This window comes from Balaenoptera acutorostrata, chromosome 17, assembly GCF_949987535.1.
Source record: "Balaenoptera acutorostrata chromosome 17, mBalAcu1.1, whole genome shotgun sequence".
Lineage (NCBI taxonomy): Eukaryota > Metazoa > Chordata > Mammalia > Artiodactyla > Balaenopteridae > Balaenoptera > Balaenoptera acutorostrata.
The window spans coordinates 62,890,237-63,178,594 of record NC_080080.1 but is presented as its reverse complement, the minus strand read 5'-3'; the positions used below and the strand labels follow the sequence as shown (position 1 = coordinate 63,178,594).

General features: G+C 35.6%; 1 protein-coding gene and 1 pseudogene across 3 annotated transcripts; one reads left to right on the top strand and one right to left on the bottom strand.

Moving 5' to 3' along the window:
- The first annotated feature begins 76,179 nt into the window (after positions 1–76,179).
- On the top strand, positions 76,180–209,154 carry HNF4G (hepatocyte nuclear factor 4 gamma). 3 transcript variants are annotated; one of them, XM_057531659.1, is made up of 11 exons: positions 76,180–76,355; positions 132,955–133,011; positions 187,045–187,216; positions 190,346–190,440; positions 193,137–193,243; positions 194,808–194,963; positions 198,815–198,902; positions 200,869–201,021; positions 201,151–201,387; positions 202,343–202,465; positions 206,629–209,154. In XM_057531659.1, the coding sequence occupies exons 3-11, from the start codon at positions 187,071–187,073 to the stop codon at positions 206,748–206,750; spliced, it is 1,227 nt and encodes a 408-aa protein (XP_057387642.1). In that variant the 5' UTR covers positions 76,180–76,355; positions 132,955–133,011; positions 187,045–187,070; the 3' UTR covers positions 206,751–209,154. The 3 variants fall into 3 exon arrangements, with proteins under 3 accessions (XP_057387642.1, XP_057387640.1, XP_057387641.1); XM_057531657.1 differs by lacking the exons at positions 76,180–76,355; positions 132,955–133,011 and adding exons at positions 148,126–148,211; positions 183,799–183,984; XM_057531658.1 differs by lacking the exons at positions 76,180–76,355; positions 132,955–133,011; positions 206,629–209,154 and adding exons at positions 148,126–148,211; positions 183,799–183,984; positions 202,696–202,783.
- A 61,995-nt stretch (positions 209,155–271,149) lies between these two features.
- On the bottom strand, positions 271,150–272,503 carry LOC102997709 (elongation factor 1-gamma-like; annotated as a pseudogene).
- Between the last annotated feature and the right edge of the window lie 15,855 nt (positions 272,504–288,358).

Sequence of the window (288,358 nt, the reverse complement as noted above, 5' to 3'; positions counted from 1 at the left end):
ATTATGAAGTTCATATGTTTACCACTTAGGTAGAATTACCTATAAAAGATAATGATCTGTCATTTAATAGAAATGGAACTTCTGGCTCATTGACTTGATTTTTTCCCCCAGTTGTACTGGGGAAGTACTAATCTTGATAAATCTACTCTTTTGCTCTACTCCTTGCCTTCTTTGTTTCTCCTAGTGTGGATCCATTAAGTGTATTGTGTTCAGATCTACAGAAGCTTCCTCAATTTTGAACACATGGTAGAAGGCTTTCAGTAAGGCTCTGTTAGTTGATTGGTTAACTGTTGACATTGCTGACCATGGGTGAGTTGTGGTTTAGAGCTATAGAATTGAATAAAGCAAATCAATCCGTCCATATGTGGAAACAACTTAGGACCTATTCTCTGGTATCACTTTTCTAATGAAACAAGTTAACCAGACAACAGAGATCACAACACAAATTAAGAGGATTCAGCAAAAACAAAGCACACTAAACAATTTCAGTACATAAGTTTACTAAGAGCAGTGATTGTGTTCTTTATATTTTATAGAGCCTCTAAGCTCATATGGTCTAATATAAGGAAGTGTAAATTAACCTATATTTCAAATTAAAATCAAAGCCAGTTGTTTACACTATAAATTCATGGGACAAGCAATACTGTACTTGGATAGTTGGCATTGATAATATTATCTCATCTTTTTCCGCAGATTATTTTAGAAATGTGAATTTGCATTTTCTGTAACTAAAAGAAATAACTAGTTTAATAAAATTTTTTCCTTGCTATTCAACTATATTGTCATGTGAGAGTCTTAAAGAATTCCCATAAAAATGAAAGAAATATTAATTCTTGGGGATGTTGATTAACATCTTTCAGATACTCTCAGTCTTATGTCTTCAAGTTCTTATAAGATATTCTAAACCAATAAACACAAAATATTATATAAATTATTATTAGTTACTCTAAATATCACTTAGTTCTGCTCATTCAAACATTTATAATATTGTTATTATTTGGAGAGTGTTATATTTTGTTTAAGACAGTAATGGAATTTTTAAATATCACCAAGTTCCATAGAAAAGCTACTTGATCATCACAAATATATAGATGCACTGACCTTCATAAGAGGAAGACGTATATTCTAAAAAGCATAATTCCATTTGCCTCTTTTCCCAAATATATAATCTAGGATAGCATAAACATGTACTTATGTATCATCCAAGCAACAATAATGTGAAGATATATTTAAGTAAATAGAGTATCTATACTATTGCATTTGTGAGATTGGGCTTCTAAAAAAAATACCATATATGGGGTGGCTTAAACAATCAACATTTATTTCTCATAATTCTGGAGGCTGGGAGGTCCAAGATCAAGGTACAGGCAGATTCCATATCTGGTGAGGGCCCTCTTCCTGGCTGTGTCCTCACATGGCAGAGAGAAAGAAAGAGCACTGGGCCCTTCCTCTTTATAAAGGCACTAATCCCCTTATGGGGGCTCCACTCTCATCACCTCATCTAAACCTAGTTATCTCCAAAGGCCCCACCTTGCAATACCATCACATTGGGGATTAAGGCTTCAACATCGGAATTTGCGGTGGAGTTGGGCACAGACATTCAGTCTTTAGCAATTATTTAATGTCTTATCTGTTCCTTTCAAGTCAGATAAAAATTGAAAACTCTGCTGAGAAGATTATAAAACACTCTTGAGCAGGGGTAAAATTCATAACTCTGGGCAGGTACGTTCTGAAAAAAAGCACACTTACCTTGAGCCCAACAAAATATTTGCTTTTTTCCGGAGTTAACTTTTAAGAGAGATGAATTTTTGTGTAAAATTTCATTAGAAAAAAAAGTACTATTGTGTTGCATAATACAAATATGGAATGCATCATAAAAAGAAATAGTCTTTTAAAATATAGGACAGGAAAATATTTCTCTTTCTTCTTACAGGTTTCTGTGGTATCTCTGAAAATTAAGGTATGTCTGTAGGTTTTGTGTATGGGTATGTGTGTGTTTGACAAAAAGAACTAACAGTGATATGCATAGACTTTCCGAAAAATTGAACATAACTATACCCTACATACCCGTACATTTATTCAACAATATTTATTATTCACTTGTGCTACATATTGTTTTAAATGATTGGTTATATCACTAAACAACTAAATATCTCAGATTTTGTTTTGCTTTTATATTGATGGGAAGATCTTAACTGGTATTAACACTTGGAGTGCTACCATCATACTTCAATTGCTTGCATGTACTAAGAGTGTCAATAACAAACCCAGACAGTTCTTAAATTTTCAGTGCTAAAGGCTACCCTGACTTGCCCTGCTCAGATCAGCCCTCCATCTCTGACTAACCTCCTACCTCACTACAACTACCGTTGTCATACAATTCTTGACTTAGTAAGTCACATGTGTAGAAATGTACTGCTTAACGAACATTCCTGCATCCTGTGGACTGCCTGGTGTGGAATGGGAGAGAAGAGAGTTGGACCAACATAGAGGCCAAATCCCATAAGTGGGATGTGGCATCATGGTACCAAGAGAAACATGAGTTAAAGGCCAAAACCAGCAATGAGTGAAGAAAACAGTGGAATAGGAAGTGCTGACAGCTCAGAGGAACAGCTGTCAAGTGGATAATGCCAAAATGGATTGAAAACAACCCACTGACTTTTTTTCCCACAAAATACTACATTAAAGTGGCTTTTATATGGTAGTAAGCCCTGATATTATATTTGCTACAGCTAACCCCATGGCCTTCTTCACAAGTTAATATACACTTAAGCATTCCCTTTTATGGAAGTATCATAATTCTATAAGCCTCAAGTGACATCTTAAAATGTAGGTAAGAATGATAATTATTTTATTTATTGTTATGCTCTCAACAGCTAGAATTATGCTTTGCATACGGAAGGTGGGAGATACAGATTTAAGTAAGTGAATAAATCCACAGCCAACATTTTTATCTATTTATCACAAAGAAGGACTCTAAAATCTATGTAATTGTCTTGCAAAGATACTTCTTTTTGAAAATGCCATGTAGCAAGTAACTCAGTTCAATTACTTAGGTTCATTTATAATTGGTTTGTTTTGGAAAGCAAGATGAAAATTAGGTATCACCTACATGCAAATTCTATGTCAAAATGTAGGGACTACATGGCAGCTTTTGTGAATTTTCTTTTTGAATGGCTGAGAAGTAAATTTGATTACAGTTTTTGACCTAAAACACCGGCTTTTTATCTCCTATTTGTATAAGAGCTTACCTGCATCTATATTCATACCAACCACTTTCTTCTGCTAATGCCCTGTTTTCTCTGGTTCTTTATACATCTTCATTCAGGTCCTAAATGTGGACCTTTCCCAAGGTTCTGTCTAGACTCTAACTTCGATCATTTCACACATCTTTAAATATAACGCATGTGCAAATTGTATCCTAAAATGTTCACCAGTAGCTTTTATTTGTCACCACAATGTTTTATTGATATCTTGCCTTGAAAGGTCAAAAAACAAGACTTGTCTTTTCCATTCCTAATTATGCTTCTCCTCTTGAATTCAATATTTCTCATATTGTTTTACTATTTTCCCAGTATTCCAAGATTAACTCCTTATACACATCTTCTCTCTCCTTGACTCTCAAATAAAGTCAGTTGCTAAAAAGAAAAAAAATCCTGTCAATTCTTTCTTTACCTTAATCTTTCACATCTTTGTTCCATCACATTTACTCATTTTCCTCCTGTACTATTACTATTATATAATCTTCCAGTAGTACATTTTATGTCTTTTTCTTTCCATTCATCTTATACATTACTCAACAAAACGAAAAAGTACTACTTTGCTCACGTCATGTACCTAATTTAACTAAATAAAATATAAATCCTAAACTTGACTTTCCAGACCATCTATGTTAAGACTTCAGTATATTGTTTTAAATTCTAACCTCTACAAAATCTTCATGCATGTTATACTACAGAAAACTCAAATAATTGCTTTTCCTCAAGCACACCATGACATTTCCTAGCTCTATGCATTTCTTAGGTTAGTCCTTTCTTCTAAGTCCATTACCTGAAATTTTCTTCTCTTTCATGGCTCTCCTTGTAGTAGTAGTTAATTATGGTTGTGTGACAAATTACTCTAAAACTTAGCAGTTTAAAACAAAACATTCATTATGTCATAATTTCTTTGTATCAGGAGTCTAAGTATAATTTAGCTGAATACCTCTGTCTCACTGTCTTTCACTAAGCTGCAATCAAGGTGTCAATCAGGGCTGCAGTTATCTTAAGGCTTGATGGGAAGAGAATCTACTTCCAAACTCACTTATGTGGTTGTTGGGATTCAGTCCACTGTGGACTACTGACTGAGGTTGTCACTGGCTCTTGATTACAAATTATTTGCCACCGCATAGAGCAGCTCCCGATATGGGGGCTTGATCACCAGCGCAAGCGAGAGAGCAACAGAGACCAAGAAAGATGGAAGCCAGTACAATTTTTGTAATGTAATCTCAGAAGTGACATCAATCACCTTTGTAGTACTCTACGCATTAGTAGAGGATCTCCCCAAGGGAAAGGATAACAAAAGGATATGAATATTAGGAGTCAGGGATCACTGGGAGCGATCTTAGATGCTGTCTACCAACCACACTCCTCAATTGCCATCCCTTTCTTGTTTCGCACAGGCAAATCTTTGTTGGTATCTGAATTCCTATACTAGTTAATTTGCTTTTTTTTTTTTTTTGCCACTAATCACTTTTCTCTTTTTATTAGAATGCTTTCATACATACTAGTAATTGACTGTAATAAATTTAATTCTCAATGTATTTCTGTCTACCAACACATTGTACATGTAGTATTTTTGACTAAATATTGCTGAATGGTTTCTATTTCTGTCATAATGTCTTCTAACAGGAGAATCAGTTTCTTGCTGCCTTTCTATGCAAGCTGTCACCTCTAATATCATGAACTCTCCAACCAGAAAAACCAACATAAGCTTGCAAAATACCCAGTGGAAGAAAACTTGTGAATTGATCCAGCTTTTTTTTTTTTTTTTGTATTTCTTCTTTAGGTCTTTTTTTTTTTTTTAATTTATTTTTATATTTATTTTTGGCCGTGTTGGGTCTTCGTTTCTGTGCGAGGGCTTTCTCTAGTTGCGGCAAGCGGGGGCCACTTTTCATCGCGGTGTGCGGGCCTCTCACTGTCGCGGCCTCTCTTGTTGCGGAGCACAGGCTCCAGATGCGCAGGCTCAGTATTTGTGGCTCACGGGCCTAGTTGCTCCGCGGCATGTGGGATTTTCCCGGACCAGGGCTCGAACCCGGGTCCCCTGCATTGGCAGGCAGATTCTCAACCACTGCGCAACCAGGGAAGCCCTGATCCAGCTTTTATTTTCCCTTTCTGGACACAAGGCATGATGCCATTGTGGTTTTTAACAGTGTAATATTTTTAAACAAACTTCTACTACAACAAAATATTCTTCTTGAGATCAAGAAACAGTTGTTTCTTGTCACATTGCTTTGAACATGGTGATTTACAAATATGTATGAATGACTAAAAAATCAAATAAGAATAATTTAGAAATCTATTAAAAAAAGAAACAGTCCTAATGGCATTTCATCTGTATTTTCCACAGAAAGCACTTCGAAATTGCTGATTAGCACATGACCTTGAGATAAGTACACAGAATTTCTGTCTTCTGCCATATAGATACAAACTTTGTACACTGAAAAATTAATCTAAAACTCATTCTAAAGAAGACTGGTTTATAAGCTAACACCCATTCCATCTTATTGAAACCTAAATTTAGACAATAATTTTATAAAACATAGTGTAACAATTTCATAAAAAGTAGTCTAACAATGAACTGATATTAGCATCCTCACCTCATAAAATATGGGGAACGGAAGTAATCATTATTTTTCACATATTACATTAGTCAATTAACACTCTACATTATTTATTTCTATAAATTCTTCTGTAAAATTTTTAATGTCTTTTTCAATAGCTTACAAATACATTGCGTACATTAAATTATACTCTCTTACCAGAAATGCTTGACTTGCTTTAAGAGAATCCAATACTGGCCAATCACAAATGAATGCCTATTATAAGCCTGTTAAATGACAGTGATTATTATTTTCTTCTTAGAACATTGTCCTTTATTCATTTCTTTTAAAAATAATAAAATACCTTTAAATAGTTATGCATGCTAATTATGAATATATTATTTCTATCATTTTTACTACTAGCATCAAAGAAAAACACCGTTGTGTTTGATTTTAACCATTGATGATTTTCCCCCAAGGACACGGTCAATTGGAAGGCCAAAGGAATTGGTAATGCTACAGAAACATTTAAAGAACAATATTGCCCCACATGATACACAGAACTGTCATAAATTAAATGCACCACCTGCTGCTGTTTAAATGAAATAATGGTTTAAAAGCTCCACAAAACCTTATAGGAACTTCAGAAAACATATTTTTTACTACAAATATAAGATCTATAAAACTTGATTCCAGAAAAAAAGGAGGAAACCACAAAGTCCTTGAATTCCCTCTGAGATTAAGTTAGAATCCAGATCTTCCTGAATTCAATTCCTTTTGCATCAGATCTTAAGTTGATCTGGTTTCCCAAAAGGTATAAGTTTCGCTTTCATAATTCATTCCCAGTTTGGCCTGGAATAAGATAGCTTACCTCCACATTCCTGGCAAGCAACATTTCTTTGCTGGAAGAAAAGTTCACCTCTTAACTGAATGTTTGGCTAGAGATCAGGAAAAAATAAGATCTGATTTCTTTTACACTTGACTTCCTTTTTCATATGACCCTTACACAGAATTGTCTTTATTCTTCACTCTGTCAGCTGGAATACAATAAATTATGCCAGTTCCTGTTGATCTAGCACCCTTAGGAATTCTTAAACATATTCCACAAATAATGTATCTTTCAGTTCATTGAAATCTAGCAGCTTGAGAATACATCTCAAACAAACGGTGTGAAATGTGTCTTCTTTACTTCCTAAGAGGCCTAATGTACCAACTGCCTTTAAACTGGTATTTGATTTTCCAGGCTTCTAACTAGTGCCAATGTTTCTTCTTTACAATGTTGCTGATTCCTCAGTTTTAGCCTCCTCTCTTTTTTCCTTCTGGGCCTGCAAATTTCCCTCATCCAATTTTTAAACTGCTGTTGCTTTATTTACACAAGGTAACAATCTCCTACCAACTCTCCTTCCTTTCTCCCCTCCTCAGTCCCCGAACAGCCTGGTCAACAAGGAAGGCATGGAGGAAGGAGATAGAGAAACCTGTGGGTTCTAAAACACATTTACATGAAGAGGATGGTTATAAACGTTCCAGTTTAATATAAAGATTTTGCTATACCAGTTTATGAATGAGAGAATTGAACTATCCATGTGTCATGAGTAAAAAGATTACATTATGTCAATCTTATGATGAAATAAGACAAATATACCAAGAATGGTGTTTAATAAAATTTACCAATTGTTGAAATCGTATAAATATTTTCTTGTTTGACAAAGTAGAATACAAGAGCTTATACTACATGGGAGGTCCTCTGTTACTGCTTAGCTCAGATATCTCTCTATATCTATACTGTATGTATGTATCTACACCTATCTACCTTTCTATCTATCTATCTACCTATCTATCTATCAAGAGAGAACACCACTTCTCCACTACTAATATTATATACCCCATAGGGTGTCTGGTACAATGTCTTGAACATTGCAGGCTCTCAGATCCTTGTTTAGTTGGTTTGAAGTGAGTTTTTGAGTAAATATATATAAAACAGAAGAATCTCCTGAAGATTCAGTAGGAACAAAGGTCTATGAAGTGTTTTCAGCTGAATGTTTACAGTTAGAAGGAAAATAAAGAAACGTATTAGTCAGGGTCTAGTCAGGAAAACAGTGATTCCACCGGCTATTTTAACGGAGAGAATTTAATACAGGAAATTAGTTAAACCGGTACTGAAGGACTACAAAGGCAAACAAACAAACAACAACAACAAAAACTGAGGTAGCACAGAGAGAGTAATTTCAAGGGGCAGCCTTCATCTCCGGGGCTCATGGAACAAAAGGGAACAAGTGGTCATTAGACTCTAGAAGCTTGCAGCAGGCTTCCCCTGTGGCTGAGACCCACAACTCTAAGGAAAGCTGCCGTCCGGTGATGCTGGTACCTAGGAACTCCGAAGAGGGACTCTGACCCACACCTCCGAGGATCTGGGCACCAGGTGGCTGGTGCTAGCATCCCTGATATGGCTAGGTAGGATGTAAAACAAACAAACAAAAAGAGAAGGTAGAAATTGTAGCCAGTTAACCACTGGCACGAACTGTTCCCACCCCTAATAAACGATCTGCACCACCCCGATTTATTTCTGACCTCTTGTCATGCTTCCCTCTCCCTAGCTCACTCTGCATCAGCCACAGTTGCCTCTGTGTTCTTGTCTCAGGATTTGGCACTGGCTTTTGCCTTCCTTGGAAGCCTCTTTTCCCAGATTCCCATGTGGCTCACCCCTCACTTCCTTTAAACCTTTGCTCGATGGCACCTTCGCAGTGAGGTTTTCCTGACCAGAGTTAAGAAGATTCTAGACTGCAAATCCATTTGTCCCTCAGTCTCTCTTTCCTTGCTTTATTTTTCTACATAGTCCTTACCACTTATAGTCTAATATATCAATATATAACTGGTAATGTCTGCTCCATGAAGACAAGTTTTTGTCTGTTTTGTTTACTCTCTGTCCCTAAGCACCTGGACAGGGTCAGCTACATGCTAGGTCTCAGAAAATATTGTTGAATGAGTGAATTGGGGCAGAATAAGACATTGCAAACACCGGGGTGCTGAAAAAATGTTAGCTGTTAAAGAAAGGTAATGAAGCGTGAAAGCAAAAGGTGGCTGGTGGATTTAATGATTTTGTGGTCACTGATGACTATCAAGAGGTAGTTTTAACAGGAAATAGAAATCCTATTTTAAAAGCATGAGGAAAGCGTGGGTATTAAGGCAATGAATGTGAAGTCTTTTTTTTCCCCCAAAGATATTATTCCTTGAACGGACAGAAAGACATGGAAAAAAGTTATTAATTTTTAATAAGATAATTTGGGACTATTTTTAGGTTGAGGAGTAATACAAAACAAGAATTTGATAGTTTTTTTTTTTTTTTAAAGGAAGCAAGTTTTTTTTTTTTTTAATTAATTTTTTATTTATTTTTATGGCTGTGTTGGGTCTTCATTTCTGTGTGAGGGCTTTCCCCAGTTGTGGCAAGCGGGGGCCACTCTTCATCGTGGTGCGCGGGCCTCTCACCAAGGAATTTGATAGTTTTTAAAACATTTTTGAAGGAAAAGGAGGCAAATGATTGTGAGCATAAGTAACATAGTTGAGCTTAAAAAACAAATACTCATTCTCTTCTGAGACTGGAAGACAAGCAGGAAAGTGAAGGTAAAAACATTTGTTTCAGGGCTAAGAGGAGAGTTGCCAAATGCCTCTGAATGCCTTAGAAAGTTAGGTCATCTAGTTATACCATCTGGTCAGAACAAGAAGGGACAAGTGTTCTATAGCAGCAGGAGGGCCCCAGCAAGCGAGAACCACGAGTGCCCAGAATACCTGTCCTGCTCTTTGAGGCTGTGGTAGAAGAACATTCACATGGTTCCTCAACTTTCTGCAGCAGAATTTCGCAGGGCAAGCGCAGGATTAGAGGAAGGCGATTTACATTTGTCAACGTCGCTTCTGAATTGGAACAAATGGCAATGATCTGAGAGCAACTGGTAGAAACAAGGCAGGTGTTGACTTGAGCTTTTCTCTTGGATTTGGCAAGTAGAAAGTGAGGTGGAAGGAAAGAGAATACCTGTCATTGGCTTAGGTTTTTGAGGAATGCAGGATGTGTGGTGGGGAAGATCCAGCTCTCATTTAACGTAATTGGTAGAAAGAACTTTTTCAACAACATTAATAATGTCGGAGATGTCCCTTCAGCTGCAGCCAACTCATACCACCTAAGTACACAGTGGAAAGAAATAGATGGCCAGCCTGCAGAGAGAATTGGAAACAGGACTGGCAAAAGGGAATGAAAATTGAACAGAGTGTAGGTGAAGTAAGCCTTCTGGGATAGTGACCGAGGTCACATGATGAAGAAAACAAGTCTGCCATGAGTAGTCTTGAGAGAATTTAGGAAAAAGTTAACCTCAAAGTAATGCATTCAGATGCTGTATTTGTTCAGTGTGGCAATTCTCGTGTTTGACCTTAGTAGACCCTACATCCACTCCTCAGTTCACCTTGTGAGACAAACAAGTGATTCTATAAAACTCAAGGGACACTGCCAAGACATCAGTCTGTTAAAGTCACTTTTTTTATTTTTGAGAGTAAGAAATGCATTAATTAAAGTACATGATTTCTGTGATCATATGCTGTTTGGTTGCTTTCAAACACAGATTTAAAATTATTTACAAACATTTTTGAAGTGCTTGAGCTCCTGAGATTTGTGGTAAATACATAATATATAAGGAGGTTAAAGCAATGTTGGTATACCAAAAACTGAATAGAGAACTTAGTTTGCGTGTGTATAAATCCCTGGGTTATTTATCAGAAGTCCTTTCAGTTTTTCTTTTTATATCAAATTCTGAGTATTTCAGGGCATAGATTTCCCAGTATTTTAAATATGCTCCTAATATATTTAATTTTCTCATTTACATCATTTCAACTTCTTCAAAATAAAGTTGAAGAAATAAAACGTAATTTGTCATTTTACAGACTGATAGTATACAGTCTAAGATGGATACAATTAAGAACTATTGATAGGTGGTCACAATGCACCGAGCTGATCTCCCTGTGCTACGCAGCTGCTTCCCACTAGCTATCTATTTTACATTTGGTAGTGTATATATGTCCATGACACTCTCTCACCCTGTCACATCTCACCCCTCCCCCTCCCCATATCCTCAAGTCCATTCTCTAGTAGGTCTGTGTCTTTATTCCCGTCTTGCCATGTTGTATTTTTTGACTTAGATTTAGTTGTTTATATTCAATAGTTTTAGGTGATCATCTTACCTTTAAACAAATTTATTTTCTTCTAGAAAGAAAAATAAAGTCTAAATGTAATAGTTTTTAGATGGACCGTAAAGCAGGAAAATCACAAAGAGGATTCAATCATCATGTCCTAGTATAATACACATAAAGCCTGACTGGTTTGCTCGTGCATAGAAGTCGGCCTCAGGGTAGTGTTTTATTAAAAGAGCTAAGAGTCCATCAATAGCAACAGATTAATTTAAAATAAATTGTCTAGTAGTCCTAGGTGGGATCCTAGAACAGAAAATAGACATTACCAAGAAACCAATGAAACTTGAATTTAGTTTGGAGTTTATATAGTTAATAATACTGTAAACATTAATTAGGTGAGACAAATGTACCATAGTAATATAAGATGTTAACAAGAAGGGAAACTGGATGTGAAGTACATCTGTACTATCTTCATAACTATTTTTTAAATGTAAAATTATCTAAAATAAAATTTTATTTTGAAAGCAAATTACATTGAAATTACTCTCGAAGACACCGAAGATTCAATTCATTATACATGCCAAAAATAATTGAAATTTAATACTTTTCATTCCTTTGTCCTTAGTATTTCACATATAACTGCCTCAAAGATTCTCTACTATTCTACATGAAGATTCCTAAATTTTTATCCTACACATAGACTGCTGGAGTTAATTCATTCTCCTGCTGATACTTTCTTATTTCTCCTGTTTTTAATTCTTCCCATCAATATCTCAACTTCTCTGTTACCTATCTCATTATTTAAACATATGCTATAAAATACTTACTTTGCAATCACTGAGCAAGACAGAATTCTTGTTTGTGTGTGAGACGACTACACATATATTAATAATTTAGAAAGTTATAAATTATACCACAACAGGCTTTCGGCAAAACAATTTATTATAAAATAATTCAAATGTGGTTCACTAATGACTGAGAAACAATACTTCTTTTAAATAATCTACCTATATATATTGATATATAAATGAAGGCTGGCTATCATCAAGTTGTTAATTCTCTAAAAGTTAATGAGTGTAGTTAAAGAAACTCTAAAGAAATTCCTTCAGAATGTTTATCAAGCTTGAAAACTGATTCTAAAATTTGCATAGAATAGGGTGGGTTCAGAAGTAGCCTGGATAGTTCAGAAAAGAGAACAAGGATTAAGAGCTACTCTTATAAGGCAGAATTATCACCATCTGTTATACCTATATTTTATATTATTTTCATGTCTCTTCTACAAATAAAAAATGTTTCCTAACTGAATATTGTCCTTTTTTTCCATTGCGGTATCTCTTGTTTCTATAACAATGCCTGGCACATAATATCACTTTCATATCTGTGGTATAAACCAGTTATAAATTTATAGTCTTTAAGTCAGTGTAGTAATTGTGAAGAGTAGTCAAACAGAAAAAGACCAAGAAACAAACCCAAGCATACCTGGACTTAGGAATATGTCAAAGGAGTTACTAAAACTCAGTCAGACTCAAAAGGAATCTGGATTCCATGGTGAGTCCTGTCCAATTACATAGCTGGGACATGAAAAGAAAAAAGAATAAAAACCCTGGGCCTGAAACTTCTTTTTGTGCCAAAATATGAAGAAGCACTCAAAGAATTATGGGGATACATGTAAAGGTAATAGAAGTCATCTTGAAGGGGCTATCTCTGGCCAAATCTGGTATAATTTATACATCAAAATAAATAATGATATTATAATCTATTGAACAAATAAGAATCATGAGTCGACATTGATATAATGAATGAATGGTGCATGAATGAAAGAAGCGGGGGCATTCTTCCATGCTAACTCATAAATGTGGAAGAAATAATAGAAGTAGAAAATTACCATTTGCCAACCATGCTAAGGACTTAGATGCAAGAAGGGATTAAATGTAAACATATGGGTGAGTTTAGAAAAATACTGACTATATAAAATAATAATAGTGTAGTTCAAATTGTTGAGTTAAAATTAAACAAGCCAGAACTAAAACACCAGACAAATTGGGAGAGGTTGATGAGAGTTAAAGCATACTATTATATTTTCTTTGTATTTATTAGAAGGAGAAAGAATAAAGGTTGATTTTGGAACTCATTAAGTTAAACATACATATAAAATTTCTAGGTTTTTCACTAAAGGTTACAGGCAAGTTGTTGGCTGAGGTTACAGTGACCTAAAGACTGGATTGAGGCTGAAGAACCTCTTCCAAAGTAGCTCAGTTGTGTGCCCGGCAACTTACTGCTGGTTGTTGACAGAAGGCCTCATTGCCTTGCTTCACAAACCTCTCCATAGGACCATTTTTTAGGTTGTCTATTATATGTGCTTTTTAAAAATGTATATTCTACGATTATTGGACATGGTGTCACAAATACACATTAGCTCAAGCTTTTTATTTGTATTGCTCAAATCATCTGTATTCTTATTTTTTAATTTTAAAATACTGTACAACACATGCATAATAAAGCACACAAATCTTAAAATTTCACAGATGCATACATCTGTGTAACTACCACCCATATCAAGAAATAGAACATTACTAACACCCAGATATCTCTTTCAGGCCGCCTCTGAGTAACTACCTCTCCAAAGGGAACCAGTATTATGAATTTTAACACTGTAGTTTATTTTTTCCTGTCTTTTTAAAAAGTTAAATAAATAAAATCACGTGGTACACACTCTTTCATGCCTGGCTTCTTTTGCTCAATTTTATGAGTTTCAACCATGTTGTTGCATATGACAATGGTTCATTCTCTTTCATTGCTATATAGAATTACCTGTATGTTTACATGAAAACATTTATTTTTTTAGCTGTTAATGTCCATTTGGGTTATTTCTACTTTGCAATTCTTACAAAGAATGCAACTACAGACAATTGCAGTTCTATAAACCTATATAAACTAGGATGAAAATGCTGCATTGGTGGTATGAATATGTTGAATTTGAAAGGAATTTCCACATATTATTCCTAAGTGGTTTTACCAAGCTATAGTGTTTTCAAAAGCATATGAATGTTCCAGGTGTTCCACATCCTCACCAGCCTTTTATATAAACAGTTTTTATGTATTTTAAAATTTTAGTCCTTCTGATGTATACATAGTAGAATGTGTTTTAATTTTAATTTGCATTTCCCTGATATTTAGTCAGTGGTGCTGGTACAGATTCTAGGTGTTTGTTTTTTTCTCTCAACACTTTAAACATTTCACTCTGTTCTCTTCTTGCTTGAATGGTTTCTGAGAAGTCAGATGTAATTTTTATATCTGTTCTTTTATAGGTAAAGTGTTTTTTTCCTCTGGCTTTTTGGGGATATTTTCCTTATCTTTGATTCTCTGTAGTTTAAAAATGATATACTTACATGTAGTTTTCTTGGCACTTATCCTGCTTGGTGTTCTCTGAGCTTCCTGAATCTGTGGTTTGGTATCTAGCATCAATATGGGGAAATTCTCAGTCATTATTACTTCAAATATTTTGTCGGTTCCTCTCTCTTACTTCTCCTCTGGTATTTCCATTATGATGTTACACCTTTTATAGTTGTCCCATATTTCTTGGATATCCTGTTATGTATTCTTCAGTCTTTATTCTCCTTGATTTTTAATTTTGGGGGTTTCTATTGAGATATCCTCAAGCTCAGAGATTCTTTCTTGAGCCATGTTGGTCTACTAATGAACCTATCAAAGGCATTCATCATTTCTGTTACAATGTTTTTGACCTCTAGCATTTCTTTTTGATTCATTTTTAGAACTTCCCTCTCTGATTACATTGCCCATCTGTCCTTGCATGCTGTCTAGTTTATCCATTAGAGTTTTTATCATATTAATCTTTATCGTTTTATATTCCTGGTCTCATAATTCCAACATTCTTGCCATATCTGAATCTGGTTCTGATGCTTGTTCTGTGTCTTCAAACTGTATTTTTTGCTTTTTTAAAAATTCCTTGTAATTTTTTCTTGATAGCCACACATGATGTACTGGGTAAAATGGACTGTGTTGAATAGGCCTTTAGCAATGTGGTGGTAAGTTATAGAAGGAGGGGAGGCATTCTGTAGTCTTACAGTAGGTCTCAGTCTTCTAATGAGTCTGTGCCTCTGGACTGTGAACTTCACAAGGGCTTCTTTCTTATCCCTCATCCCCCTCCCCCATTATGTGGGACATGATGGTTACTGTGTGCTGGAGTTGGGTATTTCTCTTCCTCTGTGTGGAAGACTAGAATTGGCTGAAGATGGTTATTTTCCTTCCCCAAAGCAGTCTAGGCTGTGATAAAACCCCAGTACTTTAGACTATGGTAAAATAGTTCCTCCTGAGTGTGACTCATTAAGAACCTTTTAGACATTATGCTAAGTGAATTAAGCCAGAACAGAAAGACAAATACTGCATGATGTCACTTGTATGCAGAACCTGAAAAAGTAGAACTCATAGGAACAGAGGGTAGGATGGTGATTACTAGAAATCGAAGATGGAGGACATGGAGAGATGTTGGTCAGAGGGGACAAAATTTCAGTAATAAGATGAATACATTTTGGAGACCTAATGTACAGCATGGTGACTATGTACAATACACAACATGTATACTATACTATGTACATTATATTCAATAATGTATTGTATATTGGAAATTTGCTAAGAATAGATCTCTTGTTCTCACCTCACACACAAAAATACAATATTTTATATATTATATTATACTACATACAGTATACTTTATATAATAATAATGTATTACATACTTGAAATTTGCTAAGAGAGTAGATCTCAAGTGTTCCTACCACACACACACACAACATGATGACTATTTGAGGTGATGGATATGTTACTTAGTTTGATTGTGGTAATCATTTTACAATGTACACATATATCAAAACATCATGTTGTACACCATAAATTTATACAAGTTTTATTTGTCATTTATACCTCAATAAATCTGAGGGAAAAAAAAGAATGAACATTATTCTCCCTGCTCAGTTGGGATGCAGATGTGATGGTGGGAGCTGGAGCAGCCACTTTGGTATCAGACACAGAAGCCAAGGGTGATGGTGTCAACCCTGGGACACTGACCTTGGGGCTATTTTGTGAATAAGAAATACATTTCTGTCTTATTTTTAAAAATCCAGAACGATATGGCATATTTCAAAACGGTTCCTTTTCCGCATATTCTGCCAGAAGAAGAGGATTTGACTCTAATATTTAACTGTGAGAATCTGGTTAAACTCCTAGAGGTCAAGCTTACATAAGTGTGGGAACCCCCTGTGGCTAACCCCCCTCCCCAAGAGTTTTTTTTAACTCTCAGGCTTGTCCACTCTGAGCCTCTAGCAATTTGTCAATTACAATACATGTTGTCCTACCCTGGCACTGGTTCCTGTGAAGGTTCTTGCTCAGAGGGTTTCTGCTCTGGTTAGTAAGTTGTGATTCTCTGTAATCTCCTGTCTGGCTCTCTAATTATGAGGGCTGCACTTTGCTCTGTGACCTCACTTCTTTAATGGATCTAATAAGAGTTGTTTTTTCAGTTCTTTCAGCTTTTTATTCATTGTTAGGATGGAGTGACAACTTCCAATCTCCTTACAGCTGGACCAGAAACCAGAAATCACCCTGGTTATGCTTTTAATTTCACTTTATCTGTCTGTACTTCTACTCCAGGCTCTCTACCCAAGTTGCAGTTTTTTCTAATGTTCTCTGCTCTCTTATATGGTTACATCAGAAGTGAGAAAACTCTTTTCAAGAAAATTAGCTTTTAAAGGGAAAAGATAGAGTTATAGCTAGTGGGGAAATAATGATGAGACTAGGGTCATGATTTGATGAATTGATTAAAGAGTGAAGAGAGATGTTGAAGTTCCTGGACCAAGAATGTAACTGATGAAACAAGACCCAGGAATAAAAATGAATTTGACACAGCTCTCTTCTAAGGATGACAGAAGCTTAAATATCTCATTATTCTTAGGCAGAGATTACTGTTTATGTTTAGAAAGAAAAGAAATCAGAGGCTCAGAGAGGTTAAGTGACTTACACAAAATTACAGTGGCCAATTAGTGTAAGAAGTTTCTTATGTATCAGATACACCAGTGACTGTCAGAACTGTGTTTTAAATACTTTGCCACTCCACAGAAACATTATGCCTAAAAGCTTCATTCACCATGAGGTCTGTACCTTAGGACCACTACTATTTTTTTCAGAAATGAAGTTAGTATTACAGGGTTGTTTTTAACAAAATTGACTCTGTCAGAAATATTTTTAAGAAAGCCATTAGGCCAGCACGTGCCTAGTGCTGTGGTTTCAGTTTGGGCCTTCCTACTACGAAACCATTTCTTCTGAACGTAAAAGGAATTTTATACTTAGCACCATTTCATCTTGATTATTTTGGACATAATATAAATATACATTTACACACAGGAAAGTAAGGAATGGCATTGTATTTCAGAATTATCATGGTATGAAGTGAAATAGATATGAATAATGAGAAAACTACACTCTAATACTAAAGGAGTAGCTGAAACCATGGTACTTATTCAGCATACTTGCTTTTGCAGTATAATGATGAAATTGTCCAGGCACACAATGCAATAAATTAAATAATATATCAACTAAGTACTATTAAATCACATTTAAATATACTATCCTTGATTGCTAGAGTGAAGTTCAGAGTATACACCGGGGAAATCAAGTTGTTTTAAACTAGTTATATGGTCCTTAAATAAATTATGCTTTGCTAATGCATTTGCTTTTGCACAAAATTTTGTTCTAGACAAAAGAAAATTCTAATATGAGCATACCTTGTTTTTTGTGTGCTTTGCTTCATTGTGCTTCGCAGATGCTGCGTTTTTTAAAAATTGAAGGTTTGTGGCAACCCTGTGTGGAGCAAGTCTATTGGCATCATTTTTCTAACAGCATTTGCTCGCTTCATGTCTCTGTGTCACATTTTGACAATGTGTAATTCTCACAATATTTCAAACTTTTTCATTATTTTTTATATTTGTTATGGTGATCTGTGATCAGTGTTCTGTGATGTTACTATTGCTAAAAGATTACCACTCATTGAAAGCTCAGATGATGGTTAGCATTTGTTAGTAATAAAGTATTTAAAAATTAAGGTATGTACTTTTTTAGACATAAGTCTATGCTATCACACACTTTAATAGATTGCAGTGTAGTGTAAACACAACTTTTATATGCACTGTGATACCAAAAATTTCACATGACTCATTTTACTGTGATATTGGTTTTACTGTGGTGGTCTGGAAGTGAACTGGCCCTCTCTCCAAGGTGTGCCTCTATAAATCCCCCAAATAAAATAAGATTACCAGAATTTTCTCTTATCAGAATGAGAAATGCAGTCATTCTCTGGGTCAAAAATCTGTCCTTGGTAGTTTTCATAATAAACGTGGCATTGTTTTAGAGTAAAAAGGACATTTGGTTTTGTTAAAAGAAGTGGATTATACAACAGTCTTTGCCACTAATTGTATATACAACTTTGGGATAGTCATCTGGCTTTGCCAGACTTCAGTTTCCCGACTGGAAAAGGAGAGAATTATATATACCAACTCTAAGATTTCTGGTTCTAATATTAAGTACCATGAAGAAAGAGCTTACCATGTACTAAACAATTTATATACCTCTTAATTTTTGTTCATAATCTGTAAGACAGGTATTACTATCATTTTACAGATGAGAAGCCGGCAGTTCAGAGAGGTTAAGTATAGTAGTCCCTCTCTTATCGGTGGTTTTGCTCTTTGAGGTTTCGGTTACCTGCTGTCAACTGCAGTCCAAAAATATCACATGGAAAATTCCAGAAATAATTCATAAGTTTTGAGTTGTACGCTATTCTAAGTAGCGTGATGAAATCTCATACTGTCTTGCTAGGTCCTGCCTGGGACGTGAACCATCCTTTTGTCCAGCATATCCTGCCTATTAGCCACTCAGTAGCCATCTCCTTATCAAATGGACTGTTGAGGTATCTCAGTGCTTGTGTTCAAGTAACTTATTTTACTTAACAATGGCCCCAAAGTGCAAAAGCAGTGATGCTGGCAATTTGGATATACCAAAGAGAGCCCAAACTGCTTTACTTACATTAAAAGAGGAAAGTTCTTGACTTAATAAGAAAAGAAAACAAAATCACAAGCTGAGTTTGAGAAGATCTACAGTAACAACAAATCTTCTATCTGTGAAACTGTGAAGAAGGAAAAAGAAATATCTAGTAGTTTTGCTGTCACAACTCAAACTTCAAAAAGTTAGGGCCACAATGCATGATAAGCGCTTAGTTAAGATGGAAAAGGCATTAAATTTGTACAATAAGATATTTTGAGAGAGAGTGACCACATTCACATAACTTTCATTACAGTATATTATAATTGTTCTATTTTATTGTTAGTTATTATTAACGACTTACTGTGCCTAATTGATAAATTAAAATGTATCATAGGTATGTGTGTATAGGGAAAAAACAGTATATATAGGATTCGGTACTCTGCAGTTTCAGGGATCCACTGGGGGTCTTGGAACGTATTCCCCACGGATAAGGGGGAACAAGTGTAACTTACTCACAGTCAGATAGCTAGTTAGTTGTAGAATCAGGATTTGAATCTGCTTCTCAGTCTCGAAAACTGATTTTATTCCCCTATTTATACCCATTATTTTTAATTAATGCTATCTCCTGCCCATCTTTGAGCTGACACTTGATTAATCCTTGTAAGAGGAAGAAGAAACAAATGCATTAATTTCTGTTTTCTTTCCTAAGGAAAAAACAAAAAAATCCCACAACACAAAATAGAAGGAAATCATCACTGAAGGGCTGCCAGTTGACATAGCCTCAGTGACAAATAGTCACACTCAGTCTCAGAAAGGATGTAACAATGCTGCTTTGAAGATGCAAAAACTGAAATTTAGAAGATTACTACCCATGCCATTGGCACACTTAGCCAAACCTACTTATAGTGGCACATAAGTAGGTAGCTTATGTTACCTACTCCCCACAGTTATTTTCTGATGCTATATTATGTCTTCAGATAATTTTTTTCTCCTTGTAATAATGGTGGAGGGAAAGGGGAATTGGATTTGCAGTCACTGAGCATTCTCTGTAGGCATTGTAGGGATGACACAGAACTATCCCATGAGGAAGGCAATAGTGAAAGGGAGTGGAGATGTACACCTTCCTTGCCCTTCAGATGAACACTATTGCTGACAAGTAATGAATGGATAACCTTGGATTGCTTTTGAGTTTTGCATCTAATTTAAAATTGGAGAAAATTTCTATAAATAGAATACTCACAAAATAAATTCTAGTTGAGTAATTCCTTTGATTCATATGCACATTCTTAGGGACTTTCTGGGCCTATCTGAGATCAACCAGGTTTTTCTGTTGGGGTGCTGGACCCTTTCTTCTTCAAGGTTATCTGTTGCCTAGTCAGCCAGCCCCTGTCACCACTTGTAGACTAGAAGGAAACACTACACCACCACAGGTCATGAGACCTGGCTTCCAAAAGGCTTCCAAAGAAGCCAAATATCTCAGCCCAGAAGTGAGGTGAAGGCATTAACTCCCCATGGGTTGAATTTTGACCAGTGGGAAAGCAAGAATTAGTGGAGACATGCAGACAAATTCCCCCTTTATCCGACCTCCCATGCGTGAGTTACTCTGAGGTAGCGTATGTCTGTATAGCCCATCCAGACAAGTCCTGCATACCGGAACAACACCATGACTCTTCACAGTATCATGAGACAGTAGCCAGCACGGTAATGTGCTTTACCTGCCTTCTCATCTTTCCTTGCCTCCCTTCCATTTGCACTCACTCTTGCTCTTCCGGTTTTGTACTCCCTCCAATAAAGCATCAGCACTTGCATCTTTGCCTCTGATTCTGTTCCCTAGGAAACTTAGTTTATGACAATAGATCTGCTGAACTATAGAGATGATAGAGTAATTTGTGAGAATTGATTTGTGGGAAACTGGCGACTAAAGAAAACCACAGAGAGTAACCTGGGTTCTCTCAATTGGAAGTGGAAGTTGAAGGAGAGATGGAAACTAGCCTTTATTCATGGTATGCTGGACACAACATCTCATTTAATCATATTATCCTCCTTATAAAGATAAGGAAACAAAAACTTGGAGAGGTCCTGTGGCTTACCCAAGCCACAGGTTTTATAGAAGAGTGCCAGGATTCAGAACTAGGTTTTTGTTTTGTTTTGTTTTGTTTTGTTTTACTCCAAACTGTAAAGTGTCTCCTATTAATAAATGGAGGGGCTGAGAGAAGACATATTTTTGTATGTAGATCCCCTAATTAAAATTTCAGTATAATAATTCAGACATAAACAACTAAATTAGGAGCTCATCCTGAGGAATAAAAGGAGATATTAAAATAAAATAAAATAAAAAGACAAAATATTATAACCATCCTATCACTGAGCTTCTACTAAGTTGCATCCAATAAAATAATTTCATTTAGGAAAAGAGTGCAAACTCTTAAAAAATATGACTAGTGTTATGGAAAAAAAAATCACTTCAATAAGAAAGAAAGAAAAATCCAAAAGCCCATTGTACTCTTGGCATATAGTTGGCAGATATTTAAAAATCCAAACTCCAGAACAGAATGTTCGAGCTTTTAAGGGAAATGCCCAGGGGCAGTTGGCCTGGGACTGGACCACCGCTCAGGCCTCTACACTGGCACGGAGTAGTCAGCACTGAAATTGTCAGCACAGTTGAAGGCATTTATGGGAAAGCCAAGATTGAAGGTGAAGGGAAATGAGATGGAGGAAATGAAATGGCTGTATTATTCAAATGTGCTGCAGACAAATCTTCAGCTCTGGAAAAATGCACTCTGTATTCCAGGTAAATGTATTAAGTTAACTGATTCCAGGTGTTCTCAAGGATAATTGATTCATTCAGCAAACATTTGTTAAGTACCTACTATGTGAAAAGCAATGCTATAAAAAAGAATGCGTGAACAGCCTTCATTCATTTCTGGAATTCTTCCCAATTTCAAATCCTCAGTCTTTATTTTATTTGCATACATTTACAAAATCAGAATTTTCTCCAATGTAATTATTGGTTAAGAATCTAGGAGGTGAATATGCAATCTTTCTGCCTATTTACCACCTACATTTTACCTCAGAGGTTTTCTCCCCCTGTTCCTCAGTAACTTGAAGTAAATTTACTCTGTTATTGTTTGTGGAAAAGTCCATATGTTTAAAATACTTTTGGCTTTACTCTTTTCTACAGAGAATTTTCCAGATTTTACCTAGATACTTGTAAGATAAATCATATTACAATTACTAAGAGCAAATTTCGTTTCAATACATTGTTTCCTAAAGGAGAAGATCCCACAATCTAGAAAAAAAATTAAACAAAGAATTACTATTATGCCTTGTCCTCAGCTTTTTGTGACTACAGGAAAATAATTAATATAGATGAGATAGAATACATTTAAAGTTGAAACAACTAAAGATATTTCGTTATTATTACAGACTTGTTGCTTAAACATATTGTACTAAAAGAAAATTCTTCCAACAGAAGGCATTCAACTTTTAGAACTTCAGTTTCATTTTAGTGTGTTGGAAGTGAAACATAGTGTAGTAACTTCATAATTGTAATATGTGTGATATAAGTTCCTGGCAAAGGTACTTTGTTTGACCAAACTTTAGTCCAGCATCTGAACCTTCTCCTAGGCACATCTGTGAACATCTGTCCAGTTTTAGCAAGCACCCTGCTAAGTCAGTTTAGTAAGAACCCTCCACCCTTGCTATCTTATCACTCTTGACCTCTAATTGGGTTCCTCATTCTCCATCATCCCCCCGGTGATGTCTGATCACCCTGGCCTGTCTTCTGGGAAAGCCAGAATCTTACACCTCCTTTTAATAATTTTCCATTCTCTGACCCTCACTCCACTCCTTGGCTTTAAATTCCCAGTTGCCTGTGCGGTATTCAGAGTTGAGCCCAATTTCTCTCCTCCCCTGCAAAATCCTCTTATAGTGGTCCATAGAACTATCCTCTTTTATGTAACACCCGCCCCCTTTAATTAAGTCTTCCTTACTGTGCTTTAACAAATGTCATCGATTTTTTTCTTTGATATTCCTCAACTTCATAATTTAAATTAAGCATATAAAATAGATTTGGGTAAAAAATTTAACTCACAGCAATATTCAAATATGCAGAAAATTAATGTAAATACTTTTTATTTAGTCTCTAAGTAATTGGCCTTTCTTCCTCAAGATTCCACTCACTTGCTAGCAGGAAAAAAAAAAAATAGGCCAATCTAATCTAAACCCCACTCTGATATGATCATTAAAATAGTCCTGGGAAAAATTCACTCTCCTCCATGAAGTGATCAGCCCCTCAGCCTATTGATGTGCACCTGAAGAAGCCTGAAATATGGCCCTTTGGTAGGGACCCAGAAAAGAAGCTAAGACAGGATCTGTTTTCACGATGTCCCTCATCTTCTCTAGCACACGATATCTGTGTGTCAAAATCTCAGGATAAAGCCGGAAAAATATCCTCTTTCCTCCCTCACTTCTCTTTCTTGTCATTCTTAAGACCAGAAATGCAGGTGAGATTTTCTTTCTCTTCCTTTCTGTCATACCCTCTTGACTCTTTTGGAACTAGCCTAACTATCATGGACAGAAGATGCCTTTTCTCCACCCTGTGGGGCAGCTAAGAGGTGCTTCTTTCTGGTTTCCCTACTAATAAGCTATTTGGGGGAAAGGAAAAAAAGGAGCCACAAGAAATTTTCTTTCTAGGCAGTATTCTTCCTAGAGAATTCTATTTTGCATATCAAAAGCTGAACATAACTTCATTCCTTCTGTAGCAAACTATAGCTCTCCTCCATTTCCACTCATCTCTACTGGGTAGATAGACAAACACCTTTGATTTGCCAGGATGAAGTTCATCTCAAAGGAAAAAGAGAAATAGACACTAATGTTTTTCAAAATATTACCTTATTACAATGGAATACATGGGAATGCAACACATTCTATTAGTGTTAGAGAGTCTACACGTGGTATCTTCAAACTACTTTACTCTTCACGTGATATTTCTACCTTTAAGGCCAAATCATTCAAAAAATTTTTAACTCTTTATTTATTTTTTCCATCTTTAATTGACCATTCCTTCTTTTGTGAAATGTCGCCATTTTAAGCAATAAATATTGCTTAAAATTTGTCCATGGGTTCATTGATGCTGCTTTGGAAGTATTAATTTCCCTTTACCATTTAGTTTTAGCTGTGTTTAACCCGTTTGAGCTTAAGTATCTTGTTTCTCATTGTTTCAGTCTGTTTGACTACGGCAAAGTAAAAAACTAAAAGGGGCTGAAGATAGGAAGCTATGCGATGGAAACCTACATCCTCTTTGACTCATCCAGTCAAACTTTCTTAAGATGTTATCAAAAGCCCTTCACCCTCTGGGGGCACCTCACACTTTCTGCTGGCTGCCCCACTTCCAATAACAGAGACTTATGCTTTTCAGTGTACTTTAGTGACTCATGCCACAACATTTTCCTATTTCTAAAAGTATTGATATATTCACTATTCACAGTTTTTGAAAACACTTGGCTCGCCTCTATGCCAATCCAAAATTAACTCTCAAGGCCTAGCCTAAATCCAACATCTTCATAAAGTAGGGTTTACAAAAGCTAGGCTTACCTTTCCCTTTGGCTTACATAAAGCGTTTTATAACAACCACAATACAGTAAGAACAAACACATATATAGTGCTACTTTGAGCCAGGCATTGAACTTAGTTCTTAACATACATTAATTCATTTAATCCTTGCAAGAATCCCAAAAGATAGGTACTAAAATTATCCAGCACATACAGATGAGAAAACTGAGGTATGGTGAATTTAATTAACTTATCCAAAGTTATACAGCTAGCCCAAGATAACTTTTGTAGGATTTTATAACCAGAATATATCTCATATTTTAGGAGATCTATGAACCTCATAAAATTCCATGAAAAAATTGGTTAACTATTCAAATATTTGTCTAGGGAGAGAATCTCCATCTTTACATCAGATATTAAAAGTAGTCTGTGTTCCAAAAATGTTACGAGCTGTGCTAAGGAGTATGCAGTGTTGTTTTCTAATTAATCTAAAAGTGTACTTTTTCAGAATTCTTCAGTGTTCATTAGGAATTCAATAACTATTTTTGATTTGACAAAACATTTGTCTTAACTGAAGAGAAGCATTGAGTTGGTGATAGGAGAGCAAGTAAATTAACCAAGTAGAAATAAAAGAAATCACAGTTCATTTATTAATCGTCCCTACTAAATTATAATAATAAATAGAATCTAGAAATGTATAGGCATATAGTAATATTTATCTTAGTATGATATTAAAATTGCATTTCTCAAAGGACATAACACAACAAAAATATGTATTATTAGATCGGTCAATATTTTTAGCCAGTACATCATAACAGTAGGTTTACTGCAATGTAAGATCACCCTTTACCTTGTTAAAATTGAAGATTTTTCTATAATTCCTACAGAATACATGTGGTAATACTACATATGTATTTGTTTTGAATTAGAAATACATTTAAGTCTCTGATGTGGGGTTATTTTAGAAATATTTATTTGGCCTATGTTGGCATGTCAGCAAATATAATTTAGATACTTGAGGTCTCAAAAGCTCTAATTATGCCACAGACATAAACACACACACACACACACACACACACACACACACAGAGGCATGCACAGATGCACACATATTTACACACAAACATCTCTCATTTTTTTTTTTTGAGATTGTTTTACAATCTTTAATAAATAGGATAATGTTCCTCAATATGGAATAATATTAAAGCTGCTTTAATTTTTTATAGATTTCCAGTTGAATTCTGTTATTTTAATTGAAATGTTAAATATTTGCAAACATATAGGTAGATTTAAGTTTTTATTCTGTAACTAACTTCAATTGAATGTTAATTTACATAATGTTTTCTTGAGTTATTTGAACAGATTCACTTTTGTGAGAATTGTGACATTACATTGTAAATCATGGTGCAGTCATGCTAAATTCAAAAGAACATTCTTGAGAATAAAGTCATGTATGTTTTTTCTCATCTCTCATTTTTAAAAAAAACATATTTAATAACATCTTCTCTAGAATTTATTTATATATGCATCAAAATGTGAACTCAAAAACTATACTCCTTAATAAGATCACTTTAATTCTTTTCAAGTTGTCTGGATGGTTCATAAATATTCAAACCTAGCATTCTGTGTTGGCAAATTTGCTTCAATAGACTAGATAAGAATGATATTCGTTTATTTTAGAAATGGTTAGATCTGATAACTAGTCTGGTCAAGAAGATCTAGAAATATGAAATGAGTCATTTTCTAGTGGGAAGCAGCTACATAGCACAGGGAGATCAGCTTGGTGCTTTGTGACCACCTAGAGGGGTGGGATAGGGAGGGTGGGAGGGAGATGCAAGAGGGAGGGGATATGGGGATATATGTATATGTATAGCTGGTTCACTTTGTTATACAACAGAAGCTAACACAACATTGCAAAGCAATTAGACTCCAATAAAGATGTTAAAAATAAAAAAAACAAAACTGAGACCCAAGTGTGACATCTTTGGAGGACAAGATAACAGCCTTGAAGTGGCAATGAGAATAGTTCATGTTCACAGTTCTTCATGATATTGCAGACTTGTCATGAAAATAAATTGCCTACAGTCCTCTGCCGTTTTCTATTCTTGTCTCATCATAATAAGGCATCAGGTTTTTAACATTCAGTATATTCTGAAATGCAATTTCATATAAAGATGTGGAGGGTACTAAAACACTTGCTACCTATGTTTACTTGTGGATTTTACTTACATTCATATTTCTGAAGATACTGCCTGCTCTGTCTAGTAATATATGAAAATTAAACTAAGGTTCTGAAATATGCATGGCTCCTTGGAAATAAGATAGTAACCCCTAATCTCATTTTAGTAGTCTCTTAGAGGTGAAAAGTTTTTTCTAAATTTAGCAATGCCCAAAAGTTTATCCTGTAACCACAGGCAATTCAAGAAGTAGGATGGGGAAAGGCAGTGTATTGTCATGCTGTTTTTTCAAAGGAACATAAATGTTTTTGCATGGTTAGGTCACTTGCTGTCTTATCACTTCCTAAAGTACTCCCACACACTAAGCCTATGGTTACCAGGACCTGCTCCTGACTTGTAAGATGTTTCCAGTCAGCCTGATCCAGACTGTATTGCATCAGTGCTGAAATTATTACCCTATTAAGAGAACACAGTTGAAAGAGAGTATACTGCTATTTTTTTAAACAACAATAAGGAGCTGTTATGTTCAAAATCTTAAGAAATATCATAAAGATATAAAAGATGGATTTACCTTTCAATATAAGACATGGTTATATATTTTGAAACTACAGAAATGTCAAAAAATGAGTAAAAAATTGGGAAAATCATGGAGATTTTAAAAGATTTTGGGAATGATATGTAGATAGATAGGTAGATAGATAGACGATATGTGTTAGGATGAAACCATCATATGAAGTATGAGTAAGAACAAAATACCCTGTGATTTCTCTGCTATAAGTCTTCTCACAGTCTAATCATTTAGTTAGTCCTGTTCTATGCTATATCATTAGCTTCATGAGAACAGAGACCCTATATACACCTCATGGCTTCATCTCCAGTTTCCGGCAATGTGTTCAGCACATGGTGGACGCTCAATGAATGTTTACTAAATTAATGAGTTTTTATCTTTAATGTTGGGTAAAGAAAACTGAGTGGAAATTCCAGAAATATTAAGTTCTAAAAGTAATAATAATACCAACATTATTGTACTAAATATTAAGGCAATTAAAGAAAAAATGAGTGTATTGATAATATAAAAAATAAATATAAAACAGTAGAAAATCTTAATTTACCATATTGGTCCCCTACATATTTCCCCAACCCTTATTGCTATTTTATTTTATTTTATTTTTTTACTGCTAATTTTTTTATTTTTTATTTTTATTTTATTTTATTTTTTTTAGCATCTTTATTGGAGTGTAATTGCTTTACAATGGTGGGTTAGTTTCTGCTGTATAACAAAGTGAACCAGCTATACATATACATATATCCCCATATCCCCTCCCTCTTGCATCTCCCTCCCACCCTCCCTATCCCACCACTCTAGATGGTCACAGAGCATGGTGCTGATCTCCCTGTGCTATGTGGCTGCTTCCCACTAGCTATCTATTTTACATTTGGTAGTGTATATATGTCCATACCACTCTCTCACTTTGTCCCAGCTTACCCTTCCCCCTCCCGTGTCCTCAAGTCCATTTTCTATGTCTGTGTCTTTATTCCTGTCCTGCCCCTAGGCTCATCAGAACCTTTTATTTTTCTTTTAGATTCCATATATATGTATTAGCATACTGTATTTGTTTTTCTCTTTCTGACTTACTTCACCCTGTATGACAGACTCTAGGTCCATCCACCTCACTACAAATAACTCAAATTCGTTTCTTTTTATGGCTGAGTAATATTCCATTGTATGTATGTGCCACATCTTCTTTATCCACTCCTCTGTTGATGGACACTTAGGTTGCTTCCATGTCCTGGCTATTGTAAATAGAGCTGCAATGAACATTGTGGTACATGACTCTTTTTGAATTATGATTTTCTCAGGGTATATGCCCAGTAGTGGGATTTCTGGGTTGTATGGTAGTTCTATTTTTAATTTTTTAAGGAATCTCCATACTGCTTTCCATAGTGGCTGTATCAATTTACATTCCCACCAACAGAGCAAGAGGGTTCCCTTTTCTCCACACCCTCTCCAGCATTCATCGTTTGTAGATTTTTTGATGATGGCCAATCTGACCGGTGTGAGGTGATACCTCATTGATTGTAGTTTTCATTTTTATTTCTCTAATGATTAGTGACGTTGAGCATCCTTTCATGTGTTTGTTGGCAATCTGTGTATCTTCTGTGGAGAAATATCTATTTAGGTCTTCTGCCCATTTTTGGATTCAGTTATCTGTTTCTTTGATATTGAGCTGCATGAGCTGCTTGTATATTTTGGAGATTAATCCTTTGTCAGTTGCTTCATTTGCAAATATTTTCTCCCATTCTGAGGGTTGTCTTTTTGCCTTGTTTATGGTTTCCTTTGCTGTGCAAAAGCTTTTAAGCTTCATTAGGTCCCATTTGTTTATTTGTGTTTTTACTTCCATTTCTCTAGGAGGTGGGTCAACAAGGATCTTGCTGTGATTTATGTCAAAGAGTGTTCTGCCTATGTTTTCCTCTAAGAGTTTTATAGTGTCTGGCCTTACATTTAGGTCTTTAATCCACTTTGAGTTTATTTTTGTGTATGGTGTTAGGGAGTGTTCTAATTTCATTCTTTTCAAAGTAGCTGTCCAGTTTTCCCAGCACCACTTATTGAAGAAGCTGTCTTTTCTCCACTGTATATTCTTGCCTCCTTTATCAAAGATAAGGTGACCATATGTGCTTGGGTTTATCGCTGGGCTTTCTATCCTGTTCCATTGATCTATATTTCTGTTTTTGTGCCAGTACCATACTGTCTTGATTACTTTAGCTTTGTAGTATAGTCTGAAGTCAGGGAGCCTGATTCCTCCAGCTCCGTTTTTCTTTCTCAAGATTGCTTTGGCTTTTTGGGGTCTTTTGTGTTTCCATTCAAATTGTGAAATTTTTTGTTCTAGTTCTGTGAAGAATGCCAGTGGTAGTTTGATAGGGATTGTATTGAATCTGTAGATTGCTTTGGGTAAAAGAACCAGCTTTTGCTTTCATTGATTTTCTTTATTAATTTCTGTTTTCAATTTCATTGATTTATGCTCTAATTCTTATTATTTCTTTTCTTCTGCTTACTTTGCATTTAATTTGGTCTTCCTCTCCTAGTTTCCAAGTTGGATAGTTAGATTATTGATTTTAGATTTTTTACAAATTTCTAGTATATGCTCTAAACACTATAAATTTCCCTCTAAGCTCTACTTATACTGCAACACCCGAATTTTGAGAAGTTGTATTTTAATTTTCATTCAGTGCAAAGATTTGTTAAATTTCTCTTGAGATTTTCTCTGACCTATGTGTAACTTAGAAGTGTTTTCATTAAACTCCATTTTTTTGTGTGTTTTCCAGTTATCTCTCTGTTATTAATTTCTAGTTTAATTCAGTTGTGATCTAACAGCAGATATAGTATGATTTCTATTCTTTTAAATTTGATAAGATGTGTTTTATGGCCCAGAACATGGTCTATCTTGGTGAATATTCCATGTGAGCTTGAGAAGAATGTATATCTTCCTGTTGTTGGATGAAGTAGTCAATAGATGACAATTATATGCAATTGATTGATGGTGTTACTGAGTTCAGCTATGTCCTTACTGATTTTCTGCATCCATTTCTAACAGCCTCTCTGTTAAAGTCTCCAACACTGATAGTGGGTTCATCTTTTTCTCCTTGCTGTTTTATACTTTTTTCCTTGCATATTTTGATGTATATGCTCTGAGCATATACATTAATAATTGTTACATCTTCTTGGAGAATTGACTCTTTTTTCACTATTTAAGGCCCTTCTTTATCCTTGATAACTTTCCTTTGCTTTAAAGTCTGCCCTGAACTTCATATATTGTACCTACTCCTGCTTTCTTTTGATTAGTGTTAGCATGGTATATCTTTCTCCATCCATATGTGTTTTTATATTTAAAGAGGGTATCTTATAAACAATGTGTAGTTATGTCCTGTTTTTTGATCCACTCTGACTCTGTCTTTTAATTGGTGTGTTTAGAATATTGATATTCAAAGACACTATTGATATACTTGGATTAATATTTACCATATTAATGGTTTGTTACTGCTTTCTATTTGTTGTTCTTTTTTCCTATATTTGACTTCCTGTCTTTTTCTGCCTTTTGTGGTGTTAATTGAGCATTTTATATGATTCATATTTTTTCTCCTTTCTTAACATTGGTTATACTTCTTTCTTTGTTTTTTAATTGGTTTCCCTGGAGTTTGCAATATACATTTACAGCTAATTCAAATCCATTTTTGAATAACAAAATAGTACTTCATGAGAATTGTAAGTACTATATAATGATAAAATAATCCTAATTCCTGCCGTCTGTCCCTTGTAGAATTACTGTCATTAATTTTACTTGTATGCAAGCTAAACATAAATATAGATTTATGCATAAGATATACACATAAGCATACATAATCAAAGCCATTGTTGGTATCACTGTTTTGAATAAACTCTTAGCTGTTAGATCAATTAAGAATAAGAAAAATAAAAGTTTTTGTTTTACCTTCACTTATTCCTTCTCTGATGCTCTTCCTTCCTTACATAGATTCGAGTTTCTCACCTATATATATACTATTGTTTTCCCTCTCTAAAGAACTTCTTTTAACCTTTCTTGCAAGGTAGGTTACTTGCAACAAATTTCCTCAATTTTTGTCTCAGAAAGTCTTTAATCTCCTTCACTTTTGAAGGATAATTTCACATGTTACAGTCTGTATTGGTGGGGTTTTTCTCTCAACACTTTAAATATTTCACTCTGCTATCATCTTGCTTGAATGATTTCTGAGGAGAAGTTGTATGTAATTCTTATCTATGTTCCTCTATAGGTAAAAAGATTTTTTCATCTGGCTTCTTTCAGGATTTTTTCCTTATCTTTGGTTTTCTGTAGCTTGAAAATGATGTGCCTCGATGTAGTTTTCTTGGCATAAATTCTGCTTGGTTTTCCTTGAGCTTCCTGGATGTATGGTTTGGTGTCTGACATTAATTTGGGGAAATTCTCAGTCATTATTGCTTCAAATACCTTGTCTGTTCCTTTCTCTTTTTCTTCTCCTTCTGGTATTCCCATTATGTGTATGTTATATCTTTTGTGGTGGTCCCACAGTTCTTGAATATTCTGTTATATTTTTTTTCCAGTCTTTGTTCTCTTTGATTTTCAGCTTTGGGGTTTCTGTTGAGATAACCTCAATATCAGAGATTTTTTTCCTCAGCCATGTCCAGCCTACTAATAAGCCTATCAAAGACATTCTTCATTTCTGTTATAAAGTTTTTGATTTCCAACATTTGTTTTTGGTACTTTCTTTGGATTTCCATCTCTCTGCTTACAATGCCCATTTGTTCTTGTATGCTGTCTACTTTATCAATTAGAGCCCTTAACATATAAATCATAATTGTTTTATATCCCCAGTCTGATAATTCCAACATCCCTCTCATGTCTGGTTCTGATGCTTGCTCTGTCTCTTCATATTGTGTTTTTTTGCCTTTTAGTATGCCTTGTAAATTTTTTTCTTGGTAGACACACATAATGTCCTGGCTAAAAGGAACTGTTGTAAATAGGTCTTTAGTAATATGATGGTAAGGTGTCAGGGGAGGGAAAGTGTTCTACAGGTCTCAGTCTTTTAGAGTCCGTGCCTCTGGACTGTGAACTTCACGAGTGCTTCTCAGGTTTTTTTCTCCCTGTCCCCCTTAGGTAATATAGGATGGCCAGAGTAGGCTGGAGTTGGGTATTTCCATTCTCCCACATGGAAGGCTAGAGTGGACTGGAGTTGAGACCCTTCTCCCAGGTCAGTTAGGCTCTGACAATATCTGGACAGGTTAGACTCTAGCTAACTACTTTCCCCTGAGGGTGAGCCTTGATAAGAACAAAATGCTCTGGCGTATATCAAAATGATTCCTTTTCCCCTCCTCCTACTTAAAGTATGAGGGGATTTTTCTCTGATAATTGCTCTGAGAACCTGATCAGGCTCCTGGAGCTAAAACTCATAAAGGTGTAGGGGTCCCCATGACTGGGTTCCCCTGGAGTTTTTAACTATCAGAGTTGTCTGCATTGAGCGTCCAGCAATTTGTCAACTACAGTTTGGGTTTTCCTACGTTGGTACTGGTAAAAGCAGCAGTTTCCGCTTGTCTCTACTCTGGTAAGCTGTGACTCCGTCTATTCACTTGTCTCCAATATTGGGAGCAGTGGTTTGCCCTGTGTCCTCCATTCTCTTACAGATCAAGAAGAGTTGTTGTTTTTTTCAGTCTGTTTAGCTTTTTATGTACTGTTAGGAGAGAGTGGTGACTTCCAAGCTCCTTACATCTGCAACAAAATCCAGAAGTCTTCTAGATACATTTTCTATCTTCTAGAGTTTGCTCTCCATAGCTGGAGATGTCTTTTATGGGAGAGACTACTGGGATATTAAAGAGAATGGTTAAGGGCCAAGAAGAAGAGGTGGATTAAAAACAGCTAATCTAATCAAATTGATGTGATGTCTTGGTGTTGTAAATATTGAGGAAGAAGAAATTATACACATTTACAAACAGATGTTTATACCAAAGGGGAAATTAAGTAGTTGCAAATAATTTTATATCAGAAATCCTGCATTTCAGTGTATCCTGGTTCTTCCACTGTTTAGTTACATAAACATTTTCAAGATTCTTAATTCTCATGATTTACTTTTCTGTAAATAAGAATAAATATAAGATTTTAAAAGGCCACCCAGCCTGCAACATTATAAGAAGGCCAAATAAGAAAAACGCATAAAGAATCTGAGAAAGAATATATATATATATCTGAATCACTTTGCTGTTGACCATAAACTAACACAACATTGTAAATCCACTATACTTCAGTAAAAAAAAAAATGTATGAAAGGATTTTGTAAACTATAAAGGGGCTATTACGTGACATTATTAAACAAAGTACTTTATGAAGTACTGCTTAAGTGCTCAAGCTTAATCTGTAAATACTCACTGGTGATGGTTTGTTTGAAGTGTTTACTGTGACAAGAAGTACAGCTATAAATCACTCATCTTTTTGCCATTTAATTATCACAATAAAATGATCAATGGTTAAAAGATTAGAGTCTGCCTTTTAGGACTGACTTTTTTTGGTGATTGTTGAAATTTCTTCTGTTTGTTAGCTTGTCACTGGAGGCTTTTTCAGAACTACCCAGTTTGAAATTGCTACCCAAACAAACGTACCTTTAATTTAGTCACTGTTCCATACATTAAGTTATGGAGATGAACTCAGGTTTCCAAAAAATCTTCCTTAACTAAAACATAAATACTCTGGCTTTCCAACTTTTATAAACTGGTTCAAAATTAAATTTCAAAAGTGAGATGTTTCCTTAAATGAACCGTTGACAACTCTTTGGAACATTTCAGTATTAAATTTGGCTTCCCTCACAATAAGGCTTCTTCTGTACAGATTGTTAAAATCTAGTCACCACACAACCATAGATCCAGAATTTTCATTTTTGTTCCAAAATGTCACTGGAAGGGATTTTGTCCTCGCAAACTGCATAAAATTTACAGTAGAATATTTGTAAAAGCAGAATGCTGAAATAGATCTGTTTTGATTCCTTGGTAAAGAGAAAAGAAGGGCAAGAAGCTTCAGCTTCTGTTTACCCTGGCATTAACTCAAGATAAGCCTTAAAATTACTTTTTGGTGTACAAACAGTGTGGTTTCTCCATCAAAAGGTTATTTGTTATAAAAGGGCTTTATTCTGTAAGACACTGGGTACATTCACTTTTTAATTAGAGCTGCCAAACTCTAGGCCAGGGTGAGGTCAAAATCATGTCTTTTTATGATGCTCTTTTTCCTGATTATAAAAGTAATAACAAGTGCGACAGAACCAATTTCTTTCCCAGAGGATTCTAAGGTAACTGCACCATGAAAAAATTAACCATAGGGCTTCCCTGGTGGCGCAGTGGTTGAGGGTCTGCCTGCCAATGCAGGGGACACGGGTTCGAGCCCTGGTCTGGGAGGATCCCACATGCCGCGGAGCGACTGGGCCCGTGAGCCACAATTACTGAGCCTGCGCGTCTGGAGCCTGTGCTCCGCAACAAGAGAGGCCGCGATAGTGAGAGGCCTGCGCACCGTGATGAAGAGTGGCCCCCACTTGCCACAACTAGAAGGGGGCCCTCGCACAGAAACGAAGACCCAACACAGCCATAAATAAAAAAAATAAAAAAATAAAAAAAATTAACCATAAACTGATGCCCTGATTTTGCCCTTAAAGAAGTGGAGACTTCTTTAAACGCTACAGTGTGGTACTGAGAGACTATGTTTGGGTTGTGTTGTTATTGTTATTTTTGTTGTAGTTCTTTTTCATATGAATCTGGCACTCAATGAATGAATGAATGAACATATGAACAAATAAGTGAGTGAACTTCTACGTGAGACAGACTTTTATTTTCTCATGGCTTGCCAGATGGGCGGGCAACAAAATACAGCGGCAATCAAATACAAATTTTATGCTACATCAGTGCTGTTTGCTGAGAATTATGGAGTAATATCAGGAACACAGTGACTAAGCGTGAGAATTTTTACTACTTAGTCTTAATAATGAAACAGTGACAGTCTATTTGAGATATTAAATCAATGTTTTATTTCCACTACAGATTCTGGTTTTCCATGTGTTTCTACCTACTTAATTCTTTAATTCCTTATTTCACAGAGGTAAGGTTAACAGAGCCTAAAACAAAGTGGTTATTCTTGAATTCTGAGTCTCAAACTTTCCTAATATACTTTCATAGAGAAAGAAAGTTTTGAACATTAGACTTTATTGAAAGAGAAAAAAAATTTTTTTTTAATCTTTTTTCAGTTTCCAAACTTTCCCATTGCAAAGGCAGAACAAAGCTTGAGAGTCTGAGCTTAGGGTTTCTTATAAAAGCCGTAGAAGAGAAGATGGAACAGTGTAAGAAAAGTCCCTTCAATTCAAAGGGAAAGGATAATCCTTCAGTGTTGGAGTAGGGTTGGCAAGATTTGGAGGAGATGACATCATGATGCAAAAGCAACTTTCCCTGAAGTCAACCCCTCAACTCAACCCTGAAAGACGAGACAGGATGCCCTGATGAGAGACAATAAAACACAAGGAAGGTGATGGGGAAACTGAAAGCCTCTTTTTGTGCCTGTCTTCTTGCTTGGAAAGCTAAGAGGAGACTATACACAGGGCACGGTTCAGCCAAAGCAGAGTGTAGCCAGTTCCCCATCGTCTAAGTGACACACAGTGGAGGTTCTTGAGGACTTAGAGTGGGGATACCAAAATGATGAGAAGCCTGGTGGACCATGATTTTTAGACACTATTGCAGGACACCCAGTGACATGAAGCCTCCAGGGACATAACCATGGAGACAGCATGGACTGAGAAAACAGCAAACCAACCAGAAGACTTCTCCTCCCCAACCAGGAGGATAGGTATTCTTTGCCCTGCATCGTATCATATCATCTTGGTAAAGAAAGGGAGAAGAGAAAACCCTTCCAGACGGGAAGAAATTTGAAATGACCAGCTAAAAGACACTAACACCAGGAATAAATATTGGCATACCAAGATTAAGGTTTGACTTTGTTTTTCTCTGTTTTCCTCTCCTTAATCAGTGAGAAAGGGAACTTGAAAGCAAGATGAGATCGGATAAAGAAAATAAATCATGCCACATTTTAATATGTCTGAGTTGTAGTATGTAAATCCTGCCCCCGCTAAAGTGGCATTACCCAGACATTCCTTCGCACTCCCCAGGCTCTGCTTCCATTCTTTACTGTGGGAATGTAGCAATGTAACATTCCCAGGCTAAGAGTCGCATTTGTGGAGGAGCAAGACACTTGTTCATTCTGAGTAAAATCTCCTGGCTGTGAGCAAGTACAACTTTGCTCTCCCACAAAAAGGAGAATAAAGACCAATCACGCTAAATCATTTCTGTATCATTGGTTACAAGTTTAAATATAATTTTATAAAAATGTAAAGATATACTCAAAACCATAATCAAAACAAACTAATGAAAATGGTTTGAAATAGTTCAAAAAAATATATCAAAGTGAATGTTACTTTGGGAAAATAAAGATGAGCTAAATTAATGTACATTATGCAAAGCTTTTTAAAATTATGTTACACACACTAATACTTGACAGAGTTGCAGTACTCTTAGTTATTTTTATGATGGCATAAAGCTAATTATTTTAAGACAGTTATATCCAGAGCAAACTATACTGATAAGATATAATCATAAAAAATGCTTTAGACTTCCTATTTTGCCTATTTTTCCTTATAAATACACTGACAGAATGAAGGCAAAGTAAAAATTTCAGCATTGGATAAATGTAATTTCCTGGAGAATTAAAGAAATAAACCTTTTTTTTAAAATTTGTAGAGCAGTTTTACAGGTAGTTTTGATGTCCTTTCCCCAATCCTGCATTTGAATTATCTGGATAATGCACTTAGACTTTACTTTGCAGTGAAAATAAAGCCCAAAAGATAGAGAGATGCAAATCTTTTACGTATCAAATTCTTAACCTGTAAAATTAAGAGTTTGTACTGGAAGAAAGTTAAATATTTAAAGTTCTGTGATTTGAGGAGTTTTTAAAATTCACCACGTTAGCCTTCATTACTTATACTAAAATCAGAAGAAACAGTTACTCTCACACGCATGTCATTGCATTCATATCCACTATATCATCACACTTCAGTTATCTCAAAACTCCATAAAAATTATGTAAAGAATTGCTTAAATCTTTAGTTTTGTAGGAGAAAGAAAAACAAAAAAACTGAACTTCAAAATCAAAAAAGGGCCCATATAGCCATCTGGTGGCTACTTAGGGAAATACATCTGAATCTTCCCATCACTATTATTTGTAAATTGGTATATTAAATAATAGAAATCATTTTTATAAAATAAGTTAATATTTGTCTAATTCTAAAAAAAATCTAGAATATTTTTAATTCCTTATGAATTTATACTTGCTTTTATATTTTTTCTTTAAAGCATAAAGCTTTTGCCATTCTGATACTAGTAAATATATCATTGCCTTTTGCTATTTATTGTAAATTATGTCATTGTTAATTTTCAAGGTAATAGCTGTTGTTAAATATTAGCCCCACATAGACTAAACACTTAAACGTTGGATAATTATTGGCAATCTTGTTATAAATACCTATATATACTACTCATTTATATATAGAACCTTTCAACCAATATTACATATATTATGATATTAAATGCCAGGCTTCATAATAATATGAAAAGCATAGACCAAGTTTTATAAATAGCATGAAAAAAGAACGTGAGTAATAATGCATAAGCATATGCTAACATTGTTGAACTTCACGAAAGTATTTTTTATAATCAGAGAAAGATCATATGTAGTTCTAACAAAATGTAATTGCAGAAAAAATCTGCCTATGTATTGCTTTCATATGCATATCATTTACATAATTTTGTAAATATTCCGAATACATATTTTAGAAAAAGAGACTTTCTTTTCAATCTAGCTGTTCCTAAGCAGTGAAATAAAAACAATCTTAACAATTTAACGTGACCTTGATGAAATGAAGAAAATATTACAGATATTCTTAGTGAGGTTTTGTAGGCAGAGACAAAACAAATGTATACATGTACCAGATAGACGTTTTGCTATATGTCTATATAAAAAAAGAAAAGAAAAATAAATTAAGAACTATGAAAAATAATACATGTGGTATTCTTTTCCCAAAAGGCAACCATATTCTCAATATATTAAAATGTAAGAGTTGTTCAAAAAGCAAGTATAGGGGCTTCCCTGGTGGCGCAGTGGTTGAGAATCTGCCTGCTAATGCAGGGCACACGGGTTCGAGCCCTGGTCTGGGAAGATCCCACATGCCGCGGAGCAACTGGGCCCGTGAGCCACAATTACTGAGCCTGCGCGTCTGGAGCCTGTGCTCCACAACAAGAGAGGCCGTGATAGTGAGAGGCCTGCGCACCGCGATGAAGAGTGGCCCCCACTTGCCACAACTGGAGAAAGCCCTCGCACAGAAACGAAGACCCAACACAGCCATAAATAAATAAATTAATTAAAAAAAAAAAAATTTAAAAAAAAAAAAAAAAAGCAAGTATATGAGTACATTTGCATAACACAATAATTTTATTGGTAACAGAGTGTTTTGCTAGACTTTTATGGCATCATGGTTTATGAGATTTAATGTAATGTTCACTTAAAAATGGAGGCTCATCTATACATATTACCGAGGTGAAAACCCTGCTCAGAATTGATTTTCAAACGTGTGATATTTTTATCCTGTATGATTTCATTGCCAATTTTATGAATAAAGGCATACCTCATTTTATTGTGCTTTGCTTTGTTAAGTTTTTTACAAATTGAAGGTTTATGGCAACGCTCCATCAAGCAAGTCTTTTGACGCCATTTTTCCAACAGCATTTCTCACTTCATGTCTCTGTGTCACATTGTGGTAATTCTTGCAATATTTCAGATATTTTCATTATTATTATATTTGTGATGATGATCTGCGATTAGTGATCTTTGATGTTGCTATTATAATAGTTTTGGCATTTTTTAACAATAAAGTATTTTTTAATTAATTTTTTTTTTTTAGACATAATGCTCTTGCACACTTAGTACAGTATAGTATAAACATAACTTTCATATGCACTGGGAAACCAAAAGTTTTGTGTGACTCACTTTATTGTGATATTCACTTTATTGCAATGGTCTGGAACCCAACCCACAATATCTCTGAGGTAAGCCTGTAGTTAATTTTTCAGTAGATAAAGCTTTTAGGAAGCAATATACAAAGTTTTAGTCAGGAACAGATACAAGTTTAAAAGAAGATCAATCTGAAACCCAAGGAAAACATTAAAACAATCAACAACAGTTACTTTTCAACTCCAGCATTTCAGTCTAGTAATATTAATGTGAATAATAAATTCTCATTAAAACTCTCAACTTTTAAAATCATTCTGGTAGGAGTAACACATAACTAAGATGATCAAGACTAATTTCCTCAACTCCTGACTTCTAAGTGCAATTTTGTTCTCCTCAAGCCAAGAAAAAATACGGAAACAGGAATGTTTTAAAACTTTATTTTTTTACAGAAGTTTTAGGGTCACAGAAAAATTGAGAGGAAGGTATTGTGATTTTTTATAGACCCTCTGCCTCCACACATGCACAGCCTCCCCCATTATTGACACCCTCCACCAAGTGGTACATCTGGTGATGAGCCTACATTGATACACCATAATTATCCAAAGTCCATAGTTTACATTAGGGTTCACTTTTGGTGTTACACATTCTGTGGTTCCAACAGATGTATAATGCCATGTGTCTATTATTGTAATATAATGAGTACTTTCATTGCCCTAAAAATTCTCTGTTCTCCACCTTTTCATCTTCCACCTCCCACCCTCAACCACTAGCAACCACTGATCTTTTGATTGTCTCCACAGTTTTGTCTTTTCCAGAATGTCATAAAGTATGTAGCCTTTTCAGATTGGCTCCTTTCAGGTAGTAATATGCATTTAAGGTTCCTCCGTGTCTTTCATGACTTGATAGTTCATTGCTTTTAAGAGTGAAGTAAGTCAGACAGAGAAAGACAGATATATGGTATCACTTAAAATCTCTAAAAGAGATTTTAGAGCATCGGTTGAATTTCTTCCTTAAATGTTTGAACACATCTGGGCTTGATGCTTTCTGTTTTGGAAGGTTATTAATTATTGATTCAATTTCTTTGATAGACATAGGCCTGTTAAAACATCTGTTTCCTGTTGTGTGAGTTTCGTGCATCTTCAACTCTACTGTAAGGCTAGACTTTGAAATCCTAAAGTAGTTGCTCCAATATGTAGTAATTGGAGAATTCCCTTTTCTACACACCCTTTCCAAAATATGTTATAATCAGAGTTTTCAAGTTGTGGCTATATACGGGTAATAAAATAACATAACACTGTGGGTTGAAGTTTACATTTCCTTGATGACAAATAGGGTTGATCATCTTTTTACTTGCTTTTTGGCCATTTACATTTCCCCTTTTATACAGTGCTTCTTTAACTCATTGATTTATATAGATTATCTATATATTCTGGATACTGGAGGTTTGTATATCATGTTGCAAACATCTTTTATCATAGTGTACTTGTTTGCTTGAATTATCTTCATAGTGTCTCTTGATAAACATAATTCATTTTTTATTGAGGTATAATACATACACAGTGAAATGCTCAGATTTTCTCTTCCATTCTCCCAAAATATTTGTGTGAGTAGATATTATTTCTCCCTTTAGTTTTGGTACACATCTCGAGTAAAAGCACTGTGGCATGGAATTGTCATTTTGGGAAAAAATTTTGGTTATGGATTCAACTTCTTTAATAGGTATAGAACTATTCAGATTTTTCTGTTTCTTCTTGTATCAATATTTGTCTAATTTATGTAAGCTGTCATTCTTACTGGACATACGTGTTCATAATGCTCCCTTAACATTCTTTTAATATCTAAAGAAACTATATTCCCTCTTACACTCCTGATAATGGTAATTTGTGGCTTCTCTTTTTTTCTTGATTAGGAGGTAAACAATTTTACTAATCCTTGCCAAGAACCAATTTTTGGTTTTAAAGATTTTCTTTACTTTTGCCTTTCATTTAATTGACTCATGCTCTTACATTTATTATTTCTCTCCTTGTACTTATTTTGTTTGATTTGTCTGTTGTTTTCTCATTTCCAGAAAGTTTTAAAACATTTTTATTTTTTAATGTAATCTTTTAAACCCACATGGCTATTGATACCATATATTTTACTTCTTATCTTATAAAACTCAAAATATATTATTAGTCTTTTTGCTTTAAATAGTTATGTCTTGTAAGGAAATATTTTTAAAAAGTCATCTTTTTAATTACTTATTGCATTCTTCATTCCTTTTTAATTACAAAAATTCAATCTAGTATCATTTTCCCTTAGTCCAAGAACTTTTTTTAGCACTTCTTTATTGCAAGTGTACTGGTAACTAATTCTCTGATGAGATGATATTTTAAAATGTCTCTATTTCAACTTCATTTTTCAATATTTGTTGAATATTAAATTCCAGACTGATAGTTCTTTCCCTTTCAAAATTTTGAAGAAGCCATGTAATTGTCTTTTGGCTTGCATCATTTTTGAGGAGAAAATTATTATTTTCTTGTATGCAATGTGTCTTTTCCCTTTCTCTGTGTGTTTTTAATATTTTAAAAATATTTTTATTGGGTCTTTAGTAACTTGACAATGATATGGTTTGGTGTGATTTTCTTTGTATTTATCCTGTTGCGATTCTTTGAGATTCTTGGATCTGTATATTAATATTTTCCATTAAAATTGTAAAATAGCTCACAAATTTTTTATTTATTTTTACCTCATTTTCTCTCTTCTCTCTTTCTGGAATTTCTATTAAACATATTAGACCACTTGGTAAAATCTCATAGGTCACTGACGCTCTGCTCATTTTTTCAGTTTTTTTTTCTTAGCTACAATTTGAATAATTTCTGTTATCCTATTTCAATTTCATTTGTCATTTAGTAGTGTTCAATCTCTTATTAAACCCATTGAATGAATTTTTATTTTAGAATATATATATTCTAAATATAACCATTTTCAAATTTCTATTTGTTGCTCTCTTACTGTTTTCACTTCTCTCTTGGAATACCTCAGTTTTTCATCCACTATATCCATCTTTTCCTCTAAATTTCTTAACATATTTAAAGTAGTTGGGTTAATACCTTGTCTGCTAATTCTAATAATTAGATCATCAATGAGTGCTATTGCATTGGCTTTTTTTTTTTCTTGTTATGAGTCACACTTTCCTGCTTCTTTACTGCTTTATTACTTTTAATTATATACTAGACATTTTGTATAGAAGAACAATGGAGATTAGGATATAATTTTCTTTTATTTAGTTCTGTTTATTTCTTAAAAAGTTCAAGGCTTTTTCTCTGCCTGGCACTTATGGTGAAAGGCTAATTATTTAGATATCTTCTAAAACTGAGTTGAACTAGGATTGGGTTGTAGCTTTAAATTCATTTGAATTTGTCCATGATCAGAGGAACCTCCAACCCTCCAAGTTGCTACCATTTGATCACATCAGTATTTGAAGTGAAGATAGATTTAATTGCAGTTTCAGGTATTTTTGAACCAAAGCTTGGTATACACATGTGACGACCCATGATTAAATATGGTCCTCTCTGATATCTTTCCACTTTTCTCCAAAGCTACTTTTTTTTTTTTTTTTTTTTTTTTGGTGAGGGGTAAAACTTAAATTTACCTTTACTTTCAGGAGAAGAGAAGGGAGAATTGTCAGGTAGAGCAATTTGTTTCGTGTTTGGGGTTCTTTTAGATTCTATTTCATCTCTCCAGCCTACCCTCTTATCTAAGGCCTAGATGATTCCTCCTATTCCTATTCTCTTTCTATGTGGGCCTTTTCTCTGTGCACCCCTATCTGGACTAGATGCTAACTCCCAGCAATGGAAGCTGACACCATGGTTCTCTGCTCACATATGGAGGGCTTCTTCTGTCTGGAATTCAATTCATTTAGCCTTCCTTGTATCCATTGTTCTTTGCTTGTTGTGTAGAAAATTATGATTTTTATTTTGTCTGAGTTTACCCTGCTGTTGCCATGGAAGCAAGGGTTTCTCATACAGCTCTACAATAAAAATTTAGAGAATTCCATTTATCAAAAGTTTAAAAATGATAAATAATGCTCAACTCAATGGGTAATTCCAAGTGTATGTGTCTATTTTTCTATTGTTGCACAAATACTTCTCTCTTTCAATTACTGCAACTTTAGGATAAGTAGTAATAATTGTTAGGGCAAGTTTTCCCTCCTTTTTTTCTTCAAGAGTGTCTTGGTTTTTCTTGGCTTCTTGGCTCTTTATCAGAACACCCATTCCTTCAATTTGGTTGATATCTGTTGTATCTTAAAAGAAATTGAAATAACCGCATTAATGTATGCCATAGTACAATGACTAATAACCTTCTAAAGGCCTTAATATTTTTAAAAAGACTTATTATCCCAAATAAACTCAGATTAATGAATTTTCATATTATTTGACAAAAGTAACTAACACTTCTCAAAGATTATGTGTACAGTTGAAATCTGTATATATATATCTCAGATTGTCTTTCTTCCTCCACATCTTTGCTTAGGCATTTACATAAGCAAAGAGAATATTCTTTTGTCCATCTTTACCAAATCATATCTCTCATTCAAAATCCTGATCAAGATTTATTACTCCATGATTCCTTTTTTTTTATGATTCTGTACCACACATAACCCCCATTTCTATGAACTTTTATTGAATTTAACTGAATAATTTTGTTATGTATGTTATCTTGTTCTGTAACTCTTTCACACATCTTGAATCCTGAATTATGAAACTTTCAGTTGCCAGTGACAGAAATCCTACTCAAAATAGTTAAATATAAAAGTCAAATAGATATGGTGAAATAGATATAGTATTAAATAATCAGAAAGAGATAGGATGTTTAAAGTGTGATGTAAAGATATTAAATTGAAACAGTTAAAGATTTATATTAATCGGTGATGAAGAATAGGAAAATACATTTATGTTAGTGGTAGAGTTGAAATGACCTCTTTTATCTGTTCCCCCAGATCTTATGCATAATTCCAGGCATAACTTACGCCCCTCCCTTTCAATCTTGGTCATCTGTGTAATTCCAGTCTTTATCAACCTCTCCTTTCACTGATCCTACACTGCTTACTTGTTTTTGTACTACCACAGAGTAGAAATTTGATCATTCATTTGAAATAGAATATTGGGATGAGGATGTTGATTTTCTTAATCTTTTCTTATAAATATGTCTTAGCTGTCTCAATTAGGTTCTAGATTTTTCTACTGAAAGCGGCATGCCTTCTGCTTCTCTTTAAATCTATATAATATTGATCATAGTTCTGAAACCACAGTCTTCCAGCTAATGTTTGTGAACAGTAAAGAACCAGAATGGAATGTTAAGAACTTCCAGCAGGATATATCTTGTTACTGCTTTGAAGGTCGTTTAAGGAAAAAAGCATAATGTCTGCTAAATATACATTCTTATATTTACTGTTACAGATGCCAGGTCTTTACCATCTTCCTTGAGGTCTGAAAAAGAAGAGGATTAATGTCAGAGCCCTGACTCCTCAACAGATGGTGAATTTATGCCACAAGGGGGTGTATAATCAGGGGAGAGGAAAGGATGGGAACTCTGCTGGCTTCCATAAATGTATCTTCAAGATAACAAGGGGACCAGATAATTCTCTTCCTACGCATTCGGGCTGGAACACCAATTTAGAACCTCTTGGATTTTATCTTAAATTCTCTGGAGAAAATGACAGGATATAAATAATTGAAAATAAAAGGATTCTTTCAAAATACAATGAAAGTCTACTTTTCCAGTCTTTCCTGAAATAGAACAAATAATCTATATATTTCCCTGAGAAAACATCTGTGTTATGGTCCTCTTCTCAATTAAATTTAGGCTCAGGGTCCATGAAAGTCATGGGGTGAGGGGGGCTGGCCCCAGTTATTAGGGCAGCAGTACATAGTAGAGAAGGAACCCTGATACCAGCCCTGTGTAGAGAGGTTTTATCTGGTCTGCCCATACTAAGGTGAAGATGGAAGCTTATGTTTTCTTTTTCACAAGAGTTTTACCCTACTTTTGTGGCCTTGCTAATACACCGGATAAATTTCTAACATTGTGCAACTAAATTGAGCAAGTCCATTTCTCACTAACTACCATGTATCTCTTTCTTCTACATCTTATGATATCTTCAAATTCAGGTCACCAAACTTTTCTGTCTATAAAACACTTCTGAAAAAATCAAATAAACCAAGTAAGAAAAATATAACATCTCTGATTCCAAATATAGAGAACCAAGAACACAAAGCGCATCAGCAATGATAAGAGAGCAAACTTGGCCTTCACTGAAATTCCAGCACAGAAAATGTTTAGTTTACTAAAAATAGGGACATGTAGGTATTTAGTGCAGTATTTTATTGCAGATTGTAAGGCAGTAAAGTTTAGCCTGATTCTGACTTAGAAGTATGATTCTTCTTGAGGCTCAAGCATGGCCTCTTTAACTGGCTGATTCCCCTTTGCACTGTTTTGACCACAAAGTACTTTGGGTGGGACATAGTTGACTGGACATATCTGATTATTATCAGGATTATGTCAAAACCCCAAACTCCTCAGGGCCAGTAGGGAGTAGAGACAGAAGAAAAGGTCTAATGTGCCTATGACATGGCCCTGTGACAACCTCACAGAGTGGCACAGAATGAGAGTCAAATGGACCCTGTGCCCCAGAGAGAAGTGTTGGAGTAGCTGAGGGGGTGAATTAGAGCAGATCTGGGGTCAGGATCAAGGAACAGTGGACCTGGTCCACTGTTGGACCTGGTCCAACAATGGTCCTGGGTGGACCAAGGACCAGGACTCTTCCAGCACCATGGGCATCTCGGGAGAAGCCAACAGGGACAAATGGGCACCACAGACCCTTTACTGCTCAGTGTTTGGCATTAAGAAAGCCACTGAGAATTTTGATGAGTTAAAGGTAGAGGAGTAGAGAGGGATCCTGAACTAACTAAGATTACTTGGAATTGACCAAGGTTAACTTTCTGTCATGGAGATTGGCAACTCAAAATAGGTGTTCAGTTTAGTATCAAAATATAAACATCCATTTCTGGTACAACTGGTTTTATGGACTGAGTGTCATATATGATACATTTGAAAAGCACATTTATTTCAAGATAACAGATAATCATGGCAGTTACTTGAGGTTTTAAACTTCTCTAAATTTGGAAAGTTTCTATTACTCTGCAAAATGACTTAGGAACACAGGGAGTTGAGGAAAAGCAGATGGAAGGGGTTCCCGAGCAAAGGCCTAAGCCCTCAGATTGTGAAAGCAGATGTGCCCAGGCCTGTATGGACTGTTGGCAAGAGGGCACAGTATCAGGGTTAGAAATGCTTGCTGGGAGGAAATAGGTATTGATGAAGAGGTGTGCCTAGCTCGTTTTTATAACAAAATCCCTAAGTTTTCAAGGAGACAAAGGACAAAGCCTCCTCAGAAATTTATCCTAAAGAAAATAGTCACACAACTTGGTCAAAGGACAGGCCCAGGGAAATTGTGAGTGTAACGTTTACATGACACGTAGATGGGCAAAAGTGGCTGGGGAGAGTTCATTCCTTCTGGTCTTGGTGATGGTGGGAGGCTGTTTGACACCTGTTCTCCCTGATGGCCACTTGGTGTTACAGCCAGTTGTTTTTTAAGACACTAGCCATTGGGGCCAGTGGGCAACAAGGGGATTTATAAGTTATCCCTATATGAAATATGCAATAAAATACACACAATCATGTCATAAAATATACTGCTTTATTTTGTAATAAGCATTTTTGGCAACAAAAAAGTTAAAAAAATCAGTTTTGTAAAAATTTAGTACTGACATTTTTTTCTCAAGAGACTTGACAATGAATATGTAACTGGTTTAAAATATGTGCTGACCCTACCATCTGCTATGGGGCTATAATGATATCACTGGCCACATAAAAAACAGAAATAGAGCTGATGATGAGACATCAACAACTATTTCAAAAAAGCATCAGTGAATTTTATTTTATTTATTTATTTATTTATATTGGGCTGTGTTGGGTCTTCGTTGCTGTGCGCGGGCTTTCTCTAGTTGTGGTGAGCAGGGGGCTATTCTTTGATGTGGTGTGCGGGCTTCTTATTGCGGTGGCTTCTCTTGTTGCAGAGCACGGGCTCTAGGCACACGGGCTTCAGTAGTTGTGGCACTTGGGCTCAGTAGTTGTGGCTTGCAGGCTCAGTAGTTGCGGCACATGGGCTTAGTTGTTCTGTGGCATGTGGGATCTTCCCGGACCAGGGCTCAAACCCGTGTCCCCTGCATTGGCAGGTGGACTCCTAACCACTGCACCACCAAGGAGGTCTCATCAGTGAATTTTAAAACACTGTGCTTACAAAGATTGAACAAGTGTGGCTGCAGGAGGTCCGTTTACCTGTCATATTGTGATGCATGACTTTTCACATAGATCAAATAACTGTCCTTCTGAATTAATTTCACTCATTTCCATTCCATAATTTCTTGTAGAATTATGACACAATTGCTGTTAATATATTGGCTCCATTAGCAAAAGAAGACATTGCTAGGGTTAAATGATGCCAGTTTTATATCAGAGCTAAAAGGAATAATCATATAAGCTAATTTTAATAATGCATTAATTTCTTCAAACAATGTATGGAATCAATGTTAAGCCTTATTTTAATTTTTTCTGAAGTGAAACATTTGATGTTACTGTAAATGCTCCTGTGAATTCAATTAAGAAGATCAAATTTGAAGATCATTTTTGATATTGATAATTCAAAATACTATATTTTCATGAGATTAATTTCATCATGATTTAACAATATAATTCCTAAATTAGAAGCCTATGGGCCAGAAATATATTTGGAGTTAATTGTGGTACAAACATAATTCATCACTGAATCCATGTTAATTTTCTAACAAATTACCATAAACACTGGCTTGAACAACACAAATTAATTTTCTTATAGTTCAATAGGTCAGAAGTGTCAGAGACCTGTGTTAGCACAGGTCAGAGCAATAGGTTAGCAATAGGTCAGAGACCTGTGTTAGCACAGGTCTCACTTGGCTAAAATCAAGATGCAGCAGGGCTGCATTCCCTTCTGGAGACTCTAGGGAAGAATCCGTTTTCTTGCCTTCTCCAGATTCTAGAGGCTGCTTACATTCTTGGCATGTGTCCCTCTTCCTCCATCAGCAATGTCGCATCTCTGTGACCTTGCTTCTGTCACATTTCTTTCTCTGACCACAACTGGAAAAGGTTATCCACTTTTAGAACCTCCGAGATTCGGTGGGGTCACTCGGATAATTATCCAGGATAATCTCTCCATCCTGAAGTCCTTGGCTTAACCAAATCTAGAAAGTCCTTTTGCCACGCAAAATACCATACTCACAGGTTCCAGGTTAGGACATGCAACTCTTTGGGGGCGACTCTTCTGCCTACCTCAGCATCCAAATAAATCATTATATCCTACCAATCCAAATGTAAGCTTCCATAACGACTTTGAAGTTTAACAATCTCACGTTTACAAATTTACAAGCAATAATGTTATAAAAGAAAATTATAAGGACCACGAGAATGTATAGCAATAAAGACTTCCTTGAAGAAGTTTGAGCTGATAACCAAAAAAAGGGTAGAAGATAAATACGTGAAGCTTGTTGAGCGTGTAGTCTGTAGAGCAAGATGCTGTCAAGAAACTAAAAGGCCAATGTAAAGGATGTACAATGAGCGAGAGGAAGAGTGGTATAATCTAATACCAACAGAAGAAGCAGGGACCCAATCAGACAGGCTTTTTATATTGTTAACTTTTTTTTCTTTTTTATCTTAAGTGCAGTGAAAAGTCATTTAAAAGTATCAGCAGGAGAAATGTTGTAATCAAATTTGGGGTTTTGTAAGATGACTCTGGGTTCGCTGTGGAAAATGGATAGGAAGGGACAAAGGTGGATACCAGTTACTATAAAAGTAGACACAAGGTGCTGGGGACTCATGATCTACTCAGATCTCAAGGTCACCTTGATAAATCTTAGGTCTTCTCACACAAATCTGGTTTTTTGCAGTGACCCCCATGTGAGTAAATAGCCATCTGGTTCCATAAGCCAAAACCCAGGAATCATTGATGATCTTCCCTCTTTCCGCTTCCCAATATCCAAGTCCCATCAGTTTTGCCTCCCAAATAGCTCTTGAATCTGTACCCATCTTTCCATCTCCACCGCCAGCACCCTAATAAAGACTACCCTTATTTCTTGCCTAAAATCTTGCAATAGCCTTTTAATTGATCCCCTCACATAGGTTGTTGTCCTACTATCTATGCTGTGTAACCAGTGTAATTGTTTAAATGCACAAATTTTATTAAAATCCTTCTACTGTACCTTGCATTTCCCACCTCCCCCCTCACATTCACATACACGCGCACACATACACAACATGCACATTTAGAACTCATGGGTATGCTAGGCTCTCTCTCATAATAGGGCCTTTTCACATGCCAGTTTCTTAGTTTCTTTGCCTACTATGTTCTTCCCTGTGCCTAGATCATTCTAATTCTTTTTCATGTCACAGATAAAAAAGCGTTTTCTCATGGAAGCATTTCCTAATACCTCAGCATTCTTATATGCTCTCATTGAACACCTGGACACAAATCCAGGTGAATCTGATTCCCACGCCCATGCTTTTAATCAGTAGGATACCCACCGCCCTCCAGCTTAAGTTTCCTTCTCCAATGTCTCATAGTTCAAGGAAGGCTACGCTATTGAATATATACTAATCTGTTCTCAATTTAATGTTCAGCAAGAACAAGAACCTTAAGATCAAAAACCTGGCCAATGTTTAATATAAAAATGAATTTTCTGTAAAAGTGATTTAACGTTTAATAGTTTTTAAACTATTTTTAAAATACACAAGTACACATTTAACAAATGAGAATCAGTGATAAGGATTTCCAAAGTTGGGCTTTAAGAACGTATGTACCAAGTGTATTTGTTAGCATGAGTCCTGTCTGGAAGTGGGGCAAATGAACCCAGGACTCTGGGAGACTCTCACAGCCATTACCCTTCATGGAAAAAATCATGAACACAATAGGTAACTTTGCAAGTAAAAGAATAAGTAAGAAACTTTCTGTTCTTAGAGAAAAGAGGTGAGATGTACTAATGAGGCTGCTTAGAGAGGTTTGCATTTTCACTATTTGTGCCATGTGATAAAGGGATCCAGTCTCCAAGGCTGTCACTCCATCACCCTTCACAACAATAAACTCACTTAATTTTTTTTTTTTCACTTTAACAGCTAAGGTTGTTATCACTTTTGCTGAGGTCACTGAGAGGGTAATACTACTCTTGGTGAGGCTAATGAGAAGGTACAGTGGTGACATGAGTTAATTGCATAGTTACCACACAATTACCAATTTATGCTCTACTGATGTTAACAGAGAATGGAAGAGAGCTAGCATTATGTGTACTGAATGCTGGCTGATATAAGAATAGTACTTGGTAGTATGTGACATTTTCATGAGCAGTTTTACTCACATAAACAAAGAAGATTAAGAAAACGTATGCTTTCGCATATCTGTTGGTCTAGTGCTGCTTAAAAATGGACCTAATGACAATGATTTTTCTTTAAGTCCTCCCCCCCTAAATCATTCAGGTTTCAAATACCTGGTTGCTAGATTGAAAAATAATAATAAAGCTCAGCTACAAAAATAGTTGGTTTACTCCTGAACACAAGCTTCAAGTTGACTTTGTTTTTCTGTAAATGAATCACTATATGATAAATAAGAAGTACAGAAGGAAGAAATGGCTACATGGACTCAGTTCCCATAACAGAAAAATAAATCATTATTAAAATTTTTTAATCAATTTTTATTGGCGTGTAGTAGTTGCTTTACAATGTTGTGTTAGTTTCTACTGTACAGCGAAGTGAATCAGTTATACGTATACATATATCCCCTCTTTTTAAGATTTCCTTCCCATTTAGGTCACCACAGAGCACTGAGTAGAGTTCCCTGTGCTCTACAGTAGGTTCTCATTAGTTATCTATTTTATACATAGTAGTGTGTATATGTCAATCCTAATCTCCTAATCCATCCCATCCCCCCTTCCCTCCATCGTATCCATAAGTTTGTTCTCTACATCTGTGTCTCTATTTGTGCTTTGCAAATAAGTTCATCTGCACCATTTGTCTAGAATCCACATATAAGCGATATTATACAATATTTGTTTTTCTCTTTCTGATTTACTTCACTCTGTATGACAATCTCTAGGTCTACCCACATCTCTGTAAATGGTAGTATTTCATCCTTTTTATGGCTGAGTAATATTCCATTGTATGTAGGTACCACATCTTCTTTATCCATTCCTCTGTTGATGGACATTTGGGTTGCTTCCATGACCTGGCTATTGTAAATAGTGCTGCAGTGAACATTGGGATGCATGTATCTTTTTGAATTATGGTTTCCTCTGGGTTTATGCCCAGGAGTCGGATTGCTGGGTCATATGGTAGTTCTATTTTTAGTTTTTTGAGGAACCTTCATACTGTTCCTCCATAGTGGCTGTACCAATTTACATTCCCACCAATAGTGTAAGAGGGTTCCCTCTTCTCCACACCCTCTCCAGCATTTACTGTTTGTAGACTTTTTGATGATGGCCATTCCGACCAGTGTGTTTGTTAGATGAAAGTAAACCTCTTTATCTAATATTTGGTTAGTTCTTTACTTCCACTTAATTTTCAGGATCTTCATATGTGTTTTATGTTAACATCCACACAAATCTCCAGAAAAACAAAAAGACCTATTTTTTCATACTTTTTGAATCAACTGCTTTGAGGTATAGTTGACATATGATAGAATTAATTTACTTGAACAAAAATACACCAATTTTAAAACAAAGTTTATTTGGTAACTCTCTGAAGGGTGGCTTCAGTTAAAGCTAGGAATGATTGTTTCTATAAAACCATCCACAGTATCTCGAAACTCACCTCTTGAGAAATTTTACTCTGAACACCAAGCAGGGCCCATAGTGTTGGCATCTGCATGGTTGGTGGGTAAGTTTATCCATCAGCTATGCAGATGCAGAGTGAACATGACAGTAAACTTTCTGTTCAAATAATTTCATGCTTAAGAGTTTTCAGTTATACCCAACTATCACCTACACATTTGCTGACAAGGAGGCACCATGAGCAGAGTGATAAAAAGCTAAAATAAAAGTCATAAATTCTTGTCATTATTCAATCCAAAAATATGTATTAAGTACAAGGCACTTGTAGAGACACAGTCATGAACAGGATGGACACGGTCCCTAAAATCTGTTTCTTCACCTTTCTTAACATTTTTATAAGTTCTTTAATACCATGTACTAAATAATTTCCTGCTTAAACTAACTAGAATAGAATTCTGTTTTCTGAATGCTAACCAATACAGCTACTAATGCTTTGTTTTCTATCCACATGGTCCTAAAGTATTCTGTCTTTCATTGAATATGTCTTGACTGCTGACTCAGTATATTGTCCATGCCATACAGTACATATGGGATGATTGTTTCCCATTTCCATTGATGGCAAGAGCAGTTTTCCAATTATTTAGAAGCTGAATACTATCCTCATTGTGCAGAAAAGTGACCTCCATCATGCCTGTCCTTAAACTGTTTCATGCTCATAGTTTTATAGGCTGCAAAAAACTGTTAGGTTAATACTTGTGTGTCAGAATTAGTTAGATCAGGTTCTCAAAGTGTGGTCATTGGACCAGCAGCATCTGCTTAACCTGGGAACTTCTTAGAAATGCAGATCCTTGGGTACACTCCAGACCTGGTGTGGTCTGGGAATCAGAAATTCAAAAGGTGAGGCCCCCAAATCTGTGTTTTAACGAATCTTCCAGGTAATTCTGATGCGCATTTATTTTGAGAAACTCTGGGCTGAATTATGCTCAGATAATAAACTTTTTGTGACTTAAAACCACACAGATTTATTTCTTACCCATACAGGATATTTGTATGAGTTACTTGGCTGCTCTCTTATGTGATGTCCTCACTTCAGGACCCAGGGTGAAGGAACACTCTTGCCACCACTTTAGAAGAAAAAAATATATCTGGCAATTAAATGTCCTGGCCTAGAAATTCACAAATGTCACTTCCACTTAGAACTCATTAGCCAAGTCTGGTCACTTGGTCACACCCAATTACAAGAGGGTCAGGAAATGATATCTAACATATTCTTAGAAGTTAGACATCAGAAATAGACAGTATGAGCTTTTATGACCATCACAACCCTTAAATCTAACAATGAAATGTTTGGCTGATTCTCCTTTCTGTACACAAACACACTCACCCTCTAAACAAAGGAAATAAATCAAAAGTCCCATCCAACATAGCATCAAGCTCAAAGTCCACATTTTTTGGATGATGCATCATAGTTTTTAAAGTTGGCAGTGACGTGTGACAGTCTTCATAGCAGGTCTAAATGTAGCTTTCCCTAACTTAGACACCCATGACAAAAGGACAAGTTACTCTTACCCAATAACCAATGGTGGAAAAGATCTCCCTACCTAAGGATAGTGTGTTCCTTCAGATCCTCCAAGAAGCAGATGCCAAGAGGGGAATAAAAAAGTGATTATTTTATTAGGGGAAACACCCATGAGAGAGAATGGGGAAGGATCCAGAGAAGGCTGGGAAAGATGTCAGGGTATGATGTAAGTCTGACCCTGATTGAGTGAGAAAGGAAAGAAGGGTTGGGTAAAAGCATCCTAGATGGCCATGAAGTCAAATAAAGGTTCAGTCAGGCTTCCAGATGTTTCTGTAACCAAAATCAGCTGTCGGAGTAATACTATACGTCCTAGAAATGGGCTGCCTTAGTATCCGTGGTGCACTCAGTCACCAGCTGTGAGAAGCCTGTGGGACGTGGGCTGCAAGGGCAAACATGGTAATGGATACCGAAATGCAGCAGCTTGGTCAATTAAGTCCCCTGTAGTTGGAGTCTGCAAGGCACATTCTCACGGCCACCACAATCTACGCTTGTGTCCTGCAGATCCATCTCTCACCCAGGTTCAGGGAGCAGCTCTTCCATTGTTACTAATGACCCCTCTTCCTGAATGGAACTTCAGAAGAGGGAGGTAAATTGAGCTACAATCCCTATCATTGCATTTGATCTTGGGGACGTAACTGGTACTCATCCTCTCCTTTCACCACCACTCATTCTAATTCCCTTCACCTTTACCTATCACCTTGGCATTTATTTGTGTAAAAGCAGGCTTACTTCCTCCTGCTGATCTGGAATTGCCTCGTATGATGATTCCTCTTTTTATCTGCTGGCCACTGGGCATAAGGACTCCAAAGTGCCCTGGTAGCAGCCATAACTTGTAGTTCAACAGGAGTCGTGCTGTGCCCCCTTCAAGTGTACAACCCTCTAGGGACAAGGACTTCCAAACTTACAGATCTCAGATGTGTGGCAATAGGAAGCACAGTATTGGACTGATATGGAGGCCACTTTTGCTCCCACTTCTTGATTCCTGAACACAGGGATCTTTCCACTTGTGGACACAGCATCATGTAGAGACCTTTGATTTAGTTAAGTACACATATCTTACTGGATGCACCCTATCCCTTCAGGTGTTTCCTCCAACATGGTGCTTCAGTTGTGACTTTGGAAGGTTGATTCAGAGCTCTGTGAAGCTGGATGCCTCTGGATCATGCAGCATGTGATACAACCAATAGATCCCATGGTCATGGGCCTGCTCCCACACCCATAGTTAGATGTAATGCTGTGTAGGTTATACTGGGATTTAACCCTAGCTATCAACCTGGTATACAGGGAATGACATGTGGGTAGCTTCTAAAGGGGGAGTAAGGCACCTGTTCTCTTGAAGGGGAGAGGTTTCTGCAGCATCTTCTAGCCTTTGCTAGAGAAGAGTGGGCCACTTCTGTAACCTCAAAGTGTCCAGGGTGATTACAGAGGCAACATTCTTAAGGTCATTCATCTTGTTGTACCATGTGTACCATGTATCATGTGCACCATGATTCAGGATTCAGGTTACCCCAACTAGTGTCCTAACCTTCATGTAACAGACCTGCCATGGCCGAGCAGTCAAATAACTCTGCAGTCCTATAATTTTAGCAATTAATTCTTCAGGCCTCCCTCAACCGTATCTGCCCTTCCACTACAGGTAATAAAGGCCTTTTTGTAAACTAAGAAAGAGGCTCTTTAGAACTAACTGCGGGTTATCAGCCCTCAGGCCCTCTTCATTCTTCTGCGGGGTGTGGATACAGCTTAACAAAAATAAGTGACCTCAGCTTTCCCTGTAGGCATTGTTCCCCCCTTATTTTTACAAAAATCTATACTATTACCATCTCTTCTATGACATTCCCCTCCACTGGGACCTTTTCCCTAGTCACCTCTGGTGAAATCTTGAGCAATTGTTCTTCTACTTTGTGCCAGGGATTATCTCAACTCCGTCTACCAGCTAGGATGGTGTCCTCCTCACTTGCCAGGTGCCAGGTGAGCTAGGTTTATTTTTTACTCTTTGGAGTTAAAAAAATGTTTGAATTTTCCAACTCTACAAGTCTCCTAAATGTTTCTATTTCCTTTCACTTCTGCTTATAAATCATTTCTCTAAATCATCTTTTTCTTGCAATAGCTCATCAAACACAGCCAATAGCAACAAACATTGTTTCTACAATCTACTTTCAGATGGTGCTTCCTGGCAATCAAGTTAACTTCCTAGTTAATAGAATCAACATTTTACCAAATGCATCACTGACACGGTTCATGGATCCCAGTTTTTGAAACCAGTTTCCTCACCATCTATGAATGCCCAGCCCTCTAACTATTGCCATATGCTTTACAGGGTTTTAGTATCCTGATAAAGTAGCATCCCACCTCTGGTACCAATTTGTTTCAATTAACATTGGCTAGATTATACTGCATTAACACATTCACAGATTTCAGCTTAAAAACAGATGTTTTTCCTCATTGATACAAATATCCCCAGTGGAGCAGCTGGAGACTGTATTCCATACTGCACTCACTTTTACAACCCAGGCTGACGGAGTATCCACCGTCTGGATCACAACTAATGACCGAGGTAGAGGGAAAGAGAGCCGTTAAGGGTGTCATAGCATAAATTAAACGCTTCAGTCACAAGTGGCACTACTTCTGCTCACAACTAGTCACATGGTTCCAGTTATCTAAAGACATACAGGAAGTACAGAAGGCAGAGACTTAGAAATATTCAGAGAATATCACCAATAACTAGCACAGCACCAAAAGAATGACAGAGCAAAAAAAAAAAAAAAAAAAAGTTTCTGTAAGAATTCAAGGAAAATAGAAACTCTCTAAATTATGGTGGTCAGAACAGTTTTGTTTTGTTTTGTATTGTTTTCCTGAATATATGGAGCACTTTCATTATGTCCTAAAATAGAACTGGAAAGAATATTCAGGACAGTGAGACAACCCATACAAAGGAATGGATGGTTCCAAGCTTTATTATTGAGAAATGCTATGAGTTTACTAAATTCCATTTCATAGCTCTTTCTGGGCACATAAAAATGATATTTCCTTGATACTGACCGTTAGGTGGGGTCATGTAGCTATTTCTGGACAATTAAGTCTGATTCAGAGGAACACGTGTCTGTCTGAGGCTGAGGCAGTGAAAATATCCTGCATGATTCTCCAGTGTCTCCCGGTCCATGCTGTTGTGAATATGGAGACCTCTTGTTGAACTGTGGAACCGCAAGTTCTAAGTAGTTTTGATAATTGTTACTTCTTGTAGTACAACTTCACTGAAGCAGTCTTTGCCCTGAGAAGTATACTCCTTTTTTTTTTTCAATTATGCCCCTGAGATTTTGCAGTTGTGTGTTGCTGCCACATAGGTCCAGCCTAACCTAATTCGCAGGGAAAAAAAAGCTGTAGAAATAGGTTGGGACCAGATGTGGACACCCATGTATGCATCTTCTTAGATATTTTAATAGTTCTCTTTAGTTATTCAGATGTCATTTAAAATACTGGAGCCACAAGGTGAAATGAACAAAGTATATTTTGTTTTAGGACAAAATAAACGAACAATGTGTTGGTTGGTTTGGGAAAGGAAGAAACTAAAAGCAAAGAAACCAGTTCATGTATTACTGCATTGATTTCATGGAAAGGAAAAAAAAGATGCAAGAAATTTTGTATAGAAAAACACCAAAAGTTTGTGATTTAGTGGCTGTGAAGAACCAGGAATAGGGAAAAATTAAGATTATTCTGAGGTCTTGTGCAAGAATGATAAGAAGAACTATGGTAACTTTCTCAGAAGTAGGAATTTTGTGGGAGGAGACTATCTCAGTAAGTTCCATCTAGGTGATGCTAGGGTACAATCAAATGAAGATGTTCCCAAGTAGATAGAAATACAAAGCTGGAATTCAAGAAAGTCAGGCCAAAGAGATTTGGGGCATGGTTAAAGGTGAGTGAGGCACACATGATTAAAAAAAATGTTTGTATGAGTGAATCACTGGGTCAGAGGTTGAGGTTGTACATTTCAATAGATTGGCAAGGACCTGGAGTGGCCACTTGAAGTAAAAGAGATATAAAGGAAAATTGCAAATATGCATACCTGCAAAGGCTCTGTTGAAGCCTCCATTTATGGTGTGAAAGAAAAGCTTGCTTTTGTGAAAGAATTTCCAGCTCTGAGGCCAGGGAGGAAACGTACAGAGAGTGGAAGAGAGTTTGCGTGAACTGGTATAAATGTCAGTGCCAACGGCCAAGAAGTAAGAAGATTAGCGTGTTGGTGAGAAGAGTCCTGAGATAGCTCACTGTGGATTCGATTCAGTTGTGGCAGAATAGGCTGGCTAATAACTTGGGAGAGAAGGGAACATCAGGTATCTGAAGGCCATGGTGGAAGTGAAAAGACACCTTTACTAGCTTGAAGATCCTTTTGAACCACATAAAATGTTAGCTAAGCATGACAAGGGTCCTAGAGCATTGCCTCTGCTGATGGGGCAGGGGACAGGGAGAAGCTGATTTGTGTTTCACCATGTCTTGCATGGTCAAATCCAATTTTAGCAGGAAGGGCAATTTTGAACAAGTCACATAACTAACGACATTGTTTAAAAGAAACAAAGTGTGATCGCTGGGTTCAAACCTTTACTACATCCCTTTGTGCCTGTCACTTAACTCTTGATACCTCTGTTTTTGCATCTATAAACCTACCTCATAGGGCTCTTATGAGGATTAAATGAAATAATACATAAAGTGCTTAGCACAGTGTCTGGCACATAAACATTTTTAATTGATAGTTATTAACATTATGAGTAATTGTGGAGATGTAGTAATAACAGGAGTACTATTTTGGGGGTATCACAAATACATCTGTAAGACTTGAAAAATAGCCCCATAAATATTCACTGTTCCTTAATTTTTTTTAATCTTCCATGTCAGCAATGTATAAATAGGAATATTGATAACCTTAGTTAGAGAAGAAAGAGTTAGACACAAACGTGGTAAAATTTAAGGGCCACAAGGGGACACCCCATTGTCCTCACTCTTGGTGACGTCTGTATTTCCACCATTCAAGATTTATTGCTCCATTTAAAATCTTTTTCCTGACCCTATTAAAATGCAGATATCCTTGGAAGAAATGAAGCATTAAACTGTTAGCAATTATAAGTGAATTTCTCATATTCTATCAACAGCTTATCTATGAACTAAGGTAAAGAAATAAATTGAGAGCATGAGGTACTTTCTGAAGTAAGGCTTTGGCAGCCGAAAGGCAAACAACCTCTATTATGCATCTCAAAATTTTGTTGAGAGAGAAGATGGCGGAAGAGTAAGACGCGGAGATCACATTCCTTCCCACAGATACAGTAGAAATACACCTACACGTGGAAATGCTCCTACAGAACACCCACTGAACGCTGGCAGAAAACGTCTGACCTCCAAAAAGGCAAGAAACTCCCCCCGTACTTGGGTAGGGCAAAAGAAAAAAGAAATAACAGAGACAAAAGAATAGGGACGGCACCTGCACCAGTGGGAGGGAGCCGTGAAGGAGGAAAGGTTTCCACGCACTAGGAGCCCCTTCGCGGGCGGAGACTGCGGGGGGCGGAGGGGGGAAGCTTCAGAGCCACGGAGGAGAGCGCAGCCACAGAGGTGCGGAGGGCAAAGCGGAGAGGTTCCCGCACAGAGGCTCGGCGCCGAGCAGCACTCACCAGCCCGAGAGGCTTGTCTGCTTAGCCGCCGGGGCGGGCGGGGCTGGGAGCTGAGGCTCGGCTTCAGTCGGATCGCAGGGAGAGGACTGGGGCTGGCAGCGTGAACACAGCCTGAAGGGGTTAGCGCACCACAGCTAGCCCGGAAGAAGTCCGGGAAAAAGTCTGCAGCTGCCGAAGAGGCAAGAGACTTTTTCTTGCCTCTTTGTTTCGCTGCGCGCAAGGAGAGGGGATTCAGAGCGCCGCCTAAAGGAACTCCAGAGAAGGGCGCAAGCCACGGCGATCAGCGCGGACCCCAGAGACAGGCGTGAGACGCTGGGGCTGCTGCTGCCGCCTCCAAAAAGCCTGTGTGTGAGCACAGGTCACTCTCCACGCCTCCCCTCCCGGTGGCCTGTGCAGCCCGCCACTGCCAGGGTCCCGGGATCCAGGGACAACATCCCCGGGAGAACGCACTGCGCGCCTCGAGCTGGTGCAACGTCACGCCGGCCTCGGCCGCCGCAGGCTCGCCCCGCCTCCTCCGTACCGCTCCCTCCCCGCGGCCTGGGTGAGCCAGAGCCCCCGAAGCAGCTGCTCCTTTAACCCCGTCCTGTCTGGGCGGGGAACAGACGCCCCCAGGCGACCTACACGCAGAGGCGGGTCCAAATCCAAAGCTGAACCCCAGGAGCTGTGCGAACAGGGAAGAGAAGGGGAAATCTCTCCCAGCAGCCTCAGAAGCAGCGGATTAAAGCTCCACAAACAACGTGATGTGCCTGCATCTGTTGAATACCTGAATAGACAACGAATCAGCCCAAATTCAGGAGGGGGACTTCGGGAGCAGGAGATATTAATTTTTCCCCTTTTCCTTTTTTTTGTGAGTGTATATGTATATGCTTCTGGGTGAGATTTTGTCTGTATAGCTTTGCTTTACAATAGCTCTATTTTACTTCACTATATTATAGCCTCTTTCTTTCTTTCTTTCTATTTTTTCTCCCTTTTACTCTGAGCCGTGTGGACGAAAGGCTCTTGGTGCTCCAGCCAGGCATCAGGGCCGTGCCTCTGAGGTGGGAGAGCCAACTTCGGAACACTGGTCCACAAGAGACCTCCCAGCTCCACGTAATACCAAACGGCAAAAATCTCCCAGAGATCTCCATCTCAACATCAAGACCCAGCTTCACTCAACGACCAGCAAGCTACAGTGCTGGACATCCTATGCCAAACAACTAGCTAGACAGGAACACAACCCCATCCATTGGCAGAGAGGCTGCCTAAAATCATAATAAGGCCACAGACACCACAAAATACACCACCAGACGTGGACGTGCCCACCAGAAAGACAAGATCTAGCCTCATCCACCAGAACTCAGGCACTAGTTCCCTCCACCAGGAAGCCTACACAACCCACTGAACCAACCTTAGCCGCTGGGGACAGATACCAAAAACAACGGGAACTACGAACCTGCAGCCTGTGAAAAGGAGACCCCAAACACAGTAAGATAGGCAAAATGAGACGACAGAAAAACACACAGCAGATGAAGGAGCAGGCTCAAAACACACTGGACTTAACAAATGAAGAGGAAGTAGGTAGTCTACCTGAAAAAGAATTCAGAATAATGATAGTAAGGATGATCCAAAATCTTGGAAATAGAATAGACAAAATGCAAGAAACATTTAACAAGGATGTAGAAGAACTAAAGAGGAACCAAGCAATGATGAAAAACACAATAAATGAAATTAAAAATACTCTAGATGGGATCAATAGTAGAATAACTGAGGCAGAAGAAAGGATAAGTGACCTGGAAGATAAAATGGTGGAAATAACTACTACAGAGCAGGATAAAGAAAAAAGAATGAAAAGAACTGAGGACAGTCTCAGGGACCTCTGGGACAACATTAAACGTGCCAACATTAGAATTATAGGGGTACCAGAAGAAGAAGAGAAAAAGAAAGGGACTGAGAAAATTTTTGAAGAGATTATAGTGGAAAACTTCCCTAATATGGGAAAGGAAATAGTTAATCAAGTCCTGGAAGCACAGAGAGTCCCATACAGGATAAACCCAAGGAGGAACACGCCAAGACACATATTAATCAAACTGTCAAAAATTAAATATAAGGAAAACATATTAAAGGCAGCAAGGGAAAAAAAACAAATAACACACAAGGGAATCCCCATAAGGTTAACATCTGATCTCTCAGCAGAAACTCTGCAAGCCAGAAGGGAGTGGCAGGATATACTTAAAGTCATGAAGGAGAAAAACCTACAACCAAGATTACTCTACCCAGCAAGGATCTCATTCAGATTCGATGGAGAAATTAAAACCTTTACAGACAAGCAAAAGCTGAGAGAGTTCAGCACCACCAAACCAGCTTTACAACAAATGCTAAAGGAAATTCTCTAGGCAAGAAACACAAGAGAAGGAAAACACCTACAATAACAAACCCAATACATTTAAGAAAATGGGAATAGGAACATACATATCGATAATTACCTTGAATGTAAATGGATTAAATGCTCCCACCAAAAGACACAGGCTGGCTGAATGGATACAAAAACAAGACCCATACATATGCTGTCTACAAGAGACCCACTTCAAACCTAGGGACACATACAGACTGAAAGTGAGGGGATGGAAAAAGATATTCCATGCAAATGGAAATCAAAAGAAAGCTGGAGTAGCAATTCTCATATCAGACAAAATAGACTTTAAAATAAAGACTATTACAAGAGACAAAGAAGGACACTATATAATGATCAAGGGATCGATCCAAGAGGAAGGTATAACAATTGTAAATATTTATGCACCCAACATAGGAGCACCTCAATACATAAGGCAAATACTAACAGCCATGAAAGGGGAAATTGACAGCAACACAATCATAGTAGGGGACTTTAACACCCCACTTTCACCAATGGACAGATCATCCAAAATGAGAATAAATAAGGAAACACAAGCTTTAAATGATACATTAAACAATATGGACTTAATTGATATTTATAGGACATTCCACCCCAAAACAACAGAATACACATTTTTCTCAAGTGCTCATGGAACATTCTCCAGGATAGATCATATCTTGGGTCACAAATCAAGCCTTGGTAAATTTAAGAAAATTGAAATCGTATCAAGTATCTTTTCCGACCACAACGCTATGAGACTAGATATCAATTACAGGAAAAGATCTGTAAAAAATACAAACACATGGAGGCTACACAATACATTACTTAATAACGAAGTGATTACTGAAGAAATCAAAGGGGAAATCAAAAAATACCTAGAAACAAATGACAATGGAGACACGACGACCCAAAACCTATGGGACACAGCAAAAGCAGTGCTAAGAGGGAAGTTTATAGCAATACAAGCCTACCTCAAGAAACAGGAAACATCTCGAATAAACAACCTAACCTTGCACCTAAAGCAATTAGAGAAAGAAGAACAAAAAAACCCCAAAGCCAGCAGAAGGAAAGAAATTATAAAGATCAGGTCAGAAATAAATGAAAAAGAAATGAAGGAAACAATAGCAAAAATCAATGAAACTAAAAGCTGGTTCTTTGAGAAGATAAACAAAATTGATAAACCATTAGCCAGACTCATCAAGAGAAAAAGGGAGAAGACTCAGATCAATAGAATTAGAAATGAAAAAGGAGAAGTAACCACTGACACTGCAGAAATACAAAAGATCATGAGAGATTACTACAAGCAACTCTATGCCAATAAAATGGACAACCTGGAAGAAATGGACAGATTCTTAGAAATGCACAAACTGCCGAGACTGAACCAGGAAGAAATAGAAAATATGAACAGACCAATCACAAGCACTGAAATTGAAACTGTGATTAAAAACCTTCCAACAAACAAAAGCCCAGGACCAGATGGCTTCACAGGCGAATTCTATCAAACATTTAGAGAAGAGCTAACACCTATCCTTCTCAAACTCTTCCAAAATATTGCAGAGGGAGGAACACTCCCAAACTCATTCTACGAGGCCACCATCACCCTGATACCAAAACCAGACAAAGATGTCACAAAGAAAGAAAACTACAGGCCAATATCACTGATGAACATAGATGCAAAAATCCTCAACAAAATACTAGCAAACAGAATCCAACAGCACATTAAAAGGATCATACACCATGATCAAGTGGGGTTTATCCCAGGAATGCAAGGATTCTTCAATATACGCAAATCAATCAATGTGATACACCATATTAACAAATTGAAGGAGAAAAACCATATGATCATCTCAATAGATGCAGAGAAAGCTTTTGACAAAATTCAACACCCATTTATGATAAAAGCCCTGCAGAAAGTAGGCATAGAGGGAACTTTCCTCAACATAATAAAGGCCATATATGACAAACCCACAGCCAACATTGTCCTCAATGGTGAAAAACTGAAACCATTTCCACTAAGATCAGGAACAAGACAAGGTTGCCCACTCTCACCACTATTATTCAACATAGTTCTGGAAGTCCTAGCCACAGCAATCAGAGAAGACAAAGAAATAAAAGGAATCCAAATCGGAAATGAAGAAGTAAAGCTGTCACTATTTGCAGATGACATGATACTATACATAGAGAATCCTAAAGATGCTACCAGAAAACTCCTAGAGCTAATCAATGAATTTGGTAAAGTAGCAGGATACAAAATTAATGCACAGAAATCTCTTGCATTTCTATACACTAATGACGAAAAATCTGAAAGTGAAATTAAGAAAACACTCCCATTTACCATTGCAACAAAAAGAATAAAATATCTAGGAATAAACCTACCTAAGGAGACAAAAGACCTGTATGCAGAAAATTATAAGACACTGATGAAAGAAATTAAAGATGATACAAATAGATGGAGAGATATACCATGTTCCTGGATTGGAAGAATCAATATTGTGAAAATGTCTCTACTACCCAAAGCAATCTACAGATTCAATGCAATCCCTATCAAACTACCACTGGCATTTTTCACAGAACTAGAACAAAAAATTTCACAATTTGTATGGAAACACAAAAGACCCCGAATAGCCAAAGCAATCTTGAGAACGAAAAATGGAGCTGGGGGAATCAGGCTCCCTGACTTCAGACTATATTACAAAGCTTCAGTAATCAAGACAGTTTGGTATTGGCACAAAAACAGAAATATAGATCAATGGAACAGGATAGAAAGCCCAGAGATAAACCCACACACATATGGTCACCTTATCTTTGATAAAGGAGGCAAGCATATACAGTGGAGAAAAGACAGCCTCTTCAATAAGTGGTGCTGGGAAAATTGGACAGGAACATGTAAAAGTATGAAATTAGAACACTCCCTGACACCATGCACAAAAATAAACTCAAAATGGATTAAAGACCTAAGTGTAAGGGCAGACACTATCAAACTCTTAGAGGAAAACATAGGCAGAACACTCTATGACATACATCACAGCAAGATTCTTTTTGACCCAGCTCCCAGAGAAATGGAAATAAGAACACAAATAAACAAATGGGACCTAATGAAACTGAAAAGCTTTTGCACAGCAAAGGAAACCATAAACAAGACCAAAAGACAACCCTCAGAATGGGAGAAAATATTTGCAAATGAAGCAACTGACAAAGGATTAATCTCCAAGATTTATAAGCAGCTCATGCAGCTCAATAACAAAAAAACGAACAACCCAATCCAAAAATGGGCAGAAGATCTAAATAGACATTTCTCCAAAGAAGATATACAGATGGCCTACAGACACATGAAAGAATGCTCAACATCATTAATCATTAGAGAAATGCAAATCAAAACTACAATGAGATATCATCTCACACCGGTCAGAATGGCCATCATCAAAAAATCTAGAAACAATAAATGCTGGAGAGGGTGTGGAGGAAAGGGAACACTCTTGCACTGTTGGTGGGAATGTAAATTGATACAGCCACTATGGAGAACAGTATGGAGGTTCCTTAAAAAACTACAAATAGAACTACCATACGACCCAGCAATCCCACTACTGGGCATATACCCTGAGAAAACCATAGGTCAAAAAGAGTCATGTACCAAAATGTTCATTGCAGCTCTATTTACAATAGCCAGGACATGGAAGCAACCTAAATGTCCATCGACAGATGAATGGATAAAGAAGATGTGGCACATATATACAATGGAATATTACTCAGCCATAAAAAGAAATGAAATGGAGGTATTTGTAATGAGGTGGATGGAGTTAGAGTCTGTCATACAGAGTGAAGTAAGTCAGAAAGAGAAAAACAAATACAGTATGCTAACACATATATATGGAATCTAAGGGAAAAAAAAAAAAAAGCCATGAAGAACCTAGTGGCAAGACGGGAATAAAGACACAGACCTACTAGAGAATGGACTTGAGGATATGGGGAGGGGGTGGGGTGAGATGTGACAGGGTAAGAGAGTGTCATGGACATATATACACTACCAAATGTAAAATAGATAACTAGTGGGAAGCAGCCGCATAGCACAGGGAGATCAGCTCGGTGCTTTGTGACCACCTAGAGGGGTGGGATGGGGAGAGTGGGAGGGAGGGAGATGCAAGAGGGAAGAGAAATGGGAACATATTGTATATGTATAACAGATTCACTTTGTTATAAAGCAGATGCTAACACACTAAAAAAAAAAAAAATTTTGTTGAAAGGAAATGTAAAAAGAACTTCAAGTATATCTTCAAATCATGGAAGAATAGAACATTCTGATAGTGAAAGCCAAATTTATTAGTTTGTAGTCACAAAACCTGTTATCAAGGATTACAGACATATCAACAGTTAGCTTCAAGTGACGAAGAAATAAGACAAGTATGTATATATAAGAAAATTGAGATAGCGTAGAAGGAAAAACTGACAAATTCTGTTGGAGGGGGCTTGATAGGAGGACTACAGGGGAAGATCCATTGTTTACAGGAAGAGCGATGTTCAAAAAATGAGTAAGTGTTCACCTGAAAGATAAGAAGGGAGGGGACATTCCAGATGGATGTGACAACAGATGTAGAGGTACAGAGGAAGACCAGGATACTGTGCTCAGGAACAGAAGCCAATGCATTCACTGCTGTCATGTGGCTGGAGGAGAAGGAAGCTACAAGTGACTTCCTGTGGCAGTCGGTGGCAACAGGGAAGAACCAGGCCACACGAAGCAGTTTGAAGCTGATGGGAAACTATTAAAAGTTTTCAAATAAGTGACCATGTAAATAAATGTGTGTTTCTGAAAGCTATCTTGGTTGTCGTTGGGAAGCAGAGATTTGTAACCTGGGATGCATGAATGCCTTAAGGTCCCTAGGTGGCATTCTAGTGTCTGGAGTCACTCTGACATAACCTACAAAGTTCTGTGTGTTGTGCAATTGCTTACTTCTGAGAGAGAGACCACGTTCTGGCTGCTGTGACAAAAGACTACAGATTGGGGGCTTAAAGAACAGAAATTTATCTTCTCCTGGTTCTAGGGGCTAGAAGTCCATGATCAAGGTGCCGGCAAAGTTGGTTTCTGGTGAGGACTCTGTTCGTTGTTTGCAAAGCCACCTTCTCGCTCTGTCCTCACATGGCATTTCCTCCATGAGCGCACATGGAGGGAGAGGGAGCTGGAGCAGAGCAAGTCCTTTCGTGTGTCTTCTTCTAAGGACATTAATCCTATTGGGTCAGGGCCCCACCCTTATGGACCTCTTTTAACCTTATTTACTTTCTTAGAGGTTCCCTCTCCACATGCAGCCACACTGGGGGTTAGGGATTTAATATATGAACTTGGGGGGTGGGGGGCACAACCCATCCATAACAGACCATAATTTTGATCAGATTTTCAATGAGACCCAAACCCAAGAAAGTTTAACAATCGTGGCTGTGAAAGCTAATTAAGAACTGGAAGCAGACAGTTAGAAAGTTAAGGGGATTCATAAAAAGAACAGACCTAAAAAATATATAGTATTGGGGAATTCCCTGGCGGTCCAGTGGTTAGGACTCCGCGTTTCCACTTCAGGGGGTGGGTTCGATCCCTGGTCGGAGAACTAAGATCCTGCAAGCCGCGCGTTGCTGCCAAAATAAAGAAAAAAAAATATATAGTACTAAGACAGTAACAGGTTAAATGGTGTTGAAATATGAGAGGTGAGGCAGTTACTACTGTTGGCCACCCAATATCTATTCTCTGGTCTTTCTTACTTTAGTGGATTGGAAAAAAAATGGACCTCTCACATGCACTTCAAACTCATTATTTCCAAAATGCTTCTAAGTTATCTTCTTCCCAAACTTGCTTTTCCTTTTGCATTAATTAATGGAACCATTGTTCACCCAGTTGCCTAAGCCAGCAACATAAGGACCATTAGTGACTCCACCTTTTTCATTACCTTGAGTTAGTATGTCAGTTCATCTGCTCCAGTGGATTAAAATAAGGGTTTTGTTTTTCTCACATAACAAAAAGTCTGAAGGTAAGTAGTTCCCACTTGGGAAGGCAGCTAAACAACACCTTCAAGCCTCCAGCTCTTTCTGTCTTCCTATCCCCATACCCTCAGTGTGGGACTCTCATCCTCCTGGTTGCAATATACTTCCTTCATTTTATCTGCGTTCCAGATTCTACTTCCTGATGGAAGCATGGCACAGTCACAATGCTTATAAGGGTGGAAGGAACTTTTTTTTTTTAGTGGATTGGAAAAAAAAAATGGAAGAAGATAACTTAGGAGAGTTTTGGAAATATCGAGTCTGAAGAGCATGTGAGAAATCTAAGAGGTACTATTTAGAAGGTAGTTGGAACACCAAAGCTGCTATAGTACTGATACTTAGGAGAAAGATCTGATTCTGATTATAATTTGAAGACTCAACAGCCAATTTTGCGATAGGGACAATTGTTAGAGTGCCTGGCATTGCCCAGGAAGAGTGTACTGAGTGAATGAGAAGACAAGAAGGCTAAGGGGAAAATCTTAGGAAATACCAATTGTTACAGGATGGTTGGAGCCAAGTGGTAAGAAATACAGATAAAAGAATGTTTAAGAGGGTTAGACATAGACTCTGGTGAACTTAATATGAGGACTGACCATGTCCTTACTGGATTATCAACCAGGAGTCGGTAGTAAGTAAGGCCCTTCCAAAGAGCAGAGTCTGTAGAATGGAACCAGTGAAAGCCAGATTGTGATGCATAGAGGAGTGAATGGAAGGGGTTGATAATGAGACCATAAGTTACTTTGGCTAGTGATTCTTGGCTGCAAAGGACAAAAAATAAGGTAACTCTGTCCCGAAGGGGACAGAGTAGAGAGAGCAAATTCAGTTTCTTAAAAAAAATTTTTTTTTTTACTTTGTTAGTAAGATTTGAACATATTTATAGCCTGCAGGGAAGAAGCCATTGGTGAGAGAGAGTTTGAAAATTTAAGAAAAAGAAATACTTGATAGAACAAGGCCAGGCCTAGGCAGGAAGGGATGGGATCAAGAACACAGGTGGAGGGATTAATCTTAAACAGGAATTGAATCTCTTCTTCCTGTGAGAGCATCAACATTTCTTCCTGAGAAGGGGAAGGTGCACTTAGATCTACCTGGATACATGGGAGAGATACAAAGGGCCTGACAGCTGTAGTCTCCAGCTTTTATCTGATGTCTGATCTTGACTGGAGGTATATAAGAGATCAGGAAGGCAGAGCTGGTGACTTGACTTGCGAGTATTAAACCATGGCAGGAATCCCAAGCTAGCTGCTGTCAGTTTATGAAAGTATACACTACTCTTAAATTCATGTCTACATAATAGAGTGCTACTTAATAAACATTTCAAATGTTGTGGGTTAAAAAAAACAAACAAAAGTCACCGTGGGTCAAAGACTGATCATTCACTTATAGTTTCTAAAATTATCAATATGCTTTCAGAAGAGAAAGCTTGTTCTCATGATATAGTGTTATGGAGAGAATGTGAATACATTTAATGGTGATGATTTAAGATTCATGACTCTTGAACTAGCTCATATTAGTAAAGTAGCTATTCTGAAAACAGGAGAGTATTTTGCATAATTAAAGAGGAGAAAAATATGTTCAGAATGTATATACATTTTGTTTAGGAAGCATGTTTTTCTTTTAATTTGGATATCTGATACTTTGCCTATCAAATTTAAATATTCAAACAAATGTTTCTTTCGGACGTATCTTATATCTATTTTATCTCATAACATGAATTGCAGTGGCCTCTTTTTGTTTCTTTTCTCTATGGGAGGCAAGATGACATGGAAGATGCCAGCCTTGACTCTGGAACCAGGTCAGCTCTGAACTTACCAGCTTCACAATTCTGATATTCATCTTCCTCATCTATAAAATGGTATTAATAATACAAATCTTTTAGGGTTGTTGTAAGTACTCAATGTGTTCACTGATTTAAAGCCCATAAAACAGTGCATAGCATAGTGTAAGCATTCCAAAAAGTCAGCTGTCATTAAAATATGGTGATGATATCTCATGACTATTTCATACAGCAAACCTTCTACATATGCTCAATACTTTATAATGTGAACCTCAAGGAAATGTAGTTTAAGTTGCCATAACCAACTGGATTTTATGGATTTTATCAGAAAACCTACCTGTTTTCTGATATTTGATGAAGTTAACTTTTGAAGGAGTATAATACTTATAACACAGCATCAAAAGCAAGTGTATAATTAACTCCATCTTTTTTTCTCTCTCTTTTTTCTTCCTTCCTTTCTCCCTTTATTTATTCCTTTCTTTTCTCTCTCTCTTTCATGGTGTCTTGCAAAATGGAGGATGGCTTTTTGTGGATTTTTTATTTTAAGAGTCCAAATAGAAATGGAATACTTATTAGTTTCTTTTTGAATTTTAAAAAATTTGAATATCAACTAGATGCAAAACTGATGAGTTTAACTCAAAAGAAGACAAACAGCATAAGTTCTATGTGGAGAGGGTATGCAGAAAAAAATGAGTATAATCATAAATTGATTATCTCAGCAAAGATCAGTAACCTTAATGATTACTAAAAACAAAAGGAAATGGAATGCAATTGAGCGATTATTTTATAGAGTCCCTAACACAATTGTTTTCTTCCTTCCCTTTAAGTTTTAAAGTTATATTTTCTTTTTCACTTCTTAGACTTGTCTTGGTTTAAAAATAAGAAAACAGCTAGAAACTCAGTCTTTTACGGATGTCTAGAATTAGCATTTTCTCTTATGCCCGCTAGATGGCAGGTAGAGGATTCAGAATACCTTTCAGAAGCTGTGCGTCAGCTGTTATTTGCAGCACTAGATGAGAAAACCGATTTAGTTCAAAGTAGGACATTTTAGAAATGAGTTTCTTTTTCTTTCACCCCCCTCAATCTCCTACACAGTCTTAAAAAACAAAAAGGACTGGTAAAACTGGTAAAAGCATATAGTTTCTAATAAGGCTTTTATGTTTTTATCTACAGTTAGAGTAGAACAACAGAATGCTTGTGAATTTATTTTACTGAAAAACTGTAAAACTAAAATTCAGCAACAAATCTGTATTTGACTAGCTATGTAGTTTCACAAAAACGTTTATGAATTTTTCTTTCTCTTTTGGGCACATACAATCTAAAATGGTGTGTTTTCTCTGAATAATCTAAATCCTTTTATTTTCTTACTGTGGAAGGTTCTGTGGATCTCTGTTATGCAAGGGGCAGCTGGAGATTACATTATAACTTGGTAATCGATTTCCTTTTTTTTTCTTCTTCTTTCTATCATCTTTATGATAGGAGAGAGTAGGGAAGTAGAGAACTTTAAAAAGATTCTTTTCCCTTTTTTCTCCACAGCTTTGATAGGAATATTGTTTTTCCTGGTTTGAAATGACATAGAAAGAATAGAATTTTCTGGTTTGAATGCATGCCTTTCCATTGAGGAACCAAGGCCCTGGAAATGTAAAGGGCCAATCTTTGTTACAGAGGGGTTCATTGCAGAGAAGGGTGTGTTCTGCAAAGACAAACAGGTCCCACAGATAGTTGCCAAGGGCACCAAATACATCTTTGCATTACACCCTGAACTAGCATGTTCATATCACCTCTTTTTTTATTGCATGCACCATAAATGACTGTAAAAGTTTGCAAATCATGCAGAGACCTTGGCAATCAATACTTCAGCAGGAAATCTACAAAGACAGGAGGTGGGGAAAAGAGATCCAGCCTAGCAGTTCGCTTTTTTGGCCACAGGAACCATATGCTGACATTGAGAATTAGTGAATGTTCAATTGTGACAGTGTCTCAGCCAGAAGTGTAATATCTGCAGAGCAGTTTATAATTAGACACTTAATCGGAAATCTTGGTTTTACATTTATAATAACAGATAGTGGGGACATTCCTGTGGCCTTATTTACATGGGCTTACTCTGGATGCTCCTGATCTGTGACTTGGGCATAAATGAAAGACTAATTTTTATCTGGGTCAGTGTGAGGCCCAGCAGGGTGCCTAGTTGCGGAGGCCTTGCGTGCAGCTTTTCGCAAGCGTTTTTCAGCGCCTGACTCCCAAAAAGAGCCGTGCAAGGATCTGGACATTGCTTTTTAGGATCCACACGGTGTTGGTGGGTGATGCTGCTGGACAGACACTAATCAGACCCTCCTCCGTATTCAATCTGCCTGTTCTGCGGATTTTTTTGGTGGGGGTGGGGTGTTGTTTTACCACTTTAAATTCAAGGCATTAAAGGTGGGTGCCCCGTGAAAAGTCCGACAAATCAAATAACAGACGAGGGTACCAAACCCCCGGATTTGGAGACAAAATCCGCTCCTGCTCCAGGCCGGAGGGACAGACCTCCTTGAAGCTACCGCGCAGGGTCGGAGGAGATGAAACGGCTCAGCATCCCCTTTCCCAGCGGCGGGAGCCTCGCAGCTTTAAAGCTTCGGCAATGCCTCGCTCTGGGCTGCGCTAGGGAGCCAAAGGACCGTGCTTTCTCCGAGAGAGATGAGGGCTGCAAGGTAGTGAGCGGCGGCAGGAGAAAAAGCCCGAGGCCCTACACCGGAGGACGGGACGGCTTTAGGCTCTTCCCCTCACCCCACCCCTCTCTGGCCGGGCCCTTCCGCCATCCCAGTCCCAAGGACCGGAATCCCGGCCTTCGCTTCTGATGCAAAAAAACAGTCTCTGGAGACCAAGGAGTTTTTGAAACTATGACGGAGGCTGCTTTACCCGCTGATTTCGCCCCCGGGGTCAAACAGCCCTAAAGGTTGAGTTGGTAGATGCGCTTAGCGCAACTCCAGACTTTTAATTTCACCTGAGTCCCCGTGGCCGCTTTCCGCCCGCGGTCCTTTACATGTGAGTGGCTTAGAAGGGGTCACTGAGCTTTGCCCAAATCCAGAATGGACCGGCAGGTGGAAAACCGTACGAGTTTTTTATTTTTCCTTTTATTTTTCCCCCCTGCGTGTAAAGCGTGCGTGAGGGCGGGCGGTCATCCCCACTGATTGCGCCCGCCCGGGCGGTGGCCGGCTCCAGTGTGGGTGCGACGACTGTCACACCAGGTCAGCAGAGGTGGAGCGCGCCTGGGCAGGAAGCGGACACCTCCCGTTCGCGTCCTGTGAAGGTTTATGTACAGACGAAGGGCGTGGAGTTGCGCTCGGAAACAGGGTCTCTGGGTGCTGAAATCTGCAAGACCTTTTCCCTCGAGGTTCCGCGCGCCTGCCAGCGCCCTGCCCACCTCGCGCGCGCTCTGCCAGAGGCCACTGATTTTCATTAATAGCATCAGAAGCGCTCCTGGGAAAACCCGGAGTTTTTATCCAGACGGTCTGGTGGTATTGGAAAGAAAAAACAAAACAAAACAAAACATGGTGTAAAAAAGATGATCAAAGCAGAAAGGAAAAGACGAGGCTAAACGAGACATTTAACAGGAAAGTGAAATAAAAGGTTTTCGGACGCCACTTTTCAGGGTTTAATTTCGGGTTAAAAGCGCAGATGTGACATAAATACATATACGTATAATTTCCCCCTAAACACTAACTATTGAAACAGAACTTTGTATCTTCTGAGAACCTCTCCCTAAAAAATCATCCCGATCTCTTCCTTCTCTTTGTGTGGTTCTGCCCCCCTCCCCCCCGCCCCCCCCCCTCCGCAATGCGTCAGGGGACAACTCTCCATAAGCACATTTTTCATTTTCAGCATCATAAACCCATACCATGAAGAATCGTAATAAATTAGTTTCAGGAACAATGTAAGTGATGCTCTAAAGCATCAATCGGCATTGGCTGATTTAGTAAAAAATTGCCAAACCCGGAGCTGAGCCAACTCCTCATACTTTCCTTTAGCTCTAAGTCACTTATTTATTTAGTTAGTTACCTGAAACGACTGCCTGCTTGCTGCGAACGCGGGAGGACTGGTAGTGTGACATCCACTCTTAGAGATTTTTCTCAATTGAACAAATGCAATGCTTCCTTTAGATAATAACTAAGTCTTAACAGGGTTTATACCTCCTTGAATGTACTGTCATTCCCCTTATCATTAGTCAGAATCCTTGTGGCAATAAAATTCTCTGGCAAAGGTTCTACGTATTGTGTCAAAATAATTTTGAACACAGAATATGTGATCACTTTCGGGTAGATCAGCGATTCTACCACACATCGATGACCAACTGATCATCCAAAACCGAACCCACTGCCATCGCGAATTGTTAGCAGTGAAATAAACTGAGACTATTAAACTAAAATATGGTTTCTCTGCTGGGAACAACAGATGTCAAGTGGCATTAAAGCTTCCGTGAATGGGGATGGACAATTTCTGACTTCAGACTTTTCAGCGTTTTATGGGAACTGTATATTTTGGCAAGTAATAAGACAACCTTCACCATCCAAGTATCTGGAAATATTTTAAAAGAGAATGTCAATAGGTGATCTTTAAACAACACACCTGTGAAAGATTTGCATAATAAATACAACCCGTTAATTGTTACTCTTCTGCCTCAGCTGTCTGTGGAGGGTTTCCTGGAGCTGACGTGGACAGAGGCCGCTTTCGTGACATGGTTTGCAGACCACGTGGGCAATGAGGACCCAAAGAATGTGTTTTGCTCAAGAAGGTCGATTTAAAGAAAATAGTATCTGATCTCTCCCTTTTGTTCTGATTTCTAAAACAACCAACTACTTGTTTTTAAGACAGCCTTTCAGCAAGAGATTCAGAAGGAGGAACCTGAGAAAGTTTAGTAAACCCTATCTAAAAAGAAAAAGAAAAAATACCCAGCCCTTTGATCTCCCTGGCATTTTTATTACAGTCTTAAAATAACCGCCACCCCCCTGGTCGGAAAAGAAAAACCTTACGGGGGCTTCCCTGGTGGCGCAGTGGTTGAGAATCCGCCTGCCAGTGCAGGGAACACGGGTTCGATTCCTGGTCCGGGAAGATCCCACATGCCGCGCAGCAACTAAGCTCCTGCTGCCACAACTACTGAGCCTGTGCTCTAGAGCCCGTGAGCCACAACTACTGAGACCACATGCTGCAACTACTGAAGCCCACGCGCCTAGAGCCCGTGCTCTGCAGCAAGAGAAGCCACCGCAATGAGAAGCCCGCGCACTGCAATGAAGAGTAGCCCCCGCTTGCCGCAATTAGAGAAAGCCCGCGCGCAGCAACACAGACCCAACACAGCCAAAATAAATAAATAAAATAAACAAATAAATTTAAAAAAAAAAAAAAAAAAAAAAGAAAAACCTTACGGATTAAGCAACTATTTATCTCATGAGGATAATTACTTGTTTGACGAGAAGTCATTCATTCCTGAAACCACGAAGTTAAACTGTTGAGATGTTTTTAAAAGCCACAGCTTCTGGCTATATTGCTTGGCTAACAAAAGCCTGATCCAGATGACCAGCGCATCTCAGATGGGTCTGAGCATCATTTCTCAAAGTCTAAAGTTTGTGACGGCTCCCAGGCTATGGGAGGGAGAAAGGAAGCTTTCCATCAGATACATATGTAAAGAGGTACTGACTGAAGCCACAGGTGGCTGGGTTGGCTGGGAATGAAAAACTGGTCTCCCTCTACTTCCCGGAACTCTAGCAGCGCAAGGTGGTCACAAGCCTTAGGGCAGAAGTTAACCCCAGCGGCCCAAGGTGCGGTTTAATGAAATGGTTGCGGCTTCCCCTAGTGGTGTGGCCGCAGTGCTGTCCCTAGGAACCTATTTAATTCCCTTTAATAATACTTCCGGCTCTTTTCTGGACCTCATTGGCTCGGAATTATATCTGCATTCTCGGGTCAGAAGGCTTCTCCGCGCTGCCGCTTTTCCAAACGCGCTGGCCGAGGGCTGACACCGCCCTAGGCGAGGCGTGAGCCGGGGCGGGGAGGAGGACGGGGCCCGCGTCGCGGGGGCCGCGTTTGGCCTCAGGCCGCGGGCGCGGAAGCTGGCTGGGGGCCCTCCAGGTGCGGGAGGCGCGCGCGCGCACGAGGGAAGCCGGCTCGAAGGGTCAAGCCGCCCGGCGCCTCGCCCTGATGGTGGAAATTTAGGCATGCGGCGTGTGGCAGTTCCCGCCTGGCGGCCTCCGGGAGGCCCCGGAAAGCCGCTACGGTCCACGCAGCCTGGGCTCTGGGACTTGCTGGCGCGCCCGCCGGTCGCCCTGGGGCCTTGGGAACAGGGAAATGAGCGCGCCGAGGCGGTGGCGGCCCTCGCTGCTTTCAGTTTTCATTGAGACTGCTGGTTACTGTTTAACATCCCCACCCACGTTTCAGTTTGTTTAGTAAATCGACCGGACTGTGAGAGTCAGGCCGCTGCTTTGTCGCCATTGAGCAAAGCTAATATTCTCCCAGCATATGGTCTAGAGTCTTTGCTAGAGATCGGGAAAAAACAAACAAACAAACAAACAACAACCAAATCCTTAAGCCTCTTCTCCCAGATCACCCCGCCCACCCCTACCTCCCACCTCCGCGCTTTCAACCTACTTCCCAGGCTGGGAAAAGTGCTGCACAGAACCCCGCTGCTGGGCCGGGTGGGGGGAACCTGCCGCCGGGAGATGCGGCGGCTGCCGAGCCGCTGACTGCGACGCAGGAGCTCCGGGAGCGGCTCCGCGCAGGTAAGTTTCTCGGCCCGAGCCCCGCGACCCGGGGCTGAGCCGGAGTGCGCCGTCCCCGGCCGGTGTTGGGCAGGAGGAGGCTTGGTGCCCCTCAGGCGGCTGAAGGAGGGACGCCCGCCCCGGGAGGGGCTGAGCCTTAGGACCCCTAGGCCGGACGAGCTGGAAAGGAGATACCCCGAGGCCTCCCACGGCCGGAGGTGGAGGGAGGAGGAAAGGGCCGGAGGAGAGGCAGCGGGGGGCAAGCGCAAGCCATTCACCCAGGAAAAGTAAAACAAAAGTTGCATTTGTTTGGCAGAGAAAGTTTTGGTGTCTGTCGGCGGGTCACGTGGTTGCCAGGTCTCTGGGGGCTTCGGTGGAGTTTCTTTTCTTGTGTGTGGCCTGGGGCCAGGCTAGGGCTTTGGGATATCTATGGACCGCGGAGGTTTGTAGGGAGGTGCTTGGTCCTGAAGCATCACCCCAAGGCCTTTGCTCCGGTCTCAGTTTATGCCTCTTCTCCCTTAGACGCATTTGGAGAGTGGGCACCTTCCGATGCTGCTGCTGGGGGGATTTTGTGAAATATATACGTGTACGTCTGCCTGTCTATACTTACATGGACATAAGTATATATAATTCTATTTAAGTCACTTTGGCTTCCTTTGGGAAGAACTGTCCTTCGGAAGCTTGTTTAAACAATGTGCCAGTTAAGCAATAATCACTCCCTGTCTAACGGGATTAACCCAGCACGTGATAAGATCTTTGAATTGAATATAATGGGCTTCATACCTGATGTGCTGTGCTTCTAAGACTTGCTCAAAACAGAGTCAAAGGACCCCTCTCCAACAAGCAAACAGTCTTCAGTCAGCTTTCATTTGAGGTCAAGGGCTAGAGAATGCAGACTACAGAGGCTGTACACTTAATGGGATGTCCTGAAAGCTAAACACCTCATGAAGAGTAACATTTCCTGCTTTTGTTTTGTTACTTTCTCCCTCCTTTCCGTTCTTTTTACATGTATCTTCTCTCTCGTCATCGTTACAATATTCTTCCCTTCCAGCTCTCACCACTTTTTTCTTATTTATTTATTTATTTTTGGCTGTGTTGGGTCTTCGGTTCGTGCGAGGCCTTTCTCCAGTTGCGGCAAGCGGGGGCCGCTCTTCATCGCGGTGCGCGTGCCGCGCCTCTCACTATCGCGGCCTCTCTTGTTGCGGAGCACAGGCTCCAGACGCGCAGGCTCAGTAGTTGTGGCTCACGGGCCCAGCTGCTTCGTGGCATGTGGGATCTTCCCAGACCAGGGCTCGAACCCGTGTCCCCTGCATTAGCAGGCAGATTCCCAACCACTGCGCCACCAGGGAAGCCCCAACCACTTTTTTCTTAATAACCTTGTTATCCCCACACTTCCCCCTGTTTTCATCTTTTGTGTACTCTGCTATCAGTCAGGTCACGTGATCTGTTTATTGTGAGTTTGAAGTCAGTGACCTAGCAGGATTGGGCTTTTCTCTGGTACCAACTGGGGGAGGAGGTGGAGGAAAGCAAGGTGGCCAGTGGTGGTAAACTACTTATTTTTCACTTTTCAAAGTGGAATGGAGGTTGAGAGCTGTTTGTTCTCTTCTTCCCATTCCTCCTAAGCTCCATTTATAGGCCTACAAATAGGGAATATTTCTCAACATGCTTTATGAAGGTAGTACAACTTTTTAACGAGAGTGTGTCTCTTAAGATCTCATGAGCATTTTATTCTGCAGTTGTGATTACAAGCATATGGGACAGTGGAAATTAATTTTGGGGATTGCTAAGATTTATTTTTAATACCTGCATGCAAATAATAACTTTATTTGAGTTCCCCGTTTCTTTTGAAAATTCTTGTTATTTTTATGAATTCTAAAAGTACTACTTGCTTATAAAACAACATGAAAATTATAGTAAAGTATAAAGTGAACCCCCTTTCCTATTCCACTCCATATGTGTAACTACCATTGATGGTTGGAGTTGTGTGCTTTCATGGGTATAACCACAGGAATTTTTCTTTCATTATTTCAAAAAAAATGGCTGAGCCTGCGCGTCTGGAGCCTGTGCCCCGCAGCGGGGGGGGGCCGCGATAGTGAAAGGCCCGCGCACCGCGATGAAGAGCGGTCCCCGCACCGCGATGAAGAGTGGCCCCCACTTGCCGTAGCCGGAGAAAGCCCTCGCACGAACCGAAGACCCAACACAGCCAAAAAATAAATAAATAAATAAATAAATAAAGTAGCTATAAAATGTGGATGCTGTGTTACAAAAAAAAAAAAAAAAAAATGGATAATGGTTCATATACCAGTATTCTGAAATTTATTTTTAATTTAATATTTCTCAAATATGTCTCTGTCCGTATATGAAGATTCTGTTTTGAATGTATTTACCCAATGTAACCAGCCAGCCAATATCCCCCAGAATATTCACTTGGATTTTCCAATTTCTTACTATTACAAACAGTGATGCAGTGTATATCTGTGTACATTAGCTCTGCCAGGGTACTGCAGAAGATTTATTCTGAGAAGAGAATTGCTAGTTCCAGGGGGACATTCACTTTAAATTGAATGGATATTGCAAAGAGCCTTCCTAAGTACCCACAGTGTATTTACCATACTCTTGCCAACACTGGATAATAATGATCTGTTTAAAATGTTGCCAATCTGGTTGTTGAAAAATGGATTTCTCATTGTGGGAGTTGGATATTTGGAAATTATATAAGCCAGTCCTGTAACATCCTACTTCGAGAGCTTGAGAATTTTGCTTTGAAAATATAGTAATAAAGTGGAAAACAAGTTAAATGCATTTTAAAATGCGGCCTTATTTTGAGCTTGTAAAAGATGCCACTGTATTAGTTACTATCTATCCATTTACTGAATGGCTGGAGATACTGATACATGCTGAGTGAGAATTTCTATGTTGCAAACATGTGACTCCGGTGTGCCTAGTGGTTGCTGTAGTGATTTTGTGGCTCTTGACTTCACATCCTTGGGAATAAAATCACAATTTTAAATGACGTATCATAATTTTGGGTCCTTAGGAAGCTGTAGAGGCAAACAAAACAGCTGAGGGTACAATGATACATCCTTGTAGAATCACTTCTCTCCACCCTCCCCATAGGAACTTTCACCTCTTGGTATTAATCAGCTCATACATAGACACATGGAATGCTTCAAATATGCCTTACTCCTACAGTTGAGAGAGCTATTTATGAATATTAATAATATACATATTTTAGCTGAAACTTACTGAATCCTTAATATGTGTTTCGTATTGTTCTAAACTATTTATATGCATTTTTTTCTCTTAGATTCTTTAAACAAATCTATGCAGCTTATACTAATATTCTCCCCATTTTCAGATGGGAAAAATGAGGCAGAGAGAAATTTTAAAACTTGTCTAAGGTCACACATCTACAGGGGATAAAACTGGGAATTCAAATCCAGGCACTGTGGCTCTAGGCTCTAGAGAGTAACCATGGCATCTTCAAGAAGTCCTTGGTTGTTCACTGCCCAGGGCTGCCCAGCTGAGGGGGATGCGAGGAATGGTACCTGGGTCGGACTCCACAGTCCATGCCATGTCCCCTTGTTCTTGACTGAGTATTCCTGGGAGAAGGTACTTTTCTAGGTCACAAAATGTCTGTAAGGGCTAGCAGGAACCCTGCTCCTGATGTACCAGGAGCTCCATGTATACATATTTGCATGCTTATATAAGTACCTTTGGAACTCAATACTATCTCGCCCATTCATCATAGTTAACCCTTAAAGAAAAAAACTCCCCTACTACATATACTTCCTACCTTGTATTTAATACATGAGGAGACAGAATGCTCTCTATATGGGAGAATTAGCTCATAGCTCCTGATGTTGTGTTGCTGTGAAAACCTTTGGTTTTATCAAGATAACTTTCTGGAAAATGCATAGGGAATTTATTTTTTTTCTTTTTTTGTAATTCTCTTAACATTTTGGGGGACATGACGGTCTTTGAAAATGACTATCTCATGGGCTATAAGCCAAGAAGGACTGCTTTGTTGTCACATAGGGACATTTATATTCCTGCCCAGCTATTTACTATAAGGGGAGCAAAAGCTAAGGCACTTGGCCAAGTTAACCTCACTGAGGCCCAATTTCCTCATTTTTGAAGTGTATGTGATTATAACATCTATCTCGTAGAATTGGTATGATGATCATATATGCTAATGCATGAAAACATTTAGAACAATGCCTGGCATATACTGAGTACCCACCATGTATCTTGTGTAGCTGTTGTCGTTGTGATAGAATGAGATAATTCATCTACAACACTGCTTGATTGTTGTTAATAAGTGTCACCCATTTTTTATTGATCCTCTCTCTAGAGAAATTCTACTTATGTACACAAACAAATTACATAAGACTTCAAGAGTTTATGGACCCCTAGAGACCTGGCCAAGCCCTCTAATAGGCCTCGGAGATCAGTGATGAAGAAGAGAGACATAGTCCCTGACTTCATGGAGCATTTAGCTGAGCAGTGTAGACAAGGATCGCCTTGAGTATAGTTCAGTGGTTAGAACAGGGGCTTAGGAATCATCAAAACCTGAGTGCAAATCTCAGTTCTGCCCTCTGCCAGCTGGGCATCCCTGTGTGTTACTTAACATTTTTGTGCCTCAGTTTAAAAAGTTTTAAAATGAGAATAAGTCTTTACCCTTAAAGTATATGTGGATTAATTCTTGTATTCTTTAAGCCAAGCATTTTATTTATTGAATGTTTGACCCTTTCTCTGCACTATAGTTCAAATATAGAAGAATCACATTTATATATGATAGCAAAAAGTTGACATAGACATCTAGATAGTGTGTCCCCTGTCCCCGTCTCATTTAAAAGTATCTGCTGAATCTGTTAATAGCATCATCTGGGCCTGGTAATTTAGTATTTTTTAATATTTTGAATCTTTGAGTACTGTTCCTCTAGGCTTGCATACTGTATTGTACTTTGCTTGTGCTCCTGGCTTACTGAAGATTGTGGAATCTGTCCCAGTATTTTTTTTTTTTCTTTTGCATTTTGTCATTTCAGACATCATGGCTAGAGTTTGCAAATAAAGTCTATATATTAATTTAGATGGAGTGTAATTATATGCACTGTATCAGATGCCCAGAATACAGGTATAAATAAAGCAGTGTCCCCACCCTCAAACACAAATAATCTACCTGGAAGACAAACACATATAACCGTCTATAACATAGGGTGATAACTATTGCATTAATACAGTAGGTAGAAATACAATGGAAAATAGAAGCACAAAAGATACATTTAGCTTGAGTGGCCTGGAAAGATTTCATGGAGTAGTTAATGATTTTTCTGATTAGAACTTGCTGAATAGAGAAGAATGAGAAATTTGTTTGGGGTGGAGGAGATGACATTTGAAATAAGTGGAATGGCAAGAGATGAATTGGGAAGGAACACCGGGCCAGATTCTGACAGTCTTGAATGTGGGTGACAAAGGTTTGAGCAATGTCCTCTAGGCAACAGGGAGCCATCAAAAGTCTGTAAGCAGGTTGGGTTATGAAAGTTTTCTTTTTCTTCTTCTTTTTTTTTTTTTTTTTTAAATTGATTGGCAACATTTTTGAGGATGGATCAAAGAGGGACAGACAAAAGACAGGGGAATAGTAGGAAGATTTCCCAATTGTCCAATGGAGATGTGAAGAGGATAGCGTAGAATCTAGTGACGTTTTGAAATTCTTTAAACTGGATTTAAGAGCTGTAGAATAAGGAAGATGAGGGAATGTGAGGGATTGAAGCTGACCTTAAATCTTTAGGATTGTACAGGAAGCTTTGATTTGATCCTGGTCATTATAGATTTATAGTTTTTCAACTATTATAATCCTAAAAGTTGTACACGTTTTAAAGCTTAGTTTGTATGGCAAAAGTAAACCTCATTTGGCCATTTGAGCTACATTGTCAAGTACTTAGGAAGAGGATTGTTTCTCTAGTTTGGGCTAATTTTCAGCAAAGTAATGACTATTTTTAATCTGAATTTTTGCAACAAACAACTGTTCTCCCTTCCTGGTTAGTCTTAACCCCAATCAGTTCCCATGATAACAGAGTGCTACAGAGAAGACAAATCTGATCATTATTTTTTTCTTCCATTTAAAACCATTTGTTCACTTCTTGATGCCCGTATCATCAACTCCAAGTATATTCACATCACTAGACCCCATGTGACTTGGTCTATGATTTCCACTCCAAGCTTCATCTCTCTTTTCTTGACATCCCTTACTTTAGTCTTTAGCTGGAATAAATCTCTTCCAGTTCCTCAAATGCACCATGCTCTGCACCTTCAAAAGTGCTGTTTCTACTGTTTGGAAAACTCTCTGCCAGTGTCACCATCATTTCCCCCCTCTATTCTAGCGAGCTTCCACTTATCTTGCAGGTCTTTGCTCAAATACCACCTTTCCGGACCTCCTGACCCAATATACCAATTTAATTGTATCTTGTTCTTTCCCTATCATGATACTTACCAACTTCATCACACACAGTGGTTGCACGTTTGATGATGATTCTCTTTGGCTTGAGTGTTAGGCTTCTGAGGGTAAGAAATGTATTATTCTTGCTCATTCTTTAGTTGGGCATTTAGTTGAGGCTTAATGAGCATGTGTTCACTGAATGAATGAGTATCTGTAATGGAAAAGGAAGGTGAAATGCCAATAATAGAATTAAAACATTTGTTGAGAAGCTAATTTTCAAGCACTGCATTCTATATTGGGGATTAAGCAATGACTGGAAACAATTCTCTCCTAAGATTTTCATGTCTGGTTAGGGATATGCATTAAAGAATTATTACTCACTATGATAAGGGCATACGTTGAGTACTGGAGAAGGATTGTAGAAACCCAACAGAGAGCCCACTAACTTTTCCTGGAGTAGGTTACGTAAGAGATGACATGTGAATTCTTTATTTTTAAGTCAAGAGGGATATAATATATTGATATTGAGATATAATTACATTGAGATAAGTATATTGAGATACAATTTGCATTCAGTAAAATCCATCCTTTTTAACCATACACTTCAATGAATTTTGACAAATGTATGCCATTGTGTAATCACTACCAACCACGATGAGGATATAGAACCTTTCTGCACAACCCTCCTCCTAATTCCCTTGTGCCCTTTTGCAGTCAGCCCCTTCCACCTCTCCCCAACAACCACCAGTGTGATATCTGTCCCTAGGATTGCCTTTTCCAGAATAATATATAAATAGAATCATATAGTATGTAGCTTTTTGTGTCCTGCTTTTTTCATTTCATATAATAATTTTGAGATTCATCCATCAGATTCATCCATCTTGTTGTGCTTATCAGTAGCTTATTCCTCTTGAAAAAAACAGATTTATGAGGTACAATTGACATACAATAAACTGCACATATTTAAAGTGCATAATTTTAAAAGTTTTGACATATGTATATACCCGTGAAATAATCACCATAATAAAGATAGTGAATGTAGCCAACACCCCCAAAGGTTTCTTCAAGCTCCTTTGGAAACCCTCCCTCCTTTTCCTCCCTGTCCTCTGTCCTGAAGCAACCACTGCTCTACTTTCTGCCTTTGCAAATTAGTTTTCATTTTCTAGAATTTCTTATCCATGGAATCATGGAGTATTCTTTTGCGTCTGTCTTCTTTCATAATTATTAGCATAATTATTTGGAGATTCATACATATTATTGCATCAACCAATTGTTCATTCTTAAAAAAATTTTCTTTTAACTGAATGCTAAAACATTGTATGGATATGCCACAATTTGTTTATTCATTCACCTGTTGACGAACACTTAAACTGTTTCTAGTTTTTGCTCTTAAAAATAAAGCTAATCTGAACCTTCTTGTACAAAGACTTTGTGAGGATATATGCTTTCATTTGTTTTATATAGTTTCCTAACAGTACAAAAGCTAGATCTTATGGAAGAAACAGGTTTCCGAAGTAGTGGTACCATTTTATGTTTCCACCAGTAGTGTTTGAGTTGCAGTCTCTTCACGTCCTTACCAACACTTGGTATGGTCAGTCTTAATTTTAGACATTCTAAAAGGTAGATGATGAGATTACATTGTGGTTTTTATTTGCATTTCCCAGATGACTAGTGATGCTGAGCATCTTTTCATGAGCTTATGTACCATTCATGTATTTTCTTTGGTGGTTCAAAACCTATGCATCTGCACCCCCTGTCCCACCCATCTTTCTGTTTTATTTTACTTATTTGCTTATTTATTTGGCCATGCTGCACAGATTGTGGGATCTTAGTTTCCCGACCAGGGATCGAACCCAGGCCTTTGACAGTGAAAGCATGGAGTCCCAAACACTGGACCGCCAGGGAATTCCCCCCACCTATCTTTTAAAAATTAAGTTGTTTGTCTTCTTATTATCAAGTTGTAAGTGTTCTATGTATATTATAGCTACAAGTCCTTTATCAGATACAGGATTTTAAAACATCATCTCCCTATATGAATTTAGTCTATTGTACAAGAGGTAGGATTTGACTGAGAGAAGAAGAGACTAAAGGATATTCTAGTCATAAATAGGAATAGCATGTGCAAATAAAAAGGTTGCTTTTGTGGTTTCATGAGGCTCCAGTGTGTGGTAAAATAGGAAAAGGTGGTGGAAAGTGAGTTCACAAAAACAAGAAGCCTGAAAGTAGAGAATTTTTGAGGTCATGCTATGGAGTTTAGACTTTTTGTGTGTGTGTGAGCACTAACATTAATAAATATTTATACAATAACAATATTGATACTAATAATTGAGTTTCACAGTTTATAGAATTCTTTCATATGCACAATTTACAGTGTTTCCCTCTACGTTATTTAAGTCCTGTGACAAATATGGGAAGACACTGAGACTTGGAGATTAGTGTACACAATATTAAGTATAGGTTTTGGGGTTTTGAGCAAATGTCTTTTTGGCTAGTGTGTGTGTGTGTAAATTTGCGTGAGAAAGAGTGACAGCTGGGTTGGTCTGCAGGGGCAGAAGAGCACTTACCCAGTTGGGCAGGGGACAGTGTCCTGCTGAGCTCTGGTAGATGTACAGGAGACCCTGATAAAGGTTGGGGAGTATAGTTGTAGTACTTTAAAAATGATCATTCACAGTTAACGTAGAATGTTTAACAAAAATTCCAGAATCTCAGAGGATTTTCTGGACTCTGTGAACTTTCTTTCAGTTGTCTTGATTCTAGATGAATAAAGTATTGCATGTGTTCTATGTATTTGTTAGTTAATTTGCTAAGGGAAAAAAACCGGTATAATCAAGTTCTTTATTTTTTTAATTTTAACTTTTTAGTTTCTCACGGGAAGTTCAAAGATAATGAGAAGTTTTCAAATGTAATCCTTTGGTTCCATATATTCTGTTTCCATTGTTCTGCTCAGTACCCTGCCCTCTTTCTCTCTGCCATTGACATGCACTACTCTATTCTTACCTCAGGTCAACTTCGTAGACATGAAAAAAGTTACATGCTAAACAGGCTCACAATTTAGGAATTAAGTCTTTCTTTTTTTTTTTTCTCACTTGCAGTTTTTGAAATTTCCTCATTTGCTCCTTTTTTGTAAATTTCATCCATCCTTAACTCCCATGGGTTCTTTTCCTGGTGAAAGAATTGAAGCATTTTGAATATTCAGTTAATTATAAATGTGTGTACATTGCTATCTTCTTTTCAGGAGTTATGAATAAGTACTAGTTGAAAAGTTTCTCAATTAGTAATTATTTAATAATGAAACATCTTGGGAAGCAAGGCTTACAATTTTTAAAAAGTCTAGAGTGTTTTAAAAGATGATTTTCCTTTCTTGGTTTAGTTGATCAGCTTCTTTCTGGACAAAGATTCCTACTACCTGAAATTATCCTTATTATGAATACATTAAACAGGAAATGTAAGTATATGTATACCTAGCATATGTCATGTATATTTAACTACTTTCCATTACCAAGTGACTTATGAATTTTAATAGTCATATTTTTCTTCTATTTATGCATGGATTCCCAGAAAGTTAATACTTGCAAAGTAATTGTCATCTAAGTAGAGAGTATTTTTGATATATGTTCTCAAACTGCCTTAAACTCTTAAATTGTAAAGGAGAACAAACAATATACGTGCCTAGCGTGTAGTTCTTTTATTTAAACCTAAAACAATTGTTAACAGCATTGTGGTTTTCTTCCTATGTAAAGCACATATTTTGTCTTACAAGTGAATTCAAAACCTGACATTTCATTTTGTGAAATTGAACTGATAACTTGTATATTAGAAATGAGTAGCTATCATAAAAATGCATTATTGGTTAAAAAGGGTTATAATTCAATTAGGCAAGAGTTTTTGAGTATTATGTGCAAGACATGTAGTGGCTTAAGTGATGTAAAGAATAAATAGAATCCTTAAGAGTTTAGCAAACTAGTTAGAGATATAAATACAAAAAATAATTCTCATTCAGATTGGTTTATGGTGTTATAACATACAAACCACTTATTCCAGGATACACATATATATATATGTATTCTTATATGTGTGTCTGTGTGTATATATATATATATTATTTGCCCACAAATAATATACATAAATAATATATACTAGTATATACACACGTACATACACATTTGTATTTAGATTCTAAATGTATGAGATGCTTCATTCCAAGTTTAATTGAGCTAAGTAAAAGAGCTTAATCAATCTTAATAATAATATGCTATATTTTCCATTATCTGTCATAAATGTCTTATAGTTAAGTATTATTCCTTGAACAGTTTATCAATTTTAAGCAAAATAAATAAAAAGCAAAAGAGAAGTAACTATCAAAGCTAGTGAAGCTAATTTCAAAAACAGAGGAAAATGGGAGCAAAATGTGGGAAATTAATTAAAGCTGGAATTATATAAATCCATTTCTATAAAAATATATGCACTGAAGAGATTCCATAGTTCCTCTTTTTGATATAGTGTATTCCAGATATTGGGAAAGCCCAGAGAACTTACCTCAAACATACATTTTTTTTTTTCTATTGGAAGAAAAAAAGTAAATAAAATATTTCTTTAGGTAGGTGTTTTAGTTTGCTGGGACTGCCATAACAAAAACCACAGATTGTAAGCTGGGACGAAGTGAGAGAGTGGCATAGACTTATATATACTACCAAATGTAAACTAGATAGCTAGTGGGAAGCAGCTGCATAGCACAGGGAGATCAGCTCGGTGCTTTGTGACCACTTAGAGGGGTGGGATAGGGAGGGTGGGAGGGAGACGCAAGAGGGAGGAGATATGAGGATATATGTATATGTATAGCTGATTCACTTTGTTATACAGCAGAAACTAACACACCATTGTAAAGCAATTATACTCCAATAAAGATGTTAAAAATTTTTTTTAAAATTAAAAATTTAAAAATTAAAAAAAAAAACCAAATAAATAAATAAGGAAAAAAAGAAACCCACAGATTGGGTGTCTTAAACAACAGAAATTTATTTTCTCACCGTTCTGGAGCCTAGAAGTCCAAGATCAAGGTGTTGGCAGGTTTGGTTGCTTCTGATGCCTCTCTCCTTGACTTGTAGATGGCCATCTTCTCACTGTGTCTTCACAGGGTCTTCCCTTCGTGAATGTCTGTATCCTAATCTCCTCTTCTTATAAGGACACCAGTCATATTGGATTAATGGAGGACTCACCCATAGGAACTCATTTTATCTTAATTCATCTTTAAAGCTCTATCTCCAAATACAGTTATATTCTGAGGTACTGGGATTTGGGACTTAAACATATAAAGTTTGGGGGTTGGGGAGATACAATTCAGTTCACAACAGCAGGGTAACATAAAGTATTTAGTCTTATTACAGCCTTAGATATTCAAGTCTTCCTTATGGCTCATGAATATTTTTTGTTTTAGACTCTAAATTAAATCAGTTAACTGAGTCCAAAACCCAAGTCATTCATGTTGATCTCTAGAAAGGCTTCCTCTCTCTCTTCACACTTACCTCCATCCATACTCTGCCACTGTCCCTTTAATGTTTCCTCCCTTTTGATCAGTCCCTCTGGCCAGGACAAATGGCAAAAATTGGTATGGCTTGAGATAATATCTAGATTCAGTGAATAATATATAGAAAGAAAAATCTTCTGTGAATAATCTAGAGATATGTCTGATATTAGAAACCTACTATCTGTTTCATAGGTTCATCCTATTTCCCCATCTTGACCTCTGAATAATGGTGCACTGTTTTGGTTAAGTAACAGTAGAGGGAAGTCCTCTGGGTATGCATGTTTGTGTCACTGAGACTACAGAAGTCAAAGAACAATGCCAAATTAAGCTGAATTCCAAAGCAGGGCAGATAATGTGTTTGCAATTTTGGAAAAACATTTAAAAGATATCTTTCTTTCAGGCTTCTCTGCTGTGTCCAGGGCGTTGTATAGGCATTTATGCGTCACCTTAATTTATGAGCGTTGAGTTTCAGTAAGAAGTGTAGAAATTATACAGAAATATATACAATAATTCAGAGGCTGTTAAACTGTATATTTCTTGAGTTAATGGGAAGGAGACATACAGCACAGCACCATTCATGCTGATAGCAAAAGTGCCGAAATGTCAAACCAATTCTGAGGGACGCTCTCTATGGCCCAATCCTCTCTTCCCTGGTTGAGAGAGATAAACACATACAGCCTTTCAGGTTCAAAGGGCACTTTCTGCATTTGAAGTTATGCGTTAAACAGGTTGTTTCAGAGTTTCTCAGGTAGAATCCTAACAACTCAGATTTCAGTAAAATCTCCATGATTCACTCTCGCAAAACTTTAATTTCACTGACAGTATAATTGCAAATCATGGGCGTTTGGAACTGTTAGTCTGTTTTAAAATTGTGAAAGATTAATTGTATCAGTAGTATGTCTTTAGCCATCTTGCGATAAATATCTTAGGAATAGTCAGCTCATTGATTTAGAGAAAATTATCAGTCCTGGTATGGTATGATGTGTATAAAGCACTTCAGTCAGAGGGAGTTAGATAGTAGACTGAGCTACTGAATGACACTTGACAAGTTATTTAACTTTTTGTGCTCTATTTTGCCCATTTCTAATCTGAGATAATACACCTACTATCATAGGGTCCCTGAGAATCTTAAATTGGACAGCATATATAAGACACCACCCAGCACCATTTTCTGGTATTTGGCAGTGGCTTAATAAATGGACATAGCCTCTCTTTTCTTCATGATTTATAATCTCCTCTTATGATATTGGAAATAGATATTTTAAAAGAAAACCCTTTTAATTTTTTACTTAAACCAGAAGCCAGGAGTTATCCTTAATTTCTGTCTTTTCCTTACACACTCGACCTAATTTGTCAGTGAATTAGAGATCTGCCAATACTACCTCCAAATGAGCCTTGTGTATTTCACCTCTACTGCAGCTACGTCATCCAAGCCACAGTCACTGCGTACCTGACAACTGCAGCGGTCCACTCACTGCTCTCAGCTTCCGTATTATTCCCTTCAAGGGTGACCTTCTTAAAATACAAATGAGAACACGTCATCCCCCTGCTTCAACCCATCCAATTGGTTTTCCATTGTACCAAGAATAATGTCCGGGCTCTTCATTGTGGACTCTGAGTCATTTGAGGTTCTGGGCTCCCCCTGTCTCTCTCACTCTTAACCACTTGCAACTCTCCCTTACTCCTTGGGTTCTAGCCACATCCAGGTTTTCTCAGTTCTCAAAAAAAAGCCAAATTATTTTTCATCTCAGGGCCTTTGTCCTTTGCCCTTTACTCCTTCCAAACTCACCCCCACCTCCCATACATAAACATCACATGAGTATCTTCATCCTTTACTTTTCAGTTTAAATGTCACCTCCACAGAGAGGTTTCTCAGAGTTTCCTCTGATTTGTAAATATGCCTTCTTCCATATTTATTGTTGATTGGAGATAATCAAATCAGTTCAGCTGGCTGGGAGGTCTTAGCAGCAGAAGCCTGGGTGGACGTTGCAAAAAAGGGTAAAACAGAAGGCTAGGAGAGCAAGAGAAGAAAGGAAATCAGGATACTAAATATTTAATAAGGTTAAAAAAAAAAAGTCTGGCATTCTTTATTCTACATATAACTTGAAAACATATTTCATGACATGATTTTTTTTTGTTTGGATTAAGATATAATTATGACTAACTGCTAGTTTAGAACTCTAAAGCAGCACTCTGCCATAGAAATATAATGCAACCCCATATGTACTTTTAAAAGTTTTTGCATCGCCACATTACAAGTAAATAGAAATAAGGGAGAGTAATTTTAATAATCTCTTCCATTTAACCCAGTGTATCCAAAGTATAATCATTTCAACATATAATCAATATAAACATACACGTTATTAGAGGTAGTTTACATTGTTTTTCATAGTAAGCCTTTGACCTCTGGTGCATTCTTTCAGTTTAATAGCGCGTCTCAGTTCTTACTAGTCACAGTTAAGTGTTCAATGGCCACATTGGTACCTTGATGGTCAGTGCACATTTAAAGGTTATTCAACAGCAATTTCATCCATACCCCTCTTTCATCATCTGGAAGGATTTTTTTAATTGAATTTTGGGACAATTTAACTTTGAATTTTTTTTTTTTTTTAGAGTAGATACATCCGCTTTCTGTTTTCAAGGATTTTTTAATAAATTTGTGAGAAAAGTATTCTCTCACCTTTCTGAAAACACAAAACCTATCATTTCTCTCTTCATTATGTTTGAAGAGAGGTACAGTTGACGGGGCTCAGTTTACACTGCAGAGCTGGTGAGGCTGCTAGACGTCCTGCTGCTTGTAAGATTCAGCCGTGAGGCAGTTTACATGGAATTGGCACATGCAAGGGCTTCTCCCAGTGGAGCAGGCATCGGATTCACCTGAGAGCCAGTGGTCCTGCAGAGGAATGGGTCGCACTCCCAGAGATTTAGGCTCAGCACATCTCGGGCGGGGCTGAGAATCTGCATTTCCAGGTGCTGCAGCTGGTGGAGGCTGTTACCTGCAGAGATCACCTTCCCTCCCCACCCCCGTCCCCCCTTCCCAGTGCTTGTCCCATTTCCCAGAGCCACACTTGTCATTTCTTCATATGCCTGGTGATGCCTACCCTGGAAAGCCTGTTTTCGTCTGTTTGTTTCTGTTTGTGTGCGTGTTGTGGCGGGGGAGCTGGGGGAGATGGATGGAGGAGGTCACCTCTCCGTCCATTATGATGTTGTATTCCACCTGGAGAAAGAGGAGCAAAAGAGCCTGAGAGGGGAGGCAAGAGAGAACCAAATACAAATTTCAAAAAGGAAACACTTAACAAAATGCCACTAAGATCAGGGGGCACTAAAAGCTCCTGGTGACTATTTCTTATATTTTACCTCTTTTGCTTTGAAGGGTGGGGGACAGTGTCTACGGTCTAGGTTGAGATGATAGACTTTTACTGAAGCAATAATAGTTCTGTCAAATGAATACTCAACCCGAAGTCAAATATTTTCCGCATTGTTTTTCTAGTCTTTCTAATATCACTAAGTTCCAAATTCTACAATTAGTTTTAAGGGTCCCATGGAAATAGTACCATTGTTTATATGAACAGAAAAATGCTCATACAGCTACTGTATTATGTTGAATTTCTGCAAAACTGCAATTGTGTGGTCAGGACTCTGTGAATACTAGGTAAAATTATTGTGAAGTTTCTGAGTGGTGAGAAAAATTATTTTCAAACTAAATATAACTTTGATAAAGCTATGAATTTGAAAAAGAATTTATAGGCTAAATTTAGAAAAAAATCAAGTGAAATTAATCTTTCCTCTTTATTTTCTCTGACAACTTTAATTTTTCTGTTGCATTATCTAATACTTACTGAGCACTTATTATTGGCGGACACTGCTCTAAATGCTTTACCTGCATTAATTCATTTAGTCCTTGTAACAACCTAATGACTCTATTATTATTGTTCTTATTTTACAGATAGACGTTACACAGTCAGTTAGCAGGGGTGATATTCTGAACCACTTAACTGCTGCTTTATATCCTCTTCTCTTTGAGATTAAGCTGCCTTACTTTGTTCTTTTGGGACATGATGCTCTCTTCCTTGCTCTCCTCCTACTCTATAAATTTATATCCAACTACACATCCATTTGAATTTTTTTCCTGGAATTTTTTTCTCTTTCACATCATTCAGTACTCTTACTTCCCTCTGTGTCTCCTCTATGCCATTCACCTTATCTGAAGTATAATTCCTCTTCTTTATCCTTAGATCTGTCCTTCAGTAACATTTTATATTAATTAGTTCTCAAAACTCTCAATATTCTTCTCCCTGCTCTTATCAGAGCAGAATTATAGCAACATCCGAGGAATTTTTTAAATGAAATTTAAATCACCCACTATTCAATGCATACACATTATCTTTTTGCACACTTCTGTCCGGTCTCCTATATGTGTGTGCTTGTGGGGATGCATACGTTTTATATTTACCCACCATGAGTGATTTGTGTTTGGATTTTTTCACTGATTATTGAATTAATTATTTTTAGAGTAATCCTTAGAATTACCTTTGTAGTATCTCATTAAAATGCTATTACCTTGAAATAACACAACCTACCTGACCATTTTCCTACTGTTGTACAGGTTGATTTTAATTATTTTCTGTTCGCAATTTTGTAATGAATGTGCATGAACACAGCTTTTTAAAAAATTGGTTTATTTCCCTACTGTTAATTTATTAAGTCAATGAGTAAGCCTTTTTCTAGTTTTTGACACGTGTCGTTGTATTGCTTTTGCTTTGAACTAAAGATTTTTTACTGAGTTGTGGCCAATCTTAAAGTATACACTCAAATTTTACATATGTAAAATGTAACCATTGCCACCTAAAATAGAATTTTCCCAGTTTTTAAAAAATACCATTGGGCTTCTACTCTGACATAGATTAACTTTGCCTATTTTACTGTGTCCTGTGTATGTTAGTTGCTTGTTCTCTTTTGTTGTTCTGTAATATGCCTTTGGATGAATATACAACAGTTTACCAAGTCTACTCTTGATGGATATTTGGGTTGTTTCCAAATGTTTCTGGGCTACTACAAATAAAGCTACCTTAAACGTACTTTACATGCCTTTTGCTGGACCTGAGCCTTCATTTGTGAGGGGTATATTCCAAGAGTGGAATTACTGATCACAGAGGATACATATGTTTATCTAATATATTACCTTCCTTAAGGTTTAAAATCTATTTAAAATACTAGGAAAATATTTCTGTATTATAGAGTGGTAAGAATAGTATACTATCATACAAAAAGGGAGAGAATAAATAATTCAAGAAAGCAGTAGCAGAACTGAGTCTAGAAACTATCTCTCATTGGTGGCAAAACTTAACAAGTTCCACTTGCCTTTAATGATTCCCTTTCTTTTTGTATGAATTTATCATACATGAAACTATATAACTATTAGTTCACATAAATGAATTCCTAAACTGTTAGACTTTTATTATTGTTACTATTTTTATTGAGATATAATTATGTATAACTATCTTTACTATGTTGGCTATAAACACCCTTTGCTTCTATTCTTCATGGATTTTGCTCATGCCTTTGTGTCTGCCCGGAATGACATCTTCAGTTGTCTCTTTATGTTTCCCCATTGCACTTTATGCATCACTTCACATTAGTAGGTACTGAATACACACCATCAACTGACAGGTCAGTATTTGTGTATGTTAATGGACCCAATGAAACTGTACCCTTGCACTTCGTTTAATGTAGAATTCATGTGAATATTTCAGGTAAGCACAGCACATGTGGAGACCCACACACACAAATCCTGAGCTTTATTGGGTATTAGTGAGCGCATGATCTTCAAAACATACTTTTTTATTTAAGTAAGGTTATGAGAACAATAAGTTTTAAAGAACTTAAGCTATTCTTATAAATTATATCATCTGCTCATTGTATGGTCAAATTTTCTTGAAATGATTCTGGTAATTCTTTTATATCCTCTCTTATACCTCTGAACCAGGAAGTCAGTGCAAAAAATTCCTTCAGCAGGCTTTCATGCATTGTCATTAAGCAGCTTTCATTTGTTAGGGTGTGTCAGCTGTAAATATCTTCTCTCTGGGACACCCGAATTATAACGATGGTTTGGAGCTTAATAATATCATTGAGGTGCAGGCCAGACAATGTTTCCATTATTGTAGTCGTTATTTATTGGAAGGTAAAAGAATGTAAAGAGAAAAGAGTAGATGGGAAGTGATAAAGATTGGCTAAGTACTATAGGACACCCTGACACTGCTCCAATTATGTTAATGTTTATTTTAGTACTCGGGAGTATTATAGTCTCTTGTTCAAACTCCATCATGTGAAGCTATTTCCAGACCTGGGGATCACCCTGGGGATCGAGGTGGGGTGGCAGCTGGTGGGAGAGAAATGCAATGATTTATTTTTAAAATAAGACAAACATCAGATTTAAACATTTTAAATCTGTGTGTTCTTTTCCAAACTGTTAAGTGGCTTTACTTTTGAAAAAAAAAAAAGTTTTGCAGTTAGTTTTAAGATATTACATGAGAAGTGAGGCAATAAAAAGTAAGTATTTTAGGACAGTTTTGTCAACAGTTTACAACATACCAAATACTGGCTATTTGCAGGTATTTCTGTACTCATACTCACACTCTGGTTCTTAGTACCAGAAAGAACCTTACCTTCTGAAGACCAGTGAGTGGGCTATGGTGTTGAGCATCTAGCAAGCATTCAGACTCTCACTGTTGGAATAAGGATATAAGAAATTAAGAATATTTTATCATTAGTGTAGTACCTAACAGATAGTGGGCATCTCAATAAATATTTGATGAATGAATGAATATATTAGGGAGATAAGTAAAATTTTTTAAAAAGTTGACCATTTAGATAATAGCAGGGCTATATTGAGAAAAATATAGAAAATAAATAAAACATATATTACAGTAGATGCATGGTATAGCATATAAGATAGCTCACACTTTACTAATTTAAGTGAACTCTGAAGGTTTGCATAGCACTTTAAGCCAGCAGTTCTTTTCCTACCTATGTACTCTAGACAAGCCCTTGCCCATGTATATGAGGAGTCACGTACAGCAATGCATAATAGCATGTCAATGTCCATCAGTAGTACAACAAATAAAACACTGCTTTATATTCATACAGTGGAATATTGTATAAGAATGAATGAACTAGGGGTAGACCATCAACATGGTTGAATCTCAGAAATATAACATTGAATGAAAGAAGCAAATCAGGGAAGGACATATTGAGTATGGTTCCTTTTATATGATTTCAAAAGCTAGGAAATCTAAACACTTTTCTACGTAATATATAAATGTTAATGTTATTAATTACATTCTGTAAAGGGAAGAGTTGGAATAGTGATCAAAGTTCCATGTTAATGCTTAGTTATTTGGTATATACCAGGCAAGTGGGTGTATGTTTGGAGAGAGGCACAAATCGGGTTTTCACAGGCTGTCAGTGTTCTCTTTCTTCACTTGGGTAATGTTACTCAGTGTTTCATTTATTATTAATATTTAACCTGTACAAATGCATTATATACATGCTTCCTTTTCTAATACATTTTACAATCAAAAATAAAATAAACTGTTTCTTAGAGACCGTAGTGTGTTAGGCAATATCCTTGTATTCTGGAGCTCACAGCTAGAGTAATTGTAGACATTAATTCAATAATTGCAGTTACTTTAGGCTTACTGAATGAGAAGTACGTGGTGCTAAAAGACTGTGTAAGAGGTATGTGATCTAATCAAGGAAGTGCAGAAAGGGCTTCATTGGTAAAGAGAGAATTGAGCTAGTATCTAAATAATGAGTCAACGGTAACTTAGAAAAGAAGGAAGAAGGGTAAAAGTATCCTTGTAGGGAAACTGGTATACACAAAAGCTTTGTGATACAGGAAGGAGCACTGTGAATACGAAGAAAAGAAGGACGATGTAGGTGGTGCAAAGAGAGAAATGAATATTGTAAAGAATATTATTCAAGAGGTATGTAACAGTCAAAACATGCATCCTGCAGATAACATTAAGGCTTTTGTCTTTCTTCAGAGAGATGAGAAGCTGTTGAGATGTTTTAAGTAGGGAGATGATGTGAACAGATTTACATTTTGAATATATCACTTTGGCTGCAGCTGAATGACTGATTGGGTGGGGGCAAAGGTAGACAGGGGTAGACCAGCCAAGAGACCTGATGGTCAGGTAACACATTATGGTAGCTTGGATGAAAGTGCTGGTAGAGGAGATGAGAAGATACAAATTGATTTCAGAAAATTTTTGAGGGCAAAATGTAAGGGATTTGGTAATGAATTGGATATGGGGAGTGTGTAGGAGATACTTCAAAAATGATTTCTGAGTTTCTAGATTACCTAAATGAATGGTTGGTGGTACCCTTAACTGAGAGAGAGAATATAGGAAGACAATTATAGGCTACAGGGACTCTGTACGTTGTTGATTCAGATTTGTACATATTAAATGTGTGCATTTGAGACCTCTGAGAGCATATACTGATCTAATATGTTTCTATAATGTTTGTATTATGTTTTGAACTGAATTTTCAGTATAGTACAAGACCACTTTTTTCTCCCTCCTTTTTAGACAACAGACAGAAATACGTGACTATAAAGGAAGTCTTTATTATCTCCTTCTCTCTTCCATTTTAATTTCCATCCGTCACCCATAGGAATCTCAGACTCTAGATTCAACATAGGAGAGGATTATTGGTTCTTTGCTGCTCACCATGATTAAAATAATACCCTCTCTCAATATTGAAGCTAGAAGTGTTAAGCTTATTCCAATATTAGTGAATATCTTGACATTTCACAGAAGTGTGATGATTTGAATGGTAGGTCTGTGTTGTTTCCTCTGAAGAGCAAAGGGTGATCAGGACCAAAAGTATGAGTTTAAGAAAGAAAGCTAGAATCATAAAATTTCATTGTTCTGATTTCCAACCAGAAATCCCATGGTTATTTTTTTCTTTAATTTCTGACAATATGGTTGATTATATGGCTAGAGAAATTTTATCATTGGTGAAAACTAAAAACATGCCAGACAGAAATATTTTTCTTTCTTTCCCTTTTTTTGAATTATAATTACAGAGTCACCATTTAATTAAGTAGCTACTATATGTTATGCACTGGATTATATGCTTTCTATACATAATTTTTAAATTTTTAAAAATCTATTTTTTTATTATTTTTATTTTTCCAATTTTATTGAGATATAACTGACATACAACACTGTATAAGTTTAAGGTGTACACTGTATAAGTTTAAGGTGTAGTAATTTGATTTACATACATCATGAAATGATGACCACAAAACATTTAGTGAACATCCATCATCTCATATAGATACAAAATAAAAGGAAAAGAAAAAACTATTTTTTCCTTGTGATGAGAACTCTTATTGTTTACTCTTTTAACAACTTTTATATATAATAGACAGCAGTATCACTTATATTAATCATTTTGTACATTACATCCCTAGTAATTTATTTATCTTATAACTGGAAGTTTGTAACTTTTGACCTTCAGACAGAACACATATATATATATACACATATATATTTCAGAAAAATATATATATTTAAATATTTAGTTGCATAGCTGAGTTGGTGGGAAAGTAAAGGGAATTCTCAGAGTCCATGAACAGCATGAAATCACAAATCAAGGGAAGTAAGCAAGCACTGAAACAGACATCTTTCCTGGGGATATTTGGCAGTTCCTCGTGGAAGTTTAAGATTTAAGAGAGCATTTTTTGGTAAACAAAAAACAGCTTTGGAGGGCAAAAATTGTTAGGTTGGACTGGAAATCCTCTGCATAAATAGGATCTCTAGAAGGCAACTCTTTTTTTTTTTTAATTTTTATTTATTTTACTTATTTATTTTTGGCTGCGTTGGGTCTTCGTTGCTGCGCGCGGGCTTTCTCTAGTTGCAGTGGGTGGGAGCTACTCTTCGTTGTGGTGGGCGGGCTTCTCATTGCGGTGGCTTCTGGTGTGGAGCACGGGCTCTAGGCACGCAGGCTTCAGTAGCTGTGGCATGCAGGCTCAGTAGTTGTGGCGCACGGGCTTAGTTGTTCCGCAGCATGTGGGATCTTCCCGGACCAGGGCTCGAACCTGTGTCCCCTGATTTGGCAGGTGGATTCTTAACCACTGCATCACCAGGGAAGCACTAGAAGGCAACTCTTATTGTGAGATAAGCAAATAAAACGAGAGAGAAAGAAAGAGAGTGGAGAGAGAGCACGAGTGAGCAAATGCAATTGAGAGAGTGAGAATAATTAACTTTCTTAGTCTTGGTTCTGAGTAAAGTGGAAAAAATAGAAAGTTTCACCTGAATGAAATTCCCAACCTCACCCTCATGTAATTCAGATTCATACTACACATGTAACCTAAAAACATCTAAAGATAAAATTTCAGTTTTAAGGTTGATCATAGCCCCATGTACTTGGCAGAAGCAAGCAAAAACGCTTTTGTGAGGAGGGAAAGAAAACAATTTAAAACAAAGCTTTAAGTAATTCTCACAGATGAAATTTCAAAGAGCATGAGATTGCATTAAAAAATAATCACTAAATACAGGCAGAATAAAACATCACAGTGAGAGTCATTAGGAAACACAGTGAGTCATTAAAGAAGCAAATCCAAAAAGGTTGTAGCCATTGGAACTTTCATTTATAGAATATAAATTAACTATATTTAAAATTAATTATATTTAATATATTTAATACTTAAAATAATATAGATTATCAAAAATACAGTAAAAGATAAGCAACTATAAAAACAAACATACATTTGAAAAAGAACCAAACTGTTTTTGAGAGATTTAAAAAATTAAATGGAAGTTGAAATACATTGTATGGGTTATACAGCAGAGGAGACACAGCTGAAAAGGTAATTTTTTTTTTTTTTTTAATTTATTTATTTAATTAATTTATTTATTTATTTTTGGCTGTGCTGGGTCTTCGGTTCGTGCGAGGGCTTTCTCTAGTTGCGGCAAGTGGGGGCCACTCTTCATCGCGGTGCGGGGACTGCTCTTCATCGCGGTGCGCGGGCCTTTCACTATCGCGGCCCCTCCCGTTGCGGGGCACAGGCTCCAGACGCGCAGGCTCAGCAGCTGTGGCTCACGGGCCCAGCCGCTCCGTGGCATGTGGGATCTTCCCAGACCAGGGCTCGAACCCGTGTCTCCTGCATTAGCAGGCAGATTCTCAACCACTGCGCCACCAGGGAAGCCCTGAAAAGGTAATTTTTTGAAACATAAAATAGGTCTGAAGAAGTTATAGGACCGAGAGACAAACCTAGAAAATATGAAAGAGGCTTTAAAAGATAAGGAGGATAGAAAGAGAAAGTGTAACATATATCTAATTGGAGAGTCAGAAAGAGGGAAAAGAAAAAATAGGGGTGAAACAATATTCAAAGGAACAATGGATGAAATAATATTTGAATTAATGAAAGACATCAGTCTTCATATTCACAAAGCAAAACATATATCAAGCCAATTATACATTATAGTGTAATCACAGAACACCTTGATATGTCATAGTGAAATCACCAAACTGAGCAAGATGAAGGAAGGAGAAAAAAAAGTTAATGGAATAAACAGGACAGTAGTAGATGGTAGAAACAAATCCAAATAAATCAGTGTCACAATAAATATAAATGGATTCAAATTTCCAGTTAAAAGAAATTATCAGGCAGAAAACAAACAAAACCCACAACAACAAATCCCAGTTCTATTGTTTATGGAAAAGTTCCTAAACTAAAGAATACAGAAATTGTTAAAAATAACAGAGAAAGGAAATGCTAAAGCAAAAAATATTGCTCCATGTGGTAGCTAGCCTCTGAGGTGGCCCCCACCGATCCTTGTCTCCTGGTATTCACGGCTTTGTGTAGTTTTATCCAAGTATGTATAGGCATGCCCCGTTTAACCAATAAGAATTCTAGAAACCACAATGTAGCACTTCTGAGATTAGGTTATAAAAGACAATGTAGGGACTTCCCTGGTGGTACAGTGGTTAAGAATCTGCCTGCCAATGCAGGGGACACGGGTTCGATCCCTGGTCCAGGAAGATCCCACATGCTGCTGCCGCGGAGCAACTAAGCCCATGTGCCACAACTACTGAAGCCTGCATACCTAGAGCCCATGTTCCGCAACAGGGGAAGTCACCACAGTGAGAAGCCTGCACACCACAACGAAGAGTAGCCCTAGCTCGCTGCAACTAGAGAAAGCCTTTGTGCAACAATGAAGACCCAAAGCAGCCAAAAATAAATAAATAAATTAATAATAAATAAATAAATAAATAAAAGACAATGTAGCCTCTACATTGCTCTCTTGGAGCACTGCTCTGGGGAAATCAGCTGCAATGTTTTGTGGACATTCAAACAGTCCTACGGAGAGGTACATGTTTAAAGAATCGGGGGTTTTTGCTAAAAGACAGTACCAATTTGCCAGCCAGTTGAGTGAGCTATTTTCAAAGCAAACCCTCTTCCCTAGTCAATCCTTCAGATGTTTGTACCCTTGACAACTTGAATGTAACCACACGAGAGATCCTGAGACAGAACCACCAAGCTAACCTGCTCCCAGATTCCTGACCCAGAGAACCTGTGAGCTAATAATTTTTATTGTTGTTTTAAGCCATTAAATCTTGAAATAATTTACTATGCAACAACATATAACTTATACACTAAAGATAGAATTTCAACTAAACAAGTAAATATAATTTTAAACCTTCATGGTTGCTACTATGTCTTCAAAATAAACTAGGTAATAATTTACAGGCATTTTAATATACTATTACAGGGAGAGAGTTAACACAACTATATTAGTAATTCTCATATTGACCAGACACTAAAACAGTAAGTATATAGAAAATTTTATAAATTTTAAAAGACTAACATACAACCATATTCTTTAACTTCAGCACAATTAACACACAATTCAATAATTAAAGATAAGAACACCCTATTTCAGAAATCAAAAACATATACTTTAAATAACTAATGTCTCTAAGAAGAAATCATAATGGAAATTTAAAAAAAATATTTAGAACTGAATGACCATGAAAATGCCACATATAAAAACTTTTGGAACACCACTGAAGTAGAATCAAAAGGGAAATTTGAAGCCTTAACATCCTTACAAAACAATAAGAAAAAACACTGAAAATAGATGAGATAAAGATCTGACTAAAGAAGTTAGAACAACAGAATAAACACAAGAAATCAAAGAAAAGTCATAATGATAAGAAATTAATGAATGAGAAAACAATACCACAGAGAATGAACGATAGAGAGTGGGAAAAAAACCTAGAAATTTGAAAACCCTTAAAAAAAATGACAAGAAAACAATCGACTATGCCAACACACACACACACACGCACACACACAAATTAGGCAATAAAGTGGGATATAACTAAGATGCAACAGTGACTACAATGACAATACACGGGCATCATGAATAGCTTTGTATCAATACACTTAAAAAATTTAAAAAGCAACTATATCCACAAAAATACAACTCACCAAAAATGACACATGAAACAGAAAATCTTAATAGTCTAATAGCCACTAAGGACATTGAATCAATAGTCACAATCTCTCCATGAAGAAAAGACAAATCCAAATGATTTTACAGATACATTTACCTAATAATTAAGGATCCCATCCTTTCAGTAGTACCTGAACTCTTCAAAGGATAAAATACTTGGGAGTACTCTACAGCTTATTTCATGCGTCTAGTATACACATAATATGAGAATGCAAAATAGCAGACTCATGAACACAGTTGCAAAATTCTTATACAAAATATTAGTAAAACAAAACTAAATATGATTATAAAATATAATACATCATTACAATCTTGGGTTTATTACAGAAATGCAAAGTTGATTCAGCATTAAAAATCTATTAATGTATTCATCATATTAATTAATTAATACCATCATCTTATAAGTACAGAAAAAGCCACCTATAAATTCAACATCTATTCAACTATTTGTTAAAACGTTTAATAAACTAGAATACAAGAGACCATTTTTAACATGATAAAGTGTAGCTACCAAAAGTTTTTAATAAACATCTCACTCTACGGTGAATCAGTAAAATCAACAATGCCTGTTTTCACCATGTCAGTTCAATATTGTACTGCAGATTATAGCCAGGGCAATAAGAAGAGAGAAAGAATAAAATGTATTAAGCTTTAAGAGGAAAATAACACATTTAAATTTGTTATATAGATGATATGATTTCCCATTTAGGAAAATAATCTAAAAATTATGAGTCATTTTTAACTGTAAAATCAAAATACAAAGTTAAGTACATTTCTATATATTAGTAATTAGTTAATATTTTAACTTGGAAAAATGTTCTATTATAATAGCAACATAAATTATTAGGTCCTTCAGAATAATGAAAAAAATGTAAGCTATTTTCATGGAAAATTATAAAACTGTATTGAAGAACATTAAAAGACATCCAAATAAATGGAGAATCACACTATGGACAAGAAGACACTATTTTTAAAATGAAAATTTTCCTCCCTTGTTTTATGATTTAATGCAATTCCTATCAAGTCTCAACAAAGACTTTTCATGAAAACTGACTAGCTGATTTTAACATATATGGTAGATCAAACAGACAAGAATGCTAATTCACTTCTGAAAAAGTAATACAAGGAATGACCTCTTGCCCTATCAGATATCAAGATCTACTTTAAACCTATTATAATTATTACAATGTGTTCAGGAATAGATTGCTGGAACAGAATGCTTAGCTCATAAACAACCCACACATATATAGAAACTTGTTCTTTTAGCCAGCATTACAGACCAGTGGAGAAAGCTTAGTCCTCTGGACAAAGGAGTTAGGGAAATTGGCAATTAATATGGGAAAGAAAGTGAACCCCACCTCATATTTAACATAAAAATCAATTCCAGTTGGGTTAATACATTAAGTTTGAAAAGGGACATAAGAGAATATCTTTCTGATCTTTTTTTTTCCGTGAAAGAGTTATTTTTAAAAAGAAGCACACCCATAAAGAGATAGGTTGACAAATTTCACATTCAAATTAAGAGCTTTGTCCATGGAAAGGCACTGTGAGAACAGTGAAATAACAGTCCAAAAGCTGGAAGAAAATGTTTGCCCTGCCCATGACCAACACGATTTAGAATCTAGAATATATACAAGTTGGTATCAGTTTATAAAAGACAAACACCCAATAGAAAAACAGGGATAAGGCTTGGACAGGCATTTCATAAAAAAATAAATCAAAACAGCCAAGAAACATTTGTAGACACGCTGGCACTAACCTCTAATAATGGAAAGGCAAATTTAAACTGCACTGAATATTATGCCTCACTGTATTTCCAGGAATAAATGACAATAACGGCATTAGTGAGCAACAGGAACTAGCATGCATTGTGACAGGTGACAGTGTATCATTATACAATGTTTTAGAAAACTGTATTTGGAATTAATAGTAAAGTTAAGCAATAACACTGGGAGCCAGCAGTTCCACTGCTGAGTATACCTGAGGGGAGCTTCTCAAGCTGTTCAGGACAAAGAAACCATACTTTAAAAATTTCCCTTCTTCCTTCCTTTCCTCGCTTCTTTCCCTTCTCTCCTTCCCTCTCTCCTTCCTTCCTTCTTTGTCCTTCAACATGGTTGTAATATTCATTTGAAATACAATTTAACTTCATTTGTTTCATCTTTTTCATTTTTTTCTGCTTCCCATTCTTACTTACTTTGATTGTTTTTCAATATGTATATTATGCTTTCAAAAGCGAAAACTATACATATAAAGAGATTAGTTACAGAAGCCATACTCTCTTCTGTATTTCTTCCTCTCTATACCTCTGTTATATGTAACCAACTTCATTGGGATTTTTTGCAAGGATTAGAAGATATATGTTTATTAATTTATTTTTTTTTTCTTTTACAGATGAGGCTATTATACATGCTTTCTGCACTTTGATTTCTTTCCCCCACTTCATAATATCTTTTTGGGATTTTCTCCATATCATTTCATGAAGATCTTATTCTTTTTTGTAGCTTCATAGTACTCTATTGTGTCTTTTTCACAGTATATTTAACCAGTATCTTAAGTTGGATACTTAGGTAGTCTCAATATTTTGCGATTACAAACATCCTGTAATTAATAACATTTTGTGTGTGTGTGTTTGTGCATCTTCAGGATCAATTTTCAGTAATGGAATTGGAGCATCAAAGAGAAAACACAATATATTTATTTCTCACTTTTATGAAAATAAACCTGTCATTGAATATTTTCAAAATTCATTTTCAATCCTCCATCAGTTACCTATTATAATTTATAGTTAAATTATTTTCTGAAAATTTCTTAAATGTGAATTTTTTTAATGAAAAGTAAAATCCAAAGTACTCCATCAAATTCATAGAACCAATGATAATTTTTTGCTGATGTGCAATATCAAGATCATCACTACTTCACTGATAATATTATTAAATTATAGAGCATGTCATAATGATCTAAAAATTTGCTCTATTAGGTATCTAACTTTCATTTTTGCTTTATATATGCCATTAAAAAATACATTCATTTTTTTGCATAGAAATATCAAGAGTATTAAGTATACCAAAGACAAAGAGAATTAAGCAAATCTGGCTGTCCCATTCATATCTTTAAATAATTGGGATCATAATGATGTAATAAATTGCATGAACACTAAATGTTCATATATATGAACAAATATCCTCTACAGAAAATGTCCCCTATTTAACCTTGTCTCTCTACATGAAATAAGGCTTTTAAAATAATCAGATTACATACTCACCATAATAAAAAGAATACTTTCTAATTTAAGATGCTATTCTTTAAAAAATTCACAATTTTTACTCCATCACTGAGACATTTTGGTTTTCATATCATGTGTTTTTCAGTAAAGAAATCAGAATGTTTTATATTCTTTTTTTTTTATAAAGCATTTTATAGTAATCTTTTATTTATTTATATATTTATTTGTTTTTATATTTATTTTTGGCTGTGTTGGGTCTTCGTTTCTGTGCAAGGGCTTTCTCTAGTTGCGGCAAGCGGGGGCCACTCTTCATCGCGGTGCACGGGCCTCTCACTATCGTGGCCTCTCTTGTTGCGGAGCACAGGCTCCAGATGTGCAGGCTCAGTAGTTGTGGCTCACGGGCCTAGTCACTCCACGGCACGTGGGATCTTCCCAGACCAGGGCTTGAACCCATGTCCCCTGCATTGACAGGCAGATTCTCAACCACTGCGCCACCAGGGAAGCCCTATATTCTTATATTTTGGAGAAGACTTCTTAATCGGGATAAGTATTCCAGAATATGTTCTTGTCATTGCAGCTGTAACATCAGAACATACTCTTAATGAAACTTAAACTCCAAACTCCAAATCTACAGCTTATCATGTTTGTCATCAATAAAGTTGACAAAATATTTCTTTATATCATGATTATGTACAACTTATACATATATAGGAATAGTTGCCACGTTAGTGGTATCTTTGTATTTGTCAAGTTCCTCCTGGGTGTATTTGTTCTGTGAGTTGGCCCTCATTTTCTCTCAATTTCTGTAAACTGTTGAACTATGCTGTTATTGGAAAGTGGTACTTGAACTACCTTCTTTGCTACAGATAAACCTATCTGTGTAAGCTCACCTTGGATGCCGTCTTTCACTAATGTTTCAGCAATGTTTAAGTACTTTTTAGTCCTAGCGACACCAAGTGCTTTTTTAAAAAGCCTGCAAAGTACTAATGTTTAAATGGGAAATATCAAATATCTACCTCTGTCAGCCTTATAATTCAATACTCTTGTTTCAAAGAATTCTTTTGATTTTGAGCTTATTGCTTTAGTTTTTTGTGTTAATGCTTCATTAGCCATTACATTCCCTCAAACACATATTTTTACATGAGAGATAATATTCCTGGGTAAAACTTAATGGACATTTGGTCTTCATTTCTTTGAAATCACTTCAATTGTCATTATTTTGTTTACTGCTACTGCTCCCTTCTTGAAAGGTATATCTTGTCTACACAACAATAACAAAATACAGTGAAGTTTAGATTGCTGTTAATAAAATAGGCCTTAAAAATAAACAAATTTTACTTCTCTAATTTAGCTATAATGTGAAATCATAAATTTAAAAAGTAGGCTTAATTATAAATGAAAAGAATGTACAGATATTTATAAAATATATGTGTACTCATATTTTATCTGATTTTTATCCACTTTTGGATTACAGTTACCAATCTAGTCTTTAAAAAATCACGTGGTCCTACTGTGCATGACTCCTATGTGGTTTTTGTCATATTGTGACTCACCACATGGGTTCAACAACAAACTGGTGAAACCCTGTTAAATGAGATGAGTTCACTGATTGTGAGCTTGGATATTGCAGCAAAATCCAATTGCTATTAAAGTTTCTAAACGATTACCCTCAATTTCTGTACTTATCCCATCATGGACTTGTAACAAACAATTCATGAACTGGCTTGTGTCCACAAACCACGTGTTGATATGAACACCTGGAAACATACACCAGAATATTTATAGCAGTACTGTTTGTAAAAGCAAAAATTGGAAACACCCCAAATGTCTATCAATAGTAGAATGGATAAATGCACTGTGGTGTGTTCACATGATGATTTACTATAAAGCAGAGAAAGTAAATAAATCACTCCTCTATCCACCAACATAGGTAAATCTCATAAACATGATGTTCAGAAAAAAAAATCAAGTCAAAGAATATGCTACAGTAATGTTTCATTTATATAAAGACTCAAACAGAAACAACTAAAGAGTACATCATTGTTATTAATTCATAGATATGTGGTATAACTCAAAGAAAAGTAAGGAATTATTAGGATAGGCTAGTAATTAACTCTAGGAGTGGGGATTCAATAAGGAAAGGTACCCAGAGGGCTTCAAAGTCACTATTTATGTTCTACTTCGTAAACTGAGTACTGGACATATGGATATTTATTTCATTATTATTAAACTGAATAGATATTAAATATTTTTTAGTATGTATTGAAGTTTGATATAAAATTACTAAAATTATAAATATGCAAGACTTTTAAAATAGAACTTTTCTGAAAGACGTGTAAAAGATGTGAGTACGAAGATATTCCTGAATGGAAGACTCAGAATTATAAAGCTTTGAGTCCACATGTATATATACATTTGATACAATTCCAGTCAGAAAAGTAATAAACAAAGTAAAACTGAAAAAGTAATACCCATAAATATCCTAAAGCCTGTGAGGGACAGGAGATCATTATTCTATAGTGAGTTTCAATGTAGGGATTTGATTGCAGCAACATAAAAACCTTGCTCTTAAGGTGTTCGGAGATAAAAAATATTTAATGTAATGTCTACATTCAGTGAGTTGGCTAGACCCATTGTAGAATGAATGCTAGATCAATGTGAAAATCACAGTATTACACAGGGGTACCAAATCTCAGGCTCTACCACTTAGTGACCTCATGATTTTAATCAGATCACTTAACTGCATCATCTGGTATTCTAGTATCTAAAGTGAAAAGAGCAATAGCATTAAAAACTTCTCAGAATTATTGCAGAAACTCTGTGAGAAAACATGTAAGTTTATAAATTTATTTATTTTATTTATTTTTATTTTTGGCTGTGTTGTGTCTTTGTTGCTGCGTGCGGGCTTTCTCTAGTTGTGGCGAGCAGGGGCTACTCTTTGTTGCGGTGCGCGGGCATCTCATCGTGGTGACTTCTCTTGTTGCGGAGCACAGACTCTAGGCACACAGGCTTCAGTAGTTGTGGCTCACGGGCTCTAGAGCGCAGGCTCAGTAGTTGTGGTGCACGGGCTTAGTTGCTCTGCGGCATGTGGGATCTTCCCGGACCAGGGCTTGAACCCGTGTCCCATGCGTTGGCAGGCGGATTCTTAACCACTGCGCCACCAGGGAAGCCCAACATGTAAGTTTAATATTATACATTACTAGACAAAAAGTATTTGTCTTACCCTTATGCTAATGAAGAATTACATGAAATTAGAGTTTTTGCAGGTTTATTTTTGAATATAGTATATATAATATTATAGTGTGATTTTTTTCACCTGTGTTGTGAATATCCATCTATGTCAATCTTTCTCTGTAGTTGTGATAAATTAAATTATAATTTATTTTATATTTATCACTTGATAAAACAAATTTTTATAAAGCATCCTTCTCTCCATTTCCCCCCCAAAAGATAGAAACTGTAAATATGAATGAATAAGGTGACTTGCCATGTTGGATATTAATTGAATTTTACAACTATAATAATTAAAGCTCTATGATACTGATTTGAGAAAAGAAGACTACAGCAGTGGAGCAATATAAAAGCTCTGAAACAGATCCTAATGTTTAAAAATTCATAATATATATCATATGTAAATCTAAATATATGGATATAATATATAAATTATTATAATACATCTGTGGAAAAACTATTTAGAAAGCACTGCTGGATGCCATTTGGAATGAAAAAGTATGAGCGAAATATAAAGATAGTGAAAAAACACACAAAAAGGGGCAAATGTTTATCTGATCTTGGGATAAGGAAAATTTTATAAATATGAAACAATGTAAGAAACTCTAAAAGGAAGTAATGATAGATGTGATAGAAGATAAATATTTTATAAACTATATAGAAACATCATAACATAAAAATCAAACAACCACCTATGGATATTATTTCCCATAAATATTATAGGCTTAGGTTTAAATCCCTAACACACAAAGAACTCCATAAATTAAGAAGAAAAATTCTCAAACTTTAATAAAAATGATACATTTAAATACCATAATTTTATAAAAACTTAGCTTCCCTGGTATGAAAATTATGCTGGTAGAACTCAATGTCCCTAAGGAGATTTTGCTCAGATAAAACAGGAATTTGTTTCTTTCCCACATAACAACCCCAAAGTCTCTGGGTTGAATGATATTTGTGTTTCATGTGGTCATTTGGGGGACTCAGGTCATTTCTCTCTTGTTGCTTTACCATGTCCTTGGGCAGTATTTGACATTTTTTTTTCTGTAAAGGGCCAGATAAAAAATATTGTAGGATTTGGGGCTATATCATGTCTGTTGCAATTACTCAGTTCTGCAGTTGTAGGGTAAAAGTGGCAATGCATAAACAAATGTGTATAAACAATGCATAAACAAATGTGTGTAACTATGTTCCAATAAAACTTTATTTACTAAAACAGGCAGCTCTTTAGTTTTATGACCCTTGCTCTAGGGCATTGTCTTGCCTTGCCTGGTTGGTGCTAAATCACAGACACATTTGCATTCCAGCTTACAGGAAGGACAGAGCCTGGAGGATTTCATGCGCAGTGTCTTAAGGCCTGGACACACAAGTAGCAAGATTTTTTTTTTCTTTTTTAACAGATTTATTGGAGTATAATTGCTTTACAATGGTGTGTTAGTTTCTGCTTTATAACAAAGTGAGTCAGCTATACATATACATATATCCCCATATCTCTTCCCTCTTATGTCTCCCTTCCACCCTCACTATCCCACCCCTCTAGGTGATCACAAAGCACCGAGCTTATCTCCCTGTGCTATGCGGCTGCTTCCCACTAGCTATCTATTTTACATCTGGTAGTATATAAAGTCCATGCCACTCTCTCACTTCGTCCCAGCTCACCCTTCCCCCTCCACGTGTCCTCAAGTCCATTCTCTACGTCTGCGTCTTTATTCCTGTCTTGCCCCTAGGTTCATCAGAACCTTTTTTTTTTTTTTTTTTTTAGATTCCATGTCTCTATTTACAATAGCCAGGACATGGAAGCAACCTAAGTGTCCATCGACAGATGAATGGATAAAGAAGATGTGGCACATATATACAATGGAATATTACTCAGACATAAAAAGAAACGAAATTGAGTTATTTGTAGTGAGGTGGATGGACCTAGAGTCCGCCATACAGGGTGAAGTAAGTCAGAAAGAGAAAAACAAATACCGTAGGCAAACATCACTTTTGATCACATTTTGTTGGTGCAAACTTAGCTACATGACTACACCCACTTGCAAAGGTGGCTGGGAAATGTGGTCTCCAACTCCAAAGTGTCCAATTATAAATCTCTTGCTATAGAAGGAGGAGCATATCTTTGCCAGTTGTCTCTGCCAAACTGGTAATCAAATAAATTCAAAATTACTATATAGTTTTATAATAAATGATGTAAGTAAATATTATCAAATAACAAAAATTATAATATCCAGTGTTGGCATTATACCGTTACTAGTAATATTTATAATAACAAATAATTGTTTCAATCTTAACATGTGCCCAACATCCTTTAGCCCTAACACAGCCTCCCAACCTTTTAGCCATAACAGTGCTCAAAAGATGAGTACATTTACTGTCACCGCTTTTCAAATGAGTATCTGAGTTTTAAAGAGTTTAAAGACTAAAGTACACAACTAGGAAGTGTTTGAGCCATAATTTTACTTCAGGCATTCCTGTTCCAAAGCCTGTTCTCTTCACTATTGTATAATGAAAATAAGAAATCAGACCAGTTTTGCGGAGAGCGCATTAACACTGTGGGTCAAAACCTATAGAGAAATTCATACTATCTGACTTAATGATTCTGCTTCTAGGGTGTTTTCCTCTTTTAAAATAATTAATGATGCAGTCAAGGTCATTACAGTTTATTTATTATCCAAGCGTTAAACGAATGTTTTCAAATAATAATGATATAGGACAATGCTCAAGGCATAATATTGTGTAAAAAAGAAAAGAAAAAAATTGGAAAAAACTCCAAATAGAGAATAATCTATATATAGCAGATATTTATATACATGAATGCATAATATGTACACAGTCATATATAATGTATATGTGCATACAAAAATATATGTATGTTAATGTAAGAAAATATTAAAAGTAGTAATTTGTATGACAAAATTTTAGGTTTTTTCTTTACTTTTTTAAATTTTACAAAATTTTCAATAATAGGCATACATTTTGTTTACATTCAAGTATCAATGCTAATAATTAAAAATGACTTTCTAACTATCAAGCCTACAATTTTTAGTGCTAATATAATGCTTAATATAGTTAATCAAACAAGAATGAACATTTTTAGAAAACTGATTAAACCAAGTAAATTAAATTTAAATGAGATTCATTTTGTATATAAGCATGTTTTCACTTACATAAAGAGTGTATTTTCCTAGTATAAGTATGTCTTTTCATGTGGCTGCTTTTATGCTTCTATTTTGCTAGCTTTTTGTCCTATATGCCCATTGTTAGGTCATCTTATTTTCTTTTTAGTGTTCAGTTCTGCCAGGAAAGGGCATATCTTCGAATACCCTTTCTGTTTTAGTGTCTAGTACAGCACCAATAAGATTTCTGCTTCCTTAACTGAGCTTTCACATTTTAGTTGGCAATAGAATGGACCAGTGGCACAGAAAGCATACACAATGGCTCGCCAAATATTATTCCAAAAGATGTAAATTCTAACTTTTTAACTTTTTTCCCTCTGATATTAAGGTCAGTTACTCTTTATCACACTATTTTAAGTTCTGAGAAAAGAGGTAACATTCCAGACAGAACTTATTGTCCAAACCAGGAAAATTTTGAGAATAAAGTAGATGCTATTATTAATTAGGCTTGGGCAACTGTCAAAAACTGTCATTATCTTGGGCTTCCCTGGTGGCGCAGTGGTTGAGAATCTGCCTGCTAATGCAGGGGACATGGGTTCGAGCCCTGGTCTGGGAGGATCCCACATGCCGCGGAGCAACTAGGCCTGTGAGCCACAACTACTGAGCCTGCGCGTCTGGAGCCTGTGCTCTGCAACAAGAGAGGCCACGATAGTGAGAGGCCCGCACACCGCGATGAAGAGTGGCCCCCGCTTGCCACAACTAGAGAAAGCCCTTGCACAGAAACGAAGACCCAACACAGCCAAAAATAAATAAATAAATGTTTAAAAAAAAAAAAAAACTGTCATTATCTTGTGCAAACCTAGACTCTTGGTCTCCATAACAAGTGTTAGTATGACCACTCAAATTTAATTTTAATGTTCAAATGGAAGATTTGTTATTCACTTATTAGGAAGTAATTCCAAACCCCTTTTAATATATATAATATATATGGTAACAGTAAGTTGATATATTACCCCGTTTTGAAGAGGGTGGAGATTGTAGAACCTGACTTTCCTTGTTTCCATTTGGAGTGTTGCTAAGTTTATGTCATAGGTCCAACTTGAAATTCAACATTTTACTTCTTAATTGATCTAAATTTTTTATTTTCTGGCCCTGGGTTATCCATTTCTCAGAGTTCTGCATGTTCTCTTTGTTTTACAAGCACTGTAGTAGAGAAATGAGATTTTAATTCCTCAGGAGGGATGTCATACTTCAGAGAGGAAGACAAAGCTGCTTCAAGACAGAGTTAACCGGGTTCAGCTTAGTTCACCCTCTGGTTTGATGACTTGTTCCTACAGCTTATTCTCTTATCTAGAGTTTCATTATGTGAGCCTCAGAACATACCTTATCTCAAGTCAGCCTCCTTTATTATTCTTGGGCTTATTCAAACCTTTAAAAGCTATGTGGATGTAAAGTATATACAGTGGTTTTTAGTAAAGATGCATGTCAACAGTTATGTAAGTTTGAGCTCTTTAAGTTTATTTCTTCTAAAATTATACTGTAAAAACCTGACTTTATTTTTAAAATGTTAAAGGAAAGTCAAATATGCATAAAGTTTCCCTATGCATATGCTTCATTTTTGAGTGGTAGCCAGTGCTTACATACTAAGGTGAAATTCTTTCCACCCATTATTGTTGTTACCAACAAAGAAACTCCTGACCTATGAAGATTTCTGAGTATATGACTTACTAGAAAATAATTTAGAATTACAGAAAATAATTTAGAATTGGAGAAAATAATTTAGATTGTTACAGGAAGGAGAGAATGAGGAAACCAGTATAGACTTATGACTGCCAAAAAACTTTAAACTTTATGATGGGAATTTATATAATATTGCTTTCTCACAGGATGCTTAGAATGTTACTCAGTCACTGACAGTTAGAATAAAATATTAAAGGTGAGGAAGGCCTAGTGTGATCATACAGCTTCATTCCTGGATTTTACAGAAAACTGACAGCCAGACAGCATTGTTCCTGGCTTGATGTTTTCATTGCACTTTTTTTCTACCTATTTATTGGACTTATATTATCTTGAAGGATGTGTCCATAGATTTGTCTTCCACTTGAATGAGGGATGCATGAAGACACATTTGATTATCTTTCATTGTAATTCTTGACTGTATTGCCTAATTTATATGAGGTCTTCAATAGATATGTTTAGAATGAATTAATGAGGAAAATGAATGATTATATAAATTAAATTTTAAGAGATTACATGATTGCTCCCCATCACACAGCAGGACAGCAAGAATGTGAGGCCCCCTCAATTTAAGCTTTCTATTCTCTACACCAGGCTGTTCTAATAATATCTGCAGTCAGACTCCTTGTTCCAGGACTGTCGGTTCTGTTTTAATCTTTGCTAGAAGCAGAATAGCATAGCAACTAAGATTGATTTCAACTTCCTAGGATTAGGTCCTTGTTCTGCCTCAATCATGGACAAGTTATTTCATATTTCTAATCTCTGTGTTTTATGTTTTATTTTGCAAAAAGAGAAAAATAATGTATATCACATAGGATGGTACTGAGGATTAAGTAAGATAAATATAAAATGGTTGTTACATTTCCTAGGACGTCCTAAGAACTCCAGCTGCCTATCCTCTTGTTCTTCAATCACACTGGCCTACCTGAAGTTCCCAGAATGCACAGAGATTGTTGCTGCTTCGGTGTAGCTGCTGTACACCGTGTAAAGGGCTATCCACTGTAGCACTTTTCTCCCCAGTTATTTGCTGAGGTCTCCTCCTAAATGTAAAATTCTATTCACTGCTCTATCCCCAGCACTTAGAGGAGGACCTTGCCTATGGCATCTTTTTTTTTTTTTTTAAACATCTTTATTGCAGTATAATTGCTTTACAATGGTGTGTTAGTTTCTGCTTTATAACAAAGTGAATCAGTTATACATATACATATATCCACATATCTCTTCCTTCCTGCGCCTCCCTCCCTCCCACCCTCCCTATCGCACCCCTCTAGGTGGTCACAAAGCACCAAGCTGATCTCCCTGCGCTATGCGGCTGCTTCCCACTAGCTATCTATTTTACATTTGGTAGTGTATATATGTCACTCTCTCACTTTGTCCCAGCTTACCCTTCCCCCTCCCTGTATGCTCAAGTCCATTCTCTAGTAGGTCTGGGTCTTTATTCTATATGTTCATCAGTGATATTGGCCTGTAGTTTTCTTTCTTTGTGACATCTTTCTCTGGTTTTGGTATCAGGGTGATGGTGGCCTTGTAAAATGAGTTTGGGAGTGTTCCTCCCTCTGCTATATTTTGGAAGAGTTTGAGAAGGATAGGTGTTAGCTCTTCTCTAAATGTTTGATAGAATTCACCTGTGAAGCCATCTGGTCCTTGGCTTTTGTTTGCTGGAAGATTTTTAATCACAGTTTCAATTTCAGTGCTTGTGATTGGTCTGTTCATATTTTCTATTTCTTCCTGGTTCAGTCTCGGAAGGTTGTGCATTTCTAAGAATTTGTCCATTTCTTCCAGATTGTCCATTTTATTGGCATATAGTTGCTTGTAGTAATCTCTCATGATCCTTTGTATTTCTGCAGTGTCATTTGTTACTTCTCCTTTTTAATTTCTAATTCTATTGATTTGAGTCTTCTCCGTTTTTCTCTTGATGAGTCTGGCTAGTGGTTTATCAGTTTTGTTTATCTTCTCAAAGAACCAGCCTTTAGTTTTGTTGATCTTTGCTATCGTTTCCTTCATTTCTTTTTCATTTATGTCTGATCTGATTTTTATGATTTCTTTCCTTCTGCTAACTTTGGGGTTTTTTTGTTCTTCGTCCCCTAATTGCTTTAGGTGTAAGGTTAGGTAGTTTATTTGAGATGTTTCTTGTTTCTTAAGGTAGGATTATATTGCTATAAACTTCCCTCTTAGAACTGCTTTTGCTGCATCCCATAGGTTTTCGGTCATCGTGTTTTCATTGTCATTTGTTTCTAGGCATTTTTTGATTTCCTTTTTGATTTCTTCAGTGATCTCTTGGTTATTAAGTAGTGTATTGTTTAGCCTCCATGTGTTTGTATTTTTTACAGATTTTTTTCCTGTAATTGATATCTAGTCTCATAGCATTGTGGTCGGAAAAGATACTTGATACAATTTCAATTTTCTTAAATTTACCGAGGCTTGATTTGTGACCCAAGATATGATGTATCCTGGAGAATATTCCATGAGCCCTTGAGAAGAAAGTGTATTCTGTTTTTTTTTGGATGGATTGTCCTATAAATCTCAATTAAGTCCATCTTGTTTCATGTATCATTTAAAGCTTGTGTTTCCTTATTTATTTTCATTTTGGATGATCTGTCCATTGGTGAAAGTGGGGTGTTAAATTCCCCTACTATGATTGTGTTACTGTCGATTTCCCCTTTTATGGCTGTTAGTATTTGCCTCATATATTGAGGTGCTCCTATGTTGGGTGCATAAATATTTACAATTGTTATATCTTCTTCTTGGATTGATCCCTTGATCATTATGTAGTGTCCTTCTTTGTCTCTTGTAATAGTCTTTGTTTTAAAGTCTATTTTGTCTGGTATGAGAATTGCTACTCCAGCTTTCTTTTGATTTCCATTTGCATGGAATATCTTTTTCCATCCCCTCACTTTCAGTCTGTATGTGTCCCTAGGTCTGAAGTGGGTCTCTTGTAGACAGCATATATACGGGTCTTGTTTTTGTATCCATTCAGCCAGTCTATGTCTTTTGGTTGGAGCATTTAATCCATTTACATTTAAGGTAATTATCAATATCTATATTCCTATTACCATTTTCTTAATTGTTTCAGGTTTGTTCTTGTAGGTCTTTTCCTTCTCTTGTGTTTCCTGCCTAGAGAAGTTCCTTTAGCATTTGTTGTAAAGCTGGTTTGGTGGTGCTGAATTCTCTTAGCTTTCACTTGTCTGTAAAGGTTTTAATTTCTCCGTCAAATCTGAATGAGATCCTTGCTGGGTTGGGTAATCTTAGTTGTAGGTTTTTCCCCTTCATCACTTTAAGTATGTCCTGCCACTCCCTTCTAGCTTGCAGAGTTTCTGCTGAAAGATCAGCTGTTAACCTTATGGGGATTCCCTTGTTTGTTATTTCTTGTTTTTCCCTTGCTGCTTTTAATATTTTTCTTTGTATTTAATTTTTGATAGTTTGATTAATATGTGTCTTGGCGTGTTTCTCCTTGGATTTATCCTGTATGGGACTCTCTGCACTTCCTGGAATTGATTAACTATTTCCTTTCCCATACGAGGGAAGTTTTCAACTACTCTTCAAATATTTTCTCAGTCCCTTTCTTTTTCTCTTCTTCTGCGACCCCTATAATTCGAATGTTAGTGTGTTTAATGTTGTCCCAGAGGTCTCTGAGACTGTCCTCAATTCTTTTCATTCTTTTTTCTTTATTCTGCTCTGCAGTAATTATTTGCACTATTTTATCTTCCAGGTCACTTATCCGTTTTCTGCCTCAGTTATTCTGCTATTGATTCTTTCTAGAGAATTTTTAATTTCATTTATTGTGTTGTTCATCACTCTTTGTTTGCTCTTTAGTTCTTCTAGGTCCTTGTTAAATGTTTCTTGTATTTTCTCCATTCTATTTCCAAGATTTTGGATCATCTTTACTATCATTATTCTGAATTCTTTTTCAGGTAGACTGCCTATTTCCTCTTCATTTGTTAGGTCTGGTGGGTTTTGACCTTGCTCCTTCATCGGCTGTGTGTTTCTCTGTCTTCTCATTTTGCTTCACTTACTGTGTTTGGGGTCTCCTTTTTGCAGGCTGCAGGTTCGTAGTACCTGTTGTTTTTGGTGTCTGCCCCCAGTGGCTAAGGTTGGCTCAGTGGGTTGTGTAGGCTTCTGTGTGGAGGGGACTGGTGTCTGTGTTCTGGTGGATGAGGCTGGATCCTGTCTTTCTGGTGGGCAGGTCCATGTCTTGTGGTGTGTTTTGGGTTGTCTGTGGCCTTATTATGATTTTAGGCAGCCTCTCTGCTAATGGGTGAAGTTATGTTCCTGTCTTGCTAGTTGTTTGGCATAGGGTGTCCAGCACTCCAGTTTGCTGGTGATTGAGTGGAGCTGAGTCTTGGCATTGAGATGAAGACCTGTGGGAGATTTTCACCGTTTGATATTATGTGGAGCTGGGAGGTCTCTTGTGGACCAATGTCCTGAACTTGGCTCTCCCACCTCTGAGGAACAGCCCTGACGTCTGGTTGGAGCACCAAGAGCCTGTCATCCACACAGCTCAGAATAAAAGGGAGGAAAAAAAAAGAAAGAAAGAAGAGAGCAACCAAACCAAAAAAGAAATCCACCAATGATGACAAGCACTAAAAACTATACTAAAAAAAAAAAAAAAACCGGACAGACAGAACCCTAGGACAAATGGTAAAAGCAAAGCTATACAGACAAGATCACATACAGAAGCATGCATATACACACTCACAAAAAGAGAAAAAGGGAAAAATATATATATATCATTGCTTCCAAAGTCCACCTCCTCAATTTGGGATGATTTGTTGTCTATTCAGGTATTCCACAGATGCAGGTACATCAAGTTGACTGTGGAGATTTAATCCGCTGCTTCTGAGGCTGCTGGGAGAAATTTCCCTTTCTCTTCTTTGTTCGCACAGCTCCTGGGGTTCAGCTTTGGATTTGGCCCCGCCTCTGCGTGTAGGTCCTCTGAGGGTGTCTGTTCTTCGCTCAGACAGGACGGGGTTAAAGGCGCAGCTGCTTCGGGGGCTCTGACTCACTCAGGCTGGGGGGAGGGAGGGGTACGGATGCGGGGCGAGCCTGCGGCGGCAGAGGCCGGTGTGACGTTGCAGCAGCCCGAGTCGCGCCGTGCATTCTCCCAGGGAAGTTGTCCCCGGATCACGGGACCCTGGCTGTGGCGGGCTGCACCGGCTCCCGGGAGGGGCAGTGTGGAGAGTGACCTGTGCTCACACACAGGCTTCTTGGTGGCAGCAGCAGCAGCCTTAGCGTCTCATGCCCGTCTCTGGGGTCCGTGCTGATCAGCCGCGGCTTACGCCCGTCTCTGGAGCTCCTTTAAGCGGTGCTCTGAATCCCCTCTCCTCGCGCACCAGGAACAAAGAGGCAAGAAAAAGTCTCTTGCCTCTTCGGCAGCTCCAGACTTTTTCCCGGGCTCCCTCCCGGCTAGCTGTGGTGCACTAGCCCCTTCAGGCTGTGTTCACGAAGCCAACCCCAGTCCTCTCCCTGCGATCCGACCTCCGAAGCCCGAGCCTCAGCTCCCAGCCCCGCCCGCCCCGGTAGCTGAGCAGACAAGCCTCTCGGGCTGGTGAGTGCTGCTCGGCGCCGATCCTCCGTGCGGGAGTCTCTCTGCTTTGCCCTCCGCACCCCTGTGGCTGCGCTCTCCTCCGTGGCTCCGAAGCTCCCCCCTCCGCCACCCGCAGTCTCTGCCCGCGAAGGGGCTTCCTAGTGTGTGGAAACCTTTCCTCCTCCACAGCTCCCTCCCACTGGTGCAGGGCCCGTCCCTATTCTTTGTCTCTGTTTTTTCTTTTTTCTCTTGCCCTACTCAGGTACCGGGGGAGTTTCTTGCCTTTTGGGAGGTCTGAGGTCTTCTGCCAGCGTTCAGTAGGTGTTCTGTAGGAGTTGTTCCACATGTAGATGTCTTTCTGATGTATTTGTGGAGAGGAAGGTGATCCCCGCGTCTTACTCTTCCGCCATCTTGAAGCTCCTCTTGCCTATGGCATCTTGAAACACCTATTTTTTGCCTGAACGAAGGGAATCGTATAAGAACATGCTGCTATTAAAAATTAAACTACTTAGAAGCACTCGTATATGTGGATGTTAGTATAAACATTAGGATTTTGGAGGGAATGATGTAAGATTGTCAATCATATATGAAAAATGAGATATAGGTATTGAGTCCCTCCTCCCCGCCATGACTCCCACACCCATCCGTTTTCTGCAAATAACATATTCCTCAAATGCGTTTTCTATTCCATCAAAAACCAAACAAGTAATTAATCTTCCAAATTAAGTATATCAACCCTCAGAGTAATAAAACACTTACTGTAAGATTTTCGGAGATTGACTTCCTGAAAAATTAATACCAGATAACTGTACTCTTTTTGAGAACAAAAAGTATAATAGTTTTTGAGAACATAAAATTTATGAACTTTTTTAACGTGTTATATTTCATATAGCTCTTCCATCTGTCTCTATTTAGAAATATATTATTTATTCGTATTTAGGTAATCACATTGCTTCTAGACAGATAAGAAATGATTGATAATTTTAAAAAAGTTTCATAAAATGTTGGTATCTTTAGTCACACACGTATTCAACAATGGCAACAATGCAGTGATTAATGTTCAGGTAATTTATGCTCCAGAGAACAATTAAATCGATTGCTATAACCTGGAGTTTCCTATTATGAATGAACTTTGAAGAACTATAATTTTCTGGATAACTCAGCTGAAAGTATAGCAACATGAAATGTGCAAGTAATATCAGAAAATGTTCTACTAACATTTATCTTGATAAATTATTTCAGTTCTACGTTTGATTTTGCAGACACATCACGATGTCATTCAGTGTCATTGAGATAACTGAAAAAGCTCATAGAAGTGATAATTGCCTCTGTATTTTCCAGTTGGATGTTAAAATGATTTTAAAAAAATGACCATGATGCACTGTTAACACAATTTCTTCTATAAGTTACTTTAGCTGCTTTTAAAATATTAGCAGTTGCAGTATTTGCATATTTTCTCTATGAAGACTGATTTAATCTCATCTCCCTCAAAAAACTAAACCAAACCACACCAAACCAAAAGCAAAAACAGAACGTCCTATTTGAATAGAGTAATAACTCTATGGGATTAGGTATTCTAAATCAGTACTGGTTTGTAGCAAGTTGTACAAACTTTTCTATCTTATGAACATAATTTACTAAGTGGTTATGGGAACTATAAAATACATTTTTCACCTGAGACTTTTTTGTCCAAGAGTACACAACGTTTTATAAACCTGCCCTTAACCTCACATACCTAAAAGGCTCATTTTCTACACTTCTGAGAGCTTATTCTCTATGTAAGATCTTAATTGAATTATTCAAAATTCAACATAACATTTATATTATTACTGAGGAAGGAAACAAAAGTAGAAGGTTAATTCTGAATGCATTGAGCACCTACTAAGAATGAGATTTTAAAAGTTTGAGGGTGGTATGAGCACAGAGATATAACACAGTTCAAGAAGAGACTTATGGGACTGTTATAAGCATTTGCTGATTTGTATGCTTTCATTTTCCCAAAGGAAGCAGGGATCAAATTTTTGTGATTTCTACTGGAACACAAAATAAAAGAAAGACCTATTCTGACTTGAACAATTCAGATATATATGAATGTCTCCATTATCCTGTAAGCTCCTTGAAGGCAGGAATTATATCTTCTTCATTTCTTTGTTTCCTAAATGCCTGGTACATGTGTTACATTTATTTAATTGAATTTACACTCTCGTGGGTAGAGGCAATAACCTCCACTTACAGGTTGGCATTCAAGGGCAAAGTTCATGTTGCTTCAGCATAGTAAGTGGGTCAAAGTTAAGAACAGAGTTTTCATCTCATGTATGCTTTTAAATCTGAAGCAAAATTACAAAAATAATAATAATCCCTCTTGCTCTATTTTTATTTTCCTAATGACTTTCTGATATTTTAAACTATTTTTAATAGATAAAATATTAATGCAAAAATTCTGATTAACTTAAAATATATAATTTTAAGGGACAGTAATGATTTTTTATCTTAGATAGTAAGATTATGAAACAAGCTATTGTAATTATATTCAAAATACTATATAAAATATTAAGCATTTTAAATTTTTACCATTTTTTTTTGTTCACTTATAATAATTACATTCATTTAAAGTCCATTCAACAAATGTTTATGTATATGTCTGTCTGTCATCTATCTGCCTATCTATCCATCTGTCATTCACACACTTCTAGGCAGGGTAGGATTATAGAGACATAATTCCTATTCTCTAATGAGAAGGAGCTTCATAGTAACTAGGTGAACAACACACATAAAATTGGATCGAATGTAAGCCGAATGATAATATCAAACGTGTCTTGTAGCAGTATGTATTTGACTGCATCCCTAGTCAGTATGATATTCATGAGTGTCATGAGTTCTTAGGAAGGAGAGATCACTGTGGTCTGTCAAGAATATAAGACCTACCGTGCAGAATGTTAAACTTGTGCTTGAATTTTTCTCATTATGTAGAAAATTCTGATTTCTCTGTGCTAAACAAATAAGCTATAAAAAATATGATCAGGAAATCAGTAGGAGCATGAAAAAATAGCTGCTTTTTTGGGTGATAGGATTCCGGATAATAAGATATTTATTCTAGCCTTGACTTCATAATATTGCTTGTGTAGTCCTGTTTATAAATGAACTGTGTACTTTGGCTTCATATTAGCAAAGAGAAATAAATTCTGCTATGTCCTTGTTTAAAATCAGGTGACTAATTCATGTATATCTTCATTCAGGAAATGTTTGTTCATTTATGCATTTAATCATATACTGTTTATTCATACCTCCTGTCTTAGTTTGGGCTGCTCTAACAAATTACTGTAGATTGGGTGGCTTAAACAACAAACATTTATTTCTCACAGTTCTGGAGGCTGGAAGTCCAGGATCATGGCACTAGCACGGTACCAGCCCTCTTCAGGGTTGCAGACAGCTGACGTCTTGCTGTATCCTCTCATGACAGAAAGACATCTAGCTAGCTCTCTGGCCTCTTCTTATAAAGGCACTAATCCTATTCATAAGCATTCCACCTTCATGACCTAATAACCTCCCAAAGGTCTCACCTCTAAATACCATCACATTGAGATTAGGGTTTCAAAATATGAATTTCAGGAGGACACGAACATTCAGTTTATAACATTTCCTATCCATTGGAGTGATCCAGATACTGATGGTGGGATGGGCCAGCACTTGTCTTCAGAATGCTAGCAGTCTAGAAAAAGTTCCCCATCTCTGAATGGTAAATTTATGTGTGTGTGTGTATGTGTGTGTGTGTGTTTGCATGTATATGGCCATATAAGTGTATGAAACTCTGTAAGTATTTAATGAGCTCCTATTAGCTTCATACAAGATACAGGGACTTTTCTGTTTGGTGATGTATGAAATTCATCCTCACATTCCAGGTAAGAAACACCCGAAGTAGAAGTTTTCTTAGAGCCAAAGCAAAATAACCACGTGAGATCTGAAAGATCTTTTGGTGAATACCAATAATGGTTCCCTAAAGAGTTGTTTTACAAATGACATAGGTAGTGTCTTGATGTGATGTACATACCAGTGAAAAAGCATATGCCATGAAAAATAGGGGGAATTTTGTAATTATTTTTCCTTAGTCACATTTTGTACTTTTTAGAGTGATCAAGATTTTCAGTGAGAATTCACCTAGTTGTGAGGCCTCCTGGATACTAATTAACTTTTGCCATGTTATGATCCTGTACACAGAAAGGTTAAATACATTGCATCTGAGAAAAAAATCTCTTTAAAAACACTGTGTACACAAAGAATTCCTGAAAATGACTGGTAACTAAGTGGTTTGAAAGAGTTAAAATAGTTCCCTATAGGGCTAGTTCATGAAGACAATACCTAGACCTGTATTGTAAAAACGGACATGGTTTTCAAACTTAGTCTCTTTATGTGGGAAGATTGTGGTGACAGAAAATGCTTATTTCCTTTAATTCAGTTTACCACTTAATCTATAAATGCAAACAATGTTAAAGAATGCTTGAAAAAAATAAATTTGGAATCCAACATTAACCTCCCAAACCAGCTGAAGTTGCTCAAAAGACAATAAGGGCAAAATTTCATTATATAGACTTCAAGTGGGTTTTTAAAAAACCCCATAGCCTTTCCAACTAAAATGATGAATGCTGTTCTGATTCTAATTGACAAGTGTTATATATAAAAGAGTTCTTGCCTTCATTCTTATCAAAACTATGGGGATTTCCAATGATAGGACAATATTATGTGGGTGGAAACTTCTCAGAAGAATAGAGAACTTATCAGTATTTACTTAGCTTCTATTACATTCAGAGCCATAAAAGCAACTACACTCATAAATTTATAGCCAGTCAAGGATATTGCCTCTTCCCCAAAGAGGCTAGATATTAAAGGAGTAGAGTGAATGAGCTCAAATCATGAAGTGGTTTCAATATTGGAGGACTTTTCCCCCTTCATATTTCAACTTGTAGACAGTATGTTATGAAGAATCACTGGCTAGCTAACTTTGGGTGTTCAGAAGCAAAAAACAATCTTATCCATTTTTTTCTTACGAGTTTTCTTTTTCTTCTACAATTAGTACTTAATAATAATACCTACACTTTAATGAACTCTAACTGTAGACTAATGGTCACCAAACTTGCTTGAATAAATGTTTTTTATAAATTCACCTTTTCAGATAAAGAAACCAGAGGTTCATAGAGGTTAGGAATCTAGCTCAAAATCGCATAGCAGAGACAGGGCTTAAGCCGAGATCTTTCTGATTCTGGAGCAGATTCTGTATTAGCTTCCTAATTCTGCTGTAACAAATTACCACCAACTGAGTGGCTTGAAATAACACAGATTTATTATTTTACAGCTCTGAAGGTCAGAACTCCAAAAGAGGTCTCACTGGGCTAAATTCCAGGTGTCGGCAAGGCTGCATTCCTCTGCAGACTCTAGGGGAGAATGTGTTCTCTTACCTTTTTCTGCTTCTACAGTCTTCCTCCATTCCTTGGCTCATGGCCCCTTCTTCCATCTTCCATCTTCAAAGCCAACAACCCCATCGCTCTAACCTTTTTCTTTTTTTTTTTAATAAATTTATTTATTTACTTATCTATTTTTGGCTGCGTTGGGTCTTCGTTGCTGCACGCGGGCTTTCTCTGGTTGTGGCTAGCGGGGGCTACTCTTCATTGCAGTACTCTGGCTTCTCATTGCTGTGGCTTTCTCTTGTTGCGGAGCACGGGCTCTAGGCGTGCAGGCTTCAGTAGTTGTGGCTCACGGGCTCTAGAGCACAGGCTCAGTAGTTGGGGCACACGGGCTTAGTTGCTCTGTGACATGTGGGATCTTCCTGGATCAGGGATTGAACTTGTGTCCCCTGCATTGGCAGGCAGATTCTTAACCACTACACCACGAGGGAAGTCCCTCTAACCTTTATTTCTGTCATCACATCTCCTTTTCTGACTCTCTTGTCTCCCTGTTCCATATTTCAAGAACTCTTGTAATTACACTGGGCCCATCCAGACTATCCAGGATAATCTCCTTATTTAAAGGTCCTTAATCACATCTGCAAAGTCACTTGCCATGTAAGGTAACATATTCATAGCTTCCAGAGATTAGGGCATCTTTGAAAGACCATTAATCTGCCTACCACAGAAGCTAAAGTAGATCTAGGTAAATATACTGCAGTTGTGTGTGTATTTTAAAATTAATATTTTGATATTGTAATTTAGTAGCCTGAAATTATAATCAGTAAGATTAATGATCACTAAAATGATGATAGTATATAATATGTATATATTATGTAATCTGTATATAGTATATAATAAATTATATAATGGAATGGTGTTGAATCCAGAAAAATTCCTGCTCCATCATTTACTACCTGTACAACCTGACATAAATCTCTTAGTGCCATTTCTTTAGAATTGAAATGGTGGTAAATTAAAACAAAATTTTTCCTTAGAACATAATGGAAACAAACAATTAGCTGGTAGACGGTCTACAAATAATATTCCTCTGCTCAGTATTCTCTTTTTTACTTTCTAGTATTCAGTGCCTGCTTTCTTTGTTTTTTACTATAATGTTAAATTTGGGTATTTGAATTAATTCATTAACCTGATGATGGCTTTTTCTCATTCCATTTCAGGTACTTAGTTTTTTAAAATGAAGTTTTCTTTATTGTGTGTTGTTATAATAAGTGTACAACTAGTAGTTTCATGGGAAATGGATCCTGGGTCAGTCTTTTATTGGGCTGACCAAAAAATTTATTTGGGTTTTTCCGTAAGATCTTATGGAAAACCCCGAACGAACTTTTTGGCCAGCCCAATATAAATGATTTTTAAAGATAAATCATGATGAAAAATCTGAAAGAGAAATTAAGAACACACTCACATTTACCATTGCAACAAAAAGAATAAAATACCCAGGAATAAACCTACCTAAGGAGATAAAAGACCTCTATGCAGAAAACTATAAGACACTGATGAAAGAAATTAAAGATGATACAAACAGATGGAAAGATATACCATGTTCTTGGATTGGAAGAATCAACATTGTGAAAATGACTATACTACCCAAAGCAATCTACAGATTCAATGCAATCCCAATCAAACTACCAATGGCATTTTTCACAGAACTAGAACAAAAAATTTCACAATATGTATGGAAACACAAAAGCCCCAAATATCCAAAGCAATCTTGAGAAAGAAAAATGGAGCTGGAGGAATCAGGCTCCCTGAGTTCAGACTATACTACAAAGCTACAGTAATCATGACAGTATGGTACTGGCACAAAAACAGAAATATAGATCAATGGAACAGGATAGAAAGCCCAGAGATAAACCCACGCACATATGGTCACCTTATCTTTGGTAAAGGAGGCAAGAATATACAATGGAGAAAAGACAGCCTCTTCAATAAGTGGTGCTGGGAAAACTGGACAGCTACAAGTAAAAGAATGAAATTAGAAAACTTCCTAACACCATACACAAAAATAAACTTAGAATGGATTAAAGACCTAAATGTAAGGCCAGACACTATAAAACTCTTAGAAGAAAACATAGGCAGAACACTCTATGACATAAATCACAGCAAGATCCTTGTTGACCCACCTCCTAGAGAAATGGAAATAAAAACAAAAATAAACAAATGGGACCTAATGAAACTTAAAAGCTTTTGCACAGCAAAGGAAACCATAAACAAGACGAAAAGACAACCCTCAGAATGGGAGAAAATATTTGGAAACGAAGCAAGTGACAAAGGATTAATCTCCAAAATATACAAGCAGCTCATGCAGCTCAATATCAATAAAAACAAACAACTCAATCCCCAAATGGGCAGAAGACCTAAATAGACATTTCTCCAAAGAAGATATACAGATTGTCAACAAACACATGAAAGGATGCTCCACATCACTAATCATTAGAGAAATGCAAATCAAAACTACAATGAGATATCACCTCACAGCGGTCAGAATGGCCATCATCAAAAAATCTACAAACAATAAATGCTGGAGAGGGTGTGGAAAAAAGGGGACTCTCTTGCACTGTTGGTGGGAATGTAAATTGATACAGCCACCATGGAGAACAGTATGGAGGTTCCTTAAAAAACTAAAAATAGAACGACCATAGGACCCAGCAATCCCACTACTGGGCATATACCCTGAGAAAACCATAATTCAAAAAGAGTCATGTACCAAAATGTTCATTGCAGCTCTATTTACAATAGCCAGGACGTGGAAGCAACCTAAGTCCCCATCGACAGATGAATGGATAAAGAAGATGTGGCACATATGTACAATGGAATATTACTCAGCCATAAGAAGAAACGCAATTGAGTTATTTGTCGAGGTGGATGGACCTAGAGTCTGTCATACAGAGTGAAGTAAGTCAGAAAGAGAAAAACAAATACCGAATGCTAACACATATATATGGAATCTAAAAAAAATGGTTCTGATGAACCTAGGGGCAGGAAAAGAATAAAGACGCAGACGTAGAGAGTGGACTTAAGGACATGGGGAGGGGGAAGGGTAAGCTGGGATGAAGTGAGAGAGTAGCACTGACATATACACACTACCAAATGTAAAATAGATAGCTAGTGGGAAGTAGCTGCATAGCACAGGGAGATCAACTCAGTGCTTTGTGACCACCTTAGAGGAGTGGGATAGGGACAGTGGGTGGGAGATGCAAGAGGGAGGAGATATAGGGATATATGTATATGTATAGCTGATTCACTTTGTTATAAAGCAGAAACTAACACACCATTGTAAAGCAATTATACTCCAATAAAGGTGTTAAAAAAGATAAATCACAATCTCATGTTCTAGGAGAGTTATAGCAAAAATACCATCTCTGCCTTATCATTCCCTCACTTTCATCACGTTCTCAGGGGCAACTCCTACCTGTGGATTTTTAGTTGTTTTTCTTTGGACTGCTATTCTGCAATTCTTGATCACATGACTGTCAACTTTGAACTGATACAGTTGACTTCCAGTGTGAAACTTGAGGATCTGTCCCACTTAGCTTACCTCACCTTTCCCCGTCCCTCCTTTCAATATTTGACATTTATAGTTTTAGTTTTGTTCTTCTATTGATTACTTTTTTTTTTTTAAAGGACTTGTGAATTCTTAGTCACTTTTTTTTTTAATTAATTAATTAATTTATTTATTTTTGGCTGTGTTGGGTCTTCGTTTCTGTGCGAGGGCTTTCTCTAGTTGGGGCGAGTGGGGGCCACTCTTCATCGCAGTGCGCGGGCCTCTCACAATCGCGGCCTCTCTTGTTGTGGAGCACAGGCTCCATACGCGCAGGCTCAGTAGTTGTGGCTCACGAGCCCAGTTGCTCCGCGGCATGTGGGATCTTCCCAGACCAGGGCTCGAACCCGTGTCCCCTGCATTGGCAGGCAGATTCTCAACCACTGCACCACCAGGGAAGCCCCCTATTGATTACTTTTATAACTCAAAATAATGTAGTTAAAGTTTATTTCTTTTTTCCAACAAGTCTATACAGTTCACTTTCTAAGACAAGTTATTAATACTTCCACCTGTGTCCTCGAATTTTCCTTCCTCCTCAGGCTAACTTTTTTAGTCAGCTAAACTTTTACTTTTATATTGTCAAGCTTGTTTATATTTACATTCTTTCTATAACAGTCACTGTGTTCCTTTTTCTAATATGTTGATTCTAAATGTTGGAAACCTGTAAACAGTGTTGACACTCCACTAACATTATCTAATGCTGAATCACAACTAGTGTGCTGTGTTCTTGGATAGAGGCCCATCCCAGGAAACCTAGGGCATGCTTGGAAAAAAGTTCACCGTGTCCAAACGGACTCTCTCTTTTTTATTTATTTATTTATTTTTTAATTCAGTTGCTTGACGTCATTCCAAATTGCATTTGCTTTACGTGTGCACCTTGACTTTTTCATACAGGTTTGTTTTTATCCTGAATTGTGTTTCGTTTTAGTTCCTGCTCTAAATTTGCTGTTATCTTATCCGTATTTTATTTTTCCCCTCAAAGTCTCAGAGTTTTTTCCCCTGGAAACTTCCCTTGTGAATCTCTACATATTTTTTAAGTCTCACAATGCAGTATCCCAAAATTTCAGAAGGATATGAGTGTGGGCCTTTTTTCACTCCTTGCATTGGGATCCCCATGGGCCTCTTCAATTTTGAAACTCATTATCATTCTTTAGTTTGGGGATATTTTCTTGTTTTTTCTTTGATGATTTCTTCTTTCCCATTTCTTTGTTTTTTATTTTCTCATCCTCATTTCTATTCGTTGGACCTCCTAGATTAGTTTTCTTTGTCTCTTGTCTTTATTTTATCTTTTTATTCTCTTTCCACTTTTGCTCTTCACATAAGAAATATTTTTATTGCTTACTTTTCAGTCTTCAGGTGCATTTCATGTTTTTGTTATTATATGTTTAATCTCTAAGGTCTCTTTCTAGTTCTATAATTATTTTTATTTTTTAATTTATATTAATTTTTTGAAACTATAAGAAATACCATACATGCATAAAATCAGACATTGTCTTCAAGATTGTCTTGGCTACTCTTATTCTTTTCAATACCATATAGATATTTAGAATGACCTTGTTAATATTCACTAAAAATCATGCTTGGACTTTCATTGGAAATGCCATAACTTCATTGATTAATTTGCAAAGAGTTGAAAAACCTTTATTTATTAAATGCGGTTGTTGTTTTTTTTAATTTATTTATTTATTTGTTTATGGCTGTGTTGGGTCTTCGTTTCTGTGCGAGGGCTTTCTCTAGTTGTGGCAAGCGGGGGGGCCACTCTTCATCGCGTTGCGCGGGCCTCTCACTATCGCGGCCTCTCTTGTTGCGGAGCACAGGCTCCAGACGCGCAGGCTCAGTAGTTGTGGCTCACGGGCCTAGTTGCTCCGCGGCATGTGGGATCTTCCCAGACCAGGGCTCGAACCGGTGTCCCCTGCATTGGCAGGCAGATTCTCAGCCACTGCGCTACCAGGGAAGCCCACCTTTATTTATTGAGTAAGGTAATCCATGAACATGATATATCCCTCTGTTGGTATTTTCTTCAACTTCGGGGTTTTCTGAATGGGGGTATTTCACATATATGTATCTTAACAAGTATATTATGATTTTATAGAAAACCACAATTTTAAGGGAAAAAACATACCCGTCTGTTTACTTGGAGGTAAAGGAAAAGCTATGTTAATCAAGTCTTGCTACAATACTGCATAACAACAACAACAAAATCATAAAATGCTTAGTGGCTTATTGATGTTTTACTTATTTTTACACTCCTGAGGGTATAAAGTGGCCGATCTAGGCTAGTCTCCTTTGGGTTAAGGCTACATTACAGGCTTCTGATGAGGTTTCAGGCATGAGGTCCAGGCTGAAGGAGCAGCAGAATGAGTGACATGCTCTTTTCGTGGCAGATCACAGGCGCAGGAGAGAGCAAGCCGAGCCATGCAAGCAGTTAGAGTTTCTGTTACATCATGTCCACTAACACTGTATTAGTCAAAGCAATTTCATGGCCAACCCCGACATGAGTGGGATAGGGAAGTGTATCCCACCCACAGTGGGAGGCACTGTAATATTACATAGCACAGGATGTGGATGTATAATCCTAGTACAAGAAACTGAATAATTGGATAATAATCCAGTTGATATCGGGAGGAACGTATATGAATAGAAGTACAAATATTCTTGATGTACATGACCTTTGTTTGTTTGTTTGTTTTCCACAAGCTTTTTTTTTTTTAAGAGTTTCACTTATAAGATTAAAAACGTTACTCATTTACTTTTTAGTGATGTATAATTAGTTACGCTACTGCAGTAATGGTGAAAATCAGACGGGAAAGGGCCTCAGTCTCTCTCATGAATATAAGATCCGTGTTTCAAACTGTCCAACCAGTATTCCCCAGAGACCTTATCTTCAATATGCACCGTTATTTCACTAATTCTTTATTTACCCTAATCCTGCTGTTCCTTAATTTCCTATCACCAGATCTCTCGTTTATCCTCAAGTTTTTCTTCTTTTGCATCCCTGTAGCCAACTGGTGAACAGATCCTGTCACTTCCAACTCTGTCAGTGTACCTTTCACATCCCCTCACTCCATTTTTACTCCATTAGAAATTTTCATCTTTAACCAGGAGTTTTGCCTCACAGACGGGTGGGGACAGAAACATCTTACAGAGAAGAAATCTGAGAATGCCCCACGTTTAGAGGGAGGCCTCAGCTGCTAGGACCCTGGCTCTGCATTGACTGAGATCTCAATGTCTCTAAGATAGCATCTAAAGCCCTTTAGAATTTGGTCTCAATGTTTTCTCACCTGGGAAACCTCCAGCTTCCACCTCCTCTCCTCTGTCTGCCACTCAAACTATGTGAAATGCTGACTTCCAAACCTTTACTGTCTTTATGTCTTTACTCTTCTAGGTGATTCTCTCACGACCTTGGCCATCATCTCCTGTCTTCTCCAATCAGTAAACCCCGAGTCTCCTTCCAGATCCAGTTCAGATGCCACCTTTGCCCTCAGGCATTGCCTGACTCACAGTTGGCGGTCTTCTGGGGTTCTCTCAGCATTCTACCTGAATATCCATTACAGAATTTCTTTCTTGGATTCTTTACTTTTGATTATAAAAGTATAAAAAAAAACTTTATAAAAATGAAATGACATATATAGTGTTAAGAAACAGGATCAGTATATATGTCACCTTATTTTTTTTCTAGATCAATAGAAAAAATAAGGTAACATATATACTGATCCTGTTTTACACTGGTAAAAGATACAAAGGGTTGAATCATTCTAGTCCTCTTTTTTTTTTTTTTTTCTTTTAAAGTCATGTAACTTCTTTGTCTGATCTCCTTATGGTCCTTGTCACAACTGTATGGCTTTTAATCACTCATACTTTCAAGGAGTTACTGCACTGCTGGAACCTTAATAATGTTCTAGTTTGTTTGGATGATCTTCCTGATAAAGTCCTGACAGTCTATAATGGGAAGACAATCAAAATAAAAAATGCTCTAAGAGTTCAGGTAGTAGAGCATGCTATTATTTTTCACATGGTGCAAGGGTATTAAAATACTGACTTTCATGCTTTTGATTGAGTTTGTGATGAAATCCAAGAAAAGTTGAAAATTTGAATTATTCTACTGCCAGTAGGGACAGTACATCATGAACAGAAAGCAGGCATATGTAACCAATTCTTGTATCATAATCTGAAGAGTGCCAGATTGTCCCTCTTTTATATGAGTTTCTGTAGTATATCTAAGTAATTAATTCATTATATAGCTCTTTTATATTTGCAGTTAACGCATGGAATTTTACAAATATATAAAATGTCATCTTTAGCACACACTGTTTGAATAGTTAATAATGATGACTTATCTTGATAAAGCATTTCAGATTTTTCCAGGTACTTTCCATTAAATTATCTGACTCACTAGCCCTCTTAAGTAAGCAGTGGAATTGTTGTAATTCTCCACCTGTCCCATCCTTTCTGCCTCCTTCCCTCTTCTTGTTTCCCTGTTTCTGTTTCTTTCTTGTAAAGGAGGCTATTTGGTATATGGAAAGAGCACAGAATATGAATTCAGGTATTTCATTCCATCTTTGCCCCCACTGAATTTGGTTTTGGACAGATCACTTTCATTTCTCTGAACCATGGTTTCCTAATTGGCAAAATAAGGATAATACTAAAGTATATTCCTCAAAGTTGTGAGGATTAAGTGAGGTGAAATCTAGGGAAATTAAAAAAAAAACAAAAAAACAAATGTAATGTCCATGTTAGCTTTCTTTAAGGGAAGCTTGGGATAATGGAAAGAGAACAGATTTTGGCCTCGCTGCTTCTTCAGTAGGTACTTGATCAAGTTATCTAACCTTTCTGAACTTCATTTTCCTTCCTTTCCTGTGTGTAAAAGGGGCCTAATAAATTTCTATCTTGTGAAATTGTTGAATAGAGAAAATAAGGTAACATATATACTGATCCTAACACAGTTCCTGAAACATAGCAGTGTACACTCTATTAAAAGTATTTTCTCTTCTTTCCTCTCTTCCTCCTACAATCCCTCTTTTCTTCCTCTTTTCTTCCTACCTTATTCTTCTTCCTCAACTTCCAGACAAGATGAGCACTTGATTGCAAGATCTTGAGATTTAATAAATTAACATTTTTTTTAGCATCAAGAATTTTTTAAATAAAATTGTAAGCTCTACTTGAGGCAGGAGATGGAGATCCTCTCTTTGGAGTGAAGACTCCTTATTGTCATGCTTTGGAACCTCCATTGAGTCCTGAAAACTTTGTGCAGTAGAATTTGAAAACTGCTGATGTAGCCCCATGCTCTCATTTTACAGATGAGAAAACCGTATTTGAGAGAAGCTGAGTAGTGACTGGCCTAAACGTGCAGACTGGTAAGTGATGAGCTAAGGATAGAACTCCGTTGTTTTTCGCCCTTACCCTGTTGTTCCCCTTACTACGTGAAGGTACAGAATGAAAAATATGCATAATTAAGATTCCTGTCTTGAAGGATATCACAGTCTATTTATGGAGATGGAATTAAGGTATAAAAGATGAGGAAATGCAAAGTAGCATGATACAGTTATGAAATGGTTGGAATAGGTAAACGCTTCAAGAAGAGAGGAGCTTGGTTGATCATTATCCTTTGAGGGTGGACACGGCAAACTCCATGAAGGCAGGGACTTGTTTGCTCATTGTCATTTTGTTCCCAATGCATACAGAAATGACTGCCTTCCAAAAGGGGATTATTACTTGTTTTTTTGAATGGAATGAATGAATGAATGGCTTAATGAAGTATATAATTGAATCAAATCTAGAAAAAGAGTAAGGATTTAGATAATCTAGATCAGGGGTGTTTAAACAGTGGGTTGTGCTTCATTACTGGCTGATGAAATAGGCTTTCTGGATCATGATTTACCTATAAAAAGTTACAAAATGTCATTATGTCATGAAAATTGTGTAGATTTATGTGATACTGACATAAAATACATATGTATAATTTTGTGTATACTCGGTCACAATTTAAAATATATGTCTCACTGGAGGTCATGGTTAAAGATGTTTGAAAGATACTGTTTTACACAAAGAGAATATTAAAGTTTGAGGCAGACATGTGAATGCTTTATAGAAGAATAGTGACTTTAATGATTTTGCTCGATCAGAAGTGTTAAGAATAGTTAACCAAGGTAAAGTTTATTCAGGGGAAGAAGAATCCATTCTTCTATTGAAGAATCATTAAGAATCCTCTGGGGAAAAAAGAAAAAAAAAAAGAATCCTCTGCCCTTCGTTGTCTCTACCGTCCACATTAAGAGGGTTTAACCAAACTACACATTAGAAAGATTAGAAAGATTAATCTGTCAGAAATGGGTAAATTGAATTGGAACTGGGGAGACCAGATCAAGGACTGTGCAAAAGAGTCAGCACAGGGTAAGGAAGTTGTGGCCTTGACTGGTGACAACCTGTAGAGAAAAAGTTTCTTGGCAAAACTGGGGTGGAAGAAGTTAAAAAAAAGTGAGTGGGTGATGACTAAATGGAGCTTAAATAGTAAACAATTTCTTAAAACTGCTGTCTAAGGAAAAGAAATAATTAAGGAAAAAAAAAGTAGGATAATAGAGTTATAAAGTTTTTGTTAAAATAGAGAGGAGATAAAATTCTTTGTGGTCAACTAGGGCAAGTCAACAGAGAAGGCTTCTAAACATAGATTAGAAATGAATCTAAAGAAGACATCAAAATTCTACTGAAAAAGATTACCTGGGAAGGAAGATAATTCCTTTCTTCTGAAATCTAGTGGTTAAGACCAGAGGGGATGGGAGCAATTACTGCTTGTGGATAAGAGAAACTTAAAGAAAGACAGAGTTAATGAACGTTGCTTTCTATAAGTTGAAGATTAACCAGGGAAAACAGTTTAAATCAAGATGTGACATTAGTCTACAAATTTTGTGTTACTAACAAGAGACATTTTTAAGTCGTAAAAACATTTACTTTTCTATGTAATAAACATACCCTTGATTCACCCTAAACTTGTCTAAAACACTACTGTAACTTGAAAAATTATAATTATATATACCATATTTTGTGTAAGTTAGGAGGTTAGAAAGAAGATTATCATAAGAGAATCTTGAATTTTATGTCCTGAAAACCTACTTAAAATGAACTTGGTAATGATGAAACAAGTTCAGATGCTAGAAATATAATTAAAAAGCATCAAAGTATGTTCACTTAAGACAAGCTTTTCTTTTTTGTTTGGGTTTATCTGCCATTCAGAGGAAATCCAGAGGTCAAGAATTATACATTATTATAATTTAAATAAAAATCCATTGCTTAAATTATTTATTTTTAAAATAAAACTAAAGAACAGCCCTTTGTTGTTTATTAAAGGAAAGCTACGGTGGCTTTATTGATGTCCCATGAACATGTGTATGTGAGTTTACACAATTAAGAGAAATAGAGAACATGAGCATAAGTATGTTTGTGTGTGTATTTGTGAGTGTGTGTGTGTAATGAAACTTGTCTCTAGGCATGGTCAGGTACAAAGGTCCATCATTTAAGTCTCAGAACTAAATAAACATGTGAGCTTATGATTATTTTATTGAGCTTTCTTATTTTATGAGCCTCTAATGGCTCATGGATCAGTTATATTGACGAGCACTGGAAACCTTCAGCTTCAATAAGGTTTTTTATTTATTCATTTATTGTTTTTATTGTAAAGTGCCAAGAAGATAATGCCCAGTTCCCAGTCTTAGTTTTCATTTACAATAAACTGGAGAAATACAATTTTTATTATAGAAAAGAAACTAAAATATGTGGTAAGTGTATATAACTGGCAATTTGTATGTGACTTTCTAATTTACCTTCAGTTTCTAATGCAAATTTTTCAACTTCTGAGTTTGAGTATATATTTCACTGTCAACTTCAATATTGGGCTTATGGTTTTTTTTACACTTTTTAGGCTGAACTCACTGGCAAAATTAACCCAGTTATGTGTTTTAGCATTTGTGAGAAGATAACACATTGAAGCATAATTTTTTAAATTTGTCTTTGCTTTTTTTTTGCATATACTGTAATTTATTCCTGTCATATTTTATCAAGAATTCAGATAGTAAGAATTCCTTTCTGTGTAACTTTCTGTGGGAACTTGTAGGCAGTTTGCTCCCGAAGAAAGAGAGCATGATTGGGGCTACACACCCCAGTTTAGTCTTCCCAAATTTGCCTACCAGGTAAGTCCCTTCACCTCTTCTAGGGTCAGGTGAATAAATGGGTGGCCTGGGGTCAGGAGACAGCTTCAGTTCCACAGAAACATCAAGGGTGAGGAGTAAGTATTAATATTAATTTAATTAATACCCACCAAAGTATGAATATTTCTAATATTCATGAGTAGATTTAGTTTGAAAACTAAGCATAAAAGTTTTAATTAATGTAATGGTTGTTAATTTGGCTTACTTATCTATTTCAAAATAAAATTTAAGACTTCGTATTTAGCTATAAAATTAATAAGCCCCCCCTTAATCTACTGGCTTTATCAACACCCTTGTCAGTTTTACTGATAGCACCTTTACTAGAGTTTGTAGAGTAAAATAGAACTGTTTGCCAGTTTAGCTTCAAGAATCTTAAAGATTTTGTTTTTTTAGATTATCCTGAAATAGAAAAGGAAACCACTTGACTTGGTAGGTGCCTGTGTTCCCTGAGGTCAGAGCCAACCATTACATTTTGAAAGGATTCTTAGGTTAATCTTTTGAACCATAGACTTTTAGTGCTAAAATGTTTGTTAAAATCACACTCTGGAGAAGAGAAATACTATTGTATATTGCATTATGTATATTTAGAATCAAATCCTTCACTTCTCTATATATACAGAAGCTGAAGAACAGTTAATTTCCAGGTGACCAAATTTGGAAACATACGTACAGGGAGCAGAAAGGCAATGGATATTCCAAGGTAGAGAGAAACACCTATTTTCTGAGTATATAAGTATTCAAAGTAGGGTCAATATCCAAGTTAAATGAAACCAAATTGAGGGTTCATTATTCTGTTAGACCTTGCATTTTGATTTGTATTAACACTTGCACCACTATAAAAATTATTAAAACAATTTCTTATGATTCATGAGTTCACATAAATATATATTGAAATTCAAATGATTCTAAGGACAAAGGATGAAATCCTTTTAAGGAACTCATGGATATGAGAGCTCTAAGATGACTTCCCTAGGCATTCTAAAGGTTTAAAACTTGTTGTTATATGGATTCCAAAATCCAGGTCTTATACAGTAGAGATTTTAACATACATTTCTTTCAGTGAAGACAGTGAAATTCATAGCTAAACAAGAGCTAGATGTTGAGTCTGGGAACACAGGAGCTATGAATTCACTCTAAAAATTAAAGAAAGTGGCTTATTAGACTCTAGAATCTCCAAATGTGGTGTGGTGACCTGAGAATCCATTCTAGTACCAGATAAATTTCGGTTAGAATCTTGGTATTGTGAGTAGTATGTGTCTTTGCTCAAGTTACTGTGCCCTTTTGAGTCCCAGTTTTCTCATTTATAAAACTGGGGGCAGTAACTCATCACTGTATAAAATCTGGTTAGGATTAAATGAGAAAAAGGCCTTGCAAAATGCACAGCACAGAATTGTCCCTCAGTATCTGTTAAGCATAATGTTCTCCTTTCAAATGCAACTCTCTGAATTGTCTCTCTCCAAGCTACCACCCCTATTAAGAGATAAATCCACCTCTCAGACTGTATCTCCCAGCTTTGCTCATGAATGAAGGCAAATGATTGTTTTACCTAAAGAAATGGAATGATTGTCCTGGAACAGTCAGCAGATTCATGCACCTAAAAAAAGAGCTGCATTTGGTGAAGTCAAACCTTTTCTGTCTTGTATATTTCACTGATAATGCGATTTTCAAATGCAAACTGTGTGGAATCAACTGCTCTGTCTTCAGGAGAGGATAGTGTTTTCGTAGTCTCCTCTGTGGAGACTGGCCAGCAGTCTCTGATACTTTCTCTTCTTCCAGATACACAATTTCAATAACCTAAAGACTGTATTTCAAAAGGTATCAGAAATTCAGCAGTTTTTCCCCCCTCTAAGAAAGGAAGGAGTGGGAAGAAAAACAACATTGTATGATGGTTTACGCATTTCTTAAAGATTTTTTTAAAGTCTGCATTCTTTTTAGTTTTATAATCCATATGGAATGTCTGGATTTTTCTTCCTCCTTTGAAAAAAGAACATATATGAATTTTTCATTTGTTTATAGTTTCAGTCTAATGGTAATAACTCACATTGTTTTAAAAATGTCAGCCACCACACTAAAAAGTTCACATGTGTTAACATATTTACTCCTTAGTTATATTTAGATATTATTCCATTTTTATATACAGGGAAATTGAGGCAAAAAGAATTTGGGTATATTTCCCTGAGGTCACACAAGTAGTGGAACCAGAATTTGAACTTGAGGATACTGTTTCGAGCTGTATCCTTATTCACGGCACAGTAAATAATAAGAGGTAATGTCAGTCTAAAAAATAATGCCAGCCTATATCATTAATGAGGTTCTGTCCTTGTTTTTAATGATTTTTGGTGTGTGTATGTGTTGTGTAAAGAAGCAGCTTTGCTGTGTATGAGTACTTTTTTGTTGAATGAACATTTTGTTTCAGAAACTGGGTAACAAAAGAAAATATGACAAATATTCTATATTTGTTTAACTATCATGTATGTGGATGTGAAGGAACATTTTATAATAAGCTGGAAAACATTGAAATAATATTCTTTTCAATTCCTAATATTCTTTTTAGTTTTTTTCTTTTTTTGGTGCTTAGGTAAGGGTTTTGTTTTTGGAAAACTACTGTGCAATTTGAAAACAATGTAATTTCTAGTGAATGCATACTTCACTGCCTCACAAGTAATAATTGACTTATCTATGTAATATATAAGGCAATTTTTACTTTATTAATCTAAATAATAAAAATAATTTTTGAGAATTAATGACACAGTGCTTTACTCGGTCGGTTGGAACGTATCAAATATGTACAGTGAAATTAAATTCAACTTTGGGGAAAATCATCTCCTCTTCTTTGAGCAGGACACAACATTTTGATTGTTCAGATGTGCAGCCATGATGGATCCCCATAGACTGAGTGTTGAAAGTCTCAAAGAGAGCAAACCTGGAATCTCAGGCCAAATGCTGCAGCATGATTGCGCTTTGATAAGCTAGTATATAGGTCTTCTATCTGATTTTCAGTTTTACATTAAAAAATCATTTTCATCAGTGAAATCAAGAGTGAATTATAAAGATACCATTTAAAATAAACCAAAATTCAGGTGTAGGTAAAAATCACCCATCATTATTAATTTCTTCATATTGAAGTGTGATATCTGAATAATATGTTATGTTATTGTTCCTGAACCCTGCCGGAAAATATAGCTGAGGTAATTCACAGTGTTATACATATTACTGCAAAGTAAGTAAAGGACTCTTGCTCTCAAAGCCTAATAATGACCTTGAGTGCGTAACTTCATTTCTCTGAGTCTCTTTTCTCAGGGGGATGGACTTAGGTCGCTGGTTTTCAGACAGCGCTCTGCTGTGTGCTACAGATCAGGAGCGCTTTAGTCTCCTAAGCCATTCTGACTTTGTATTTTACCTGTTGGTTACATGCTTGCAATCTGCTTAGAAAATACTTCCAGAAGGTAAAGATGTGAGAAGCCCCTGGACTAGATGCCTCTGGAATCCCTCCTACCTTTAACATTATATGATCCATTTCTTTCCTAATTCCTATGCTAGAATCAAACATGCAAATGACCACTGCCTTGCGTTCCAGACTTTTCCAGATGGGATGCTCATCTGCCCCTTTGCAACAGTCGCAGATCCTCTTGTTTTTCTTTTTTCTTTTTTTTTTTTTTTTTAATGAGGATCTTGAATCAGATGCGTATGTTTTGATTGATTGATTGATTGATTGATTTTGGCTGTGTTGGGTCTTCGTTTCTGTGCGAGGGCTTTCTCCAGTTGTGGCAAGCGGGGGCCACTCTTCATCGCGATGCGCGGGCCTCTCACCGCCGCGGCCTCTCTCGCCGCGGAGCACAGGCTCCAGACGCGCAGGCTCAGCAGTTGTGGCTCACGGGCCCAGCCGCTCCGCGGCATGTGGGATCTTCCCAGGCCAGGGCTCGAACCCGTGTCCCCTGCATTAGCAGGCAGACTCTCAACCACTGCGCCACCAGGGAAGCCCCGATCCTCTTGTTTTTCAAGGTCCAACTCTATCTCTGTGATAGCCAGGAAACGCTCTCCTTCCTTGGAATTTCAATAACAGCATGTTAGCATCGTTTTCGAGGTACATACCTGTTCTTCATGCTATCATGGTTTTCACATATTGGAAGAGTTGCCATCTCTAATTCCTGCAGGGGCTAGCTGGGGTAGGCGGATGGAGAGAAGATAATGGTGGGATGACAGGGTACTCCCTGGAGAGCACATGGGCCATTAGGAGGGCATAACCTTAATGGGATTCCTGGATACCATCTACAGGGAAATTTAAGATCAATATTATCGGATTATATTTCAATAAAAATTGTACATCTGAAGTTTTCATGGAAATTTTAACTTTGGAAAACATTCAAAAATAAAGCCCAGAAAGTGCCAGAACAACAAAAAGTATGTGATGGCCACTTGTATACGCCTCTGGACCATACATGCACACATGTTTTCGCCCCCTAACACGAACACAATCTACTTACTTGCATGTTTGTTCAACAGAATTTAGTGAGTCTTATTGGAAATGTTAAGACAGCCTTTTTATATAGGCTTGACTGAAATCCTGATATTGATAGAAACTAGTGCCAACTTGACTGTCAAGAGCAACGTGACAATGCTCTCAAGATGATCAAATTGTAAGTGGATATCTTCAAAGGTAAAACCTTGCATTCTTTACCTCAGTATCCCCTGCTTGATGCTCTGCAGCATAGTATAAATGCCTTCCAGAAGAAGGAGATTAAGGAAAGTTTAACAGTTGTACTATAGTTATTGAAGAGGCAGACAGATTAGCCAGTTGCCTAGAAGAAATCAGAAGTCTCATCTGGAAAGTTGGGAGGGTTTTAAAGCAACCTTCTTGTGTTAATCTTGAAAGATAATTTGTATTAGAGCAGTTTTCCTTTTCAGCTGCTTTTTCTGAGCTCCTTTAGTGCTCACTAAATACACTAGAATACTGATAAGTTTATATTCTTTTAAATCTTGCTCTGCTGGTGATCATACTTCCTTATTCCCATCAAAAACGTTTGAATGTTAAACCATATGAACAATTTGAAACACTCATATTTTAATTCTCTATGTAACAGTGATAGTGTTTATAACAGACTTATACCATCATTTTATTATTGTTTCCTGTTTGAAGTTATTCCCAATTAATTTTTCATATTCCAGTTAAAATTGTAATCTAATCACTTATTCTGTTTATGACTAAATAGCAGAGTGTTCAGTAGTGACTGGATATTCAGGAGGGAAGATAAAACACTTCTGACTCAATGACATGAGAACCAAACATGCACAAGCTTAGTTATAAAGTTTGAAATGATGTGTTGATAAAATGGTAACTTTTCAATTATGAGGAAATCATTGTTTATCATGTTACATTTTACTTAAATATAAAATTGATTCTATTTCTAAAAATAGTGTGTTGATTGATTAAAATATTTATTCATCTATTTCAATTAGATCCAATAAAAATTTCCCTAATCTTAAGAAGTTACTCAAGAGAAGTTCATTTTCTCTTCCCAACACAAATGTAATTCTTGAAGTGGTTTTGGTGGCTCAGAGCTCAGACTTTTAACAGTCCTGTTAACAAAATAAGCATAGGTGTTCTCTTGTTAAAACTATCCACCTATTTTGCCCACAGAAGTTCTGGCTGGTGCGTGGCCCCTCCCTGCTCAGACTCCTTCAGTTCTGCCATTTCCTTCCTCAGCTTTTGTTACACTGCCCCCTGCATCTCACCAAGTGGCCTCACAGTCTAAATTGTTCACGTTAGTCATCTTCTCTCTAAAAAGCATGTCGTCTGTGTAACTTTTCATTGAAGTTCAATATCATTGATCTAAAGCTGGGCTTACCAATGATAGGTCTACTTTCTTTAAAACTAAGGAAAATGATAGTATTTAAATAGAAAGTAGAGAATATTTTTAAGACTAAGCATATAGCAGATATTCCCCTTAAAAATTTATCATAATGACATCCATTGCAGGATTAAACAAGCTGAGATCTTAATAAGTATTATTAGTCATAGTTGCTTAGAACTATTATTTCTATGTTGATATACTTGGCCAATAATAAACAACATTGATGAAAAGAATAACTAACCCCTTAGTACAATTTCCTATGCAGATGACACTTTCATGTGAAATACCTCATTGGATTATCACAACCCTATTATTAATATTATTGTTATACAGATATTATTAAAGATTCAAAACCAAGTTAAGAAAGACTCAAGGAAGCCAAGTGAATGGCTGCTTTTAGAAGGTAAATTTTTACGCTTAATGAAATGAAATTTTGGCAAAATTGACAGTACTTTCCCTTTGACCCAATATATCATTATGAGAAAGTAATCTCAAGTAAATATGAACTTTTATCTCAGTATTTCTTAAAATAGGAATTATTAGGAAAAATCAAATAATTAATAGGAGAATGATTAAGTATATTATCTCATGATGAGTATTAAGCAACTATTACAAGTTACATTTTCTAATAACATGGAAAAATGTTCACAGGTTAATAATAGGTGAATAAAAGCAGGATATAGAAATGTTTAATGTGCATGACCGCAATTATAGAAACATATCTCCGAGTCCCGAGCCTGAATAATCCAATGCACAAAGCATCTGTCCATCTCAGGGTCCTCTCTGAATCCTCCTGGTTCATCTCTTTTCTTGACTACTCCTTCTTCAGGTTCCAGATTAAATGTTACTTTCTCAGGAAAGCATTAGCTGATCCTCAAGGTCACTTCAGACCAGGTGTGTACCCCAGTTATATCTTGTCCTAACACTTTAATACTTACTATGATGACAATCACTTTGTAGTATCTTTAGAATGTCTGTCTTCCTTACTAGACTGTAAGCTTCATTTGAGCAGAAACTGCATCAGCCTTGTTTCTCAATGCCTGGTACAGAGACTGGGACATAGTATGAACCCAGTAAACATTTGTTGAAGAAATGACTGACTGACTGAATGAATGAATGCAAGGCATTGTGCTGAGGAATTTTCACATAATCTGTTTGAGACTCCACAAAAATGATGAAGTGGGGGCCATCTCTATTACATTTTATGGATAAGGAAACTAAATCTTAGAGAGAGAAAATTGTCCAAAGTTGTATAGCAAGTCAGTGGACAGCTCAAATTGAAACCTGATGTCTTGGAATGTAGTGCCCAAGTTCTTAGACACTGATTACGGAAGTGGTTGCACTGAATATAACTAAGTCAACCGTATCTTGTTGAACTATATTAGATGTTCACATTTGTAGGTCGAAAATGGTGAAATATCACCAACTTCATATTAATTTATTAATAATAATGAATTTACAAGCATTTTAAATTCTGCAAAATATATAAAAATACTGTGGAAAACTGCAGTAGTTTTTATGTTTTGCACACAATCTTAACATTCTTCAAATTTTCTACACTTTTTAATCATTTTCTGTAAAAAGGAACACAGTTATTAAAATCTACTCACCCCAGAATGTTGGAGCTAGTTCTCAAGTCCAGATTTTTTTTTTTTTTTTTTTTTTTTTTGGCTGCATTGGGTCTTCATTGCTACGCGCAGGCTTCCTCTAGTTGCAGCGAGCAGGGGCTAGTCTTCATTGCAGTGCACAGGCTTCTCCTTGCGGTGGCTTCTCGTTGCTGAGCATGCGCTCTAGGTGCGCAGGCTTCAGTAGTTGCAGCACGCAGGCTCAGTAGTTGTGGTGCATAGGCTTAGTTTCTCCATGGCATGTGGAACCTTCCCGGACCAGGGCTCAAACTTGTGTCCCCTGCATTGGCAGGTGGATTCTTAACCACTGTGCCACCAGGGAAGTCCCTCAAGTCCAGATCTTTTGACACCAAATCCCAAAGAGTTTTCATTGAATAAATAGACTGTGTGAAAGAGCAAATCAGAGTTCTATATTGCAAAGTTATAACCATCTTATGAATTGCTATACAATTATCAATTGATTAACTTTTCCAGATAGTTTAATCCAAAGTCAATCTTTAAAATATTGTTTTAAAATTTTAATTGAAAATTCTTTGTAAAATCTAAGACTACAGAACAGGAAGCCACATTAAGTCTACATCATAGAACTATTAAGGTTTTGAGCTGGTTGGGTATACTTCTTTCTATATATGCCTTTCATGCTTTCTATTATTTTCTATCACAGATACTGCTAGCAATCAAATTTATAACATCTAGTTTTAAAGATACATGTTTTATTTATTGCAAGCATTAGTATTTAAGATAAACTTGGTTTTCAAAAGTTAATTATTTTTCCTGAAACTCACCAAGGTAACATAACATAAAATTTATATCACATTCTAAATGTAATAGTTTCCATCTACTAAACCCAAACTCCCAGTCCATCCTTCCCCCTCCCCCCACCCCCACCCCTTGGCAACCACAAATCTGTTCTCTTTGTCCATTGAGTCTGTTTCTATTTCTTAGATAGGTTCATTTGTGCCATATTTTAGAGTCCACATATAAGTGATGTCATACAGTCTTTGTTTTTCTCTCTCTGACTTACTTCACTTAGTATGATAATCTCTAGTTGCATCCATGTTGCTGCAAATGACATTCTTTCTTTCTTTTTTATGGCTGTGTAATATTTCATTGTATTTATGTACCACATCTTCTCTATTGGGATACAGCATTTGATAGGCATAGAATTAAGTCATGCTGCCTACACACAGATTCTGAAGGTGGTCACAGTTACTGAACTCCCCATAGGTCTGTGCCAGCTGCCCACCGTACCTTAGATCAAAAGCATCAGATATGAACCCAAAGTGATTACACAGGGCCTATTTTTATTCATGGCTTATTGCTAATCTTATGAATGAATGAATGAATGAATGAATTGACAGCCTCTATCTTAACTGGATTCCTAACCTCCAGCTGTTGTTCCTTCACCGTCACATTGGACTTCTTGGCCCTGACGTTACAAATGAATCTGATGATCCTTTCTTTGGACATTGTCTCTAGGACCAGCCTTTGCCCCATTATTGCTCCTTAAATTTTCTACTTCTTAAAGTGTACCTTTCATTGTCCCATTTGCAGAGACCCCAACATGCTTTCTCCCTGAGCCTTGACAATACATTTCATTATATTTTAATAACTAGATTTGAATAATCTGAATTGACCATCTTTTCTTCCTGAACTTTTAAGTGCAGAGTAGAGCTAAGCCCTGAGATGGGAGACAAAATACATGAAAATAGTAGTCCTGTATAATAGTATTTTATACTTTAGTTAAATTAGTAATAATTTACTGTGGTTCATTTGCAGAACCATGAACCATACAGCTTATCTATACCTTTGTGGATGGGACCTGGCCCAATTCAAGCAAACAACAAACAAAAATTTAAAAACCTTTTCTGGCTTAAAATTTGAAAGTTGATTTCGAAAATTCACTCTCCAAAAGTGAATTCAAAAAGTGAGTAATTTTATAATCCCACTTAACATCTCAACAATTTAAAAAATGGTAAAACCTAGTATCCCAATTGTTTTGTTTACTCGCTCTTTTCTGAATAATAATTTTCACATTTCACATTTTCATAAACTTTAATTTCCTTCATGATACTTTACCTTGGGACAGGCTTTTTTTGCCAACTCACAGACGGGTTGTCCTTTTGCATATAACTATATGTGTGAATCACCCCTTCTTTTTTTTTTCTTTATTTTGTATTCTTAAAATTTACAACATGTCCTTGGTTTCAGGACCTGCCACATTTAAGATTTCCAGGATTGATATATATTTGATTTTTTAATGTATCATTTGATTTGTACACTTATCACTTATCTGCTTAAAAAAAATCTTTCATGGCTTTCGGTCATGCCTGGAAACAAACCTGAAAATTTCTGTCTCAACCTCTCTAAACCCTCTATAATATAGTACCACTTTTAAAGTCCAGTCACGCTCACACATCCTTTCAAACATCCACCATTTGCTTTCTTTTTACCCCAAAGCCTTCTTTTGTCTACCAATCAAAATCTACTTATTCTCTGCAGCCCAGCTTAGACCTAATATCATGATCACCCAATTCTTCAATTAGGAATTTTCCTCTGCATCGCAGAAGTTCCTAGAGTTAGAATAATCTCATTTCTCACTCATTCATGCTAATTACCCTTACCAGTTTTTCTCTCCACAAGTAGATTGACTCCTTGAGAATAGAAGCCATGTTTCAAATTGCTGCTGTTATTTAACACAATTGGACGTTTTGAACAATAAACTTAGAATCATGCAATCTTAGTACCTTGAAGCATTAGGGATCTTAGGGATTAATATACCAAATTTTTTTATTTTACAGATGAGGAAACTGAGATTTAAATGAGGGCAGTATGGAACAGCCATTCTTAATAGTCTTTATCTCAGTGTCTTTGATATCCTTTCTCATTCTGTTTCCTCAAACTTTACAATGAATACATGTGATGTGATGTCTTCTGTGTATTAATAATGTAAAAGACACTGCATTATCCACGCTTTGGTCAGAAAAGCAGAAACTGCTTTAGGAATTTGAAGCAGGAAGGGATTTCATTCAAAGAACAAAGTGCTCACAAAAGCACCTCCTATATGGTGAAGCCTAAGCATTTATTCACCTGCTACTGCTGCAGGAGCAGTGAAGCTTCTGTGTCTCTTCCACCTTCTAAATGTTTGTGACTGTTCCTAAATGATAGAATCTGAACTGGGAAAGCAAAAAACAAACAAAAGTAAAACTTATCCTTATATTTACATCTTAGTTTTTTAATCCCCAAAATTCAGTGCCTTTCAAATTAAGGGCAAACGTTTCCACACACCTCAGGAGCTCACAGAGATCAATGTACCTTAACCCTGAATAATAATTGATGTTTATAATTATAGAATTATTAGAGCTGGAAAGGACCAGAGATAAACTGAACTCATCTTCTCATTGAAAAGGTCAGAGTCACATAGCAGTGAAGTTGGGAGAGCCATCTTTTTTCAGCCTACTCCATGGCTAAAGATGGAGTGTTTCCCTGCTGCACTTGTCTCTGAAGCTTCCCATTGCTCTATGCTTACAGTCAATTTAATTTTATAGCCTTCTCATTAAATGAAATTAGTACTTCTTATACCTAATTATTTAGTGTTAAGACCCTGTTTGAGCTTGATAAGACACTTCAGAAATTTTTACTAGATCTTTATCACATAGGTGCAAACGAAAAGGGAATGGTTAAGACTGCCCATTGCTGTTCTAAGATCAAATCACCATTTTATCTGATGACTTACAAACTGGAAAGTTGACCAATAAATCTGTTTAATCAGATCTCTCAATATTGTGAATGATCCTCCTGGTAGCCACATATCATAAGTCTATTGTGGCCACTTCTCATTTTTACTCGTTGCTCTGCATGGAACTTGTTGTGGCACTGGGGTTTTCTTAAGTATAAACCATTCCAAAATCACACTGTTATTATAGGTTGCTTTGTCCTCAGGCTATCTAGTATTCCTTTTGGGCTGTCGGTCTTTCAACATGCAGTTAGGGGATTAAAGTAAATCATTTAATCCATGCAGCATGTCACTCAATAGTATACTTTTGGAAATTGTTTCCACAGGAGCACCAGTGAAAGCAGCCAGTCTGAGATATTGACACTATAGAAAAAACTGACAGGTTACTCCTTGTATTGATTCTACTGTTCTCTACAAATATAGACTCCGTTCCCTACCACAGCCTTGTAAGTGGTGACTGCTGAGGTTTCTAAATTGCTTTGTAAATTATTTATTACTTGGACACCTTGTAAAGACCTCTTTTCTTCTTGTCTGACTTGCCTGTGATTTCTAAGGTCTCATATATATTGAAAGGTCTCAACGTATACACTGACCACAACCTTCTAAAGGAGCTCCTTTTCTTCCTATCTTATATTGCAAATCTGATTTGTTGTACGCATATTATGATTATGCCTTTTGCCATTCTCATTTCTGATATAATGCCTGCAAAATATTGTAAAAGCTTATATACATATGTTCCAGACAGAGCACTAGACAGGATGGCAGTTTGGAGCCCGGCACTACACAGTTAATTAGCACATTTTCAAACTAAAAAGTTTAAAGTATTTGAAGAACATTTATTTAATGATGGAGGGAACAATTTCTATGAATAAAAATTGTTTATCAGACCAGATGCACATATTTAATTCACTTGCAGTAATGTAGTAGAGTCAATGTTCTGAAAAAAATTGCAAATGCTTTCTTTTTCTGAATTCTCTCTTAGATTTTCTTTTGTGATTTTGTGAACCATAAAATTTTTAATGTTTATAATTTATATAATAAGAAAATACACTTCTGTGTCCAGCAAATGGAGAAATTTGAAGATTGTGACTGTCTACTTTTAGCTGACTGAAACTACACACGCATAAGAATACTCAACAGAAAGAGGTCTGTGCTTAATAACATGTTTCTCCCTTCCCTCCCCCTGGCTTCCTACACTGGTAGGCACAGGACCAGTATACACTTTTTGAATTAAGGCTGGGGTATTGTAGCACCGTTTGTAATATGGAAATCCAAAAAGCTACTCATCTCATCCATTCCTTAAAATTCATTTGATTAAGTTTGAAGAGTATAAACTTTTCAATCACATCTCCACCATTGATGAGCTCTGTGACTTGAGGAAAGTAACTTAGTCTTTGTACATAACACTTTCTTCTACTATAAAATGAAAAATAAAAAAAAAATAATATATATATGCAAAGGGTTATTGAAATAATAAATGATAATATAGAGTCTTAGCATGAGCACATTTTAATGGTTCTGTAATGGTTATGACATTACTGATATGTGGTTTTTGCTAAAGAACTTAATTTTATGATATTTACGTTTTTATATAATACCAGTAGATACATGTTGAGAGTAAAGAAAATATGCAGTTAACAAATGTACATAAAAACCATAGCATCTTTTAAGCAATTTTTTCTAATTATAGCGATTTGAGGAGCATGAAAACATACTTCTAAGATCACTATAATTCTCAGTGAAATGGAGGATGCAAGTCTGTTAGGAGACAAATGGTTAGATCCATTATGAAGATTTCCAAGCAGATGAAGCCAGCTATTTGAGACAGACAGACTGCAGTGGATAAGAGATAGCATAGGAAGAACAAAGCTGGAAACCAGAAAGCAGCTTTAGACAATGAGGTCATTATGGCCATACGTTTAAGCCTGTTTCAATGACATCCTCTCTAGGGAAGGTATGCCCCGGTGCAGTGCTGAGTTTCTTGCCCACTGCTTTATACCAACGTGTATTACTACAACCTGGTTTCATTCTTTTCTTGCATGCTGAAGGAACTCGCCTTTAAAATGAGTTTTCTATACTTATTTTCATACTCTGCTTCTGGCTTGGAATGCTTGCTTCTTAAAGTTATTTCCAATGTTCAAGGCCTAGCTGGAGTGTCACCTCCCCCACAATCTATCCCTATTGTTCCCACCTACTTGATTCTTCCCTTTCTAAATAGTTTCAGCATTGATAGTATGAATCACTCTAACATCTGAGATTAGATGATAATCTAATCTCCATCCAGATAAGATCTAACCCAGCTAGAAACACATAAGGCAGGGAAAATTCTTTTACTGTCCCTTCAGTAGCTGCACAATGACAGATTAAAAAGAGATCAGAAAAACTAGTTAAAGCAGAGAGTATTTGGGATAAAATGCAAATTCTAGCACTAAATTGGAGCTTTATCCTGACCGTCTACATTTGTGCGTCATTTTACATATATATCCCATTCTCACCTAATAACAGACTTTACCATGCTACTTCATAGATTACATAAAACTTTCATATAATTCATTTCATTAATTCTTCAAAACAATCTTGTGAGGTGAGTCTCGTTATCCTCATTTTTGTAGAGAAGAACCAAAGGCTGTAAGAGGTTACGGGATTTGTCCGGAGTCGTGCTGAAGTCCATCACTTTTCTATCAATCCCAGCTGACCTCACAGAGTGGCCCAACTCATCCTCACAGGAACCACATGAGGAAGGCCATAAAGACATTTTTAGCTTCGAATGATAAACAATGTAGGTGATTTCTCTTGAGAAAAAGTGAAAGAACAACCACCCATCCTAAGCAGTCTCTGCCTCTTCCGCTTTGGAGGCGAGGAGGGGGATGGTTCTTGGAACAAGATTGGTTTGACACAAAAAACAGATGGCAGCCAGCAGACTTAGTGCCTGCCAGAGATGCATGAGGGAACAGAGTTGGAACGTGATTAAAAAAATATATATATATGTACAAACACATACACATATGTATTCATATATATACCATTAGAATGTGTGAAAAATGTATATCTACCACTACTTATATTGTTAAAAGATAAACTGAGGCACATTAAAATTTTTAAGAGTTTATTTGAGCAAAAATCAGTTCCGGTCAGACAGCACCAGAACAGAAGTGGTTGGGAGCACTCCACTGGCCAAGAACTAGGGAAAGACAAACAAAGAAGGTGCGAATAAAGGCAATCATTTGATTGGCTATAGATTGAAACCTAGTTGGCTGTTTGTGATTGGTTGTCCTTAGGTTTCTATTTCTTCACCTTGAGGCATTTACAGGCTTGGGTTTTGATTTGATAGGCCATCAAAGCAACAGAGCCACTTCAGTCTAACAGCCTCCTTGTTTATTTTAACAATATGTATTTGGTGAATTTTGGGATTGAAGAGGAAATCTCATCATTGGGATGGACCAGATTTGTGTTGACAACTTTTAGAGGAGGAAGCAAGGTAAATATCTGGAGGGAAAGGAGCTATTGGACTGAACTGGATTAGGGAGACCCTTTCATGTCCTAAGAAGAAATGGAGAATGGTGGGACATGGGCTTCTCCACCCTGAAGAGTTCCCAAAATGGCCTCTTTTCTCACAAAATGAATCATTGAGACAAAACTTGTAAAGGTAGCTTTGCAAAATGTTTGTACCTAATGAGTATTTCCCACAGAAGTGTAAGAGATTGTCTATTCTACTTTATCTTTATTAGCACTGGGTATTGTAATTTGTAAAAAATGCTAATTTGAAATGTAAAAAAACAATTGCTCTTTATAGTTTTCAGTTTAGGGTGAAATTTTCTATATCTTTATTTAGTAATTGTGCTTCCTATTTTTCAAAATTGTATATATTCTTAACATTTCATAATGTCTATTTTAACAATAGTGTTTTTAAAATTAATTTATATAAGCCTTGTAGTGTTTTTCACCTGTTTAAACAACATGTGATAAGCATATATAATTCCCACTGATATTAATAAAAATTAGGAAATTTATTTGCTGTACCTACTAATTTCATTAAGCCTGATTATGTTTTTATTGTGATTCATTTCCAAAAGAAATAGTTGAAAATTTGTCCCAAGTAATTGGGGTACATTTTCTTTTATTTTCTCTTTTGCTACATTTCCCACTCTAAGCAAAATTTGCAGAATAGATATCAATGCCAAATAATAAAATCCACCCTCACTATACTGATATTTTTAAAACGTGAGGTTTCTGAGCAGTGCTGTATTGATATTTAAATAATAATATATTTTAGGACTACTGACTAAATAATTATAAACTTTGAGTTCATTTATGAAAATTTATTGAATCCATACTTTGTTGGAAAAAAACATAGGAAAATCTGAGTTTTATAAAATGTTTAACCTTCCTGCAAAAAACAGTGTAGTGAGGTTATGAACGTGTATTCAATAAATTAACAGACAACATGAAGTATAATAAATGACATAATAAAATTAGACAAAACGCTTTTGCAGGGAGTGAGGAAAAAGCATTCCCTGTACCTTCCAACACACACACACACACACACACACACATCCCCCACAGGGCTGAAAATGTAGAAGATGTAGAAGGAGACTAAGGAAAATGATGTGGTAGATAAGTGAAAATTTAAGTCATCTTTATTGCCTAAAATAATGAGACAAACATTAATGAGGTCTTTTATTATAGTCGCATAAATTGAGCTTTAATTTGTGACCATTGAGAATACTTTACTGACTAGAGAGTAAATTTGTTTTTATTGAATGTAATAAATAAAGATTGCATATTAAAATATTGTGTATCATGTGTATTTAGAAACAATTTCATCAAGTGCAGGTACTCTGACTTATTAATCCTTGAAATTATTGCCTAGATTAGTGCCTAGAACATAAAAATGGCCATTAATTTTCTTTGAATGAATGAATAGTGGTAAAATGTAATGTTTGAAAGGGCCAAATTTTAGATAATGTCATTAACTCAAAATATATATAAATAAACATGCACTCAAATACATGAAAAATATATTTTAGTTTAATGATAAAATACTTTAAAAAGGTGACAATAGCAATTTTAATTTAAATTGATTGTAAATTATGGCCTGCCAACTATGTACAAGGTAATGTTTTTGGTGGAAAAGAAACTACATAGTTTCATGAAGTTTGGTCCCCAGTAATGAGTAATTAAGATCTAGTAGTAAGCTAGTATATGTTACCAAATAACAGAAACTGAGGACAGAATGAGAGGAGTATCATAGAAGGGAATAAAAGGCAGTGATTTTGGAGCAAAATGAGTTTATGCTTATTCTATTTGTGCTTTGGCAATTGACTCACAGATTATATTTTTTAAGATTTAAAGATGAAACAGTGCCCTCCTACCCCTCTCATCCTGTATTCTTTCTTGGTATGAAATACTATCAAATAAATCTTCACTTCTACCACATGATTTTTCCTCAGTCCCCTACATTGTTAACCCTTTGTGTGTGTGTGTGTGTGTGCACGCGCAGACATTAAAGATGAAAGAAAATTTTAATAAATTGCAATATTTCGGAAATCTTCAGTTGTACTATCCCCATGTGACGGCATTCACTATTATCACTTTTATTAAAGTTGTTAAGGATGGGAGGTTGTTCTTAAACAGGTCTTTAAGTTACCAACCAGTAATATTACTGTAAGCCTCAGAATTCACTAGGCTGAGGAGCTGGCAGTTTCCTGATTTTTAAATGTCTCTGCTTGAGCATGCTGTCAACTTTGGAACTTGTATAAGGGAGAAACTGTAACTTCCATAAAGACATAACAGTTTACATTTTTTATAATGAAATATTTAACTCATAAACATGTTATATATGCAGTATAAAGAATAATACTAAAATGGTATAGCTACCTCCCTATTTAAGAAATAGGATATTATCGATATTTTAATATTTTCTCTTTGCCTCTTTTAGCAAATTTATCAATTACATATTCCCTCCCTCCTCAACAAAGCCTTTGAATTTTGTGAACTGTTGTATTTATATTTATAAGGATGTGCTATTAATAATTTATAATTGAAAGACGTATGAAATACCATGGAAAAAAGAACATACTATCAAAACTAGCATGTAAAGTCTGTTACTTCTTCAAAAATAATTTAATATTTAAATCTATTTTTAATATTATAATTATATGCAGAAAATTTGGAAAGTACTGAAAATTATTACAAGATAAAACAAAATCTACAATAAAATCTACTTTTTAAAGGTAATTAATATTTTAAAAATATTATTCTGGTCACTGTTAGTCTTTAATCTTTTGCTTTTTTTGTCATGAACTCTACCTGACGTCTATTGGCAGCTTTCTGATAGCTTCTTGAATATATTTTAATATTCTAATTTTTTCAACTTTGTAGATATTACATTACCTTCATAACACTTGAGATATTTTTATTTATGTTTCCTGCAGCCTTCAACTTTTAGTTACTCAAACAAAAGTTTGATATTGCTATAGTTTTTCTTAGGACATTTTTCAACCTCCTAATTATTTTGGGCAGCCTGCACTAGAATTCTGCACTTCGTAACATGGGATTTACTCTCAAATGTTAGGATTCTTAAAGACTCCTGCACTTTTTCTCACCACTTAATTTTTATAGAGACCTCTTCTGCAAAATTCAAAAACATGTAACTGGTTTTCTTGAAAGAGTTCATATAAATTTTGGCTTTTGTTCCGTGAAAATCAACTGGACTAATGTTACTACAGCCAGAAAAGTGGAAAAAAGATGTAAAAAACATAGAAATGATGTCATAGGTGGAAATTATACTACAGTGGAGCAGCATCAGATACATTATTGCTATATGTGTAAACAGCATTAAAATAAGTTTTAATAAAAACGTTTTGCTATATCTCAGATGACCAGCATAAAAATTTTGTGATTATAGGAATTGCAGTTTTAGAGAAAATCAAATGCAGCAGTGTTTACTAGATTTGGAAACACTGCCTTATCGACCAAGTATAAATTTTGCTGTAGAAAGTGCATGTTCTTAGTTCCACTGACGTGTGATTCAGAAGAGCTTAGTTAAGAAGTTGTCCACAGCCCCTTGCTTCCCACTAGGTTTGACTGGGTATATAAATGTTGTGTAGAGAAGTGTTTAATGACTGAGAACCTAACAGAGCTGTGTATTTGTATTTGAATTTACTTTAAAGGCCTTAAGTACATAAACAGCTGTTTTAAAACAAAGTCTGGTCTCTCTGTTGGCAGAAAGAAATGTGTTTGCGTTTGTGCGTTGTTAAAGCAAGTGTAACTTCGTTAAGCAAAGGATATCACATCTGATTCCTTGCCGAAGGAATTCCTAACTGCTGGACATAATAAAGAAATTAAAAGAGATGTAAATCCCAGTAAATTATATATCTAATAAATAACTCACAGAGAAAAAGATAACATTGTTTCCTATAGCAATTGAAGAGGAGCACATCATTATAAATTCAGGGCAGAAAATCTTTATTTCATCTTAAATCTTATTATCAAATCTATTTTCTTCCTGGTTGCTCCCTGATCTTTCCTAGCTGTCTTTGTTTTCTTTACAGTAATGAAAGAAACTCTCTAGATATTTCTGTGTTCCGAGCTTTTGTTACTCTATGAATTTATTCATAGGATTCCTTGAAATTTTTTTTTTAATTAAAAGAAAAGTCTTATGCTATGATATGCCAAATCAATTTAGAAGCTAAACTTAAATTGCATTTAATATTATCTTGGTGTCTCAGTTTTCAGTCATAAAAATTTCAAAAATATGTACAGACACTTTAAAAATATACCATGGTATTATTAATATAATATACATTTTAATAGAAACCTCACTGAAAATTTAAAAAGAAAATTAAAGTATTTATATTGTAGGCAAACACTGAGACATTAGGGAACCACATAAAATCCTGTGCTTTCACTGCTGAGGGCCTGGGTTTGATCCCTGGTTGGGGAACTAAGATCCCACAAGCCACATGGCATGGCTAATACATAAATAAATAAATAAATAATAAATAAATAAAATTTTTAAAAAAGAAGCATTATTAAAAAAAAAAAAAAGATGTGTTGGAGGACCCATTCGTCTTGACTTCAAAACTTACTACAACTTTTTACAAAGCTGCAGTAATTAAAAATGTATGGTACTGGAATAAAAACATACATAGAACTGAGAGTCCAGATATAAATCCATACATTTATAGTCAACTGATTTTGACAAGAGTACTAAGACTATTCAATACAAAAAGAATGGTTTCTACAACAGATGGTGCTGAGCCATCTGGAAATTCATATGAAAGAGGATGAAGTTGGACCCCTACCTAACACAATATACAAAAATATACTCAAAATGATCAATGGCCTAAATCTAAGAGCTAAAGTTATAAAATCCTTAGAAGAAAACGTAGTTTTACATCTTCATGACCTTGGATTAAGCAATGGACTTTTAGATATGATACTAAAAGCACAACTAAGAAAAGGAAAAAACAATTGGACTTACCAAAATTGAAAATCTTTGTGCTTCAAGGGACAATATCAAGAAATTGAAGACAGCCAACAGAATGGGAGATAATATTTGCAAATCATATATCTGTTAAGGGTCTAGTATCCAGACTATAAAAATAACTCTAACACTGCAACAATAATATGATATAACCCAATTACAAATGGACAAAGGATTTGAATAGGTGCTTTCATAAAGAAGATACATAAATGGGAAATGCAATTTAGAATGACAATGAAATAAGATTTAACACATCCTATGATGGGTATAATAAAAAAGAGACACAGAAACAAGTATTGGCCAGGACACTGAAACCTCATATACGTTACTGGATAGAATGTAAATTATCACAGCTGCTTTGGGAAAAATTTTTGCAGTTTCTCAAAAAGTTAAACATAGATTAACCATATGATCCAACAATTCTACTTCTAAGTATATACCTAAGAGAATTTAAAATATATTTTCATACAAAAAACTAGTATACCAATGTTCATAGCAGCGTTATTCATAATAGACAAAAAGTGGAAACAATCCACAATTCCATCAACTGATGAATGGATAAACAAAATGGGGTAGATCTATACAATAGAATATTATTCAAACATAAAAAATGAAGTCCTGATACATGCTACAAGATAGATGAATCATGGCAACATTATGTTAAGTGAAAAGAACAAGACAAACTCACACACACACAAAATATTATACAATTCCATTTATATGAAATGTCCAGAATGGGGAAACCTACTAGAGAAAAAACATAGAGTAGTGGTTACTAAGGGCTAGTAATGAGTGGTTTTGGGGGGGGTGATGAAAATGTTCTGGAATTAGAGATAGCGATGCTGGTTGCACAACCTTTGGAATATTATTAAACAGCTGAATTATAAATAAATATACATACATAAATATATATGTACTCTAATTGTCTATAGTTATATATGTTTATTGTTTGTATGTGTGTGTGTATATATATAACATATATATATATACATATATATAAATGTGTATATATGTATATATATATTCTGGGAGTAATAGATAACACCAGATTTTAAAACACACTATAAAACCACAGTAATTCTTAAAAAAATGGTACATGATAGATCAATAAGATAAAACAGAGTCCAAATGTATTCCTGAATACACACACACACACACACACACACACGCACACACACAGAGCTCTTTTTTGTTTATGTGGATACTATATCAAATGATTGCTAAAAGATGTTTTATTCAATAAACATGTGTAGACAACAGGCCAGTATTCAATCAGGGAAAAAAATTACAACTTCATCCCTACTTCGTATATCATACCAAAATATATTCCAGATGAAATAATTTTTTTTTTTAAACAAAACAAATAGTCTCATTTTTTAAATGCAGATTTTGACTAGTAAAAGAAAAAAATGGAGGAAATGGGTTTTGGACAAATTAAGAATTTCATAATAATAATAAAAAAGTGCTGACAGGATCCATGGGTAAATGGATTCACACTAGGTTTGCTCAGATGTGTGAGTGACAGAGCCTCAGTAACCATGAAGAGAGCACCTGGGGGACTTGTAAACTCTCAGATGGACATAGGCTTTGAGGCTGGGAACTACACATTTTACCAGTGTAGTTGATTTACAAAGTTGTGTTAATTTCTGCTATACCCACAAAGTGATTCAGTTATACATATATATATATTCTTTTTTTTAAATGTTCTTTTCCATTATGGTTTATCATAGGATATTGAATACAGTTCTCTGTGCTATACAGTAAGACCTTGTTGTTTATCTCAGATGAAATAAAATTTTAAATGTAAAATATTAGTTGTAAAATTTGTAAGAAAGAGAATATTTTTTCTCTAATTCTAGTGAGAATACCTCTATACAGTAAACACACTAAAGTATACAATACAACAAATAATGAAATTTGACTATGTGAAATTTTTTTAAAAATCTGCATGACAAAAATGGTAGTTTATAACATATTTTAGATGAATATTAATTTTAATATATAAAGAGCTTTTATTAATCAAGAAAGTAGAACCAGCTTTATAGGCAAAAGGATATTTGCATGTAGCTCAAAGAAAAAAATAAACTTTTAAACATATGGTAAGGTGCCTGGTCTCTACAAATAATTAAAGAAATGGAAGTATAAACAACAATGTAATATTTCTACTCTTCATTTTGGCCAAAATAAAAATTTCTGTTAATATTTGGTATTGATGAGGTTGTGAGAAAACAGGCATTTTATTGCCATATAGTGTGGGTGTGTATGTAAATTATTACAATAACTTTGAAGTAATTTGACCTTCTCTCTCAAAAAGAAAAAAATATTCATACCTGTTGACTCAGGGATACTGTCTCTAGAAAGACTCATGCACTGTTGGCAAAGATGTTTGCAGACTATTCATGATAATATTGTCTGTAAGAGCAACGCCTGTAGACAACTTAACTGTCTATTGAGAGAGTGATTGCCTAATGTATATGATGATATGGAAACATTTCCTGGGTAGATCCTCAAGCAAACAAAGACATTTGAGGGACATAATGTAGATTTTGATTTATTTGTATTTAAAAAGTACACAAACACACTTACACACATACAGTTTTTTCATGTATAGACTTTCTCTGCGCAAACTCGTAATAACTCCAAAATAGTCGTGGTGCCACTAGGAAGGGCAATTTGGAATCTGGAGGGAGAAGGAGATTACTTTCCATATAGAAGTCTTCTTAGGCAAATAATTCTCAATATCTGAAGAAATTTCCTGTGGTTAAAAAAAAAAAAAGCACTGGTTATGAGAACATTAGATAGCCCTATATTTGTGTTTGATTTTATCACTTACTGTATTTTGGGCAATTACTTATGCTCTCTAAGCACCATTTTCCTCTCTATAAAATAAAGATTAAAATGGTGGTCACCTATAGAGCTATTATAAGTGTTAAATAAGATAAAGTATGTAAACTAACATAGGGCCTGACAAAGAGTAATCATCTAATAAATGCCATATATTATTTTTGTTATAATAGTAATAGTAGCTCAAGAAAATTCAACGTACAGAGTTTTTGGCTTCCAATGACAGATGTTGTCAAGACATTCTTACAATGTGTGACAATCAATGTTGTGTGTATTGTAATTTGTTTTTATAATACTTCATCAAAGTGTGAGGATTGTTTCTTTTATGTTAGAATTGAATCAGCGCTGTGCCTATAAAAACTCTCTCTCTCGAATTATGAAATGAGTTTTTGAGTAGGAAAGGGGTGGAGTTACTCTTCAGCCATAATGCAGAGAATTATTGACAACTCTGGGCGTGCCAGTGGGAGTGTGCCACATATGAGAAAATTATGTCATCATAAGTTATAATCCTTTGCTATAGATGGGAACTAGTTTAAAGTCAGTAAACACAAAGTTCTAGGTGATCTAAGGACCTAGGAATCATTGTAGACTATTTTGGGAATACACAAGCCTAAAGTTGCCTTCATAATCCTAAAAGCCAGTAAAATTCTGAGCATGATCAGGAAAGAAAACAGAGTTTTACCATTTATATTAAAGAATAGTATTTCTGCTTTTAATACCAAGTGCCTCTCTGCTTATTAAATCTCAAGAAAGATACCTTCTTAGAACTGGTATTACTAGGCCAAAAGTTATAAGCATTTTAATATCTCTTGATTTATACATATTCATATACATATATATACATATATACACTTAGGGGAGGGCAGTCTATATTGTTATCAGCATTGTGTGAGTGATGTAAGTTATCTGCAGCATATAATGTCATTTACAAAATAAACTAATTTGCTAGGCATAACATTATGTTTTAAGATTAATGTCCTTTGATTATTACCAAATTTGGATATTTTCCCATAAGTTGGTATTCTATTTTTATTTCCCTTTGTCTAAATTGTATATTTATATTCCACTTATGATGATTTATTAGATTCTTGGATGTTTTTAGTACAAATTAAAATGATCTCATTACTTTTATACAGGTACTCTGGGATCTTATAACATGAATTATTAATTGTGGAAACTAGTTTGAGCTTCTTACATGTCTGACTCTAGAATTTGTGATTTTGAATTATACCTATTATATTTGGTGGTCCATGAGTGGAAAGGAGGGTAGATATTTCTTAATTCCCCTCACTCATGTAGGTAACTATAGAAATTTCTACCAGAATCTGGGATGTAGTAACCTCTTGACACTTCTTATGACTATCACTAAGAAATTTTTTTTTTCCTTTCAGAAGATTTTACCAGTAGTTTATTAGTGTTTAGAGAGAAGAAGGTGTCTGTTTTTCTATGCTGACATTCTCTAAAAATATGTTAGTTTTTGAGTGTGGGTATGGATTTTTACCCGCTAAATATTTGATTTAGTTACTGATTTCTAAACCCAATTCTTCTGCTGACTTGTTGGTGAACCTTTGACAAGCCATTTAACCTCTTTGCTTCCTCAACCGCAAATGAAGCATTAGCCTGAGACATCTCTAAATTCCATACTGGCTGTGCCTACTCATTCATTAATACCATGCATTTCTTGCCTGCAAGTACACCTTTGGAATTCTCAAATGCATGTAAGACTGTCTGTGGTCTACACTGAGTTGGATTTTCTCCCAATCTCATTCTTTAATCCTTTTCCAGCACAAGATAAACAGTACAAAGATTTCAAAAGTTTGAAACTCAAAGCCCCAATGTTTTGAAATTATATTCACTTACTAAAATATGGGCAAAGATAAGGCAAAATATGTAAGAACATTTGTCTTGTAGTCTTTTTGAGTCAGTTTCACCGTCCTGTCTCAAATACAAATGTGCTTTATGCTAGAGATAGGTATATTGCAAGCTCCTTAATATGAGTTATAAAAAGTACATAATACAAGAGTTGCAAATATATATATTTGTGAATTCTTGCCACTTTTCCATCTAGTTTAAAAAATCATCTAAGAAAGAATGTGATGAATCCATTTAACTCGCGGTTGCATTTTAAATATTTTGTACATACATGGACTCTGAATGATTAACTCTGCTTACTACTCAGTGATTTAAGTGGAATGACCCTTGACATCTGTTTGTAATAACTAACACATGCCCTGTAATTAATTTTTTTAATTAGGAAAGACATCTCCAGAGTTTAAGATCCTTGGTGGTAAAATTGCCCGTTTAAAATTGGTTAGTTTCGTGATTTTTCTCTCTTAATGAAAATTGAAAGTTTTGCATTTTAAAAACCTGGATGTGCTTTTAAAAGCGATTACGTAAGTAATTTAAGATCAGACATTTATCACAGAGAATTGTACCTTTTCTTTCTACCACTGCATACCAATCTTCTAGTGTATTAGAAACTGTGTAGCCTAAAACTTAAGTAACAGAGGTCTGAAAGTAAAAGATTTAGTGATTTTTATAAGAATTTGAGTTTGAAAGTCAAACACTAAACTAATTTTACTAACATAGAAGTTCAGTTTATAAGATAGCAAAACTGAAATCGATCATAAAATTTACAAGCAGCTTTCGTAATTATTAAATTCTAGGCTTAGTAAGCAGGTAACTCTTATCTCCGTTTAAATGGCTGTTTATCTTATACTTGAACTCTTCCCTCATTTTATCCTTTTGAATAATCTTGTGCTAAAGTGAATCTCTGATTAATATTTAAATGCACATGAGGAGAAATAGGTAACCTAATCAGAGAAAATAATTAACAAACAACCTCATTCTCGTATTCCTTAATTCCTACAAGGTAGTGTATATCTTGATTACTAGAGTATCATTCTCTTTGACCTTCTTTGTAATTCAAAGCTGTAGATTTCATGATTGAACTGGCTCACTACCACTTAATTATAGTTCCTAAATATTTTCTGAATATGCTGTTTATGCCCTGGCTTCTCCTAAATTCCATTTTTCTTCTCCCATATAAAACCAAAAGTTACTCTGTAAGGATTACTTTTCCCTTCCAAATTCTTGTGACCTAGGTGGAAACCACTGAAATGTCTTTTGACAAAAAAAAAAAAAAAATCCTTTTATGCAGTGACTAAAAATGAGATCGATCTCCATGTATAAAGGTAGAATAATATTCATGTCCTGATGGTTGAACACTACAATTTTATTTGGGCTGAAAATTTCTATAGCCATTTGAAAAGGTTATGTGTATAGAAAATTTTACATGTATATGTGTGAGCATTTATGAAACATATTTTGTGTATTTATATATAGATTATATATAGGAATTATAGATAGATAATTATCTATTTTTTATATAACCTATCTACTTACCTTCCTACCTATTTTATTACAATCTCTATCTCTATATCCCTATCTCTGAGGAGTGACACTGGAAAGAGGGAGAATTGACTTTCAAATTGTCATTTATTTACTTTGTAAAGTTTGCTTTTTCTCAATTAAGCTTACATGACTTTTATAATTAAATGTGCAAGAGAAATGGTGATGATAAGCATCATTATTCTTTTTACAAAGAATATATTTTACAAAACTGCTATTTATAATAAAATTACAAAACTGACTCAAAAAGTATTAACTAATTCCATCAAAATTTAGTTATGTGTTTTTAAAAATATATGGTGTTTGGAAAAAATTGTACGCGGAGATGTGTCAAGTTTAAGACAATTATAAGCTTATTAAGTGATTTGAAGAAAACATAAAAAGGAATAAATGGAATTACCAGGTTCCTAAGTAAGAAAACTAACATATGTTAATAATTCAGAAGCTTTTGAATTAATTTATAGTTTGGGCAAAACTTGTCAAGATGATTCTAAAGTTAATTTGAACATGGTAAACAGAATAAAGTACTCATTTTGAAAAAGGGTAAAAGTGAAGTCGATGTGGCAGGAATTGATTCTTGTGGAGATGGGAGAGAGGGAGAATTTAATAAAGTTTAGGATTTTATGTTGTGCTTCTGGGCTGATGATGTTGGTCTTCTGGGCTGATGATGGTGCCAATATAGAGTAGGAGAGTGCTGGAGGAGTAGATTTGACTCAGGAGTGTAGTAGGAAGGTTGTGAAGGAGATAATTTCCATTTAGGACATGTTCAGTTTGAGATACAAAGATAGTGGTAGATGAGTGGGTCTGGGTTAGCCTAGCAATATCTCTGTTTCTCCCTATCTGTCTCTCTCTTTCTCTATACCTAACCCTATTCTATATCTACACATATTTCTGGATGTTTATATGTGTGTGTGTGTGTATATATATATATATATATATATATATATATATATATATATATACACATACATGGAAGTTATTCGTATATACATAATTGCAATTATGAGAGAAGATGAGATTGCCAAACTTATGAGTGTAAGAATTGACAGCTAAAAAGCAAAAATCTCACAAAGAGAACTGAGTAGAAGTGACTATAGGGCTAAAAGTCCAATTGAGAAGATGCACAAATAGAAAATTCATAAAGAGTATATTAAGTCTCATTAGAGAGTGATTACAAGGTACCATGGTGGCAGACATACAGGAATCTACTCAACATGTAAATCAGCTGAGAGGACATCACAAGAGAAGCAGAATGAGATATTTGTAGCTAGCGTTTTAGGGTCTTATTCCCAGTTCTAGTGAGTTCTGTGTAATGAGGAAATTTTCACTGTGAAGAGCCAAGGACTGAACCAACAGGAGAAAGAGGTAAAAAGTGCAAAAGTTTGGGAGTCACACTGGGACCCACATCTGGTGCTGTGGATCTACGATTTGACTGACAGGAGACCTGAAGTTAAGTGGAAGTATTAAGTCAGGATTGGGTAGACTAACAGGACTTCAGCAATTGAGGGTGAGGGTGAGAAATCTGAACATTCTAATGCCTATCATATGGTGATATCATAGGACACTGATATATTGACAGGCATTATCATGATTCATTTGGAAATGGTGGCAAGATAAAAGTTATAGATATGGCCCATCGATGAATCTCTCTCTCTCTCTTTCTGTGTCTCTGTTTCTCTCTTTTCCTCTTTCTCATCTGCCTACAGATCTATCATCTATCTATGTGTGTGTATTTGTGTGTGTGTTTTATATAGTTGAAGGCTATGCAACTAAAAATAATTCTGAAAATAAAATTTTATCACAGTATTCTTACATTTTCTTGTAATCATCATTTTACATTGCTGCTTAATGTTTCATCCAGTTAGCACTTCATCTTTTCATTTTGCTTATGGTATCTTTTGATATTATAAAACAAAAACAAATCAAAAGGTTTTTATTTAATGTAATCAGGTGTATTTGTATTTTCTTTACGGTTTGTGCTTTTTTAATCTTTTATTATGATTCCATTTCCTATACTGACACAATAAATATATTTGATATTATTATTATTTTTTCTAAAAGATTTACTTTTTATATTTAAATCATTTATCTACTTTATGTATATTTTGTGTTAAGGATTTGACTGTATGATTTCTATAGGTATAATCAGTTGTCTTAGGATCATTTATTAAATAATCCATCATTTACCCATTGGCCTAGAATGGCATTCAGATATCAACTTCTCATCCAGATATATCTCAATTTTCAGTGCTTTATTCTGTTCTACTTGTATATTGACGATCTCTGTAATGATATCACACTCCCTTCATAATATGCAAGTATGCCTTTATGTCTAATTGGAGAAGTCCTTTCTGCTCTTCTTCTTCAGAATTATCTGGGATTGCATGGGCTTTTTCCTCTTCTACATCTATTATGCAATCAGTTGTTCAAATACAATGAAAACACCACTGGCTATGGGTTAAAAGTTGAGTCAAAGTTGTAGATTAACTTGAGCAGTGTTGATATCCAAGAACATGGTATATGTCTCCATTTATTTAAGTTGATGTTAATGAGTTTCAATAAAGTTTTATAATGTTCTTCATCATTTCTAAGTACATTAACATTTTTGTTCCTCTGGTGCACGGGAGTTTTTTTTTTTTTTTTTTCTTTTAAAACCCAGTATTTTTTATCAGTTTGTTGCCAATATAGCATATACAATTGATACTTGTATATGCAGACTTTTTGAATGATTGTATTAATAGTAATAATGTACTTGTAAATTCTTTTGGGTTTTCTATTTGGATAATTAAGTTGATTGGAATTTTTTATGGAATTTTTTCTTATACTCCTCTTCTGGTTAGGGCCTCTAGTACAAGATTGAATAAAAGCAATGATAGTTGCCATCTCATCTCTTTCATGAGTTTAAAAGCAATGATCTTAATCAGTAACTGTTAAGAATAATGTTTGATGTGATTTTTTATTTTAAAAGTTCACTAGTATTTGTAATTTGCTGAGAGTTTTTATTGTGAATGGATATTGAATATTATCAAATGACTCCACTTTACATTAGCATCTTTATTAATTTAATCTTTAAGTTAAATTAGAATTACATCAATAGATTTGTAAATATTAAACCAAACATTCCTACAATATATCCAACTTGATCATATTTTATTATATTTTTATACATTGCTGGATTTAATTTGCTAATTTTTATTTAAGAATTCTATCTTCTAACCTGTCCTTGCCTGATTTCAGAATTAAAAATGTATTAGTAGAGATTTTTGGTTTATGTTCTAAAATAGTGTATAAAAGATTGAGTTTGTGTGCTTTGTAAGTGTCTGATATAATTTGCTTATAAAACTTGCTGGGCCTGAAATTTTGTTATTGGTAGATTTTAATAAATCAATATAATTTTTAAGATAGTAATGACTTCATTCAGATTTTCTATTTCTTCTGATCAAATTTAGTAAGTAAAATTTATCTAGGGAAATGCCCATATGATCTAGATTTTCTAATCAATGCCATCAAGTTGTTCATAATGTTCACATATTATTTTAAAATATTTGATATAACTGCTTTGTTGGTTTTGTAATTCCTAATACTCTTTGTGTGTTTTCTCTTTTTTCTTCATAAAACTTGCCAGATGTTTATTTACAACTTATTATCTACTCAAAAAACAAATGATGACATAGAACCCCTTTGTTTAACCTTTGCTTTATTTCAATAATTGATGTTTCTTTTCACTATTTCATATTTATTGTATATTTTTTTCTGCTGCTTGTTTTCTGACTTATTAAATTGGACACCAAAAGTCTAAATTGTCCTCTGACTATAGTTTAGTTTCATACAAAGTAGGTTTTCCCCCCTACTTTGCTTCATAATATCAAACTCAAATCCTGAGTTATTTAGAAAATTTTTTAAATTTCTAAAAGAAAGTGTGGTTTTTATTATTTCTATGACTCTGATATCTAATTTTATTACATATTTTTCAGGGAATATGATCTATTTAATTTTTTTTTTATTTTGATACTTTTTCTGTGGTCAGATTTTATAAACCTTCATGAATGATTGACAAGAACACATATTTTTAATTGTTGGATGATAACTTCTGTATATGTATGTTCTTTCAATTAGTTTGTTAAATTTTTCCTGCTTCATCTATCAGTTGCAAAAAGATATGCATAAAATATTTTAATAATAACGTTGATTTGTCTTTTTATCTATTTTTGCTCCTTTTTGCCTTATATATTCAAGTCTATGCCATTAACTATATGTAAACTTAGAAATTTTACATCTTCCTGTTGAATTATAGCATTTTCCTATTACATACTGTCCTCTTTCATCTTCATAATGCTTTTTTTCTTGAAGTTCCTTTTATCTAATATTAGCATAGCCCTCTCTTTTGTTTGTGTTGGCCTAGTATATTTTTTTCATCCTTTCATTTTCAAATTTTCTATGATTAGTGTTTCTATGATTAGTGTTTCTATGATTTAGTGTTTCTATGATTAGTAAAGCAAGATGTTGTTACTATTGTTTTGTTTTAGAAAATTTATCAACTTGTGGATTTTCTCTAAATGACTGTGACATTTATAATGATTACATATATCAATACATGTCATTGTATTTTGTGATTTGTTTATTCTTTTTTTCCAAATTATTTCTGCTTTCTTTTTACACTTGATCTTAGCCAAAAGGCCGAGAAGCGATATTTCTGCTTTCTTTTTGATCAGTTACTTTCTCTTCTATTTTTTCTCCACTTTTTTACCCTTTGCTTTCTTTAAACTAAATATTATATTTATATTATTTTACTTACTAAATTAAAAATGTTAATTTGTTTACTCTACTTAAGCTTGAAATTAATATCTACATCTGTCATCTAAATAACATAAGGCTTTAAAATTCTTTAAGAATCACTTCCTCCTTAATTTAAATGTTATTGCTGATTATTACTTTAGTTATTTATCTTAGTTCATGCTTATCAATGACTATATATTACTTTCCTAACTAGTCTTTTCAGTGTTCCAGTCCTAGTTAAGCATATAGATTCTGGAGCCATACCGCCTGAATCTATTAGCTTATTAGCTGAATGAATGACTTCATGCACATTTCTTATTTCACTGCTTTTGTTTGTTTAGACTTTGGTCTTTTTTCTATGGGTTTCAGTTTCTACCTAAATGGAGACCTAGGTTACTGATTTTAAATTTTTCTTCTTTTCTAATATATGCACTTAATATTATATAATTTCCTCTAAGTTCTGCTTTAGTTTCATCCCACAGTTTTGATATGTTGTATTTTCATTTAGTTCAAAAAAAATTTTTTTTCATAAATTCTTCCTTGACCTATGGGTTATTTAGGGGTGTTGTTTAATTTCCAACATTAAAGGATTCTTTCTGGGTATCTTTCTATTATTGATTTCTAGTTTAATTCTGTTATGTTTCTAAAGCATACTTTGTGTGATTTCTACTCTCTACATGTGTTAAAGTTTATTTTGTGATCCAGAATATTGTCCATCTTGGTGAATATTCCATGTGCACTTGAAGAGAATGTGTTTTCCACTGCGGTTGGATGGAGTATTCAATAAATTCAATTAGGTAGAGTTTGTTGATTGTGTTGTTGAAGTCATCTGTGTTTTATTAAGTTGATGCCCTTTGTTCAACCAATTATGGAGAGAGGAGTGCTGTTGTGGATTTGGCTATTGCTTTATTCAGATTTATGAATTTTGCCTTACGTATTTTGGAGATTTTTAAGTGCATATATATTTAAGATTGTTATCTCTTCTTAAGAATGACCCTTTTATTGTTATATAAAGGCCTTCTTTATCCCTGATAATATTCCTTGTTCTGAAGTCTCTTTGTCTGAAATTAATACAGTTTTGTTTTACTTAGTTACTGCATAATATACCATTTGTCTTTTTTTTTAACCTCTAACCTATTTATGTCTTTATATTTTAAGTAGGTTTCCTGTAGACAGCATATAGTTGTATTTTACTTTCTTATTCAATCTGACAATCTCTGTATTATAGCTGGTATGTTTAGGCCATTTGTATTTAAAGTGATAATTGATACAACTGTATTAAAATCTACCATTTTTCTAGTTGTTTTCTATTTGTTCCATTTATGTTTTGTGTCTTTTTTGTCTCTTCCTGTCTTCTCTGTGCTAAATTGGCCATCTTTTATGATTTCATTTTACTTCCTCTATTGGCTTATTTTTTATTCCTCCTTAGACATCAATGTGTCTTTCCATTTTTTTGTTGTTGAATAAATGAATCAATGAGATAATTTAATGTCTCTGGTCTCCTTTTTTGTGAAACATGAAAAGTAATAGTACCTACATTTTATAGTTGTTTGGATAGTTTAAAGACTTAGTAAATAGTATAATAAAATAAATAACAAATAGTATATGTAAAGATACAGTAAGTAGTACAATAATATAATAATCTAGTAATAGTATAATAAAGATTATAATGGTAGTATGATAAATAGTATTAAATATTTGTAATAGATAGATATAAATAAATAGTATAATAGGATAGTAAATAGGGTAATAAACAGCAGAGTGCCTGGAATATATAAAGAGCTCAATAGTACTAGTTATATAAGAAATAGTCATAGTCAAATTTGTAAGAAACTTCTTCTTCCACCATTATGATTTCAGGACTATCTATTCCTCTAATGGAATTCACGCAAATATAATAGCAGAAGTTTTTAAGTCTTAGTAAATTTTTAAATGATGACTTTACTTTCACTTAGTGCTTTAAATTTGTGTTCCTTTTTCCTCTTCTACTGTGTCTTTTTGCTTATTTTGTCTGCCAAATAGCTTTTCTTGTTTATTTTTCTGCCTAACAGAATTTATTTTCCTATAAAAGTAGCTGACTTTTACAAATAACATAAAGTGAGTCTTTTTAATAAACAGATTGTAATTTAAAAAATATTTTGATAGTATCTTAGGTAAATTGTTGTATAAATAATTTGGAACCGGAGTGAAGTACTAACATATGGAATGTTAAATGTAAAGAATGCTGAGTTTTCTTCATTTACATTTACTGTTATCTAACTCTTAAAGTATTATCTCAAGCAGGATGTAATATAAATAAAATATTTTATATATGGATAACTTTCAATGGAAAATAGCATAAGAACTAACAGTAAAGCATACTCAAGTCCAAAAGAATAACTATTTGGTAATGATCAGATCAAATTTTAAAGCTGTTGAAATAACAAATATTTCTTAAGTTTTATAGTTATTAAAATTAACTTTGGAGTTATTAAAATGAACTCTTTTTTAAAAAAATGCTATATCTTATAAGCTTCATTTCCATGAAAAGTAGATTGATTACCATACAGTTTTACCATATAGTTTTTTTCTACTTGGTATTCATTTTTACTCATTTCATTTTAAACCTGGGTAGAAGATTCTGCCTAGGAATTGCAATTGTTATGCTAGTATATTAGTTCATTAATTAAACAAACTTTTTTTAATGTGCATAATACTACTTGACTGTGGAGATACTGGGGTTATGATGAAGTATATAAGAGCTTGTGTCTATGTAGCTTAGATTATATCACAATATATTTGTAAGAACATTTATTTTATAATAACATTTCAATAAATAAAGGTTTAAGTAAATAAATAGAGATTAAACATTTCTTTATAATATCCAAAAGGCTGAAGCATGTTATCACAGTTGAGCCTTACAATTTTGAAAAAGCATGAACATATTTTCACAATTGATTCTCATTTAAAATATGTTGAATTTTAAATGAGGACACATGACATAGGTCTACCATACATAGGTCAGGTTTTCTCAACCTGAGCATTATTAACATTTGACATAGATAATTCTTTGCTGTGAGCAATCACTCTGTTATTGTAAGATGTTGGCAGCAATCCTGGCCTGTACTCACTGTATATCAGCATCACTGCTGTCTCTAAGTTGTCGCAACCGAAAAGGTCTCCAGACATTTGCAAATTTCCACCCTGAGGGGAAATTACCCTTCACTGAGAACCACTGCTATAGCTTGATGATTTTCTTAATATGCCACTTAAATTTTGGTGAAGTGATATTTCATACAAATTAATATAAAGCTGGAATTATGTCATGCCTATATAATGGAAATACTTTCACTAGAATTTGGTTACTTGTCTTTCAGTATCTTGACAAAGTGAATTGAAGCATACCCCCAAATAGAGGGCACAAGAGAAGAAGCAAAGCCTTTGGAACCAGAAAGGCTTGTTTTGAATCTCAGCTCTCTGTAGATAACACAAAGGTATAGTCCTTGAAGCCCCAGGATAATGAATTTCTTCTCCTTCATGCTTTTCCTAGATGCTAATTCAACTTCTAGAATCAAGGCATTTGAACATTATATCTCTATCATTATCACATAAGCTCTCTAAGTAGCCCCCACTGCTGCAATGAGGTCTTTATGTAGAAAAAATTTTAATCCTTTATTTCATTTTCTTCTTTCCTCATTCATCTAAACACATTGACCTCCCTGCTAGATGTATAATAAACTAATCGTTCCAATATTTTGGACTATAACAATGAACAATAAATGAAGAAGTGGAGAGTATCTATGTGAGTCTTCTCCGTTTGAGTATGTTGAATGTACCAGGAAGCTGGTATACAGTAGAATGTAAGCATGTGGATGTAACTAGTGAACTATTGCAAATATTTTAGGGTGAAGAGATTTAATGAGTTTTTAAAAATCTTTCTAAAGTCCATAATAAAGAAGAGAGTATGAAATTTAGTAAAAAAAAGATTACCAAGACATTTCATTAACACTTAGTTTGATTATAACTAATCAGAAACAAATAATTCTGTATATTTTTGGTCCCTACTTACATTATTGCAGCAAAGTTTTACTGTATGTGACAAAAATGCATTCCAGAGAGAAAAGGATTAATCAAAAATTGGGGATATAAAATTATATTTTGCAATGGAGTAATCATTGCAATAAAAATTTGGATTCATATTTCTAAATAGTGATAGTAATTTTAAATGCATGAGATTCCAAAGGAAAAGAAAATAGCAGCAAGCTAAAGAATGAACATGAGAAGGATGAGGAAGAGGAAAAAAGGGGGGTGCCACACAGGTAAAGATGAAATCAGGATTATATAATTTTAAATAAAACCAGTTACTGTATTTGGTAAGTCAGAGGTAGATTTCAAGTGAAGCTAATGAAACAAATTTCAAGACCCATCAGTTGTCTGAGCCTCTTCTAAGGTCCTGGTTAGGGCAATGTGTTTCTAGTAATTTGTTCCTCTTCAAGAGGCCTCAAAATTGTATAAGCTTCATTTCCATGAAAAATAGATTGGCTACCATACATTTTTACCATATTGTTTTTTTTCTACTTGGTATTAATTTTTACTCATTTCATTTTAGAAATAGTAGTAATACTATAAAATTATTCTGATAAGCTCTTAACACTTAGGTAAAACATAATATTTTTTCATTTTGATACAAATACATATTGAATTTATTTAAATTCTGCATATTCATGGCTTACCTAAACTTTTCCAGAGGTTCATGTTTCCGACCTAAGTTGTCATTCTTTTCTTTTCTTTTTTTTTCCTTTTCTTTTTTTTTCCTTTTCTTTTCTTTTCTTTTTTCTATAACTGAAAGGAGAACAGTTAGAAAAACATGCTATCTGTTATAATGCATATTTATCACTGAAAAATTAAATTGCCCTAATTAATGTGAATGTGACAGTGCTTGGCTGAACAAGCATTTCATTTACTATCATAACCTAAAATCACAGTGAAATTACCAGCTGAAGGGTTTTTTGGTTTTGTTTTGTTTTTTAATAAAAGATTTGGAAATAGAGTTTTTACTTTTAGGGCCCTGGAACTGAAAAGTTATTGTTTAGTTTCCTGTAACAAAAAATAAAGGTAAACATTTAGAGGCTAGGTCAACAAAAATGGACAGACTTAAAAGGAATGGACTTATTAATATATATCAATGTTTTTCTATACATTTAAAACAAATATTAGGCACAAAAATATATTCACATAACTTTTTTAAAGGTTGGTAGTGCCTTAACAGGTTGATACAGGAATTTAAAAAATAGACTACAAAGGACTTTGTAATTCTCCAAAAGTTCTTATTTTGCCTCAAAATAAAATTAACGTTATACAGCCAATGAATAACTTTCTGTTTGTTGCATATCGAAAACCTCAGTAATAATGCATATATGTATATACAGTGGATCCTCATTATTTGCAGATTCCATGTTTGTGAATTTGACTACTTGCTAAAATTTATTTCTAACCCCAAAATCAATGCTTGAAACACTTTTGCAGTGCCGAGTAATGAAAAGTTTGAGCTGCTAGATGATGGCGTTCCCAGTTGAGGTCAAATAAGACAACACTGTCTTTTTGTTTCAGCTCTGTTCTGTGGACAAGTTTTCTTTTCACAATATATTTAGTGCCATGTTTCCCTCATTTTTGTGCTTTTTGTTGGTGATTTTTCTGTTTAAAATGACCCCAAAGGTAGTACTGTCTAGTGTTCCTAATTGCTGAAGGCTATGATGTGCCTTACAGAGAAACTACATGTGTTAGATAAGCTTCATTCAGGCATGAGTTATCATGTTGTTGACAATGAGTTCAATGGTAATGAATCAACAATATAGATATTAAATAAGGGGTCTTTAAACAGAAACCCACGTAAAACAAGTTTATGAATTGATCTGTTGATGAAAATGTTGTGACCAGAAGCTCACAGGAATGTAACCCTGTATTTCCCCTAGGAGCAAAAGTTCCATATTTGTTAACACAGTGTTTGCAGCAACTTCCTACCGAAATACCTGAAAATAAAGAACAATGTGAATTAAAGCAGGCATTGAGGAATCAGAGAGTAAGGAGGGTTTACACCTCTTTCTCTCTACCTACAGACCAGTAAGTTTGCTGTTTCAAGGTCTAAATGTATAAGACATTGAATTTCTCAATTCAGCTTTGTGACTCCAATGGAAACACAATGGTTCAATTATCCACCTCTTTATAGAGATATAAATGATTATTATTATTTTATTGTAAGTTTCATGAGGGCAGGAAATTTCTCTGTTTGTTCATGTAGAAATACTCAGTCACTGGAAAAGTACTTGACATACAAAATTTACTTCTGTGCTCAATATTAATGCTATACTCTGTCAAAGTTAATTATTTGCATATATATTTTATTCACACATTCAATAAGTATCTGTGGAGTGTTTACCACGTGGAAGACACTATTCTAGGCCCTAAAGACATAATAATAAATAGAAAATATAAAATCTTTGCCTTCCTAGAACTTAACAGCTTAAAGCAATGGTTTCCTGATTTTCAGCACTTTGGAATCTCCTAAAGATTTTTAAAAACACTGATACCTGACTGCCACCACAGACATTCTAATGTAATTGGTATCTGATGCAACTTGGGCCTTGGGATCTTTAAAAGTTCCCCAGATGATTCTAATGTGCAGCAGAATTTGTGAATCACTGGCCTAATGTATGTTGCACATGAAGCAATTCCAAATTGCTTACTTGAGAGTGGTGATAGCTTCTGATACTTTAATTTTGAAACTTAGCACATTGACAAAAGCCATGACCTTACCTGTGACATTTGGCTCAAATTAAATTAATATTTGCTATTAATATCATTTTAATCATCTATATTTTTAATCCAAAAGATATACTTCATTATGGTATTTTCAAAAAACCAACCAATATTGCGTTTTTCAAAAAGAAATTTACATAAATGGTGGTGAAATATTTAACATTTCAGTTGAGTTAACCAAATACCTAACTATATTAAATGGAGATGCAAATCTTAATTAGTTTTATCTAAATCAATTATCACAGAGACTTCCCTGGTGGCACAGTGGTTAAGAATCCACCTGCCAATGCAGGGGACACGGGTTCGAGCCCTGGTCTGGGAAGATCGCACGTGCTGCAGAGCAACTAAGCCCGTGCGCCACAACTACTGAGCCTGCGCTCTAGGACCCGCGTGCCGCAACAACTGAGCCACGTGCTGCAACTACTAAAGCCCGTGCACCTAGAGCCCGTGCTCCGCAACAAGAGAAGCCACCACAATGAGAAGCCAGTGCACCGCAAGGAAGAGTAGCCCCCGCTCGCCGCAGCTAGAGAAAGCCCGCGCGCAGCAATGAAGACCCAACGCAGCCAAATAAATAAAATAATAATAAAATAAATGAGTTATCACATTATTACATACACAGGGAGAACAACAATTATGTTGTTCTCCCTGTGTACGTAAGAAAGCCTTAAGGAGGAATGTTGAGCTGTCCTTGATGACATGACTGTGTGTATAATCTATTACCACATTTTTAAAATGAAACAGTAACTCTTATGTATGTATATGTGTATATATATATATATATATGTGTGTATGTATGTATGCATTGGGCTCCCAGATGCAAAAGTTTATGGTCATTATAATACATTTATTCAAAATGTTCAAGTCAGTGCACTCAGCATAGTAGAACTGCTGCTATTTTTATTAAACATTATACCTCTTTAGAACGTATTTGAGATAGGTACTGGCTCAAACTGATAACTTTCTTCCCTTCATTTTGCATAATGCAGCATCTTTGGTATCAGAGTGCCACAACAATCTTAAATATTCTGACTAACTTTGCTGAGTTTGCAGTGGCAACAATGATAATACTGATTGTAAAAAGCAAATGCAGAAACAGTGACTGTCGAATCCTAACATGTTGCTTATATCCAGACTTTTTTTATTTTCCTTACCAGTATAATCTATATTCCAGTTAATAATTTAGTACTAATCAGCTCCTTATCTTCTGGAAAGGAGAGTCTGTTTTGAATCACGAGGCAACTGACCTTGAAGGTAGGTTTAATATATGAAGATTTCTCATATCACCTCTAAGCTTTTACTCAGAGTGTTTTCTTGGTTACATTTAGGTCTCAGCTGGCAGTCCTCCTTTTGTCTATCTTAACAGTAACTGATTTAATTATGATACCATTTTCACTCTTCTTTATTTCGAGGTTTTACATTTATTGTATAACTAGTTTTAAATAACAATCTGATGTTTTAATGAGCATATAGAAAGAAAGAAATAGCTGAAATAAACCATAAATATTATTAAAAATAGTAACATTTCTAAACTAATTCAGGTATTTCACAAGATGCTGTGTATCTCTGTCCAATTTATTTATTAGGCATTTTTTATTAGTTATGTGAGTTGTTTGCATTGATCAGATAAAAGGTGGATCTAAAATAAGGATTTAAAATTGTTTCCTTGGGGTATAGTCATGAATTGAAAAACAATATGAACTGAGCAATAAGCTATGGAATAATTATAATTATTTCAAAGGAATTAGAAAACTTTGTAAGTAAAATTTATGAACATGCAGTTTAATTTTAATTTTTTTCCACCAGTTCTAAAATGAATATATTTCAATAAAAATAATACTATATATTTTTTAATGTTGGTAATGACTTTAGTTTAAATAACCTAATGAGTTTTGTGGTTTTGCTGGTCATTGCATGATCATCAGCTAGATTGAAGAAGGAAAAAAAGACAAGGAAAAATTGTTTTTGTTTATCTAAGAATGATATATAATCCGTGCTTTAAGAAAGAATCTATGAAGCACTTTGAAAATAGAATCCCATCATTAGATCCAATTTCAGACTTCTTTCTTTGCATGTCAGTGATAGGAACTTACTTTGAAGATTAAAATGCCTATTTTGATTTGTTTTAATTTTTAAATATGTTTGTTTTCCCTCATCGAAAGTAGAAAGGATAAGAGACAAGATTTCTATTTCGAAAAAGGGCTGATGATTAAGACAGTGGCAGCAAGGAAAATAATGATTTTTTTAATTGACTCTTTTTTTTTTTTTTTGAGAAATGAAAGGTGGCTTTGCTTTGAATTAATAATCCATTTTATTGGGTGGAGTTCTCCTCTTACTGGTTTCCAATTTACACCGAAAAATATACTGGGTTGCAGAGATAAACCCATGCACTTATGGTCACCTTATCTTTGATAAAGGAGGCAGGAATATACAGTGGAGAAAAGACAGCCTCTTCAATAAGTGGTGCTGGGAAAACTGGACAGCTACAAGTAAAAGAATGAAATTAGAACACTCCCTAGCACCATACACAAAAATAAACTCAAAATGGATTAAAGACCTAAATGTAAGGCCAGACACCATCAAACTCTTAGAGGAAAACATAGGCAGAACACTCTATGACATAACTCATAGCAAGATCCTTTTTGACCCATCTCCTAGAGAAATGGAAATAAAAACAAAAATAAACAAATGGGACCTAATGAAACTTCAAAGCTTTTGCACAGCAAAGGAAACCATAAACAAGATGTAAAGACCACCCTCAGAATGGGAGAAAATATTTGCAAATGAAGCAACTGACAAAGGATTAATCTCCAAAATTTATAAGCAGCTCGTGCAGCTCAATATCAAAAAAACAAACAACCCAATCCAAAAATGGGCAGAAGACCTAAATAGACATTTCTCGAAAGAAGATATAGAGATTGCCAACAAACACATGAAAGAATGCTCAACATCATTAATCATTAGAGAAATGCAAATCAAAACTACAATGAGATATCATCTCACACCAGTCAGAATGGCCATCATCAAAAAAATCTACAAACAATAAATGCTGGCGAGGATGTGGAGAAAAGGGAACCCTCATACACTGTTGGTGGGAATGTAAATTGATACAGCCACCATGGAGAACAGTATGGAGGTTCCTTAAAAAACTAAAAATAGAACTACCATACGACCCAGCAATCCCACTACTGGGCATATGTCCTGAGAAAACCATAATTCAAAAAGAGTCATGTACCACCGTGTTCATTGCAGCTCTATTTACAATAGCCAGGACGTGGAAGCAACCTAAGTGTCCATCAACTGATGAATGGATAAGGATGTGGCACATATGTACAATGGAATATTACTCAGCCATAAAAGGAAACGAAACTGAGTTATTTGTAGTGAGGTAGATGGACCTAGAGTCTGTCATACAGAGTGAAGTAAGTCAGAAAGAGAAAAGCAAATACCGTATGCTAACACATATATATGGAATCAAAAAAAAAAAAAAAAAGGTCATGAAGAACCTAGGGGCAAGATGGGAATAAAGACACAGACCTACTAGAGAATGGACTTGAGGACATGGGGAGGGGGAAGGGTAAACTGGGACAAAGTGAGAGAGTGGCATGGACATATATACTCTACCAAATGTAAAATAGATAGCTAGTGGGAAGCAGCCTCATAGCACAGGGAGATCGGCTCGGTGCTTTGTGACCAGCTAGAAGGGTGGGATAGGAAGGGTGGGAGGGAGGGAGACGCAAGAGGGAAGAGATATGGGGATATATGTATATGTATAACTGATTCACTTTGTTATAAAGCAGAAACTAACACACCATTGTAAAGCAATTATGCTCCAATAAAAATGTTAAGAAAAAACATACATATACTGGGTTGATTTGGATTGCTATTCGTCTTCATCAAACTTTTAGTGATCACATTTGTGTAATCTTCATACTTGAAAAAGTGGAACATAGAAACAAAAGAAACTACTTTTGGAATTAGTATAGTACTTTTGGTACTTTTGGTAATGAAAAGTAATCTCAAAGGAATACATTTACAGAACAAATTTTATTAACTAAAACTTTAAAATGTTTTAATGTTAATATTCCAAATTATTTTCATGAAAATTCTTTTATGAAAATAACATTGATTTTTACTAGCTTGTTTTCTGTTTTAAATCATGCTCTGAAAGAATGATTTAATTAAAGTATAGAACTATTTAACAGGTTTAATAGTCTTACAGATAAGATAGCAATGTTTTTGCTATTATCTTGAACAGTCAGTCAATAGTGAACTGAGCTGTTGTCTTCTTTAAATCCTATGTTGTTTTCATCTCTTGTTATGTTGCTCTAAAGAAATTTAAATATATTTCACATGCCAGTTTAAGGAACCATTGCTTTAACATTTTTCAAGAACATTAGTTGTGCTATTTAAAACTGACCTTTTCTCTACAAATAATGTTGTCTTTCTTTCTGAGGTAGATGACCTGACTAGGAGTAAGAAGGTATATCTTAGCCTACAAACCATGAGATCACACTAAAAAACAATAACATTTTGTTCAGCATACAGAACAGATACTGCAAAGTGACCTCTGTTTAAAGACCTTTCAGTAGATCATAGTTTACGATGTATATTTATATTTTTGAATGTAGATTGTTTATATATCTCTATTTTAGAAAATGTATGTTAATTATTACAAATTACTGTGTTAGGAATTAGCATGAATATTTGATGATTCTCCCAGTTAAACATTAAGAAGTAAATTTAAAATTACTCATAAGTTTATTATGTTGAATATAGGGTTTAATAACATAAGTCCCATTTATTTAAGGAAAATCATTTCTATATCACCTAGGCATAAAATTAATACATTTTTTTCTTATAACTGCTTAAGCTTTTTTTTTAAATTAATTAATTAATTAATTAATTATGGCTGTGTTGGGTCTTCGTTTCTGTGCGAGGGCTTTCTCCAGTTGCGGCAAGTGGGGGCCACTCTTCATCGCGGTGCGCGGGCCTCTCACTATTGCGGCCTCTCTTGTTGCGGAGAACAGGCTCCAGATGCGCAGGCTCAGTAATTGTGGCTCAGGGGCCTAGTTGCTCCGCGGCATGTGGGATCTTCCCAGACCAGGGCTCGAACCCGTGTTCCCTGCATTGGCAGGCAGATTCGCAACCACTGCGCCATGAGGGAAGCCCGCTACTTAAGCTTTTAATCAAATGTAGCCTTAATGAATTTATACATAAGAAGTACCTGATGAAGCAATTATGAAAAGCTCCCTGAACTCTTCATCTGTCCCTTTACTGGAAATAACTGAATTTTAATATGAAAATATATAAACAAATACCATAACTGTTTTACACATCTACATTTTATACTGTACAATTAAATGGTATAATTTTCTTTTGTTCAGTTGTGCCAAGTGACATGTTTCCAAAAATCAGTTACTAAGTTATGAAAATGTCACAATCACTATTGAAAGGGAAAACACAAAACACTAAAGAGTGTGATGCTTGCTTGATTATGATGCATTATTAAAAATCCAAAGTAACCATGACTAAAATTATTTCTCTGTGACATTTCCTTTTTCTGTTATGTCTTTATTTCCTTTCTTTCTCATCCTCCTCATTGTCCTTCCTTACTCCTCTTTAAGCAAATAAAAATATTCTGAATGAAGCCTAATGTTAAAAGTAGAGAGGAGGGATTTGCCGTATGGAGGAGTACAAGTTAATTTTAAAAAACAAGTTATCTCATGTTAAAATAAATTCAAGAGAAAAATCTAATCTCTACTTAGCCAGCTCCCTGCATTGACTCAGGTTCTCAACTTCCTTTGTAGAAGATAAGAATTAGTTTCCAGGGTAGGCTACTTTCCTTAAGTAGAAGGCATCTTTTTTTTTTTTTTTAACAACATTGTTTTGTTTTACATTTCTCTGATACTAATAAGGTTGATCATTTTCCCATACTGTAGTTCAGTTCTTCATCATAAATCTTTTGATTTTATTGTGCTAAAAACATCTAACATAAGTGCTGCCTTTTTAATAAATTTTTAAGTTGTGTTATACATTATTGTTGGCTGGTACAATGTTGTATGGCAGATCTTTAGAACTTATTCATCTTGCTTCACTAAAATTTTAAACCTTTTAATTAGTAACTTCCCCTTTCTCCCTCCCCCTGGCCCCTGGCAACCACCATTCCTCTCTTTGAATCTATAAGGATGACTATTTTAGATTTCTCATATTAGTGGAATCTTGCTGTATTTGTATTTCTGTGATGGGCTTATTTTATTTATCATAATGTTTTTTGTTTTGTTTTTGTTTTTGTTTTTTTAATTTTTTATTTATTTATTTATTTTATTTATTTATGGCTGTGTTGGGTCTTTGTTTCTGTGCGAGGGCTTTCTCTAGTTGCGGCAAGTGGGGGCCACTCTTCATCGCGGTGCGCGGGCCTCTCACTATCGCGGCCTCTCTTGTTGCGGAACACAGGCTCCAGACGCGCAGGCTCAGTAATTGTGGCTCACGTGCCTAGTTGCTCCGTGGCATGTGGGATCTTCCCTGACCAGGGCTCGAACCTGTGGCCCCTGCATTGGCAGGCAGATTCTCAACCACTGCACCACCAGGGAAGCCCCTATCATAATGTTTTTAAGGTTCATCCATGTTGTAGTATGTATCACTACTATGTTCATTCCTTTTTAAAGCTGAATAGTTTTCCATTATATACCACATTTTTTTTAATCCATTCATCCATTAATGGACATTTGTATTGTTTCCACCTTGGCTATTGTTAATAGTGCCACAGTGTCCTCTGACCATCTCATCAGCTCTATATAGTTATCAAGGGTCACTTGTATTTTTTACCTAGCATGTTAATGCCATTTATTCTTGTTATTTTACTCTATAATTTAGTTAAATATTGCATAACCTAATGAAATATGAGTGTTAAAAGAAAAAATTTTCCCTATAAAAACCAAGGAAAATACTTTGGAAGTGAATAAAAACAAGTTGATTAAAATAAATTTCAAAAAGTATAAAATTCTAGAAGGCTTCTGTATTCCGGCTGCTTTACAGATACCTTTGACTTTTTTCTCCACTTAAAAAAATATAAGAAATCAAAGGTAGTGTATGGAATTTATAAAAAAATAATAATAATAAAGAATCCCAAATGTAAATTGGTGCAGCCACTATGGAGAACGGTATGGAAGTCCCTTAAAAAACTAAAAATAGTTACCATGTGATCCAGCAATCCCACTCGTGGGCATATATCCAGAGAAAACTCTAATTCAAAAAGATACATGCACCCTAATGTTCATAGCAGCACTATTTACAATAGCCAAGACATGGAAGAAAACTAAGTGTCCATCGACAGATGAATGGATAAAAAAGATGTGGTACATATATACAATGGAATATTACTCAGCCATAACAAAGAATGAAATAACGCCATTTGCAGCAACATGGATGGACCTAGAGATTATCATACTAAGTGAAGTAAGCCAGACAAAGACAAACATCATATGATACCACTTACATATGGAATCTTAAAAAATGATAAAAGTGAACTTATTTACAAAACAGAAACAAACTCACAGACATAGAAAACAAATTTATGGTTACCAAAGGGGAAAGCAGGGTGGGGTGGGAAGGAATAAATTAAGAGCTTGGGATTAACAGGTACACACTACTTTATACAACATAGGTAAGTAACAAGGTTCTACTGTATAGCACAGGGAATTATGGTCAATATCTTACAATAACCTATAATGGAAAAGAATCTGAAAAAGAATATATGTATATATATTCTATATATACTTCAATTTAAAAAGAAAGAATCCCAATCCCAATTTAAAAAGAAAGAATCCACTTATTTGGATTCTTACTCAAATGAAAGGTCTTGGTTATCCAACAAAACAGTAACAATTATACATATTAAGTATAGATATACCAATTTTATGACTCTTTGTTTCAATTATTTTGTTTGCTTAACTAGTTCAGTAAATTACCAATTCTAGAATTTAAGAAAAGAGGACTTCTACTCTGCTTTGTAATGTCTTAGAAGATTAAAAAAACAAACAAACAAACAAACAAAGAGAATCTTTCCTTCACTAGAGTGAGGCTGACTGAATTCTGTGGGAGTTTCCACATCTGAAGATCATTAGGAAGACAGACTGCTCCCATTGAAGAGATATGCCTGCTATTTTGATCCTCTATATCTTCTGGAAAGTCTCAAGTTTTTACTTGATAAAATGAAGAAAATAATTTACAATAATGTGGATGAGAAATGTGTTTCATCTTGAAAACCAGCTGTAATTGCTAGTGGCTACTTGAGGATCTGTGCTGAGATGAATTGAAAGCTCCTTCCACTTTTGAGTGCAGTGCCCTGATCCATGGTGATGCCACCCATGGACACAGGATGGGGTAGACCAATAAAACTATGACAGCATTGTTCTCCTGATCTATATCCACATTTCTCTTTTTATCACATTTCTCTTAAGTGTTTTGCAGTCTTATAAATGAATGGTTCTCTACCTTTTTCTTTGCTTCTTTTCCTTCTGTTGGTACACTCCCATTGGTGACATGCCTCAGCATCAGTTAGTCACTACGTGCATGTGAAAGACTGTGGGCAATGCACAATGCACTCTTTGTGTTCACACGGGAAACACAACAGGTCTGTGCTACCTCACCACAAATGAGAACCACTTCATGTAAATGAAAACCACAGGATTTTCATGTTGTGCCCTTCAAAAACAACTACTACAGTTAACCTTCTAAACAAAATCGGTCCCTAAAATTTATCCCCCAAATATTATCCTCACAATTAAGAATCCTACAGAATATGAAGGCAAGAGGACTATTCCAGTGTTCACTGTTTGATTTAGTGACTCTGGCTGCTAAAATGGCTCTCTGCTATTTTCTTCACATGGTTTTGAGTTTAAGAGGCCAGTCTTCCCTGATGAAAAATATAATAATTTCCAAGATACAGTAGTCACAAAGTTTATGGTGTTAAGAAATTGAATAAGAAATATTACTTTGCAGTAATCGTTAACAAATGTGGAAAATGAAATTCTGACTTTATAATGTAAATGTGGCTGGAATTCTTTCTTGGAAGATAAAATCAATAAACGTATTCTCAGAAATAAAATATAATCTTTGAATATTATCTTCTAAATTTCCCCATACTCTAAATGCTTCTTGTCACACATACACATAAAAGATACAGTGTGCTTTATAGATGTTATGTATGAGAAATTTGATGATGGGAATGTGTTAATCTACACATGTTCAGTTTAATGTCTAGAATGTAACTGACATCAGAAGTAAAAAGAAATGAAACCGTATTCATGTAACATTTATTTATTATTATTTTTGCCTTTTTTGTTGTTTTTATTAAAGTTATAGAAGCACGTAGATTTAAGAATCAAATAATTCTACAAAGTTTCTCCCAAGAATTCTACAAAACAAAAAACAAACAAAAAAGGTAAATGGACATCGTTCTCAGAGGCACTTCTTTTAGCCTTCTTCTTTTTTCTTTCCCCCCCCCACCCCCCACTATTACCCCATGACTTTAAGTGACATGCTGTTTCTTGTACTTTCAGTTTTCATGTTATCCATTGACTCTCCACTATGGAGAATGAGGGTTTAGCTTTCTTTCCTACCCTGTCTTCATTGCACACTGGTATTCAGCCTCCTGCACATCTTTTCCAAGGGGCCTCCCTGAAGCAGTTTTTAAGGGCTCTCAGGCTGCATGCCATGGCAAGCTTCCCAGCATCTCACCATGGTTGTCTAACAATTACTTATCGAATGCCTACAAGATACTAGCAACTGTACTGGTTCTGCCCTTGGAACATTTACAAACATGCAAGGGACACCAACTCATAGATTGATAACTAAAGAGAATGTGTTTCAGGCCATATTAGGGCTATGCCCAGGCTTCTACTGGAATATATCATAAATCCCTGTCATTTCAAATTACAAATTTGTTTTTCCTCAACAGAAAGTTAGCTTTATTGTATGGGTAAAGAAACTTGAAATTATTAAGTGCTTATGTTAAGTGTTAACTTACAGTCTTGACTTACCCAATTTATAACAGTAAGGTAATTCTCATTTTTTTAGAACATGGGGCATGAGATTTCAGCCACTTAAATGGGAGAAATGATGCTATAATGACAGTTCAAAATCAGAGGTATTCTCTTTTCTATTTTTAATCCTCTTAATGACATCATTTATTGTCTACTGGAAATCCATTTAGGAAATCAAGTTAGTCCACTAAGCACTTCAGATAAGGTGATTTCATGAAGCATTCCAGCATTATCACAATGAATTGCTTTCGTACACCATAAAAGAAAAAGAAGTAAGCAGAATATGGCCTGCTGAAGGAGTTTACAGTTTTACAGCTCCTCCCACTGCAGCACATAAGTCACTCAGTTACAGTTAACTTTGGATTATCCCTCACAGATTGAAAGCCCAACAGCCATCACACGCTCTGGGCCTGTGGTGCCACTTGTATGTGTGTATCTAAATCAATGATGAGGGTATCGGAACCAATACTGGACATGGAGATGGCAAATTACAGTGAAGTTTTGGACCCAACTTATACAACTTTGGAGTTTGAAACTATGCAGATTCTGTATAATTCAAATGGTGAGTTCTCATCTGCTTGTAGATAAAAAGAAAAGTAAGTATAATGAGAGCAGGAAAACTGAGCTTCCCAGGTGGTGGTTCTGTGTGTTTTATTGCTGGAGAATTCAGGGCTTGTTTTTTAAGGCCACGGATCTGAGGCTTTTGTGCTTCATCACAAAATTTAAATTAAGAATGCTATGGCTATCTTATGTTTGAGATAGAAAAAGCTGAGCTATGCATAATAAAGTAACCTCGGAATTCTGTCATGGGCCAGTTAGATAGAAAGAGTACTTTCAGCAGTTATTTTATTTACTGTAAATCACAGTAATGAGTAATATTGGCAGGTTGGCTGTAAAGTATATTTTCTCTGCAACATTTAAAATGACATATGGAAAATTGTCCTTAGAACACTGGAGAGTTTTACTGGTCGCCTTCTCCTTTCATTATTCCAGTTCTCAATTGCTGCTGCTGAGAAACTGTATTTAAAATTGCTATCAAGTTTTTGCATTGGACACAAATATGAAAAGAAATAAGGGTTTATATTATAACTGCACTTGACAAGCTAATGTTTAGCCTCACAAAGCTCTTGGTATTTATCTACTGTAACATTTTAACTTTAAATAAGACATGACTTGTTTAGGGCTCATGTCTTTATAGAATACAGTTTACTACTGACTTTGAATTTACATATTTTTTCATGTAAAAATTTTGTCCAAGATATCAGTTATAATTGTTAGAACTCCTAAAATCTGCTAATTATATATGCTTAGGAAAATTCTGTGTGTGTGTGTGTGTGTGTGTGTGTGTGTGTGTGTGTTTAGCTCAGGACTGAGAATGTATCTTGTACTCAGGATATCTTAACGTTCTAATATGCTGTACAATTTCAATGACTGCTATAGCTGTAATATTTACAATAAATAACAATAATTTATTAGTGGGAAGATTTCTAAAAATTTTCAGAAGATGAATTCTGAAATTTTAGCACAAAGGAGTTAAAATCAATTGACAGTGCATCTATTAGGAAGTCACTATTTTTAATCCTTATGTTTAGACTTGACTAAGGTATTTAATAAAGTATTTACCTCAATAGACTCATGAATTTTTTAAAGGCTATAGATTACTAAATAGTAGGGACAGATTTACCATAAATATTTACTAAAACAACTGACTTATATGGCTATTTCCAAAGTGTTGTCTAACTTGTTTTCTTGTAATAATATGTAAATTCTTGTTAATAATATGCAAGTATGACATTAAACTGGATGTAAGAGTTGAATATTTTTTTGTTTCCATATAATCATCCAGAACACAGTCAATCTTTAACAATTCTGCCATATTTCTAATATCTATTTTGTTTATGTTATCAAAAGAAAAATTACTAACATTTAAATTCTAAAATGTCACATGATTACCCTTAAGCATATTCTCACTGAAGATTTTTGTAACTTTATGAAGTTATATATGACAATATTTGTCAACTCAGAAGTATTAGTAAATAGAATACATATATTGTCACAGAATGTAATTGGGACATAACAGTCTTTGATTTTATCTTTTTTATATTGGAAATATAATAATGAATTATTATATTTACATTATTATATAATTTATTATTAATTAAAGTGTATAATATATTCTTATTATTTAACATCTTTTGAGTACATAGAGATTTGTAAAGATGTAGTAAACAATATTAACTAATTTAAGAAATATTTAAGTAAAAATATCTGTGGATTTTTTGAAGCGTCTTTCTTCGAAACAATTAGTTCTCACTTTATGTAAGGCATAGTTCTAAGAGCTGGAAGGCAGAGGGGTGACTAAGACAGATAAATCCTCTGACATCATGAAGTTTTTATTCTATGGGGAAAGATGGGTAATAAATGAACAGACTGAAGCATAATATAATTTTAGAAAATGAAGTGGTTAGTTTAAAATATAAGCAAGGTACTAGGTTCTACTTGAAGGGCAAAGGAGAGATGGCTCTTTTAGATGTGTGTTTACAGAGTGTTTCACAGAAAATGTGAGATGTGAGCAGAAACTGGATAGCCAGCTCATAGAAATTCTTGAGGAAGAGCTTTCCTTCCAGGCAGAAGGGATAGCAAGTGTAAAGGCTCTGAGATGGGAACAGACTTCAAGGAGAAAAAAAAAAAAAAGAGGCCACATTACTGGAGACTAGTGAACAGGATGAAAAGTAGTGCCAGATAATGGGATCATAGAGGTGAGAAGGGAACCTTTTCACTCTGGGCTCTATAGGCCATGGGAATATGTGTAGGCTTTATTTTGTATCTAAGGGTTGGATGCTGAAGGCTAATGTGACGTGAATTTCTTATGCCAAGAGCACATCGCGGGCTTTCTGATGATAAACAGTAGGGGAACCAGGGTGGAAGTATTCAAGAAATTAGATAGGAAGCTATTGCAATAATCCAGGGAAAAGATTATGTTCAATTGGATAAGGGTGGCCATGGTAAAAGGCTGAAAAGTTGTGGATTCGATATGTATTTTAAATATGACTCATGGATTGGATATGAGCAACGAAGGCGAGAATTCAGTAAAGACTCCCAGATTATTGGCCTTAGGTACTAGATGGTACCATTGACTGACTAAGGAAGACTGAAGGAAGAACAAGTTCTAGGAGGAAAAAAAAAAAAAAATCAGAGTTCTATTTTTGATACATTAATTTGCAATTCTTATTAAACTCCAAAGTGAAGTTGTTCAGTAGGTATTTGGGCATTTCAGACTGATACCCGTGGGAGACATCGGGCCTAGAAATAAAATGTGGGGATTTTTCATCATACAGATGATATTTAATGTCATGGGACTGGATGAGCTTCCCTAGGGAAAGGGTATAGTTGAGGGACTGAGCCCTGTGGTATACCAAATTTTAATCCTCCAAAATATGAGTGGGGAGTTTGGAATGGAGAGTGGCAGAAACAGCCAGTGGATAAAAGGAGAGCACTGGTGTGGAGCTTCCAAGAAGCTGAGGAAGAGACTATTTCACTCCCATGAATAATTAGTAGGCCAATTTATGTAAGAAATACTCAGTACTAACTTGCACTCTACCTCTTTTTCTTTCTTTAACAGATAGTTCTGTCCCAGAGACAACAAGTATGAATACCACAGATAATGGTGTCAACTGTCTATGTGCTATATGTGGGGACAGAGCGACAGGAAAGCACTATGGCGCCTCCAGCTGTGATGGGTGCAAGGGCTTCTTCAGACGCAGCATCCGCAAGAGTCACGTTTATTCCTGCAGGTACTTGAAATGCTCCTTCCCAGAAGGTGATCTTTAGAGGTGTTTCAAAATGCCATGCAAGAAGTACAGGAATAAAATTCAGAGCTTTCAAATTTCTGTAACTCTAACAACAAAATTTATGAACGACATGAAAAGTGAGGGTGTGTGGGTGTGTATACACACGCAGTCACACGGGTGGTTCTTTTTTATGAAACATCTTAGTTTCATAACATCTTATAAAATGTATATTAAAAAATCCACAAGCTTACCACCCAGTTTAGAGCAATATAATTGAAGCCTCCAGTGGACACCTCCCCTATCACTTTCTCTTCTTGCCCTCTCTCCCAGAGGTAAATACCATCTGAAATTTGGTGTTTGTCTTTTCCTTGTGTTTCTTTATTGTTTCACGACATGTTCGTATACCAATAGACAAACGTAAATCTGTATTTAAATGGTCTCACAATGCATGTATTGTTCTGCATATTGCTTATCTTTTTAGCGTCATCATGTCCTGAGTCTTGGAACAAAATTATAAAAAGGCAGATGATTTTGGTATTTTGTTGATGTTACTGAATAAAATGAAATTTTCAGCTCTAAAATTTTAGATGTATTTCTCGTGCCACAATTTTGTAATTGAATTTAATGTTTGTCTAAAATGTATTTATATTTTATGTATCACATGTTTCTAGTAGGCTTTTTAAAAAAAAAAGTCAACATCATAGCACGATTTAGGGTCAGATATTTCCCTTTGAGTGTTCAGAATGACAGTTCTTGAATACAGATTATATCTGTGTTAAATATGGGTTATTAAAAAATGACTGACTTTAACAGAAAAATATGTGCTTGCTCTGTCTCTGAAAGTCACGTGTAGGATTGTTAAGGTGTTTTAGGAACAAGTTGGATGTTTGGGAAGAAGTTAACTCTCTTACAATATGATGCCATTTGACTTCTAGGGATGTGGAAAAAGTTAATATATAACTCCCAAATATCTAACTAGTGTTCTCTAGTAATTTTTTTAGGAGAGCTTAAAGTAGGTATAAAAATGTAAATCATCTACTTTAAAACCTTCTTGGTAAACAAAAAAGAGTGTGTTCTTGCTTTTATATACAACCAAACTCAAGAGGTGTAAAGTAATCAAGTGGATTTCCTTCATCAAAAGCATTTTCTCTATGATTACATCAAATATTGAGTGCTTCTAAAAGATTAATAACTAAAATACATACAAAATAACATGTAAACACTATTTTTTACAATTTTTAAGTTATGTGTTCTGTTGAAAGTGAAATATATATATATGTATATGAAAAATGGCCATCCAAGCAACTAAATCCAACAGCAACTTTTTTTTAATTTAATTTTTTCTTCATGTTGGACCATAGTTGATTTACAATGTTGTGTTAGTTTCAGGTGTACAGAAAAGTGAATCAGTTATACATATACATATACCTATTCTTTTTCAGATTCTTTTCCCATATAGGTTATTACAGAATATTGAGTTGAGTGCCCCAACAAGAACTTTTTAAGAGTCAGAGAATGTCAGCACACAGAGCTTTCAAGATTTCCACCCTTCCTGTATGAGAAAAGTGGGAAAGAAACGTTCCCATAACAAATTTTGGAAATTTAAAAACTATTCCAACAACACGTATGGCTTTACTCCTCCCACCTTCCCATCATGAATACTGCTGCCAACTTAGCCTTCTTTACATGCATTGGTATTAAGCAAATGCCATGATTTTCCATTTGGAAAATATTATATTGATGTAAGTTTAGGGGCAGAAAGGTTTTTTAAGCTCAGGTTTTGCTGATCTCATAGTCTTTTAAGTATGCTCAGTTAACAACCTGTGACGGCAGGTTTTCCCTATTTTACAATTGTGGGTTAACTTGGAAAGTTAAATAACATTTCCAAGTTCTATAGACAGTGAATGTTGACCTGGGAATCAAGCTCAGGTCTAATTCCAGAGACTGTACTTTTTTTTTTTTTTAATATGCAATTCATTTTTTTATTATATTCACAGAGTTGTACAATCATCACTACATTCAATTTAGAATATTTCACCATCCTATAAAGAAACCTCTTAGTACCCTTCAATAGTCACTCCTCATTCCCCCCAACTCCCTCCCCACCAATATGAGGTAACTACTGATCTACTTTCTGTCTCTATAGATTTGTCTCTTTTGCACATTTGATATAAACAAAATGACACAATATGTGACCTTTTGTATCTGACTTCTTTCACTTAGAATAGTGTTCTCAAGGTTCATCCATGTTGTAGCATGTATCAGTGCTTCATTCTTATTTATTGCTAGGTGTAATATGCCATTGTGTGGGTACACTGCATTTTGTTTATCTGTTCATCAGCTGATGGGCATTTGGGTTGTCCCCACTTTTTGCCTATTATGAATAATGCTGCTATGGACATTTGTGTGTAAGTGTTTGTGTGAATATATGTTTTCATTTCTCTTGGGTGTATACCTAGGAGTGGAATTGCTGGGTCATTTGGTAACTCTTGTTTAATTTTTTGAAAAACTGCCAAACTGTTTTCCTAAGCAGCACATCATTTTGTATTATAACTAACAATGTGTGAGAGGTCCAGTTTTTCCACAACCTCATTATTTGCTATTGTCTGTTTTTTCTGATTATAGCCACTCTAGTGGGTGTGAAGTAGTACCTAATTTTTCAGAGACTCTACTCTTTATACTTTATTCAATTGCCTCTTGATATGTAATTTGGAATGTAGAGTAAACTCCAATTGGATATGATGTAAAATTAATAGAAGAATTTTTAAATAGAGAAAAGCATGAAAGTTCAGAGGAGTGAAGTTCCTTATCACACTGAAATCATTTAGCAGTAAGCATTAGAATTTGTATGCCAGAATTTTTAAACTAGGTTTGGCTTTCATGGCTCAAGATAGAAATGATCATGGATACTGGCCAAAAGTGAGATATCGTTCAGTTTTGTTTTATTAGAAAGACTGCATGAGAGATGAGGCTTGTATTTTCATGTCGATCATGAGATTAGAAAAGTCATAGCTAATTGTTCTTATACATTCTTCCTGTTGATCTAAATTTGACTATACTTTTTAAAGTCTGTTTGCTTTTTTTGATAAATAACAGTTTTCTGCAAACTAATATATTTTTTTGGCATTGTAGGTTCAGTCGGCAATGTGTTGTTGACAAAGACAAAAGGAATCAATGTAGATACTGTCGATTAAGAAAGTGCTTTAGAGCAGGAATGAAAAAAGAAGGTAATAATATATAACATAATGATTATTAACATTATTGATGAAAAGTGTTATACACACATGTTCTCATTTAATCACAATAACCTTTACATGAGTTCTGATTATCCTCAGTGAAGAATCTGTGGTTCCTCGAGTTTAAGAATTTACTCAAGGACACTGGTACCCACTGGTGAGTGGTAGAGCCAGTCTTTACCTGCTGACCAATTTGCTATCCACTACTGCGTAATCCCTGGCAAGAAAATTATTGTCTGAAAAAATATTCCAATGTCTTGTTCAAAAGCTAAATGGCAAAATATATTAATAGGATGCAATTATAAATGAATTTTAAATGGATTTTTTATTCTCACTAACAACTGAATATCTTTATTCATTTCATAAATATTAACTGAACATTGACTTTTCATGCATTCATTTATTTATTTAACAAATTTATTGAGCACTGCTGCTCTCCAAACACTGTTGTGGGTGCTGAGGTTTCAGTAGTGAACATACTGAGCAAAATAATCCCCCCTGTCAGGGAGCTTATATTCTATTCAAAGACAGAGACAATGGACTAGATGCTCTATTTTAATGTGCACTAATTTCATTTTGAACATATTAAATAATCTAATTATATTATCCTATGTTCTAACTATGGTTAATTTAGCAAAACAAATGTGTTTAGCACATTGAAATGTTTGGCAGGGAATAGCTGCTATACAATTTTCTGTTTATTATTTTGTCACATGCTTATCCCTATCACTATCACATACAAAGAGATATTTTTCAGAACTGTTTCATATCTTATTAAAAAATTAAATCAGATATGTGAAAAATATCAAACCTGTCTTAAACATAGTTTTTTTCTTTGTCACTCAGTATTTTCAAGAGACAAAAATTCCATTCATTTCATTCAGTTGCTAGTCTCAGAAAAAAAGGCAAAATAAAGTTCACAAAGTTAAAGGAAAAACACTTTCATTTCAACATGACTTATTTCTAGTGGCCTATTTGGTAGTTTATGGGATTAATTACCTGCTTTGTCAATTATCTCATTCATTTCTACTTGAACCTCTGCTTCACTCCTACCAATGTAAAAGCAAACCACAATTCTACAATTCCGTTAAGAGTTTTACAATTTGCTAAATTAAATTATTTTCAAAAGCAGTGAAAGTATATCTTATACTGTTCATAGAATAATGTATTAATTTTTCCTAAATAGATTAGGAAGTAAGTTTTAGCTTTCAAAGTAGATATATTTTTCTTATTTACACTAATAGCATAATATTAAGGTTAGTTAGATGGAAACATATATAAATATGGTTTTATGTCAAAAAAGGTAGCTGCAAGATAATTACAAATGTTCACAATATCTTTTAGCATTTTTCTAAAGATCGATCATGTAAATGAAATTCATAAAAGCATAACTTATATTTTAATTTTTTTACCTCCATGTATACATTTCCAAATGAGTCAGTTTAGGAAAGTCAATGACAATATTTGCTAAAAAAAAAAAAAAAAAAAAAAAGGGAGAGAGAGGAAGTAAGCTACCAGTAAATATGATTTAAAAATAAAATATTAATGATTCACTCCAACTAAAGATTACTCACTCTTAAAGGCAAGAAGTTTAATATTTTCTCTTTCAAATTAGTGGAGTTGATAGTTAAATAGTAAGTTTGGTTAGATTATAGATTTTGGCATAGAAATTGATGAATTTCTTTAATAAAAGAATAATTACAGAAAAAATTTCTGGTAGTTTAATGTCTTATCTTTCCAGCAGAATTGGATAGAGCATTAGTGTAAACAATTTAGGGGCTACAGACTTTGTTTCCATTCTTTTTGGTTAAGAGAAGATAATTTTACCTTTTAAGGTTTGAAATCCAACTTTGACATCTGACTTCTATTATTCTATGTATTACAAGTATACAAATTCGTACTAACCCTCTCCCTCTTCCTTATTTTTAAAAATTTAGTTTTCGATAAAAAATTGGGGGATACACATTATTCTTTTTTTTCCTTTCTGAAACAGAGAGATCTCTTTCTTAGAAAACTTTCATATAAATACTTACTATTTCTTCCTTGTTCCAAAATGCTGATATTCTAATCTCAGTGTTCTCAAGAGAGACCCCTACGTGCTGCAATTTTTGCCTTATTAGTGTTTGTAAACTGTCTTGAGGACATTGTTTCATAAGAGATCATAGGATTGCCGTCTGAAAATCACCTTAACTAAATAAATTTACTTTCCATTTTTGCTAGTGCTTTAGAAGAAAAAGAAAAATGGGAGTTTCAAAATGTATGACTCATATTTTCTGACAGTGAATACACTCTTATCTTTGACCTGGTCAATCTCACAGGTTGTACTCTTCCTCTAGTTATCTTATGGTTTTATTAACTTTGAGAGAATGGAAAACCAACCTCGTAAAACTACAGCATGGCTGAACTGACTGACCCAACACTTTCTAACATGCATGCCATCATGAAGTCCCAAAAGGCAATATTTTATGAGCTCTAGTGACAAGCCTGGCTCTTCCTACTTTAAAAATGGTACAGAATGAAACATACCTTCAGTCATACTTTTCTCCCTGCCTCAAGCACCCCCCTCCAAGGTCTTTTAGAGGCATCCCATTTCTCCTTTTATAGTAATGTTGTTTTTACTTCCAACTGTATATTCTGACATATATTGAAGAAAACTGACCAGTAAATACTGTGATTTGCTCCCCTAGCTGTGCAAAACGAACGTGATAGAATAAGCACGAGAAGAAGCACATTTGATGGCAGCAACATCCCCTCCATTAACACACTGGCACAAGCGGAAGTTCGGTCTCGCCAGGTACTGCTGCATTACTGCTGCACCAGCATCCAGCCCTGTTTAATAGAATCAGATGTCTATTTAGGCATAATACTAAAATGATTTAAGTTCACTCAAATGTGCTCATTACTATAATAAATTACACCTATGCAAATTGAAGAATTTTACTTTGAAAATATTAGTTGGAATGTTGACTCAATTTTGACTTTTCTTGGGCAAGTTCCTACTTTTTAAATGGAAAAATGAAATGCATTTCAGTCTAAGAGTGTTAAAAGTTTGTTTGCAAGGTTGATTTAAAATACTTAATGCATAGCACAATGCCCTGGGGACAGTATCTTGTTTTATTGATTGAATCTGGAAATCAGTTATCACAGCTTTGGGAGTGTTTATTTGAGGCCTATCATTAGAGCTTCCTTCCTTGAAAATGACTTGTAGATTCAAGAACTCACCTTAACATCTGCTTTGGAAACAGGTATTTAAGGGAAGAACCAGAATTTAGAAAACACAGGAGAAACTTTATTATTTGAAATTTCTAGAATGAGGATATCAGTTCTAAAGTTAAAACTATAAGTGATTAATTATATAAATAAAAGTAAATCACTTAAGAATCAAATAAAGAAACCTTTTGAAGGAAATTTATTTTACCATTGCCCCTATTAGAAATGTTAATGGTATTTTTCTATTATAAAGCAAACAATGAAATAGCTATTAATCAGGTTCTATAATGTCAATGCAACTACTTTCGTTTTTGATAACATAAGGGTAAATGATGAAGTTAACATCACCATTATCATCATCATTACTTGAAGATTACTTGATGGTCCTATAAAGTATTTCGAGAATGGCCTGAAAGGAACTGTGAGGAAATAGAGATACACTGCAGAAAGACACGTACACACACACACATGTTCAAAAATTAGGTTTAGAAGAACTTTTAGAAAGTGATTTTTTTCAGCAGAAAGGCATTTGAACACTACTTATATCTTAGATAGTTCAAAATTATACATCATTTTAAAAATTTATCACTACACATTAAGATTTTCAACTTGCTGAGTCAAAGGTTGGTTTCTTAACTTTATTTGGGTGGGCTTCCATTAAATGCAGCAGCATAAATAGTCGGACTTCTCATCTAAATCTTTTCTCCTCAGTTGGTAAACTTTATCCAATGGAAACTTTCCTTCATAAATTACAGCAAATTAAAGATGGGCTTTCTTAGTGGAACTATCATCTTCAATTAAAAATAAAATCATACAACATAGTTCATGTGGTACTCCATAGCTCTTTGTGTAGTCATTTTGAATTATGAAGCTCCCTGAAAGTTGTGGTAACTTATTTTACAGGTTTGGCCAGAAAATAAGATAGTACTCCCAGACCATGGTGCTATGCAGTGAATGTTCTCAATTTAACTTGAATTGATACGTATTTGATTTCTCAATTTTAACATGTTTAGTATATTTCAAGATACTGTGACAATGATAGTGCCCACTTCAATGGTGCTTACTTATTGCAGTTGTAGAAAAAAGAGAAATAGTGGTCTTGTGTTATGTTCAGTGATGAATTAATGTAATGTTCTTCTTAATGCTAGATCTCAGTCTCAAGCCCTGGTGCAAGCACTGACATAAATATTAAGAAAATTGCCAGTATTGGTGATGTCTGTGAATCCATGAAACAGCAGCTCTTAGTCTTGGTGGAATGGGCTAAATATATTCCTGCCTTTTGTGAGTTACCACTGGATGATCAGGTATAATTTGAAGAGATTATGAATGCTTTAAAAAAAATGTTTTTTGAACTTTGCTAAGTTTTTCAGTTCTTTTAATTATATTTGTAGTAGATTTACTTTATTTGACAAAGGTTAAGTTATCTTATGAGAGAAAGATTGGTTTTCTTGTTCATTCTCCTTGAAGTTAAACAGTCTGTTGAGAGACTGTTTCAATTCTATTTTAGGGGTCTTACAAATTTATTGATTGGATGAGGGTTGATCAAGCCTATGTTCTTCCCTCCTGAGGTTTAAAAAGCTTAAGTAAGGGAGAAAGACAGGTAGTAGATAGCTGCCATTGTGAGATAAAGTATTGGAAGAATAAATGTCTGGAAGGCAAATGGTACCCCATTGTGTCTTGGTGTTTACTAAAGGTGCATATAAAATTCTTCAGAAATACCAGGCCACTTCTAGACAGAAACCACCCAGGTTGTGTTGGTGTCTTTGTAGGCACTTTTATGCACTTAACATATAAAATTGTGCCTTTCATGTTGTCAATTTTATTCTAGCATTGACGTATAAAAAGTATAAATCTGGTAAAAAAAAAAAAAGTCTGTAGAATTGTGTTCTGAAATCTACTGAAAATAGAATTCAGATGTAGTGATCTTTTCCTAATATAGATATTTTCATACTTTGTCATATGTATATTAAGATATTTTAGTTAATAGCTAAAAGTTCACTTTCCAATATGTTTAAAGAAGTAACTAAGATACTTGTCTCTACCTTTCACAGTTTATGAACTCTTAATTTTCCCCAGACTTTCTGCAAGGTTATGCACATTGGAGTTTGTCTGATAAATTAACCTGTAAGCAACCTTCAAGTTTATCTGTTTTATATTTATTATTACATTATTTATTGTAAATGTAAACATATTGGAAAGTACTGCCATTTAATCAGTGTTAACAGGTCTATTAACCTTGACTACTTGAGAGGGAGGGGGAAACTGCTAGAGTTACCCATAAAAATGACCAGCAGTAGGGGCATTGATGAGACTTAATCTGACTTTTTCTTTGAACCTGTAGAATTGTAACAGAACTTGGTGGCTAAAATACAACTTGAACGTTAGAAAAATTAGCTGATCTCATTTCTCAAGTGACCTTACACTTCAGATTATCAACATACTGTATTCAAATCAGTAAAAAAAAATGTTTATCAATATAATATAATGTTTTAATTACTAGCATCAAATATATAAGTTCTCAAAAATTGAGATATTTGATATTTTGAATTATCTCAAGGAGTTTAACTCACCAGCAGTCTAACATTTTGATGTCTTTAAGTAAATAAAATATTCAGGTTCTTTAAAATGAACCAAGGGAAAATGAATGCTGAACATCTTTGTAAAAAGTTTTTACTTGTATAGTCTCGAAATATTTTTAAAGAGTTCTTACCGAAATCAATCTCCTTTTTATATTCACTGTTTCTAATAAAGCAATCCACTTTCATAATAAAAAAAAAAGTAGTTAAGAAGTTTAATGTTCTAATTAGTCTATAAAGATTAGATTATTAGTTTCAGATTCATTTTTAACTCTTCTAAGTAGTATATAATATTCTGTAAATATAAATAATTTGAAAATTTCCAGTTCCCCCAGGTTGAATAAAGCATGATATATAATATAACCAGTGTCTATTTTTATACCCTCTGACCAATGCTCTTTATCATTAATAAACAAAAACAAAGAAACAATCAAAGGGAAAGGTACATAATTATTTAAAAATCAAAGAAGGGCAAAATATTTATATAACCAGAAAATAAGTGATCACAGCAAGTTAGCAGTTATATTTCTAGGAGAGCATTTCACCTGGTTACAAAAAGAAAATACTGTGAAATCTGAAATCATTCTTAAAATGTTCTGTAACTCCCTTCCCGGTATGAGTCATGGTTGTGGACATATCGTAAAGATAGCTTGTCTCAGAAGGTTATTTCAGAGTGAATAATGCTAAATTGCTAAAACTTACTTGTCTCACCCCAAGCCATATAAGTAGGGTTATGTTATTTATCAGTTTTATATTTTTATTACCACTCTTTATTTTTTTTTAAAGTTGCTGACATGTATGAAGACAATGATTTAAAAATTGGGAAATTGAAATCCTGTAACTTGTCAATAATAGTTTTCATTTACTAACTGACACTTTAATATTAACAGTATAACATTAATAGCCATGGATTGGTGAATGTCTATTACGGATAAGGCACTCGGATTTCAAATGCATTATGTATTACATTATTTTATTTAATACTCTCGGGAGCTCTGTGGCATAAGTGTTATAATCTCCACTTAACAGTTTTTAAAACTGAAACATATATCAGTTAAATTCACTCAGTGTATTCATCAAACAAATATTTCTTAGGATTACTGGTTCAGTTTTAGGAACTGTGAGTATCCGGCAGTAAAAATACAGATTACATCACTATTCTCATAAAATTTGCATTCTATTTGGGAGAGGCAGACAATAAAAGTATACAGATAATGAGTAAGATAATTCTAGGTGGGGAAGAGTTCTATAAAATGAAATGGGATGAGTTGTTGGAGAATGACTGGGGGTGGAGTGGTAACAGATCCTTTAAATTGGGGATTAGAGAAGATTTTTCTTGAGACCTGAGTGGCAAGGGGCTAACCGTGTCAAGATCTGAGGAGAAAGCATTCTGGGTACAGGAACAGCAAGTTCAAAGGCTCTGAGGCAGGCAGGCGTAATGTGCCTGGAGAAAAGTGAGCAAAGGATGTTGTAAGATGAAACCAGAGACATGGGCAGGGGGGGCAAAGCATTGAGCCATAACCTCACGTGAGGCCACGGTTGAGGTTTCTGGGTTTTATTCTAAGGACAGTAAGAAACCAGTGAAGAGTTTTTAGCAGAGGAGTGATATTAAGTGATTATTATTATTACAAGATACCATCATAGAAGGTCTGGCAAGAAGGACTTAGGGTGGAGGAACCAGAAAGGAAGCAGGAATACCTAGTAGCTCTTTGGAGTGTCTTTTGGTGGGCCAGGCGAAGAATGACCAAGGCTTGGACAGGGGCCGTAGCAATGGAGAAGCAGCACTAGAATTTGCTGTACAATTCGAGAGGGATCCAAATAGACCCTTGTTTTTGGTGTGAAAAAGCATTTTGGATGACGGTACCATTTACTAAGCAGATGAAGATGTTGGAGAAGCATTACTTTGATGTGTTAAATTTGAAATACTCCCTATTCTTCCTACTGGTGATGTTCAGCAAGCAATGGAGCTCCTTTGAGAGCTTAGTGCAGAGTTACAGGTTCAATCTAGAAAGTGTCAGAACCCAGATCCCCCATACTCATTTCGCTGTATCACCAATCTTTGTTTTGCTTTTGTTTATTCAGTTTATTATGTATAAGAGATCTTGTTTTACATATATTTTCTCCTTTAGTCCTCATGACTACACTTTCAGATTTTTATCACTATCTCCATTTGATAGATGGAAACAAATGAGTCCCAAACATACTGGTCAACTAACCCAAGGTTAAACAGGAGTAAGTGGCCAAGCCAGAATTTGAAATCTGGTTTGTTTGACTCTATGCCCAAACATCATTCACTCCCAAACACTAAACTGTTCTGCTTTTCTTTTTCTTTTTCTTTTTTTTTTTTGCTGCCATTGTATTGACTTGTTAGTTTTAGAAATTTTGAAAAGTAAAACTCTGTTGACATGCTAAAACTAGAAAAATGGAAGCCTTAATCATGGCAAGAATCTATGAATATTGTAGTTGTTAAAACAAAAAAAAAGTCCCAGTCTTAAAGAATACTAAGTTAATCAGGCTTATATAATCTTTTAATCATTATATTTTATAATTAATTGTTAAACTTGGAATTTTTCATTAAGGTGGCACTGTTGAGAGCTCACGCAGGGGAACATTTACTGCTTGGAGCTACAAAGAGATCCATGGTGTATAAAGATATTTTGCTTTTGGGTAAGTTTTTTTTTTTTTAATTTGAGAAAAAATTATGCATGCTTCATACTTACGTGGGGCCTATTCTGTATGTACCAGGCATTCGTAGCACTGCCAAATGGTTCTGTCACTTCACAAATTGGACTTAGTTGGTCAGGTCCTCACTCAAGCCCTGTTTTTCCTTGCCATTAATTCAGGGAAGTTCAGAGTGGATGTTCAGGGTGCATTAAGATTTAAAAATAAAAGATGTTGCTCAATAAACATAATATTGAGGTATGTTTAAATCATATCAGGACAAAGAGTTAGTGATTTGTGTCACCATCTTACGGAGTCCCAGTGTTGTTTCATATACTCTCAGTGTCTACCTAATAATTATAGTATATATTATTTTATACTCTTCTAAGGAACATGTTTATCTCCTATGATCTCATTGCCCATGATATGCTACAGAACCCCAAGTTAAAAAAATTTTTTTGTGACAATACAATGTCTGAAAACTTCTGAGAGTTAAAAGAGACAAAGGAAAAGCTTGTGTCTTCATTAAGGAAGTACGCTGATCCCCTACTTAACTTATGAAGTTAGGTTTCCTGTTGGGATATTTGAGATCCCTCTAATGTTTATAAGCTCTACCTCCCTCTGGCTGTGTGAAATGATGATTAAATTGTCTTATTCCATTTCTGTGATAGATATTTTGTCCCAAATATAAATAAATTGAACATAATATCACAATAGCTAATGTTTACTGAGGACTTACTATGTACGATGCATTGCTTTAAGTGCTTTACATGTTTATATATACACTCTCTCATTTAATCTTCACAATAACCCTGAGGGATATGTACTATTATTTTCAGCCTGTTTCGTAGGTGAAGAAATGAAGGCCAAGAAAATTTACCTAAGGTCACAAAGCAAGTAAGGGATAGAGCCAGGATTCTAAACCACATGATATGACTGCTTTTAAATTCTGTTAAACTTTCTCTTGCATCTTTAGTTCCCCTACAATACTGTTCTCATTATAAATCTGAATACAATATACATAGAAATTAAAACAATTTTACTACATAGTTCTAAATTGTTTTACCCTAAATAATTAGGTACTTTAACTTTTCATAAGAAGGGCAGGGCTACATTTTTTGAATAATTTTGCACATGTTATTATTTATACTGAGGATTGTCTTTGCCTGCAATGAAAGAAGTCAGAATATTCTGTTTTTTATAAAACCAGAAAATAAAAATTTAGCAGCTATTTTAGGGGCTAAAATAAGCTTCCAATTTTCTAATGTTTTAGAAGCTATAATAGTATCATATTATAGCCCGAGACTTTCTAAGGTAGAATGCCTTTAGGGGTTAGGTGGTCCAGTTCTCTGTCCAATTTCTGAACTCCTTTGAATACAGCCCCGTAAAGTGATCATCCCGTCTCTACTTAAACAAGTCCAGGAAGAGAGAATTTACTATTTAATGAGGCAACTTATGAGACTACACATGCTAATTTTCAAAAATCAGCCTCGTCTACTTAGGCTTATTCAAATTGTGTCTCAGTAGTTGTTACATGTAAATACACCTAGACCACTAAAGGAATGCCATTTTTAGTTCACCGTAAGCAAGAGAGATTCTTTAGGTTTTGTAATATGCTCATTAATGAGTAAAACACTAATAGATAACTGAGATAGTGGAAAGCTAATCATTATATCTTGTTTCTCCCTTGTCAATAATTAGCTTGTTATTAGTCTGTACTTTAGTATTATCACAAGTGACCGAGGCTGTTAAAATGCATGTGATCATATTATCAATGTTATTGATCCTGTAAGTGTTCTAAAGTTTTTCTAACATAACTAACAATGCTCTTGAAAGAGGAAGTACTATTCCTGTTTCTTCAAGGGAAGACCATTTAAAATATTGGTTTGTAAAAAAATGAAACAAAATCTGACAATTTTGTGTGTGTGAGGGGGGTGATTATTTTATCTTTTTATTTTATTTTTTTACCTAGGAAACAATTACATTATTCACCGCAACAGCTGTGAAGTTGAGATTAGCCGTGTGGCCAACCGGGTTCTAGATGAGCTGGTCCGACCATTTCAAGAAATTCAGATCGATGACAATGAATATGCTTGTTTGAAGGCAATTGTATTTTTTGATCCAGGTTTGTTTCCAAAGTTCCATTTAAAAATAATTGCAGTGAAAATTAAACTACTTTTTAAATACTAGAATATTTTCTGTTACACTCTAGTAAGGTTAAGTATTTAGATTGCCCTTTTTATTCCTTGCTTAGACGCAAAAGGGCTAAGTGATCCAGTAAAGATTAAGAACATGCGGTTCCAAGTGCAGCTGAGTTTGGAGGACTACATCAACGACCGGCAGTACGACTCCCGGGGCAGGTTTGGGGAGCTGCTCTTGCTCCTGCCCACGCTGCAGAGCGTCACTTGGCAAATGATTGAGCAAATACAATTTGTTAAACTTTTTGGGATGGTTAAAATCGACAACTTACTTCAGGAGATGCTACTGGGTGGTGAGTATATTTCAGAATTTCTATTTTATTTATTAACATCGTACTACAGTACTTTAGAGCAACTTGACCTGTTTACCTTTTGTCCATGATGTAACGAACTCAGTATTTTACATTTAGAAAGTCTGCAAAACCCATTGGATGGGAACAGAAATACTTGAACATATTCAAACCTCCCCTCCATTGGTACTCACCTCCACCATCTTTACTCTACCCTGTCCCTCTTTCCTCAATTTTCAGATCCTCCCAAATATGGTAAATAGAACTGTATCTCCTATTGTTAGTACTTCTTGGAGTATATTATATTTTTCTATGCCTTGACTCCTCTAAAAGCTCAAGGATATCAGAATTGCAACATAACCGAAAAATATATATAGTAAATACTTTAAAAATAAACATTGTGCTTCTGAAGTAATTAACTGACACAACACAATGAAAAGGGAAAAACGAGATTTCATTGCTGCAGTAGATGTCAGGAATAACTTAAGAAATCATTTATTTTGTATTCTGATCTAGATTAAATTTCCTTATAAAATCACTTTATTTTAGTTTAGTTTAATTTTAGTTTTCTAGTGCTTAATGTGTTTCTAATGATATCTTTCTGAAATAAAAGTTGTTTATGCTAGTAGGGTGATCCCAAATACTGTAAACTTAAGGTAAGTGATTCTTGGAATTGCCTTAACAACAGGCAGCAAACCTAATGATTCCAGGAAACTGCACAGAAGGTCCATTATTAATATACAACATAATATGATACAACATTAATCTAACCAATGTACAGTGAAAGCTGACATTGTCTTTAACATGGCAGTGGCTCTATTAATTTATTTTTGAATTCCCAAAAAGCACTTTGCAAAAATAGCAATATTCAAGCTGTCAATCAAAACAATTGTTCCAAGGTAAACTTGCTGTTCCTGATTAAATATCACTAATGCAAGCATCTTTTTATCTTCTGTAGGTGCTTCCAATGAGGCTAACCATCTCCATCATCCAATGCACCCACATTTATCTCAAGATCCATTAACTGGACAAACTATACTTTTGGGTCCAATGTCAACACTGGTTCATACAGACCAGATCTGTAAGTATCTGGGCTACTTTTGAAACATAATATTTCTTAAACTTAATTACCTGAGAAAAGGTGGAATTTGGGGAAAGAATCTATTTGTGCCCGGAAATTATAAAAATTGGATATAATTTCTTCTCCAAGATTTAATTGTGGGAGATTGTGAAGCAAGTCACTTATTCTTCTTAGGTATGACTTTTCTCCCTAAAATGGAGATGTGAGTACTAAATCTTTCTTCTTCATAGGTTTAGGAGCACAAAAGAACATGCAGGATGTCCTAGCTTTGCCTGGTAGTACAGGACCATAAAAATGACTCTACGAGGTGGAACCATGCAAAGGAATCTTAATAATCAACAGGAAAATTATGATTGCTTGTGACCTTTAAATATATTTGTCAAAACATCAAGAACTCTTTTAGCTATAGGTTATAAATGTCTAGAGAAACTAAAAAAAAGTAGTAGCTTTAATGCTTAGTGCACCATAATTTAAAATATTAATAACACTGAGAATTAATGTGTTTTATTTTTTTGTAAAAAAATATGAAGGGTAGTTTGAACACTGCTTGCCATGTTCTCTTCTAATGACTTACAAGAGGAAGTGAGCATCTTTGATGGATTTTACTCTTTTGGAAGTTTGGGTCAGTTTCCAACATTTTATCCTTTGCATTTTTAATGTCCTAAAATATCTCTGAGAATCCATTTGATGTGAAGTTTTTTGCCAGTTTCACTTCCTCTGGGACCTCTTCAACCTTTTCAGTGCAACTGGTTCCTCACTTCTGTTGACAAGCTTTCCTTCACTAAGTTCTTGGCTGAATTTTTAGGGACTCAAACAATGGTAGTGTCAACATTTCCATGGTCAGCTCTTTCTTCTATAGCTCCATTCCTGTTCGATTTGAATTTCACTTCCAACATTATCACTTTTTGTTTCTTTACTGCACGTTCTCCCCTTTTGGCCAATTCTCTTTCAGTTGTCCATTTTTGCAAATTGTCATGTGGATTTGTCACCGAGAGGGAGACGGGGAGGCAACACAACTACACAGTTTGTTGTCAGTGTATGACCTGAAGGAAATATGTTCATTGAATAATCATGGACAGACTGAAGGATGTGATGTGATTGGTCACTGATCAAAATGCACATCTATTATTTTAGGTAATTATTTGTAGACTGAAGAGTTAGCAGTGAAGTTTGTGAGTTTATGCAATACTCACAGTTAATTAGAGTTAGCATGCTAACTGAAATTTGAACCATGTTTTCGAAAGACTGGTGCTATTTAACTAAGCTGTGATAACTGACATTCGTGTATATCATAATTGTGCAAAGCATGGGCTACTTAGGCTTCCTTTGGTTCTTTGGAACTAAAATGACTATATAAATACTACGGGTTGCTAGTTAATCTGATATTATTGCAGATTTAACACATATTTCATTTTTATATGTCACATTGGAGATTAAAAAAATCTCTATTTGACAAAAATATCTAGAATTAATTGCTTCTGAATTCATACTAATTAATTCCAGATTTACTTTTGATCTATTGCCTCTGAACACTAAACCAGCTACCTCACTGAGATGCCTTCAGTTACTGTGATATAATTATTATGGGTACCAGCATTGCCTACTGAATTTACAATTGCCCTTAATAACTAGCTACAATGTTGTTTTACCCAAATGTTCAGTGCAATGCGACAACAATTAAGTGAGTACCATCTGACTGCTACCTAGTGGTAGGAAGAGTAGAAGCCACAGAAATACATGCTATCACTGCTGTTCTTTAGTTACACACACTGGTAGATCTATGTGTAAATAGTGTCTGAAACACAAAGTTCTTTGAGTATATGACAGAGGCAGAAATGAAATGTTAGAAAAAAATACAAATGATGTATACTATAGCACATTTAATCTGTGGGTCCCAATGTAGTTGAAAGACATTAATTTGGGAACGTTATCTTTTGTTTTTCCTTGAAATACAGTTGATTTACAATGGTATATTGGTTTCAGGTGTACAACGTAGTGATTCAATATTTTTATAGATTATATTCCATTTAAAGTTATTGGTTATATTCCCGGTGTTGTACATCACATCCTTGTATCTTATTTTATACCTAGTAGTTTGTGCCTCTCAATCCCCTTCTTGTGTCTTCCCCTTCCCTCTCCCCAACTTCTCACAGGTAACCACTAGTTTGTTCTCTGTATCTATGAGTCTGTTTCTGCTTTGTTATATTTATTCATTTGTTTTATTGTTTAGTTTCCACATATAAGTGAAAACATACAGTATTTGTCTTTCTCTGTTTGACTTATTTCACTATGCATAATACCCTACAGGTCCATCCAAGTTGTTGCAAGTGCCAAAATTTCATTCTTTTTTATGGCTGAGTAATATTCATATATATATAAATGATATATATATAATATAATATTCAATATATATAAATATATCTATCTATATATATTTTTCACATCTTCCTTGTCCATTCATCTGTTAATGGACACTTAGGTGGCTTCCATGTCTTCGCTATTGTAAATAAAGCTGCTATGAACATTGGGGTGCATGTATCTTTTCAAATTAGTGTTTCTGTTTTCTTCAGATATATACCCAGGAGTGGAATTGCTGGATACTATGGAAGTTCTAGTTTTAATTTTTTGAGGAACCTCCATACTGGGACCATTCTTGCAAAGCAGATGTTACCACTTTCATTTAATTAATAGTCTAGAGCAGAGAGAGGCAAGCCCAATACCATACCAAAGAGTCTATGAAGTTGTGTCTCTTAGAGATCAGTTATTCATAAACTTGGAAAATAAAACACATTAACAACACATTGAACATTGTAGGTATCAACTGACAAGAAAGTTTCACAATTCTGCTGGTGGTTAAATCCTTTACTTTTTAAATGCTAGTTTTGTAGTATTTTAAAAGCATGTTTGCTGACCCTAATCTTTTTAGAATCACATCAGCACACTTTTTATTTTTATTTTCCCTCTCTCAACATAATATTTAAGAAATTAAAGGAAAACACAAGCATACACACATATTTAAGTTCATGCATATTTTCTTGGTCTTTTAGAGCAGACTACTTGAGTGTTAGATCCATCCTAAATATCCAAGAATAATTTTTAAAGCAAATTTGGTAATTCTTTTGTCAATTAAATTATATCTAAAGACATTGTTTCTAAGTAATTGCTAATTCACACTTAATAATATAAAGTTAATATATTAAAGAAAACCAGGCAAAAAGGGACTGTTCTCATTTTGTATAGAATTTTTAAAAACTGGGAAAAAAAAACATCTATGAAGTTTGCAATGCCTCAGTCTGATCATTAAACATTTTCTATTTGTTCTGTTAAATATATGGAATAATAATGTGAGTACTAAAATATTTCAAGTTTTTAAAAATTATAGAATGGCTTCTAGATTATTTTGTAATATGGTTAAAATTTGCCAATAGAAGAATTGTTATAAAAACAGTTCTATCCTGGAAAGCAAACCAACCTACCAATAACCAACTGTTATTTCCAGGATAGAACTGTTATAGACAATGAAGTATTCAAACTGTAACTTATTTTTTTTAATTACTCAGTGCTCCTTGCATTGATGGGGAAGGGACCGCCAAGTGTATTTGTAATAGAATAACTTTGAAGTGACAAAGCCAGTATTTTTTAGATGCTTTTAACTACAACATAGATTTCAAAGCACTTGAAAAGTTATCTTACCTTAATTTTTTCATGTCATCTAATGTTTGAATTAGTAAAATCTAAACCAAATATGTTTTATTTTATGTGCTTTTTTGATTGCAATTTTGATTTACAATATAAAATTTATATTGTAAGATTTGGAAAAAAACTAGCTTTCTGTTAATTCTTTTCATTTTAACTTTTTTTCTGCTGGGTTTATGAGAGAATCAGATGTTCATAAATGCTATTAAGAAAGGCAGAAGACACCTTAAAGTGACTGTCAAGATTTTTAAGTATGATTTAGTTCAATGCTAATTGGGACAGTAAGATGGGAGTGCATCTCCAATAGTATGTCAATGACCTGATAATGTATTATAATCACTACTTTATATATTATCTTTTAAAAACATATCCAAAATTAAGTAATGCATATTGGTGTCCTGCAGGACTTAATGGGACGGGCCAAGGTGACTGTCACCATTGCATACAATTCTCTGATTCTTTTTTAGCAACTCCAGAAACCCCACTTCCTTCCCCACCTCAAGGCTCTGGACAAGAACCGTACAAAATAGTTGCAAATCAAGCTTCAGTCATTTCACACCAGCCTCTCTCCAAACAGAAGCAATTGTGAGAATATGTTTACTTCTGAACGGCACTGCATAAATGTGAAAAGTTGTTGGTCTTGAAATATCTCAGGATAGCACTTTTGGCAAACTCTTAGCCAAGGCTTCTTCATGGTGCTGTTATAAGATGGTATCCTGTTTTCTTGTTTATATGCTCATTTTGTTTGTTGTTGCTATTGTTTAAAACCTTTAGATGCAACCAGTGTATATCTGAGTTTCAATATGTTTATATAGTATAAACTTGTACCGTGCCTGAACCAGTTGAATCTTATGTACTACTTTCATTTGTTGTCTTATTATTAATTTAAATCTGTAAATAATTGCTTATGGTGATGTGATGCAGAGCTAAGTGTTCTTTTTTGACTGTGAACAGTAGATCAGAAATCCCAGATTTATATTAAATGAACCAAGTTTTTTAATAAATTTTAAACTTGCAAATTCAAAAAATAAAGCAGTCACTGTAGAATAGGGTATATTTCTATGAAGAAGAATCACTTACGGATATCCCGTGGCTAAGAAGTATCTTTTTGGCCCACAGTTAAATACGCCTATATTAAGTTTAGAAAATTATAAATAGACATTCCATAGATGACTGGGTATTCCTTGAAATCTGCCTATATTTGAAGATGTATGTTAAAATAAAACATGTTAGTTTTATCAGTTAGGATACAGGTTAAACTGTAAAAAAGAAACTCTTAAAAGAGTGGCTCAACCAAGACAGACATTTATTTCCCTCTCCTAAAACAATCTAGAAGCAGACATCCATTGACTAGAACTTAGCCCATGCCCACATCTTGTTCTCGGGGAGGCTGGGAGTGTTAGGTAGAAAGCCTTGTGCCAACAAAAACTGTACATCGCTGGGCTTCTGCTATCGGGAGAAAAATTAGCCATCTGTGTCACACACGCATTGCCTCATTTAATCCTCAGAGCAACCCTGTAAGAGAGGTATTATTATCTTTCTCTTGTAAAGGAAGAAACCTTTAGCTTAGAGGGTTTCAATAATGTAACCAAAGTTCATTAACCTAAAAAGTAGGAGAGCCGTATTCAAGCCCAGGTCTGGTTGACTTTAAGGAGATTAAATCTTTGGTATAGAATGAAAATGTGAGCTTCTTACTGTGGTTTTTAAATATATGCAGTTGAGTGATGATTGAATATTATCCATTGTGTTATCTGTTAACACATATTTACATGTAAATGAGTGTAAATTTGTTGCAACATGAATAAGAAACCACTTTTGTACTTTTAACGAATCTTCCTCCTAAAAACAAATCAAAAAAAAACCAAACTTTTGAACGGATTAAAGAAACTAAAATATATACCAGGTAGGTTATGATGAAAGCAAAGACAAATTTAAATCAGTGACTCAGCATATTTTCAAAAACTCCAGTGGACTGAGGAATATAGTTCACTGGAGCCCAAAACTATTTGACTATTTGATATTATCTAAAGCTGGAGCTTATTTAAAACAATTGACAGGCTGCCTCAAAAAACAGCGATGCCTCCCTCTCTCTTTCTCATTCACACACACACACACACACACACACACACACACACACACACACACACTTTATTTGCTGAAGCAGGGAAAAACTGGTTTAGTAATTATTAATGATATAAAAAGGGTTCTCCAAGCTGCAAGAGGCTGAATTAAATGATTTTTACAGAACCTTTCAAAATTTCTATGATTATGATTTCATAGCCCCCCACTTACCCTGCAAATAAAAAGCTTCTGTTAACTGTAACTAACTTATTAACTCTTAAAATGGAAAAATGATTGCTTAGAAGCTATCATTGATTTAATAGAATCAATAAAATTCCTTGCAGAGCTGGTACCTGGAAACTGTAAAATATATCTTTGAGAGAGAGTGAGAACAGAAAAAAAAATTAACTCATTTTAAAAAAAAATTTACGCTAGTATCTCTATTTCATGAATAAGAATGCTTTTGATTTTTATAAATGGAAATATATTTTGTAGTTTTCTGTTTAATTTTTTGTGTTGTTCTCTCAGAAGACATTAAAAAAACCTTTAGAATGTAAAACATATAATTCATTTTTAGTGAACCTTCTAACTTATCTGCATATATTTACTAAACAGTCATGTTTTAGAAATTATTGCTAACCAATTTGTTTTAAATACTATGGTCAGGGAATGTGTAATATAATATTTTTGTATACTTAACTGCCAAAAATGCTGGACAAAGGGGAACTGAAGTTTTCAGCATATCTTCAAAATGTTGATAAGCAAAGTTATTGCTTTTATATAGCACAAACCTTTTTTCAGGTAATAAAAAAGAATAATTTATTGTGAAATAATGATTCATTTTATAAATGTAAAATTATTTTTATAAATTTCATTGTTGAAAATCAAAAATTACTAGATTTTTTTAATGTTAAATTATAGTGAGATTAAAATATTTCTAAACTGTGATACCATATTGTTTCACTGAACTTTCTAAATAAAAATTGAGAAAAAAAAAAACCCTAAAATGTGGTCCTTCCTTAGTGTTCAAAAATGATTTCATAATTTTAGAGATACTCATAGTGTCTTTTATATTGTCACTTAATTAAATTTACATAGAGTGTGCAAAATACTGGTCTTCAGAGGCCAGAGCAAAATTAATTAGCACATCTTCAAATAATTGTAGAGTTGGACACTGATTGAAGGAAGAGCCTCATATTTGCACTTTAATTATGTAGTTTTGCTTGAAAGTTTTGTCCCAATAATTAAAACAGATGCCCTATGCTGACTTAAGCACCGTACATAAATTAGGCATGTAAATTTTTAACCTAAATGTTTTAATTCCTGGTATCCTTCGTTCACATTTAAAGCTTCTTTGTAACATTTCTTATATTATTAAGACCAGTGATTTTATTTGTATAGAATTCTACTAGGTTTTATTTTATTTTCACTCTTATCAGGGTAACATGTATACATCGTTTAAAACACAAATTATGCTTAAGGTGTAAAGTGAAAACCTGCAGTTCCCCATCCCGTCACTCCCCTGCTCTCCATGTACTTTTCTTTAGTAACCATATTCAATTATTGCAGCTATTTTAGCTGATATTTTTCGCCAAGATTTGAAAGCACATGTTTTTTTAATCACATTTTGCAATTTTTTTTCATTTTTAGAGTTTCTTTGTATACAGACACTTCATCCTCACCACATTCTCCCGATTTCTTTAAAAAATCAATATTTTTACTTAGTAGTCACTATTTAAATAATTTTCAAATCATCATTTAAAATATGAAACAGGTAATTTTTATATCTCTGTGGAGAATAGAAGATATATACCCTAATCTTATAGCAGAAGTAAGAATAGGCCTAACTCCAGTTCACAGAAGGAATGTGACTTCTTAGAAAAAAGAAAACACATCAAATATATTAATAGTGAAGTTTATCATAACCCCATGTTTGAGTGTGATATGACATCCATTTCAACTTGGTTATTTGAGATGATTTTTTTAACTTATGTCTCTTCTTTCCCTCCAATCCCACTGAATTGCCCAGAGAAACACTTCTCAAAAATAAGAAAAATCTATACAGGTACTGAAACTTAAAAAAATTTTTTTCCTGAAAAATATGGGGTGATGACATCAGAGTAAAGGAAATGCAGACCAGTCTATGATTAAGCACAGGCATAATGGTGCTTCTGGGAAAGTAATGTGAAATTCCGCAAATAGAGACCTCAGAATCTTCAATGATTTTACACTAGAAGCTGAGACCAAGGAAGAGCATGCAGCAGTCAATGAAGGTCAAATCAAAGAACATAAGGGGCTATGGCAGTGACCCAGTATAGAGGGCTCCTAGTGAGATTCACCTGATTTCCCTTGAGGCAGAAAGGCTGATCAATGAGGGAGGGTCAGGGCCACAGCAATTTCCAAATGAGAGGAGTTGCATTCAGTTACAGAAGGGATGGAGAAATCCTAACTTCAGAGCACTATAATAGACGGGAAGACAGAGAAGGTTTAAGCCATGCCCACGATTTAGTCAAAAGTGTAAGCAGAGTTCCCAGAGAGGTTAAATTCTCAAACGAGGCAAGTCAGCTACACCAGGGTAAGGGCCCTGATTGGGAAAAATGGGACCTTGAAATTGAGATAGGCACTTCTATAGAAAATTTTGAATTCCCAAATACTTTGGAACTCTCTGCAGAAATGCCTTACTCTTGCTGTTAAGAGTAGGACTCTTTCTGGTAAGGAGAACACACTGCTTGAGGACAAGCAAAGGCCTTTTCTCCAGACAAGACATATGCCCCTCAGGACATATCCCCTCCTCCTCTCCTGTTGACTAAACCAATATTGAGGGTTAAGTCACAACATTGCCAGGTCTTGGAAGTGCTAGGCTTGCTGAGAGAATAAGGGGGAATTATATCTCCAACATAATGAGATATAATGCCAGCAGTTAGGAGGTTGGTTCTGTTAGAGCTGGATTCTAGGGAGTAGGATCAAGGAGGGACATAACAAAAAGCTGAATAAGGGAGATTATATTAATATGGAAACAACCTACTAGGATACAGAGGTTAGCCTCCTGGCAAGAACCCTAAAATCATGGAGGCTGAGTGGTGATGCAAACAAGCACAAGCATTTTCATGAGCAACAAGTTTACAGTAGCACCTAAAGGGGCTTGACCTGCAAAGAGCTATGGAGGTGGTGACTAGACCCAAAGAGACCACAGGGGTAACAAGATGAATAGCCAACAAGGGTATTTTTCAATCTACGCAACCAAAAAGAAAGAATGAAGGGAGGGAGAGAGGGAGGGAGGGAGGGAAGGAAAGAAAGAAAGGAAGGAGAGAAGGAAGAGAAAAATGAGACAGAAGGAGGAAGGAAGGAAGAAACCAGCATGATGAGCCGAGGGTTGCCAAACAAATTTTTAAAATTGCAGTATCTTGCCATGTTCCCAGACTTGGGTCTATTTTCTAACTCTTTGACTGAAGAAGAGCCCCCGGGACAGACAGGCCCTATATCTCTATAGCAGGTACATATTTTAAGGATTCCCCCAGTCCTTTTCCAAACAGACCTATGGCCATTTACTCAGATAAACATTCCCTGGAGGAAGGAAAATAAACAAGCATTTTGGAATTGTTGCAAGAGGTTCTTGCTTGACACTGATACCTGGAAACCTGAAGAATCTTCATGGACCCCTGTTAGAATGGTAGCATAGGGAAGCTAGATAATAAATAGAGCCATGGCCTAGGATCAGCCCGCAATGAGTGTGGTGGATTCGTTTCAAAATAATGAACTGAAATTATTTTACAAAAATTCCCTTCCCTGGATTTCTGGGTTAGTTCAGGCCACAAGAGAGTTTGTTTGTATGAATTGGGAAAGCATAAGTGAAGCAGTAGCCGTGTCCTTCTATGCTCAGAAGATTAGTACAAGGTACCAGGTACATTTGCAGCTCATACATCTGTCACTTCACTGCTGGCTGACCTTGTTTGTGTGGGCAAGTAGTCATTTTCACTTCCCTCAGTTCTGGCTGATGTTGCTGCCATTGTTTCTCTGACTCCCAGGCCATGAGCAAGGTTAGCTCATTCATTTCTCATTCGTTGAGAAACGACACCAGATCCTCAGGCAGGTCATTCACTGGATTGCAGTTGGATTCTTAGAGGCAAGGAGTCATCAGTAAGAGTTCTGATGTGCCCTTGTGGATTCCAACTCATCTTCACACACTCCAGTCTGTCCTTGCTTTTACCCATTCTGTCCATATTTCCTTTCCAACTAATACCTTCTTGACTTCAGGCCACAGAACTATTTACAGAAGCAACAATTTTATGTAGAGTATTGAACCCCAGCCCTAACACTATGTAATATTAAAGTCTTAAGATAAATTCATCATTGTATATAACTTCTTGTGTTTCTGTTTCTATGATTGAATCTTAACTGATACAGTGATTTTGCTGAGTCCAAAAGTCAATCTGATAATCATTTCTCTAGTTACCTCAGTGGGTTGGACATACTTTGAGGTTGTTGGAATCCAACCATCTGTTCCTTGTCCTGCTGGATAAAAACTATCTTAGTGGGGAAAGCCAAGAGGAAGCCTAGGAAAGTGTTCCCACTCTCCAGAAAACATCAGTAACTAAAAGAATATCATATTTGAAGCTGGTGTGGGAGAGGGGGAGGAAACAAATATTATTATCCCTTAAAAACCTATAGAATGCAAGAATAATAGTCTCTGTTGTATCTCAATTTAATTCATCAAAATGGATCCTAAAAAGACAGAGAAATCCTGGAGAATAAGAGTCAACTGCCACAAATTTCAACCAAGTAGAGTAGTAGCCTTAATTGCAGTGGATTAACATGGCTACAGGTATGAGGTATGTGGCTACTGATCTAATGAATGCATTCTTTTTCATTCTTGTCAAAAATGGGAAGAAGGAGGTGCACGGTGCTGCGGTCCCTGGTCCGAGGGTCTGTATGTCTGTCCACCTGCCCAGCCCCGCCCTGCCCCCGGGGCAGCTTGGCTCCAAGCTGCAGCAGGATGCCAGATCAGGAACTGTTTAGTACTATCATTTGGAACAGCCAACGATCTACATTGACAGAGTTGATCCAAGGCTATGTTGACTTTCCTGCCTTTTGCCATAATATAGTCTGAAGCTATCTCGATCAGCCTGATTTCTTATCAAACATGATATTGGTTCCTATTCAGCCAGAAGCTGTTGTCTTTACAGAGAGAAGAAATGGCTTCTTGAATGTCCATCAGAGGAACCAGCTTGCAGATAATAAATGTTGAGGATAGGATGTATCCTTCAGGACACATTACATGTTCTAACTGTGTCCCCAGAAAGTAAAATAATTAGATCTGGAAATCAAATGGTAGAAAAATGATCCCCAGCCCATTTGGGGAATTTGTGCTCTCTGTGCCCATAACTCTGGGATCTCAGTGATTAGAAGTATTGGCTCTAAAGAGGTAATTCGGAAGAAGACTTCCATTTACAAATATTTTCTATTTATATGATTTCCAAGAGACCAGGACACTAAAAGAAGAATCACTATCTTAGCAGGGGTAGTTGTCCCTGATTATCAGGAAGTAGGGTTGCTGCTACACAGTGGGAGCAGAGAGCAGGTGATCCTTTGGGTATCTCTTGGTACCCCATTGCCCATCTGTGAAGGAAAATGGACGAGTTCCGCAGCCAGTGCCTGAGAAGAGCTTGGTAATTAGAGACTCAGATCCCTGAGATGAAGGTCTGGATCATGCCAGCCATGCAAGCCACTGAGACTACAGAGGTTCAGCCAGAGGTGAGGAGACTCTAGGTAGTAGAAGAAGGGGACAATAATGATCAGTTGCAGCCTTAAGAACATCTTCATTGGTGGGTTATTGAAGCTGAATCTGGCATCTGTAATCCAACACCGAATTAATTCTCAGAGACAGAGTTTTGGGTGAAGTGGAAAATAGCTTTATTGCTTTGCCAGGCATTAGGGGACCGTAGCGGGTTTATGCCCTCACAAGTATGTGTCCTGACGTGGAGGGGGTAGTGAGGAGTTTGATAGTAATGGTTCAAAGAGGGCATTGTCAGCTCATGGACATTTTTCTGACTGGTTGGTGGTGAGCTAAGTGGGAGTCAGCATCAACAACCTTCTAGTTCTAACTGCTCTACATGCTTGTGGACAACACACTGTTAACTTCTCCCACCTGGTGGGGCTTTCAGTATCTGCAAAACAGCTCAAAGATATTGTTATGTGTATCCCTTGAGGGGGAACCAGGACCCTGCCCCAAGGCTGTACTATTGTTTCTTCTGACTGTTCCTCCCTTGTCTCGCATCCCCTCCCTTCCCTAATCAGCAAATGTTTGAACCTGCTCTTTGGAACTCAGGGAAGGTCATGGAGGCTGAATGAAGCCTATTTCCTGTAATGAAGAAATGGGGGACACAGAAAGACTTTTGTGCCCGGGACCCCCAGAAGGTCCTGCTTGGTATCGTTATCAAGTCTATTCCACTTACCTTTATTTCTTAATTTTCCCCCAGAAAAGGGGCTCTCCAGAATCACAGAAGAGCTGCTAACTAAATTTAGAGGAAGATATGCATCAGAGAGGCACAAGGTACGCCGTAGACTGAAGGACTTATTTTGCCAGTTGCTGGAATGCAGCTGGCTAAGAACAATCAGTGGGCAGATATCTCTGAAAATTACCGAAAGTCACCTCATTCCTCACCATACCTTCTTCCTTGGGAGCAGCCTGCATCCAAGGATTGGTCAGTGCAGGGGCACAGAAGCCTAGCCCTCTCCCCCCAACTTAGGAAAACTCTGGACAGCTATCCAGTTTCAGAGCTCATTATGGGATTGGCTGAGGTCTTTTTTGAGTCTGCATCACAGCTTAACTTCTTCTTTCCCAAAGTTTGCCTCTATCCTCTTTAAGAGTGTAGATCTGAAACCCCACAACTCAGGGGACTTGAACCCACTGTCTTTTAATTGAGATCACACCCCTGGTCTGAGGATTTAATGAAGCTCAGGTTCGTTATGTCTCATCACAGAAAGAATTCAGTGAGAGACAAAGTGATAGGTTAAGAAGTGGATTTATTTAGAGAGATGCACATTCCATAGACAGAATGTGGTCTGTCTCAAAAGGTGAGAACAGTCTTGGGAGAAATACACTCCAGAGAGTGTGGGCCATCTCAGAAGGCAAGAGGCCCTGAAATATGAGGTGGTTAGTTTCTGGGCTGGATAATTTCATAGGCTAATGAGTGGGAGGATTATTCCAACTATTTCAGGGAAGAGGTGGAGATTTCCAGGAATTGGGCCACCTCCCACTTTTTGACCTTTTATGGTTGGCCTCAGAACTATCATGGCACCTGTGGGTGTGTCATTTAGCATACGCTAATGTATTACAATGAGTGTATAATGAGACTCAAGGTCCACTGGAAGTCGAATCTTCCGCCATCTTGGACCTAATTGGTTCTAACCAGCTTTTCTCATGTCCTGTGGCTATGTCATTCTTTTAAAGGTTGTGCCCTGTCCCCTTTCCTCCTGTTTCAGATCCTGAAAGCCTTCCCTAATAAATATACTACATGCTAAATTCAGAGTCTGATTCCTAGGGAACCCAATCTGAAACAACATAAAGAATTAATTCATATTTATATACTATTATAGGCAATTGTAAAATAAAATTAATTAACCATATAAATTAAATATTATCGTTAAAAATAAAATTTGTAACAATCAGATTTGTAAAAATCAATATAAATTACAATATCATCAGAAATCACATTTATAAAATAATCTAATGAAAAATGTTTGCACTGAAACACTGAAAACTATGAAACATTTCTGAGAGTTTAATCTATTTTCAGATAAATTAAGACATCAAAAACTAATGCAAAATCATGATCTAATGGAAATATTAGATATTTGTTTTAAGTATATTTTGACATTGACATAGACCTTCCCTTAGTTTCTTAGAATATATTTTGGAGGAATTTATCTTTAAAATATCATTTTGCAAAACAGTGAGGTTCTTTTTCAGGCTATTTATGATAAGTCATCTTAATAATTCTATTAAGAGCATAGGTGAATAATCCACTTTTTTTAACCAATTAAATAAACACCCAGGTTATATTCCTCCTTTAAAAAGTGATCCACATAATCTTGTATTGATCATAACTTGAATATATACAGGAATTTAAAAATATATTGAGTATTCTTTTATAAGTCACTCTAATGTGACAATGCTATATTCTAGTAAAGCATTGCAATAGAGAGTTATATAAAATACCCAAGGACCTACTGACCAACATTTTATCAACATGACTACAAACACTATAATTATTGAACTATTGAAAAAAACCCCAACAAATATCTGTATATGTTGTAGCAAAAAGCTTTTTGAATTTATAAATAATAATTTAAAAAGAATATACAATATCTACTTTAATGCGTATTTTTATTATTATATAAGAAATGCCTGGCTGGAAAGAGAATGGTAAACATGCAAGGAAGTGGTTAATTCTTATCCAGGCATTGATGGTGCACCTGAACCAGGTATCTAGAAGGACCCCAAGGACATAACCCAGAAGTTCAAGTTTTATGTGGCAATACAGCCTGATCTAGACAGCCTGAGTGCCAGTCTGTGCTCTTGTTCCTCTGTGTGTCATAAATAATTACACAGGTGCAATTGCAAGAGTGCTATAAATAAGAATCACTCTAAGTTAATTCCTATAGGTTGAGAATTTTCTGTAATTACAGAAAGCTCAAAGTGCTAGTCACACATGGATTTTGAGATCCGGCCAAGTATTCACAGCAGTTCATTCTGGGGCCAAGACTGTCTCCTGACTCCCAGGTGGATTCAGATAAGATCAGATACAAAAACAAGCTTTCTCTAGAAAACCCTTTGAAAAACTACAAAACAATTTCTTCAACTTGTGCATTTTTAATAGCTAAAAAATAATAAAATTTTAGTAGCAATAAATATAAAAAGGAAGTTATTTACTTAAAGGTCTATTTTGATAAATGAAATTACAATTAATACACATGAAAATATTTTGGTTTGTTCAAAAATATCCTTTGAAAGAGGTAGTCGTTTTCTTTTCTCTGATAATTTAGCACAGAAAGATGCTTTGGTAAATTGTATAATCGAATGTTAGGCTAAATGAGAAAGGCATTATGTTCGAAGTTCGGATTCATGTGCCATAATTAAACATAAATAATCATGGCAGTGCCCCTTTGAAACCTCTAATGGTTTCCCACTGCTCTTTGAGTAAAATTTCAATTCCATGCCATGCCCCCACCAAGCTCTAGATAATATATACACCCTATCTTTGCGACATAATCATTTCCCATTCAATCCTCTTCACTTAGTATGCTGGACTTCATCATCATCATCATCATCATCATCATCATTTATTTTAGTGTAATTTAGGGCTTTTTTTCTATTCAGAATACTCTTCACGTGGTTAATACATTGTTAACAGTTCGTGTTTCAGCTCATATGTCACCTCTTCAGAGAATCTTTACTCTGTCCCCTGAGGTATCGTTTTCCTCATTACCATAATGGATGCCTTTAAACATGTATCTCAACGAACAATCATTTCATTATGTTGTTTGTTCATTTGCCTACTCTTTCTCCCCCCACCAGTCCATTTAGAATTTAAGCTATTGGGATAAGAAATCATGTTGAATTTATTTATCATGGTACTCCTAGTAGAATACCATAGAATGTAGCTTACATAACAAATATCTGTTTAATTAATTAATTAAAAGACAGACATTCAACTTCAGAGACAAAGTTGTAGACCTAGTTTGCAAGACATGCTAAAAGAAGTTATTTAGAAAGAGAGAAAACGAATATAGGTCAGAAACTCAGATCTACATAAAGAAGGATGAGCATCAGAGAAGTAATAAATGAAGGTAAAATAAAAACTTTTATTCTTTTTATTCTTAATTGATATAATACTTAACTGTTTGTTCAAAATAGTAGTAACAACACAGTATTCCATGAGTGTACCTAAATGACAAGTTAAATGAATTGAGAGCGATGATATAAGAGACAGGAGAGAGGAATTAAGAATTTTTTGGTTACTACAAGGTACTTGTACTACTTGTGCAATGGTATAGTGTTACTTGAGAGTTGACTTAGATTGGTTTTAAATGCACACTGAAAACACTAAGGCAACCTCCGAAAAAAAGTAAACGAAATTATAACTAATATGCTAAGATAGTAAAGAAAATGGAATCACATAAATTGCTCATTAAAACCACAAAATGCAGAAAAAAAGACCAAAGTAGTAACAAAAATAAGGGCAGTACGTAGAAAACAATAGCAAAGATAGTAGTTATTAATCCAATTATATCAATAGCTACTTTAAATGTCAATGGTCTAAATAACGCCAATTAAAAGACAGAAATCGTCAAAGTAGATCAAAAAGCAAAATTCAGCTATATGTTGTTTTCAAGAAAACTATGTTTATAAAGTCTCACATAGATCAAAAGTAAAGGGATGGAGAAAAATATACCATGCTAATACTAATCAAAATAAAGCAAGAATAGCTATATTAATTTCAGACAGAATATGTATACTACAGAGCAAGGAAAATTATAAGCCATAAATAGGGGCACTACATAATGATAAAGGGGGCAATTCTCCAAGAACATATAACAATCCTTAATGTGTATTTACCTAACTACAGAGCATCAAAATGCATATGGTAAAAACCTCTAGAACTGCAAGGGGAAATAGATGAATGTACTGTTATATTGGAAACTTCAATACTCCCCTATCAGATGTGGACAGATCCAGCAGGCAGAAAATAAATAAGGACATAATTGAACTCAACAACATCATTGATCAACTGGATATAATTGATATCTATAGAGCACTTCATCCAATAACAGTAGAATACACACTTTTCTCAAGCTCACATAGAACATTCACCAAGACAGACCACATTCTGGGCCAACACAATACAGTGTATTGAAAGAGAAAAACAAAGTTGGAGGAACGACACTACCCAACTTCAAGACTTGCTGCAAAGCTACAGTAATCAAGAGAGTGTCATGTTGGTGAAAGAACTGACAGATCAGGGAAAAAGAATAGAGATTCCAGAAATAGACCCACATAAATATAGTCAGCTGGTCTTTGACAAAGGTCCCAAAGCCAGTACAATGGAGAAAAGATAATCTTTTCAACCAACGATGCTGGAACAATCGGACATCCACATGTGAAAATATGAATTTAAACACAGATCTCACACCCTTCACAAAAATCAATTCAAAATGGATCATAGACCTATATGTAAAACTCAAAACTATAAATTTTGAGATAATAATGTCGGAGAAAATCTAGATGACTTTGGGTATGTTAATGACTTTTTGAATACAAAACAAATAGCATAATCCATGGCAGAAATAATTGATAAGCTAGATTTAATTAAATTTTAAAACTTCTGTTCTGTGCAAGACACTGTCAAGAGAATAGAAAGACAAGTTACAGACTAGGAAAAAATATTTGTAAAACGTAGTGATAAAGGACTCATCAAAGACAGAGATAAAGATTCTTAAAATTCAACACCTCCCCCCAATAACCCAATTAAAAATGAGCAAAAGTCCTGGAGAAATACCTCACCAAAGAAAATATGCGAATGATAAATAAGCATATGGTGATGATAAGCAATGATAAACATATGGCTCCTTTCCCTACGACATATCTTTCATGTGTCATCAGGGAAAGGCGTTTTAAAACAACAATTAGATATCATGATACACCTATTAAAGTGTCCAAAATCTGGAACACTGACAATACCAAATACTGACAAGGATGTAAAGCAAAGGGAACTCTCATTCATTGTGGTAGTATATACACTTGCACAGCCAGTTTTAAAAACAGGCTGGCAGTTTCTTACAAAACAAAACATACTCTTACCATGTGATCCAGCAATCATGCTCTTTGGTATTTACCCAAAGGAGGTGAAAATATTTGTCCACACAGCCATCTCCACACAGATGTTCACAGCAGCTTTATTCATAATTTCCAAAATTTCCATAATTTCCAAAAAGCAACCAAGATGTCCTTCAAGTAGGTGAATGAATAAACTTTGGTACATCCAAGCAGTGGGATATTTTTCAGCACCAGGAAGAAATGAACTACCAAGCTATGAAAGGACACAGAGGAATTTTAAATGCACATTACTAAGTGAAAGAAGCCAATATGAAACGGCTACATACCGTACATTTCCAACTATATGACATTCTGGAAAAGGCAAAATGTACTATGGAAACAGAAAAAAGACGAGTGGTTGCCAGGAGTTGGTAGGAGAAAGGGGATGAATAGACAAAGCACGAAGGATTTCGGAGCAGGGAGGATTTTTAGGGCATTGAAACTATTCTGTATGATACTATGATTGTGGATACATTTCATTCCACATTTGTGAAAACCCATAGAATATACCAAGAGTGATCCCTAATGTAAAATATGGACTTTGGGTGATAATGATGTATCAACATAGATTCATTGATTGTACCAATCAATGAACCATTGCAGTGGGAGACATTAAAAAGGGATGGCGGTTTTTCAGAGTGGGGGTAAGGGGTATATGGGAACTCTCTGTACTTTCTGTTCCATCTTTCTGTGAATCTAATATTGCACTAAAAAATAAAGTTGATTTAATCCTGCTTTAAAATACAATAAAATAAAAACTTTTAAAAAATGTATAATAATGGAGGTTTCCATGATGGAATTATGCAGGTAAAAAAGCAAATAATTATTGGCTAATTTTCTGCCAGTGTACTTCCAGTAACTCAGTTCAAGACCATAGTAAGGCAATACCTTCATTCCCACTGTACTCCGATCTGTAGTTTGATTTGAGTTCATATACTGTTTGCCGTCATTGACCAGCTATTTTTAAAGAAAATCTACTGAAATGAACACGTAAAATCTTGTTCAGTTTTGTGGTCTACACCACTTAGAGTAATGCTTATGATAAAAATGTTAATTGTAAAACTGATTTGTTGACATTGTCTTTTAAAATGTCATTTTGTAATTTTTTTCAATAAATACTACTTTCCAATAGGTGAAAACATAAAAACGTGACATTGTGGATCACTTCCTCTTTCTGGTATCTATTTTTATGTAAATACTAAATGTATTGTCATTCAATTTCCATTAATTTTAAAAATACACTTTTGATTGTTTTATTACAGCATATACACACCGACAGGAAGTCTTGTTAGTTCAAGTGTGAAAATTTTGGAAACTTCTTAAATAAAGCTGATGAAACAGATATTGAAAATCAGATTCACATTCTATGATTCTTTGTTCTTTTATTAATTATAGGAAAAAGCACTCTAAGGAATTTGGGAATACTAGTAAATTTAAGTTTAAATTTCCAGGAATTGCATTAATAGTTACTCACTTACTGGCACAGAATTGTATTTCTCAGATGAACATATTTTAAAGAAGCATAATGCTCAAAATAATATATCAAATCATCTTCCATCTTGAGCAACTTCATCCCATGTAAGCAATGTGCTCATAACACTATTTTAGTGCTGGCAGCCGTGGAAGTTGCAACAAGAACCTTGGATGCACACACTCAAAACTATGAAGGTATTTAACAAATCACAATAAAACTGGCTCTCAAGCATTAAGGAGAAAAAAAATAAGTAGTCTTTGAATTTGGCAGTCTTTCAACTTGGAAGTGTTTTGATACTTCCAAGTTCAGTGTGAATTTTACTGAATGGCTGTGGTTATAAATTGAAATTAGGAAACAATGAAATCATAATGGCTTGAAGTGACTCCAAATGTTAAACCATATCTCACTGGAAAAACTAGGGATGTACAATTAAGAAAGAAAATTTATTCTTTCTAGCATTCTAAAAAATAATTCCTGAAGTTATTGACTAGCAGTAGTTCTTTTTTTAGCTAATTAAGAATTTGTGAAATATTATCCTTTTGTTTTTCCAAGACTATATCTTAAATCTATAATTTTCTCTCTTTTGCTATTATCCAGCTTTCATTTTCAGATGTATCTTGTATTTTCATCATTGAATGAAGAACAGAGTCATACACTCATATCCAACTGACTGTTAAAGTACACTCTAGGTCTTCTGTAGCTCCAGTAAGATGTTTTCAAGCTCTTTATACCTATATATAAATCTCCTTTTTTGAACTTTAGGCTAAACCTTTCAACCAATAGTCTGATCAAGAGAGTTATCAATGTTTGTTCTTATAATACTGTATGCCGAAGGAATTTCTGTTAGTATCTAATTCCCAGTAGGAGATTTTCTAATTTGGAGAGTAAAATATAACAGAAACCAAGAACAGGAAGGGAAGTGATCTGGGATGGGTGAGAGGGACTCTATTATAGAGTCGGAACCGAATGTCTAATTAGATAAAACAACTAGAAAAGCTAGATAATCACTGCAGCAATTCAACCTTGTAATTGACTTTATTGAAAATAGCTACACAAATAAATCAAAAGTATTTTCCTTTATTAATCAGATGCTTTCCTTAGTTTAATGTATAGACATAATCATTTTAAGCAGTGAATTTACTATTTTAGAATAAAAATAGGAGGACAAATAGGTTTACAATTAGCCTTCTGACAATATTACTTTGTATTCAGTTGTGACTCATTTGTCAGATTTGGACTTTGGGCTTGGGAGTGTCCAGTCCTGAAAACTTCAGGTTGCATAATGTTCAATTAAGTTAAGGTTTTATATATGATACTAAATATCTGAGATATCTATAAGCCATATATATGATTATATAAATAATTATATATATATTATTTTATTTATACAATTTTATAAATATAATTATATATTATACATTTATTATGATCATTTACATAGTAACTGTATAGATGATGTTCCCAATAATGAAGTAATACGCATACATGAAAAGCAAAATAAAAAAGGGAATTGAAGTTAGACCCTGGATAGGGTGGAGTAAAGGGAAAAGCTTAAGGAGTAGAAGAGATCTCCAAATAGACTTGGATTTTTCAAATTCAACTTTCTGAACATTTTCTTCCATAACAAGTGTTAGGCATTTAGATCCCACTAATAAAATCCTGCAACATAGTTAATCTTTAAGCTTTGTACCAGTGTTCTTCATAATTCTGTTACCTTGAATTATATTAGGAAGAAGAATGACTGAAAGCCAAACATGCAAAAGCAGTTGCATATTAATCGCAGTTTCAAAATCACTGTGTGACAAAATCTATTTTATTTTTGTGCACTGAAGTAGGCTGTTACAACTTTGTGAGATTCCTCAGCCCTATGATAATATACATGCCCTTTTTTGGCCTCCTAACAAGTACTTCAACAAGCTTTTAATTTTACATCCTTCAAGCAAAATTGACAAAAATTAACAAGCCTGCTAGCTTGAAACCACACAAATGAATTCCAAAATAACATTAATCCAATAATAGATGAAGGCCAATTCAAAAGTAGTCTAGTTACCCTTGTGGCTGGCGTGAATAAACTTCAAGGTCTCAGTGGAACTCCTAGAGTATTTTCCTGGACCCCTCTTGCTTGCAGGGCCCTGAACTCAATTTCCGGTCTCCACTGTCTGTGAATCTAACAAAAATTCTGCTTGGCTTCTCAGCTTCTCAGCCACCGCCTCTGGAATTAGTAATTACCCGGCGGGAAAAGGTGGTCCCTCTTTGGCTTCCCTTCTCTCTCAGCTTGTAGTCATACAATTCCTCACTATTTCAATGCCTTAAAATAAATTTTTAGGGGCTTCCCTGGTGGCGCAGTGGTTGAGAATCTGCCTGCCAATGCAGGGAACACGGGTTCGAGCCCTGGTCTGGGAAGATCCCACGTGCCGCGGAGCAACTAGGCCCGTGAGCCACAATTGCTGAGCCTGCGCGTCTGGAGCCTGTGCTCCGCAACAAGAGAGGCCGCGATAGTGAGAGGCCCGCGCACCGCGATGAAGAGTGGCCCCCGCTCGCCGCAACTAGAGAAAGCCCTTGCACAGAAACGAAGACCCAACACAGCCAAAAATAAATAAATAAATAAAATTAAAAAAAAAAAAGAAAACCAGAATTTGAGAAGTACAAAATTAAAAAAAAATTTTTTAAAGTGTTTATTTTTTCCCTCCCTTTTTTCTAGTGTTGTTAGTGGAAGACTTGGTTTGAAAATATCTAGTGCACTATTGCCAACAATAGACCCTCTAGGTACATTTTTTTTAATAAATTTATTTGTTTGTTTATTTATTTATTTATTTATTTTTGGCTGCGTTGGATCTTCGGTGCTGCGTGGGCTTTCTCTAGTTGCGGAGAGCAGAGGCTACTCTTCGCTGTGGTGCGCGGGCTTCTCATTGTGATGGCTTCTCTTGTTGTGGAGCACATGTTCTAGGTGTGCGGGCTTCAGTAGTTGTGGCGCATGGTCCTAGTTGGTCCACGGCATGTGGGATCTTCCCGGACCAGGCTCAAACCCATGTCTCATGCGTTGACAGGCAGATTTTTAATCGCTGCACCACCAGGGAAGTCCTAGGTGCATATTTTTAGCCCAATTTCAAATGAGGAAACTGATGCTTAGTAGAATAATTTGTCTCAAGTCACTCACTTATTAAGTGGAGAAACAGGACTTGAATCTAGATTGTCTGAAACAGAAATCCACTTTATGTTTATTTCACCCAATAGAACTATCTTACAGCAAGATTGAAAACACAAGAAGGAGGACTTTAAGTTTCATCTCATGTATAAAGAGAGTTTAGGGACTTCCCTGGTGGTCCAGTGGTAAAGAATCCGCCGTCCAATGCAGGGGGACGTGGGTTCAATACCTGGTAGGGGAACTAAGATCCCACATGATGCAGGGCAATGAAGTCCGCGCTCTGCAACTACTGAGCCCGCATGCCTCAACTAGAGAGCCTGCATGCCACAAACTACAAAGCCCACGCACTCTGGAGCCCATGCACCACAATTAGAGAGAGAAGAATCCGCACACCACAACTAGAGAGAAGCCCGCACGCTGCAACGAAAAGCCTGCACGCCACAATGAAAGATCCTGTAATGCTGCAATCAAGATCCACTTGCTACAACGAAGACCCAATGCAGCCAAAAAATTTTTTTAAATAAATAAATTAATTAATTAAATTAAAAAAAATAAAAAGAGTTTGGAAGTCATCATTCCCATCCTTACAACAAGAAAAAAGCTGAACAAACAATATCAACAACTTTTCTTGGAGAGGAAGGAGGTATAGAAAACTGACACCATAGAATCTGGACAGACAGGTTCATAAAGAGACACATAGCATGTGAGATTGATTTATATGAAACAGAAGCTGCTATAGCCATAAGCTGGTAGGAGTATCAAAAGTAGAATTTTGATACTCCTACCAGCTTATGGCTATAGCAGCTTCTGTTTCATATAAATCAATCTCACATGCTATGTGTCAGCTGGAGGCTGATTATGGATTAGCGCAAAAGTGAGAAACTCCTGGAGACCATGGTTTTAGAGAGGGCCCCATACTTTTCTAGGTTTTCCCTCTAGAACGCTCTGAGGTTCTCATAGACACCTAAGAAATATTCCTTTATAACTCTGTCGAATCTTGAAGGGAAAAAAAAATTACCTCTATAAGAAAAAGGATGAGAAGTATAGAAGAATTCTCGTTAAAAATCATGCAAGCTCCACCAACCTAGAATTCTATAGCCAGTGAAATTATGTTCCAAAAGTGATAGAAAAATAGACATTCTCAGACAAACAAAAATTGAGGAGATTTATTGCTAATAGACCTTTTCTGTAAAAAAATGTTAAAAGAAGTTCTTCTGGCAGAAGAAAATTGATAACTTGGATCAGAAATTTGGATTTACATAAACAAAAGAAGAGCATTAGAGAAGAAATAGGTAAAGTGTTTTATTTTCCTTATTTTAAATTGATCCAAAAAATAACTGTTTAAAGCAATGAGTAACAATATAATGGATGATTATAGCACATGAATAAGTGAAGTGAATGACAGCAATGTCACAAGGAATGGGAGGGAGCAATTGGGAATATTCAAAGTTACCTGCACTGCATGTACAGCAGTATAGTATGTGAAGATTTAACTCACACATTATTTTGAAATACACTTTGTAAACTCTAGAGTAAGCAGTAAAATATTTTTTTAAAAGAAGTATAAATGATATGAGAAGAAGCAATAAAATTGAATCATTAAGTCAGCAACGTGGCTGCCTGAGATATTCCGTTGGTCTCTCCCCTTCAATCTACAACCAGCTGAACATCCATAACTCAACAAAGGTTCCTCTGCCCAACATTCCAGGACGCCACAGAGCCCCACACATGTGTACATCTAAAGGTGGGCGGACTGGATCCCATAGAAGAGGCATAACCCTGGAAACAGTGGAGGTGGTGCCTGTGAGCCTAGCCCCCTGGCTGCTCTGGCTGAGCCTGCGGCCCCAGAGCACATGGTTGAAGCAGGAGAGGTGATACGCACACATTTAGCCTCCCAGCTACAGCAGTGCCCGCCGCCACAAGGAGTCGGGCAGCAGCTACAGTGGGACCTGTGACCCCGCCTCTCCAGCCATGGAGGAACCTGCAACTGTGGCACCACCACTTGCAGTGGCAGCACCTGCAAATCCAACAACCTCAGAAACAGCAGAAGCACCCACGACCCTGGCTCCCCTGCCCTCTATGGAAGCAGAGCCCGAACCTCAGGCGACACTGGAAATGGCAGATGTACCCACCATCCCAGTGCCCGGTGACTATGCCAGCAGCAACAGTGACACCGGCAGCAGCAAGGCACCAGCGACCCATAAACAGCGACCACAAGAGCATTGGACAGTACCTCTGGCAGAGGCTGTGGAAGATGCCAAGTGCTGGTTCTCCAAGATAGCCAGAGGCAGCGTAGGTAAGAGAAACCAAAACTTGTGCTATAGCACCACCTATTGAAAAACAAAAGAAAGTAATTACTAACCTGTTGAGCTTTTCGTTAATTTTATTCCTGAGCTCATTGAACTGCGTTTCTAAGTTTTCTTGTAGTACATTGTTTTTTATTGTGACAGCTATTTTGAATTCTCTATCAGTTATATTGCAATATTCTGTGTCATTTAAGCTTGGTTTCTGGAGAATTGTCATTTTCTTTTGTGATACCATGTTGTCATGGTTTTTCATGGTGCTTGATGTGTTGTTTCATTGCTGGCACAACTGAAGTAGTGAACACCTTTCTTCTGTAGGTAAAGCTTTTTTTTTTTTTAACCTGATTTCAACAATTCAACAGGTCCATAATCAGCCTCCAGCAATTCATCAAAACTATATTTTTGTTACTCCTACCAGTTTGTTGCTCCAGCAGCTCTGTTCCATGTAAGTCAATCTCAGTTGCTATATCTCTCTGGATGAACCTGTCTCTCCAGGTTTTATGAACGGAAGGAATACTCTATTAAAAAGATTGAAACTCTAAAAATGAACAAACAGAAATTCTGGAGCTGAAGAACTCAATAAATGAGAGGAAGAATGCATTAGAAAGCATTAGAAATAGAACAGACAATATGGAAGACAGAATATGTGAACTTGAAGATAGGAATCTAGAAATAATACAGGTAGAAGAGAAGAGAGAAATAAGATCTAAAAAAAAATGAAGAAATTCTATGAGAACTATCTGACACCCTTAGGAAAGGCAACATAAGTGTAATGGGTATCACAGAAGGAGAAGAGAAGGAGAAGAAACAGAGAGTTTATTTAAAGAAATAATAGCTGAGAACTTCCCAAATCTGGGGAATAAACTGGATATACAAGTCCTTTAAGCTAAGAGAACACCTAATTACTTCAATGCAAAAAGACCTTCTTCAAGACGCATTATATCAAAACTGTCAAAAAATCGATGACAAAGAAAGAATTTTAAAGGCAGTCAGGGAAAAAAAAGATGGCAACCTACAAAGGACCTCCCATCAGGCTATCAGCAGATTTCTCAGCAGAAACTCTACAGACCAGGAGAGAGTGGAGTGACATACTCAAAATTTTGAAAGATGAAAACTGTCAGCCAAGAATCCAGCGAAGTTATCCTTCAGATATAACGAATAAGTAAAGGCTTTCCCCAACAAACAAAAACTGAGGGAGTTCATCACCACTACACCTGCCTTACAAAAATTGTTAAAAGGAGGTCTTCTACCTGAAGCAAAAAAGTGAAAGTACACAGAACTTGAGTAGGGTGATAAATAGAATCAGAAGATTGCATCTCTATATCAGAATAAGTTGTTATACAATTAAAGCAAAGGTTAAAGGGAAAAAGTTATAAAAATAACTATAGCTAGTTATTGTTGTTCAGTTTGGTAATAAACTTACAAAATAAAAAGAGATTTCTGCTTCTTGTTATGAGGAGTCAATGAGAAAGGACTTACTCTCTCACTGTAAAGAACAAAAAATAGAAAACTGGACAGAATAAATGAAACCACTGTTTTTAGTCGTTTCGTTGGAGAGTTGAAAGTGCAGGACTGTTATCCCTTTGAAAGGAAGCAATGATATGAGCCCTACAGTCAACTTGGCTGTTTGCATGGAGGAGGAGTCCAGCTTTGGAGACCATAGTGTGGCGAGAAGAATCCATACAGCAGGCAGAGTGGTCTCACTGAGTTGAGGAGACCAGGAGACAGAGATCAGAGTTCAGGATGGCTGAGGTGGCTAAAATTTGCTAATTAGTCTATCCTATTTTCCCATACATCTGAGAAAAAAAAAAAAACCTTGACTTTTTTAGATGACCTCATTCGCACTCAAATTATTCTAGCTGATCCAATACAGGAAAATTATATTTAATAATGATCTGTAGTTTTAGCAAACTATAAATAAAATAATTTAATATGGAATTTAATTTTTGAATCTACCTTGGATTAAAAAAGGAGCATCTTTTAAGGTATCTAAAACTGGCAATTAAATATATTAAGGTTTTTCTTTTTAGGTCCCAAAGCACATAGGCCAGACAAACAATCCCCCCACTCCCATACGCCCCACATACAGTGGGCCTTAGAATGCAGTGGCTTTTAACCTGAAGCGAACAGCATCACCTGTAACATATAAATTAGCTGAGCCTCTGAGAGATCCTATATTGACCTCAGTCATTTTGTTCAGCAATTCTTCAAAAACAGGCCAGGGGCTCACTGGTGAACATGTTTGCAATACTGATGTTTGTGCTGCAGAAAATTTTTGGAAGGGAATTCTATTTCCCTGAACAAGTTTCCAAGCACTAAACTCTCTTTCAAATAATAAAAGAGGTTAGAGACTAACTTAGGGAACCGATTCAATTTTTCAATGTGGTGTTAATAGGGGCAAAGCAAAGAGACAGATTGCATTGACAAGGAAACAAAAATGGATAATGGGTTTAATGGCTTGAGTTCTAATGGAAAAAATAACATTCTCTATGAGACTGTCATATTTTTAAAAAATGTGGCTACCATTAATAGTTCTTACCTGAACCAAAAAAAACCCCACGAAGTTTATATGGTGTTCTATAAATCATTGATAACTTTTCAGCAAAATTAAAGTGAAAAATATTTAGGTTTCCTTTTGTTTATTGTCTTCTTTATTATTTATATCCTCAGGAATTTCTTTTTTAAAATAATTAATTAATTAATTAATTAATTTTTATTTATGGCTGTGTTGGGTCTTCGTTTCTGTGCGAGGGCTTTCATCCAGTTGTGGCACGCGGGGGCCACTCTTCATCGCGGTGCGCGGGCCTCTCACTGTCGCGGCCTCTCTTGTTGCGGAGCACAGGCTCCAGACGCGCAGGCTCAGCAATTGTGGCTCACGGGCCCAGCTGCTCCGCGGCATGTGGGATCTTCCCAGACCAGGGCTCGAACCCGTGTCCCCTGCATTGACAGGCAGACTCTCAACCACTGCGCCACCAGGGAAGCCCCAGGAATTTCTTATGTACTCAATATCATTGATAGTAAGGTTTGCTGCATTGAATATTCACTTGTGATTTTTAACTTTTTAAAACAAAAAAAATACCAATAAGAAGCTAATTTCCATGTTAGAATAATAATTTGTGGGATTATTTCGGTAGAGGTGTATGATGAAAATTGTTAGAATCGGTGTATAATCGGATGGCTAATCAAGGGACATTTCAGTCCAAAATTCTTTTATTTGTCCCTGTCTGTTATGTAAGATATTCATAAAAGACCATAAAAATTTTGAAAATCCCATGATTGATGGACCCATAGTAATGTATATATATATATATATATAAAACCCCAAATTTTGTCTATAAACTAGGTGATACAAAGAAATTTGAAAATATTAGATAAAAACACTTGATTTAAGCTATAAAGTAATAATTAAGTAACTAGAGGGAATGATAACAATGGGATAAAAGGTAGAGTTAATATTTTATGTGATCAAAATGCAAAGAGAACATACCTTAAGTATGACAACTGATCCTAGCAGAGAAAAAAGCATGAGGACTCAAAGGGATAGGACATAATAACAGGTTGATATTTGGAGATAAATTCAGTTTTGTCAAGGTATAAATGGTAATTATGATTATTGCATGAGAGAGAGAGAGCGAGAGAGCTTGACAAAGAGGAGGGAAGCAAAAAAGTAATGTTAAAATGCCTAATAAGAAGAAACAGACAACAGAAAATTACAAATTAGAAAATTATTTTCAATCCTACTTTATCCAACATTTATTCGGGTACCTGATGAGCTATGTATCAACTCTGTAGAATGGTCTATCAGCTGGTTTCAATGATTTTGCCACAGTGTTACTGTCCTTCAAAAACAATTAAGTAAATTAATGAGCATATCAATGAAAATAAGTGTGACAAGTCAAACATAAGAAATAAGAGAGAAAAAACATCTCAGGTGTTAACTCTGTCTCAGTCTTAATAGGTGAGTGTTACTGTATCTAATTTGAATTTTCCATTATAAGGATTTATGTCAGTTTGTGATCATTAGATCTTATTAAACATCCCCTGAAGAGCTACACGATGCAAAGCACTAATCAAAGAAATGTTTTAAATATTTAGAACTTTATTTTTAGACTATTCTTTGAGAAACAAAGAACATTTTAAATTAGTCATAGAAACCTCTTACATCCTAATGTAACATGTACTTCAGGGAGATATGTTTTTCAAGAAATCATGGAAGCATATATGCTATTTTTCATAATAGCTTGCTAAAATAGGTACCTGTCTCCCTAAACATACCTCAGAGATGTTTCCAAACTTTGCTGGAAAAAAATATTTTTAGAAATAAAAGCAAACAGTAGCTGCATTTCTATAGAGGAATAAATGTTCTAAGAATATTAAATGACTTATTGAGAGTGTAACTAAAACTTGTGGAAGGAAACAGAAAACCAGTAAGAAGAAAAGTGAAGCTAATCTGGATGTTAGAATAATTTTTGTGTGTATTATTTTGTTGTCAGGGTGTATATGATGAATTTTTTTAGATGAAGCATGTGATCAATTGGCTAACCGAGGGATATTTCAGTAATGTTTTTAATTGTCTCTGCCAGTTATGTAAGCTATTCATAAAACATCAACTAGCTAAAATATTTCATTTAATGACTAAATTTATCCCAATCTTTGCTATTTAAAAAAAATATATAAAGATAATGTTTTCTTTACTCTGAAGCCCTGTGCCCATTCATATTTTAGCATATGATGTCATAAAATATAGCTGTAAATTGCTAGTCATCTCTGTTCTCTCATTGCTTTAGATGGAATTGTTACTCAGATATAGTTTTCTTTTTTTTAGCTTTATTGAGGTATAATTGACAAATAAGGTTGTATATATTTAAAGTGTACAAATGTGATAATTTTATGTATATATGTGTATATATATATATTTACTACAATCAGGTTAATTAACACATTTCTCAACCTTGTGTATTTATCTTTCTTGCGTATGTGGTGAGAAGGCTTAAGTTCTACTATCTTAGCAAATTTCAAGTATACAACACACTGTTATTAACGATAGCTACCGTACTGTACATTAGAACCCCAGAGTTTCTTCGTCTTATAGTTGAAGACTTGACCCTTTGACCAGCATCTTCCCATCTCCCCTACCCCTATCTCAGGCCCTGATAACCACCAATGTACTCTCCATTACTATGAGTTCTAATTTTTTTTAAAGTTCCGTGTATAAGTGAAGTCATATGGTTATGTCTTTCTCTGTCTGGTTAATTTCACTTAGCATAGTGTTTCCTAAATTTATTGATGTTGTTGCAAATGGGAGATTTCCTTCTTTTTCATGGTTGAATAATATTCCATTATAATATATATATACACATATGTATAACAGAATGTATGTATAAAAAGATATGATATATAAATATATATATACATATATAATATATGTACATTTATATATCACATCTTCTTAATCCATTTATGCATGAATGAAAACTTAAGTTGTTTCCATATCTGGTTATTGTGAATAATGCTACAATGGACTTGGAAGTGCAAATACATCTTCAAGATACTGATTTTGTTTCCTTTGTATATATACTTAGAAGAGGATTGCTGGCTTGTATGGCAGTTCTACTTTAATTTTTTGAGAAACCACAATACTGTTTTCCATAATGACTTCTCCCTTTTACATTACCACCAGCAATATGCAAAGTTTCTCTTTTTTTCAAAATTCTTGCCAGCACCTGTTATCTGTTGTCTTTTTGATAAAATCCATCCTAAAGGATGCTAGGTGATGTCTCATTGTAGTTTTGCTTTGCATTTCCCTGATGATTAATGATGTTGAGCACCTTTTGATGTACCTGTTGGTCCTTTGTATGTCTTCTTTGGGAAAATGTCTATTCAGGTCCTTCGTCCATTATAAAAAGGTAGTATTTGGTTTTTTGCTCTTATGTTGTATAGTTTGTTTGTTTGTTTGTTTGCTTCCTGTGCTTTTGTGTCATATCCAAAAAAGTCATTTCCAAGAGCAATGTTGAGGAGCTTCTTTCCTATGTTTTCTTCTAGGAGTTTTATGATTTCAAATCTCACATTTAAGTCTTTAATGCATTTCAAATTTATTTTTGTGAGTGATATAAGAGTTCAATTTCATTCTTTTGCATGTGTATATCCAGTTTTCCCAATACTGTTTATTGAAGGGACTATTCTTTCCCTATTTTTCTTAGCACTTTGATCAAAAATTTGTTGACCATATCTATTTGGGTTTATATCTGGGCTCTCTACTCTGCTCTATTGGTCTATGTGTCTGTTTTTATGCCAGTACCATATTGTTTTGGTTACCAAAGATTTGTAATGTAGTTTATATCTTGCAACTTTACAGAATTTATTTCTTAGTTTCAATAGTTTTTTTGTGGAGTCTTTCAGGTTTTCTATGTGTATATAAGATTATGTCATATGCAAACAGAGACAGTTTTACTTCTTCTTTTCCAACTTGGATACCTTTTTTTTCTTTTTCTTGCCTAATTTAAGAAGCCTGAAGAGACTTCCAGTACTATGTTGAATAAAAGCGGTGAAAGTGGGCATTCTTATTTAGTTCCTGATATTAGTATGATGTTAGCTATGGCCTTGTTATAGATACCTTTTTTACATTGAGATACATTTCTTCTACACCCAATTTGTTGAGAGTTTTACTATGAAAGGATGTTGAATTTTGTCAAATGCATTTCTGAATCCATTGAGATAATCATATGATTTTTATCTTTTGTTCTATTAATGTGGTGTGCCTTAATCATTGATTTGTATATATTGAGCTGAACTTACATCCCAGGGATAAATCCTACTTGATAAATTTTGACTTGGTCATGGTGTATGATCATTTTACTATGCTGTTGAATTCTGTTTGCTAGTAATTAGTTGAGGGTTTTTTCATCTATATTTATTAGGGATATTGGCTAGTAATTTTATTTTCTTGTAGTGTCTTTGTATGACTTTGGTGTAAGGGTAATGTTGGCTTCATAAAATGAGTTTGGTATTGTTTTCTTCTCTTCAAATTTTTGAAAACTTTTAGAATGATTGGCATTAATTCTTCTTTAAATGTTTGCTAGAATTTGCCAGTAAAACAATCAGATCCTGGACTTTTCTTTGTTGGGAGGTTTCTGATTTCTGATTCAAACTCCTTACTCATTTTTTGTCTGTTCAGGCTTTCTATTTTTTCATGATTCTGTCTTGGTAGATTTTAAGTTTCTAGCAATTTATCCATTTCTTCTAGGTTATCCAATTTTTTCATAGTATTTTCTTATGATCCTTTGTATTTTTATTATCAGTTGTAATGTCTCCTCTTTAATGTCTTATTTTATTCAGTGTTCTTTTTCTTAGTTAGTCTAGTAACTAACTAAGACAAATCTAGTAAAAATTTTTCAAGTTTTAAAAAATGTTTTCAGAAAGCCAGCTTTTAGTTCCACTGAACTTTTCTTTGTTTTTCTGGTCTCTATTTCATTTATTTCTATTCTGATCTTTGTTATGTTCTTCCTTCTACTAATATTGGTCTTAGTTTAGTCTCCTTTTCCCCCTTGTTCCTTGATATATAAAGTTAGGTTGTTTATTTGAGATATTTCTTTTTTTTGTAATGTGGGTGTTTATTTCTATAAACTTTCCTTAGAACTGCTTTTGCTGCATCTTGTAGGTTTTAGTTTGTTGTGTTTTCATTTTCATTTGCCTCAAGATATTTTAAAATTTCTCCCTTGATTTTTTTCTTTGACCCATTGGTTGTTCAGGAAGCTGTTGTTTATTTTTTACCTATTTGTGAATTTTACAGTTTTCCTTCTGTTATTGATATGTGGTTTCCACATAGATACTTTGTATATCAGTCTCCCTAAATTTGCTAAAACTTGTTTTGTGACCTAACATATGATCTTCCATTAAGGATGCTCTGTGTGCACTTTAGTATAATGTGTATTCTGCTGCTGTTGGATACAATGTTCTGTATATTTCTGCTATGTCCATTTGTCCTAAAGTAGAGTTCAAGTCCAATGTTTCCTAATTGCTTTTTGGTCTCTATGATATATCCATTGTTAAAAGTAGGGTTTTGACATCCCCTGTTACTATTGTATTACTCTCTATTTCTCCTGTCAGATCTGTTAGTATTTAGGTGCTCCTATGTTGAGTGCATATGTATTTATAATTGTTATGGCCTCCTAATGAATTAACTCTTTTATCATTATATAATGACTTTCTTTGTCTCTTGTTACAATTTTTGACCTAAAGTCTATTTTTTCTCATAGTATAGCTACTCCTGCTCTTTTTGTTTTGATTTGCATTAAATATCTTTTACCATCCCTTCACTTTGAGCCTATGTGTGTTGCTAAATCGCATGATTCTCTTATAGAGAGCATATAGTTGGACTTTTTTTTTTTTTAAATACATTTCACTACTCTATGTCTTTTGATTGGAGAGTTTAATCTATTTACATTTAGAGTAACAAATTATTGATAATGACTTAACTAATGCCATCTTAATTATTTTCTGGCTGTTTTATAGTTCTTTTCTTCCTCTCTTGCTGTCTTCCCTTGTAAATTGATGATTTTCTGTGTGCTATGCTTTGATTCCTTTCTCTTTGTTCTTTTTATCTACTGTAGTTTTTTCTTTGTGGTTTCCATGATGCTTACATAAATCATCTTATAGTTATAATAGTCTATTTTAAGCTGGTAATTTAGATCATATACAAAAATTTTACCCCTTTACTCCTTTGCCCAATTTTTTGTTTTTGGCATTGCAATTTACATCTTTTTTAAATTGCTTACATTAACACATTATTATAGCTATAGTCACTCTTTAATACTTTTATCCTTTAACATTTATACTAGAGTTAAACAATTAACACACCACCATATTACAATAATAGAGTATTCTGAATTTGACTATATACTTAACCTTTATCAATGTGTTTTATGTTTTCATATGTCTTTATGTTACTAACTAGCTTCATTTCATTTCAGCTTGGTGAATTACTTTCAGTATTTCTATTAAGGTAGGTCTAGTGGTGATGAATTCCTTCAGCTTTGTTTGTCTGGGAAAGTCTATATCCCTCCTTTATTTCTGAAAGACAGCCTTGCCAGGTAATATGTTCTTAGTTAACAATTTTTTTCCTTCAGCCCTTTGACTGTGTCATCCCATTCTCTCCTGGCCTAAAGAATTAATAAATGATTATATGGTGGTAGCATGAACTCATGGCAAACCATACAGAACTGGGAATCAGGATAGCTGTGGCTCTGATGCTATAGATACAAGTAAGAGCAGGAGTAGATTAATTACCTTCTGTCATGCAGTTTCCTCATATCTGTAAAATGGGAAGGTTATGTCATACAGTCTCTAAAATGCACTTCTAAAAATCTACCTGGGGCTTCCCTGGTGGCACAGTGGTTGAGAATCTGCCTGCCAATGCAGGGGACACAGGTTCGAGCCCTGGTCTGGGAAGATCCCACATGCCGCGGAGCAACTAGGCCCGTGAGCCACAACTACTGAGCCTGCGCGTCTGGAGCCTGTGCTCCGCAACAAGAGAGGCCGCGATAATGAGAGGCCCACGCACCGTGATGAAGAGTGGCCCCCACTTGCCACAACTAGAGAAAGCCTTCACACAGAAACGAAGACCCAACACAGCCATAAATAAATAAAATAAATAAATAAAATAGTGTTTAAAAAAAAAAAAAAAAGATCTAATTAAAAAAAAAAAATCCACCTGGTTTCTTGCTAAAAACAAACCTGGCTCATTTTTAAGCAAATGTTTAGCTACATACGTGGAAGTGTGGCTTGCTTTTTTAATTCATATCTAGATTATTCATAATCTGTAAATTACTTGAATTTCTAAGGCCATTAATAATTGGTAGGTCCATAATGTTTCCATTTTGAAAGGAATATAAGAAACTATGAATAGTGCTGTGGAAATGAAATATGTCAAGAACGTGTAAAACAAAATTACTACTGTCACTCATTTTTTTAGAAAAAAATGTATTCTAAAATGTTCCTCTGTTTAGAAAAACTACTACATCCTATTTGTATAATCTATAAAACCATTTTTCAGTATACATATTCATTTGAAAGAAAATGTTTAAATTTGATACAAAATTAAGCCTCATCCTTTCTTTATCTGTACTCATTGCATCAAGAACTCTCCATAAATTGATTATTTTGAGCCAAGTCACAGTCATATTCAAATGTTACATATATTCATGTGAGAGGTGAAAATTAGTAAATTGACATGATTCTGGTTGAGCCATGTTTACATGGCCATTCTACAAATGAGCTTTTCTTTCTGATAGAACAGCTTGACAATTCTCAGAAACCCCGACTGCTTGAGTGAAAATTCAATAAGTTAAGAATACCAAATGGTAACCAGGCCTTGGGGAAGCTACAGAATTGAAACCACTTTTTTTTGACAGTTTGTAGTATAGCTCTGGTGGTCTGTTTCAAAATCTGTCACAAAGATATAACTGGACTTAGGAGTTCAGTTTGATTTTTAAGCCAAACAATTGGACAGCCTGTCTGGCGTTACTGCCTTTGGCCATTTAGAAAAAAAAATCTGAGATTTGAAAGAGCAAAAACATTAAAATCATCAAACTGTTGCTGTTTACTGGCATTTTCTAAGTTTCACTGCATGAACATCCAGTCAGGGCAACCCGATAATGAAGGCATCTTCACTGATGTCAATAGGACTTGACAGCAAACACATCCCTAAAGAAATGGTCTTTAACAGTTATGTCATCTAAAGTGATGGAGGAATCATCAACCTCCATTTGTTTCAATGGTGATTTTAGTTTCACTTTCTCAATCAATAAAACAGTCACCCCTACATTTATTATATTGGATACTCAAGTAAAACTAAGGAAATTGCCACTAGAATCTCATTGCTTTTCAGTTCTACCAGGTCGCTATTAAACATCTACAAAATAATAAAAGGGAAAAATGAAAAGTACATTAATAATATTGTATTTAGAATTATATTTGACTGGACACATTCAAAAGTATAATTCATAGTTGTACGAATCAGAGTCATTAGACCCCATGGTGGGAAGATACTCTAAATATAATATAATTTTAAACTCTGCTACTTATTCTGTAGTATTTGTAATATATATATATGTAATATAAATATATATTCTGTAATATTTGAACACGGACTGTATTAAATTAAACCAATAGATCCTAATTATTTTAGTGATTACTTGGGATAAATAACACCAATAACAGCAGATAATATTTATTACATGCCTTCTATTTCCCACACTCTACTAAGTACTTTATGTGCATTTTTTCCATTTGACTCTCAAACCCATGTCTGAATTAATATTAATAGGTACTGTTAATATCTCCACTTTCCAGTGAGGAGATTGAGACTGAAAGTGACTTCATGACTGTCCCAGAGCACAAAGTCAGTAAATGGCATTCATAGGTGATTCTGAATTCTAATCAACCTGGATTTAAATAGAGATGTTTCAGCAGGTGTTTAAATTACCTAAATAAATAATTACCTAAAGACTATTAGTAAGTTTCCTACCTGATGTTACTTAAGGGATTTGAAATGGCCTACCCATTAGGGGAAAAAAACCCCTCACTGCTGGCTTAGTCTAAATTTATATTAATTAATTCAATAATACAAATTACCAAGGAACTCACTTGCATCTCTGTGTGTCATCATTCATCAGGTCCATGGTTATTATTCTGAAGACATATGGCACCAAAAGGTAAGTTTCAAGGAAATAGATAAGGCTGTGACAAACTTTAGCTGAAAGAATTAGCATGTGGAAATTAAGCCAGAAAAAGAATTTTTGACGTGATATTGTGTCTAAGGAAAAAAGGGAAGATTGCTGAAAGAGAAATGAGGAAGGTAGGGAGGGAGGAAGAGAGAGAAAGAGAGAGAGGAAGAATGGAATCCCTCTGATGAATATAAGCTTAATTTTCCCTTCTGTTTAGAATTGGCATACTTATATATCTCCTCCATCTCTAATGAGACTTGCCCATTTGTTTTCAGAGAAAGTAAAGAAATTTTAAAAAATATATAAAATCTATAATGCTTATGAGACATAGAGGTAATAATTGTCTCAAAATTCAGACAACTACAATAAATGCTGAAAATGTCAGAACTGGTTTAAGGGGAAGAGCAGCATGGAAACTGCTCAATGTCTTAGTCTAGACAGTTAAACACCTCCAGAAATTTAAGAGGATGAAGAAGATTGTGCTTCCTAGAACTGTCTTCAGGGAAAGTTCTGTAAAAAACTGGAAGATGGGATACTTAGGGATAGCTTTGGTTCCCCAATCTTCCTTGTCATGTTAAACTCTTAACTCAGGAAATTCTTTCTAGTCTTCTGCAAAGTGGAAAATGCGTGTATGTTTGGAACTTGGACTTCGGAGATGAATTCCTCAAGACAGCACGGTATTGCCATCTGCAATTCTTTGTTTTCCCTTCTCCCTCTTGTAGATCCCAGCATCTTCTTGCCAAAAAAAAAAAAAGTCAAATAGTAGTTTGACAATATTTGTTTGAAGGAATATCAAATTATGAACCTTCTTAGGGTGCCTATGTGTCTTAGACTAGCCCTCATTACTGTAGACTCAGAGGAGACTTTGAAAGAATATGCCACAGTTTCGGATAATTACTTATAATAAGGCCAGGCAGACCATGAAGTCCTGAACCAAAAATACAAAATCAGCAAGAAAAATTTATACCATATTTCCCCTTTCCTCTGTATATCATTTTATACCTTCCATACTTTAGTATTGGGTAAGCGTTCCCTAAATAAACCATGACTGACTGCAGGCTAAATTGCTAAAAATTTGTCATCCTTTTAGGGCAAACTAAATATCTGAAAGAAGACTAACTGCTGTTCAGTTCATATGTGACTCTTCTAATTCTTTTTGGATAATGGTGGGAATATTTGTATAGTCTGGGGAATACATTTAGTTATATTTTTGCTATGTGCTACAAAGCAAATTAGTTTAATTTTTACATTCACAATGTTAAACAGTTCAAACACAGACCCGTAAGTGACAATTTGAACTATTTTATAGAAGCATTGTAGTTACTGGGAGGAATGTTGGTGAGGCAACACAGCACGCAACTGTAGGATTTCCAAGATTTGAAAAAAGGTTTTTCCAAATGACACCAGCAGTAGTTGTTTACAACCCAGCAGGTGACATGGGGACTATAAAATCCCAGTCACCTGCATTAGACATACTGAAACTTTGAACCTCTCAGATGTGTTCTGTAGTGAGTAGAAACAGAAATAGCTGAAGTTTTAAAATATTTTTTATAACAAATGTTTTACTTTAAAATTATCTCTAAACACTTGTAAACTTAGAAAATCATCCTCTGCAAATTTATTTTACTGGTATTGTTACTGGTGAGGCAGGCAGAATCACAGAGTAGATGACTGGAAGTCAGAACAACAGAATCTGAGGACCTAGTCCAGAATCAGAGCAGAGACATTCACCAGAACTACAACTGACTGATAAATTTGTTAATTTCATGAGAAAGATTTAGCTGTTATCACCAGAGCACCAGATCAATTCCACAGTTCATATATATTTATATGTGTATTGTGTGCATATAAATTTCTTTCTATATTTATGCTCAAATTGATGTATATTGAGAGTGTTGTGTGTTGTAATTAATTTTTTCATTTCAAATAAATAAAAAGAACACCTTTACAAATAAGTAATGGAATATTCAGGTATTTAAAGCAATTATTTAAAATAATTTTAGGGGCTTCCCTGGTGGCGCAGTGGTTGGGAATCCGCCTGCCAATGCAGGGGACACGGGTTCGAGCCCTGGTCTGGGAGGATCCCACATGCCGCGGAGCGGCTGGGCCCGTGAGCCACAACTACTGAGCCTGCGCGTCTGGAGCCTGTGCTCCGCAACAAGAGAGGCCGCGACAGTGAGAGGCCCGCGCACCGCGATGAAGAGTGGCCCCCACTTGCCGAAACTAGAGAAAGTCCTCGCACAGAAACGAAGACCCAACCCAGCCAAAAATAAATAAATAAATAAAATAATTTTAAAACATAGGAAGTGCTTTTCAATATAATATAAAATGAAAAAAAGTTGGGTTTCAAATCATATACGTGGTAAGGTAGATATTGTTAAATATGTCTAAAATAAGAGATTTGTTGTAATGCTTATTTTGGAATGATGTTATGATTAACTTCTTTCAATATTTTTTTCAGATCTTAGATGAATATATATTAAGAAAACTTTTCCATTTTTTTGAGGAACCAGTTATACATATTAAGCTATTAAGAGTGAGTGGAGGGCTTCCCTGGTGGCGCAGTGGTTGAGAATCTGCCTGCCAATGCAGGGGACACGGGTTCGAGCCCTGGTCTGGGAAGATCCCACATGCCGCGGAGCAACTGGGCCCGTGAGCCACAGCTACTGAGCCTGCGCGTCTGGAGCCTGTGCTCCGCAACAAGAGAGGCCACGACAGTGAGAGGGCCGCGCACCGCGATGAGGAGTGGTCCCCGTTTGCCACAGCTGGAGAAAGCCCTCGCACAGTAACGAAGACCCAACACAGCCATAAATAAAATAAATAAATAAATAAATATTTAAAAAAAAAAAAAAAAAAAGAAGTAAACTTTAAAAAAAAAAAAAAAAAAAGAGTGAGTGGAGCAAACATTTGTTTGTCCCAGTTCCAGTGACTGGAATTAAATCCAGGTCAACAGCACCATCTGCTGAATGGTGGCAAAATGGTATCAGCTTCATTTTGGGTTACTTAGCCCTTGACTTAAAAAATACAACAATTACAAAAACAACAAGCTTTGTTGCACTTAAATATAATGTACTTTTGTTCTTATTGTTATAGAAAAAAAATGGTGCTGACAGTGATTGCTGCTAATTAGGAAATTCTTATTATCCATTCCTTTTACATCCTGCTCCGTGAGCTCCTGCTTTCAATTCTCAATGGCATGTAAAATTGTACCTACCGAAGACAGGGACAATTTATTCCAGCTGGATATTTTGTTTATATAAAAAAAATATGAAGTGTTATTATGTAGGTTCAAGGGGTACTGTCACAAATAAAAAGCACTGACTTTAAATAACTAGATTGAGTATCATTGGCTGATTGTTGAAAATATAAACTTCTTAAAATTGAATTGCTTTTAAGAGTGCTTTCACTCATATACAAACATTAAATTATTTTTAGTGCTTTTTGGAAATATAACTTCTTCTACGCTACACCAACCAGATTTCATTAAATTAATCCAAGCAATTTTTAAAAGAAAAATATACTCCCTACATTAATTCTCCAGTCTTTATAGTTCTTAACCTCACTTTTTCTCACTATTTATACTTGCATATGCATACATATGCACACACACACACACACACACACACACACAAGCATACACATGTTCACGGTCACATGCACACCCACGTACAACAAAATTCTTTTCATCCATTTATCTACATCTACACCCCACTGAGTAATTAATTCATCATTTAAAAAAATATGCCTCCTACTTCTCTCAATCCTTGTAAGCTCAATCTTGTCCTTTAAAAAATTTACCTTTGACCGATTCCTTCCAGCCATTTCTCCTTCTACCCTATGGATTCTTTAACTTACTGCTGTCAATGTCTCCTGTTGCCTCTGAAATAATTAATTGTTTCTTCCGTCTTTTTATCCCTTGGTGCTAATTTGCTGTTCTTCTGACGCTACGACTTCCCTTTAATATTGCAGGCTTTGCTTCTTTGTTTCCCCCAGATCCTCAGATTTGGGAGAACACTCTCCAGCGCCCATTCCCACTTTTAGAACTTTGGCTGCACCACATTTCAACAACTTAACTCTGTTGACATTTATACCATCTGTTTAACACATAACCTCATAGCTACTTACTTTAATCCCTAAGACATTCTCCTGACTTCCTATTATGTCATGAGCTCTTTGAAAAATAGACAATCTATTTCTGCATTACTGTACACAGTGACTAGTACTTAATAGGAGCTCAATAAATGTTATTTAAATGAGTTTATCCTGAAATATATTAACCAGACCTGTTTTATTTTCTTCACTCTATTCCTTCTCACTAATCTCTGTGATTTTAATATCTATGTTAATGTCTCCATTATTAGTATTTTTCCATTTTCCAAAATCTTTATATTCCAGTGAATTTTCTCAACTACTTCAATCATCTATTAGCACATACAATACTGAGCCCTTGTTATCATGCAGAATGGGTCATCCCCAACCTCTTTTCCTAGGTACCTTTCCCACACATTCATTTCTATATAAATAAATTTTCATTCCTCTTTTGATCATTGGTTTCTTGGCCCCAATAAAAAGTTTATAAATTTATAAGTAAATTCTCACATTTTCCCTTAATTTGTAATTCTTACAGTCTCTTTAAAAGTCATATATGTGGGTAGAGTAAAAGTTACTCATTTGGATTACATTATTTTATGCCTTTAAACTTTTATTTTTCAAAATAGTTGCCCTGTTCTTGCAAGTCAATATATATTCTTCAAGTTGTATACTTTCTATTGGTTTGTTTGTTTTTTTTTTTTTTTTAGAAATTCACGTTCTTTTATTTATTTATTTATGACTGTGTTGAGTCTTCGTTTCTGTGCGAGGGCTTTCTCTAGTTGCGGCAAGTGGGGACCACTCTTCATCGCGGTGCGCGGGCCTCTCACCATCGCGGCCTCTCTTGTTGCGGAGCACAGGCTCCAGACGCACAGGCTCAGTAATTGTGGCTCACGGGCCCAGTTGCTCCGTGGCATGTGGGATCTTCCCAGACCAGGGCTCGAACCCGTGTCCCCTGCATTGGCAGGCAGATTCTCAACCACTGCGCCACCAGGGAAGCCCCATATTGGTTTGTTTTAAAGTTACTGACCTTCTACTCTATCATCGCCATTCTACTATTAAGCCCCTACAGTGAATTTTTAAAACTTTCTATATTGTATTCTTAAATTGCAGCTTAAAATTTTCCATTTGATTATTGTATTGGTTTCCCAGGGCTGCTGTAACTAATTACCGCAAACTGGATGACTTAAAACAATAGAAATTTATTCTCTCTGAGTTCTAGAGGCTGGAAGTCTGAAATTAAGGTGTCAGCAGGGCCATGCTCCGTCCAAAGGCTTTAGAGAAGAATCTTTCCTTGCCTTTGCTGGTGATTTCTGGCAGTCCCTAGCGTTCCTTTACTGTGGCAGCATAACTCCAATCTCTACCTCTGTCTTTCCGAGGCATCTTTCCTTCTGTGCCTGAGTCTGTTTTTATAAAAGAATCTAATAATCTCAGAAAAGGAAGCTAAACCAGCATTTATCTAACTTTGCATTTCGGGCTACTTGCATCAAAATCACCTGAGCCCCTTAATAAAAACACAGGCTTCTGGTCCTATCCCCTAGCCATATTTATCGATCTCTTTGGAAGGGAATCAAAACCTGCATTTTTAAACAACCCACCAAGTGATTCTCAAAACATCCTACAGTTTGAGAACCTCTGATACAGTATTGTAGGTAAGTGGGAAAATATACAGAAAGCAGATGAGGAAAGAACAAGGCCAGATAAAGAACAAAAAGGATGCTAAAAAATGATAGGATGGCTGAGGAAAGGAAGGATGCAGTATATACTAGGGCATTGTTTCATTTTTCTATAAATTATTGTATATAAACAGAAAACTTAAGCCTACAACCTGCTGAACAAATAGCTTATTAACCTAATTCTAGAAAACTAGAACATTTGAAAGATACCTCAAACTTCACATCATTATTTGAAAATATGTAAGATTTACCTTCTCACGGCAATTGTATGAGTAACATACAAATAATCAGATGACAACATCAGCACTAAGTTATGAATTTATTTTTAGCGTCATTGGGTTGGTTGATTTTGTGTCTCCTTAGCTTTATCTTTTCATCTAACTTTCTCACCTACTTCTACTTTGTGTATAACCATAAGTCACTTTACATCCTTTTTGGAAAAAATTTTATTGGGACTCAGTCGCTAGCACCCAAATAAATAAACAAAAGTCCCCACAAACTTTGTAGAACTCCGAAAGCATTTTAATATGCCCTCCTATGCGGTAAGGTTAACAAATGAAGTGAAATAATGGTTGTGACCACTCCCTGGTAATAGTGGCAAAACTTTGATGATAATTCTAACATACAGAAGACGGCACAACTGTTAAAAACTACAAACCTTGGTGTTCAGAAGAGCACTTACCTACAATGGAGCCATGAAGGCTAAAGTGACCTTTTTGGTGATTCCTTGCTACTCCCCACCCCCGCTCCCCATTTACCTAAGGCACAGTGTAGGTTTTGCAAACTTAATTATTCAGGTCCTAATTAAGTCAAAAACTGACTGTTAGTCAAATATTTGTCAGTTAAATGACACAAAGCTATGACAAGTGTTTACTGAACTAAAATGAACTGCTCTACAATGTTGCACTTAAGCAGCTCCTCTGAGTCCAAATGGTACTTCCAGATCTTTCCAGATCTCAGCTGTTCTACTTATAACACTGGAGCTGTTGGTTAACCAGTTAAAAGTCTCACATATGAGCATCTAAACTCCCATTAAAGCAAAAATATCATAAAAAAAAAAGGAATCTAATGATCAGATTTAGAGTTCACCCTATTCCAGTATGACCTAATCTTTACTAATGACTTCGTCAAAAGCCCTATTTCCAAATGAGGTCACAGTCACAGGTACTAATGGTTAGGACTTCAACAACATATTTTGGGGGTGGGGGGAGAGGCATGATTCAATCTACAATTCTTTTTTATATTTTCTATTTTTGGCTGAAAGTTTACTATATTTTCTTTGATTGCAAAAGTATTTTCCTTCACCTCATTGAGCATAGTTATAATAGCTGCTTTAAAATCCTTGTCTCATACCAACGTCTGTGTCATCTCACAGTTGGTGATGTTAATATCTTTTTCCTTGGTCATGAATCACAGTTTCTGAGTTCTTTGTACAACAAGTAATTTTGGACTGTATTTTTTGCATTTTGAATATGAGGTTGTGGAGTCTCTGGATTCTGTTATCTTCCTCCAACAAATGTGATGCTTTTTATCTAGCATTTAATTCACGAGGTGTGATTCAAACTGTAAACTGTCTTTTGCAGTGGGCAGTTCAGTTTGAGGTTGTCCCGTCTTCATTTTCCTTAGGCCCGAAAGATAGCAGGTCTTCTAAAGGAGCTTGAGTCTACTTGTGCCCTGCTGCAACCCGAGCCTGCCCTCAGGCTAAAGCCACAGGACAGAGCAGTCACCTCTTGAGAGTTTATATTTGCAATCATCTGGTCTCATCCAAAATAGGCTTCCTTTTGTTGACTCTTCAAACCCATATGGTAGTTGTTTTATGGTATTTTGCCCAGAGTTTAAAACAATAAATAGCTGTAAGAAGGTCAGTCCACTTGTTCCACCACATCAGAAGTGAGACTTACAACATCTATTAGATATATTTAGTATCTTTTCCTTGATACTTTGATATTTCAAAGTCGTGTCCATATTTCTTGTTTTTCTCCTTCCGTATTGCATTCTGGCTAAATTCATTAAACCTGTCTTCTGATTGATTAATTATCTATTCTGGTTGCAAGTTTAAGGAATTCTTTTTTCACTTTCCATTTATGTTAACTAGCAGCAAATAAATAAGAAATTGATGAACACTAATAATTGAGGTAATTAATGATGATAATAATTCTTTAAGAAGAGTAGTACTGCATTCACCTACATTCTGTTTAATTTCATTCATTATATCCCCTTTTGGGAACATTCTCTCTCTCTCTCTCTTTTTTTTTTTTTTTTTTCTGAGAGGATTTTCTTTTACTTTTCCTGTACTCTCTTCTTGATTTCCTGTATCCATACCCATGCCCAAAACAGTGCAAGATAGCATAATTTACCTTTGTAAATTCCTTTCAAAAATCATTATCATCTTACTAATTATATTGTCTGCAAAATTTGCATTGACTATAGTCATATTTACCACAGATATAACTCCATTTCCTGGATCCCTGACCAAACACCAGTTTCAGCCAAAGTCGTCTGCATCTGCCCGTATAAATCACTTCATAAATTAGAGTCTGCATTCCTCACAGAACATGGATTCATTTTGAAACCAGACAGAATAAATCGTAAAGGATAGTCATGAAGTTAGGATTGTAGCCTAATTTTCATTAAGTGCCTTCAATTAATGTAGCTTAAAGCTCCAAATTCACAATCAAAATACTATAAAATTATGTTCATCTTAATTGTTTTATGTTTTTCTTCCTCTTATCTCATCCAAATACACGATTAACTCAGAAGGTTTTTATCCTTTTCTTTTCATGGTCTTCATGCTTTTATCTGCTGCTTAACTTCATTTATGACTTTCAGGGTCCTTTATAGGATTCTGCAGAAAATTAACAAGTTTTTTTTTTTTAATATTTTGATGTTTAAGAGGATGGAGTCTGGAATTGGTAACATAATATCAACATTCCATTATCACCATATTTATTCATTCCTTTAAGATTAATTAATCCATTAATCCATTTAGCATTGATTGAGTGCCTACCATGACTGAAGTATTTGATGGTGACAAATGTTATGTTTTCTGCTCTTAATCTCACAGTCAAGTGATGGAGACAAATACTGATATATTTGAGATAAGTGCTATAAACAAAGTACATACAAAGGAAGAACGTTTTCACTGGCCTTTGCCAGCTAAACGTCTAGTGCAAACCTAAATCAGATGGAGGGCAGTCAGGAATCATTGTTCATATTACTGAAGTTATCTCATTGTTCATATTACTGAAGTTATCACTTCTCTAGCTGCTCAAATTCTTTGTTTCTTTATTGGCTAGGAATTATGTAAATTGTTTTCTCTACATGTTAAAAATGTAAGGATGATTTTTTAATATAAATTTTTAAACTTGTCCAAGCAGTGTAAGCTGTGTAAAAGGTGAAAAGTGGGAATGTCACATGTCACAATGTATCAGGATAATGAGATGTCTAACAAAGACTCATAGACACACAGCCTGCAAAGCCCTTCTTCGTATTCATGTTCTTGATAATTTTGCGTTTATAACATAAGCAAAAAAAAAAAAAAAAAAAACAAACCTATTTCTTTCAATAGAACTGTGGGTCAACTCAAGGTAAGCCATTATTCTATAAAAACATTGTTCAAGAATAACCTAATTAGGTCTTATAACCACATTTCTAAGGGCTACTGTTCTGTTATTATGTGTAAAATATAGGAACACTTCCCAATAAAGTGAAAATGTGGAAAACTGATATGAAATCTACAGGAGTAAGCTAACAATTTTCCAGACAACAGAGTTATATATTTTGCATTATTGTTCTGAAGACCTATAGGCTTTGATTACCTGGCACTGCTTCTTTTTCCCACCCTTCCTAGCAGAGCTGCAGATTTAATTTTATCGATATGAGAAATATGAAGCTAGGGAATTTAATAATTGTTTCACTAGGTAAGGGATGAAGTAAATTCCATTGCCTTTCGTTTGATTACAATCTTCCCTGCTGGTTTAATTAAAAACATCCATGTGAGGAAGAAGAAACATGGTAAAGGATCTAATTGTTTTATTGTATTGGATGTAGAATAGGAACAATGAAATAGAAAGGTTTATAGTTGTAAAACTTAAATGCATCATGTAAATCTAAAATGCAGACCCAGGTCAGCTATAGACAAATGTCAGTAGACTGATTCAAAATGCACTGCAGGCAGAAAAGATGACATTTATCAGTCATCCATACATCAGTAAGTAAAACAATTTTAGGGTTGTCTAGACAGGCATCTATTATTCTTTAAATTTAAATCTTTTGTAGAAGGAAAACAGCAGGCGTAGAATCTATATTTAGTTTCACAAGAAATGAGACAAAGGCCCAGGGAAAATTTCAAAAACATTTGCAGTGATATGTATGTAGAAAAGAGTCTCATTTCTGTCATTACATAGTGGAAGCAGCTATATTACTAAATTAGCTTTCTCAGTTACCATAATACAGACTTAAAATATTATGCTAAATACTGATATACATAATTAAATTTCTGATCTTTATATCAGAAACGTGCCAGTCACGTTTTAAAGAGGGAATCTTTACAAACATTTTAACAAGATTTTGTTCTTTCACAAAATTGTTTCTAAGTTAGAAAATTGCTTTAATACCAATTTTGAAAATGGTAGAGTTAGGTAGCAGTATATTAAACATGCTAGCATTGTGAAAATGTCCTGCAAAATCTGTTCCAAAAATTGGAAATACATCATATTTCAGAAATCTGAAAAATTAAGAACAAAACAAAGGAGAAATATAAAGAAGCAAACAAGAAAAGCATAAATGAAATCAACATCAGTTGATGGGCTATTTTGAAATTTTATTCTTTTTATTTCCTGCTGCTATTTTATTTTACTTTTTACTTGTAACCACAATTTTTAGTGGTATAATTTTATTATTGAATAATTTTTTTCTAGTATTAATATACCTTTCTAAATATGTAGATATCTAATCCATAAATTGCAAGTCTTCTTATCTGTCTACCATGGAGAATCTATAAGCTTTACTACTTTTCACTGTTTAATTCTAAACAATTCTTTTTTTCCCCTATATTCTTTTTTTAAAACAAATTTATGATTTTTAAAGTCATCCTTAGTTTGGGTCCAACAATTTTTTAAAAACTATCAATGATCTTGTTTTTCTAGCAATGATGTATTTTAATGAACTTTTTTTTGTGTTGAGAAATCATAGTATTTTAATGCCATCTAATGCCATTGACTTTCCAGGAAGTGCATTTTCACCCTCCCCCCAAAACATACACTAGATATATATCTTTGTGATGAACATTATTGTGCTAAACATATTACATTGTGAAGGTTACCTCAGTCCACTGTTTCTAGATCTTACAGCCGTAAATCACAGCTTTAGAATATTTATAATATTCCCTTGAACACTTAAGGAAGAAGGACAAAATAAAATTTTTCATTTGCTCCTAGAGTAAAAATGCTTGTGCTGGTTAAAAAATACTAGTTTCTTTTCTTTTCTTTTTTTTTTAAGAAATTAAATTACACCACATAACCCCTCTGTAAACCTTTGGTTTTGAGTGAGTTTGTCTGAACTTTTCCCTCATTAACATCAAAACAATTGCTAATAGGTAGGCCCATAATATAATCCAAGGATCTCTTTTTACTTTTTATTTGTGTTTTATCTGGAATTCCCTTTGGCTTCCAGTGATAATCATCAAGCTCACTGTTTTCTTCAGACAAAAATTTAAGAGGCAATATCCACCCAAATACACATCAAATCAAACAAATCGATCTCCAATTCCATTTAAATGACACGTTTTTCTGTCTAAGACCAGCTGCAATGCACGGTTCAAATGTATACTGCTCAGTGAAGACACCTTGCCTGTAAAACAGGAGCAGACACGGTTTTCTAACATCCAGAGAGAGAGTAATGCCGTTCTAGATAAAACATTGAAAGCAGGAGTACCCTAGTATTCCTAAAAGTCCCTGAAGACATCATAAACTAATTTGGGGTTCATTTTCAAGATTTTTATGGCAATCCTGTTTTGCTGCTTTTTATCAGACGGCGAGAACTGTTTAGGTTTCTCTTCTTGCACCTGCTTTACCATTGGTATCCACTAGGTGGAGATATAATTATATATTTTTTTCTTAGGTTTAGGAGTACTTGAACATTTATGATGCTCTATGAAAGGAATATTCATCGTCACAATTTGATCATGCATCTTTTAATTGGTGTTTCCTAAATACTGTGATGTAAATCTATATTTTGCCTGAATATTATTTTTATATCAATCTACATTTGCTTTTCTGTGTCTGTTTTATTATAGAATCTAAAATATGAACTATTGATTGAATTGGTTTCATTTTTATAATGTCCTTCTATATATGGCAATACACAATTGAATGGGTATTCTCAGTTTCAGAGTATAGTTAAAAGTAATCCCCTGCATTATGTAGAGATGCTTTGAGACTAAGTACAGGTTGTTGGCAGGGATTTAATTGGAGGGGTTAGAGAAAAAGAGGTAAGAAATTTTCATTTTTTTAATCTAAGCCTGGTGAGAATACTCCACTCAGCTCTATAGCTGTTAAGAAGCAAAGGGTATGAAAGCAAATGAAGTGGTTCTCAGATCCTGCAAGATCCCCTCTTCATAAAAATCTGTCTCTTCTCTCTCCTTTTTTTCCCTCCTTTCTTTACTCTTTCCTTCTCTTCTCTTTCCTTCTTTTTCCTCTCTTGTTCTCTCCTCTTTATGTATATTTATATTTATATCTTTATCCATCTAGATGGATATATATCTACAACTATCCGTACAGATGTCTATATCCATCTAGATAAATAGATATAGATACATGTATACATACATACACATATATGCATTTATATTAGATTTTTTAAAATGCAATTTATGCCACTTATACATATCTTATAAGCATATACAATTAAGGACTTTATTTTTAAAAAGCAAGAAATGAGGAGTATTCACTTTTAAGAGGACTCCATTTGCTTCTGTATTTCGTATTCCACTTACTTGCTTTATAGAAAATGATTTGCTAATTACATATTACTAGAAATCTAAGCATTGCATTTTCTCCTTCTTTCTTGCTTTGCAAGAGGATACAATGTTTCCTGTGAACCTTGTGCAAGTGCCTTTCTGGAAACAGGGGACTTTAAACTCATCGGGCAGAAGGCAGAAGGATGTTTTTCCCTACTCAAGAACAAACTAGATATAAAACAAAAGACCTATAGTAACTGCCTTAAATCTAGGGGTGGTAAAATTTCAAGAGCTAATTTAAAGTGAAGTTCTGAGATATCAAGCTCAGTGACTAATGCTTAGAGGACAGCCTCTCTCACTCTTTTCCCAAGAAATACCATACTAATGTTTAAGGATCTTTCTGACAATATCACTTCTCAACTATTGTGACATGTGCACACAAAGGTGCATTTGTAAATGACAGCGTGTATACCAAAGACGTGTTTAAACACACACACACGTAAAGGGAACTGGATTGCTTTGCTATGGTAAATTAAGCCCATATATTTGATCGTATGTAAATGCACCCAATGTCTTAGGTTTAAGGAAGCATTATTCTCTCATTCTTATTGATTGTCTGTGCTTATGATTCTTTAATTTTATATTACCATGCTCACAGTAACTTTAGCCAGCCATATTTCAAGCAACCTGTTATTTTTTAAATAAAATAACATTTTGTATATGGAAAGTAAATAAATCATGCTCAGAGCAACACGACCTTTCTAAATTTGAGTCATCAACCAATCCACATTGTTAAAATCAGTGATATAATTGCCTTATATTCTAAAAGCTTTTTAAGCCTAAAGCATTTAAGGCAAGTTAGTTTCTCAAAATTTCCAATTGCTTCCAGTTGGTAGCATTGTTGCAATGATAACATTTGATGGTTTTAGGCTTTCCTTTAGTTCCTAATTGGAATAGAGACAAATGTTGCTGATTATGAACATGTTACATTCTATAACAAAACAAAGTAAATCATCAAAAGACAAATAGAGTCAATCTTCACACTTGTATAAAGAAATAAAAAACAATACCAACATACTATTGCTGTTTCAAAGGGCAAGCACATGTAAAGAATACACTTTTCTTTACCATTCCTCCTCAATGTTTTGGCAATATTATTAAGAAAAGCAAAGAAAATAATTGAATAGTGCATTTTTGTTTATACCTTTGATGCTCAGAAATATATTTTGCGTACTAATGCTAACTACTGTTTTGATAATGATACCACTATAGCTGGCATTGATACTGGTTCCCAAACTGCAGTTAATATCAGTATTCATCTTCCACAGAAATGGTAAATTCAGGAGAGTGGCTCTTTAATTTACCTGAAGGACACAAAAGTTATCATGAACTTTCAAATAATTTTTCCCACCTTTTCCTTCTGCTGCATGCAGACCTCTTATCTCACATAGACTCTCTCTCCATTCTTTGCAAGTTATATTTAAAAATACAGGAATAATGAAAAAGTTTTAATACTAAATTTTATTTCTATGACTCTTTAGGATACCTGAGCCAGGAGTAATTCTTACTATTAAGTTACATTTTCTGTTATTCAACACCTTTTATGAGCCAGGTATAATCATAATCTCTGATTATGACCTGAAATGTGTGAACTGAAATGATGACTAGATTACCTAGTATCTGACTTTGATCAAATTATTTAAACTGTTCCCCAATTAATCTCATGTGCAAAATTAAAATGATATGTACCTGATTTTAATGTTAATTGAATTAATGCATGCAGAGTCCTTAGAAAAGTGTCTGAAACTAAAATGTAAAATGTTACCTAATTATTAGAAATACATGGAGTCTAGAAATGTTTAAGTATATCTTGGTATTAGTTGGCTTATTTTCAAATATTACTGCAGGGCATTTGACATTCTTCTTTTATATTAGCATTTATTCCTTTCTCTAAAAAAACAAAGATGTTTTGTTTGTTTGTTTGTTTCCTAGGGGTATTGAAAGCTTGTGGCTAAAAGACATAACTTGACTTTCCCAAAGTTTTGAGCCTTATACAAAAAATTGAGCTTAGGTTATGGGGACAATGTGTCATGCCATGCTTTATTCACCACACATGCTACCGAATAAAACCCTGTGCAAGAAAAATGAGAATTGTCTCTATTCATGTTTAAGAAAGAACTAACAGTACAATTTTAATAACTACTTTTTGTACGCCGTGACTTTGAATTTACAATTATTTTTCCTTACTTTGTTTTATCTGAACCCCACAATAACTGTGTAAAGTAGGCATCATTAGCCCCAAGTGAAGAAAAGAAGGCAATGGAGGCACAGAGACTTAAATAACTTGCCAAGACTCACTTAGCACGAAATAGTGGAACTGTATCTGGGAGGCAGTTTTTCTATCTCCAGAGCTCCACTCTTAAATAGATCATTAGGACTTAAATGGACCTTCAAATTTTCTAGTCTAAATAGTTATTTATTCAATGAGAAGATGGAGGACGGAGAGGGAACGGACTGGACAATGAGACAGAGGCAAAGTTAGGACCAGAGCCCTTCCTTGTTATTTCTAATGTAGTTTTTTTAAAAAAATTACAATATCCTGTTACCTGTATTTTAAACAGCTTTTTTTTTTTTTAATTTTATTTATTTATTTATTTATGTATGGCTGTGTTGGGTCTTCGTTTCTGGGCGAGGGCTTTCTCTAGTTGTGGCAAGCGGGGGCCACTCTTCATCGCGGTGCGCGGGCCTCTCACTATCGCGGCCTCTCTTGTTGCGGAGCACAGGCTCCAGACGCGCAGGCTCAGTAATTGTGGCTCAGGGGCCCAGTTGCTCCGCGGCATGTGGGATCTTCCCAGACCAGGGCTCGAACCCGTGTCCCCTGCATTGGCAGGCGGATTCTCAACCACTGCGCCACCAGGGAAGCCCTAAACAGCTTTTTAACTACAAAATTTGAGAATGTCTAAAATTTTTAAAAGTCCAATACTTATAATAATTAAGCAATTGACCCAATCCTCTGATTCAGAGACAAGAAAATCATTTCCATAGTCTGTCTTCTTGAGAAAAACAGAACTTCATCACATAAAATCCCAAATTCTGTTATTTGTATAGTGAGTGGTGGCAAATGCTGTTAGCAAGGCCTTATGATAGCAGCTCTCACCACTGTGTATCTCTTACAGAACTAATCAGAAGCCTTGTAGTTTGCTTTATATGAGGTCTAGGGTTTTTTCCTCAAACCCCAGTAGAATCTAGACTCTTAAAAAATAATAATAATAACAGAGGTATGCAGAGAAGGCAAAAGTTCCTCAAGCAATGATGAACAGAAGAGATGCTTCTCCATGAACCATGCGTTTGATCTCAATTACTAATAAGAATTAATATCTAACCCTGTGTACACGACTGGAGTAGAAAAACATTTTCCTAACAGCACCTTCATTCGGATGTCAAAAGTATACAAGTAATGTTGAACTTGAAGGGATTATAATTTATCTCAATTTGGAGGGATTCAAAATACCCTAAGATTTTATTCATTTAATAACGGCTTTGAAGATAAAAATTATGAAGTAGGTACAAAAATACAAGTGCAGAAGGATACACATAGCCTTCTCAGACTGAGTTAAATGTGATTCTCTGCAAAACTTAGATTTCTTTCACTTGCTCATTTATTCATTTTTCATTCATTTATTTAATAATATATTCATGCAACAAACATTTATTGAGTCTACTAAATACACAGGTTTGTGCTAAGTACAACTAAGGAACAAGCAAACAAACAAAAATGTACAGACTGCCTTCTAAGAAACTAGATGGGAAATAAAGCCTTCATGCAAATGACAACATTACCAAGTTGAGAGCAGCACGTGTCACGAGAGTTCATCGTAAATGAGATTTAATGGAGGTATTAAGAAACAGGGGTGTGTCCTTGTGGAATGAAGAATTAGATGATGGTTCATGAAGGAAGAAGATTTTAATTGAAAAGAAGATAACTTGAGTTTGTGGAAACAGTGGCAAGGACATTTAAAGAGAAGTGCACAAAATGGACGTGAAAGGCAATAGAAAGGCAGGCAAATAAGTGGGTAGTGAGGATTACTGAGTTATTTTAACTAGAGCATAGAGTAATTCAGAGAGAAAAGATTAGAAGTTTTTTTTTTTTAATTCCGTTTTTAAGTGAGCAATTTCATTCCTAGAAATGTATCTTACATATATACTTGCCCAAATGACTTACGTAGAGGCTATTCATTGCAGTATTATTGAAATATCAAACTTTGAGACACCTAAATGCTAATTGACAGGTAAATAAATGATGGTATTCACATGCAATGACTACTGAGCAGCTCTTTTTTTTTTTTTATTGGAGTATAGTTGATTTACAATGTTGTGTTAGTTTCTGCTGTACAAAAAAGTGAATCAGCTATACATATATCCTCTCCCTCTTGGACCTCCCTTCCCACCCCACCCACCCCATCCTGCCCATCTAGGTCATCAAAGAGCACCGAGCTGACCTCCCTGTGCTATACAGCTGGTTCCCACTAGCTATTTTACGCATGGTAGTGTATATATGTCAATCCTAATCTCCCAATTCGTCCCACCCTCCCCTTCCTCCCCTGTGTCCACATGTCCGTTCTCTACGTCTGTGTCCCTATTCCTGACCTGCAAACAGGTTCACCTGTACCAGTTTTCTAGATTCCACATATATGCATTAATATACGATATTTGTTTTTACAACAAGCAAACAAATAAAAGAAACAACAAAAATAAGCCTAGGCATTTTCATAGTGTACAAATATTCTGCAGCCTCCAAGTGATATTAATATCAGGTGAAAAAACCAACACATGGAACAATGTGCATTGCATGTAATCAATTGTGTAAAAACAAACAGAATATGAACATATATGCTTAAGCATGTTTACCTCTGGAACAACACACAGTGATAAAAGTGATTGCCTCTGGGAAAGGGAGCTGGGCTGCTAGTGGAAGCTTGGGAGGAAGAGTGGTTTTTCACTATTTAATACATTTCAGCTTTTACAGATATTCAATTATTTATAACATATATTGTTTAAAGTTTATCTAGAGACAGTCTGTGGAAATTAAGTTTTAAAAAAATACAATGGGAGGAAAAATAACATAGATACTAGTTGGAAGCTACAGTGTTGAATTTTACTTTTTTTTTCTTTTAATAGTAAATGTCCTGGGTGTGCTTGAAGGCAGAAGTGAGGAGATGGATGGATGGAGAGGAAATGAAATAGAAGGTAAGTGAAATTACAGGATTTAGGGCAGAAGTGGAAAGACTGGTATCTGAAAAGACAAATGTCCTTTCTAGGAGGTGTCTAAACAGAACCACTGAATCACAATTTTTGGACGGAAGCTGATGGGTCATTCTTCTGTTTGTTTTTGTATCAGTAACAGTGACTGGGGAAATGTGTGGGCTCAGTGCTTTACCTGGTACAAAGGTGAAGGCACAGTTGCTTTAAGGTAAAGACTGGATGGTTGAGGTGTATAAGTGCATGACTGCTTCCCTAGCCACACTTTGTTCATTATAGAACCACTTGGCCATGGACAACCAGAAGATAGGAGTATAATCACAGTGCAAGGGATTGGGAAGGAGACAGAAATAAGTGTGTTTGCCATTCTTAAGGGTCACATGATTTTCTCATCTGTCTATGACCTCGTTGATGAACCTGGTGCAATGCCATAACCTACTCAGTTGATTTGTTTGTTATGAGGATAAAATTACGTATATACGGACAATATTTTTTAAAGTGTAAAGTATTATTCAAAGACAAGGTAAAAAAGAAACACAGGTGGAGACGATTTTGTTTAATTATTTTAGTTTCCTCTTTGAAATAAGTTGCACTGATGGTAAAGTCTGAAATTAGGCTGTAGCCTATTCAGTCAATATTAGATAAATATTTTAATATTTAATATAAATGTGGGCACTTTACTGCATTCACTCTGAAGATGGGCAAGTAAAAAATATAATTTAATTTTGTTGTACATCAAGACCCATTTTGTCTTCATTTATGTTAATCTTAGCATAATGTTTAATCCATATTTGGTGAATGAATGACCACTGATATCCAGAGGCATTCGGAGAGTTGCTATGACCTTCGTCTTGTCCTGTCCCCAATTTTTGGAACCAATCTAAATGTAACCGAAAAAAGTATCCAAAAATAATTGTTAAATAATGCAATTCCAGTACAGTGGCATGAAGGTTATTTTTAGTCATGCTTTTTGAAATTTGGGGTGGGGGGCAGGGAGCAAGAATTTTGTATTAAACAACCATAGAATAAATAAACAGAAAACTTCTTTGAGGTAGTACTTAGCCTGGGATTTATTCCCTTTATTTCAAATCCACAGTAGTCTAGAGAAACTGACTCACTCTGGAAGACCATAGAAGACTACATTTTGAAAGTGGGAATATTAAAGGAAACCTAGCAAAGGAGCACCATGGTTGAAGCTATGAGTACCTATACTTATAACTCTATGTATCTGTGTATCTATATCTATCTATCTATCTTCTATCTGTCTATGCATGTATGTGCAAATGTGTGTGAAGTATTGAATGAGACAAATAATTAGGTCAATATCAATTTTCTTAATAGGGTCAATATTCAACTTGGAACAATTGCTAAAGTGGAGAGTCACAATGAATTTAAATTAGTGTATCAGACCTGGTAAAATAAATTTAACCGCCCATTTGAGAGTACCATATATTTTCCAAAAATATATAAAAATTTGAGACAAATAAAATAAGACCTAAATCATGACATTCTCCCAGCCATTTTTTATTAAACACATCACCATTACTCGAGGGAAATAATTCAAAAATTTCATTCATTCAGTCAAACACCACCTTCATAATTCTTGGCATGTCAGTTGGCCGTGTCAGAAGTGTTACTGACTTCATTATAATATTTTTATTTATATCAACTTTAATTTGAATTAGATATTTTGAAAGTAGTATCTTCTTACATGACGGGTTTCTTTTAAACTTTGATATTATAGTTATATTGCTTCTAATTCACATAAAATAAATTTATAACTAATAAACAATGTTCACCTGTTTATCTCCTAGAATTCAATTGAACACTATAATTTAACCACATTTATTAACTCTGGCATAGTGAGAAGGGATAAGTAATTACAAAAACCATTACTTTGGATGTTACTAACATAATTAGAAAAAGAAACAGTTAAACAGTATATGTGTAAAGTAAACAGTATAAGTGTAAAGAAGTGGCACCAAAATACTCCTTAAAGGAGAAAATACCTTGCAGTGACTTTAGGGGAAATAGCGAAACTCAGGGTCTGATCAAAAAATAATTTGTTTCTCAAAGAGGGGGACTAAAAAGAGGAGAAAGAAAGATGGATTGGGGCATGACAGACAGTACGGTTAAGAGGATGGCCTTTGGTAAAGCTAGAGTAGAATCTGTTATCATGCAGAAATATTATATAGCACAGAGAATATTTTGAGCACAGAGAATATATAGCCAGGAAATATTTTGACAGTGGATTGCCTAATGCTCTGTCGAAGAACAAAGGCTCTCCTCATTGTCACCATACAAACTATTTCTCACTTCCCACGCTCCCCAGTTTTCACAAGTTACTACAGTTACTGCTAATTGATGTGAGTGGAAATTTTATATAAATTAAAGAGGCTTGCATAGAAGCATGGCCCCAGAGGCAAAGGTGACTATGAGCATTTACATTCTTCTCTGGGAATTTCAGAAAATTCGAGAAGGACTTTGGACTCCCTCAGCTTGGAATACAAGTGTCAACTATATAACTATATGTTAGTTCTTCCATTACATACAGTGTGGATTCAGTTCTCATTTTTGTTTTTGTTAGTTTTCATAATGTTCACGGAAAAGGCAATGGAATCAATCAGGACTCATAACAATTCGCAAGCCTAGACTTCAGAGCATTTCTGAAGAAGCTGTGTATGTGTGGGTTCATCACAGCCCACACGAACTCCCTTCTTCCCACTCTAAGGAGTCGCAGTTTTCTTAGGTTGGGTTCTCCTAGAAGCAGACTTTGAGACAAAGCTTCAAGTGCAAATAGTTTATTCGCAAAATGCAGGAAACATCAAAAGGAAAGTAAGGCATTGACTTTAATCCCTCAAGGAGACTCTGAGAAATGCATTCAGAATTATCCCACCCAATAGCAAGTAAGCTGGGAGATTTATACCCAACTCCCAAGAGTCAGTTCTTGAAGGATAGAGTGTGGGGATGATATCGATTTCCCCTGTACATCCAGCCTACTTCATGTGGGCCAACTGGCCAGATAGAAAACCCTCTCAGGCATACTCAGCTCACAGGAAGCAGGCTAGCAACCGGAAGTTGGCAGGAGTACACCGAACAAGTAAGGTCTACAGGATGTAGCAAAGGAACTGACAGCATCTGCCCCAGTAACTAAATAAGCAAGGTTTTCACTCTCAATCTGCCACAGGGCTAAGAAGGAAAAGGACCAGAAAGCCTGCAGACTTCTTTCCTAAGGCTGCCGCCTATGTCACGGTGCTGGAAAGTTGTTCTGGTATTATTATAACACATACATGCATACTAGTAGTAGTCTAGTTAGTTGGTTTATTTTTTAGATTTTCTTTAATAATGATCATAATAATGTCTTATCACTCACTAATTGTCTACGGACTACAGGAGCTGTTTTGAAATTTTGTATAAGGCGATTTATTTAATCTTTACATCACTTTAGCCGTGTAATGTTACTAATATTGTTTAAGGTGAGGAAACTAATGCTCAGTATGGAAATTACTCCAGGATAATTAGCAGCTAAACCTGGGTATACCGACAGATGGCAAGGCCATTGTCTTTTCCACGTTAAAAACACCTCTACCTTTTAAAAGATTGAGATGCATGTCCCTATGAGAGTCAAGGACAGAAGAAACTTTCGTGATCCAAGGATATGATCTATCCAAGGATAGATAAAATGTGATATAAAATGAAAAATGATAAAGCGATTGTCTTAGTCTGTTCAGAATGCTATGACAATATACCATAGAGTGGGTGGCTTAAACAGGAGACATTTATTTCCTCGCAGTTCTGGAGGCTGGAAGTCCAAGCTCAGGGTGCCAGCACCATGGTTGGGTTCTGGTAAAGACCTGCTTCCTGGCTTGCAGAGGACCAACTTCTCATGTGTCCTGACATGACTTTTCCTGGGTGCACGTGCATGTAGAAATGGAGCTCTGATGTCTCTTCCTCTTCTTCTAAGAGCACTAATTGTAACATGGGGGTTCCTCTCTCAGGATTCATTACCTCATTACCTCCCAAAATCTCATCTCCTAATGCCATTGGGGGTTAGGGTTTCAACATATGAATTTTGGAAGGACACAAACATTCAGTCCATTATAACGATGTAAGGAGCAATTTCCAAAAAATATATTTTGCAGGAAAAGTACTATATGGAAGAGGATAGACTATAGAAGTTGAATTTGGGAAATGTGAGATTAAATAATGTTATTTTGGTTAATATATATTTTTAAAAATTTAATTTGTTTTCCAGCAGGATATTTTAGATTTTAATATGTTAAATAATATTGTGAATAGCCAAGAAGAAGATAGAGTACATATTTTTCCCAAGACTGTTGAAGTGGGCTCCTACTTTTCATGGAACACAGTCTGGGTGGAGAAAACTGATTTTAAGGTATATTTATACTTGCAAACTCCCCCCAAAATAAATATCATTCAAGTGAATTTATTAATAAATATGCCATTTTAAGTTCTTAAACTAAGCAGTGCTAGGTTAAGCATTAGAAGTATTTATGTTTTCTTTTTCAGAAATTATGTCAGTTGTACACATTGCAAAACATAATTATAAATGTCAGAGATGGGTTCATATGAGGATCTACTTAGTGATTAAGGCCACACACTACCCCCTATCATTTTTGCACTTGCAATTATTCATAATTTCAGACTTGTCTCAGCCAGATCAACTAAATTTCCCTTGAAAAATGGAGAAGGAAGCCAACCTCACTCAGTCACAGCCCAGAAGGAATTCCCTGATTTCAAGGTCTCATTTGACATGGTTTCCTTTTAGTTCTGCACCTTATTTATCTTTTGGTAAATCACCTTCTCTGATCCTTTATTTTAAAATTCAAATGAATAAAGTCCTGAAGTGAATTCTTTTTCAGTTTCTTCAAAATTCTCTTCAATGACAGAGAAGTCTTCAAAATCACAATAAAATATATTTAAGGCCTTTATTCTCTCTCCTAAAGTGACACTATGAAGTTTCACATAATTTCTAGTCTGCATCTCATAAAATACTGGCAAAATTTATTCAATTCAAATTAAATAGATGTAGCACAGCGTAATCTTTCTCTATTAAATATGTCACTTTTTGCAATTGTTTCTTAATATCCCTCACAGCTTCCATCTAAGATTAGCACTTTCTTTGCTGCCAGAGTTTCACTAACCTACTGAATTATTCACTGAAGCATAACCTTCAGATATCAGGTTAGAAAGACCTTGATTATGGCAGGAAGTGAACTGTATAAACCATTTTTCTTTAAAAGAAGATTTCTCAGTATAGCAAAGTCTGAAATGAGATAAGTATTAAATGTGTGTAAAAATTAAGTTCATAATTGATAGGAATTTAGCCAACTGTGACATTCCTGCATTTTGTTTATTATAATGTATAATACCATCCTCAGTACTGCAAAGCAGCATAAAAACATGTGCATTGCCATAGGGCTTATTTCACCTAGGAAGACACCAGCCTGGCTTCAGATATAAGGAACAAAATTGTGGTATGTTAAACCACATAATGTTTTACACAGTCTCGGAATATTCAGATTAATTTTTTAAAAACTTGTACTTCCTTTCTATGTTGTAGTCACTGTTCTTTCCTTCACTGTAGCTTTGTTTTAGTGTCCTATAGCACTAGAGTTCATGGTGAAGTCAGCAATTCACCATGAGCCTCCCTGCAGCAAATTCTATTAGTGGCATCCATTGCTTTATCTCAATTCAGTGCTGAAAGTTCATTAGAATACCGACTAAGGAGACAACAGTCTTGGAACACTTTTTGCTAGTGTTGAAATCAGAAAACTCACCACTCACAGATCAGACACTCATGACCAATCCACTGGGTACCCAACAGCTAAAGTGCAACCCTGATACACAGCAGCATGCTTCTACTAGATGACAAGAAAATGCACAGAAACAAATACTGGTCTACATTTAGCTACGTTTATTCCATCAGCCATTGGGAGAGATTTTTTTTTTTCAACAATATACTTGACCAAAGACAGCATTCAAATGACTTTCCAAACACTCAGGTGGAGCATATATATTTTAAATATCAGTTCACTTATTAATGTTAGGCTTCTCTTACCATTATCAGTGTGGTAAAAGTCAACACAACTTAAGAATGTCAATAGTAAGACATGATGCATTATTGAAGAGTGTGCTTTGATCAGATTTTCTACATAGTTTTGCTGTTCAGATGGACACAATAAACTAAGAAACGTTTTTCACCATGAATCAATCTAAGTAGTATAGACAACATTAACAATTTTCTTTTAATGTTGCCCACCCTAGCCCCGACAAAAGTACCAATTGCATTCTCTTCTAAAATTTTAATCTGGTTGAATGATTGTTTGAAAGGCTTTTTATAAGCACTTAAGGAAGTGCCAAATAAGCATGTCAAATGACAAGTTGCTCAGCACAAACAGTGCACTGGGGAGAGGGACCCAAGAAATGCGCTGGTAAAGGATTGTGAAAACACCTTTTCCTTAAGAAACAAAGAAAAATGTTATTAGAACACACATCACAACAATTCACCATTTTCTTCAGGTGAAAAATTCACTTATTATAGGTACATATTAATAAAGTGCTTTTACTGGAGAAAACTCAGAATTTGGGGATTTTATTGGGTTGGCCAAAAAGTTTGTTCGTATTCAAGTAAAAATAAAAGACTCATTTTTAATTTTCACGAAGAACTTTATTGAACAACGTGTTCACTAATTGACCGAACTTTTTGACCAACCCAATATAAGGAGTTGCACATAGTCTATTAGAGTACTAATGTATTTTTTATTCTTTTTCTCTATTCTATGAATTTTTATCCTATAAGTACTTGGATAGTTTAACAAATATAGCACAAAAAAAAAAAAAAAGGAGAAAAAAATGCTCCCCTTCCGTTGTATGTGTGTCATACCTTGCCAATTTGATATAACTTAAGTTTTTGCATTTGGCACTTCCATGTTTTCTGGGTAGAGTATGAATTTAGAAAACAATAACATCAACATATGAACGTGAAAGACATTATGTGAATTAGAAAGGCATAGTTTGATACCATGTAATGAAGAATAGATAGGTCATTTTCCAAGAAAATTCCCCACAAATCCTCTACCATTTTTTTCAAAAATGTAGAATAAGGTTAAATTACAGAGAATTTTCCTAGTGATAATTCTCAGTGGAAGGAGGGAGGCTATATAAAATTGCTCTCTCATTTACAATGATTAGGCCCCTAAATAAATACCGAAATGAACAAGACACTGTCAGCCCTCAGGGAATTCAGTCTTATAGAGGAGCTCTCAGTCTAATCAAAGAGGGTGCGCTCAATCTAGCACAGAGGTGGTAAATAGGAGCCGTTTCTCCTCTTCTTGTTCATGTCACAGGTATTTTCATTGGTCGTTTTTCTTGCTGATCTCATATGTGACTCCAGAATCTTTCTCAACAAAGCATAGATTAGCATTTCAGTTGAAAGCACTTCACCGTCTCTGGTTTAGTGGACAGTCCTTATTCTATGATATTTCTACCATGCCTAAGGTTATGTATTCAGGATTTACATGGCTGGAAAACACAGAATGTACATGTTAGGTATGTCAGGAAAATACCTCAGTAAATTGCTTTGAAGACAAAGAGTTCAATCGTACTAATTTAATTGAAAGTCAGGAAATATCCCAGTGTGAATCAGAATTCAGGGGAGGGTTTAGGGTCATTTCTCCTAGAGGTCTTCTGCCGGTTAAAATAGGACATGATTTGTTTGATACTCCTGATGATAATTGTAATGAGCTCCAAAATTGTTCTGTACATAAGAGTTATCAAATTTCATTGTAATTTTTAATATAATGCCTGCTTCCATATGAGACCATCTGCTGTCTGAGGGTATAGAACATGTCTGTCTTGGTCCCTTCTTTGTATCCAGTGTATCATAAGGGGATTCCTGGTATTAAGTACTTAATAAATATTTAATAACTAAATTGGATGACTATTTGAAAGTGCTTGATATATGAAAGTTCAGGCAAAATTAAACAAAAATATAAATATAAATGCAAGATAAGCTGACTGAATATACCATATTTATCAGGCTAAACCCTGGTATTATCTTGGCTTTTCAGAAGTTCCCCTATAACACATGTTTTGATGTACTCAAAATACCCAATTCTTGTGGGGGAGGGAGGGATAAACTGGGAGATTGGGATTGACATGTACACACTACTATATATAAAATAGGACCTACAGTATAGCACAGGGAACTCTACTCAATACTCTGTAATGACCTATATGGGAAAAGAATCTTAAAAAGAGTGGATATACGTATATGTATAACTGATTCACTTTGCTGTACAGCAGAAACTAACACAACATTGTAAATCAACTATACACCAATAAAAATTTTTTTAAAAACCCACTCAGTTGTTAACCAGCTTAATCCATGCTGGAAGAGCAGAGGTGAACAGAGACTGCTGGGAGAGAGACGTATAACTGGAAAATGAAGAAGGAACATGGTAGATCTCTTGGGAAGTTAATAATCAAGCAAATTATGTGTGTGTTGGGATAGAAGAAGCTTTAGAGAAGGGACAGAGAATACACAGATGCTAAGTTTTATGTGCACCTGAGAGCTGCTGAATCACTAGAGCCGAGGTTTCCTGTAAGGTGGAGAGTCACCTTCCCCTTTATACTCTTTCACTTTCCTTCTTTTCTGTTTTCATTCCTCCTCAAATTTATAGTAACAACTGTATATTTGCACAACGATCCAATGTAAGCAATACTTGTCTATGACCCTTAGATAGCTCATGAGCAATCAAACCAATGAATGTCCATTCTGTTAGTCTACTTTCACTAAGTGTATCCATAGGAGATTTAATATTTATACGTAGGAAATTGCCAAAACCAACTGAGTGAATAATTTTTTTCCTCCCCAAATGACTCTTTCTTATTAAGATCCTTCATATGATTGCTAACTAAGACTGTGATACAGGCATTTTATTTACTATCTTCCTCTAGTTTGCCTGGTTACCATGTTCACAGTGTTATATAGAAGAGGTCTGTGGCTGGCATTCTGGAATTCATCAGTGGTTTTTCAAGAGCTAAACATCATTATTTCATTGAGACACCTTTTGCCCCTGTCCCTGATGTCTCTTTTGTTACCAGTAAAAACTATACCTGTGCTACTTGGTGAATGATGGTGGTGGTTTGCCTGTGAAAATAGGCCACAAAGATGGCAAATGGAACTTCTGTTGCTGGTCATTTCCTAGTACTTGCTTCAAAACACACACAGAAAATTTGAGTGATGTCCCCAAGACCTATAACAAACTAGGTCAGATCACTCTTGGAACAAATACTCATTTCTGTGGTCCCCTTATCACTTCCTTGACTAGCCAAGTGAATATTTCACTAGTGGGCTATTCATGGAAACCCAATCAAGATTTGTGGCAGGGTGATAATTTATTTCAAATTTATGATTGTATTCCCAGTGTATATTAAAGGAAGTAGCTTGCTCTTACTTTCCCTTTGTAGAGTTATATAATGAGGATTCTCTGAGTTAGGTGACTATTTCATAATTAAGTCAGGGCTGCAGATAGAAGAAGCAACTACCTAAGCCATGTATTTATAGATTTTTCAAAAGTGCTCTTTTACTGATTTTATTTCTCTCAGTGGATTATCACTATACCTGAAAATTTCACTATGATCACTCTTTATGGATTCCCCTCAAGATAAAGTTTTTAGAGACTGAGTCGTCTGCTTTGAGGAGAAGTAAGAGAGTGAGGAATTGAGTCTCTGAATTAGCAAATGCTGGAATATTCCAGGACTCTACCTGGAATGACTCTTATTCTCTGTCTAAGCTCTTTCCCTAAGTGGTCTTAACCAATCCAGTGCATTAAATGAAATTTGCATAAAAATATTTCCAAATTTTTCTCACTCTTTTTCACTGTGCTCTAGTATTTTATATCTAATTTTCTATTAAACACCTCCACTTGGATGTGTAATTGACATCATAAATCCCATCTGAAAGAAAATTCTCCTCCCAGCTTCCTTCATCTTAGCAAAAGACATCACTATGTACCAGTTGTACAAGTCTAGATTCTAGGAGCTGTTATTGCTTTCTTTATTTCTTCACTTTGCAACTCTAATTTATTAGTGAGTCTAGTCAGTTCTGCATTAAAAATATGCATATTCTCTTCACTATGCCTAGAATGAATTTATGAAAATGCAAACACAATTAAAATATTTTCCTACTTAAATTTCTCCAATATTTTCTCATGGAATTTAGAATAAAATTGCAGATCCTTACTATGGACTGAAATGGTGCATATCACTCTTGCCCCATACAGTACTACTCTCTTCAGGTTCACTGTGATGCTTCCGTTACCCTGGATTTCTTTCTTTTTCTTAATGCATTAAGAATATTTATACCCAAGTTCCTTTCTCTGAAATATTTGGACTAGTACCTTTATTTCATTCATGTCCTAATTCTAAGATGGAGAGGTCTTCCTTAACTATTCAATTAAATAGTCCCCCCAGTCACCGGTCTTACACAATGTTAGTATTGACTTTAACAGTGCTTATTAAACTCTGAATTACCTAATTTGTTCATTTACTTAATTTTTGTCTGACCCTTTCTCTGAGAACAGGGATCTCATCTGTCTTATTTACTATTCCCAGGGCCTATCTGAAACAATGATTAAAATACTGTAGAAACTTCATACATATTGTTTGAAGGAATATAAAATGGATAGAAGTAAAATCCTAGACTCCTAATGCGTGACCTGTGCATTCTTTCCACTTAATTGGCACATTAGTAGTGAATATCAATGTATATATTAGTTTAAAATGCAGCTTAATGTATAAACTAGACTATGCTATAGGAACAAATTAATCCCTGAATCTCAACAGTTTCATATACAACTTTAAATAATTATTCATAGGAAGTCTGATGCCAGTCACTGGAGATGCTCTTCCATCAGATGACTCGGGGATCCAGGTTCCCTGTATGTCGTGATGTCACTCTTTCCTGAGAGAGGTACCACACTATCTCTCAAATGTTTGGTCTAGAAGTGCAATAGGTCACCTCTGATAAGTCAGTATTGGCTGGAACTAGCCTCATGGCCTAATATAATTGCAAGGGAGGCTGGATTATTTAGGGGAGCACATAGTATATAAGCAGCGCTGCCTCTAACACAACATTAATAGCAAGTTAGGCAAGCTAAAGGAATAAGATGTGGGGGCATGTAGGGAAAAAAAGTCAAGTGATGAGCCTGCTGTACAACACAGGGAGCTCAGCTCGGTGCTCTGTGATGACCTAGATGGGTGGGATGGAGGGGTGGGGTGGGAGGGAGGTTCAAGAGGGAGGGCATATATGTATACATGTAGCTGATTCACTTCCTTGTACAGCAGAAACTAACACAACATTGTAAAGCAATTATATTCCCATAAAAAATTTTTTTTTAAAGTAAAAAGTAAGAGGAGGATGAGAGAGAGAGAAAAAAAACTTAACTGAAATATACTGGTGTTGCTCTCTGGGACCCATGCACAGCTAATGAGAGGCCAGGAACCGTCTCTACACTGGCAAATATACTTTTCCATTTGGTTTGCAGCTGCAGCTAACATTATTTCTTGTGCCTAATATTGTTTGAAGTTTGCCTCTTAAACTCATGTTCTTCTTGATTCTTTTGCTCTGAAGTCTCTTCCCACCGTCAGATGTCTCCACCCCAGGCCAGCCTTTGTGTTCCACTTCACAGCTAATCATCTTAGATTAATACCAGGAGCACTTTTGCCTAATGGAGTTTTAGCCAGAAAGAGAGAGAGAAAGAGAACCAGGAAGAAAGCTCCTGCTAAGTGAATATGTCTACTCGTTTTCCCTGTGTTTCACATGCTCTCTGGTATAAAAGAAATCACGGAAGTCAATGGATTAAATATAAATGTGAAGTAAGGAAATATGTGATAAAAGAGAGACGGATAAAAACGTACTTGAGCCCAATGGGCGGACCATGTGGTGAGCTGATATAATACTTTAATTCTGGCATCCCTGTGGCTATCCCAGGTTGACAACATTTCAAAGATAGCAATTATTTGGAATAAATCCAAGATTATACTTTAAATAAAAATGTTCATAAATCATAGCTCTTCCACTATGAATAGGACAAGCACATAAGCAATTACTTATAGGAGCAGTATTATCTTGCAATTCAAGCTGTTTCTTAAGTTGATTTAACTAAAAGCTTATTTTTTTTCCCCAAAGTGAAAAATGAAAACATCAACTTGTTTTGCTTTGTCCTGTATATGAAGTTCAATTAGATGAATCATGTATTCTCTCAAAAAGTTCTATAAATGAAAAATGGGAATTCAAGGAAAAGAAAAGAAAAAGCCAATATGCCTAGAGTGAAAACACCTGGGGTAACTGCTGCAAAATGAAATTGGGTGGGTGGGAGAGAATCAGGCCCCAGTCCACCCAATGACAACATTAAGTGTCACAAGTGACTCTGGACTTAGGAAAAAAATATATCTGTTGATATAGGTAGAACCTACAGAAAACAGCTTTTCTGCCCATTTTGTGCTTCAGAGTGAGAAACTCTGACTTCCAGTCTTGGATCTACCACATACCAGCTTTGTGTCCTTGGGTGAGTTTTTAAACTATAAGTGTCAGTTTCATCATTTGTACAATGAAGATTTAAACCTTACAGGGTGAGTTTAAATAGAATAAGGCACAATCCCCGGTACATATTACATGGAGCCTTGATGCTGGTAAGGGCACTATAAAGAAAGGTATACAGTATGTATACAGATAGATATAGATATCTCTAGCTATCTATCTATTATTGATCTACCTCTGACATTTAGACAGTTATTTATGAATGCTCATTTAGTTTATAAAAGATGATATTCTGATTACTGTTTTCCTATCAAAGCTCATATAACACCAGGTGACATGTAAAAGCTTTACTCCTTCAATTTCTTAGTGTACACAAATGTTTCATTGCTACCTGTACATCTCAGTGATATGGCGTTTGCTTTTTAAACTCAAGGATTAAAATGGTCCAGGGTAGGGCATGCTATCCACCCGTTTGGCATGGGAAATAGCTCTCACACACATGCCGATGGAATAAGGTTTTTGTGATGCAAAGAGAAGCTGTAAATTTAGCATGAGTAAATGTTATGTTACCAAGTAGCGAATAAAATTCAGAGAGATGCAGAGAAGAAATTACAGAAGACAAATCCGTATTAGTTCCAAATTAGATGTCTTTAACACATTGAAAAATACTAAAATGTAATGGGAATGGATTAAGCCTGCAAACTACTTTGGACAAAATTACCTTTTAAAATGGAAAGTAAAAATAGTGATGCTTAATATAAAGCTAGTAAATATCATGGAAAAATTTTGGTGGGGAGATTGGAACTTGAAAAATTATTCTAATATTATCTGAAAAGATTTACATTACAGCAGTGACTTTCAATCTTTTTTGATTGTAACCTACAGTATGAATCATGTTTAGAATTAGGACTCAATTCACATACTTGTACACACTTATGCACACAAACACACACAAAGGCAATAATAATTGTATAAATAATATTTACTGCAAATTCATATAATGAAGTCTAATATTTCTATATTTTTATTATTTATTAAATGTTAGTGACTTCCAATAAATTCCCAGAACCTTAAATGAATTATGACCTATATATATATATATATATATATATATATATATATATATATATATATTTTTTTTTTTCAGGGTTGTTAAATGACATTTATGACTGCTCTACATTGCTGGAAGCACTAGGGCGTGTTTAGGGTACAGGCTCCAGTGACACCCACTGGGTTCAAAATCTTGTCTCCACCACCTAAGATGTGTGATCACAGGCAAGTTGCTTAAATCTCTGAACCCCACTTCCTTGATAGAAAGTAGGGATACCCCAGAGATGATCCACAGCCAGGTTAGGGCCCACAGGCCAGCATCTGTTCCAAGGAGTCTGTGCCTCTTCTTGCCATTTGTCTGAAGTGTTGAAACTATGACTCTTGGATACGGCTGCCGCCCCACCTCACAGGACAGCTGCGGGAAGCAGGGAAGTAGTGTTAAGTCGCTCTGCATATGCTGTGCTCTCACCCCATCAGCAGGTATTCTCCCCGTTCATGTGGGAAGGTCTGGAATTAGGTAGTTACAAAGCCCCGTGTCACCACCTCCTAACTACATCCAATCTTTCCCAGCTAGGCTAGAAGATGGTCATCACAGGAGAGGCAAGGCAATTAAAAAAACAGAAATCAAAACTGAGGAGAAGCCTCTCTTTCTGCTTTTCTGAAGACTTCTTTCCTGTACAGGGAGGTCCTGCAGGTATAGACAACACCCTGCTTCAACATATCTACTCCCCTTTGAAGAAGCCATCACCCACCAAGGAGTCAGGGCAAGAAAGGGTTCGATGTTCAGTTTCCTTTAATGACCCCCATTCTCCCTGAAGGGCAGGCGCAGGCAGCTAGGCGATGGCAAGAGATGGTCACTTGAAGATCTTGCCCTGATTGAAGGCTTTGCCCACATGCTGGAAGGCCCCAGCCGAGGAAGAGTATTCTCGAACCAGCGTCTGGGTCTCCTCGCTGCTGGGATCCACTTTCCGCCACGTGTATGACTCATGGTCCACCTGCCAATCTGGACTCAGCGGAAAGGCAAGCTCCCGGCCTCGGAAGACCCAGACTCCAGAAATGGAGCCGCTATTGTTGGTTCCAAAGAGAATGACACTGACAGATGCATTTTCCCCCAGTTTGTCCAATCGCTGGTACACTGCAGTCATGAGGTTGCAGCTCATGAAGGTCTGGGTGAGCTCTGCAGGGAAGCGGTACTCGGAGCACCACAGGGACCAGCCATCTTTACCAAAGTGCTCCCCAAAGTACGGCAGCGCCACGGAGAGTGTGTCCTCGTTGGAATGCTTGCACTTAAAATGCATCCAACGCAAAGGTACTCTTGGGCAGGGGAGCAAAGGCATCCTTGGCCTTCGGCTCAGTGGCCGCTGCCCACTCACATTCACCCAGCTCCTTCTCAGGAGCAGGGACAGCTTCCTTCTTCTTCTCCTTCCCCTCGGCCTGGGGCTTCTGCTTCTCTTCTCGAGAAGCTTTCTCTTTCCGTGGGGTGTCCTTCTTAGGCTAGCTCTCTGCAAACTTTTTAGCATCAAACTGGGCCATTTTCTCAGAGTTTCACCTCCCCCAAGACAGCCCGGAACTGGGGCTGGTTAATGCAGGTGAGGAACCAGCGGTTTGTATTAGGGAAGGCCTGGTGGAAAGAAGGCTCCAGAACCTGTTTATAAAGCCACAACAGGGTGCAGACAACTGTGATGTCAGCGAGCATCACACGTTCGCCCACCAGAAAAGTCCTTGTCTTAAGTGAGCAATCAGCAGCCCCAGAATTCGCCTCACCTCATCCTTTGCATTCTCTGTGGTCTGCTTGTGGCGCATGATGCCCAAGGTGGGGAACACCCAGGTACTGGCTGCGGGAACTATGTCGCTATCAACAAGGCTCACCCACTGCACCACCTGGGCTGCTGCTTCGGGAATACTTCCCCGCAGCTCCTCCTTGCTCACATAGTAGGCAATGGCATTGCTCTCGAACACAGAATCCATCGTCCACCTCAAAGGCTGGAACCTTGCCAGCAGGAAATTTACGGAGAAATTGGCGGGTACCATTGGTTTGGCCAAAATGGAAGTGGGGTGGTGCGGAGAGCACGCGCACCTGAGCCCCGCTGTACTGTGCGGCAACGAGGGCCTTGAAGGCCCTGCAGTTTTCAGGATGTGTGTACAGGGTCCCAGCTGCCATGGTGATTCTGCAGAGAAAGGGCGACCTATTTATTTTTAAAACATACTACTTTGCAAAATATTCAATTAAGTTATTAAAATAAGAGTTACAAAAGAGCCTTTGCCTTATGATATATTCACATATATAAGAAAGCTACAGGCATATGAGTGAAATTTCTGAATTACATCTATGCTTACATAAACAATCTCACGTAAAATAAGAATGCTATTCCAATTAGTGATAAGATCATATATTACACACACACAAAATTGTTAGGGTAAACTTCAGTCATCTTGGAAAAATGATATTTAGATTCTCTGTTTTACAACTTGCATCTAAATAAATTGCAAAGGTATTAAAGGTAGAGGTATACAAAACAAAATTATAAATGTAATTGGAGAATATAAAGACTATTTTTGTTATTTTGGGTGATAGAAGACCTTTACAAGCATGATGACAAAATCAGAAATCATTTAAAAACTTATAGAATCAATTACTTATAATGTACAATTAAAATTCAAATGGCAACCTGAGAATAATTTGAAGCATATATAATATACAAACTATATCTAACATATGGATACCTTCCTTAATATTTAAAATAAATACTACAAAATAAAAGAAATCTGTGAAAAGCATAAATAAACAATTCATAAAGAATAAGGGTTAATCAGTTATAATGAAATTTTAAAAAATTCAAGCTGATTATTAAAGAATTTCAAGTTAAACAATAATAAATAACTTTTGTACCTATCAAATTGGCAAATATGTATTCTTAGGGTTATAATGCCTGCTATTATTTAACTGACATTTATTGAGTGCTTTCTGTATGTCAGACACTGTTTTAAAGGTTCAGCATCCTGTTTAATCTTTCCAACAGACAATCCTATAAGTAGGTAGATAACTACCATCTCTAGTCACAGAACAAGGGTGCTGAGATTGGTTAAGTAACTTGCATCATAACTAATAAGTAGCTGAGTCAGGTTTTGATGCCAGAAAATCTGACATCAGAGCCCACATTTTTAATCGAGTATGAAAAAACTGTTGTAAGAAGTGTAAGGTGCTACTATATTTCTAGAGGGCACTTTTACAAAATATCCCCAAAGCACTGAAAATGTACTTGCTGCTTGGAATATCAATTCTACTTCTACATATTTACCCAAGATATAGGTAGAAACACGTGCAAACAATTAGTCACATAAATTTCCATAAAAACTCTTTTATAATGGTAGAAAATTAACAGAAAAGAGATTAAATATTTACTACTTGAGTGCATTATTTGTGGCATATATATGTAATAGAATATCTTTTAGCAATTGAAATACTACTTTTGAAGACTAGTTATTGACAAACAGAGTAAGTATAAAAAACAGATCATAAAACAATATGCATAACAAGAATTTCGCTAGGAGAAGGAGATCAGAAGGAGGGAAGAGAATGAGATCAGAGTTAATTTCTGGCTTCCTCCCTGAAAGTTTTTCTTGAACTGACTGTGTCCATCGATCATGGTCATGATTCCTAACAAGATGACTGACTACACAACTCTTAATCCTTCTAGGTTCTAGAGACAATACCTCCACTCATTCATTTGTGCTTTAGGTTGGTAGCAGCTCACCTGTGACAAGCGCCAGATTATTGTCCTAACCTTTGTGGTTCCTATATAGCCAAATATTTGTAACTACCCTCCTTTTAAAATAAACCTCCTCAAATATCCATTAAAGTTCATTGTGTATTTAGTCTGGAGAAGATATATAGAAGAGGTTAAATAAACACCCCATAGTCCACATTTGAACTCAAAATATGAGTATAAACTCATAAAATATTTTTAAATATTTATTTACTAGTTAGTTCTGTTCACTGAAAAGGTCTAGAGACAATGAGTGACCCAGTAGCAATGAACATCCCCAGGATACAGATTGTGCTTTTGGAATAATGGATGATACCAGGTCGGGTGTGGGTAGGAATGCAAAAGATGACTCTGGACCATCTTGATGTACCAGAGCGTGAAAGTTGACAAAGATTACTGGGACAAATGGGACAATTTGAACTTCATAAAGGATAAACATTGAAATTGATCTAAACTTGTTGGCTATGTTTAAACAAACAAGTTTAAAAAGTATATTAAAAAACAAACCCATAATTGGTTACCTGCTGAAGATAACAGAAAACCAATTCATTCTCTTGAAAACTGGTTAAATCAGAGGAAAGAAATAAACATTATTTTGCCTTTCTATATGAACTAAATTATTGGATAAAAAAATTAGTAGGTGAGGGGAGTTGTCTCTGGAAGTATTTTTCTAGTTTTGGATATTTGAAAAGACTTATAAGACTCAACAGAACATGCTCATTTAAGGCTATTATCTAAAGTCAGAGAAGATGATACAGCAAAAGAAAGGGAGTGCAGGTAGGCATTGGGGATCCGAGAGATAGTCAGATGAAATCTCCCCATGGTTCTTATTCACTTCAGCTTGATCTGTGCAATGAATTTTGAATTTTGGCTTAAAAAGAGCTCAAGGCAGAAGCTTCCAGGAGGTCTTCTGTGCCCTTCTGGTTACATAATCACCCAGCTGTGTGACCAGTTATGCCAATAGAAAACTATCCATAAACAAACTGACTTTGGGGTTTGGGGATCACCAGGGGAGTTTTGGATTTTAAACAAAACATCATAAATTTCAGTGCACTTACCTTGGTCAAGAATCAAAGCCAGATAATCCAGGCATCCCTGGAGATAAAGAGAGAGTTTTCCAAGACCAGCTGTAGATTAACTCTATCCTATAGAGCCTCCTTATGAAATTGTTCCACCTAACAAGTAAAAAAAATAATAGAATCAAAATATCACAAGTTTGCAATCCTTAATGAATTAATGGATTTAGACATTTTGCATCCCAGCCACAAACATCACAGAAAGGGAAAAGGCATTTTGTGCTTCTTGATGAAAGAACACACCATCAATGGAATCGGTCTTGAGATTAATTGATCCTCTGGATACAATGCCAATTTTCAGGCAATAAAGGACAGAAGAACATGATACATTGCACCAGGAGTATGCAATCAGCCAATCTAGACTGACAAACTCAGGTGGCATGTTTGTAGGCTCTTTGAGAAACTATCAGTTGTGTGTTCTTCACCTGAAAAATTATATGAAAAGAAAGGGTGCAATTAAATTGCACCAGGAGTACACAACCAGCAAACCTAGACTGACAAACTCAGGTGACATATTTGTAGGTTCTTTAAGAAACAATCAGTTGTGTGTTCTTCACCTGAAAAATTATATGGAAAGAAAGGGATAGGGCAGGGGAATCTAAAGATTTTTATTTTAACTTATAAGATGTCAAGTTAAAATTTTGGCAAGACTGTATTTTGTGACTAGGGCTGCACACACACTTAGATGATGAAACCATAAACAAATGCAAAGAGACTGGGCTCCCATTGGGATGGAGCATGTGGAGGGGTTTCTGGGGTGACAAATTCTGTTTTTTCACTTAATCAGGGTCAAAAGAACATTTGCCTTATAATATTTCATCAAGTAATACTATTGATGTGTGTGTGGTTTTCCAGATTTGTGTTTTATTTTACGATAAAAAAGTTTAAAAATGTTAGAAACAGAGGTTGGGACCTTGAGTGCTAAGGAAAGGAGTCTGAATTTAATCTGATCATGTGAAATTCTTTAGTGATTATCTTTAATATAATGAACAGATTTTGGAGAAATATAGACTTCAGTGTAAATCACAAAGGATAATCTGAGAATAACTAGGTAAATAGAAATGCCACATTTAAGGTCATCTGGCAATAGTACTTCGTTATTCTTGAGAATTCTAGATCGTATTTGAATAAGAAACTCTTTCTTCAGATACCACTGGCATTGTGGTATAATAACACAATGTATCTGTGACAGCTTCACAAAAAGTGAGCTGGCTCAGGAAAGAGGGAAGACCTAGGCACATCAGGCCCACTGTGGTTCAATGCCAGGGTACCTTTTGGCTTCTTGGACTTTGTATTATAACAACAGATAGTAGAAAATGTGATCTGTGCCTCAGTAATATGTCTAATTTTTAAAAGAATTACTGATCTTCCTTCTCTTTATGCTACTTTAACACAATAGGTAATGACCTGGATTTAAAATGGGAGGTTTTTTTTTTTTGTCCTTAAAATGACTGGATTAGTAAGCAAGCAAAATTACTGTAGCCTTCAAAGAATTTATAGAGAAAGAAATTGGGACCAGAAGACCAAAGTGTAAAAAATTATAATACTAGTTATCATAGGATTTCCCTGTAGTTTTAAATGGAAAGAGTAAGATGGGGGTAAGAGATAATGGTGGGGGGACTTCCCTGGTGGCACAGTGATTAAGAATCCACCTGCCAATGCAGGGGACATGGGTTCGAGCCCTGGTCCGGGAAGATCCCACATGCCACGGAGCAACTAAGCCTGCGCGCCACAACTACTGAAGCCCACGTGCCTAGAGCCTGTGCTCCACAACAAGAGAATCCACTGCAAGAGAAGCCTACGCACTGCAATGAGGAGTAGCCCCTGCTCGCCGCAACAAGAGAAAGCCAGCACACAGCAAAGAAGACCCAACACAGCCAAAAATAAATTAAAAACAAACAAACAAAAAAAAGCTTATATATATAAAAAAAGAAATAATGATGGGAAGAAGTAACCCTTGCTGTAGAGATAAAATTAGATTTTCTTTTAAACACTGGGTGGAGAGTGGAAATTTGAAATGATATCATAACATATAAATGTCTTTTTTTAATCTGGGAGAACAAGAAAAATGTAGTCTTATGGCCATATTTGTACATGTGAAGACATTCCTGAGAAAGTACAAAGGAAAGGAAGAAGGGAATAAAGATTTTGTAAGAAGCATAACCAGCACTAACTTTCCAATTCTGAGCTTTAGAGGATGGCAGACTCTTTTATTCAAAATGACCTATTAGACAATCTAACCATGAATATTCTTAAAAGAAGTGCTTTGTATATTTAATAACTAATATTCTGTATTTTTGATATAGCAAAACACATTGCTTCTTTTTCTTGAAATAATGTCCAATTTCTAAAGTAATAAGAGAAGCAAATAAGGCATAAGTTGCAAAAGTTTATAATATTTTTGTACAATAGCAGGGGAAAGCACACACACAAACACACACACACACAGTTCTGTGTGAATGGTAAAATTGAGTTACTTGAGTTATTATATTTATATTTGGTAACATCCTAAGCTGGCGTAATAGGTGGTCAGACCTAGCACACATGAAAATGAAAAAAGCAAAAAGCGAAATACCAGCCTAGATATGCTTGTGATATGCTAAAAATGAATTTCAAGTACTAAAACACAGCATAAGAGGAAACTATCAAAAAACTGCCAAGGTTGAGATTTAGAAATGTCACTCTCTGATCCTGTTTCCAAACAAAAAGCTTTTATTCTTATGGCAGGTTTTCACAGCTTAACAGATAAGCTTGTGTTAGGTGTTTGCACATTGCTTCTTTGGAGAGATATTTTCTGAAACAAGGAAGTCAGTGTGCATGAGGAAAGAAGGAGTTAATGGGTTAAAACCTGTGTAAATGTTACTCCAGTTAAATTACAGCTTGTTGTTCAGATGAATACTCTTCACTTCTCGTATAGCTTTAAATTATGGACAAATGCTTGCAATTGTGAACTCCCTACATTGTGGTTGCCTGTTTCCAGGCTTCATCAAACAGGGCTGTCCAATGGGATTACTGTAAGCCTTCACGGCGGTCTGCCAGCCACTGATGAGAAACTCATACCCCTGGATGTTAGATTGCTCTCTTTATTCCATCCTTGTGAAGGCTGTGATTGCTGTCACGGTGTTAGGTTAGAAATTAGCATTTTGTGGCCCAAATTTTGCCATCCAGAATACACTCAGAAAAAAAAAAAAAAAAAAAAAAAAACTTCGGAGAATAGTAATTCTTCTGTCAAAAGAAAAAAAAAAAAAATCAGGGTTACCATGATACAGACATCTACAAAACTTAGGTCAGGAAATGTTGTGTGGTCCTGGTGAGCAAAACTGATGCAGGTGGTGTTTTGCTGTTGTCACAGGCCTTGCTTAGAAACCAGTGGTTTTTATTTTATAAAACTAAGACTGACTGAGGGAAATATGGTGTGTCCTTAGAAGTGTTAAAATTTAAAAATAATCTTGGTCTTTAGCATTAAATTTTTAAAAATCTGAATTAATCACAAGAGGCTAGTTAGTACTGGGTCAAAAACCCAATTCTTAACATTGTTTCAGTTCTTATATCTAGAAGCAATGACAATATATTATGTGCTCTCTTGCAATAGTTTATATATATATATATATATATATATATATATATATATATATATGTCTGAGTATGAAAAGATGAAAGATAAAAGAGTTATAAAATATAAAGTGGTAAATATCATTAATTTTGTTTGTGTTTACCCCTTAAATGACAAAATGACTAAAGTAGTGCTATTATAATAAAAAATGTTTCATATCATCAATGATTCTGTAAATGTCCTTGCATTAATATTTTCTCTCTATCCTTTATTTGCTTATACTTGTGTACTTACTAAACCATTGTTAAATAACTACTGATTTTATAGTTTTATGTGAACCTGTCTTGTGGTTAGGACTTACATGTAATTCAATTTCTACTCTTTACAGTAGAGATTAATTACAACGAGAAAAATGAAAGTGATTTAAACTTAGTAAGAAAAAAATGTTATAGTTTCCTTATCTTCTGATTCTTCTTAGGCTATCCACAGACATGCTAATTTTTCCTGTCATTAACAGTGAGCAAGCTAGAAGAAATCTGACATGTGAGGTGCACAGATTCTGTTAGGAGCCTTCATATATATCCACCCAAGTTTATCTGTCATCTTTAATCATGCAAAAGGCAGAATTACTTAATCATTTCATTTTATTGAAAAGAAAAAGAAAGATTTACATTAAAATGATGACATAGAAGAAAAAAAATAAATTGAAAATGATTATGAGGAGAAGCTAAGGCAGAGACTAAAGCTCTGTTGGTTTTGTGATGCTCATTTAAAGCAATGATCTAGTAAAACCAAGACATAAAAGCAGTGATGATGTTAGCTGTTGGGGTATAATCATCTTACCTTTGCATTCCTGGTCTGCATTCTCAGAAAATCATGTGGGGAAGCTAAGACGAATAATTAAACGTTAGACCTAATTATCCACCCCTCCCCATTCTTATCCTAGATTGAATTATATCCTAATAATAATCTTATATAAAGGACCATGACCCCCAAATTTAAATTCAGCACCTTGAAGAGCTTTATACAAAATACTTGTTTTAATTTCAACAGAACGAAATAAGCCAAATCAATCAGACTTCAAGAATTATCAAGTTCAGTTTATGTACATTAGTGTAAGCTTATTTTTCTCTAGCAACATGTTATTTTTGTTCTTAATATATGTTATCAGTGTTCTTTACTCTTAATAGACAATAAACTGTTTTACATAGGCAAAGTCTTTTCTGCATTTTTATATTACAGGAGGCAGATATTTCAAAACAGTTGTCTAGGATATTTTCACTGGTATCTGAGCCCATCCTTTCTATTTTACGTTATTTGTTTCTCTTTTTCCAATTGAAAAACAATAAGTAATTATTCTGAGGATGAGGAATTTTTAAAAGTTTGTAAAGATATTAATTGACAATAATTTTTAAAGTTTTAAAAACATATTATATAAAACAAGGATTTTGAAACAATAGTCAGGTTTCTTCCAATATTTTTTTCTTGACCTTGAAATACATATTGTCTTGTACATTTGAGTTAAAATATTTCTGAAAACAATCTATATTTGAATGGAATCATGTTTAAAATAATCAATTATGTTGAGTAAGAAGAGCAATTATATACAAGGGAGCTGAAATTTAGAAAAAAAGTGTTTTGATCCTTCTAGAACAAATGATAGCTGTGTTCATTCTTTTAACTTTGAATAAATAGTTGTTTAACACCTACTATGTGCCAAGAACTGTACTCGTTATTATGAACAAAATTCCTGGTCTATAAGATACTATATTACATTTTTACCTATAGCATAAATTATTTAAGAATCAAAAAAAAAAAAAACAAAACAAAAAACGAGAGCTATACTCCCTGCTCTCCTAGATATGTAACTGGCCATATTTTTACTAAACTTGGGTGTCTTCTGAACACATACCCAGGTATATAAGCAATCGGTCAGTGACATTAAACTAATTCAATATTTCAGCATATTCAGAATTTATATAGCATTAATAAATTTACTTTTAAATTAAATGACACAATTTGAGGTGACTCAATGTTTTCCATATAAACATATACAGTCAACAGAACATTTCTATGCAATTGAATATAAAAGTTAAAAGGTATAATTGAAAGATTGAGATAATTTTTACATTTAAGTTACAAAGATTATACAAAACTACAGTAATTGTAATGTTGAAAAACCATATAATCTCTACAATTAGGTTTTAGAAAAACATTATTTATGATATCTTCCTTAAGGACTGAGAAGCATATATTAAAAATCAACCATTCTTTTGCTCATCTAAAGTATTTTTAAACTATAAATACCACTTTAAATCATAATCCATTTAAGGAGGTAAAGAAAATTCTGCTTTTCTTTTATTTTATTTCACTGATGATTTTGCTACTAGGAAATTCATAACTCTCCTTTACATATTTAGACAGTCTCGTCATTTACAAAGCCCTATACAGTTATTTGTAAAATAAAATAAAGAATAAACAAAAACTCACAATATATCTAAATAAACCTTTCATAGTTTTTAAGAATTAATTAAGCAAATAAACATCTTACTTTTACACATATTAAAAATATAGTTATATTCAAAAGGGTATTCACATACATGTTGTTGAAAATAGGTAACTGATATTAATTCTATGAATGTATATTTGCAGTGAATTTTGAACTTATTGCAAAATAGAAACAGTGAAATAAAATGTGCAAACGATTGCAATTTACATATTCTTATGTGTATACAAATGAATACTGTGAACAATTTTTTGAAAATAAATTCACAATTTTTAGCACAGCAAAGAAAATTTATTTCCTTTTTCCAATGATCTATTTTAAATATCTTTTAGTATATTTTGTCACAGATTAAATCAAAGACCATTATTTATGCTTGATAAGGATATAAAATTTAATTAAAATACAAATTTCTGCTCTATACTACTATACTGTTGCTTCTCAAAGACAGACAAAAAAATTCAAGCTTAATTTATTTTTATATTGTTTTTGACCTGTTGTGTACTTAAACCTTCAAAAGAAATCTGTCTTTTAAATGTAGTTTTCCTTAAAGTATTATATATTTAAATTACATGAAATTATCTATTACTTTAAAATAAAAATGAAAACTTAGGCTAACAGACAGAAGCAGTTAGAAAAATAAGAATTGTAGTATCAAATACCAAAGGAATGATGACAAATAGGGTTACTTCAATTTTATAGCAATAGGTGGCACTGTTACCTAAACACTCTGATTTGAATTGAAGAACAGTGGAAATGGGTTGTCTCTGTATATAATTTCACATATGTAAACAAATGAGAACACAGATGTTAACTTTAAAAATTCTAGGGAATTTCGCTATCATTATTGCTTAGTATTATTTTATGTATACAGCCAGCAGTATGTCAAATAGCAGAAATGCAGATTAAAATTTATGACAATAAATATGATTAAATAGGTAGACATTTAGTAGAATTCATGAAAATGTTGACTTTTTAATACAAGTAAAAATAAACCACTTAATATTTTTCTTGCAAAATTTTCCTCTTAAATTTCTAATCCTATGGAATTTAGTATTGGAAGTTTTCAGATATTCTAAAAACCAAGCAATAATTCAAAATGCTTAAGTTGATTAATACAATTTATTTTATACTGCCATGTTTCTTCTGGCATTGTTTTGTGTAGTGATGTAAATAAGGCTATCATGTGATGTGCCTATATGTTAAGAATAGTGACCCTTGACAATATGCCACCCATTAGGCTGGTAGTACAAAAATGGAATTTTTTCACCACTGCCAACACAGTCATTGTTTACATCTGAAAGAGAAAAGCAAAGGAATAAAATAGGTTATATATGTGCTCACAGTGTTTATATGTGAGTGAGAATAGCAATAAAGATTGAACCCTTACTAAAACACACAGCACCTCTGTAAATGCTGGATATGTTGACCCTATGGTGGGCGGATTGCAATATGACAATTCCTTCCTCTGGGCAGACACAGCCTGTCACCAGGGCAAGGCTTGCAAAGTTAGATGCAGCCCCCATACCTCCTGCCATCCTGGCAATGCGGCCCAGCGCAAGCCATAGTCTGAGCCAAGCTTTGCAAATTGGTTAATGTTACATCAACTAATGGCTGACATTCCTTCTCCCAGAATTCTCAGAAATGATGGCCAAGCATATGATTTGATGGTCTTTACTACCATGCTGTTTTGCGCTTAGCCAATTTCTACTGTCCTAAGAGAGAACCACGGCACTGGGGTAGACAGTGGGATGCGTGATGCAAAGCCTCTTCAGAAATGAAAGACTTCCTTCTCTGCAGCAAATGCCGCCGGAAACAGTTCTCAGCTTCCAACCCCCTAAGGAGCTGAACAGAAGTGCCTGGCCCAAGGCCACATTTGGTTTCCGGGGAGACGCACCCCTAATGAAAAACATAGGGAAACCTTAGCCTCAACTTGAGACACGTCCTAAGGGTCATCCTAGCTCCAGAACTTTTCATAGAAATGGTTGAGATCTTCATCGAGACTGTATCACAGCTCAGCTTCTCCCTCTGCCCAACGCTGCTTTCTTACTTTCCCTTTCACAGAGGTTGATCCCTTGGACACTTGCTGAGAACCCTCTTGCACACTAATCTCTATCTCCAAGCCTATTTCCTGGGGAATCGAATCTGTGCCCTAAGCTAAGATAGGATACAAATTGTACTAGAGTCAGGATGGTCTTGTAATATTAAGTTCTCTCCTCTGTGCTGTACAGCCAGAAACTAGATCACAGCATGGATAGGACATTTCACAACTGAGATTTTGACTATAAAAATGATCTCAACGTGTGAATAACCGGTTAAAGAAAAAAAAAATGAAAAATTTTATACCAGCAGCTAATACTGGATAATTCTAGTAGAATAATTGAATACTCAGTAAATGTTTGAACTGAAGTTATATGTTGAACAGTATAATTTGATCCATGTTTATTGCATATCATTCATGTGTCAGGCCCTAGGGAGGGACAAAAAGTTAACTAAGACATGGCCTCTGCTCCCAAGAAGCTATTGGATCGGTAGCATTTCCACTCTGTTCACAACCCAATTCATTTATGCTTTGTTATTTAAGGAGACTCAGATATATATTGTGTGGAACAAACAATTTTCCAAGCATACAGCATTTTTCAAGTGATGTAAACCAAGTCATATTGGGTAATTTGGATTTTTTTGATAAAAAAAAATTATACTTTAAAAACAGAATTGTATTTATTCCTTCATCAGGTCTAATACATTTCAGTTGAATGCCATAGTTATGAATTAAAATTTATTCTTAGAAAGATGCACCAGAAAGTATTATTATAAATAATTTTCATGGTGGCCCTAAGCAATTAATATCTTTTTTAGAGCTACTAAGAATCATATTTATTTATATAATTCTGCAGTCGTAAAAACATATCATCTATCTCTGCTTCCACCCTCGTCCACAGCATCCTTCTCCCTCTTTGGCAGGATAGAAATGGAGTCTAAAAATCAGTCTCAGCACAGGACTTGAGGGAGTTATCATTAATTAATCAGAGTTGACACTGGACCCTCTTTGCTATCCAAACTAGTCAAATTATATCACTTTATAGTAGAAGGTGCTAAATTGAGATTTAGAAAAATGAAAACCCTTGCCTAGAAAAAAAAATGACTTGTTTTGGTGTCCTAATCTTCCAGTCTTTTTCCTTTCTCATACCTCTCTCTGCTGTGCTATCAAACCACTGAATTACCAAAATTCTTTTTTAATGAAAATGAGATTATAGATTAATTTGTCCTGTACTATGCTCCTAGATATACATTGTTGAAGCCAAATTGTTTGGCTTCAGCATCTTTGTATTTCATATTGATTAATCATGTAGAATCTACAACAAAATTCAAGTGGATAAATTTATTAAGATAGTCTTTTTCTAATTTCTTGTAATAGTAAGCCAATTATCAAATTCAGTAGCTGATTTCAAGCTTTCATCAAACATTGGCATAAGGTATTATTAAAATTTCTAATGATTTAAATTCAAGAAACAGATAAAAGAGAACTCAAGTGTCACAGTTATATGGCTGAGAGCTTCTTACCTTTTTTATTATAAAACATAGCTATCTTTTTGGATAGAGAAAATAATTTATAATAGCAGGCCTTGACCTCTAATTCACCTTGCTGCATTTTGCAGTGGAATATGTGTGATGGTAATACCATTTACTATCGTTGTTGTACTCACTTCATGAGTTCATTTCACGGAGGCATGATACTTGGCAAAGCAAAGCAAACCAACAAACTCTAATTTTTTTCCAATCACTACAAATGGAAATTTTAATAGTCTATAAATTAGAGCAATGGGACACGATGCAATATGAAAAAGGATAGTCCAGAAGATGGCCGAAGAAGACACAAAGCAGCAACAGTATCCATACCTTAAGAGATAGACTTTGAAAATAATAATAGCTCTCCACTATTGATGTTTATAAATGCCAGGAACAGGTTTAAGTGCTTTTTAGGTACTTTTCTATGCTTAATATGCTCTATGATTGTTTTTTTTTTTTTTTTTAATATTTTATTCAAATCACATTTATTTTAAATTTATTTATTTATTTATTTATGGCTGTGTTGGGTCTTCGTTTCTGTGCGAGGGCTTTCTCCAGTTGCGGCAAGCGGGGGCCACTCTTCATCGCGATGCGCGGGCCTCTCACTATCGCGGCCTCTCTTGTTGCGGAGCACAGGCTTCAGACGCGCAGGCTCAGTAATTGTGTCTCACGGGCCTAGTTGCTCCGCGGCATGTGGGATCTTCCCAGACCAGGGCTCGAACCCGTGTCCCCTGCATTGGCAGGCGGATTCTCAACCACTGCGCCACCAGGGAAGCCCTCTATGATTGTTTTTATTCATAGTTGGAAGATGAGGTAACCAAGGACAGAGAAGTCAAGCGACTTACCAATGAACCTAATACTGGGAGAAATGAGATTCAAATATCCACGCAGTCTAACTTCCAAATTGGGTCTCTGTGATATTGTATGATAGCTGCCTCTTGGGAATTTCAAATAAATATTAATGATGAATATGCCAAAATTATGAGGCAATTCTACTTTTTCCTTTAAAAAGTAGCAGTGTCATCTAAAACAAATCTACAAAGACAACATGTTTGCTAAGTCATCACATTGAAAGCACCAGCTGCAGAATCCTGTGGTTCGACTCCAGAAATGTACTGAACCCCTGAAAGGACACACAGAATGCTACATGTATGTGCATATAGATTTATCTGTGGGGACTGGGTTCATAGAATCCATAACAATCTCAAAAATATCCGATTGGTGACACAAAAACTTTTACAACAATTTCCTTAGTATGTCGTTTAACTTGAGTCACAAAGATATATATGTATATATACCCATACATACGTGTATATATAATAGCTAGGTCTGTATATGAAGGCACCTGTATATTCATGAGTGTATGTAGACAGACACACAGAATCCTAGTAAATGTTATTTTGCATGACTTTAGCAGGAGACAACATTGTTTTAACCTTCCTTTCATCCCAAATACTTTTTTCACAAGCTTATCTCAAAAGGTTGTGCCAGTGCAAGTAACTTATCAAGAAATGTTTTCATTTAGTTTTCTTTAAAGACTTTGTATTTAAAGGAACTAGAAAACTGTGATCACCTGTTGACTTGGGCAAAATTCTACTGAAGCAAAGGCTGAGGCATTTGTTTGTATGCCTGGTGTGGGTTATATTTCCTGTATACATACATAATGAGGACAACCTTTGAAAAATTTGGTTCTAAATGTCAAGAACCAAAAAGAACTCTATCATGTGTGTGATTAATATGTTTCACTATCTAAAAGAATATTCCATCATGTAGTAGGAATGTCACATTACCATAATTTTCTTATATCAAATGCATACATTTAGCAAGTACATTATGATAGTGTCTGCCCTGAAAGAAGAAAATTCGTTTTGTACTGAGCTTCATGACGTGCCAGTGCTGAACTGTCCAATATACTTTAAAAATAGATCAATATTTTAGAAGTAATTTTTGTATCCTTTGTTTAGCATTTCAATACATTTAAATAAGCTGGCTTTTTTTCCACAGAGTGCAAAGTAAACTAGAGTTTGGTAAGAATCTTGTTAAGAGGATCAATGCAGACGCAATGTAAAGTGGACAAGGTGTATCTTTTCATTTTTACTACTTGTTAAATTGTGTATTTTGTCCAAATTGTCCAATAATTACCAGATCTTTATTTAATTTTAGGTTCTGTAGTAGAATGGTCATTATCTGATTTACTCTTATGCTTATAAATCAAGTATAATTTATTATAGGGACTTATTTGAGAGTTAAATATAGCAGAAAAAAGAATATTTGTAAGTCAAAGAAAGTAAAACCAGGAAATTTCTACTGGATTATTATAATTTTTTTAACTTGAATTTTAAAATTTAGAAACCTGTTCAAGATATGAGTATAAATTATAAGTGGAATATATACATTTGCCAATATTACACTATTTGGGGTTTTTGATTTTCATATGGTTCAAGTTAACATATTGGGGGATAATAATGCCATTGTTATCCTATGACATATTTATAAAAATAGAGCTTTTCTTTGAAAATGATATCATATTTCATCTACATACTTTACAACTATGGTTACAATATTAGTTCTTCTGCCTCACATCTGCAAGTATATACTGTCTACTTAAATTGGAAAAATAATCATGTTTTCATTAGAAACCCCTATTTCCACAGCTAGAATGCACACTTATTGCACTAAATTTGCAAATGAGTAGGTGATATCGGAAATCGTCTGTGATCTTAGGTAGCAGTCTGTGGTCTAGTAGAGATCCGGATCTTGTCAGATTTCTATGGTAAATTATTTGTTCAGAGTTTTGTTTGTTTGCACTTTGCTTCACGATCACCAAGTAACGCACATTGTGTCACTCTACGCTGATTGTGACACTAGCTGGCGCACCTCTCTATGCTTCCTCCCCCTTGAGTTTACAATGCGTCATCTTGTACTTTCAAATAGCATGTCTCTGCTGGTCATACAAACAATGAACCTTTAGACACTGCTTCTCTCTTAAACTCCAGACTTTATTTGTAAATTACATACATATGTATGACTGGATATCTTTTTTAAAGCTGTATTCATATTTTCCTCTAACATGGCTTTCCAAAGCTGGCACCTGAAGAGCTCTATCATCTTCTCAACTCAAAAGAGCCTTAGGATCATCTTTGATTCCTCCTTTTTCTTCTTCTTTCTTAGTAAATGAAATTAGTGGCTCCAAAATAACTTTTCTTTCTCTTCCCACTGCCACTCTGTTGATTCTGGAAGTTACCGTCACACACTAGAACCTACTGTAATAGCCCCTTGATTTGTCTCCATGATAGTTTTCTGCTCCCCCAACCATCCTTTACACCATCACTAGATAAATGAACCTATTACTATCCATTTCCAATATATTTCATAGCTCCTAAGTGTTTCCCAGTTGAAGGTGAGATGATTTGGCTTGTTATTTATGGTCCTGAATAATTTAGATCCTGCATTCTCTCGCCTGTATTCCTTCTGGCCTCTCCCCAACCTCTTTCTTAAATTATTCTCTTTACTAAAAATTTTACTCTGCTCATCTATCTCATTACTT

Excerpts from the sequence above, each read along its gene's own strand:
- HNF4G (XM_057531657.1), top strand. The coding sequence starts at position 183,849 with ATGTGTGTATCTAAATCAATGATGAGGGTATCGGAACCAATACTGGAC. Across the intron at positions 183,985-187,044 it reads GATTCTGTATAATTCAAATG|ATAGTTCTGTCCCAGAGACA; the intron begins GTGAGTTCTCAT and ends TTTCTTTAACAG. Across the intron at positions 187,217-190,345 it reads AGTCACGTTTATTCCTGCAG|GTTCAGTCGGCAATGTGTTG; the intron begins GTACTTGAAATG and ends TTGGCATTGTAG.